The sequence below is a fragment of the Cydia strobilella genome, chromosome 1, assembly GCF_947568885.1.
Source record: "Cydia strobilella chromosome 1, ilCydStro3.1, whole genome shotgun sequence".
NCBI lineage: Eukaryota > Metazoa > Arthropoda > Insecta > Lepidoptera > Tortricidae > Cydia > Cydia strobilella.
In genome coordinates this window covers 13,028,859-13,278,635 of record NC_086041.1, presented here as the reverse complement: position 1 = coordinate 13,278,635, position 249,777 = coordinate 13,028,859, and the positions used below count along the sequence as shown (strand labels likewise).

Sequence of the window (249,777 nt, the reverse complement as noted above, 5' to 3'; positions counted from 1 at the left end):
AACTGCCAGCACTTGCTCGGCTCCCGCGAATGTCGTGGCGCGTGTGATTAACCGTTGAATAAATAAAGCAAAAAAAATATTACTTTTGTACTATTGAGGGTTCATTCATAGTAATAAATCTTACCCTTTAATGTCATGATACTCATGATGTAAACTCCCTGCAGGGCAGTGGCCTCTTAGAAACCACTTGAACGTGCCCCAAACTGGCAGAGGGTTCATACGAACCACAACTTCCTTTCACTAAACTTTTAGAGCAAATATTTTATCAGAAAACAATAAGTAACGTAAATTATGACTTACTATACATAAATTATATAATCTACCAAAAAAATACAACACGAAATACTTAACAGTATTTTTTTCGGCGTAGCGGACTTTTATAGCGGGAGAAACCACAGAACTAGGATGACAAAGAACAACTGTCAGGCTTTAAAAGTGCGACCAAATGCAATTGTGTGCGTAAATTGTCTATGTGAGATCAAAACTAGTGATGTCAAGTTACAACATATTAATAATCTATCGGTGTTTGACAGCTTTATTGACTACTCTTTCAATGTTTCTTATTAAAATAAAATGAATGAATTGAATCCTAAACGAAGCGAAGAATTCTATAATAGAATCCCGATAGTAACGAGGGATTCTAAAGTAGAATCCTGAGCGTAGTGAGGGATTCAAGTGTGTTACGCCCAAGATGGAAATAATTTTGCTACCATGTGACACATACTGCTTTTCACATCACCCATGAGGTAATTATGATGTTTAAAAATATTATTTAAGCTAAAATAATAATGTGCATTTTTTTTAAATAGTGTCCTAGAAGAGAAAAGTGTTACTTTGATGAAAACCCCTTTTTCACATCACCAATTCGAAAAAGGGGTTTTTCTTCCCTGCTAGGAGGGATCAAAGTGGCACTTTTCTTCCCTGCTTCCTAGCAGGGATCAAAGTAACACTTTTCTGTTCTAGGACACTATTTTTACATTTTTTGTACATTATTTTTTTAGCTTAAATAATATTTAAAAAATCATAATTACCTCATAGGTAATGTGAAAAGCAGTATGTGTCACATGGTAGCAAGATTATTTCCATCTTGGACGTAACACACTTGAATCCCTCACTATGCTCAGGATTCTACTTTAGAATCCCTCGTTACTCTTGGGATTCTATTATAGAATCCTTCGCTTCGTTCAGGTTTCAATTTACGCCCTCGCCGTAAATGTAATTTTGCTCCCTTGTGACACAATCTACTATTTCGAATTGGTGATGTGAAAAGATATTATGTAACTCCGTATAAGATAAGTAAAGTGTAATGAAAGAAAAGCAAGCAAGCGTTGATAATAGCCGTAACATACTACCGCACCGCACCGTTACAGCTTTAAAGCAGGTTTTTCGTCGTATGCGTGTGTGTGGTGCAACGTCGTTAACACAAACACATGCTAACAGTAGGCGCAAAGAGTTGACTTACCACAGAAAATATTAATTTCGCCACAGAATAAATAATAGTGCTACCGTAAAGAAAGGAAACCTCCTACAAAACCGAAGTTTGACAGCGGTTCAGGGTCGAATCACGATGTCCCTTTCTAATATATGGCACTTTCCCTTTCGGCTATTTAGCACTCAAAGAAATGTTTGATCTCTATACAAACTTTCAACCCCCTTTTCACCACCTCGTAGTATTAATTTTCAAAAACCCCAAAAATTACGTTTGTACTCTTTTAATGATATACCTTTTCACGAAGTTTCTGATTTCTAGCTTAAAATAAAATTTGAACCCTATACAAACTTTCAACCCCCTTTTCACCACTTTAGGGGATGAATTTTTAAAAACGCTGAAATTACTTTTCCTGTATTCTAATAATATGCCTATATACAGTTTTAAGTCCCGCATTTGGTAAAATTTTTGATCTCCATACAAACTTTCAACCCCTCTTTCACCACCTTAGGGGATGAATTTTCAAAAACACTGAAAGGAGTTTTCTTGTTTTTTAATAATATATCTTTTACCCAAGGTTCAAATTCATAGCTTAAAATAAAACTTGAACCCCATTGTAACCCTCCCCATACATTAACCTCTACTAACCCTCTAAATAAATATCTAATATTTATTAACCAAAAAAACAAAAAGGCATACCATCAGATCCACAGCGCAGGCTTCGTCACATTACAATAAGCTCATCCACCTCAGGTTTCGTCAAAACAGAACGTTCGTTTACACGTAAGTTATCTGCAACACGCATCGTCAACATTGATTGAAAACAAATACATATATACTTATATAAACCCTTTACTTACTTACTTACTTAAATAATTTGGCCATGTGATCGTCTAGATAATAGTTAGGACCCCTCGAAGTGTACCGCGGTACCCTAGATTCTTTAATGAGTATCAGCTAAATTTTGGACTCTGATTCTATTACTATTATTACCTAAATCTTAAGGATTAATATTTATGGTATTAAAGATATATTTTATGATGATACTAAGGAATAATTAAAGGAATATTTTAATAGTTACAAGAGTAGAAATAGTATATTGTGTCACAAGGAAGCAAGATGACGTATTGACGGCGAGGACGAACATAGAATCCTGAACAAAACGAAGGATTCCATAATTGAATGCTGAGCGTAGTGATGCATTCTAAAATGGAATCTCGAGCGTAGTGACGTAAAAATTTTTACATTTTTATTAAATCTATTCGTGTAAAGTAAATGCTGTTGAAGGTTCACTACATATGATGTTATTTAGGTAAATGCAGCATATATGGTTAATATGAGGTTGAAAATGTTGTTGGAAAAATGAGTTTAAAATGTTTTTGGTGAAGTCCCGCTACGCCTATTAAGTTTTCGGGATAACATACAAAACAGTACTCCTGGGATGAGCCCATTTACACCCTATCTTTTTAGGAAAGTTATAATTATACTATCACCTTCTATACGATGTGTGAGTCCACACGTACTGCTTTGTATGCTCGATACGGGTCTGAAAACTCTTAGCCCGTTTCAAAACATCATTCGGGTCACCTATCCTAACATTGTAGCCAGACGGGCTATGACCAACGCTTCGCAACCCTATGCATTCCTAGATGATTCGATGAAAGAAGCGCCAAGTATCATCAATCAATCAAAATTACTTATTTTTTTATGTTCAAAAGCTAGGGATACTGATCCCTTTTTCCCAATGCCCAAAACTAAAAGAATAGACTGTATTTCTAGTCTTTAGACGCACAAACGAATTACTAAGATTATTTACTATATTTTATGAGACAGAAATATCAAGTCGAGCATTATTCCACTCTGACTCCCCATTGGACTGCTCTTGCCTGCCAAGGGTTCCCTAAAACAAACCATTCTTCTATTCCAGAACGGTATGTATACCTAAACCCAGCTTGATATTTTAGGAATTTATTTTGTATATACCTTGGAAACCAGAATGAAATATTCAGTACCTCGTTTTTACATCAGAACACTAGAAATTTTAGCAAAATAAAACAAATAGTATAAGATTTTATATACAACAATACCTTTTTTCGCAGATACATTATAAAATAGGAATATCTAGGCAATTAAACCCCTTGCCTATTACACGTACGCTTTTTAGGATAATGAAGCCATATTAAAAGTCTTTAATAGAGAAATATATACCAACCAGATTAGATTTCGATAAATAGTGTGTGATTCTACCCTACACCTACCTGGAGCCCTAGCTAGTACACTCAAAGCACAATCCGTACTTACCATAGGCCTAGTGCTTTGACATGTACGCAAGTGTATCCCTAACTCTCTGTACAGTTCAGGAGGCGACCCTGAGGTATAGTAACTTATCGGCCAGTGTTGTGTGATTCCCCCCTATACAAGCTCGCAAGCCCGGTGGTATAGAGTAAATCGCCCTATTCCGTGTCTATCAGTGGATCGGCACCCTTAGAACACACCAGCACTACCTACATTGGAAGCTCTGCCGAGACTATGACTGTAAGTGTATGACATCAGTCGCGACAGAATCCTCCCCTGCAGCCAGCACTAGTATGAACCGGAGCACCGAAATATATAAGTATATTTAATAGAAGACCGGGGATCAGTTACTGCCGACTGCAATAAGCTTCGATTACTCGAAATGGCACGCACGTGATGCCCTTACATTCATCGGACAGCTGGACCCTGATACCTGGGAGGTGGTTCATCTCTTATGTAAATATAAACGAGATGCCAAGAGCCTCAAATCTTGGAACAAAGACTCCCAATCATCCACTTCTTAACACCGCAAGGGAACTGGATGTTTGGCTGGACAAACAGTCTGTCCAAACAATGATCTGGCTTATAAAATAGTAAAAGCACTACATAGCAAAACACTAAAATAATTAAGTTCACTTTTATGTAACTAATCTGGACAAATAAACCGAACAGAGAAATGAATTTCCCTCACTGTTATCCAAGCTCGACGTTACGAAAATTGCTTTCCGTAAAATCAAACCAAGACACCATTCTAAGTCCCTGATATGCACGATATTTACTATCTGTGCATAGCTTTACGGCACTAAGAACAACACAGCGTAGGAAACCTCACTTCACAATAAAATAAATCAAACAGGTAAGTAAAGATCCTCCATCATAGTCCAGGCTTAATTCCACAAAGACAGGCCCATCTTTGTACAATCAAACACAGATCCAATGTCCTAAGTTTAACTTCGCTTAGATAGCTCTAAGCTAGGCTATACAAATGGACAGAGTGACAGAGTAATTTCACTTACGTAATTAATGCACGCGCGAAGCCAGAGACACTGCTAGTTTGACGGATAGAAAATTAATGAATCCCCCCTGCCCCGCTCCAGCTATTTATATTGGCCAAATGGCGACATATTCTAAAAAGAAAGATCATAAGTCCTGGTTTGTTTACCATTAAGGAAAGGCATATGTCCGACACTTTAATGCTTACAATCGCTTAACGCTGGCAAATTAAAATATTCTAATAATATGGTAATAAATCTTACGAATTTAATTACTAAGATAAGGATTTAATCCCTGGTTTGTTTACTATGTCTTACGCCCATCATATTAAAGGCCATATTCTTCATAATTCGAGAAAGCAATTATTAAACCATAAAACCGTAAAACTAGCGACACACTCCAAAAGGGAATAGTCTTAAATCCTACTTTGTTTGTTAAATCATCTGTAGTACATATTAAGAATCATAATCTATTAATGCTACCAAAATAACCTACGTAGGCATTTCTGCAGGTGCGATCTTGGAATTGCATTTGTGTGGTACTGTAAAAGCGGCGACAAAAAGTTACTCCTGTCTTGCTTACTAAACTTTAAGTCAAACATATTAAAGCTCCAAATCCATTAATGCTCACGAAGGCGACTTTTACTCACACAAGAAGAAGTAGCGACCAAGAGTTTCTCACGAACACATGTCTATAATCCCGCCTTGATTAATAAGCTTTATGTCAAACATATTACAGCTCCAAATCCCATAATGCTAACGAAGACGATTTTTACGCACACATGTAGACTAGCTCAACGAAAACGGTATGTTCCAAAATCTGTCAAACTCCATTGTGCTGACAATTTCCCATTTTTAGATTATTTCTTATTTAGCTTGTTATTTCAAAATGATGCCCGTTTTGAAATATTTCATGTTTATTTTTAACATATTGTATTAAAACATATAAAAACTTAAAATTCAATTATGGCAACGTCTTATTTCTATCGCACCTTTTGGACTTTATATTTCATAACGATTTTGGAACGTTACGTCACTTACGTCACCCTCAATGTCAACAAACAATCGTAATGTCAATATATTTTCTATTTTCTCAAGCGGATTTCTGCTTGTATTTTGTGTTTTTACTAAGTGAATTAGTAATTAATTTAACCTCAGTTATATGTGATAAAACGTAGGCCGTGAAAGCAGTGTTACAAGTTATTATTGTTAGACTATTTGATAAAATTATGAAGAAAACCGGCGATGGAAAAGACCGACGAAAACGAACTTTGCTTCAAGGCTAAAAATGTAAGTTTTATATTGATAAGTAAGCTTTTTACTGTGTAATAGGCATCTGGCCAGTCACACCATACAAACTTTGGACCCCCATTTCACCCCTTTGGGGGAGGAATTTTGAAAAAACCCTTCTTAGTGGATACTAACGTTATAAAAACTGCATATTGTAAAAAAATTCAGCTCTCTAGGTCCAACGGTTTGGGCTGGGCGTTGATTTAAGTGAGTCAGTCAGGACTTTTACGTTTATATACGAGTATATAGATTATTATGAACTAACTACATTTATTACCTACAAAATAAGAACGTGAACATAGAATACACAAACGATTTAATGCATCAATCTGAGGAGATTACACCCCAACCCATAAAAATATTTAAATATTAATATGTAATGAAAGTTTTGAAATTTAACTTCCACTGTGATTAAAACAAATTCCTAAATTTCTGTTTACCAGCAAGACACAGTCAACTCATAAAACACCCATCCACAAAAGTATCTTAAGCCCTAGAGATCAACAATTAACAATAGCTATAAATTGCTTCAACTCTAAAATCAATCACAGAAGGATTGGATAGAATAGCAACTAAACTGTTGTTATTACCTCATAAAATGTATTGAGCGCTCCCTTGGCAGTAGCTACTCTAAACTAGACTAAAATAGGGTTATTTAGAGTTATGCCATTATTCCTTATTTTCAGTTTTCTAAAACAAATATTTAGACAGACTCAGATATCAACTCAAATTGCAACAAAATCACAAGCAAGCAGAAAATATAACAAATGAAATATAACATACTTACAATTACTCTAAGAACAAATTAAATTATTTTCTATGAAAATATTTTAATTTGTGGTTTTTCAAGTAGACACACTACTATTTAAACTATAAACTGAAATAAATGTCATATACGAAGGAAAAAATGACCAAAGCCTCTAGTGTCCAGAGCTGGAATCGAACCAGCGTACCCCGTTTACCGGACAGGTGCCTGAACCGCTCGGCTATCCGGTCACGGTGGCATGGGTCGAAATTTGTTTGTGGGGTTTGGTGGCTTTGGTCATTTTTTCCTTCGTATATGACATTTATTTCAGTTTATACTTACAATTGTTTTTACTTCTTTTTTATTTATTTTCCACTAATCAATCAATGTCAGGTCAGACACTATCACTATCTGCTTAATTGTTACTATTTAGCGTAACTGGACCCAAAGGAGCTCTTTACAAAAAGCTGGATCTCGTACCTTGAGTACACAACAAGCTTCGTCGAGTAGTGAGGTTTTTAGAGCTTATACAATACAATACAATACAAAAATAATATCACAGAAGGAATGCGTTAGATACATACGCAGTTTTACCAAGCGAACAGTGTTTTAACGAGGACATAAATAATAACGAAGAAAATCAGTGTTAATAATAAACTATGTGATGTGGCTCAATAATTATCAAGGTAACAAGGTATAATTTTTAATTCTTCAAATACAATGATCCTTATTTTTTGAAACGCAAACATGTCCTTTCTCGACAAATCGTAGTAATAAAATACAAATCCAACCAAAAGTCATTGATCTGACACCGTAATGAGTGTGCCTATTATCCTAATCTCAAAGTCAGAATAACGTCTCTTTAACTACCAATAAAAAATTTAACACCGCATCTTCAAGACGCAGCTCGATCGATGGCATTGTATATTTTTTCAAACATTCCAGACTAGTTAACTTTGATCCTTAAGACGCCTCGGAACATTTTGAATAGGCTAGTAAAATTGGGATAACACTGAAGGCGGGAGAGGCCTTGTTAAAATTGCTGTTGGTACAGGGTGTTTTTACGATACTATTTTAAATATGGTGTCCTAAACGACACCCTGACTTACAATTTATGGTCCACCATAATTTTCCTCGGCTCAAAGACAATGGTTTAATTATCTTGGGTGATAACTGTGTTTCCTATAAAATGTTTTAGGACAGTTTTAAAACGGCTTTGCAGGCTTTGGGGTCTTATTCGAATGTTTTAAAATATAAAACGCACTTTTCAAATGACCATAAAATGTTTAATTGGCGGTTAAAATCTGATGTTGTATTTTGCAATGTTGTAAAGTTTTACATTGGATTTTTATATATATATATATATATATATAAATATATAATCATGCCTATTTCCAGGAGGGGTAGGTAGGCAGAGTCCACGGATTTCTACTTGCTACGATCCTGACATTTGATCTTTCGCTTCATAACATTCTTCATACATGCTCGCCAGTTTAGGGTGTTCTTGACCTGGCCTCTCTTCAGGATTTCCCGGATCTGATCAGAGAAAGTCCGCCGAGGTCAACCCCTTCAAACTGCCGCTTCTACTTATCCCTTATACACTCTCTTTGTTAGCCTTCTTTCACTCATCCTTTTCACGTGTCCTAACCATCTCAATTTTTGTCACTACATCTTCGTTCAGTCCATACTTTTCCCTTATTACACTGTTCCTAATCTTGTTATCTCACACCACACACATTTCTCAACGCTCTCATTTCCACTGCATTCACTTGGCTCTGATGCCACTCCTGCCATACCCAACTTTCGGTACCATACATAAAGTGTAGGCGCCAACACCCCTCTATGCACAGCCAACCGTAACAATAAGTCAAATAACTTATAAAGCCCAAGACTTCTATTATATTAAGCTAAATGGTACCTAAAAAGAAGGATTAAAAGAAATAGGAATAGATTAGTTGGAAAATAATAAAATTATAACAAACTACAGAGCATTGTGTTATTTTTAATATATCTTTAAAAAATGAGAGTGAGCCATTTATTTTATTTTACGATACAATTAAGTGCTTGCTTATTAATAAACGAGGGTTAAAAATAATGCACCCATCCATACGTCAGTGAGATACTTTGTTCTTCTAACTGCTTAAAACATTACTAGATAATGAATAATATGTATTTTTATATGACTTTTTAATCTCTTTACGGTCATAACTAAGAGTTATAAGAACTGTTTTCTTTGCCAGAGTTATAATTATTGTAGAGCTACCATGGATTATCGGCTATTTCATTATTCATATCGTACTTTAAAGTAACGTTAAGTTAATTATGTAAGACAACATTAATATGCTTCTATTGCTCCTTTTTTCACAGTCACTGTTGTCTACCTATTTATATTATTAAACTGCTAATATAAGTATCGAAAAAACTATTTGTTGTTACCGTAAAAAAAAATACTTCAAGTCAACTAAATCAGCGCAGAAACTACTTAAAGACACTTACATTTTTAATGAACGTGTAGCTAGGTCATTAATCGGTAAACCGTTATAAATGATTCCCTAAAAAGCGTTAAAATTGCCTGCATGGGAATCAAACCCGCCACCATGCATCATTAGATCAATCTAATTGACCCGCCCATGCGATATCATTATTAAGAATGTACATTAGGGTATCGTTATAATTATGCGACGATTTTTTTATCTTAATGGTTTAAACTTACATTTGTGCGACTTTTTGTTTTGTTTTAGGCTAACAAAAATAATTGCCGACTGGGCCAGAGACAGAGCAGTTCAACGAAGAGTAGTTCAGAAACGGTAAATGAATAACAAATATACGATATCAACATGATCTTTACTAAACCTTTTTTTTCTTGAAATAGGTATATTTTCTATTTTTTATCCAATGAAGTAGATGATTTTACCCATTAGAGTTTTGAATGGTTCACGGTTAGTTTCACTAGACTTATATTGACCGGGATATAGACCGTGATTTAATTTAATTTAATTTAATAAGCCTGTCTTCCACATAAGAAGCAATTGTAAGTACAAATTCAGGTTTTTAGTTGTTTATGTTATAGGATGTCTCTTAGTGTGGTGTGCCTGTCGGCATAGGCCTCTTCCAACTCTTTCCAGTGCTTCCTGTCTAAGGCAAATCAGGTCCAGTGTGGTCCAAGAGTAAACTGGATGTCATCTTCCCATCTGGTTATTTGTTTGCCGCTTTTGCGCTTATAGCCGAATGGGTACCAGTGGGTCACAGTGTTTGCTCCATTTTTCTTTGTTCTGTCCACCTCCACTTTTGTTGGTCGATACGCTCGAGTATGTCTGTTACTTTTGTTCTTCGCCTTAGTTCTTCGTTTCGGAATCTGTCCCTTAGTTTTGTACCGAGCATGCTTCTCTCCACAGCACGTAGCGAGTTTGTCCCTATGTTCTGCTCGTTCTTAGGTCTGTGTAGGGTAGATCAAGCGCACTACACACCTTTGACACCCACCCGCTATCTTCAGTCACCCATGAACATGATGCATGTAACTGCGTCGAAATATCGGGAACTCATAAATAATACAGAAGGTAATCACGGTCTATATCCCGGTCAATATAAGTCTAGTGACTTTACCCATCTTATCAATGCTATGTTATGAAATTTCAACTTAATATCTCTCTCTCTTCCTAGCGTTATTTGAACGCAGTGACTGCACTACATTCATTAGGTGCGAGAAGCAAGCTGATGGCCCGCCCGCCCGCTGGTGTGCCTTCAAGTTACTGCAGGAGCCAATCTTGGTCTGCAGCGCTCGTCTACACCGGGCGCATATCAGGACACCGTCTACATAGCGATAGCTTAAGGCTATTTGTAGGTGGTCAAGCCTTCAGAGCATTTTGTTTATTGTCAAGGCTTACTTTCCTTGGCTCTCCGAAATCATCAACCGCTTGCGCTTCCCATGCAAAGAGCTCAATATTACATCGCTTCATGTGTTTCTTCTGAACGTCTTTAGGTATAAAGGAAGAACTGTGGTCGCCTGTTCGCCAAAACCTGGAACCAAGGAGCCAGGCAACCTGGGAAACCAGGAAACTGCACTTCAGAATAAGAATGGGCCTCCCTCACACATGGCCATACCACCGCATCTGCAGTCACATAAGGTAAACCTAATCAGCAAAATTAGCCTTATTTCTCACACGATCTGACCAATGAATGCCCAAAATGTTGCGGAGGCACTTTAGGTGGAAGCGATCTTAGTCACACAATTTAAGAGTCACACGAACCCGCCGCGAAAATGCCGCTCCCATACAATTAAAGTTACGCTCTCATTTTAAAACGACATGTTATGTTATTACCACCAGGCAGGCCGTATGCTTGTTTGCCACCGACGTGGTATAAAAAAATGTAAAACTTCTTGTGGCTCTAATTTCTTTGTATTGCGATTTATAGCAGCGAAAACTAGTACCAGACATAGAAATATGTAACTTGAATGTTCATGTCTTTCATGTTATTTCAGAATGTTGTTTTAAAATGAGAGCGTAACCTCGATTGTATGGCGGCGGCTAGGTTTGTGTGACTTTTATTATATGTAGTTAAACATGTAAATACACGTAGAACTTTATTAATCCTTCTCTATTTATATTCATCCATTATACTACAAACTAAAAAAATATAACAAATGTACCAAGATTTAGTGCGCCGGAAATATTGTATTGTTACCTAATGCTACGGAATAGATAATAGTCTAATGCTTCGTTTTCATTTGTTTCTAATGAGCCGTAGTTAGGTCATTAGTTAAATAGGATGTCATATCCTGTTTTTTGGTTAATAACGTTACGAAAAGTGGTTGGGACAGGTGTAACTATGGCAACACTGAATTTCATTTGATTATATTGAGTTAGAAAAGTAAAGTAGGTCATCCGAAATGGTATTCATTGGTAATTTGATAAGTAAATGTGATTGCCATTGCTAGTTATCTGACGAATTCAACCACACCTCATATGTCAAAAACTGTCCAGTCGTCTGGGCTGTAGGGCGTGCCAAATAAATACATACCCACGCTCGAAAAACATTACCCTCCTTCTGATGCAGTCGGGTAAAAATACATTTCCAGTAAAAAATAGTATAAAATGGTATTTTTATCCGACTGTATCAGAAGGAGGGTAATATTTTTCGAGTGTGGGTATGTAGATATGTCCATTTATTTGGCACGCCGTACAGCCCAAACGTCTGGACGGATTTTGACATATGAGGTGTGGTTGAATTCGTTAGAATTATGGTACTGTTAAAGGCTATATAAATTTTGAAAATAGCGCCCGCTAATGAAAATAGGGAGGGGGGTTGTTTTTTTCTTACTATAGAAATATGGGTACCAAACGAAAGCTACCAAGTGAAAAGACCATTTTAAAAATATATGTAAACAGTCAGGTTTTTTATTTGTTTTAATAATAGTTGCAGTTTAATGTAACACAAAATTACTGTTATTCAACTAGATGTACTTTTTTATTTTTGGATATATTTGGTACATTATTTTTTAACATTATATAGAGAAATATTCACAGTCACTTGGTATGTATTTTGGAATAATCCATTCAGTCATTTTCAATTTAGTGCAGTTCAAAGTCAACTGTAGATTGTGAAATTTTTGACCGTTTTCTAATATTTTTTTAGGCCAAGTAGTGAAAATGTTACAGTACGTTATATATTTCTGATCTACTCACAAAGCCCTTTCAATTGGTATCCCACATGGTATGTTTAAAAGAAAAAAGTAAAAAACTCTGTACTGCCGACATTATGACGTCACAGCAACTACCTCCACCACTTTCGCGATTGTCATCTCAAATATTTGTGTTCAGGACATCACACTGAATGCACTGATACCAAATATACGCATGTCCGAGACGACATGAGTGAAAATGGATTTTTAGAAGACTTCTAGACAAAAAACCGACTCTCTATAAAGGTAGCGCACATGCAGTAACAGTATTATATCGTGTAACAAAAACACCCTTTGCATAACAGGTAAGGCTGTAATTCATTCAGCTAAGCCAGTTTAGTTTATAAACCAAACCTATAAAAGTTATTTTAGCGGTAACTTACCTTGGTTCAAATTTCTTGCCTTCTGTTCTCTAGTAAGTTCGCAAACGACAAAAAATCTTTTGTTACACTACACGTGTTGATATTTTTTTTAATACTATGTGCACTAGGTCAAAATGTAGAGTAAGAGAATACCGATTCGGTATAAACTAGAAAGTGATGACAAATAAAAGAGTAACATTGCTAATTTTGTGCTTGCAACTTTGGGTTTGCATCACACTTGCACGTCGTATAAAAAAATATTACGCAGGTAGTTTCTTGTTCCCTTTCGTACGATGAGTAGTCGAAGAAATTTAGGCTTAAGTAATTTATATACATTTAGGCAAAATTGTGCAAGAGCGGTTTCAGAAAGAATGAACTTCACTGATTTTGGTAATTAAAAATTGGGGATATATGTATGTAAACCCAAGTCATGGCTTTTCTTATTATTATCATGACATTAATTCAGATTTGTGACATACGCAAAACTTTAAATGAAAAATAAGGCGTTTATTATTGCTGGAGTACCTACAGTATGCCATGCTGGACACCATACTCCCACGCAGTAAAGGGCCACAAAAACTGCTAATCCGTATAAAAAGAGCTCAGCTGTGTAAACATTTGGAACTTTCTGTAGGTGGATCTAGCGATAAAGGAACTTGAGTTGGATTTAGATCTACGATTATTGGGTTAATAGCTTAATAGTTGATGGACTGTTTTGGTAAATGGAAGTGAAAAATTAATACCTAAATTAATTAAATAATTTTCTGGGAAATTAATTTATAACTTTGTTAATTTTATTATGTCTTAATTATTTGTAAAATATAAATAAATAAAATAATAAAAATATTTATTTCCAGTTAATGTTACAACAATAGGATAATCTTTTACAGCAAAGGTTTAAAATCTAAATGTTAAAGCTAAGATTAACGGTGGTCTCCACACTAGGCAAAGCCTGTATCATGGTTACCAGTTTATAGATATGTAAGTACTTAAATATATCAATTTTGACATAAAACTTTTTTTAAAACATATATTGCCAATTACACTATGTATCTATTTATTTAAATTACGTAAGCAAAAAGGTGCACAAGTTAATAGCAGGTAGGTATTTTAAAATTTAATCTAGATGTAAATACAAAGGTTAGTGTGTGTGTGCATGTATGTGTGTGTATGTGAATGATGTGTGTGTGTGTGCGCACGCATTAAATCATAGCAAGCAAATGTAGCCCTACGAGAGAATTTGTTCTCTTGGGATCAGATACCAACCGAAGTTACTATCTACTACTATTACCTTACAACTTATATGTACCAACTTATATGCCAATAGGTTTTTTAAAAATAAAATGCTTAAAATTAAATTACCGATAGGCACCCGGCATAAATGTACCTTGGAGTAGCATAAACATGAAATAATCCACACTTAAATAGTAGGTACCATAGCACTCCAAAGAAAACATTTAAATGAATGACCTCTTGATCTAACCAAGACAGCTGCAAATCCTAACGACATCTAGATAACTTAACTGTCGTCCAATCAACCTAGATTTGATTAAAGCCCAGATTCCTTTGTTCTGAACTGGTTTAAACCGGTTTTATCCAAAATAAACCTTGAATTTGTTAGAGCTTTCGATAAAAGCTTTACTATCTGGTTAAAATGATGACTGCATTGAAATGCACTTAAATGATCACTAATTGACTAATGCATGGATAATAATAATTTTACAACAATCACGAATAATAAATCATATTTTGTAAGAATTAAAATAATTATGTTAGTGTTTCAGTAATTTTAATATATGAACGCAAACCTAAACGCTTAAAACGAACACTCTGGAGCTACTACAATATACCAGTGTTTTTATTTTTTTCATAAACGTGACAGAACCGGTCAAATTGCATTGCACCACCTACCTAACCCAAGACCCCAAATGTTAGCAAAAAATCAGACCCTTCCTGACCGCATTTTTTTATGCAACAATACACTACCTACCTACGCTTGTAAGACCATTAACTGATAAGTTACCCATTTGGGTAAAGATAAAACAGGTTATGGTTATTAGAAAAGCAAATTACTATTTCGTAATATACAGGCGTTGATAGAAAACTTTAGTTTTTGATTGATGCGGGAGTCTAACTCTGTCAAATATGTTGGACGCTGAAAACAAAACCTACTTAGTATAAACGTTTCAATATTTTAAATACCTAACAGATTTCAAGCAGAACATGAAATTGAAGGCTATACTTGTTATTTATATCCTCTGCTCAAGCAAATGAGCGAGGTGAATATTCATGTAAGTATAAATCAAACCTCAAAAATAAAACAATTAATATTAACAAAAGGATAATATTGTTCGGAAACAATATTATCCTTTTGTTAACAACAACTAACTAATAGCAATTGGATACGAAAGGACCAAAAGGTTATCGCAACATGTCTGCCTTCGAAAAAACGTTTTGTTTACATTTTTTCATGCTCAGCTGAGGGTAGTATTTCTTGTCTGAAATATAGTAAAATAGAGATTTATTAACACTAGCAGGTAGTTCGGTTGTTATCATATACAGCAAGTTGGACCAGATGGGATTTCCAAAAAAACTACTTCGTTGATTGATTATTTAACATGCCTACAACTTTAATAACCATCTCGCAATCTGCATCCACCAAAAAGTAAGTTTCTATTTTCAAGTCCATCCCTGTGGTATGGAAACAGTTTGGATGGAAGATAAAATTGAGAGCCCTAAATAAACTTTCAAGAGCGGGTATCTCAAAAACTATTCAAGATATCTAAAAATTTGACTGAATGAAACTTGTTACAAATTAAATTAACTTTCATTTCGTATAAGTGGCCATGTCGCTAAGATGCATAGTTTCCGAGGTATAATCGAAAAGCCGAAAAATGGTACCTTCAAACCCCCCCTTTCCCCCCGGCTCAAGGGCTACGGCCGGGGACTTGATATGTTCACCTAACTAGTTCAAACAAAGTTACGAAGTCAAAAAATATTGTTTCAAGCAATTTCCTGGCATTTTAGCGCTTTTTGAGCCTAGCAGCGAAGTATTACAAACATCACGTTAAAAATTTAATAATATGATGACGATAGCATAAAACATTAAATTAAATGTTTGTATGCTAACATTCTCAAAGCTTACCTATTTAGGTGCTCTTATTTCAGGCTGAGCTTTAGTCACTTTGGCCTGGGCTAGAAATAATATGCTATGAAACTATTATCGCATACAAGTGCATTAACTCCATTTTCCATTTCGAGTTCCCATGCTTTCCCTGAGCGCATCGTACTGTGACTACGGGACCCGCAATAACCGTGCATGTGCTAAATAATAGGGATCCACGAAATAACAGGTGGCGGCGACGCAATCTCTCATAACTCTAGGATTAAGAATAAATGTGTGTTGGGAGTTGGTGAACTGTGCTTTATATTATTTGGGTATGATTCCTATGATCCGCTCTATTATTTTAAGTAATTAATGTCAAGCAAGCTGATTTCGACTATTATTTTTTACTAGTAGTATTTATATCTTTGCTTGCAATAATATATCTGTCATATTTAATTTCATGTACAGAGGTACTAGTTGCAGTAACTGTACAAATCTAAAATAGGCCCTTAAGGCATTGTACTTACAGTCAACATCAAAAGTAGCGGATCAAACAACGCTTCGATTCTGTAACAGCTTAACAAAAAGTGTCTTTGTATTTATATAGAACAATTAAGACTGTAAAAGATATAATTTTGAACGTGAATTTTAGAAATTTATCTACATTTGGAAAAGTTATCTAGGATGTCAGATACTTTTGACGCGTTGTTTCATATTATGTTTCTTGTTTTAAATGTTTTAATTTAAAAAATTAGATAACTCATTTAACCGGATAATTCACTGTTAATGCAACTTTGTAAGCAGTGCTGTGTAAACACCAGCAAACGCATGTTTTACCAACTCTTGCAGTGTCTCTCGGACCGTGCAATGAACTTCACTAATCTGTGCGCATCAGCCGGATTGCAATTTATTAGCCGCCCGACATGTGTCCTGCACGCGACGTTTTTGTTCACTGTTTTTGCGAATCACGCTTATTTGGATACGTGGATAACGTAGGTTTAAAGGATTTAAGCATGCACCTCGAGTCGAGCCAATGTGGACTTAAATGATGTGTGTGCTTCCTCGTTTCATTTTCACCGTTTGATGGGCGAAGTTTACGGAACTTGAAAAGGGTTTTCCTAGCTATGTACAGTATGAAGCTTAAAGTATCCCTTTCTTACTATTCTGCAAGTACAACTTGTCCTAGAAGAATCATAGCGAGCTTACTTACTACTTTTGTATGTTACAAATTAAAATATTCTAAAACCAAAAATATATGTTTAATGATATGGATTACAATTACATCTTCATCAATAATTAATTTCCAAGTGATACATTATATCTTAATTAAATCCCAATCAGTCAGCCTTTTGCATTTGCATCTGTAGGCCATTAATTTTAATGCCAATATGGCCGGTAGTAATTCACTGCAACACCTGGTGTCACAGTAATGCATTTCTATTGTTAGATCACATGCAGACGTGTTGTCCGTCTATTCGGCGAATTGGTTTTGAGTAGTCGTCAAAACTCTAACATTGTTAGCGCAAATAGAATTTCAATTGGTTTAATACACTTAAGGATCATAGGTTATACGAGATAACATTGACTAAATTGAATTTCAAAGGTTTAGTGACATAGTGAGAAGATGGTGAGAAGCCAATGAAGTAGGTAATCTCAGTTAGTAGGTAGGACAAATTATAAGACGTGTTGCGGCCGTTGTCGTTTCGCTTTACCAGGGTGTTTACTGAGTAGAGTCCGAGCACTAGCTACGTGCATTTTGGAGCTCAGAAAGCACGTATCATTTGAATGTTAAAAACAGTTACTAAGTTGATGTTCTCATCAAAAATATAAAATTGCTGTGTAAAAACAATACGTCCATAAGCACCAGTTAAAACAGTAAGCCCGAAACTATTAAAATTCATCTACACAGACTAATATAAAAGCGCCAAACCATCAATCTGACGTCAAATATTTGATAGTTTACCCCTTAATACAGTGTGCAACCACCGTTATCTACTTCCATCAAGGAACGGCTTAAACGCCGCCATTTTAAAACCACTTACCTCGTTGTGACTGTCAGCGACAATATTGCAATCAACCGATATGCACTCCCAACTATTAATCCGAAGCATCACATATAAAACCGTTGATATGAAGGAATTTATTATTATGAAAGGTTTTCGTCGTTATTCATAATTTCATGGGTAGAGGTATATGTAAAGCAAGTGGCTAGCTAATGGACATAAATATCATTTGTTAGCAGGATTTTAAGGTGAATTACATGCTGTAAGTTATTCACTTCGATCGCATTTAGTGCAAAGTTACCTCACGTTCGTCTGCTACATTAAGGCATTAAATGCAACACTTGGCAATACCGACCAATAAGTTATAGTTATTTCAAAAATATTAAAGTTGTTTAAGTTTCTAGCGGCTCCGCCCTCAGTTTTGTGATGTTAATAAACAACCATTACTCATGAACTAGGTTGAAACTAGATTGGAAAATGCAGTTTTTTTAAACTGACTCAGAATACCTCACATATCTAATTAGTAGAGTGTAAAATACACGCAGGCAGCAATTTTGTGCGGCGTAGTCATGCTAGCTGCTACAATAGTTTAGTAAGTTTTTTTGTGTTGTGTAATAATATGAGTTTTGAGGTTTGTAATATTATTTGTTAAACATGTAATTTGTAAGGTATTATAATACATTAGCGATGACAAATGTGCTCCTTCCAGTAACTATACCTAACATAAGATGCTTCATTGACAGGAATAGAAAAGGACCATGACGAAAATTGCCATTTAAAAAGTTCTAATTCCTACTTCAACATTCTTTTAACGTAATCTTCACCATATCAAAGTGACCTAAAGTTGAATTGATCACATTGAACCTTCACACTAATCTCACGAAGCCCAATCAAGCAATCCAAAGCATAAAATCGGACGGTAGCTGCCACGCTACATTACAGCAAATACTCCAATTCAAAACGAATGAACTCCACTACTGTTCTGCGTGTAAACTACCTTTTACTCCGAATCTTTTTCATTTATACGTAGATAACTTTAATCCAATATGAAAGGCTCTAACTGCAATAGGTTGGTATACACGTTGAATCATTTTATATGTAAGAGAAGATTAACTCAGATTTTGACATCAATGTTCACTTCGTGGGCCATTTGATATGGTCGAGACTTAAGTTAAAGGGAGTTGAGGTGATTCTATTTATATACTACTCTCCTGCTCCTGCTACCTATACCTACCCAAACTTATTATAATAACGAGATATTTCTGAGTAAGTGACTAATATAATTAATACATATCACATAGGAATAATTTAGCTACGGTCCTAGATTCTTTATAAGATTTTGCTGAGTTAATTATTCTAAAAAGTATGCAGAAAATAATACGTTACTGCACTAGAGCATTTTACTTACTACTAGTGCGAACTAGTGTTTTCTATACATACGACCACACCAAAGACTGCCAAAGAGTATGGATGATCGAAAACTTTTTAATAGGTATTTATTTCGCCATTTAACCTTTATTATGTATAAAAACAATAAACTAATTTATTTGTCATTATGTACGTAAAATTATGTATACTTAATGCGGCTGAACGGGATTATCATTGCCACCGTTGCTAGTAATCCGAAAAAATGTAAAAAAAAAAGTAAAACCCGCGCCCGCTATTTTTACTCAAAATTTAATTGTATCAAAATAATTGATCTTAAATTGCAACTACGTGAGTGTTTATGTATAAAATTAGTTTAATAACTAAATATTATAATTAATTAATTTTTGAAATATGTCTATCATCGCTAAACAAAATGCATCCTACGTATATAGTGCTGTCAATCCATACTAATATTATAAATGCGAAATTCTTTCTGTCTGTCTGTCTGTGTGTTCCCTCTTCACGCTTAAACCGCTGAATCGATTTAGATGAAGTTTGGCATAGAGATAGGTTGAGTCCCTGAGAAGGACATAGGATAGTTTTTGTCCCGAAAATCATCCCTTAAGAATGTAAAAAGCGGGGTGGAATTGAGATAATTAATGAAGTGTCTGCTAATTTGTGTGCATAATATGCTCAAATAGAATAATTGCTATAAGATTTTCTCCAGGCGCTATTCTTACTCTAGCTGGGGTTACTAAGTCCACGCAGACGAAGTCGCGGGCAAAAGCTAGTAATTTATAAAACAGAATAGTTCAAGGGAAAATTTATAAACGTGGATGCAATATTTATGTAAACAATATTTGTTTTGCTGCGATTATTTAAAAATGTATTCAAAAGCGTCATAGTATAATGTACTTGTTCCGTGTCTTTTTTTCGCCTACGGTTCATAAAATACCTACATATCGGGAATAGTACATAAATGACACGGGGTCCCTTTGTTTGACACAATTATTGAAAGTCATAATGTATTGATTGTCATATTATCATTAGTCATAATTTTGAAACCGTTAACTTTTCAGGATTTTCCTCGGGTTATCCTATAGATAGGTTAGGTTAGGTTAGGTTTGTTTTATGGCAATCCTGAAAAGTTACGCGTTTCTGAGAAAAAATAAATTATGACTAATTATAATATGACAATCATTACATTATGACTTTCAATAATTATGTCAAACAATAGAGACCCAAATGACACACTGCACTTTTTTTTACAACAAAACGCAATAAAATGTGCTATTATTTAACACAACGCTGCAGTTTTATGCGCCATGTATTTCTTTTTAATTAAACTCATCCCGACTGGAACTCCTTATTTTTTTTTATTTTTTTTTCATCGTGTAAATCAAAGAAAGGATAGAACGGTACTGTCATAGTAAATTTTGTAGCCAGATTAAATTCATTGCCATCTATAGACACACGATTAAAACTAAAAATGAAGATGTATAAAAATACCATAAAATGTATCTATATATGGATAAATGTTTTTTTTATTAGCTTAATTATTTTTACATAATTATATGATTTTGACCCATGTTCTTTTACTGATATGCGTTAAAATTGTTAAATAACAAACGAAACCGTCAACGCCATCTACCCGAGAGTGGGCCAAAGGTAGTGACGCCATCTGATCGAGAATCAATTTATTTTTATTTTCGTGGCACGTTTTTTCCTTAGACTGTATTCATCTATTACGGAGTTATATCTATCTTTGATGTAAATCAAATCAGGGGTACAAAATCAATAAATACTTTCATCATATCATGACCTACTTTCAGTTCAACAACTTATTGGACGGACATGTTACGACTTGATGACTTAAACTATTGATTTCAATGCCTTTAAACGTACATTTGAATTGTGGTATTGTGCTCTAAGCACAATCAATACAATCATGTTACAAAAATGTTTTTCAACTTTGTCAAAAATACGAACAAGGTAAAAATGTATAGCGAATGATGACATACATAGGTAACGACGGTTCAACTATGTTGGGATACAGAAATGATTACTTACAGTGTTTTTAAAAATTCATCGTCTAACCCCACCTTAGAAAAAGGCTTAAATAAAAGTTTGTCGGGTACGAATAATTTTATTTTTGTATCGAGAACAAATACTTTTTTTCAGTGAGGAACTTGAAATGTCGTAGAAATACAATGTCGTACAATGTGTCATCAAATTATTAAAGCCTGACCTGACCACGGTAAGTTTTTTATGCCAAGTGCTGCATTATCAAGTACCTATGGAGCTTATAGGGATATATATGCATTCTTTCTGCCAAGTTTGTGTGAAGCTAGCGTGGCCAGAGTCTAATACAATGCTATATGCTATGCAATGCTATTTTTATGCTATATGCTATGATCATAGCAGAATTAAAACAACCAATATAAAAATCCACGCAAACAAAGTCGCGGTAAATCGAGTGTTATAAAGAGTGAGAATAGGAAAAAGGTAAATAGTAACCCTGTTTCAAATGATTAGGTACTTAATTATTTAAGGTTTTTATTTTTAGTCATAGATGTGACTAAGGGGCCATGAAATCTCAAGGGTGAAGCGTGAGTGAGATTTCTTATTGTTCGGTTAAACGTATGACTAATTTTCATTTGACTTTATCTTTTGCGAGATATCTAGTGGCTTTTGGTGCTTTGGGCCGAGCAGAGGTGTTAAGGTAAGAGGCTTAAAAATTGCCATTAGATAATTTTAAAATCTCTTTCGAAATATTAACTACATTTCTTATTCTTTATGATTTTGTCAATTACTATCTTGGACATGAAGTATTTTATTGCAGGAATGTAAAATTTTGTTTCGAACGTCTTTTTTTTACAGAATAGGTACTTACATTTTTGAAAATATTAATATATTAATGAATATAGGTATTTAAATTCACATTGTGCCTTTTAAATGTTTTTATTCTATAAGTAAGTACGTATCGTATCAAAGAAATGTTATCAAGATGCGTGATGCGAAATGACGATCAATTATATTTAAAATAGGTAGGTTGATTTGGTATTGCATTGCATCATACTTACTTAAATATACTTATCCTGTATCTCCGTAACTATCTCGAGCGCTGAAAAACATTAAAAAAACATCAAGTACCATTTTCTTGCTGACGTTAATTATATGTAAGATTTTTGTTACAACCATACTTAATCCGTTATTAAATGTTCGATTGAGAACTAATTTCGTTCTTTACGTTGTTATATAATGTTCAATTTTATTTAATTTTACTTAAATTATATGAACTATGGCAAATACCAAATAAGTTTTCGCAAGAGTAAAAAAAAAAATATTAAAAATTATGGAAACATTATAGTATAAATGTTATGAAAAACATAACCACGTTGTTAATAATTAAACTCACGATTTGAAAATAATGCACACTATATTTAGGTCACTTTTTTACGATTGACTTTAAAATATATTTTATACCTACGTACGTAGTAAACACATTTTTAGTACAACGCGGTAAACTATCATTTTTATCACCCATATAGTTACAAAGGTTTCCACTTGATTTTAAAGCCAATAAACCCAAAACACCTTCGGTTGCACAAAATGCTTTCAAAACCGCAATCGTAAAATTGAATACGCTCAAAACTCAAAACAATTACTACGTTTATTACTTATAAAACACACACGCCCTCTGACACGGCGTCGAATAACCCGTTCCTGAGCGTTACGTGTCTATTTAATTTTCGAACAAAGAGCCGTTAACTCTTCCAACGTATACAAACGTTTTCAATGTTACTCCACTGAAGCTCGGGACCGAGTGAACGCTCTCCGTTTAACAACCCCGTGCTCTCCTGCCGTCCATTCTTACGTCACCTCACCCCATACCAAACCAGAAATCCTATTGGCCAATTCATTTTGCCGCGCTTTCTGAAACCCAAATTCAAAAGCTTCTCCACATTTCTCTCTTTCGATCATAAGGCAATATTTTATACGTCAGAAAGAGAAAGCTGTGCTTCATCAACCGCTGTTGCAACATGATGTAACCAGTTTGAATTGAAACGACAATATATAGTAAATGCATGAGGAAGAACAGGACGGGGATAAAGTTTTGACGTTGATTGTAGTGGTAGAGTGCGAAGGGAACGTGCTACTGTGCGTTCCACTATTTATAATCAAATAGGTTTGCATTGGTGTGCGCGTGTAGTTACATGATGCACCGTGCCGATGTGTGTGCAGCGTCGAGGCAATGATGTGCACGGAGTAACCCTTATTACAAGATTCGCTCCCGCCGCGACCGCACGTTCAATAGCTGTCGCCAGTCGACCTCTTTTGTCGTGCGAAGTGCGAACTTAACTTGTTTACATCGGCTAGTCGGAGCGATGCATGGTGCGTTTCGCGCGGTTGTGTCATTGGCCTCAGCCGATTATCGCTAAATTACGTGTGAATTACGGACAATGCTCTGAGAGTTGCGTCAAAACTTTTTTGAGTGAACTTTGCGAGCTCAGACCGTGATCTCTTAGCGCCAAATTTTGAACTATTCCTGTGCCATCGATAGAGTGAGAAAGTGACTTTTTGGAGATTTTTTTCTACAAAACTTTTACATAAAATATTGTCGTTTGTAAATTGAGGCAATAAACACTTAAAAGTGAGAATTTTTCGCGAATCATCAAAAACTGTCGTGAAATCTCGAAGTGAGTTCTTCTTCAAGAAAACAGATCTGCTGATTCATGCAAATACTGGCCAGATCTTGAAACTTACATCCAAGCGGACACATATCATTTATGCATACAAAACAAACGGCGATCTATCCACGATTCCTCCGTAGAAAAAGACACTACGCCCGACAAAGATGGCTATAGCGTTCAACCTGCCGAGTGAGAGAGAGGCGACAGAGGAGAACTTCTCTAGACTGAACAGGCTTCTGGCTGAGCTTTACGAGGTTCTGTGCCACATCCTGGTGTCTCGACAGCCCGGGCAAGAGACTCTGGCCCAGGACACGCGTCGAGGTGAGTGTCCTGAAGCTAACACACCACCTTACCACTTAAGATGCAATTCGACCTACATCGTCAACTTAGTGATGGTAGTAGCCATCATCAAAGTGTCCCTGGCATCATCGCTCTTCAATACCATCAGATAAAATGAAGATTGTTTTAGATAAGTATTGTTAACGGTGATACTGCATAGCAGATCTGGACTATTGTTATCGTAATTTTAAGTCCATCCGTTTTTATGTAATTTTTGCCGAGATGTTGTGTCCGACTGCACTTAAATTGTAAATGGTGGTTTTTGCTGAATAAAAACCTAAAGTTAATCTTTGGTTAAATTTGGCTGCATTCCTAACAATAACATTTAATACCTTACTTATGCTTCAATATATACAATTTTGCTTTTTGATTCGTACTACACAGTGAAGTTCGACAAAACAACTCGTGATAAAAAATATTATAAAAAATTTACTGTAATTTAGTAATGTTGTGCATTTACAAAAAGATTATTTTTTAATTTGGTTAAAATATATATTGATACAATTTGTCAATAAGTTCCCATGCTTTTATCTACCACCTATTATTTTTACCAGTGCTTACAATCTGCGGTTATGCCAGCATTCAATTCCGTACCTATTGTTAAGTTTTGAATTTAGTTACATTTCCCTTTTGATCTCTTATTTTGTTTATCAATTTTTTAATCGAAGTAGTTTGTTTAATTTATTATAATCACTTTATTTAAGTTTCCGTGAGGTAAATATATAGCATTTAATTTTTTATCGTGTAAGTAGGTACCTACCTATACATATAATTAATAAAGGATCTCAGTCTTAATTTTATTTCCAAATAGTCTCGATAGTCATAGTGCCCGTTAAGTGAATTATAACTTCTTTGATTAGAGGCCAAATATTTTGTTAGATTTACTAAATCACGTGAAGAATTTATGGAAATTTATAAATAATAATTTCTTTAATAAATATGTACATGTAAAAAATATGGAATTAATGATGTTTGTAAATAAACTCAATTCCATCAATGTAGGTACTAGTTTTGTTATTATGACATTATTTTTAATAACCCGCTGTTCTTAAAGTGTAAAATAGTACAGATTCCTTCTGTAATAAGAAACATTGATAAATATGCCAATAGTCTTTAAATAAGTCACAATGATTTGTAAATATTGCATTTAAATATTTGTGATTTTAAGATTTTTAAGTAAGAACATTTCTGCCTACATTTTTTATTATTTACAAACTATATTACTATAGTAAGTGCCGCATGTAATCAATATACATAGACTGGATTGTGTTAATAATATTTTCCCTATATTTTATGGGAAATTTGTAAAATAAATATTATTTTGTAAAATATCCTGTTTTAATTTTTCATCTTACTATAAAACCCATTAAATGACATTTTTAAAGTAACAAACCTCTTTGCTTTACTTTAAAATGTAGGAAAATGAAAACAAAAATAAATGGTTGGATATAACATTAATAAGTAATGCGTATAACACACAAAAATCGATTAAAGAAAACTTTGTAAAATTGAAATTTTGATTAGTAATTAATTATAATACCTATTTAATATAGGTATTATAATTTATCTTATTTAATGCAATCATGTCAAAGAAATTATGTGTCAAATTAGGTATGTAAAGTGAAACAATAATGCCAATAAATATAGAGAAATAATAACGAACAATGTTACCATCGCCACTAAGCTCAAAGAAGTATTGGCATTAGATCCAAAAATAACATGTTTACCTTCCGTCCAGCACTGACAAGGACTAGTTATAACATGTTAAAAATATGGTCAAAAAAGACGATGTCTAGCTGCGTTCAAAATTATCTACGAATTTTTTTAACCATTTTATTTAATAAAGATACTTTTGTAACAAATAACAATTACTACCGCGTGGGTATTTCAATAAATAATCGATTCTGCTAGAAAAAATATTTAACTTCTTCTGTTATTAATAAAATATTTATCTATAATTATTTCAGTACCTATTGAACAGCAACATGAAAATTTCAAAAATATTAAATATTTACTTGCTATTCAGGTAGATACAAAAAAGATAAGGGTATAAGAACAAGATACAGAATAAACTTGTTTAAACAAGAAACTGGAGGAGACAGAGCTGTAGCGCGTTCTAAATCCTAGTTGTTTACAGTCACGACCTGTTTCGATCCAAGCCAAAGGGGTAAGCGGTAGGTATGATTACAGTTTGAGTTACTCAAGTGATTCAGCAATTTCAAAAATAGTGTTAACGATCCAAGTAAATATCTCATAAGAACAAGATTACGTTAGTAAACATTTAAAGTATTAAATCAAATAAGAAAATAATAATGCAGTTGAATTAATTATAAATCCTACCCGATCCCATATTATCTATCTGAATCAAAATAACCTACCTATAAAATCCCAAAAGTACAAACTTGTAGTATTTTAAAACGTTGCTTGTTTCAATTTTTCTAAAACACAACCATACTAAACTAAATGATTATAAAAATCCCTTTCTGCTGAGTTTTTATGAGCTGCGCCACACAATTGTTTGTAGCATTGGCAGTGGACTAGCGAAGTACGACGTTTGAAAGCGAAAACCCATCGTAATCGCGCGATCGTGAAAGAAGAAATCGAAACTATGGTAAGATACTTACTTGCTCGAATGGGTAAAATAAAACTAGTCGGTAAATTCTTTAATTTTCGATTGCTGTTTGTATTAGTGTACTTAATCAGAAATACTCGGTTACACGTCTTCAATAATTAACACATAAAATAGTAAATTATTCCCTTGCATTGTATATTTAGAAAATAAACTTTATTTGTTTCTTCCATAATTATTTAGTAAATGAGCAGACTGAATCCAACATAAGATAGCGTATTAAGTGTAAGTATTATTAAAGCAGTACCTAACGAACTTCACTTCAGAATCAAAAAGCAAAGTTTATCATTTGTGTGGTCCTTTGTGTTTTTAGAAAACATACCAACATTTTATTATGCAACTACTAAAACCGCATTGAATGCATCTGTAGCTTTAAGGTTATTGTATTAAGGTCCATCAAATTTCACTGTGCTACAATGATGGTAAAATAACAGGGAGGTAAGTCACGGTAATGGAAGAGTTGTGATTGTGCCTAATGTCGATTACAATTGAAGTGGAAAAAAGTACGCTCCAATGACTTTAAATATTTTTTATATAACAAAAAAATCCTGATTGCTTTCTGTCATTGAAACTATATTTTTTGGATAAATATATTAGGTAGGTTTATGCAGTTTTTACAAAAAAAACAACACCGATAACTATTTATATACAACCACAACTTCTACCAAACGCTAAACAAATAAGAATGGGCATAATATCCCGCAAGAAAAAATAGCTTACCTAGTGAGAGTAGTAAGAAAAAACTTGGTTAATAATCCGACGCGTAAGCTCAAAAACTCAAAATACAGCCCGAACCGAACCAGAAAAAGTTATAACAATGGGAATGATATACATTATATGGTGTAATTCTTTATTAAATTCTCTTAACGCCAAAAAGTTGAAATATGCACATTAGTACGGCTACCATCAGTTTGGCACTGACATAAACGCCATCGACAACGTAATTTACTTTCTATGCATCTCGCTCGCACTAATATGTGAGTACGAGCGAGATGCATAGAAAGTAAATTACGTTGGCGTTTATGTCAGTGCCAAACTGATGGTACCCGTACAGGTTACATTTGTAATATGTACAAGAAACAAAACGCGATTTTGAATAATCCAATCCCTATGAGTAAAAGGGGGATGAAAGTTTGTGACACAAGCTTTATATTAGGCTAGGAAATAAAAGTACGTAAACAAGAAAAAGAAACTTCATCCCCTAAAGCGGTGAAGAAAGGGTTGAAAATTAGTAGAATATACAACAAAATTAAAATCCACGCGTAACTAAGAAGAGCGGACAACAACTAGGTTTGTATTATTTCAATATGTAGTACCTAATTTGGTCCAGCCAAATGTGACTATACGTGTTAAAGAGATAGGAAAAAGCGTGGCAAGGGGGGAAATGGGGGGAGGCGGTAAAAAAATCGCCTTTCCGATAAATATTTTACAAAAATGAACAGAAAAATTTCAAATAAAATATTGAGTAGGTACAAATATTAAATAACTAGCCTAAGTTAGCTATTCAGTCCGCTTGAAAGTCGTTCCCATTTTATCGCCTTTATAAAGAATTTGTAAATACTGAAACTAGCTAGGTATTTTGTTTCGAACGAATGAACGAGTTTTCAAATAATATTGTCTTCGGTTACCGCGATAGTTACTCATGAAATAAAACTATGAAAAACAAACGCGTATTCAATATACGCGATATAATCCGTTTTCATAGTTTTATTTCATGAGTTTTCAAATGTTAATAGTCCCTTAAAATAAACTTTGTTTCTCAAACGCTGAATTTAGTATGTATTCGTGTTTTTTAACTCCTCAAACAAGCTCATAAAAAAAAAACTATTTCACAACATCTAAACTTTTAAGCTTCTTTGATCCCTTTAGAAAAAAAAAAACAATAAATATTGGAATCACTTTTCTTGTTTTAAAATAAAAAAATAATCCACACACAGGAAAATCGCATCGAAAACTCTACACAAAAGTTCAAATGTAGGAGTAATATTACTAAGTAATTGGTTTTGAGATTTTGAATTCAATAACCCGCTCCGTTATGTCTAGTACTGTACTTACAAACAATATATATACATATGTAAGTTTGTGACCCAAAGACGGACATGTAACGTAAACAAATGAATTTAAAACTTGGGGGCCAATTTTTGGGGGGTAAATGAGAACATTAAAAAATAAAGTTTTTCAAACTATATCGTGTTACATATCAAATGAAAGAGCTCATTGTGAGAATCTCAAATATATTTTCTTTATAATTTTAGGATAAACAAATTAGAAGTTATTCAAGAAAATAGGCAAAAAATGACCATCCCCCCCCCTTTATCTCCGAAACTACTGGGTCTAAAATTAAAAAAAAATACACAAAATAGATCTTTACCTATAAATTACAGGAAAACCTATTAGAAACTGCAATCAAGCGTGAGTCGGACTTAATTACTTAGTTTTTGATCCGACCCCTACGGGTTTTTAAAAGACATTTCACTCACGTTTTACATACAAAATACATTGTTTAAATTGTGTAATGTAACCCTTGGAACGCGAGTCCGACTCGCACTTGGCCGGTTTTTTAGTAAGTTCATAAGAGGAAGCAAGCAAGCTGTTCTTTTCTAATAAACAATAGCTTAGTTTTGGGACTAAATCTAGTTTAAGTCATCAGTCCGTAGTTAGCGATAATAACTACTTACCAACAGCCTCAGTCACGTGGTACAGGTACACCTATGGTACCTACCATTGACCTCAAAACTTCTTAAAACTTTAGAACATCAACAAATCCTTTAATGTATTCCACAGGTGCCCTCCAAAACAGGTGCTCTTTTCAAAGACAGGTCCTGACACGTTCAATATCTTTGTCCCGGTTTGCCTCTATTCCCGATTTGGTTCATTTCGTCTTTTTTCATCCTTTTTTGTCGACGAGGAACGAATGATAATTTATTGCAACGGGCTTTGAATTTTAAAAGCCCTCAAGTTTTATTGCGTTGATTATTTTGAATTCAGATTTTATTGCCGGTAGCGTATTTAAATGAGTTTTTTATCGGACTGAATTCGGTTTAGTTTTCGAAACCTTGTTCCTCTTTTCTACCTTGCTCTTCAAGTTCTAACTGAAAATTCTGTACCTAAACTCAAAACTTATAGTTTTCGAAATATCAAGTAGGTTTTCGAATAAAGATAAACTAGTTAAGAGAGTTGGTACAAATTTAATATTATTTTATGACCATGGTCCATGACACTCATTTTTAGGGTTCCGTAGCCAAATGGCAAAAAACGGAACGGTCTGTCTGTCTGTCCGTCCGTATGTCACTGCCACTTTTTTCCGGAACTATAAGAACTATACTGTTGAAACTTGGTAAGTAGATGTATTCTGTGAAACGCATTAAGATTTTCACACAACAATAGAAAAAAAATACAATAAATTTTGGGGGTTCCCCATATACTTAGAACTGAAACTCAAAAATTTTTTTTTATCAAACCCATACGTGTGGGGCATCTATGGATAGGTCTTCAAAAATGATATTGAGGTTTTTAATATCATTTTTTTTCTAAACTGAATAGTTTGCGCGAGAGACACTTCCAAAGTGGTAAAATGTGTGTCCCCCCAACCCCCAAAAAAAATATATGATGTACATTACCATGCAAACTTCCACCGTAAATTGGTTTGAACGAGATCTAGTAAGTAGTTTTTTTTTAATACGTCATTAAATCGTAAACCGCAATTTACCTTTCATTCAATCAACTCAAACATAAAAGTGGGGCTCCCATATAACAGATGCTTTTTTTGCGTAATGGTAAGGAACCCTCAGTGCGCGAGTCCGACTCGCACTTGGCCGGTTTTATTTATTTATAATTATATTTATACAACGGTCGGTTGTGATTCTGATTACCCTTGTCTGCCATACTGTTTGTTTGTTACACTAGATACTTTTATATTTTTAAGTCAATAGTTTGAAAACTCGTTCTATTAAAACATATTTTATACAAATTTGCAAGTTGTGGTGCTCGTTTATTTCACGTCCTATTAATTTCATAAGGCGATAAGAAGAAACATCTTTATATGTTCTTTGGTTAACCAGTCGTCCGTTAATTCCGTTGACCCTCTCTTTAAGAATATATTTAATATGATTAAAGGGTCAGGGGCGCTTAGTCTCTAATAACTGTAGCTGGAGGGTAACTTTAAAATAATAAAACACCTGTGATTGAGACAACTTGTTATTTTGTAACTGGATATTTGTTAAACTGAATAGACTGAATATTATATACAAAGTGGGGGCCCTTGAGATATTTCATTTCTATACTCGTATACATTTCGACTTATCTACTCGTATTCAGCATTTAATAGAAAGCCCATATTTTGTAAATTGATTTTTATCTAAATAACCTTCTCTAGGTCCTTGCAAGAAATTTCTTCATCACAATCAATATTTCCCTCCTTGCCCGTAGCCTAGGTTTATTATTTTACATTCGATTGGCAACAGAACTAACCTTCGACCCTGAGATAACATCGCATCGTAACTTATTAACCTCCATCATTAGTAAACCACATTCGCTCGTCTGTTCAATAAATATATTCATGTTAAAATGTCAAGGCGCATCATGGTTTTCTATAGAAAACCTACAATTTCTGCTTTGTGATATAAGAAATCTATCTAAATAACCACAACTAAACTTCATATGAACAAAAGATTATTTCTAGCTATTTGGCTCATAACTGTCTGTACACCGAGATATGGTAAGACAGACAAATAATAATAATAATAATAATATTTTCAGCCTATATACGTCCCACTGCTGGGCACAGGCCTCCTCTCATGCGCGAGAGGGTTTGGGCTATAGTCCCACGCTGGCCCAATGCGGGTTGGGGACTTCACATACACCTTTGAATTTCTTCGCAGATGTATGTTTTTTAATACAAAACTTAATTATTTTGTACTGTTTTTACATTTTTTGCTTGTTGACACGTGATTAGAAAGAAAGAAAATACATTTATTGATTACGTTGATTTTATTTAAGATTTATTAGAATGATGTTGGTTTTTGTTTATTTCACACTAGCTTTTGCCCGCGACTTCGTCTGCGTGGACTTAGTAACAGCAGCTAAAGTAAGTATAGCGCCTGGAAAAAATCTCATAGCAATCATTCAATTTGAGCATATTATGCACACAAATTAGCAGGCACTTCATTAATTGAACTTAAACTATCGTGAGACATATTTCAAAATATTTAGATCAAAACGACTAAAAATACAAGTGAGTGAAACCGTTTTGATCTAAATACTTCATTAATTATCAGAATTCCACCCCGCTTTTAACTTTCTTTAGGGATGATTTTCGGGATAAAAACTATCCTATGTCCTTCTCAGGGACTCAACCTATCTCTATGCCAAATTTCATCTAAATCGATTCAGCGGTTTAAGCTTGAAGAGGGAATACACAGACAGAAAGACAGTCTAGAGTGTCTAGACAGACTTTCGCATTTATAATAGTAGTATGGATTATAGCTGTTTAATGATTTTATTATTATCCCTACATTATAGATGTGCAAGGGTAAACCATGGATGCAATAAATAAATTATGAATTATGAATATAAGTTAGCCGAGGACTTGTCCATTTCAAGCCATATTTTTTATTTTTTTATTTCACGTCCCGATACCCTACGTGCTTTATTTTATAATATCTAAATTGTATGTATAATATTAGAGATTCGATGTCATTTGTTTAGGAGTACCTAAAATGATTAAGGAACATTTTGAAACCGCTATCTCCATAACTTCGCACTAGAACTTGGTATTTTAAACTTTCAAACTTTAACATCGAATATCTCAAAACTGTACATTTACATGATGAATTTTCAAAACATCATAGAAAAATAAGTACGAAACTTACGAGTTCTGATTCTTTTTGCATATAAAAGAGCATGTTTTGAACTATATGCTGGTAGCAATAACTCAATACCGACTAAAAAATTTGCCTTTTGATTAAGGATGACACAATATACATCGACAATATTAGTAGGTAGGGTAGAACGGGGCAATTGAAACACGTTATGATTGAAATGTATTATAAATTCAATATACGCGATATAATCCGTTTTCATAGTTTTATTTCATAATTATAATACGCTTAATTAATTAATTAAATTATTAATTATATTACATTTATTAATTTAATCATGCCTTTAAGGGGTATTTAATCTACGCAATATTTTTATTTATAAAAATTACATTCGTTTTAAGACAAAATGTCGGAAAATTTTAAAAAATCCTGAATTTGATGATTTTTAGTATGTGATTTTGGACGTTTTTTTCGGGGTTTGTAATTATTTTATATTTAAAAACTTTATCATAGGTGTATTACAAACAGTGTACCTTTCTGATGTCAGTAAGATTTTTCATATCTCTTGCTGAAAATTATATATTTACATAAATATGATTTAGCCTGTGCAACTTCTAACACTGATTTTTCAGTGAAAATCGATGTTATAATTTTTTTACAATTTTTCCCATACAGCAAACAATTACGTGACACATATATTAATATCTAATATAGTGTTAAAGAAAGTGTTGTGTCTTATCAAGTGACCTATCATTCTGCCTCGTCTATTTTATATGGTTCTCAGCAGGTTTCTCTTCTCTCCCACAATTCGAAGCAAGCCACACACAACAACTGAAAGCGAAAGCAAATGTCGTGTCTTACAGGGACCTAAAGAACCTGGCCGAGGACCGAGAAAACTGGCGCATACTCCACCGACAAGAGCCATGCTCTTAAATTATGAAAAAAAAAAATAATAATAATATCGGGCAAAATGAAAAAATCATGCATTTAAGGGTTAAATCCTGGACCAAAAGCGCTCGAGCGCGCGAGCAACGCGGTAGTGTTGAGGAGCCGTTCAAAAATCTCGCGATATTAAGTCAAGTACACTTTTTCTTATTTTTTTTCAATATGTATTTTGATTACTTGAATTCGTTTGGTGTTTTAACTTTTAACTCCCATTAAACAGCGATGGTGTTGTTTGTAAATAATATTTGACCTTGAAGTAAAACTTGCGATGTCGGGACGGTAGAAACAACGTACTTAGGGACGATTGAAACGCTCCCCGCGTTTCAATCGTCGCCACATATAACCGACTGAAAGTATGGTAGTATATATTTGTATCCTATAGTATTTGTTGTGGTTATGATTGAAACATTGTTATAATTGAAACAAGCTTTAGTATGAACCACAAGTATGCATTTCTGTTACAATTCTTTATCGTAATATCATACTGTTGCAATAAAACTATGTAGTTTGATTAAGCTATATGTATAAGGTAATCGCAACAAAGAAGTTTAAAAGTCTCACAATATTAATTACTTAATTAATCAAGATATTCAGATTCTGATAAATTGTAATTTTTTTTATTAATATGTTTGCGAACTTTAGTTGATCTCGTGGTGGTAGATCTAGTGAGCGTTATTAAAAAAATAAATTAGAAATAATAAAAAATCATTAATTTTGCCGAATATATCATGGTGTTTCAAACGTCCTCACATAGTGTTTCAATTAACACACCTATGTCATTAATTCCTCCCCCACATTCTCTTTGATTCCCTATCATTACATAACCATAGGTGTTAGGGCTTTCAAACAAATTGTATTTAAGAACTAAATAAATAAGGTTTAGTAATATATGCACATACCAGGCCATCAAACATAAATTATTGTTTCAATTGTCCCCAGTCTACCCTACATCGTTAGCGAGCTAATATTATAGTAAGTACAAATTATTACGTATGTATAGGTAAGTACTTACCTGTACTAGTATCCGAAGATGTGTATGACGTTTATTTCCTGGCACATCATTCAACAATTTTATAAGCAGTTATATTTTATAACAAATTTTGTTCCCCTTTCCAGGTTTTAAAATCATAAATTTACTTACCAAGTTTTGATTCTCCAAAGAGGTTATTTGTACAGTAGTGGACACGTGTGATCAATTATATTAAGACAAAGGCACCATTGTGTAAGCTACGGTGACAAGACACAGAGTATGTCGTGAATGTAGATACACCAAATTGACATAGCTACATAAATTCAAGCTAATAGGCTAAGCAATAAGAAGGTATAGAGGTAAATGCTTGGAACACTATTTTTGACTCCATAACTTTGTTTGGACTAAGGAGGTGAACCTATCAAAAGTCCCCGGCCGTAGCCCCTAAGCCGGGGGGAGGGGGGTTTGACTTAACTTAAACTTAACTAAATTAAACTTGTAACAAATTTAATCAGCTTTCGGTTTGCTTAAGTAGTCATATCGCTAAAAGGCAAAGTTTCCAAGATAAAAGATAAATACCAAAAAATGGGACCTTCAATCCACCCTTCCTTCCGGCTCAAGCGGCTCGCTATGGCCGGGGACTTTTGATATGTCACCTCCTAACTAGTCTAAACAAAGTTACGAAGTAAAAAATTGTGTTCCAAGCATTTCCCTCCATAACTTTTTTTGAGCATTCCTTGCCTGACCTATAACTGCGTATGTAGAGAGGCATGCGCGTAGATTAGCAATATTAAAATCGGAACTCAAATAACTATTGAGTTGTAAATAAAACGCAACAAGAATACTAGATGCAATAGGTGCTGCTGCCATAAATGCTAAATAAATATTATAACTACGAAAATAATAATTAATTTTTTTTATCGCGTTTCTCTTTATATAGCTTCCCAAACATACAGATTTTACATACATAATTTAATAATAAATAAAGTATAAGCTTAACAAAACTACGTAAAACTAAAAAAAGGGGAAAGATTTTACATTGTTGGCAGACAGTTAAGTACATATATCTATTCAAATCAAATTGAGTATACAGACACTGACTTCCGACCTAATGTAAAGCCACGAGCAAAAACTATCACTATAGGTAAGTACCAATAAAAGGTAACTTGAATGGAAGTAATAATAAATGTGATTTATTGAGTTGAGAGTTGTTTTAGTTATTTAGCAATCTAAGAATTGATACCACACACCATAATTTTACAGTCTCTGTATTTTAACTGTTCTATGAATGTTATGACTTTCTAAGTTCAGTTCAAGTTTATCTTGCTTGACATAATAATAACGTTACGATACTTTACGGACACCGATATAAAAGCAATTATTATGGCACTTCGTGGGAAATTTATATGGCTCATTGATTCCCGTGTTTAAAGAACAATAATGTAAGTTGGAATAAACAAACTAAACGTAATAAGAACAAAATAATTATGAAATTGTATGTCAGCGTCGTAGAATCCTTTGTGTACTACTTTTAAGTGATAGGTACATCATTTATACCAAAATTTTAGGCTTTAGTATCTACGTACACCAGGAAGATTAAATTTATTAATTTCATAACGCATGATTTTCCACATCACATCACTGGAATATGTAGCCACTCCAAAAATATACTTACATCAATGGCAATTAAATAGTAGAACGGTTCCCTTAGTCACACGTCTTTACCTGTCTATTCGTTTCTCACAAGTATTTGTTTTGCCACGGAAAGCTTTTACTTTAAACTGATTGCAAGCATTTGTATCACACCTACGATTAGGTCTTCTTACTAAATGAAAATGTGTAAATCGACGGATATTTAGTTGATATAGATCTGTCCAACGTCTTCATAGCGAATATAGCGACCAATCAAACCAAACCTTAAAAACCTATTAAAGAATCGTGACCTGTAACAAAATTACGGTTTCTGGGCCCAGGATGAAGGGCCATTAGGAGCAAACTGCACATTCGGAGCAATCAAAAACCGGTCTCAGGTTCGAATATGGATGGACCCATAAAAAATTACGGTAACGGATAAAGGATGGCTTAGTCAAAATTTTGATTTAAAAACGTTTATGAGGAAAAAATATAGAAACTGCGTAAATTGTCTCTTTATAATATAAAAGTGGGTGCATGTTGAGTGACGAGAATTCAATTTTTTGTCGTAGGTATAATATATGTGCATTTTGCAAAGAACATTAATTTATTAAAACGGGTTAGGTACTTTAGTACCTTAGATAGGTTAGTACTTTATGTAGGTACGTAAGTATCCCTATTTAAGTATTTATATACTTATCCCGAAAATCAGTCTCAGCCTGACGAGACTTATCTTTATTTACTAGGACAGCAAAACTATGTTTAGTAGTGTCTTAAAACACTGCCTATTACTACCCTCGTAAGCAGGTTACTAATGTAAATATCCTCATTTTCGGATAGCATAATATTGCGAAAGATAGCAAAAAGGCCGCTTGTTTTAATAGCTCTAGTTTGGCTACCACCAGTTGGCACTGACATAAACGCTATCGAGAATGTAACTTACTTTCTGTGCATCTCGCTCGTACTCGCATATTAGTGCAAGCGAGATGTATAGAAAGTAAATTACGTAGACGTTAGATAGAATATATGTCAGTTTTAACACTGTCAGTGACTCATGGTACGGGTACAGGTTATTTTACTAAGCTAATAGTAACACTACCAACACTACATAATATTTATAATGTATATACTGCCATGGCCCGTGTACCTACGGTAAAGATCATACGAGTACCTAGTAATTAGCATCGAATATGCAAAAGATGACATGGCATTTTGTTTTACTCATCGCTGACGGGCCCACAAATAGTTAAACAAAGCCGAATTTAAGTTTCTCTAAGGAGGAGTGTCAACCGCTGAAAAACTAATAGGTAAGTTTAGTTAATTGCCTAGGTGGATATAAGTAGTTACGTACTGTTTGTGAAAACAAAGTTTTGCACGGAACACTAAAAAGTAACTCGTAATGCCTAACTAAAGAAAAAGCGATAACTTTTAATTTGTTACTGTTAAGCTACCGGGCTTGACTTCAAACGAGTTATCTACCTGAGACCATCGCTTTGGAGATCTGATCTGTGAGACTAAACTACTGACTTGACTTCTTTAATATTTTAAATCACGTCCTTTACTAAACATAGAAACGTGTCATTTATGCATGTAGGTAGATTGTATATTTATTAACTCGACTTAAGTAAGAGGTTTACAGACAAGCTACACAATTGTTCAATATCTGGCCTTTGGTTGCCGCGATTAGACGTTAATCATAATTAATATTAATATAAAATGGGTAATGGGTAACAACGTCACCTCACTAATCATGAGGTGTACCCCGTGACTGAGAGTGATTAAACGAAAAACAAATTAAACTAAAATAATCAAATTCGCTATAATAACTAAAAACACGGAACCCTATATTTGTTAGTCCAATTTACGTTTAAGATGTATGTTAGATAAGCTCGATATTGATGCAGAGAATTCCCGGTGACTTTTTTTTTCATTTTAAAGATCCTACGATGGACCCCTGATGACCTTTTAGAATTAACTAAGTTTATTATCTTATTGTTTTATCTTTGTGATACCTACGTTCTTGTTAAATTAGAGAGAAGAACATAAGGTATGCCAACTAATGTAAGCCAACTGCACATTACGTAGTAAAATGTTAGTGACTTAGGTACTTTATATATAGTATTTTCGAGTATATTCTATTAAATATTACTTTCATGCATTTAGGTCTATATGTAAATATTTTTTGTGATGTCAGTAGGCAATACAACTGGGTAGGTTTGCAACAATAAAGGTATAAAATAAATAGAATAATATTAACAGTTCAATGACCTCTATTACTAAATAGGTACATATATAGGCACAGAATAAATAATAGTATATATAGGTAAATCATTTATTTTGTTGTTACAGGTAAGTGCATGCATATTTCCATACCCGTCATATCTACAAAAGGTAAGTACCTACAATATAAACTATTAAATTCAGCCAAAAAAAATTTATTAAATAAATCAAATAAAACAAACGCAAGATACATCTTCAAAGCTTTGAAATAATGCAGTTGTAGTTATTTTGGCCGCTATATTTTTATGTAACCACACAGTTTAATCACGTTACCATCTTTTGTAACTGAAAAACAAAACTCTACAACTAAAACAAAAAAATCCTAAGATCATTTTTACATTGCCTTTCTAGAATAATTTGACGTTCAAATTTGATCCCTATTTCTTAGTGGTCTTGGTAAAGGTATCTTAAGTGCATAGTAAAGCCATGTTTGTTTTATTTAAAGACGATCGATCATAAAAAGTTTATTAGACGTCAGATTAACTTTCGATCTGAAGTTAGAGGCGTAATGTGACACGACCTTTATCCGACGATCGGTGGTATAATAAGATGATATATGACTGTACGTGTATATATATATATACAGTGTGGAAAAAATGAATGGGCCCTGGAGGGAAAGTTCCTTAAAACCTTAAATTACCTTATTTTAATTAAAGGAAACATTCTTTTATTTTTAAAAAGAAACAAAACTTTATCAAAATTTTAACATTACCATGAACTGTATCGGCTAGTGGAATAAAATAGCTAGTTTTTTTTTAGTCGGTTCGATTCCCGGGCGAGACTAAGCGAATGAAAGACATTTGAATGCAGTTGTTTTTTTTTAAATAAAATAATGTTTCCTTTAAGTAAAATGAGCTAATTAAAGGTACCCATTAATTTTTTCCACACTGTATAATATATATATATATATATATATATATATATATATATATATATGAGTAATTGGGTAGGTAAAGTTTTTTTAAGATAGGCAAATTATATTTTTATCCGATAGTATTCGTCATAACGATCACGGAAATGCAGCTCTTTTATTTTTATATCGTATTATTTATATAAAGATTAAATCTATATTAAATCACATTTACAATCGGGCCGGGTGGGGCGAGTCGTCGTAAGGGAAGAAAACGTACAATAAGCAGTGCCAAGTTGTCGAAAGTAGATTTAATCTTTGTCCAAATACTCGCAGATGTAGTGGGGAATCAGAAGTCCGTGGCTCGTGCTGAGGTCGTCGAAAATCTCAATGATAACCATATGATAACACTAAATCGCAAGGTAACAGAACAGGTTGGGCCGTTATGTCCGTTATTTTTCGGCAATGACAGCTAAGTGACACTGACAGTTGACATCGTTTTTTTTTCTATCTCATCAATTAAATCACGCGCACAGGCATTAGTGCCTGATGTGCTATTAAATTTCACAAACGTCATCACGGTCACGTAAAAAAAATATATTTAATAAATAATACGAAATAAAAATAAAAGAGCTGCTTTTCCGTGATTGTTATGACGAATACTATCGGATAAAAATATAATTTGCCTATCTTCAAAAAACTTTACCTACCCAATTCTTATAGTAATGATAGGTAGTAGTAGAAAATATTTTTTTTTTATTTAGAAATAGGTTACTTTGATTTAAATATAAAAAATAAATTAAAATGATAATTTAGATACATATACATAGGTGTTTCAATTATTATAGTGGTACCTCTACCACTACCACAGTCTAATAATTTTTCACTATAAAATCGATACAAAATTAGCCACTTTGAACGTCCCATTTTTATAGGAAGTTGACTATTATCAGGCACTACTACACTCTCATTAAAAACCCATGCAGAGTTAGATTAGTCAGACTTTACATTGCTACTATTGCTAGCCGATAATAGAACTACAGCTACAAAAAAAAAAATAACCTGAAAAGTCGCGATAAAATTAGCTTTTTACTGCAAGTATTTAGATGAATTCATCAATAAAATTTATAAGCGTTATAACAACTTCGTAGAGCAGCACTTGATTTATAGTTTTAAAATAGAATAAAATAACACCTACAAATCCAGTTATACCTGAGGCATAAAGTAACTAATTCACAAGAATTCGTCTTGGTTCTATATTAACAGCATACAGATCAGATGGGTAAAACACAAAGTACAGATATTAGTTCTTAGATTTAAACCAAAAGCATCACAAAGGCTTCCACGCTTCATTTAGCAAGACTATATCGAATGCATCTTCACTTGCATCCAACCTTAATGGTGCACTCCAACATTGTAATGTCACATGAACTGATAAATTGGCACTCAGCTGAGATTTTGTTACGCTTTTTTAACGTTTGCTGTTAAGAAGAACATGTAATTTATTATTAAAGTGAGTTTATATTGCTAACCTCATAGCATTTAACCAGGCTAGGTAGTAGGTAGTGAAAGTCAAAGGATACAATAGTCTTATTATTTTAGATTGAAAAATCCATTTACGACTGAAATTTTAAAACTGGGAATCTTGTGCACAATGTTAATAAAATTAAGTCGACAATCTTGCAAGAGTTCCACCCCCCAAAAAAGTTGAATAGCGGACCCTGGGCTCCGAAGGCGCAACTAAGGACAAAACCGGGATAAACGCTAATATAAAATTTGAATAGCGGACCCTGGGCTCCGAAGGCGCAACTGAGGACAAAACCGGGATAAACACTAATATAAAATTTGAATAGCGGACCCTAGGCTCCAAAGGCGCAACTAAGGACAAAACCGGGATAAACGCTAATATAAAAGAGAGTTACAAAAAGTGGTTTACCGTATTTGATGAAATAGTTACTCTTAAATGTATGATATGTGTGTTTCTTTATATTATTACAAAATGCACAAGTCGTAAAAAGCAAGGCAGCTAAACTTCGCTTTGTCTTAGCGGTTATCGCGACGCACTTATTACGCGCAGTTAATGGACTCCAATAGTCACGACTGCGATATTTAATGTCAAATAACACTTTGATGAGTGCATAGGTTTTTGTTTAGTCATTTTTGTGATTGACATTTTTACATCAGCCGTTGGCGTGTACGATGAAAGGCGTCAATGGTTGTTTATCGCAATAGCACTTTACGGCGACAAAGTTAGAGGAATAATTCACTAATTCAATTCAATAGTTTATATTAAGAAGAAAACAAATTGTACAACCTATAACACCAAAATAAAGCTATGACAGGATGGTCCCTTTAAACCATTCAGCATGCATTTAAGTAATTTAAAACATTAGTCGATTAACGAACATAAAATGTGGGCACGTGGCCTGGCTCTCGGCTCCTTGAAGATGACGTATGAGGTCGTTAATAGCTGTTATATGGAATAGTAAACATATGGTAAATGTTAAAATATAACGTTCAAAATTAAGAAATCCAGCTTATAAACTTCAAAAAATCATTTTTAATATTCAAAATTTTGTTGTTTGATATTTAAAAATATTTAAAAAGTTGGTGTATTTGTTAACTGATAAAAACTCAAAACTCTAACTGATAAAAAGTTTTTTATACAATAAGGATAACTTCCTTCCGATATTATCAGTATTATCACTAAAAGTGTAATTTTTTTCTTCTTCTTAGGGCTCAATAACTGTCTACAAAATAAACAATTCTTGTTACGACTAGAAAACAATCTAAAACAGTGTCGTCTAGTCTACTACAACTAGTTTGATAATTGATGGGAAACTGCTAGCACTGATTTACTGATTAGTCATTTCGATTTAAAGCAAGCCTCATAAGGAAGAAATATCATTATCATAATAATCATTACGCAGCCTAAAAACAAATTGAAGCATATAATCACCCAAAAATCTGTTGTACATTTCGTCATGCTATCGAACACGCGTTGACACTTGAAACTGGCAATAAGTGCCGCGCGCGCGTCGTCTGCTCAGCATCACTGCGACGGCCATGATGGCGGCAGATTGCGACTAAATTGTTTCTTGATTGTAACATTAATAAGCAGTCTCATTGTATCTATAAATAAGTAAATATTACATATAGGTATATATTAAGCTCTTCTGCTTCCCTATTTCAGTGCGGGCCAATGCCACCGCTATCAGTAAGAATTATTAGTACGTTTAAGTAATGTCATCAATATATTGACAGTGTAGATAAAGGAATTGAATGAAAAATATTTTATGAACAATTTTGAAATCAAACGAAGGAATAACTATATAGTTATGTACCTATATGTCGTTCCTACTGAAAGTGTTTGGAACAAAATGATAGATTAAAATAAGTCCTTAGAAAGTCCCAAAATTATTATATTCGTAGCTATCGAATACATATTTTAAAGCAAAAAACATATATTTTTGTATATATAGAAATTATATTTATTGAACTAAAATAAATTACAGTAAGAATATAAAAACTTAAAGATACTTAAACAATAAACAAATTACAAACTAAATTAAATGGTAATACTAAAAATAAAGTGAAAATAAACTTAAAGATACTTACATAAAAGGACCTTCTAAAATTTGCCCCCTAGGCAAGGTGCCCATCACGCAGGCGGCATTCCCGCGCTGGATTTTGCTATGGCTATTTGCGCGAGAAAGCCGCCCGCGCGAGGGTCACCTGTGGCCTCCTAGATATCCTAGAAGGTTTTTGTATGTATATATAGGTATGTTATTAACCAACATTTATGATATTAAATAATAATCAAAGTCCTTTAATTTTTTACTTTATTTTAAATTTAGTATACTAAATTAGGTAAATGAGTCATTGCTTACTGTACAAGTATAGGTTGTCATCTTTTCTACTATGGATAAAGAGTGATGGTGCTATCAATGGGGTAGTGTAAATTACAGGGGCATTTACCTTATAAACTACACCAAATGTATTTCCCATAGTATTTAAAAACAAATTACTTAGGAATTAGGATGTATTTACGTGATAACAAATTGTCTCTCAACAGGGCCATCTGTTCTTTAAAGTCGCCTATTAATATGTGTGACGCTTCATTAAAATCGGATTAGTAATTTTAGCCCCACGTAACTAAGTGACAGACAGAAAATCTCAGAATTGATAGAAAACGTTCTGTTTTGTAATAGGTAAGTGAGCTATGTGTACGGCTACCATCAGTTGGGCAATGACATAAACGCTAGCGTGAACGTAACTTACTTTCTATGCATCTCGCTCGTACTGACATATTAGTGCGAGGGAGATGTATAGAAAGTAAATTACGTAGACGTTAGAGTATATGTCAGTTTTGACACTGTCAGTGACTCATAGTACGGGCTCTTGTCTCTGAAGTCGTATTATAGAAGTCGATTTAGTGTGACTAAAATCAAATGCGAAAAATGTAGACGAAGTCACAGGCAGAATCTATTATTCTATAAACATGATAGCAGAGTCATATATAGTGAATAAAGAATAGGTATTTACTTATCTCTGCTAATAGTGTTTAAAACCTAGAACGATATGTTTGATTGCCACCGACGTGGTATAAAAAAAAAAAAAAAAAGGTGAAGTCGATTGCCTAAACCTCATCAATTCTCAAAATATGTGTTCTTCGGTAGCTCAACAAATTTTGTTACATGGTTACCAATGTTACCATATCACTAAACTTACCTTACCTGCCTGTATCAAATCCCTATAACAAAGGCTTATATTTGCTGGCATGCATACCGCACTCCTTTACCGGCTTATAACCTATGGCTACAATGATAATAAACACCATAAATAACTTGTTCATATACATCCTGCGTATTATAAGTGGTCAAGAAGAAACTTCCAAATTTACTACCTAACACTTACACTAAATAATGCCCAAAGGACAGGTTGTACAGGTTAAGACCTCGAGTTAAACAGAGACGCGTTGCGGAATAAATCAAGTGTAACTTTAAACTCTGGTGTTACTGGATAGAGTAACATTGTAAGCCCTTAAATGGGAGCTAATGGTGAATACAAAGAAATATAACTTTTACACTAAAGGTTTTTGTTTAAGTATAGAATAGAAATAATGATAGTATGCGAGGATAACATTGTTTTAGACCAAGAATCTTACAGATGTAAATAGTGCATAATTATTTTCCATCGTATTTTCACGGAAACGTACGAACGTGTCTTGCTATTTCAGTCAGTCTCGGTACAAAAAGTACTGAGGTTGACTGAAGTAACATGACAAATACGAACGTTTTCGAGAAATAACGATGGAAAACAATTATGCATTACATCTGTAAGATTCTTGGTCTAAAACGATGTTATCCTCACTCTCGTGATAATCAATCCATCCAAGTACCAGTAGTATTAAGTTAAGTCATCATAATTATGTGGCTACTCTTGGAATAAATATTAATAACAACAGTGAAACGTATTTAAGGTCGCATAACGCGCATCTAGCTTAAAGCAAGCGTTTTAACTTTTGATTTATTCGACCATCGCTTAGCAACGGTAAATCCGTGATCATTTGACACTGCTTAACTTGCTTAAGTATCTACCGTTTTAGTGCACGGTGATAATGGACCATTAGTTAACAGTTTTGTGACATTTGCTTGTTAAATTTATAAATGTGTTTAATGAACGAAAAAATCGAATACAACATATTATGATGGTACTCTAAAGAGCAATGAAAACGAGTTACTTTGTCTTCATTAATTGATCCACTGTTATATCATGCGATAAGCATTCTCAATGCGTCCATTAGTTATACTGTGTCTTGGTAACATACATAGAATAACTATAATACAATAGAATAGAATAGGATTTCATTAAATCAAGTAGGATTTTACAATCTCTTTTCAATCGTCAAAGGTACATTACAAATAAATTAAAAAATAAATAACAGCTTACAAAATACAAAATTCAACAATTATCATTAACTACCAATACGAATACATTTCATAATTCATTAATTTATAGTTAAACTTATTTAATGATTTCTGATCTTACTGAGATAAGATTCACCAAATGGTGTCATATTATATTCGAACTAAGTATTTTAACTCTCTCTTGCGGTTACTCTTGCGAGGCGCTAAGAAATTGGAATCAAAATTATCATAGCCCAGAGTTAAACTCAGGTCCTGCTCACAAAACTAAAATTACCAGCATTACGCAATACCTAAAATAGCTCGCATAGTTATGAACGCTCACCCGACTGAATAGAAATTGTTTTACCTATTAGGAAAATTTATCTCTTTATTCAATACCTATTTACAAGTACAATGAGTACCAAAGTTTTCAATGAGCTCAAAATATTTGGAATATTCTGTACTTGTTAATCACGCATTAGTAAGTTATAGCTAAGTCGTTGTTATTTATTTAATAAATTTTGAATAAACACAAAAATATACTGAAGTAATTTATCGTGAGACTCGGTAAGAATATTTGTACCTACTTTAAAATTAAAGATACTTTATATTCTGCCATTAAAAATAGTTAAGAAAATTAAAAAATAACATTCCATGGAATAAATTAAAGCTAAAGTTGACTTTTGATACATTTCTGGGATCATTTCATCAGGATGACATAGAAAGACAAAGGCGAGCTGCGGTACGGGCGAATATGCTGGCTAGAAGATACGCCAAATGTAGCAACGACGTAAAAAGGCAGCTGTTCCTCAGCTTCTCTACAAGCGTCTACACAGTGGAGCTATGGGCCGACTACACCTGCGCGGCGATCAGAGAATTGCGCTTGCAGTATAACAACGCCTGGCGGGCGCTGTTCCGCTTGCCGCCCTGGTGCAGCGCGAGCGCCATGTTCGCGGAGGGGCGCGCGCCGGGCTGGGCCGCGCTGATACGCGCGAGGAGCGCCACCGCCAGAAAGGCGATCTACGTCTCCTCCAACAAGTTGTTGTCAGCGGTCAGAGAGTGGGACGCCTGTCCGCTGCACGAGCGCTAGAGGGCCTACCACAAGCCTGTCGTATCGGGGTCGGGGTGACCCGAGATGCAGGTCCTACATTATATATATTATTATATAATTCGTTTTAAATGTTTTAACCTCATATGGAAATATTTTCTGAATTAAATAATTTCATTTAATTCATTCATTCATTATTGTTTTGTTATGACGAAATATTATATAATCTATTCCCAATATTAGATTAACTTTCATCGCCACGCTCCGGTTACGGAACCCTCAAAACCGCATAATATTATATTTGCCTCCACCACAGAACCGTTTGCTACTAACTAGAGACGTAGTGACGTCGAGATGTCGATGGAAGAATAAGTTATTTAAAAAGTTGTTAAAATATCATGAACTCATTTATTTATTTTGAATGGATATAAATTTTAGCTTATTTAATTTCATATTATATTTCCGAATACTAGGCTTATACCTTGAGCGCAGAATAGGGCAGTGGCGCTCTCTTGCGTCGGAGGCCATGATCCTTTTTGGGTCTCTGAGACATTGAAGTAAGTAGAGTGAGACCAAGAAATGTCTGCAACGATTTTGATAGCACACGCAGTACGTGTTATTTATACATCATCATTATGCTGTCAAAATCGTTGCAGACTATCTTCATCTCACTCTAAGTAAGTAGGTAAGGCTTTTGTGTCGTGCATAAAACATTTAAAATATACTAGCATTTATTGTAAAGGAAATAAATGTAGGTATACTATACCACTTATTTCAGGTAGTTGGTAAAGAAGTTGAGTAGGTTTTTTTTTTAAAGAAGATATGTAACTCAGTTTTGGAATTAATCTAAAAATAATACAAATTAGTTTCATGCAGCCAATCCTTCAACCAGACCCTGTTTGACCATAGGTAATTTACTTCTTAGTAACTGCCACATGTAAATGGCAGAGCTGTAGTAATAATATAAAAACATATATAGCTATAAAATAAATAATTATATTATTATATATATATTATATTATAATATTTACCCAGCGGCCACATAACATGAGCATCTGTCAATATCCTATTATATAAGAATTATGTTGACACTGAAGTATCGATATAGTGTCTTTACTATTAAGTAAGAGGATGCATAGATTTGATCCGCATGCGCTTGCCGGTTGTAATGCAATATTATTGTGTTTATGGCCGGCTTTAAAGACCACCGTCGGTAAAAATTGCTCCATTGTTATGTTTACACGATATTTACAATTATTTTTATTGTCCTAATTTATAAGGTTATAATGGCCAATTTATGAACGCAGTTGACAATGAAGTTATTAATTTTAAACGTATAGGTATTTATTATTAATAATCAAATTATGTTTATTTGAATGTTACTTTCTTATATTTTTAATATCATAAAATTTTATTAATTCAAATGTATAATATCCAACACATAGTTCATGATCAGCAACGCTGGCTTCGTCAAGTGCTTACAACAATAAATCAGCTACAGGCTTCGTCACCTACTAACAAATGATATAATCCGCAACAGGCTTTGTCAATCTTAAACACTAAATTAAACTAGGCCAAGTCCCCACTTCAGACCGTAGTCCGTCCAAAAGTCCCCATAACACTGGCAGCGTTGCCCTGTTGAACTGCCAAGGAGATCTGTTGGACCAGATACGATCCGGAGCGAGGATCGCAACCCCTTTCTCTTAGTCGCCGACCTAATTGCCACACAAACTCCTTAGCCTCCGCACCCCAAGATCCTGCGGTTTCCACCGCCACCGGTATGAACTCATACGTTGGTTCCAAGGCAGAGTACGTTATATGCTTCTGTTTGGCCGCATACTCCGCGAGTTGTGAAATATGTGTTATTTTTTAATTACTTGAAAAAAATAACACATATTTCACAACTCTAAATAATGTTTCTCATTTATACAAAAGTAGGTATGTAAGTAAATTATATGAAAACATAAACATAGTTGGTCGTTAACACAGTAATAAACTGTCTGTAAATGGTGATCAATTCACACTTAAGCCGAAAAATAGGTTAATATTTATTTCTACTCCACGACATCGACATTCGGATTCCTTTGGTTTCAACCATGATTTACATTAAAACAAAACATAGTTATCAATTGACATAGTAACAGCCCACGATAACAGGCTGTATAATTTGATTACTTACACGTATAAAATGTACAATTAATAAAATATCTACTGGCACGGCTTCCTCCGATAACGTACATAATTTACATTTTATTTGTAGTTCATTTTAATTTAAGGGATAGTATGGAATATTTTTATAATAAATGTTTATGTTGATTTTTGGTTGGATTTATATTACTAAGTAATACTTAAGAGTTTTGAATGATTCACGGTTAGTTTCACTAGACTTATGAGCTCATAAACAATACAAAAGGTAGTCACGGTCTATATCCCGGTCAATATAAATCTAGTAACGCTATCACGACTGTCACGAGCATCAATCGTTAATTCTTGTTTGGCAGTACAGTCACCATCAGATATATTGGAGCGGCCAAGGTGCTCAAAAATATCTGAACACGCACAACAAAGGCGTGATGGCGACATTGCCAACTGTACAATTAGCCTCATGCATGAAGTTTATATTTGAACAAAGTATTTTTTATTCGGATGTTTCTTACCTTACCGTTATATTATGATACAAATGCATTTCCGTTATTAAATTATCATTTAATTGCTTAAAATAATAAATAAAAAGTACAAAAATTTTCCCGCGAAAAGCTAGTGAGCGAAACGCGCGAAACGTCAGGTAACGTCACGCATTCGACAGATTAGTTCACATAAGTGTCATTAGTAGCAAACGCCAGTTGGACTGTCCTAGGTGTGATGTCATTGCGCTCTGTCAAATTCGCGCCAAAAATTATGAGCGTTTCAACAGCTCAAAATTTTTCAACTTTTTAAATATTTTTAAATAAAATAATGTGAAGGTTTAGAAAAGTATTTTTATTTCTTCCGGTGTTCAAACGATATAAATTATAAATTAAAAGTGGAAATATTCACTCTTGGGTTGGACTTGAACCCACGACCACTGGATGACTAGTACAGTGCTCTACCATCTGAGCCACCAACTACTACTAAGCTTAATAGCATCGTTCGCAGACGTTTCTGCTTGATACAAAATTGATATAAATTATGATTACAAAAAAAAATACATGCATGGAGCTAATTATTATTAGCTTTTGCCCGCGACTTTGTTTAAGTATGACTCGTTAAAACTGCTTTAACTCCCCTACTCTCCCCCTTAGTACATTCGTACTGCAACCTGTATTACACCCTCTTAGAGAATGGACTTTGAGACAAATAGTATGTAGGTACTTTTTACCAGATTAAATATGAAAACTATCTGTGCCTGTGCGCCAAATTTCATCCAAATCAAATCAACCATTTTTGTGTGATGAAGAAACTGAAATCCAAATATGCAAATATTTTATATGTTTATAATATTAATGGGATTTCAAATCTATCAAACATGAGCTGTTTTATTATGTTTAAGACAACCTTGACATTAATTTCAATACTTTAAATACCTAAAAAAATAGAACATTGGTAACTTTGCTACAATAAATGAACTAAAAATCTAAACTGACTTCAATAGAAAAAAAAAAAACATTTATTCTGGCGAAATAAACCCTATTTTACATTTAATTATTCTGCCAAACTGCAAGACAGTTTGTTGGCAGAGGGGACTCCCTTAAAACAGATGGGTAGTCTTAGCTAATTACATACTAATTACATAGCCTACTTAGGTACATCTTAGTGTTTACGGTAGTAACTTCAATTTAACTTTGTCTAACAGAAACATTTTTATTTTACGCTTAAACATCCTAAATGACTTACATTTCCTTATATCATACGGTATGTCATTATACAATTTGGGGACCAGACCAACTACTTCTTTTTCCATAATAATTATTACCACACGACGGAACCTGTAACATTTTTAATAGGATAAATATATTATGTTATTTACGTACGTCCTCTTAAACATAAATTCAATATAACGCTCTATGTCCTTATCAGTTGCACATGCGTAGTAAGTATTATAGTAGCGGTTGTAAAATTATCTCGCATGGCCATAGCATGTATGTATGCATGTGTTGTGTTGTGTTTATAAGTAGCATGGTTCAGTAACATCGCCGTAATGGGTCATCTCGATACTACAACACAGTGATTACTACGTTTTATTTAAGGACTTGTAAAATAAAGTCGCAATATCTACCCCATTTAAGTGTAGATCATATGCATAGTCATGTACAGCTGTTGTTTATTTTATCCACAATTTAACGACTTATTCTACTAAAATACACATTTTATATAATCAATTAGTTACAGTAAAATCATAGATAGGTACATAGTTAAACTAAAGCATTGAAAATAAAATATAAATATCTGTATTAATAGACAATTACGCAACAAGCAGGAAAACAATAAACGACTGCGCATAATTAAACAATTAATTATAAATCTTGAAATGAATTTTATGGTCTGTTAATCATAGCGCTTAAATAAAACGTGGTTCAATTTTAATTTCTAAAATGCCATAATCAAAGTAATTATAAAACTTGGCCGTTTTCTTATCATTAAACTTGTCTATAACACCGGTTGGGTAATATGAGAGTAAAGATGTATAGAGCCAGCTCACCTGCATAAACTCCTGTTAAATGATGTAAATTCTGATATCAAACCTATATGATACTAGATAGTAATGCAATTTAATTTTAAATCTATACAAAACAGGGATCATTTCATTATTAAAGACGCAGTGTATGTAGTCGAAGTTTAGTTTAAAACATATCTAATATTAAAGAAAATCATTACGAAAAGTAAATACCAACTTTCCCACAGCAATATGTACTGATTTGCGATATTACGTTTGCTGATAGCAACACATAGCGATGAGTGGATAGCAAACACTTCGGGTTTTATTAAAATGTTTTAAAATTATCAAATGTTTCATCATAATAAACAGTGGGGAGTTTTGATTATGATGATAGAAAAATCTAACACACAGTATCTTTCAGGTTTTTCTCATTCCGATAGCAGTAAAAGCCATTTTGAATTTTACCAGAATAGGACACAATCTATGTTTATAGCCTTTCCGTAAAGACCAGAAATAACTTTCACCTTGATTGTTTTTCTTTTAATTAATCTGTATTTCCTTTAATTTTCATAAGCACTTATTTCGTATCATCTGAACAGGACTTTTTTGAAATCAACCGCTGTTTGTGTTACTTCGAGCTACGCCAATGAGCGAATCGCTCGTTGCTTGCAGGAATTGCGTTTTAAAACTAGTTTAGCAGGCTAGGTGACCTAAATCAAAGTGACGTAGTCTATCAAATAGAGCATAATTCTAGCTTGTCAGGACGCTAAGAGCTAGCTTCGGGGAGCAGCTACTGTCCAACACTTCTAATCAAGTATCAAGCGAAGAGCGGTTATATGAAATATCGTTTAAATCAAAGTTTGCACAGACAGAATCGTTTCAAAACATTTAGTGTCGGCATGCCAAATCCCAGCATTGTCCCTTATATAGGACTTCGTATTAATTCTGCGGAGACATGAAACAATGAAATAGGTATTTAAAATAACAGTTAATAGGGGAAATTAAGTGACCAAATAGTGCGTGCGCGATACGTTCTGGCTTTTTTTTTTCACGCATTCTTCTTCTTCCTCGGCATTTTGCCACGGCTCATGGGAGCCTGGGGTCCGGTTCATTGGTACGAGCCGGGATTTGAACCCGCGGCCTCCGAATTGAAAGTCGCACGCTCATATCGCTAGGCCACCAGCGTTTCTTACATTTTATTTTACGCATTGTTACTCGTAAAAAACGCAGATACATAAAACGCTGTAATATCTTGCCTTGTGGCTATTTGAAGCTTTACTATTATGTACTTACTATGTTATAGCGTATACACACATGAACTTTTGCAGGCGGGGAACAGCAGAAGCGGTTCTAGAACCGGTTTATAGAATACTGCACGTTGACTCCGAGCACAGGGCCAATGGAGCCAAATTTAAATATATATTTTTATTTAAAACGTCAATTATAAGTAGGTAGGTATAGTTAATATAGAATAAGAAAAAATAACAGAATGTACCTTTGTGGTTGCCGAATTTGCAACGTACCGTACATACATACTCATAAAGATTATGCGTATTATGTAAGTAGATGAAAGTCGCGATCTTTCGGGAAAACAGTAATATATAATTATAGCCTAACATTTTTGTACTTTGTCTATAAGTAGACTACTCCCAAGATTACCTAAATATTTCATGGGTTAAAAACCATATTATTATGATAGTCACTTTCGTAAAATAATTTCATACGAGGATTAAGTTGCCAAATCGAGACCAGGCTCATTTTGGTACTATTCATCTCCGCATTTTCCTTGTTCGCTCGCTAGATTTTGCTGTGAGGCGTCTTTATTACTTCTTGTCCTCAGATAGTATCGCTGTGCCTGCGCGCTGCAATCACTTACTATAGCTATATTGTGCCCTGGGTTTCCTGGTCGAAATAATGCTGTTTTGTTTTGTCAAACGGGGATTAGAGCTCTTAATAATGAATCCAAAAGCGGCAATAAAGAAAACCAATGTACCTATATTGCTCGTTAGAATATCAAGCAGATGACTTCTGCCAATTTTAGAACTATCTGTATATCTAATCTAATTTGATCTTCTTTCATCCACGTATTGTCAACTGCAATTACATAGCTGATTTTACTTTCTTCATAATCTTAGTCTTAGCTTGATATAAATAAAATTTACTAATTATCATAATAAATATGTCACAAACGGCTGGCTAATTAACAGCGAAAAATATTGTATTGAATATTTTTGTGTAATATGAGTAATTCAGTAGGCAAGTCAGAGTAAAAGTTACTTAACACATAAATCACGACACAACGTTATTTACAATATCACCATAATACCTGTGTTTCAAACTACTCGCCAAGACCAGAAGCCAGGCTACAGTTTATGGAGAGTTAGCTGAACGTATTGGCTGATTGTCCAGTCGGCCCTGTTATTAGTGGCCATTGATGGAAACCTCTGGACGTTGTTGACGGGGAATAAAACCCTCGAACGACACACTTTATTGGCCACTGTGCTGTGAATTTGTATGAATTCTGCGTTTTCGTAAGTACAAGAGAGCTTCAAGAACATAAATTAGCCAAGTCGAAGTAGCAATGTTATGGTTACAGGTTTATTGATATAATATTATTATATACAATATACAATACACAATAATGAAATTTGTTTTAATTGATAATGAAGCAACATTAAACATTTAGATATACGAGTATTTTGTTCTTCCATTATTTTATATTTTTGACAGTTTTTTAGTTAAACCACAAGTAAGTATTTAGTTGCCAGTTTAATGTTAATGTTATATCATGATATAAAATATTAACAGCAACTCGATTAGTTAAACATAATTCCTTCACATAAATCTTAAAACGAACAATAATTAAAAATTACTGACATTCGTCATTTACGAACATTATAATTTTAATCTTCTATACATAAATTACTGTTTAGTCGTTAAATATCAGTTCTAGAGATTGCATTGACATAAAGCTTAACTACAAGGTTATAATTGCTCTCAATCATGTACTCAGAGACCTTAACAACTTAACCGTTGGGTATGTTTTAGTCACTAGCAGCGTTATTACTTACTTTGTGACTTGCCTTTACGCAACTTCAGCACGAGCCAACGGTAGGGGTATTCTGTTCCATATTTGAATTTGTTTAAAATAGATTATTAACGCTTCTCTTATGGTCTGGACGGGTTTCAAGTTTGGATATTTTGGTGTGCATTTAATAATTAAATCTATGATTTATATTCAGATTTCGATATCTTGTTATACAGTCAGTTTTAGCTTGAGCAGGTCTATAATTAATGGAAGAGACGGATTTCCAGCGCCTACTTTCCAATTGGACGAGGCGTTAAAAACGTAATTATTAAATTAGTTTATTTAGAACAAGTTTGGGAACAAATCAAATTATTTTATTAAATATTTTGATTTGTGTTTTTTAAGTAGTCACACTACTATATATAAATTAAAAACTGTAACAGATGTCATATATTAAAGAAAACGTGACGAAGCCCTCCAGTGTGCATCGTGCAAACATTAGAAAAACAGCTTTATCTCAGTTTGTGGAAATACAGTCGTAAGTATACATAAGTTTTACAAAGGCCATGTTACAGGCAAAATCTAGAACGTATTTAAATTTTAATCTGTATCGAGACCGAGACCCGACGCCGCGGGCCAATACTGTAGCAAACAATACCTAATTGTCTAACGAGCGAATTTACGACAATCACAATGCCGCTATTGTTAAAGTGCCTAGTTAAGTAGCGTATTTTGTTGTAAACACAGGTCCTTGTTAAATAAGCTAGTTATAAATAAGAGCATTTATAACTTAAATATGTCTAATTGTGTTCACATTAGCAGCAACGTGATTATTGAAAGAATAATGTCCTATTGCAATTAATCAAAGCAAATCAAAGGGTGTTTTTTTGTCGATATAAGCCCTGGACTGTAACATTTACCGTACAATATTTATTTCATTCTATCTATATAGGTACATATTATTATAGTTACGGGTGAATAAAAAACATAATGTAAATAGGTAGACTAGTAAAGTAGTTAAGGACCTGTAATTAATTTTAATTTAATTGATTCAATTGTGTTCCGAAAATGATCCATGTAAATTGTATTGTATTATACTTTTTGTACTTGATTCATACACATATACATTTATAGCATACGCCAACATACTTTCATGCATGTAACTTTAAGAGATACTGCTTGATTGTCGTAACACAATGGAATCAATTTACTTAAAATTACAGATCCTTAACTACCTACCTGTATTATAGTTGACTTTATTACCTATCATATATTGCCTGAAATCAGCTAATTTTACCATACCGAGCATTGAGTAATCATCGACCAAAATTTAATTACAATGACATCGAAGTGCAATTTATAAAGCTTTCAGTTGCGTATTTATAAATGGCGGTGTTAAAGCTAATTAAAGCTGGACTGGCTGGTTGTCCATCTACTGCGACCTACTTGTGTAGGCACTGTAGCCAGCAGACACACTGGCTGTTAGAATGGCAAGTGTCGGAAGTAATTAGCAAACTGATCTTACAATGAACAAATTGCATGAAATCCGTTTCCAAGAAGAACGTAGAAAAGACATATATGTACATGTCTAAAGTAACATTATACATGTGTAAAGTAAACAAAGTTGGTGATCTTTAGTATCAAAAGAAAAGTTTATATGCGTTTTTAACAAATATTTGACGAAACATTAAGTATGTTTGACATAATGTTTTTATTAATGATTACGATTACTAGCAATTTAATCCTAGAAAGTTCAGAGATGTTCGGTCTAACAGACACAATGACGTTGCCAAGGTTTTAATTATATATTGTTAGCCGTTAAAGCTAAAATAAGGACACTTTTACTAGACTTATATTGACCGGGATATAGACCGTGATTACCTTTTGTATTATTTGTGAGCTCCCGATATATCGATATCTTCAGTCACCCGTGAACATGATGCATGTAACTGCGTCGAAATATCGGGAGCTCACAAATAATACAAAAGGTAATCACGGTCTATATCCCGGTCAATATAAGTCTAGTGAAACTAACCGTGAATCATTCAAAACTCTAAAGGACACTTTTGTTTTTTGTAGAATGTTGCTTACAGGCTACAGTGGTATTTCACCACAAGAGCAGGTGCTACGGATTTCGTAAATCGCAATGTTCGCCCGCGGATGCAAAGCGTCAGTGCGTTTATTATAATAATCGCATAATTTACTCATAGATCAGCTGCAGAGGTGCCGCGTTGGACTGACAGAGTTTGATTTCACTTGCTTATCATGAATATCGTTTGTAGACCGCTGTTTACGCATGATAAAATCACTTAGCTACTACACCAATTGACTAGTTTACGTCAATGTGGTATACTTAGGGAAATTTTATTTTAATTTATAAGGTAAATATAATGGATGCAAACTCAAATCCGTCCCAGTAAGTTTTTTTGAAATTTACATACGTACTAAATATCATTTGATATTCACCCGTCGCTTTTCTTTAAAAAAAATGTGAGGAAACCGGAGTAATTCCAATAGGTCCTGTCTGATTTGGATGGTTGGATGTTGGATGCCAAAGTAAACTTTGGCTACCTTTAAGGTGCAAACGCTAGAAGGAGGGGAAGCCCGTACATGTAATTCAGAGAAACATTGCTTTCTATAGGATAGGTGCCTACTTAATACTGTCGAGTGTCGTCACTAAATTTCGCGAATTCAAGCGGGATAAAATTGTTACCTATAGGTAGTGCTTTTAATTTATAGATCTCCTGCGTTTTAGTGAAGTAGTTATTAGTTGAATCTGTGTTCCCCTTCAATCGCCAAAGTAATTACGGGCTACGAGTTTTGTTAAATGTATCAATGAATACAAAACAGTGAATGGACAGTTACGACACAAATATATTGAATAAACCTGAGTCCAGTCCCGAACCCCAACCTGCAAAGCCAGTCTGCCCACGCGTGGTCTTTGCCCAAAGCGTGGGTGCAACACCTTGCACCAAGGCAATGCGAACTACTTGGGCTTTCCGATTACTTGGTCCTTCAGTGTAAACAAGGCTCTGAAAATATAGCAGAAAAAAATAAACGTACGAGTATTATATAGGTAATTGTAAATATGAGTGTTTAATACAGTTGGCAAAAAAGTGCTACTTTACGTAGCTGTTTAGCGTGCGGAAAGTTGGTTTTCGCGAAATAGTGCTTTGCACTTTTCCAATTATTTAAATTTATTTATTTCCAATTACTTATTGATGAATGTTAATATTAGTTTTCTTTAAACGTCAAAAACAAAACCTACTGTTAATGTAAGAATACGAAAAATATACATATTTCATATATTTACCTCTTCATCATTATAACACGTTCATTTTTTTATATTGAATATTGAAAACCGTTCTTAACGATTTGGGGCAATTTTTTTATTTTAGTATAAGTTTTAATTTTTTAAGCGTTATTTTAGCCTAATTGTTATAGATAATAATTGAGTTTAAAACCGTTCTTAATAAGTTGTCTGAATGGAACAGAATAGATATGGAAGGTAGAGTTAGGAATGGCTGCCGAAACGCCTGTCAAAGAAGAGGCATTTTTTCTTACTGTGAGCATGTTTTAAGTTTCCAAAGGCAACATTCGATATTGTTTTTATTCCTTACCTGTTGTTTTACTACGGTAATCGTGAAGTAATGACATACATTCCGCACTATGTAACCGGCCAAGTGCGAGTCGGACTCGTGCACCGAGGGTTCCATACATTACATAATTTTAACAATGTATTTTTTATGTGAAACGTGAGTGAAAGGTAAATTGCGGTTTACGATTTATGATGTATTAAAAAAAAGACTACTTTCTAGATCTCGTTCAAACCTTTATTTGAGTTTCAGTTCCAAGTATGGAGAACCCCAAAATTTATTGTTTTTTTTTTTCTATTTTTGTATGAAAATCTTAATGCGGTTCACGGAATACATCTACTTACCAAGTTTCAACAGTATAGTTCTTATAGTTTCAGATAAAAGTGGCTGTGATATACGGACGGACAGACAGACAGACAGACATGACGAATCTATAAGGGTTCCGTTTTTTGCCATTTGGCTACGGAACCCTAAAAAGGTGATGTAACCATGAACATTTGCAAAAAAAAAAAATTACCGAGGAGCATACATTTTCACCGTCGTAGTGTTATACATATAAAACTGGGTGATTCAATAAACACAAGTAAAAAATGGAAATAAAAATGTAGGTATGTATAAAAATATGTATCGGTTAGATTTTGGTTCAAAATTTAACCTGTGTGGCCACAACAATCCTTTGCTTGGATAATAAATGGATTCAACTAAAATTTGGCATGCAAATTACGAGTATGACATGGACTAAAAGACACAATATTTAGGAGATTTATCCTCAAATTCATCGCTTAAGAGGGCGAGTTAGGGATAAAAATCAGTACGGGTATAATGAGGAGGACAAGTGGGGGATAGGAGGACAATATTGCGGGCAGAGGCTAGTGCATTAAGGGGCCCACTGACTATTAGTCCGCCGGACGATATCGGCCTGTCAGTTGTTCGGAACTGTCAAATTTTTGTTCTAACTGTCAGGCCAATATCGTCCGGCGGACTAATAGTCAGTGGGCCCCTTTGATAATTCTAGGATCCAAGTCATTTATAAAATTACCATTATACCGTAAACTAGACGACGCTAAATAACAACTGATAATCAAATCATTACACCGCAAACTGTGCTATTTCGCAAAACTAATAGCGATGATCGTTGAAAAATGATTCATAATGCGCTCGTTCTTGACCCAGATCCTGCGCGTATACGCATGCGCGCTGCACTAGGAAATCATTCGATGATTTTTCCTGTTATGATAATGATTTTATTATCAAGGATCATGGAGCCGGTAACAGTTTATGTAACCAAAATTAAAAGAATAATAAGTCACAGAATTATGGCATTCGTACGTGGAATACAGACAATCAGACACATAAGAACAGCATGCCAATGGACCGCGAGCCAGGCGCAAATTTCGTCAGTCATCGCCTCCCGGGCGAAAACTCGTATAGCGGTTAACGGCTATGTATGATGAACCCTCGTTAACGTCAGCTGCTGCTCCGTTGGTGGGTTGAGGAATGGTAACCACTGAAACGCGTAACACGGTCTTTCCACCGCGATACAACCGGCTGACGATTTGTTTTATTAACAATAGCATCTAAACTATCATCTGACAAAGTATCAAACGGGAGGCGATGACGCCGATGACTGAAAAGAATTTTCTTTTTTACATGTTCATGTGACCAGCTGACGGTCTTTCCACAGCGATACATTAGGCTGACGATTTTGTTTATTCACAATAGCATCTAAACTATCATCTGACAAAGTATCAAGCGGGAGGCGATGACAAAAATTTTTTTATGGACTTTATTTGCTGCCATTCCTTAACCTACCACGGAGCGGCAGCTGACGTTCACGAGGGTTCATCATACATAGCCGTTAACCACTATACGAGTTTTCGCCTGGGAGGCAATCATCATGGTCATGGAAATCTGTTCCTGGCCCGCGGTCTACAAGTTCATCGGCAAAAAAATCTGTGATTCATAATCTACCGAAAGTGCTTTCAGTCAACATTCCATAATTGGACTATTATTACTAACGTATATAACCGACACTCCGAACCAGTATTTTGAGCCATGAGTTTTTGCCGTTTTGGCATTTAAAAAAAAATTAAAATTTTAACTGTTTATTTTTTATAAAGAACAAGAATTACAACATTCCTAGCTCCAATCTTATATTTTTAAGATTATATGGGCTAAGGGATATGGGGATGCAACCCCTGCTTACATTATTAAATTTTAATTAAATATTTTACATATTTATACATTTATGTTTATCAGCGCTTTTTTAACAATAGCCTTAATATTACTAGGTTTCTTAATTATATCTTCAATTACATCTCTGGGAAAGCTGTTTAGAGTTTTTGGCACGTATGAGGACCAAGTCCTATTACCATATACATTATTATTCTTAGTAGTCATGAAATTAGGTTCATTGGGTAAACTGCGAAGGTTATTTTGTCTACTATATCTATTCAGCTCTCCCAAACGATGCTTGTATTCCAGGATTACAGCCAGTTTAGCCTTATCATACACACTTAGTACCCTGCAGTAATTAAACAAGTCACCTTAACGCGTAAGCGCCATGCAGTTTAAGGCGCTTACGACGTTTTGGTCGCGTGGTACAAGTTGTGATTGCGACAATTTCATTGCTTGATATCTCGTCTCTATAATTATTAATAATAACTCAGTGTCTTCCGTAAGTCGTTCTGCTCTAGGTACATAGCCAGCACAACAACACAATGGGGTTGGCCGGTCGAAATAATTAGCAGATGGCGCCAGCATAGCTTGCCCTGTCAGTCCCTAGAATTGTGTAAAAATTTTATTTTTTTAATGCCCTGGATTCCAGCCCTTTAAGCCAAATCTCATAGAAAAAGGGGCAATCTATGATGGCGCCATCTCTGCAAACCTTTGACAGTTGCCAACCCCATTTAATTTAAGCTCATAGCTATAGTATGATTTTTTAAGCTGGCGTATTAGCTCCTGGCCCTTTTAGCTTAAATTGTCGAAGTTGCAACCCTTTCAGCTGAAATCCTTTAAGATACCTAAAACTACTTAAGGCCGTTCCATCGGTTTGCCGCTATCACTGTCACATTTCGCAAGAAAGAGCGTAAAAGATCATGCACGCCAAGTTACATTTTGATTGAATTTTGTCGATTTTTATTTATTTTTAAAACGTTGCCTTATAATATCGAAATTCGAAAGCGGTAAAATTACTATTTAAGTTAAGGTTGTTTTTTGTTTTTTTTTTGTTTGTAGTGACATAATAAATAACCGAGTAAAGTTGGATTAATAGTCCTAGTGGTTACTTTGGGAATTAATTGTATCGAGCTATTTAAGTGTCATAATTCGTGTATAGGAAGCTTATAAATTAAATATAATTAATAATACGTGGGCAATACTGAAAGTTTCTGGATTCTTTTATATGCGACGACTTATTTTTTCTTAGTGTTCAGTTCCAGGAATTTTCAGTATGCCCTAAGTATAATCAAGAACTACATATATTTTTTCCACGTCTACGAATATCAACGTCTCTTTGAAAAATATGATCATATAAGGAGATTTTTCGCCGTCTGGCTCAGGAAACCGCCTTAAATCACGTGAGAATCAGGTCAATTTAACGGTACACCCCGTAACTGTCCACATAACAATTAGGTATTCAATTCCTAGAGTCCTGAACATGACCAATACGTGCCTAGGGTATCCTAGGTCTGCTAGGTTGTTATGAATTCGTGATTATGTCACGAACAGTCTTAGTTCACGCTTATGCTACTCGTATTTAATTTACCTACAATGACAGTGGTTAATTCGATCGACCTATTTAGTAATGTTGTTGGATACAATGCAAGTTATAGAATCTCATTTCAAAGTAACACCTTCGGGTCTGCAAGGGAACGCCAAATAGGGTTTTATAGTTTTTTTTTTGAAAAAAGTTTCTCGATATTGAAATAAAATTATGTATTCTTTGACGGGTTAGGTTCTGTGTTTAAGGGCCCTTGGGCCTGTGCACACCGGTACATAACAAATAAATTGGAGTTTCCCAAAAGTGTACCATTTACTTTCTTTTAGGAAAACGAACAACTTTTAGGTTATTTCGACTCGGAATCACGAGGACTATTATTGACTTCAAAAAAATGTCTATAGTTTTAACACAAATTTTTGGTGTCAATTTTGTACAAATGCGTCGCAAAACTGTAATTTTTTTTTCGGACACTTTTTTCATCTTTAAATCAATAATTCTCATATTTCTGTGTAGAAATAACCCATTTCTTTTTCTGAAAATGCGCATAAAAGTCAATACCACAGGTTTCCAGTGTCTGTTTAAGGTGTGTAGTTTATGAAGTTATACTTCAAAATATTGCAGGTAATGAAGTCTAACTGCCGTTAGGTCCTTTTTTTCTATTTTCTAGTCAGTAGATTGGAGCTTTATAATACGTAATACGTATTGTTATCCATAGACAACTTTCACGTGCGTTATTAGAGAACACGCATGTAGAGGTAACAAACGGCTGTAATTCGAACCATTATATTCAGATCGCTGCCGCACGCGTCATTACTTCAAATTGATAAATAATTGTAATGCACCCTGGTAGGTTCATGTATCATACACTCAATATTGCTTATCTACAAAGTTTTATGTATATGCTACGTGATTGTGGCGAGTTATATAACATTAATATAGAATAGTTAGATCAAGCCAAGTTGGCAGCGATTTTGATAGCCCAGACGATATTTAAACGTCATAATTTCATAGAAGTTTGACGTTTAAAAAAACACTTGCACAGTCTGGGCTATCAAAATCGCTGCAAACTTAGCTTGGTCTAATTCTACAACGTAAAACATAAAATGAATTTGAAATAACATATCATTGGAAAAAAAAGACGAAGAATTTAATTAAATCTATTTTATGTTCGACAATTGCAAACACAACCGATATAGGGACCGTGTGCGTAGGAGGGTCTGCCATCTTGTGGCCTGAATCGGAACCATAAACATGTTAATTACATGTTCATTGACATACTTCACGCCAAAGCAAGTGCTGCCACCTTGTGGGCTACTTTGGAAGCATAAACTACACATTTACGCCTCGCGCCAAAAATCTGACGTCTCCTGTGCTGCCCCCTACAGTTTATGCACGCTCCCTATACATTAAATTTAATTGTGCAGTGATGTGGTCAAAATGGTCTGTAAATCGTGCCGCAATATTTCGTATAAAATTGTCTTAGTTTTATGTGTAGGAAAACCGTTTTCGTAACAGTCATCATATTATGCGGTATCTTGCAGTGAAATAAGTCGACTTTCCTACAAAATACTTGAGTTTAAAAGTACAAGTACCTACCTAAGTATATGTATATAAGTTGCATCCGCCCAAAGCCCAGTTGTATTTCTGTTTGCCTGATTTTCACCCCTTTTCACTATAGTCATAATGTTTTAAGATCTGTTAAAACACTATGACTAAAGCTTTATCGAGTCCCTACCGAGCTGACAGCATAAGCCAGTATTGACTCTGTCTTGGAAAGAGCGATAAAAAACCCGACAAGCCATGATTAGATAATGATGCCTTTGTCATTAGATATCGGAGGCAAAAAGTGTCGGTGCTGCTCAGGTAGCGTTTAGGGTTGTCAATGCTTTACCAATAAGCAATTTGTTTATCAGCAAAATGTGCCCACAAACTATACAATACTTTTGTGGCTATACGAAGTCGGCAGCAGAAGTTGCTAAGCGGGCGAGGTGTTCAAAATTACCTTAACGAGCTCGTATTCTCTTAACAATAAAGTCGAGTCAAGATCATTTTGAACACCTCGCCCGCTTAGCAACTATTGCTGCTGAGTGTACCTACTCATATTTATGCAAATGTACCTTCAGATTAGCTGCAGAAGGTTCAATTTAATGTACTATTATTATCTTACATCACAATAACAGTAACTCACGTAAAGAGACATTTAATTCTAATTAATTTTAATGTTGTTTATGAACTGAATAATCTTCATTATTTTTGTATAATATTAATATAATAACGGAATAAACATTTTTAATATTTCAAATAGGATGATATACCATACACGCTATCGCATTCTGTTTAGACCAAACGAAATCCAATGACAGAGGACCACTAGAGCTGCCGATTTGACCCCCATCACCCATGTATGTTTAGCGGAACTTAATAGTTTCGGAAAAATCATCTCCATTATTTTCTGCACATAGCCATAAATTATGGCCGTATACATGTTATCTAGGATGGGAATATAAATCTAGGTAAATACATACATTCTTATTATAATATTTTATTTAGCAGGTAATTGCTGTTTCACAAAAAAGCTTGCTAACACTAAAAAAATTTTTTCTGATTTTTTTGAACTATATAAAGTTTTCAGTTCCAAAAAATTATTATTACACGACACTGTTTGCCTTAAGTGGCAACCCTATTTGCCTGGGCGCAGAGGCACGGGTTCAGAAGCGAGTCACGAGTCGTATCGCCGATAGCGAACGCATAGAACAGTAGCTGCATGTAATTGTGCCGCTGACCGGGCCTTTGTGGGTCAAGCTTATTCCAAGCTTTTGTGTTTTTGCGTCGTTTTGTTTGGTTAAAAAAATTGATGATTACGTTTTGATCTGAATTCATTTTGTTTTTTCTGAGACTACCTCTGTGGGTGAAACTTATTTTAGCCTAAATGATAGCTTGAAATAAGTAACTACACAGTTATTGATATCATTTCGACCAGACTATAATTACATACATATGTACATAAATAGTTTAGTTTAGTTTATTTATATTTATAATGATAAATTACAATATAAATTATTCTTACACTAAATTATATGAATTTATATTATGATCGTCAATTATTTGGCATGCAAACATATTATTATAAAATATCAACAATGATAATCAAAAACAATACAAATTATGAAAAACTAACAATTACAATACATTACATTACATTAATTACAATTATAATACCTGTACTTCAATTTTTTGGCGCCTAAGACACGATTTAGATAATACATAAAATATAAATATGTACTTGTAACATGTGTTAGGTAGTAGCAAAGATAGATATAACTCCGTAATAGATGGATACAGTCTAAGGAAGAAACGTGCCTCGAATATCACGAAAATTTGATTCTCGATCAGATGGCGCCACTAGCTTTGGCCTTCTCTCGTATAGAGGGCGTTGACCGTTTCGTTTGTTATTTAGAATTTATCGCATATCAGTGAAAGAACATGGGTCAAAATCATATAAAAATTATTAATGCATATAAAAAATCATTTATCCATATTTAAATACAATTTATCGTATTTTTATAAATCTTCATTTTTAGTTTTAAAGTATGTCGATAGATGGCAGTGAATTTACAGTGGTTACAAAATTTACTATGACAGTACCGCTCTATCTTATTATATCCTCTTCGGTAGTAGGTACTTACTTACAAGTAGGTCATTGAAGTGATAACTATCATTAAATTAACATCATAATTTACAACTAGCGACCCGCTCAGGCTTTGCACTGGTTACACAAAATCTTAACAAATTAACCAAACCTTCCTCAAGAATCACTTCTATTGACAGGTGAAAACCGCATGAAAATCTGTTCGGTAGTTTTTGAGTTTATTGCGATCATACATGCATATGTACATACAGAGAGACGCGCCGGGGGACTTTGTTTTATAAGATGTAGTGATTATCTACTAATCACGCGTTGAGTTACAATTGAATAATTTATGGATTCCTCGGGGAAAACTTGATTAAGCAAATGTTGGCATTATACATAGTTGAGGAAATCCTAAAACAAGAGCAATTTCTCCTTCATTGGCGAGCGTAGTTTGTATATTATTATACATATGTAGGTAATCCAACATTACGAAAAAGTATGATACAAACTACGTAGTATGGATATTGTATTAATCATCTCTAGTTACCTAAAGTAATGGTTTATTTACCAGCGGAAATCATAATTAGTTTTTCTGAGAAAACCCTTTGAAATTAATACGTTACGTATCTTTTTTAATCAATAATGATTTAAGTATATTGCCTAACAACACTAAATTGCCTAGAATTGCTAATACACGTAGCACGTTAAGCAAACGCTCAAGGTCTGCCCTTTGTCAGTGCGCATGAGTGGAGAACTAACAGATTTGTGGCATTGGCAACGTCATAGTTTACTGTAATAATGTACTTCATTACAGTAAATTAATGTGTAACCCTAAGACTATTCGTTTAATCTGTTAAGATTAAAAATGAGTATTATTAAATTAGGTGTAAAATAATAGTCAGTTAAAATATATTGTCAAATTGTAAATAATAGGGTATAATAATAATAATAATTTGTTCTTAGAATAATAGGGTATTTGACTACTAGTCATAACACTCATATTAGTTTCTTTTTCGAAATGTCAAAACGATTTTGCTACTATGGAAATTATATGAAACACTAGCATGTAACGTCACAATCCAATTACCTACTCTTTATAGTTTTATACGGGTTTTAAAATAGAAATTGTGTCTAAAATAACTGCTGTCTACGTTTCTCTATTAATCTTCTGGTGTTTTATTTCTTGCATGGTGTAAAATAATTTATTTTATTTACAATCAAATACCCTCTTATTAGTGGGATTTGGCAGTGTTGATAGCGATTACAAACACATCAAACGTTCAACTGGTGGGCGCAGGTCTCATAGGAGAAAAAGGTGTAGGGTATAGTTTCCACGCTAGTACTGACAGATTGGGGATTTTTGGGAAGAGAGCCCCATGGTCCCATGGACTTCGGTTACCTGCCGTAAAAAATAATATAGGAATAGTAACTTTGAATATGTTATAACGAATCTAATAATTTATAACTGGTTTTCTAGGATCATTTGTAATATTAGTAATGCAATTAGTAATTGCCAATTACAATGAGGTCGGTGTACGGATTGCACTAATAACTGGTATGTTGCCCGCAGCAGAATTGCTATTATAAGTTCGTCACCGACAGACAGACAGACGCGTTATAAATAAACAAACGTGTTGGTATCGCGTTACACGCGATAGCATCGCCCAACAGTGGGCCCACACAAACCTGGCTTTTCTTCAACAGCTAATTGCCGACAAATTGAACGTTTACAGCCGATGTTGTGCACGGATTTTGGTACAAGCTATGAAAGAAACGCTAATACAGAAATACAGAAACACAAACTTTATTGGTAAATATAAACAGTACATTTTACACCACAAATAATACCACGTGAACTACTTATACATATAGTCTCTATGCATTTATTATGTACAAAAAGGACCGTGAGAAATTAAACGATTATTTTTTATGAAAATCAAATTAGTTAAGACAAAAGAGCACTATTTCGCACACTAAGCGCCACTTGCACCATCCCTCTAACCCGGGGTTAACCGGTAAAACCGTTAACCCAGTGTCAAATTGTACTGGTAACCATGGTAACTCCAGGTTTAACCGATTAACCCCGGGTTAGTGATAGGTGCAAGTGGCCCTAGGTGAACTAACTATTCAAATTTCAAATCAAGTGAATACTTGACCTTATTTGGTGCAAACAAATTGTAACGTGCGGCGGGACAATCTCTATACAAACGGAATTATGGCTAGTCAAAAATTTATTTAAAAAAACTGAATTTGGCATTTCAAAAGTTTGAATCTAATGCTTGTTTTAGGCGTATTTGGCCTTTTTGATAGTTTTTTTTTTTAAGCAAACTTCAACCCTCCATTTCACTTCTTTAATTTCTAAAATTGTATTTTAATTAAAATTTAACCTTCAACTAATAGGTTCATTATTTTTAAAGCCAATCCGCTACCGCCTACAACTTGCCCAGTTGCGATAATATGGCTTAACAGACGGTCCCTTTGACGCAGCCCTTGGAACTTGACACCAGTTAGTTGAACTTGCAGTATCAGCCCTAATTACTGTTATATCTAGTGCCTTTTAAACAGTCTGACGTTGCTTTAGCATTGACTTGGCTAAGTTTAAGACGCTTCTAATCTCTAGTTTGTTTAATTCAATAATTGCGAAATTCCTTTTATCTTGCCGCTGTTATTTCTAGAATACGCATGAAGTAGGTAACAACATAATTTTTGTATCTTATATCTATTTTTTTTGTTATTTTGTGTCTTGTGTGTAATGTTTCACTTTATTATTTCCGAAAATATTTCTTGTAAGGTTAAAAAAAGATAACTGAACTAAAGGAATGGCCAGTTAACGCTCGTGGCTTTGTAACTTTATAAAAAAAAAACTAATTTTGTGAAATGAAAGAAATATATGCATAAGAGTCAACTGCTCTGTTAGAGAAAGAGCTTTAAAATTAATTAAATTAAATTAAATGACACGTACTTACCATGTTTGAGGGATAAATACAAAATTTTGTGGTTACACAGCAAAAGCAATAAGTGCAATACAACGCCGTAAAGCCCTTGACACACCGGTGTTTAGCGAGTAATTGGCCACCTGCGTCCGTGGCGGATTTTATGTTTACGTACAAAATGACCACAGACATATAACTAAATAGATGTCGAACGTATGTTTTATTCGTAAACAAAACGTGCAATCTAAGTCGAATCTGACGTCGCATGATAAAGCGTTTAGACGTAATCAAGCGTAAACCGAATATGTACTGTGAAAAAACGTAATACATTTTGACCGATGGATGAATATTAAATCAAAATTGAGCTCTACACTGTGTCCATACTGTATTTGCCTTAAACGCTACGTTCTAAATTACGATCACTGACGTAAACTGAAGTTCATCGAACGTCATCGACATCGTCAAAAAACACAACTTTCGTCTGCCCCCTGTCACCGATTTTACGTCCAAATTATTTAAAGCCGAGCGCACACCAACCGCACCAGATGCGCACAAATTCCATTTTTTTAACGACTGGTGGAACACGTGCGCGCATTATTGTCTATGTAAATAAAATGTGGCATTAAACTTGGCTCGCGACGGATAGTGTAAACACACCCTTTTTTCTTGAAAGAGTAGGAAAGGTTTTCAAGGGTGTGGTGGCGTTGTATTATCCAAACTGGCAGTGAGGTATCTGGCTGGTGTTAAAAACTTTTGAAATGGTATAGTACATTTGCATGCCGTAGACGTGTTGATGTCATACTAAGCTGGAGGCCCTTTTACCTACTGCCTGAAGAGTGCATTTGCGTTTTTATTAGTGTAGGCAATCGTGGTATTTTTGGCTAAAGGATAACGGTATGCTGAAACCAATTTTTTTTTACCATAAAAAGATAAGTAAATGAGGACATTAATTTTTTTTAACTCTATTGAAATCATTTGTAAAAGTGTTACATAGATTTATATTTTGACGACTAACTAAATATGGTTATACTAAATTTAAATTAAGTACAAATAGAAAATAACACATAATTATGAATTCTAAAGAACTTTCCCGCTAAATGTCAATATGTCATATCGATGTCGTCAGCAACCTTTGGAAGATATAGCGTGATATGCCAAAGTCTCGTAGCCCCACGACTGTATCCATTAAGTGGCATCTCCCGAAACTTCCTCATGTTTATCTTTAATATAGAATTAGGAAATACGTTTTGTAATGAATGTGCATAAACTTCATACCAGGTGTTCGATTAGGGAAAATGTGTGCTTATAAACTGAATTTTGTTTTTGGTCCTGGGTTTGAATACCAGTTAGCACTTGATTATTTTTAAGATAGATATTTTTGTACACATCTGATAAATTAAAATTATTTATTTATTTGTAGATATAGGTAAAGTTTCCTGGTTCCTTTAGAAAAACCATTGCACAGTCCTGGATGTTATATTTTCGAAATGTTATATGTACTACTAAAGTATTATAACGATATTTAACAGTAGCCAATGGAAACTACGCTTCAAGTGTTATCTCTCTGAGCTTATACATATACCTACAATGTTTCAATGCCTATTCGTAGCAATAACAATTTATGAGCCTTATACGTTCGTTCTTACGGTAAGTTGTTACAAACCATCTGTTTCGTAAGTCAACGCTTAGATCCAATACTATAGAGGTACTTACAGTGATTTTACGCCAAATTAGCCATATTTTTAATTTAGCGCGTCAACCAATTTGGCGCAAAGTTTTTGTGGTGCAGCTGAAGTTCGATTTACGCACACGACTGTGGATTACTATGACTGACATAAGATACACAAACTGCTCATAACATATTTCAAATAACATGCAGCACATTATTATAGTGTATAAAATGCTAGATTATTGTATAAATGTAGGCTCGTAAATGTACAATAATATCTTGGCCGGTAAGTTTCCACGAGCCGGCGTCGCGGCACGACTTCGAGCCACTTCGAGGCTCCTGACGTATGATGAGCTTACATTACACTAGTGATGTCATTATTTGTAACTATATCATTATATTCTAAACAATGTTAATCTGAATTAATATGTATTTAAAATTTCACTTTATAAAATTTAAAAATGTAACAGCAAATATGATGATATGAATATGACACTATAGTTTTTATTCTGACAGTTAAATAAAAAGTATTTAATATCTTCATAATTAAATACTGGGGTATGTTTTTGTAACATTTTTACAATTTTTATGGTGCCTCGTGCCTGATATGAATGACAGATTGACACATTAAAAATATATCATTTCTATCAAATTATATCGATATGGGTATAATGAATGCACATCCCTATGCTTATCCACACGCAATCGACTTGGAACAGAAAACTTATCGATAAATACAGGGTGTATCACGAACGCAACAATTACATAGATGGGAAAGAAAATTATTGCCCTGGGGATCTACCTCGTTTCCTCTCCTTCGCACTTGATAGGATGAAAGGAGGTGGCCACGGTATTGACAAGATTACTAATAATTATGTGTACACTAGTTTTTAGAATTGAGTAACTGTTTTGATTTGACCCGTTTTAAAAAGTTTAAGATAATATCATATACTTTAATATTTTAAATGTAACTATAGCTTGTATTAATATTTTTTTTTTCTGTTTCAGGTATTTACAGTTAAAAATATCATCAGCTTGGCAAGTTATGATTGTGTTACTGTAATAAAAAAATATTAAACTTTAGATGGAAATATTTATAAAACAAACATACTTATGAATAGCGAAAATATATGTAATCAGAAGTCGGTTGTTTTAGAACTGTTCTGATTATTGTATTTGAAAAATTTCTGTGAGTTTCGCAGCTAAAGCTTGTTTGAGCAAAATGGATAGAGTTTATAAGCCATGCTTATTACGCGATTCGTCAATCATAACGGACAAAATCCGTTTAAGTATGATAGTAACACAATAAAAAACACATAACTATATATGCTTTAAATTAGCTGTCCGTAGTTAGTTTAACTCAAAATACAAACAAATTTACGTAAACACTTAATCAAATAACCATCCAATTAGTTTATCCTGACTGTTTTAGTTATTAATTATTATTTAACATCAAAAACACTTAAGGAGAAAAGCGTTAAGAAATCTATCAAATAAATGTATAACAACAAGTATGTTTTTATTTTGATATACTATACATATTTAAAATAACCCTATTAAGCATAGACATCTTTTGTACGTTCCCAACTTTCCCACATTCCAAAAATAATTCAATAGGCAATATTATTATAACATTAACTAACTCAAGAGCCATTGCAGCGAGTAGCCAAGACTTTGTTACGCTGAGAGGCATCGATATAGACTCAAGTAGGTTCCCATGTTTCCCAAAATAGAAGACTGGAAGTAATAACATGTCAAAATGTGTTTTGATTTGTAAGTGGTTAAATTAGTAAATAGATTTTATTTGTAGTTGTCGGGGCCTATTTGGTTGTCGATTTTGTCTACTTGAATGAGAGTTGCGGCGCGATTCGAGAAATGAATTAGAGATGCACTAGATATAAAATAGTAAAGATATGTGACATTTCACTGCAAAAGGTACCTTATGGCGCCATCCAATATTAATTGGAGCGGCGTTTATAATAGCGTAAGCTCCAACCGCCATGAGGTACCTTTACCCGTGGGACGTCACATGTCTTTACAATTTATATCTAATGAATCTAATTCATTTCCCGAATCGCGCTGTCAGTCACAGTGTTGGAATTTTTAACACGTGTAAAATAATAATTATATGGTTACTCACAGTTAAAAATAAATGACATAAGTCTTATATATAATAATGGATTACAAACATTAAAATTGTATTCATTTACATACAAGATATATACAGTGGTACTACGTAAACGAAATTAATAACTAGCTTAAATCTAAAATAGGCCCTTGAGGCATTGTACCAAGGATGCTGGTGGCATTTCCCCGCTGTATCGCAATGCTGATACGTTGTGCGAGAAAGCCGCCAGCTCTTCGGTCACCAGTTACGTCAACCAGACGCTTCGCAAATTACAAACATTAATTCAAATAATTACCGCGTGATATTTTTCACGCATAATGAATTTGAATGACAATTTACGCTGTCTTTTATTTCTTTATAGATTTAAAAAAAATATTTAACTATAATTTAAAAGATAATAAGTACATAATTAATATTCTGCAATAATCTGACTATTGAATTTCTAATTAAGTACCTTTTTACCTTCTCAATTAATTTTAATATAAAATCTTTAAATAACCTGCGATGTCAAAGCACGGCCACATCTCATTATCGGGGCTTAAAGCTGTACCCTCGAGTCTGTCGTAAAACACCGTAATAGCTTTTTGTGATCACTGGCGATTACAGTGAGCATGTAAATTAGGATAGGTAAGCTTATGATGAGTTTAGCTTACAAATTTTGGGATTTTTATTAGATTTATCGGACAATTTGCGTGAATTATTCAGTTCTTTACCACATATGTACCTACTATTACAAGAAGCCCTACACTAATAAGAGGCAGGTAAATACCTATATATACTATAATTATTCTAAAGTCATTATACAAGATTTATTTGGATGTTCATTCGGAATGTCAATTTTTTGTAGGTAATGTTATTGTAGTAAGAGAAAACTTAATGCGATCATCGCTTCTTATCGTGACTATCAAAATGTTAAACAACATCCATATTTAGATTGCAATTTCCCATTTTCTGAAGAATATTGTGCTCAATGTATTAAGGATTCTTCACGGACCATTGGCTCCGACGTCCATACATGGATAAACATATTGAGATGTTATGCCGTTGCCGCGTTTATTGTAAGGACAGGACACACGTGTCACAATGCGAATAGTAATATACTCGTATGTTTGCTGCTTTTGTTTTAATTTTGATGAAACCTACATAACAAAAACTGGCCAAGTGCGAGTCGGACTCGCGCACAAAGAGTTCCGTACCAATGCGCAAAAAACTGCAAAAAAATCACGTTTGTTGTATGGGAGACCCACTTAAATATTTATTTTATTCTGTTTTTAGTATTTGTTGTTATAGCGGCAATAGAAATACATCATCCGTGAAAATTTCAACTGCCTAGCTATCACGGTTCATGAGATACAGCCTGGTGACAGACAGACAGACGGGGACGGACAGCGGAGTTTTAGTAATAGGATCCCGGTTTCACCCTTTGGGTACGGAACCCTAAAAATGAGTACTTTAAGTAGGTGATCTTATTATGATATAGGAGGCAAACGAGCTGACGAATCGCCTGATGGTAAGCGATTACCGTCGCCCATAGACCTTTTCTCAAAATAATATTATTGTATACTACCTACTTTAATTAATAATAAAAATAGTAGTTATTTGTCTCCTGTAACAACCCCGCACTGCCCTAACAATTTAGCCAGTAACACCTATCTTTACCATAGCAAAGTCTTAAAAAGACTGCTCGTCTACCCTAAGCTTGGTTCGCTCATTATATTTTACGATACTGCTCCATTGAGCAAAATTGACATCTATATGAGACAAGACCAGCAACTCCCGCTTGGTTAAGGCCGGACTTTGGTCTTATAAGCTCTTTTAGATGCCCGTTAATATTTAGGGCCGCTAATAAACGGCTTACTTAAGTTTATTTTGTTCAAGGCGTGTTTAAGATGTGCTTTTGAAATAGAGTGATTCAGTTTATTCTTAAAAATATGGTCAAAAGTACAGCTAAAAAAAATACGTATCTCCAGCATATGACAAAATGCTATAAAAGTCCTTTGTAAGTAATTTCAATTATTCGTTAGGTACATTTGGAAGTCACCCTGGGTGTTTATTTTTGGGTGACTCACCCAAAACTAAATCAAATAACATAAACTTGTAAATAATTGAACTTTGTATTATTTCGAGTTCCAGATATCTATAAAATACCTACGTTATATTCAGCTTAACGGTAATAAATACAAAATAATCACAAACAAGAATAAAACGTGACACTTCATAACTAGTCATATTAATATAACAGCTAATAATAAGCGCAGGCAAAAATAGCACAATAGAGGTTCTTAATCTCGACCGAAAATCTACAGAAGTTAAATGAATATTAATATACTGTAGACAAAAGTACCCTAATTTGGGGTTGCTATACTAAATAAGAATCAGTCACAAGACAAAGTACCCCTAAACTTGACGCCAACTTTAAATTAGTGTTTCTTTTTTACTCGCCGTGTTTAGTTTTTTTTAAACCATTTTTTAGTTTTTCAATGTCTGTTTTTTTTGTGACACGAGATTGTCTTGTGAGGCAGTTAATAAATTTTGGAGTAATTATAGCAAAGGGCGTTTTGTTGAAAGGTAATTTGAGTTAAGACCGAAATGCATTTGGTAATTTATTGGTAAAACAATACGTTAATTAGTTTAGGATTAGTGGAAACGCATTGCATAGAACTGTAGGAGAATGTTACATGTTACTAATGTTACTATTATACTTAAATTACTATTATTTCTTTAGATTTTTCAGGCTCTATGAATATACCCTACTAGGGAAACTACAACTTGAAATTTTCATAAATCTTACAAAATAGGCGTATTATCTACCTTCTTTTGGGACTCTGACTACGATTTACGTAATTAAACTTAACTAAAGATTTTTTAATAGTTCGACAATGGGACAAAATATGTACTTTTTAGGTAATAACTTGATGAAATCCTTCTATTTATAAAATTAAAGTTAATGATTTAACTAATCGTGTATTTTTCAACAGTGTAATTTACCATACTCATTTTTTCAACACAAAATTAGAAAACAATTACAGCATAATGCTCTTACTATTTCTGGACGGTGGAATCGCCCCAAACGCGACCAGGAAAAAACTTGTCAACATAACTAACGTTCCGTGTGTCTTGACAGAATGACAGGAGCATTGATTTTCGACATTTTAATTTCAGGTTAAGTGACTAGTCCCCTAAAGTATTTCTGTATTGTTTTTATTTTAGCTGAAAATGCAAAGAATGTGTCACTAAATGTGACATGACGAAGTACAGAATTCTGTCAGGGGATAAATTAGTTCCTATGTTTTTATATTTGAATTTTACTGAAATACTTTTGCGTTTACAAAACAAAACAGTTTTTACATAACGCACAATACAACATTTTTGAGATTCGCACATTTTTATTACATATTATTTTCCAGTGTCTCTTCTATGAAATGCCATACTATATGAATAAAATGACACGACACGCAGCTGATGTCTAATAATAGATTAAAGAAAGCTACAAATCCAGCGAAATTTATAATAACAAAAAAGAAAATTTTGATATTTCTATAGGCACTAACTGTTCTAAGCACAAATTTCTTCGTCCAATTTAGGAGAAATCCGCTAAACAACCTTGTAATTAATATTTCAGTTTTACTCATTCGCCTTGCCAATTAAACGAACAATGCAGCATTCCTGTACATAATTCCAAATAATAAACTTACCTAGTCCAAATACTGTATCAGAGCGCATTATATTACTAAGTTATAAAGGCATACAATCGAATAGTTAATAATACGCGAGTGTTTTATTCGACCACAACAATACAGGCGTTAAACAAGCAAAATTAGCTATTCTTGTAAAAGCTATAAAGTCCTGTTCGCAGTGTGTTTATCTTACTACTCTCCAGATGACGAGCGAAAAGTAACTTTAACTTTGTGAAATAAAGTTTTATATTGATTGTAATAAGTCGTTAGACCATTTTGGTCTTAGTCGTCATAAAGTCTGTTAGCAGGCTTGGTCCAGTTATTTCTGTATGCAGTAGTGACACACGTTTACGCAGCTGGTGGTCATGATCTGTTGGAAAGGCATTCGCTAATGGTGTGTCTATTTGAAATTTTACTGTTTCAAGATTAATCGTTGGCTGTAAAAGTACGTATGATGTATGCGATTTAAGGACCGTTTCAATAAATAAATAAAAACCGGCACACATGCGTTACAATGAGAATAGCAAGACGTACATAAGAGATCGCTTAACTCTGGGTTTACAATCTCCTCTCGACATCATGGGAATATTCTATATAAAAAAAAAACGATATTAGTAAGCACTGTAGCATATAATGCTTCAATCTGCTAAGAGCTTGTGGAAACCACGAAGGAACGAGCCAAATGAAAGTACATTGTATGTTCGTCTGACTGTGTTGTAGCTTATCCTTTAAACTGACAGTTTGATAAGATGTAAAAGAGAAATGCAATTGCAACAAGTTACAGCAAGCCAGCCGCGTCTCATCAAACATTACAAGTCAAACATATTGGCTTACAAACAAAATAATCGCGTACTGCACTGTAACAGCTATAGTATTTTCATGTTCGCGCGCGAAAGTCCTTGTGGCGGAGGGCTTCAACAAAGGATCAGGTTGCCGCCGAGCAGTCTGGCTGAGATAAGGAAATTATTAGTTTAACATCTAATTTATTTATTTACCTTTACATTGATGTATTATGTGTTTTTAATAATGATTTGATTTATCGTGTACGAGTAGTAATTCCATCTCCTTAAAGTCGATTTCAAAACAAAACTTACGCCGACGTAAAATTAATACATGATAATTGGCAATTTATAAAACCCTGCGACATGTAATGTCAAGGGCATATGAGCTAAATGATTTTCCAGTTTCCATTTTCAGTAAAAACGTGTTTGGATATCATTGACTTACACATATGAACCTGTGTTTCTCAGGACAGAAAATCACATCTTGATTGAACATAAAATTAATTTAAACCTTATGAAATTGACCTTAAAGCTTATTTTTGTTCACAGACTGTGCTATTAGCGACTTTTATTAATCAATGACCATGTAGGGCTTTAGCTATCAAGGTCTGCAAGTTTGCAATTCTTTACAAGTTTAATGTCAGTGTTGTGTTTACATTATTGTACAGTGTATATCTACCTAACTATTTAGTAGTAAACACAGGCGTCGTTTGTTTATAAAATAACAGGCAACTACGCAATATTGAATTATTTAATAATGTAATGTAATATTTTCTACCTACGATTATGGCTAGTTAAAAAAAATCCCTAGAAAGTTTTTTTTGAGATAAGGTATATTGCTTACGCATAGGCTATGACGTAGTTTAAGTTAGGTAATGGTATTTGATCACGGTCTTAATCGATTTTGTTTTTATAAGGTAGGATCAATTGCCATAAAGTAATACAAAAGTCATAATTAAAGATTTTCTAACCAAAACTGATTTTGTATACATACAATTGGGCAGTTGGGCACATGTCATCAACCCTATTTATTATGAGCCTAGGTATTCTAATATTTTTTAGTACATATACATAAGGACACTCCCTCACAGCAAATACAATTAGATTTCAGTATCAATCACAACAAAATGCAATAGATTGTATCAGACACGTAACGGAAGCGCATTATAGTATAGGCAATATTTAGTCTCCTTGTAAGGAAAGCAATCGGTTTGGCGCTTCGCATGATAATGTGTTATTTGTGTAAGCTTCGAAATTAACGGGACTGAAGGAGTGGCGAAGCACATGCAAATTTAGAACGTGCAGGCATATTAACAAAGTTAAACAAAACTGTAAGTCAATGATATCAAAGAAACTATCGTCCTATCACTTTAATTCCTGTACTATCCAAAGTTTTTGAACGATTAGTATTTAGGAAAATATTCGACTTTCTAGCCAAGCATAATTTAATAACCCCCAAGCAGTACGGTTTCCAAAAGAATAAATCAACCACACATGCCTGCTTTGAGCTAGTACGAAATGTTACTTTAAGTCTAAATGACAAAGCAGCTAATGAGTAAGGCGTTTGAATTCGTGTGCCATCAAACATTACTTTCAAAATTATATAAATACGGCATAAGGGGACAAGCATATCTTTGGTTGGAAAGCTACCTCAATGGACGGCAACAATGTGTTAAAATTACGAAACAGGTGAATAATTACAAGGAGTCATATAACTCACCTTACGTGGTAAATAAATTCGGCGTGCCACAGGGCAGTATACTGGGGCCGATATTGTTTCTATTATATATTAACGATTTACCTCGAGCCACACTTAATGATACAATACTTTTTGCTGACGACACAACTATCTTAATTAAAGAGATGAATGGTGATTATCTATGTCATAATATTACACACACGCTAAAAAAATATTACTAAATGGTTAGATGATAATAATCTTAATGTAAATCTAAAAAAAAAACACAGTTAATCCAATTTCAAACTTACAAAAGTAAATCCTTCGAGGTAACTACCGAATTCAATAGTGTGCAACTTAAGGAAACTGATGCTGCAGTTTTCTTAGGTATTCATATTGATAAATACTGCAATTGGAAAGCCCATATCAACCACTTGTGTGATAAGCTCGATCGTTTTGTTTATGTTTTGTATCGTTTGCGTTCTATTGTCTCTGAATCGGCAGCAACTGCAGCCTTTTACGACTATGTATCTTCTCAAATCCGATACGGCTTAATATTATGGGGCAACTCTACCGAGGCCGATAGAGCTTTTAAAGCCCAAAAAAAATGTGTGAGATCAATGTGCGGGACCCACTACCTAGATAGCTGCAAGCCATTATTTAAACGAAAAAAATACTGCCTTTACCATCCTTGTACTTTGCACACGTACGTGTTCGAAATGTGCAAATTTGTTAAAAATAATATAAATTTGTTTAAAAAAAAAGGGCAACGATAAACGGCACAAATACGATCTAGAGATACCGACGCATCAAAGGCTAAAGCTGTTCCAAAATAACTGCTACTGTATGGCTATAAAGTTGTATAATTCTATTCCTGTTGGTATAAGGACACTAGAAGGAAAGGCTTTTAGAAAAAAACTGTACAGTATATTACTCGAACATTGTTTTTATAACATAAATGATATAATACAACATTTTAAAATTAATAACTTTTAGATATATAATTTAGCTAAGTACCTAATTTGACATTGATACATATTAACATTTGATTCGTTTTCTTTATTTTACATTATTCTGTCATGCTTCTTTGAACTGTAATTTACTTTTATTTTTGTGCTTAATAGAATGCTGAAGCCAGACATGTGAAGAACTGTACAGTTTACGGTTGGAAATTTGTTTTATGACATTAATAATTAAATATAACTATTTAAAATTAATAATATTTAGATAATTTAGTTTAATAGTTTGACATTGACACACATTGACATTTTTTCAACATTTTTCTGTACTTCTTATTTAATATTTGTAATTATTTTGTGATAAATATTTGAATGCAGAAATTCCGGCCAGACATGTAAAGAACTGAATTTGTACATATTTACATCTTATATGTAACTCGTGTTTTATCAAATAAACGATTATCTTATCTTATAAAAAAAACATATTTTGCAAATGATGTAGAGCTCAGCTGAAAAAAAAAATTCCACATATTTAAGGGGGAGAAAATGGGGTTAAATGGTACACATTCACATTACTTTATAATTTTATCAAAATAACACTCAATCGCAAAATATTTTTACGAAAGGTTGTCAAATTACTCTCTCTAAATCTGGATATCACTGTAAATTACAGTATTCATATTTTGTAACACAATATTTAATCTAAGTTATGTAGAATAATGTAAATACTTGTAACTGCCTCCCTTGTGTTACGTTTCGGCCGATCGCAGGTCACTTTTGCATCTGCAACCTGGCCGGCCGCAAACAGGTCTGGGCAACCTTTCCGTTTATTTACGAGTTATTTTTAGCAATAAACCTTAAGTTATCAGCCCCTGAATTACGCAGTTACGTCAGGTTTAATCGGTGTATTGAGTGGTGCTAAATAATGTAATGCCATTACCTTGGTTTTTGTTGAAATATAGATAGGGTGGATCAAAAGACATCTTGAACTTAATTAATTTCTCTGACCTCTGAACATTTACACGATTCCATTGCATCCATTGATTGCTTGGACATTAATAATGTGTTTTTAGTTTTTTTAAGATATAGTTATAATATGTATGCTAATTTTATGGTATGTATTTGCCTATGGGTTAATAATTGCCTGAAAATAAAGATTTTTTTATTTAATTGATTTATAAAGTTAACGCGAAAACAAATACATACCCGATGATATTTTTTGATTGTAGAAAATACCTTATGCAGTGGCTAAAAAATCTAAACCTTGATGAAACAGAGGCTTTACTACAAGGACACGCTATATGTTTTTCAAAATAAACAACAATCCAAATTATCCAACAATCTCTCACACAGACACAAACACACACACACACACAACCCCACACATACACACACACGCGCTGAGTTCTTGAATTAACGCATTTAATGTGAAATTGTGATTATATACTATGCAATAAAATTTGCAAATATGTGGTTTATTTCGGAAACAGCTATTGTAAACCTCAAACGGAAGAGCGGGGTTTCCTGACACAGATGTATACATTCATCTACTAGGAAATTCCAGCCATTATATTGCAATTGTAATTTATTTGTTACCCAAATAAACATTTTCATTTTCATTTCATTTCAATTTCAAAGCTCATTCGCGGATGTACAACAATATTCTGTGGTTTTATTTGTTTTTTTTTTTTTATTCTAAATAAAACTGTAAATATATGTTTGTGAGTGTAGCTCATCAGGTACTTTATGAAATAGCATGTACCTACCTTCCTATGCACGGAAAAAGTGTGAGGTACCGTAACATCACTATAACTAGGTCTCTAACCAAGCTTTTAATTTATTTCTCTGTTCAATGTCATTAGTATGCGAGAACACGCATTTTCCTACCTACAGCCGATGGGCAACTGACCGATTGTCTGGTTCCAAACGAAAGCAACCTAACTACTAATGAAATACGAATCAAATACGCCCTCAACGTTTTTAAGCATAAATACCTACTACGTGCATAAAATGTTTATATTTATTTCAATTAAAAAACTATGGTAATTTTGTTTGTCAAGTTACGTTCGTGAGAAAAAGTGAAATATAACAGTTCTTTAGTGTTTTGATTTAATAGGTAGGTACTATGCAAACCCGTTATAGGATAATCGTAGGTGCCTAATGGGCAATCACGTACGTTACGTCGATCTTATGGACATAATAAAGTTTGCATGATTAAATTCTTAATAATCTTATATCAGTTACACAGGTTTCCTGAAATACCAAGCATATGCTTACACATTGGCACTTGACAACAAACTCGCGAGGTCTTTTTAAAAACTATTTTACAGCCGTGTTATTGAACCTAATTTTCTTGAAGTATCTGAAGAATGCCAAGTCATGACTTACTAGTTAGCGTAAAAGCTTAGTCAAATACTCTAAATAGAACTCTAACGAGACCGAAGTACCGGCTGCCTTGTACTTTCCACTGGTGTTTAGTATTTAATTATTTATTGTAAATATTTGTATTGGTTGTTTAAACTACATTAAGATGAAAGGTTCGAGGGAATTATTATTTTATTTTAGGTACTAAAACGTATAAGCGTACACGGCTAGGAAAAAGCTTATATTTACCTACTTAATTATTATAAAAACGACAGTAGGTACCCAAAATCTTTTCTAGGCATCATTTTATTTTATATTATGGTACAGTGTAATAATTATCTTCAAAAAAATAATTACAGATGCCGTGAATAAACCTTTTCAAACTACCTCGACAGAAATGAGTGCCTTTCATCCCTTGGTTAACAATCTACTGTTCCCATCGTATTTTCTCGGAAACGTCCTTTTTTTATATGCTGCTTCAGTCAGCCTCAGTACTTTTTGAGACTGATTGAAATAGCATGACAAATACGAAAGTTTCCGTGAAAATATGAAAGGAAAGCAGTTTTCACTACATTTACACTATCTTTATCCGACTGCCAGTTAAAAATGTTGCTGTTAGTATTGTTTTGATACAAAAGCTAACAGTGCGTTTCTATTTCTAGGCACGTGGACTGCGGCTTTTGGCCTGCAGCTATAAATAACTTAGTACTTTTTGAGACTGATTGAAATAGCATGACAAATACGAAAGTTTCCGTGAAAATATGAAAGGAAAGCAGTTTTCACTACATTTACACTATCTTTATCCGACTGCCAGTTAAAAATGTTGCTGTTAGTATTGTTTTGATACAAAAGCTAACAGTGCGTTTCTAGGCACGTGGACTGCGGCTTTTGGCCTGCAGCTATAAATAACTTAGAAATGTCAAAAGTTTATTATAACAAGGAAAATTATAACACTTCGCGGGCAGACGTTTCACAGACGCCGCCAGCATTTGGTGCATTAAAAAAACTAAACAGAAAAGTAGTAAACTATAGCACCAGATGTTCACGACCTACGTCAACGTAACACTATTTGTTTACTATTCCAGTTATTTCTAGTTTGATAAATGTTGGTAGTAGTAGGCGACGAAAATGGAATTCAAAAAAAGTGAATAGGTAAGTAATATTTACTAGGGCCGCCTTTTAAGTCTTGTCGTTTGCAAATCTCTCACAATTATTTAAAAAACCTATACCTATCAGAAATTCTGGTGCAGTGCTTTGGCACACTCTTTTAAAATATGCTTTTTGATAATGAAATAGTTTGTCAGGACACATTTTGACTAAGGTATAGTTTGCGAAGTTAGGGCTTGTAGAGTTAGAATAGAAGCTTGGCTCTACATGAGATCTGATAACTTTTTGACAGTGCGAGCCTTATGGTTTCGTCTAGGCAACTTTTTACACGAAAATGTTTTTGGTGGGATGGCTTATTCCGTAACTATAAACACATATAATGTCATTACCATGTAAAACAGAAATATAAAAATTAAACATTTTATTTTATGCAACTGATGGAACGTCTAAAATCGATTATTAGTTGAAAGGGAAGTAATATATGAATGATTGTTTATCAGTAAAAACACTTAGTATGTGTACACATATTTTTAAATTACGTTTGTTATTTTTTAAGCATAACACCACTATTCCGAACCCCTATCATTGCTCCCATAACGGTGGCGCAAGCCTTATTGTTTACGTTTTGTCATGAACGGCGCCTTTGAACTTAACAAGTTCTCTTTTCGAAATATTATTTCCGTAATTTTGTTTCTGTTTCAATTTATTTATAGATTTACTTTTGACTTTGTTCTTAGTGGGTAAACTCAGTAAACTTTGACCAAACCAAATTCAAGCAGAACAATCTGATAAAACTAAAATCTTTACAGAATCTAATCCATCAACATAATAATGAACATTTGCTAGCGAGCAACTAAATCGACTCGATATGCATCATTGACATCTCCGCTCAGTATCTTTTTTTGAGTTTTCATGTGATTCAAAAAATCTAGTATTATTTCTGGAAATGATGATGATGATTAGGTACAAGGATTCAGTCTACAGTTGCCGCTTACCTTCAAGTAGGCTGTACGCTAGTTATCGGCGTGATATTAAGGAAAATATAATCAAACAGTTCTCAACATCCTGCTTATGTTCAAATAAAAATACATGAAACAGTAAAGTAAAAACAGTAAATGGCAATTATACCTGTCACTTACTTAAGTAGAGTATGTAAGGTTATGAAACAATGCACTTAGTAGCATCAGCAGTGTGGTGGGTTTTTAACGCTACTGGATGCGCCGGCGCAAGTTGATTGACCCCCGACGCGCGCCACATTTGTACCACCACCTCGCTTTTGACAGCCCATCTATTGTTTAAGACTTATGCAATAAACTAACTAATCTGTATAGATTTATATTCATGGTTTATTAGTAGTTGTATTCACTTAGATATTTTAAAAGACGATTATGACCATTGTGGCTGTTCCTCATTACTTCAAGCTTAAACATTAAATAACTTTTTACAAAACTACAAGACTTTATTGACTGACACAACTAACATCAATATTTCTTCTTATAAATCATCAAGTAGGTAGTTATATTATTTAAACTTCATAGTCTGAAAGAGGCCGAACAGTGTCTGGGGTTATTAGAATTATCTCCATAAGTATTAGTTACCTGTAGAAAAAAAGTACAGTCAGCGATAAAAGCTTTTGTACCAAAAATGGTTTGCCAATAACTTAATATCAATTTGTATATTACTTTAGGTTTCCGCCTTATCTGTTCGACGTTGATACAATTCAACAAAACGGGGCTGAGGAAAATTAGAACCACGTCCAATGGTTTTAGGTGGGGAAATAGTTGCTCATGGGACAGAGAAGAATCCGCCACTTTCAAACCTTAGGGCCGAAACGTATCCAAACCTCTTCATAGATAAACAATGACCCATTTTTAGAGTATAAGAAATAAAAAAGTTTATTTGTTAAGTACTCGAAGTTTCTTGAAGGATGTTTTTGCCAATAGTATGATAGATGAATAAAAGTTCAAAAGAGGTGCACAAAATCACCTTGAACTTGTAAATAACGATAGAAATTTCCAGTAGATATCAGGGGTTCTTCTTTCTATTTGTACATTTTCATATTTATACATTTAAGTTTATTCCAATCACCTGCTCTGCCAATTGTAATTTATGCATTGGCTTGTATACCCTGATATTAGTAGTTTTTTTTTTGCACTTCAAGACAAGACCAATATAAAAAAGAATTTTTGCCACCAGCTCACCAACCTAATAAAATCCTTTACCTTTTACTTTAAACCCAGGGTAAAAAGCGAAAAACAAACCATAAACAAGCAGCGATATATATCGGTATCGTAAAGTGCAATGCGTTGTTAGGCGCGTCTCGTCAGCGCCATTACAGTCGATAAATACCTGAACACCCGATCGCTAATACGATTGTGAGGGACTGCGTCTCTTCATATGTTACATTGTAACTTACTGTGCACTATAATGCTCGCTTTTCCAGATATGTTTTGTGTGAACCAAGTTCTTATAAGTATGTAGGTGATATCATCGCTTATTATCAAAACTAGTAAAAAATACCTAAGTAGGTAATTCGAACAAGAGAAATTTTATCGGTTAATAACTGAGACACGAGGTAGTGACAGATTTGTTAGTGAAGTTTGATTATTTAAACGACGATAAAAGGACGACGGAAGGTAGGAAACCTCTTTTATAAACCATATAGGTATGTACTTATTTATTTATTTATTTAATCTTTATTGCACAAAAGAAAATACAATCGTACAAAAGGCGGACTTAATGCTATGAGGCATTCTCTACCAGTCAACCTTCGGGCAAAGCAGATAATTTGTAGGCGGTGCAACATAGTGATTACATATATATATACAAGTATAGTTAAATAATGGACAGGCATAGACATACATACATATATCTGTATATATAATATTCATATAAATACATACAATATACATACATACAAATACATAAGATATCAGATGAAACTTTCAAAACAGAAACACTAAGAATTCATCGTTCTGCCAGCAAAGTACTCACGTAAGGATTTTTTAAATGCAAATCTATTCGGACACTGTCTAATTTTAACAGGGAGACTATTCCAAAGGCGAGCTGCCTGAATAGAGAAAGAATAGGACATGAAACCTGTTCGGTGAGATGGTATGGACAAAGAAAGGTTGCCAGTAGAGCGAAGTTGACGGACACGAGAAACACCATAGTAGTTGAAGAAAGATTTGAAATATTCGGGAGATTGGGGATCATTAATAACAGAAAAGAGGGTGCAATGCATGCGAATATTTCGACGAACACGTATAGGAAACCAGCCGAGTTTAGAGCGGAAAGAGGAGACATGGTCGTATTTACGAAGACAGAAAATGAAACGAATGCAGTTATTTAGTAAACGATCTAACTTGTTCAAGAGCTCTTCATTTAAGTCTGGATAACACACATCACCGTAGTCAATTATAGGTAGGATTAATGTCTGTGCTAATAATATTTTTGTTTTAACGGGTAAAAAGTGTTTAAGTCTGTTAAGGGCATGTAGAGATCCAGTGACTTTTCGGCAAATTTCAGCTACCTGTATCTTCCAACTCAGGGTGCTGTCTAAATAGACGCCTAGGTCTTTTACACTCTGGCTGTAAGGAATCGGAGTGCCATTAAAATATACGGGGGGTGTAGAATCTATTTTCGCGAGCTGGCGTTCGCTACCTATGACAATGGCCTGACACTTAGACGGATTGACAAACAGACCGAACTTCTCAGACCATCGCTGGATATGTAAGAGGTCTAGATTTAATTTGTCAACAGTAGCAGCTAGGTCAGTAACGCTACAATGGTCATAGAGTTGCAGGTCGTCGGCGTAAAGATGGTACGAGCAGCGAAGGTCAGGAGTAATAAAATTAATAAATATGGAGAACAGTAGTGGTGAAAGGATACCTCCTTGAGGCACGCCAGTGGCTAGGTCACACCATTCCGACAAAGCGCGATCAACTCGTACCGCTTGCTGACGTCCGCAAAGATAAGCCGAGAACCAATTTCGCGCACCAGGTGACACATTGAGGTGCTCAATAAGGCCAAGGAGAATCTGATGGTCAACAGTGTTGAATGCGTTTGAAAAATCTACAAGGATAAGTACAGTGACCATTTGATTCTCCATTATTTATTATTATTTTTTTAAAGATAAAATAAAAAAGAATTTTTTACAAGCTACAAACCGAAATAACTGATTAGAATTTTATAAATATGTGGTAGCTTATATATATTTTATTTATTTATTTATGTAGTTTATAAGATAGGTATAGTGTAGTGTGTGTGGATAGTGTGCATTTTTAGGGTTCCGTACCCAAAGGGTAAAAACGGGCCCCTATTACTAAGACTCCGCTGTCCGTCCATCTGTCTATCTGTCTGTCCGTCTGTCACCAGGCTGTATCTCATGAACCGTGATAGCTAGACAGCTGAAATTTTCACAGATGATGCATTTCAGAATAAAATAAATATTTAAGTAGGGCTCCTATACAACAAACGTGATTTTTGTGCCATTTTTTGCGTAATGGTACAAAACCCTTTGTGCGTAAGTCGGACTCGCACTTGGCCAGTTGTTTTGTTTTTTTAATTCATTCAATATATTTCTCTCTCTACACCAATTGTAGGCATCTCTGTTTGGCCCTATGATTGACTAGTAGAGAATGCCATTTGGCATTAAGTGCGCCATTTGTACATTATTGTATATAAAAAAAAATTAAGAATAAAAATTGTTTATTTCAGGTCTAAAAACCCATATTTTATCACATTACTAAATATAAAATAAAAATGAAAAATATAAAATAACATTAATAAAATTGCTTTTTATATATGTACATTAATTAATTATTTACTATATAAATTACGCATCGACACTAGGTAAAAATCATCACTTTGTTTGGCCAGTGATGATTAGTACTTACCCAGTGTTTAGTCATGGGGCAGTCCGCGCGTTCAGCGAACATGCTCAGGGTGGTGTTGGAGCTGCCGCGCAATCTGTTCAGCAGAGACGCTACTCTCTTCCTTCTGATGGCGTGAAAGCCATCAGTGCGCGCCTCTGCGAACATACCCGACGCAATGCAGCGTCGCGGCAACTTAAACAGCATCCTGAATATGTTATTGTATTGAACCCTGAGCGTATTGTATGTGCGCTGCGTATGACTCACCCACAGGCTGCTGGTGTAGAAGGTTCGGCAATAAGCCCTAAATAATGCTATTTTCACTTCCTTCGTACACTGAGCGAACCTGCGGGCAATCATTTTACCTCGCACAGACATGGCCCTTCTCTCCCTCTCTATATCCGCATCGTCTCGCACGTCTGGCGTGACCATGTGCCCCAGATATTTAAACTGGTCCGCTACCTTTAATGGAACGCCACCCAACATACACAACTGCACAACTGTAGGGTTATATTTATTCGATTTGAATATCATAACTTCACTCTTTTTTAAGTTGTACCTCAGGTCATGTTGCTCGGCATAACTCTCACATTTACTAACCAGTTGCCTAATGGCATTGATGGAGGGACCCAGCAGCACCATGTCATCCGCATAGCTAATATTATTGATGCTGACACCGTCAATATGACATCCTACATGTGTGCTGCTGAGCTCCACGATCAACTGGTTTACATAAAGGTTGAATAGAAAAGGCGACGACAACCCCCCTTGTCTGACACCACACCCAAGCCTATGCTCGTCGGACATAGTGTTCACCCATCTCACCTGATTGACCTGGTTGCCATACCAATATTTTAAAAGGGTAATACATTCTACTGGCACTGTAGTGCGGCTTAGCTTTTCCCACAATAGGTGGTAAGCAACCAGGTCAAAAGCCTTAGACAAGTCTAGGAAGCAGGCGTAGATCGGTGTTTTTCTGTCCTTGTAGTACCCGATAGACCGCAATTGCCCGCAATTAAGACACACAATTGCCGTTTCTGTGGATAAACCAGCTCGAAATCCAAATTGTGCGTCATGCAGCTTGACGTGTTTTTTGAGCTGTTCAGTAAGCAGGCTATCGAGCACCTTTGAGGTTACAGTAGCTAGTGATATAACTTTATTGCACAAAATATATACAATAATGTATATATTTCGTGCAATAAAGTTTAAATATATAAATTAGGATTAGGGATAACTTTAGTTTGATTAGTGAATGTGTGATAAAATTTTATGTAGAGTTACTTGTATGTGCAAACAGAGGAGCGAAACAGATTCCTTAAATTGCATCCAAATCGCAGTCATGTGTGGTAGCCCTTAATTCGTTAATTGCGTGTTTACCGCGCCTGCAGTCCAATAATTAACGTCGTTGGTATAAATGCCCCGAAGTAAACGGACGGAAGATAAATTTCGACACAAGTGTCCTAAGAATCTGCGATAAAGGGACTGCCAGAGATAACTTAGGTTGTGTTGTCACGTTTTAACTGCTTAGTTTTTTTTTTTTAAGTAAAGAATCGAACGTTGATTTTTTAAAGCATTTTTGTGGAGCGTTAGTGCACAAAAAAATTGTCGCCTCCTTGTAGAGATTTCGTTTGGCATTCAATCAATTAATTTCTATTTTAAACACTTATTAACTAACCCACCAACAGCTACTGCATTTAATGTATTTTGTTGTTAGGCTGTGTTGATCAACTAAATAGTGATATGTGTTAGCAATGTTAGCATGTATCCTTTTGGAGACGTTCTTATTTTATTAGTATTGTATAACAAATAGGTAAGATGAACTAAATTTTAATACATTTCTTTGGCATGTATTGAGGCACAGTACAATATCAACAAAAAATCGTTTAAATGTCCGCCTTTGTACATTGTATATATTTTTGTTATTTTATTGTATTTGTAATCTGTCTTATGTACATAAAAAGTTTACATACATACATACGTATCTCTTCCAAATGTAACTGAAGAGTTTAAAATTATTTAGATACTTACTCCCAGCTTACAGCACAATGCGTCAACATTTTAAAGGTGAACTGAACGTACATGAAAAGAAAAGGATATTCTCACTCGTATTACATACTTAGCCACATTAGCATTTAATAAAATCAGGTATCAGATTGAATTCAAATTCAAATAAGTTTTTTCTAATAATCAATTACACTTAACACTTCTCTTGTCAGCGGTGATGCGCGTCATTTATCATGGACGTCATGATCAGGGTATCAGGCGTAATGTATTCACATTCACAATGTAAGCAAAAAACGTTGATTTTATATTCAGAAGCTGGAGTGAGATTTTTTAGGTAGTTAATATAAATATTATTAGAAAAAATACGTGTAGGTATATGAATTTGGAAAGTGGCATATTTATAGTGTCCACATCGGTTTTTAAACTATATTTGGCAAGGAAAGTCTTATTAGCTCGTGGGATACATGTTTTTTGCCTATGCTATTTCGAGTTAACTAGAGATATGACCATAATACGTCACTAAGGTTAACAACTAAACTTAGGTAGTTAAAAATATCTTTATGGACCACTAAAGATACCTTTGAAACAAAACGTTAAAATGATAAAAAATTGTCATTTTGTATGGAAAAATATAGAAATAACTTTACGAGTGGGTTATCAATTTAAAAGTACACTGAGGAGAATAAACGTCCAGATCTTATCAAAAGATTCATATTATGGAATAGGTATCGTTTTTACTAAGTTATTCTTATAAATAGGTAAATTATTATTCAACTGCCATGAGAACTAACTGGACCAAAAGCCAACAGGCAGCTATTTTTGACACCTATTAGGTGGTCTCAAAAAAGCTAGCTTAGCTCGTAGAAATCAAAGCTCCCTGACCATAAATCAATTTCAAGACTGTGTCAAAGCCAGAACGCATTAGCAAGCCGTTTCACTCGCTACCTTACTTTGTTACGTTCACTTGTACTGTAACACGACAAGTCAACTGTCAGCGCGTGGACTGACAGTTAGCGGGGCCGCTGACAAGTAGAATGACAGATGTTTAATTGTTTTATCTGTGGTGTTTATATTGCTGATTTATATGGTTTGCCAGGCGTATCTCAAGTTATTTTACATCGTACTGGGTGCACGCTTTACTTAGAACTGCACTGTATTTTAGTTAAGTAGTATTTTTAATTTTATTTTTGTTTTCATTAACCAACAACAAATATTTAAGCATATTAAATTAAAAACAGCTTTCGGGTAAAACATCAAATAAAATTTAATAGGTAGGTTATTCTCATTTAGTTTTCCTATAACTTCAAATAATAGGTACCTAACAAGTGCCGTATTCATAAATAACACTGGCAACCTGTTGCGGCACACGGCCACTCTATGTTGTTTTTAGGGTTTCCTACCCGTGTACAGTTGAAATTTACACAGTGACTATCTCAAAATTAATAAATAATAAGTAAAGTTAATATTTAAGTAGCGGGTTTTATGTTTTAGTTGTATCACTATAACAAATGTACTTCCACATTAATACTGTATGCACAGATATTGAAGCGGTGTCGTTATACGGAGTGACAGTCCGGCAGCGCTGGTATCCCGGTTCTATTCTCGTCACAATAAACAAACAAAGCTATTTGCCGGCGACATGCAACCATTAAACATGTATGACTAATTATGTAATTATTCATTTTAGTTCGATTCTGAGATTTCGCTTCTTTGAGCAAAAGTTTATAAGAATCTCGAACGAACACTTATATAGATCTAGAGGGAAAATTATTTCACAAATAAGTATAACGAGTCTCAGCCTAATTAAAGTTAATCTGAACCACACCCATAATACGAAATTGTTTTTTCGGAACTGCCGTTTTTTATGTCTGTCTCATTTTTGTTCTATTTAGGATTGGAGGGCATTTGCCCAGCAATGGACACTATACCTACAGGCCAATTCGAACGTACACTGACATCAAACTGATATCTAAATAATGTCATTTAGATATCGTGCATTTCGCTCGTACTTCTCTGTACATGCATTGGCGCGAGCGGATGCACGATAACTAAATTACATCGTTTAGATATCATTTTGATGTCATTTGTACATTACGTTCGAATTAGCCTGATAGGCTCATAATAATTCAAAATAATACAGTGAGTTTTCGGTTACTTAAGTTAAATAATTATGTAAAAAGTCAAGTAAAATACACCAAATAGTTGAACTAAGAAAGAAAATGTAAGAACTGTAAGAAGCATCATTTCGATACAGGCAAAGAAAACACGCTGAACATACGCACCGTAACACTATACGCCGTAAATATAAAATGGGAGTCCATCAATACTCATTGTGTAGTCCGGTGCGCATTACGTCGCGATTGAATATGATACCGGGCGATCGCGTTATGTGGATAAGCGTAAGTGACAATTATAATTACAGTACATAAACTTCGGATTGTTTTTTAACCTTGGATGTATGGAAGTAAATCAAATTGTTCATGTCATTCGTTGCCATGATTATATTCCCCCAGACAATCATCCTTAAGGGTCCCCCGGCAAGCTCGATTCTCCATACAAACGTAGTTATGCTCTCATTTTAAAACGACTTCCTAGTTTGCTTTGAAACTTTGTACTTACAATAGGATAAGGTACTTATATCTATGTTAGCTAGTTTATGTAGTTTCAGATACCATAGTTAAAAAAATACAGCGAATTAAAGTTTTTGAAAAACTTGTTTTTGATCTGTTTCATTTGTTTTATAAACTCGAGCTATATACACTAATTACAGACCTAGATATACCTCATGTCGTTGTATGTGCAAAGTTTCATTACAATCCAACACGTAGTTTTAAAATGAGAACGAAACTCCGTTTGTATGGGAAGGTGAAATTCGGCCGAGCTTGCCAGGGACTCTTAAACCCAGATTTATAGTATGTATTTTAATTTACTAAATATGTTTTTTTGAGGTAATGAGCCATCTAAGAATTTTAGCAGAATGCGATACAACATTTCTCCATATCAACTATTGTATTGTATTGTATTGTATTGTAGTATTGTATTGTATTGTATTGATAGAAAAATTAATGTAAAATGTTAGACAATAGTTGTCCATATCTTAATGAGGTTAAAAATGCTATCATTTCTTTTTGCAACTTAAGAAATGAACAGAAGTGTAAAAATATTGTCTTCGGTTACCGCGATAGTTACTCATGAAATAAAACTATGAAAACGGATTATATCGCGTATATTGAATTTATAATACATCCCGACGTTTCGAACTCTTTACAGCGTTCGTGGTCAACGGGTGACATCGAGATGTATTATAAATTCAATATACGCGATATAATCCGTTTTCATAGTTTTATTTCAGAAGTGTAAAAAGTTACAGACAAGTCCATAAGTTGCCGTCGCCATGGAGCTCTCAACTCCATAGTAGCTCCATCACACGTGGTTCAATAGCACCATTGTAATTTTGTACCGAGGCAACGAGCAGCTATACTTTAAATGAGTATTAAAATAAAATTCAAAATGAACTTTGAATTTTAATATACCTTGAATTAAAGACATACATGATAACATGACAAGTAAAATATACAGATAGCATATAAAATGTTCAGCTGGATGGAAAATAAAACCTATTGATATACTAATTTTATAGTGATGTGGTATAACCATATTTTAATAATAATTAAATATGTACTTGGATAAGTTTGCTTCCTCTGCGCATGCCTCCCAAATGTCCGGAACATCATTGTTCCGTGATAGGAAAGACACAAGTATTAAACACTTTTTTATTTCGGTTCAAGAAGCCTACATAGCAGTCACTTTTAGCAGCTATTTCTTATAGTGCGTGATTGCCAAACAAACAACCCGTAGTTCTCTTCACAGAAATAGTAGATTGTGTCACAAGGGAGCAAAATGACATATTTACGGCGAGGGCGTACAATTGAATCCTAAACGAAGCGAAGGATTCTATAATAGAATCCTGAGCGTAGCGAGGGATTCTAACATAGGATCCTGAGCGTAGTGAGGGATTCAAGTGTTAACGCCCAAGGTGAAAATAATTTTGCTACCATGTGACACATACTGCTTTTCACATCACCTATGAGGAAATTACATACTAACATTAGGTTTCAAAACATTATTATTTTAAGCAAAGATCGATACGAACAAAGTGCCAAAAATATGTGTACACGACCTTAGTATAGGTACATACTTCTGGCACTTTGTCCGTATCGATATTTTCAGACGTGACTGTAGTGACAAATTAAAAGTACCTACAGCTCATAATTATATACCTAATATCTTTTCAAAAACAGCAGCAAACAACTAAAATGATACAATGAAAATCAAGTACATTATTTTTGTAGATTTTTCTGATAACAAATTAGCTCTTACCCCTTTGAACCAAATCTTCCGAAGAACACTATGAAGACTGATATCACTTATATTTATTATTATTATTGTCGTTACCGGGATGCTGCTTAAAACATCTGACACAGATGAAAAGGCCTATTATTATTGATTTAAACTAAGTATTTACAAATTTATACAGAATACAGAACCGCATAATGCTTTGTGAAATATTTGTACAATTTTTTTTAAATATAAACTTTTTAAATTGCATAGACAAGTATGGCTGCGTTTAAGGAGACCTAAAATGTCAAAATGAAAATTAAATTATTAAACTGTCGGCTTAGTGCCGTTGTCAGGGTCTTTGGGTTGCTCAAGATCCGACATGTGGACGTGTAAGACGACTATTTTAGCAGCAGTAAGTAAAACAATGGAACACTTTTAATATGCGGTATATTGATCAAAACAAATTACACATTAATCACTTTCGATAATTAACAACAACAATTTACTAGGAATATTCTAAGTCAATCACTAGAGGCACAACGATCCGTCGGAGGTCCGCAACAGAATGCCGGCGCGGGCGCAGTGGACCGGTTTTTATGCCTTCCCACTGCTTGTTGCCCCACCGCTCCGAAGTTCCGTTAGGTGGCGCCATCTGGTCTGAAGCGCACCTTGGCCTCAATTTAGTCAATAGAACGTCTTATTTCATTTTGCCGACACGGCCTTCCTGACTTTCGCACGTCCTCGGGCGCCTAATCTGTAAACATTTACCATAAATTTCACTTAAATCTTAATCATAATTAAATTTATCATCACTTTGACTACAAATCAATTCATCAGACTTATGTCACTCCAACGGATTTCGTCCTGCACTTGTTACAGCTCTGCGCCTCTATCTGGGGGCCGACACTCGTATAGAGTGAGGCAAGCCAGAAGATTGCAGCCAGTCAACAAATATGCAGCTCACTCTCACACAAAATACTGCAGTCTCACATTCGGCTAGTCCCAGGGACTACCGGAATGTCTTCCATCTCATTATGCACCTCAACATCTACTACCATCGGACTATTCTCATTAGTGTCGCTTTCACTTGCCGACACGGTCTCATCCTCCGCAAAAATATCATCACACATAACCTCTGCCACTTCAGTCAGCCCTGCTCGCCCTTTAGGTACCTCTCGCAAGCTTTCATGGGGGTATTTATAGGTCCTACTTGAGCCATCAATGTTTTGCAGTTCATAGCGGTCATTTTCCAAAACTCTAGTAATTTTAAAAGGCCCTTTAAACTTTCGATCTAGCTTAGTCTGGTTACGTTCGCAACACTTCAAGAACACAAAAGCACCTTCACTAAATGGTTTTACCTGAGCTTTGCCCCTGTCAAATCTTTCTTTATCGGAATTAGCTGAAGAAAGAATATTATCAGCCGCGAGTTGCCTGTCTTCCTCCAAAGTATTCCTATTATTATCGTTAGCGTCTACATCGTGTATTATCTTTGCAATACCTAATGGTTGGCTCTTAATACCGAGCATGAGCTCGATGGGCGTAAAACCCGTTACGCGGCATCTTGTTGTATTTAAAACTAACTGAATTTCTTCAAGTTCATCCCTCCAGACACTATCAACATTATTTTCCACTATTGTTAAAAGATTTTTAAGAGTCTGCATAACTCTTTCTACCTGTCCATTTGCTCGACTAGCTCCGGTCGCAATGATGTGTAAATCTATGTGATTTTCGATGCAAAAGGCCCTAAACTCATTACTGACAAAGCAGCGCCCTTGATCTACAATGACTCGTTTTGGGGGTCCAAATAAACTTACGGCATATTCTAAAGTGTGAACTGCATTAGTGGAATCTAAATGTAGTGTGTGACGCAACAAAACGTATTTGGTAAATGCATCAATAGTCACGAAAACGTACTCTTTTCTTTGACTTTTACCGCTAAGTTTACCACTAATATCGATATGCACGGTATGCCAAGGAATAGACACTTTAGGGATTGGATGTAATTTAATTTGTTGCGCTCCAGAAGTTCCTTTACATGTTTTACATATTAGACAAGAGTCAACAAATCTTTTTACCGCCTTAGCCATTCCCTGAAACCAGTAACAGTCATACAGCTTATCCAATGTCTTTTCGTAACCAAGATGTTTGAGTTCTACGTGAATATGACTAATGAGTGACCAAACCAAGGAACGGGGTACCACGGGCAACCACGAACTACGTTTATTGCGCTGGATTTTCCTATACAATACTCCTTTCCTAACATCATAAGACTGTGCTACGTGTTGGGGAAGGTCACCGTTACTCCATTTCGAAACTATGTCAGAAATATCGCTGTCACGTTGCTGCTCTACAGCTAGCCATCCATATTGCAACTCAACATTTTGGACAATTTTGTGTTTTAAGTCAGTATCGGAAGAGGAGGAGGTAGGGAGAGGATTTCTTGACAAGAAATCAGCATGTGACATGTGTCGACCTTCTCTATACTCTATGTCAAAATCATAACATTGTAAGATTGCCCACCACCTGTGGACACGTGGCGTCAGGTCTCGTTTTGAACTAGAGCTTTTCAGTGCATTACAGTCTGTACGTACTGTAAATCGACGCCCATACAAATAATGTCTGAAATTCTCTATAGCCCGAACTACAGCAAGGGTCTCGAGCTCATACGAATGGTAACGCGATTCGGCTTCAGTGGTACGGCGGCTAAAATAGGCCACCACGTGAGGGACTTTATTATGCCGCTGTATCAGGACTGCACCATAGCCAAGAGAGCTAGCATCCGTATGAAGCTCTATATCCTTATTGGGGTCGAAAATAGCCAATACAGGCTCCGAAGTCAAAATCTCTATAACTTTTTTGAAAACATCAGTATGCTGGTCTGTCCAATTGATTGTTCCCTTTTGTTGGACTAGCGGATATAAAGGTGCCATTAGTTGCGAAAATTTCGGTATGAATTGCCTAAAATAGGAAGCCAAACCGATAAATTGTCGAACTTGAGTAGCTGTACGAGGATGAGGGCTGTCTACTAAGGCCTGCACTTTATTCGGGTTAGGTCTGATTTCTCCCGATTGGATGACATAACCGAGGTAAGTAATTCGTGTCTTTAAAAAGCTACATTTTTTCATATTCAAAGAGAAACCAGCCTCAGTAAGAGCATTGAGAACACGATTTAATCTTTCCATCCCTTCAGCAATAGTTTGAGATGGTATTAAGACATCATCCATATAAATTTGTGCAAAATCGCAACCTTTGAGGGCTTTTTGAATACATCTTTGAAAAACGGAAGGCGCATTTCTGAGACCGAATGGCATGGCAACATATTCAAATTGTCCATCAGGGGTAACGAATGATGTTCGTTCTATGGATTCTTGTTCAATAGGGATACAGTGAAAACCAGAGGTCATGTCAAGTGAGGTGAAATAATTTGCACCATGTAACCGATCGATTTGGTCAGCTATTCTAGGAAGTGGGTAATTATCAGCACGAGTATTGGAATTTAGTTCCCTATAGTCGACTACCATACGATCACTACCATCTTTTTTCTTTACTAAAAGAATGGGGCTAGCAAAAGGCGAATTGCTTTCACGTATTATGCCTGCTTCCATTAGTTCAGATATTTTACTCCTAACAACCTGTCTTTCAGCAGCCGAAAGTCTGTATGGCCGTCTTTGTACGGTTTTGTTTTCATCTATCAATTCAATTTTCATAAAGCCAGTGTTCACTCTATTAGTGGGCACACCGTCGACAAAACTATCAGAAAATTTTGTTATCAATTCTAAAAGAGCAATTTGATCTGACCCAGTAACGTCAGTATCAATCTTTGACAAATCAACTTTTGGAAGTACATTACAGACTTGAGCAAATTTTGATTTAAATATTGTGAGCCCTGACTCGTCATCTATTTCAACACGTACCCCCATTTTAAGAATATCACGACCTATTAATACAGGTTCTACTAGGCTACTATCACTAACGACGTACAGCAATATCTCTAATGTCAACTGTTGCACGTTAACAACACAACGCAATTGCTCGTTACATATAACACCCTCACCTACGCCCTTCAAAAGAACTGTTTCGTGAAATGGTGTTCCTTTGATTTGTTGCGCAACGCTTCGTTTAACCATTGAAATTTCAGAACCGGAATCAAAAATAAAATGACAGTTAGTACCTGCTATATTCAGCTCACCAGTTACCGCTTCCTTGGAACATAGGTTAACTTCCTTGGTCGTCACATTATCTTTCTTTCCTTTGATGGCTTGGCAGGTGGATGACAGGTGTCCAGGCTTGCCGCAGGTAAAACAGGTAACAGGGCGTTTTTCTTCCGGTCGAGAGGAGGGCTGCTTTGGAATCTGCGAACTGGTAGGTCGATTCAGATGACAGTTCACTATTTTGTGGCCAACTTCACCACATCGGTGACACGTGCCGCTAAAAGTGCGAGAATCAAAATACCGTGTTCGTTTATTATCGGTGCGTTGTTCAAAATCATCATGTTTCCTTTTTAGAAGAGATACACCTCGCAACACTCGGCACAAATGAGATTTTGCAGTGATAACGTGGGCATTTAGTTCGCGTCGAATATTCGGGTCAGTATTTGATAGAACCGATATGGCAAAGCCAGTAATCACATTCTCAGGTAAATCAAGATTAGGAATCTTTTCAATTAATTGCCATAGTCGTACAGCAGCATCAGCAGCAGTTTCTTTGTTATTTATTTGGAATTTAATAATACTATCAAAGTAGTCCTGCATAAGCATTGGCTTATCAAATTTGGATAATAACAATTCCTTTATACTGTTCCACGTGATACAATCAGTTTTAAGTTTTGTTAAGCAAGAAGCTGCACGACCACGCAATGCATGTGTTAAAGCCAATAATAAATCGGTACCTTCAAGCTTCCTTTGTTTTATTATCACCTCATTTATGTTGCACCATCCTTCAATATCAGCGTCAGCATCCTCCGGGTCAAAACGAATGAGCTTCAGTGGCGGCCCAGGCGCCGAATTAGGTGTCACTTGAGATTGTAAACCACTTGCCATATTACGCAATACTCGCATAAAAATATCAGCGTCATTATTGTTTGCACTCGCGGATGGTTTGTCTTGCATACTGCCACATTTGCTTTTGTCGTCACTGGGTTCTTTTGTCACTTCTGATGTCGGCTTAGTGCCGTTGTCAGGGTCTTTGGGTTGCTCAAGATCCGACATGTGGACGTGTAAGACGACTATTTTAGCAGCAGTAAGTAAAACAATGGAACACTTTTAATATGCGGTATATTGATCAAAACAAATTACACATTAATCACTTTCGATAATTAACAACAACAATTTACTAGGAATTGTAGCAATTTTGGGAATAAATAAAAAATATAAATGCCACAAGATATATATATTGATATTTACAAGCCACGGAAATCAACCTTATTAAATAAAATGCCACGGAAATCAATTTTATAAAAATGCCACGGAAATCAATCTTATTAAATAAAAAATGGCTAAAGCCTACTGGTACCAGTGGGGATCGGCCAGGAGTGAAGGCTGCAAGTAATAAATATTTAACAGTGGTTTAAAGTATAAAAGATATAAAAAGGAAGACGTTGAGTAGATTGCCTAAAATTGGTAGGTAGGAAATAGGTTGGTCACTTCCCTTGAGAGAAGAGAGTGAGCTGCTTGGAGAAACAGGCCCAGGCCTATACCGGTTCCGGTCAGGCGGATTTCGGAGCCGCAACCAGGGATCTATGCCGGACACTGGTATGGCGTGCGCCGTGATCCGTGTCCAGAAAAAGTAGGAGCAATATGTTCTCCAAATAAAATGAAAAACCGCGACAAAAAGCGGTTCTCCTTATTTCTAAAGGGTCGGCTATTCACGTTAAAAAAACTTCCGTGATCCTGGATAAACCCGGTACTTGTTATAGTTGGGCAGAAATGGCAGAATTACTTTTATTTTGTGAAAAGATCAATTACTTTTTCACCATCACATCTAATTCCTTCTCACATTGACAGTTTTCACACCTTCATCTTTTTTTCATTCTTTTGGCAGTTGTCAAAGCAAATCAAAGAATTCACTTGTAAAGAAAAAAGGTTTCTCCTAAAGCGTTATGCTGCAGACATCCTCTAACATACACAAAAAAAAAGGTGGTTGTTATGAAAGGTATCTCAACACAAATACCAAAAAAAAGGAGCACCAACAACTAAAAAGGTCAGACTGAAGTTCCTAGTATTACTTCATAGTCATGTTACAAATATGGGAAATGAACCCGCAAACAATTGATCCTTAACCAAGGTGTCCTTTCTTCGTAACCAATAAAAAAACTTTAAACGCTAACAACAAATGATTGTTATGAAAATGCAACCAGGCGCAAATAAACGGTACCTTATGACACTCGCGAAACGAATTATGTAAGCAACAAAAAAAACTAAATTATCGCAACTTTCCCGAAAGCTACTTTAAGATGTCTTTGACGTGATAAAAACCAACGTGTGGTGAGCTTACGTCAGCCAGTTCATAAACTTGCGGCGAAATACGCCTGACTATGCGACACGAGACAAACCGCGGAGCGAACTTCCCGCCAGGTCCTTCTCCGACAGGGCAACGTTGAAAATTCTTCCGCCATACTATTTCACCTGGCTGAAACATAACAGCCTTCCTTTTCTCATTATAGGTGTTTGCGTTCCGTTGAAAAGCAAAAAACAAGGAATCAGCAACTTTCGCATAGATGTCTTGGAGTGCTACAAGACACAAGGCGCGATCACTCCGACTACGGACCAACTCTGGGCCTGGAGTCTGAGAATGGGCACGTTGTCGCGTAGTCTCCACCTCACGTCCATACATTAAAAAATTAGGGGTATATGAAGTTGCGAGGTTTACGCATGAATTTAAATATAATGCTACTTTTGGCAAATTCCTTGCCCAAGTGCGATTATCATTACCTGTCAGAATACTAAGAGTCGTGATTACGGTTTGATTGTAACGTTCAGCGACGTTGGCCTGAGGCGTGTAATAAGGCGTGTAACACGGACCGGGAATATCGTAGGACCTTAAAAAATCTACGAATGCTATGCTACGGAAAACAGTCGCGTTATCACAAAGAACGTTGAATGGCGTTCCATAGCGCAATATCACTTCCGACTCCAAAGCAACTGTGATAGATCTCGTATCAGCCTTCTTCAAAGGTACCAACCATACAAATTTTGTAAAAACGTCAACTATGGTTAAAATATATCTATATCCGTAATAGGCTATCGGAAGAGGACCCACCAAATCTATGGAAATTAAATCTAGTGGAGCGTATACAGGTCTTGGATAAAGCTGGTGCCCACGCGGTTGTGTGTTAGAAATCTTGTATGCTTTACAGACTTGGCACTCCCCAAGGTATTCGGTTACATCGCGATACATGTTTGGCCAATAGTATAAACTTCTCAATTTCAAATAAGTTTTCATGACCCCAGGGTGAACATTCGGGAACCCGTTGTGAATCTCAGCGATAGCCTCTCTTATTTTATCTTTAGGCAAAACCGTCCGCCAGGAGTTAGTCTCCAAAGGATTATTAACCGCCATCTTACGCATTAGAACCCCATCCCGTATTGCATACGCCGGAAATATTTGTGGCGATCTTGTTGTACCTGTAAACACCCTCTCGAACCAGGGGTCAGTCGTTATGCTGTCACCCCGTCTGAAGGAAATCAAACCAATCTGGGGACGAGAAAGAACGTCTGGGACAACGTTTAATGCGCCTTTTCGGTGCTCGATCTCAAAATCGTATTGGGATATTAGAGTAGCCCAACGAGCTAGTCGGCCACTTGGATTGTCTAGGGTAATGAGCCATTTTAGGGCAATGTGGTCTGTAATTATCTTGAACTTTATTCCATCGAGATAGCCGCGAAAGTGTTTAATAGATTCCAAAACCGAGAGCAGCTCCCGTTCTGTCGTTGAGTAATTGCGTTCCGCTTTTGAAAACAACCGTGAGTAATAGGCAATTGGATGCTCCTCTCCATTAATATTTTGGGCTAGAACCGAACCAAGACCAACCGAACTGGCATCACATTGCAACACGAAAGGCTTTGTAAAGTCTGGACATGCCATAACCGGAGAATCAATAAGGACCGTTTTTAATCGCTTAAACGCAGATTCAGACTCACTGGTCCAACTGATGGGATCTTTGCCTTTCTTTTTTCCGATAAGAGACGTTAAAGGCGCGATGATAGATGAGAAATTATCCACAAAACGTCTGTAGTATGAGCACATACCAATAAATGCCCGTAGAGATTTTGTCGTCGTAGGCGTCGGGAAATTACTAATCGCCTCTAACTTTTTTGGATCGGTCTGGAGCCCGCGTTCATTGACAATGTACCCCAAATATCTGAGTTCCGATTTGCAGAATTCACATTTCTTTAGATTGATAGATAGACCGGCCTCTCTTAAGCGATCGCGGACTTTGATGATTAGGTTTAGATGACTATCAAAATCGCGAGATACTAAAATTAAATCGTCCACGTAACCAAATACAAAGTCGTCTGATTCAGCTGAAAATTCATAGTTGACTATCATATCAGTTAGCCGTTGCATTTCTGACGCAGCATTCGTGAGCCCAAAAGGCATACGGACAAATTCAAATAACCCGCGTTGAGGAACAATGAATGCTGTACGTTCACAGCTGTCCTTGTCGGCGAGCGGAATCTGCCAGAAGGCGCTCCTAAGGTCAAGCGATGTGAGGTATCTGGCACCACGTAAGTTATCTAGGATGTCTTGGATTCGCGGAAGCGGGTAGGAATCGCGGATAGTAACACTGTTTAATTTCCTACTATCTACGCAGAATCTCACACTTCCGTCGCTTTTTGTCACCATTACAACTGGGCTTGCCCACGGTGACCGAGAAGGGAGTATGACCCCCATCGCAAGCATCTTATCAATCTCTTCATTGAGGACCTTCAATTTGACAGGAGACAGTGGGTAATAACGCTGACGAATAGGCGGTCCAGTTGTCTCGATTTTATGGGATAACCAAGATGTACATCCCAGACCTATCTTGTCAGAAGAGATGTCTTCCAGGGTGTTTATAACGGACTGGAGTTTGAGTTCTTGATCGGCAGAAAGGACTCTTCTCGGATGTAAATATCGAGTATCACTAGCCTCGATATTTACATCCGAGAAGAGTTTCATTTTATTTGGAGAACATTCTAAGTCAATCACTAGAGGCACAACGATCCGTCGGAGGTCCGCAACAGAATGCCGGCGCGGGCGCAGTGGACCGGTTTTTATGCCTTCCCACTGCTTGTTGCCCCACCGCTCCGAAGTTCCGTTAGGTGGCGCCATCTGGTCTGAAGCGCACCTTGGCCTCAATTTAGTCAATAGAACGTCTTATTTCATTTTGCCGACAAAACTAAAGTTTTTTTACGTTTCTTTGTAAATATTACGCTAATTAATTAATTTACTTAATTTAAATATGATATTAATTCATTTAAAATACGTTAATTACATAATTACATTTTTTGTTTACAATTACAACAAAATATTATTTAAGTTAGAAAAATTGTATGCACGTAATCGATTATAAAGAAATTGTAATCGATTATCTGCATACTAATTTCGAATGTCTTTGTGTCAATATTTCATACTGGCAACAAAATGTCCTTGAACAGAAAAGTGCCACTTTGATCCCTCCTAGCAGGGAAGAAAAGTTCCCTTTTCGAATAGGTGATGTGAAAACGATATTTGATGGACGCGCGGCGCGTCACGCGCCATACTACGGAGATCGTTTGTCTGTAAACGCATCAATATGTGTGTATGTGTAAGCTTCTTAGGGTAATCAGTTGAAAATATTTTGGCGTAACCATGGTAACGTGGTACAATAGTTATTTACGATACAAGTGCGGAAAAGAGGAAATTCGAAACGAGCGGCGATAAATTAAAACACGACCGCAGGGAGTGTTTTAAATCGACACGAGTTGCGAATTACCTATTCGCACGTGTATCGTACAACGTTTTACAGTACATATGGCCCTTTAAACTTGTGACGTTCAGAATTATATTTAACATCATTATAAAAAATCTAACGTTTCTTATGGACTTTTAAGGTTTGTGACTTAAAATTATTAAATAAAGCTAAATTTGGTATTTTTTATTAGATTCTCAAACCATTTATTTAATGATAATTCATATCGAACGAACCATTATTATGAACGTTTTACGTTTTGTTATCTGTCAAGCTACTTAAACACGCTCCATCCAAGGTCAAATTACTTTCCCCACTAGTGGATAAAATGCGTTTTTCCCCGCTTGTTTTAAAGGATAATAGACGGCTTTCCGAGCTAGTGAGGGGAAAAACATATAATGGCAAATAAGTTTAATTATTAAAAAATTTAAAACAAAAAGCACTAGTGCGGAAAAGTGTTCTTTTCCGCACTAGTGCGAAAAGTAGCACCATATGTACTGTAAAAAAAAATGAAAACAAAAAGCACTAGTGCGTAAAAGTAGTACTTTCCGCATGATATGGCTCCGTAGGAAACGCACTTTTCGAGCACATGCATTGTAAAAAAAGTTGTTATTTACTTGAAATACACAAGCACCACATCATTGCGATACTGACCGGACTGAGATTATGTCAATAGACTGTCAGTCTAGTGCCGCGGGGTGAGGTAATTCCACTGATCATACATAGGTACTATAACTGTTCTATCAAAGCAGTCACCGCAGTCTATTGCATGCTAGGTCATTGCAGGGGTCCGCAACACCCTCGGTATCCCATCGGTATCGTTGCCACATAGTGGACTTGGTAGATTCACTAGGTATTATCTATTTTAATTTCAAAATTTATTTACATAGTTAACAGGTAATTATGAGGTAATAATTCGATTTTGCTCAAGTTTCAAGTTTCAATTGCTGTGTCCATTGATCTTCCTGTTCCAAAATGTATTATGAGATTTAAAGTAGTCAGATGAAATCAGAGATATCAGTGCGATAGCATCTATGATTACTTATAATATAGAAAGAGCAAGTAGTAGCCCTGATGGTTATCCAACAGAACTCTTTCATATTTTTAATTAAAATCTTCACTGATTTTATATCCTGTTTTCATTAGCACGCCCGTATCGTTTAAAAACATACATGATATATATATATATATATATATATTATACGGGTTCCTTATTACTTTATATGGGTATTTAAATGCGAAGCTCAAATATATATTTCTAGGAAAAGCACACGGGTTAAATAATGTTGAGTATTATTATTACCAAAACGAATATAATATAGAACGATTTGAATGTCATGAATCTTTAATACTTCGGTTAATGTTTAAAGTATGAAACGTAAAAATCTACTATCGAACTATCTAGTCAGTCTGGTGGTCAGGACGTTGTTAGCAGTGTAAGCTGAAGACGCGGGTTCGATTCCCACCTCGGCCACCGGTGGAATAGGTCACTTTTTCTTTAGTGTATGATATCTATTTCAGTTTATAATCTACTATCGATTCAAATTTATTCTAAATTAGCTATAGCTACCAAGAAAATTCACATATTAACTAGTAAGAGGTCATGACAGGGGAAATGCAAATCTCAATAGGGAAGTCCTAGGGGTACCTACTAACAATTAGATATATGATTATAGTTTAATAAATTTCTTATAAAAGCAGTAAATTTATTAAATGAATTTTCAGCAACTCATTCCTACTATTACCGCATGCTAAAGCTTCCAAGTAAATCATCATGTCAGCCGATAGACGTCCACTGCTGGATATAGGCCTCCCCCAAGGCTCGCCACTCCGACCGATCCTGTGCCGCTCGCATCCACCGAATTCCCGCGACCTTCACCAGGTAGTCGCTCCATCTCGTTGGAGGCCTACCGGCAGTTCGTCTTCCGGTAAATCACTGATTACTAAAACTCTGCTAAAAAAAGCTTGTATTCCTAAACATCTAAAAACACGACAGATGCGCATGAGTCAAATTTGCGACAAACTACGCAGGTGAAAAACCTCTGTAGAGCCAATAGCTAACTCAAATACAGAATCAACTAAAAGCTTTCTGCCCTACCCCAAAATTTACTCAATAATGATATAAAAAACATAATTTTGCACCCCAATTTACCTTACTTTAGAAATCCTAACAATAGGATTAGTACGACCAAACAGGTGTTCCAATTTTATTATTATTACATTACGTTAAAAAAAACGCTAGTTGCTTCGAATCAAATCGGTATACGACAATGATTGTAAAGCATAAAATAGGAATATGTTATATACTCTATTAGATAAAAAAACACCTTAACCGTCGGTCTTAGATTACAAAATCAAATGAAGACTGTTATTTACATAAGCCTTTTTATTACTAGTTCGAGAAGAGGTCGTTGGTACTCAGGGGAAACTAAAGCACAGGTGTCCAGCGTTCGGCCTGGTAGAGAAAGACGGGACGACGAAAAGTCCATTAGAGTGAAAAGGACGCAACCAAAATAAACGTTGAACTTGTACTTTTTTTCTTTTTGCTCTCCCTCGCCTATGTTCGTGACGGTTTTTTTTTCTTCATTTTGTTGCCCATGCTGCGCCTTTTTGGTTTATTTTATTGCTTTTAGGTATATTTTAGATTAACTTTAATTGAGTGTTGTATTTTGTTACACTCTTGTGCAACTAGTCAATTTTGGGTTTAGGCTATCTGTGATAATATCCTGAAACCTGTTGTACAGGACATTGATGTTAATGATAATCGCGTTACTTGTACGAGTACTTATATAAACTCAATCTATTTGAAAGTACAGAAAAAAATATACGTTTATTTCCTTGAAGACTGTATTTGTTGATTTAATTGTTGGTGGATTTTTTTTCTCGTTAATGTTAATTCCCGTGCTCGTCGTGGCGTAGAAATAATCAAGTTGGCATTATCGCTTATTATTTGCAGATATAAAGGTATTATGTCACTCTAATGACGGGGGTGACAAATCCTCTCAGAGACGCTGTGTTTTTATTTATTATATATCGACGGTGTTTACCTATTGATGTGGTTATCCCATACCGATTGAAATAATAGAATTATACGATACTTAATAATACTTATGATTATGACTTTGGTCATTATTTTTAAATGGTACTTTTTTTTAAACGCGTTGACGCTTTTTTATTTTCCTAGTAGTACAGTCAAGGTATTATATATCGACACGGACAAAGTGCCAAAAATATGTATACAGGATAACAGGACCTTATTGCCCAAACATAAAGGTCGTGAGTACATTTTTTGGCACTTTGTCCGTGTCGATATTTAATACATAACTTGACTGCACGTTGTAATAAAGTAAATATTACGTACGTACACGTAGGTCCAACATTTTCTAGAGATGTATTGAACAGGGTGATAAACTATGTCTGGGTAATTTTATACCTAACTACAATTTGTATTTTTTATTTATTCAAAGCCTGACCTGAATATATGATCACGCGCCATGTTGCGGAATTTCACTGGACCTAATTTTTTCATACTATATTGAACTGTCACCCTTTACATGAGAATAACAGAGCCCTCTTGATAATGATCACATTTTTCTGGTCAGGCTTTAAGTGCGCCACGCTCAATCCCAGGTAGAGCTGATCCCATCTTGCAATTAAGAAAACCGAGGCACGAAAATCCTAACCAATTTTCATCTAAATTAAATTTAAATAAACGGTTTTAAATATTTATAATTCAAAATCATCACTTAAATGTCAACTATCAGCCAACATGAGCAATCAACTCAAATTTTGCATCAGAATACTTTGCCACACAAATTTGCATAAGATGCAACTTTCTAATTAAAGTACAAAGAGAGCCTTAAGGCACCTTAAGAGCTGGTTTGATGAAAAAACCATTTTGCTAGTATTTACAATATACAATATTAGTCCAAAAATAAATAGTATAAAAAGTTACAGAAAATAGGAAACAATCATTTTCAACTTACTCTAAACGTAACTTAAAGCACATCATAATCACAACGGCCGAGACGATATCACTGTCATTATATTATTTTTGTACTATACATGCACAAGCGCCTCAGATTATATCTGAAACAACTTTCTTTTACACTTCAAAAATATATCTCACGTCTTTATTGCAATCTAACCAAGGCTTAAATTACCGTAACATAATCAAGTACATCAGATATAACAGACTTCTTACTATGCTCAACTGCAAACTTAAATTTTCTTTTGTAAAACTAACGCAACGAATTTAGTACATCAACTATAAAGCCTACTTTTGCTTGATTCGTCGTGCATTCTTAGTACCTCCTCTGAATAAACAAAATTCAACTCGTAAGCTTTTGTTTTTGCTAACGGTACAGTTGCCACATGGAAATGAGAGTCTGTGATGGATTCGGATACATTTGTTTGAGCCCGTTTTTTTGGCGTTGTTACGTTAATAATATTCTTGTGTTACTGCTACAGGCAACATATAGGAACTGTGACATATATGCTTCAATACGTTTTTGCGTTTATTAATTTGGGTTTAATATAATAATTATTTATATTTTTTGACACGATGAATGTTACCGTCCAATAATAGCAAATATAGCAATTAAAATAAAATCCTATGCATTTTTCGCGTTTCCCATTTGGAAACACCCTTTTTCAAACCGTAAAAAATTACGTTTACCTTTGTGTAGTAGTTTAAAAGGAGTTTCTTTAAAAATGAGAAATAGTATAAATAAACTAGACATCAATGACATCTGCTGCACTGCCTCTGCCTTCATGAATATATTATTATGTATTGCAAAAATCAGAGTACCATCACATTCAACATGAACCATCCTGCATTCGTCGGTGTTGCTACGGTACGCACACACGCACAACCCAGGTGTTGGGTGCACGCATACGTCGACAGCGCGTAAAGCCAGTAGTCGACCAGTTTATACGTAACTGAACGGTAATAATGGTGATATAGCGTAGTGACAGCAAAAGTGGGCGTTTTAAAGTTATTACTTATAATATAATGGTCACCTTAAAGTGATCAAGTTGTGAAACAAGTATTTTTTCTTCGAACAATCCAAGAATATAAACATAGTCGTGAACTCGTGAACATTGTTAAACTATTCTTATTTATAAAATAAGTACTTGCCACTTTTCTTTATGTAAATTCATTCTAACAATAAAAAAACCGGCCAAGTGCGAGTCGGACTCGCGTACCGAGGGTTCCGTACTCTTTAGTATTTGTTGTTATAGCGGCACCAGAAATACATCATCTGTGAAAATTTCAACTGTCTAGCTATCACGGTTCATGAGATACAGCCTGGTGACAGACAGCCACACGGACAGCGGAGTCTTAGTAATAGGGTCCCGTTTTTACCCTTTGGGTACGGAACCCTAAAAATACTAATGAGAAAATATGTTTTTTTTTTAATGAGCATAAACTACGGAAATTTATCAAATAGTGATGCTATAATTACCGAAGGAAATCATCATGAGGAAACCGAACTAATCCCAAAAGTCGCTTTCGTAAAAACTAGCGCCTACGCCAATTCTTAGGATTAGTTGTCAAGCGGATCCCAGGCTCCTATGAGCCGTGGCAAAATGCCGGGATAACGCGAGGAAGGCGTGATAAAAATTAAGATTAACTTCACCATACACCGCTGCAGACGGTACCTGTAGAAGCGCTTACATTCAAAACACGTGGTATAAGAAAGAGAGAAAATATGAACCCTTTAATTTATGCCCCGATAGTATTCACATTTCGAAAATAAAATATTATGTTTTTATTTTCCAAACCTTTTTTGGGTCACTGGCCTCAATAGTGACGTTACGCTTTGTAGGTGTCGATGGAGGTGTAAAGAGTATAATTTAGGCCATGGAGACTATATATATATATAAAGGAGCAAAATCTCTATGTATGAAAAGTGTCCATCAAAAAACAGTAATTAGGCGGCGCCACCACACACCGAAATTAAATGTCATAGACCTAGTATTTTATATAGATGTGCGCCCGTGCGACCGTGAATACCGTGAGGAACAGAACATAAGCAATGCGACAAAATTAAAAACACGTTTTAACATTCCTGACAATATACCAAAAACAACCTATGTAATTCGGTCGGGTTATTTGTTGCCCCTCCCCTCCCCCTACTATTCAATATACTCTATGCCCCCTCCCCGATTTCATATCTATATTATAGGGATGATGACACATGTTGAATTTTATAACAAAATACAGTAAAATAGATAGCAATGAGCAATTTATCTCAATAATGTGGATATCAAAATAATATATGGAAATTATTAAAAAAACCGGCCAAGTGCGAGTCGGAGTCGCGCACCAAGGGTTCCGTACTTTTTAGTATTTTTTGTTATAGCGGCAACAGAAATACATCATCTGTGAAATTTTCAACTGTCTAGCTATCACGGTTGTTGAGATACAGCCTGGTGACAAACGGACAGACGGACAGCGGAGTCTTAGTAATAGGGTCCCGTTTTTACCCTATGGGTACGGAACCCTAAAAACAGTATCAGTTTCAAAATTCAAAGTTTTTTTAACTTCCAAAAAGGAATAAAGTAAAGATACGATTCGATTCGTTGCATTTTATCCAAAAAAAATATTGTACGCAATATTTCACCGACAATATCGCAATTTTACTTGTATTCCATACATTCAAGATGGGCTCTCAGTGTTCACTTATCGTTTTGTTAGGAGCGTTTCGCAAGTGAAGTACGACTGTCGGATTTTTAATATCATTCCTGACTTTTTTATTGCTTTAATGTCCTTGGTCCCATATAGACATTTGATCCCAAAAACAAACCTGATATGTAAGTGCGAGTCGGACTCGCGCACCGAGGGTTCCGTACATTACACAATTAAAACAATGTATTTTTTATGTGAAACGTGAGTGAAAGGTAAATTGCGGTGTACGATTTATGACTTATAAAAAAAACTACTTACTACATCTCGTTCAAACCAATTTTGGGTGGAAGTTTGCATGGTAATGCAGATATTTTTTTCAGTTTTATCATTCTCTTATTTTAGAAGTTACAGGGGGGGGGGACACATTTTACCACTTTGGAAGTGTCTCTCGCGCAAACTATTCAGTTTAGAAAAAAACGATATTAGAAACCTCAATATCATTTTTGATGACCTATCCATTGATATCCCACACGTATGGGTTTGATGAAAAAATTTTTTTGAGTTTCAGTTCTAAGTATGAGGAGACCCCAAAATTTATTGCTTTTTTTCTATTTTTGTGTGAAAATCTTAATGCGGTTCACAGAATACATCTACTTACCAAGTTTCAACAGTATAGTTCTTATAGTTTCAGAAAAAAATGGCTGTGACATACGGACGGGCGGACAGACAGACAGACATGACGAATCCATAAGGGTTCCGTTTTTTGCCATTTGGCTACGGAACCCTAAAAATTGTCATCAAGCCTATTATACCTCTATGTCATACCCCAGACCTACCTACCTACCTAGCGCCACAGGAGAGATTAGGAACTATTATTTACAGCTGAAAGCTGGTCACTTTTGCAACAGTTCTGCCATAAGTTCTGCGGTCCTTTCTATGTACCGCCCATAATTTAGGCATTTGGAATCGTATGTGTATTGTATCTGTGGTTCTATTATTAAACTTACCTACATGACAGTTTAAGTAGTGCTGATTTTATTATGTATTAATGTTTTACTCTTGCAGTTTCTGTACAATAATTATAATCTTGTATTCTTAAATCAAGACCCTTATAATCGTGCCCTTAATTTTATAATAAAATATATCATCGGCCGTAGAAATATTGCCATTCAATCCTAAGTGACCTGTTTGTTGTCCTGCGATGAGAGGTTCATTACTATCCAGCCTCTCCGTCACGTTATATATCCGTAGGTCGCTTAACATTGTGGTTTTATTTTAAATTAAAGAAATAATATATTCATAATACAACATATTATTATGGAATTGTTTAAACCTGTCAATATTTAGAGTACCTATAACCATTTATTATCTCCTCACAATAAGTTTCTTTAGTATTATTGGTTTCCTTTTAGAAATAAGGTCCCCTTTATATTTCACATTTTTTTTTGTCTAGAGATGTTTATGTGCAACAAAGTGACATACATACAAACTTAACTAACAATCGACAATACAAAACATCGACTGGCCCAGCCCAAGACGGTACGGTAGCCCGGGACGCCTACACTCGCCACACGACACAAATCACGGCATAGACTCTCGCTTTTGACTTTATGGTGTCGTAAATTCGGGTCGCCGAACTGGTCGTGAGTGTTAATGTTAAAAAAGTATTTGCAATTTAAGATTTTAGATCATTGTACTTAAAGTTAACAAGCCTTTTTATTTCACTACTAATTAACAAGCAACCAACTTTACTAAATTAAGAGTCATTAATTTTTCAACCTTTCTGCAGACACGCCTCACGCCTAGCGAAAACAATTTAAGCATAACGCATACTTTCATTAAAAGAAGGTTCAGTATTGCTTATTAGGACCGTTACAAACTGCTACAGAACGCACATGAACTTCTGTCATATTAATTATAATGCACGTGCCTTATAACGAACTATAAGTAAACTTTATTATTGTTTTGGTTAACGTGGCACCAGTATTGACAAGAATAATATCACAATAATTTACGTTTTACTATTCCACTTTTAAGCAGCGGAGATTTGTCGATCGTTATAAAAAAACCGGCCAAGTGCGAGTCGGACTCGCGTTTCAAATTATAAAAAAATTATATTTGAGTTCCTCGCAATAAGCTCTTTCATTTGATATGTAACACGATATAGTTTGAAAAACTTTATTTTTAATTTTCTCATTTACCCCCCAAAAGTGGTTCCCATGTTAAAATTTTATTTGTTTACGTTACATGTCCATCTTTGGGTCACAAACTTACATATGTATACCAAATTTCAACTTAATTGGTCCAGTAGTTTCGGAGAAAATAGGCTGTGACAGACGGACAGACGGACAGACAGACAGACAGACGCACGAGTGATCCTATAAGGGTTCCGTTTTTTCCTTTTGAGGTACGGAACCCTAAAAATACAGGATTATCAAAATATCATTCAATCAAATACCTATCTATCACCTGAATAATATTTGTCAATTTATTCTCCAAATTAAAAACAATTGACAATACACGCAACATACAACTCTGTTGTATATTGATGGGTGCTCCGTTCTTGGTGCATTGTATTTTTCCATTCTTCCTTCTATCAGTGCTGCATTGAGCCACCAAAAATGTTAACCACAAAATGAACGAGTAGCTACAGACGGACAATCATAACATCTGTAGTTAAGTCCTGTTTCAAAATGAAAACAATTGGCTATCAAAATACCGCAAACGCAGCTCCCGGATTGCGCATCCAGATACCTCCGGGCCGAATATTCACGTTCATTTTTAAATTGTTTATTACCGAAAAGTTGGATTACCCAATTTATCGGACATATAACTTATGTGGTTTGCCGCAAAAAATTATCCTTTAGCAATACGGGTTTAGTATTATTTTGACATGTTGATGTTTTGGGTCAAAGTTTACGTTAAATTTACTGCGGTCTTATTCATATTAGTTAGTAAGACTAAGATTCTCTTCGCAGTTAAATTACTGTCACAAACACCTGAGTTGAAACTTGAAAACAGTACATAGTGAATAAGGTATCCGTATAGCGATATAAAAGTACTTTGTCTTTTTTCAGTTTACGCCCTTTTTGAATTAAATTCATGAGGTGCCAATGGATATTAAGATTTTTTACGCATAAATATTCATGCTGTATTTTTTTACTGGTGTCATAGGATAACTGGGGGATGTCAGAATCTTCTGAAATGCAACTTTTTTAACAGTCTTTTTTTATTCACCGCACAACAACGATGTAATCTTTTGACGATTGCGTTGAAGGACATGCTACTCTTCAATCGTTCGTTATAGAACTAAAAAGCGATTAAATATAAGAAACATGCTGTTAACAGTCGGACATGAACTAGGATCCCTTATAAAATATAACTAAAGCTTATTTTAACTCTTTTATTGGCTGCACCTACGATACAAATTGTATAAAATTATGACAAAACAAATTAATACCAACGCTCGACATCCTATTTTCGATTTGCCAGCAATCCTGAAATGAAAATAGCAACCGATAAGAGATACCTCAAAAAAATGAGAATAGTTTTACATATTTTCATAAATTATATGTTTCTACTTGTTATACCTATGATCTCAAAGTAGCTTTTTCTAAAAACTTTCAGTGTTACCTATGTATCGTACTTACTGTGTGCAGAAATGAAATCTTTGTATGTAGCTTTATCAAAAATTCTCCCGGAAGGTCCGTAAAATTACTTCTTTGAAATAGTCATTTCAAACTAACGTTTAGGTTCAAGGACCGTACATTTTAATACAATGATGTCTAATGAGTAACGAGTGATAAAAATACAATGAGTCTACCAGCCACCGTACTACGCGTTCTTTCATCTTCCAACCTATTGTCATCAATGATGAATGTTTCTTTGACTTTGACGTTATTGCCATACTTATTTGCTGCGCTTTCAGTTTTAAATTTTTAATAGCTTCTTTTGAAATGACTGCTACTTTTCTGGTTTTTTAGTCAATTTTAATGGGAATCGTTATTATAGAAAATTTGGTCTGTAACGTGTATGTAATGAACTAGTTCGACTATATACGGTTTAACAAATTGTAAACCTTTCTTATTAAGACGTGCCATTCATTTTTGTAGTTCAAACTCAGAGATTTCATTTAGATGTTTCAATTACACATAATCCTTTTCAAAATAAATTTCACGATAAGTTGAGTAGCAAAATATAAAATAAACAAGCAAGTTTTAAAAAAAGCCTGGCGGTTTAGAAAAATATATACCTAGTTAGAATGGTTGCCAACCAACTATAAATCGTCATAGATCCTTAATGGTCATTCAAAATATAAAATGATTAAACACACCTAAAGAAGATTTTCAAATCGCTATAAAATGATACCCCGCTCGACATAAAACATCAACAAAATTGTCCCTCCCATTTGTCTCTAGAGTTCCACAAAGAAACACACAAACATACGTACATAGACTAATAAACACATTACCCTCATTTTTTGCGTCGCGCTGTCGTGTAAAAACCTAAATCAAATCAAAAATCAAACGATAAAAAATCTAAACTTAAACGAATTTAAGTTTCGAACCTGCATGAGTTACGACTACAGTCTAAGGCAGAACGTGCAGATTTTACAGCTGTAATTGTAATAAAAGGTGAATTTTATCTGGCTTTGTTATTCTTATGATCTCTCAGTGTCAAAAGTGACGTATCCAAATATCCAAAACAAATCCAGATTAATTCATAATTTGGCATTTATTAATCTTAATTATCAACCGGCTTCCAAAAATAATAAATGAATCAAAGCCCGTAAACATTGATTTTGCATTTTTTATATTATACCTTTACTGACAGCTGACCCGTAAATCTGTCAATTATCGCATATGAGATTAGCAAAAACCGGCCAAGTGCGAGTCGGACTCGCGCACGACGGGTTCCGTACCATTACGGAAAAAAACAGCAAAACAAATCACGTTTGTTGTATGGGAGCCCCATTTAAATATTTATATTATTCTGTTTTTAGTATTTGTTGTTATAGCGGCAACAGAAATACATCATCTGTGAAAATTTCAACTGTCTAGCTATCACGGTTCATGAGATACAGCCTGGTGACAGACGGGCAGACGGACGGACAGACGGACAGACGGACGGCGGAGTCTTAGTAATAGGGTCCCGTTTTTACCCTTTGGGTACCCTAAAAAGCTAGGGCATCTTGCCCGTTAATGTTAACCAGTTCAACCTTAAAGAAATATACCATTACGCTTTATCAATCTATCCTTCTGCCTTTGGCGTGCCTAGTTTATTATTCATGGTGGCACGCAACCACAATAATTAATAAGTTTAAGCTCCGAGGAAATTTGCATACAATGGTTTGACAGACCATCTAAAAATAGGCTTTGATTTCAGATGGTGTCAGTGGTAGTAAGTCAATCAGGTTCAATAAGAGAAATAAAGCTTGGTAGATTTGAAAATGTATTACAAATAAAATTGTATAATTATATATTCATTTATTTATTTACTTGACATTTTTTATACTACGACGGTGGCAAACAAGTGTATATCCCACCGTATGGTAATGGTATACCGCCACCGCTTGCAACTCCATTAGTGGCACAGGTGCGTTGCCACTGTTGCCAGTTCTACATATTTTCTGTATTTTATTTTATTAACCATAAATTATAATTATATACATATATTGAACATGGTCGTTTATGCCGTTTTGAGTTTTGGCAAAGTCATCCCTCTTGGTAAAAGGACGTATCGATAAAAATACCATTACGCTACGAATATGTCCATAGTAGGTAACTACAAAAATTTCCATTTGAAATCCACTTATTGTAACGAAAGGGCACGGCTCATGGTCTGGGTCGATTTTAATTTTTTATTCAAGTATGAATATAGTGGTTGTAGGCTGTGGATAAAATTAGTCTTATTAAAGTCAGTTATTTATTATTTTAATTGAAAGAGCCTCTGAAGTAGACCTCCAAAACGATTAAGTTTAAGTTATAGCTATAAATTTTAAGAAAACGTCTGCCGTGAGACTAGCTTTGAAGTTCTGTTTCATCATAATAATATAAAATTCTAAAAAACGTGTGTCTTAGGCTAAAGCAAATAAAGGTCATATTAGTGTTTCTATTGAAGACTTTTTTCTTTAAATTTGTAACATGTATCACAATAAAATTAATGCTAGATTATTAATGCATTCTAGCAAGAAAGCATCAGTCGTAGAAATTGGTCTCAAACCATTAAATGAAACATTAAAATTTGATATTTTACAATTATGGGCAATTAAGTATAAAAAGTGTAAGTAATTGGATTATGCCCCTGGGAATGATTATATTGCGTAGTATATATTCTAAAATCCTAACATTTATTTTCTAACAATTAAGTATGTCCATTTTATATTTCGATTTATTAATAATCTCTACGTTATTACATCAGTAAAATCAAAAGTAAAATTACTATTAAGTATCTTGTACTGCAGTTAAACATGTTCTTAGTTTTTAAATGTGATACTGATAGTCTCAACTAAACATTATCATAAAGCTTTTTTGTATATAATTTATATTTCAAGCTTACATGCATATTAGTAATGATTACTTATTTATTTGATTTTGGTGAAATATCACACACACACACACACATTCAATTATAAAATGGCATTAAAAAAACTTAGCTTACATTAATTTTATACTAAATAGATATTTCTAAGCCGTCTTTTTGTTTTTTAGTAGGCGATGAAGCACTTGGTTTCACCACTTTCATCTGACTGACGATTAATTTAACAACTTCACTGTAATTGACATCTTTACTGGTCACCATGTGGACGATTTTATTTAAAACCCGAACCGGACACCACAAACTAGTTTTAGGATAATCCTCCAATTTCTGGATAATTGCGCAGTCATCACGCCAGGGAATTGTGAAATGTTTAAAAGATTAATGATTTCAAAAGATTATTTTGAAAGTTTTTAACAAAGATTGTTGTTTCATGTAGAAATGAAATCTGTGTAATAATACAAATGTCAATTCAGATATTTATATTTGACAATGAATTTATTGGATAATTATATAAATTAAAATTAAATATTCGTTTATTTCTGGCCTGGGGCCCATAAAAATGTTGTTAGTAACAATGCCTTAGTCTACATTAGTATATACAACAAGTTATTACATACATACATTACGCACACGTTAGTACATTAGTATATCATAAAGTTTAAAGTTAGTACCTAAGTTCTACTATAAGACTTAAATGAAAAAAGAATTACGAATTTGATACTCCAAAATGTATTGGCATTAACATTTTTTAAGAACAACTTTAATGTAGATTGAGGAACATGAAGTAAATAAAGACAAGAACAAGAATGAATATATTACATATTTATTTTGACAAAAAGTAACTATCATAATACTTATTGAAATAAATTAATTAAATTACTTTTATACAAACTATGAGTCCTACGGCGGTCAAATATTTGCTGAAACAGTAGTAATTTCTTCCATTTTCGTGAAACAATCAATCTTTAGTATGACTTCTCACTCGACCACATTAGAATCCTGAGAATACGAACCAATCAATTAATCATGCTTTAGATGAATTGTGTTTTTATTCAGACCCGCTGAGTTGTCCTACTGGAATAATTCCGAGCCCTCCGTATTGTGACAAATCATCCAGCCTTGTGTCTCCATTATCTTCCCGACGATCGTGTTTTATGGGAATTTCTGTTGGAATTTCAATTTCTGTGTTAACTTGTTTCGTCAGCTTTATTGATTTGTAAGTGATCGTTGAAATATGTAAATTGTTATTGATGTTGGCTACCGTCCGTTTTAAACACTTAAACGATCAACAGGTTTAGGGATTATTTAACTTAACTTTTTAAAGTTTTAAAGCCATCATTAACTGTCATCGTTAAGTTCCTGTTGTCCATAATAAATAATAATACTTAGGTAAGTTCTTTAGATTATCGTCTTTTACTCATAGTGGTCATTCACTCATAGTGGTTGCCCTAAAAATATATTTATGCATTTTTATTTTCATAATATAAAAACTTCTGAGTACTTATTTTACAATCACAAAGGAATCGGTGTTTCTTAAGAGCTCTGTTTATTACTAGATTGTTGCAAACAGCAACATTTTTAATACCTAGATATAATACTATAATTTCAAGATTTAAATATATTTTTTATATACGTGTTAAAATTTATTTCGACTAACTAATCACTGTTTACTGGAGTCGTTTCATCACCTCACCGTTAGGCTAATTCGTGTGTAATTTCTCTAATGACGGCTAACAGTCCGCGGGAGTAATGCCGGATTGCGCGCAATTTGCCCGGGTTTCTGCTATTGCGTGCGACAACCGGACCTAACGCGGTCAACTCAGATTCAATAAAGCTTTAAATTTTCTCAACGTATGATGTATCGTGAGTATGACTTACAGATACTCCCGAAGTTAGCAAAAAAATTTGAAATTTCCAACTCCTGAAGTACCTAACAACTATATACTTAAATAATGACTTAAAACAAAGTTTATTAGATAAATTCTGATATCCTTGCGAGTTGTGATGGTCTTCAACAAATGATCGAATGTATACCAAATCAAAATTTTAACTTCACATTTCTAACATATTTTAAGTTCTACTATAGGTAGAGATGATGACTCTTGCTTGTGTATCATCGCGATGTTTTGAGTTTGTCAATAACACAATAAGTTTTGCAACAAGTAAAGATGCAAATAAATCAAATTACGCATACTTAATCACATAAAAATTATATGATTCAGCCCACATAAATAAGCGGTAACAGCCAATAAAACAAAACCATAGAACTAAATAAACTCTCCAATACTTTGTTTGAAAGTAAACAGTATAAGAAGTAGCATCAAACACTTGGGGGCAGTAAAACGGTCAGTTTTACGAGGTCGTAAATCAACTATCGCCGGATCGCGTCAGAAGTCAGTTTTAAAAGATTCAATAAAACTTACTTTCTTTCACACTTATGTTGGTGTACCTAGTACCTAAGTACCTACTTACTTATCGAGAGGTACAAAAACTAACAAATCTCTGATCTTACTAAAATTCAGTGTTATGTAGCATAGAACCTTGTTTAATTGTAAGCAGAATATGTGAGCTAAAAATTCAAAACCTTCCAATGTTTTCATAGAATAAACTATATCAGATCTTATCGTATTTATCTGTTTGGTAATATAAGAAAGCCTTCTAGAATAAAGGTAATTATTACAAATGTTCTAGTATGTGCCAAGTTGCCAACTTACGATTTCTGATGCGGTTAAAACCTTTTCTACTGAAAACAATGAAGGTTCTAACCTTGGAGTGCTGACGCGCAAACACCTAAACCGACATAGCTGATAACGTTAATTTAATATATCTAGGGGTTATAGAAGCCTTATTGCAAAAATAACTATGGTTACCTAATACATTCTATCAATTCAAGCAACGTGTTTTTATAAATAAATACATTATCTTATTAATGAATATTGAATAAAAAATTTTTTTTTAATATATTTATTGCTTGTAATCATTAGGTATGTTCTTAACATCCACTCATATGAGTGGCAGTGATAGGAGTGTTGTAGTAGTTAAGTGATGCCATTTATTTAGATACCTGGGTAAAAAACAACTAGTTAACTCACTAAATTCTTAAAAATGTACGTACCTAAGACTAAGTACCTGAGTTAGGTACTTACCTAAGTACGCTCTACGAGAGCGATTTGTATAACGATTTCGATACATTAGAATCAAACCAGTTTACCTTACAATCTACGATTGTCAAAGCGATTAGGACTACGGCTAACAAATTATGTCCTTCTGCCTAAGTTCTGTTGCAATCGCGTCTAAACCAGAACCTTAGTTACTTACGATTTGGTTTAGCTTTAAAATTTGGCTCTCGTTAGTCAATTTATATACTAGGATCATGATGCTTTATAGCTTGTATATTATATTTATGAAACAAACCGGCCAAGTGCGAGTCGAACTCGCGCACCGAGGGTTTCGTACTTTTTTAGTATTTGTTGTTATAGCGGCAACAGAAATACATCATCTGCGAAAATTTCAACTGTCTAGCTATCACGGTTCATGAGATACAGCCTGGTGACAGACAGACAGACAGACGGACAGACGGAAAGCGGAGTCTTAGTAATAGGGTCCCGTTTTTACCCTTTGGGTACGGAACCCTAAAAACTTTCTTAATTGCACCATATCTTCCAGCTTTAAGATAACTAAGGACATTGAAGTGAAAAGTATTTTCCCGTCTGCGATCTCCACGCGATCTCCATGTCGTACGTCGTAAAGCTAACTAGTCTATGTGAGCGTTAATCTATTGTTTTATTATTGTTATATTATTAAACTCTGATATTAAAATTGAAAAATCCCTGTTTAATGAATTTATCAGTCTTTGTTTCTGTTAACTACAGAATTTTGGGGCCATGATTTCGTTATTAACTATTTGAAGTCACTTTAAATTACTTTTACGAGGGCGTCCTCAGAACAGAAATGCACGCAGAGCGGTGCCCGGCTTTGGATGGCGTACAGCGCGCCACGTACTCGTACTTACGTCGCTCTACGCCCGACTCCATCCCGACTCCATCCCGACTTTTAATATAAGGGCGCCCAAGGCGCCCGGTTTTACAACGCGTACAGCGTGCCACGTACTTACGTCGGGCTACTCCCGGCTTTTAGTATGAGGGCGCCCGGATTTGGACACGTCAAGATTGTTTACCTTTTTTCTAATAAAAACGAGGTAAGTATAGATTTAAACGTAGCGCCGAAACTTTGACTAGATTTATTTATTTAAAAAAAATTGGGTTATAAAGTTTTAAATGATTCATTACTACACCTACTTGTTCACGCAGTTTATTAAACAAAATCTTTAAACTTTAAATTATACTTTTACCCGTGTAAATAAAGCGAATAATCTGTAAGGAGATATTGTAAATAAGCATGAGCTAGGGACACCTGTGTTACGCATCGGCCGAGGACAAAAAATACGTATCTGAGTGCATCTAGACAGGAAAATGTGGATAGGACTGATTACAATCTACATTTTTCTTATGAGTAATAAATAGGAAATGTTTACCTACTGCAGGTTTTTAACTGTATTAAGGATAAACACTTCGTTTGACAATAATGCCGTAAACGAGGGTAGTTTCTCGCCCCCCCCTGCCGCCACCGGCGCCCACGCCGAGTCATCGGGCGCGGAGGGCTGCGGCCCGCAGTCTGCGCCGGTCCGTCACCGTCGACGCAAGCTCATGATGACGCTCCTCGGTACGGACCCGTTATTAATATATTTAATATGTCTGTGTCTCACGAAAGTTTTGTTATTAAATAAACACTTCGAAGTGAAGATACAATATTCAACACTAAGAATGCATTAATAAAAACGCTCAATTTGTAGTTTAGTTCAATAGTAGTAGGGATAGGTAGGCATACTTGTAGTCTTTAATGTAACATACGGGCACAAATGTTGTATCTCACTGAATTTATTTACGTTATATATATTAATACAGCCCGGCAGCTTTAACATGTCATGCTCTCTTGAAAGTCTTTGCTTACGGTGGCGTCGTTGATCGGGTCGCCGCTTTCCCGAATGAAGGTTGAGGGAGACGATGGCTGAGATACGCGTCGTACTCGTGAACGGGTGCTGTTTGTGGAGACCGGTCTGTTTAAGTTTACACGGGCTTCATGTTACGTCCTATGTAACTTTACTTTTGAGTGGCATTATAAATAAAAAAAAAATAAAAAAATAAAAATACTTTATTTAACAAAAAATTATACATTGATTTATTAACCTATGATCTCCACACTAGGCTAGGCCTGTCTTGCGGAGTCAGTTGAGACAATTCCAATTTTTAATTAACATTTTCCTACGCTGAAGTTTTTTATTTTTTTTATTTATTATATATTATTTCATTAACGTGAGACACTTCATTCGGTTCTTGTCTGTCTGATTTAAATTCTTGTCTTATAATTACTTATATAACAATTCAAGTCTTGGAGACCTTTTACACCTCTAAGGATAATTTGATGATCTTTTTTTTAATTTATTATACATATTTTATCTCTGACACCTAGAGACTTTTACATCTCTAAACAATTTTAGTAATTGCCTGTTGTTTGTATATTTTTTATTAGGTTTCTTTTTTTTTGTGTAATTCGACATTTAGACTGGATACATCTCTGACAAAGTATCTAATATTTTAATATTGTCTTCGGTTACCGCGATAGTTACTCATGAAATAAAACTATGAAAACGGATTATATCGCGTATATTGAATTTATAATACATCCCGACGTTTCGAACTCTTTACAGCGTTCGTGGTCAACGGGTGACTGAGGAAAAATTACAAAGTGCAAAAATACCCACATACTAAAATAATGAACAATCATAGACTACAAACTTTAAGGCTGGTTGTACATGCAAAATCGGTTCATAAGGCTAGTTATACACTACAGTTATTTTCAAGTAAAGATATATATAGGTATATATACGCGATAAAAACTACGCCGGCTCCAACCCTCAGTTTTTATCGCGTATATATATATATCTTTACTTGAAAATAATTGTAGTGTATAACTAGCCTTATGAACCGATTTTGCATGTACAATCAGCCTTAAAGTTTGTAGTCTATGATTGTTCATTATTTTAGTATGTGGGTATTTTTGCACTTTGTAATTTTTCCTCAGTCACCCGTTGACCACGAACGCTGTAAAGAGTTCGAAACGTCGGGATGTATTATAAATTCAATATACGCGATATAATCCGTTTTCATAGTTTTATTTCATATCTAATATTTTATTGATTCCATATTTGTAATTGTTTTTTGTAAATTTTGGTATTGTATTGCTTGTAAAAATTTACATGTAAAAGTGCCCCTGTGGCCTATTTGCTGAATAAATGTTTGATGTTTGCTCGTTCCAGAAATTAACTGCTATCTTAGCATTAGCTCAAGTAAGTCTTATAAATGACCAATAATAAAATTATTGTGACCTGTTCAAAATTATGATCCGATTTTGGAATTTTTGACACATAAGGAATCGATCGAACCTCTTATTTGATGATTTTGTCTACTGTTGATAAGCATAATTTTCGAGGCTAATTTACTTTTGCTTTAAACTGCTTGTAACATCTTGTAATTTAAAATAAAACGGTTTCTTTAAAATTAATAAAATTATGAATATGTACTTATTAGTTTTACTTGTCGTCGATACATCCTAACCATATCCACACTAATTTAACATCTCGAGACATCACTACTTCCGTCTCTGTCGCTGGGGCCGGTTCGTGCACGTGTGTAGAACCCGTTTCGCCGACCCAACATTTTATTAATTTGTGTTTCTTATACTTTATTATTGTACTGGTATCGCTGGTTTCTTACAGGTACAGGGATCGAGAGATTTTCAATTATATCCTTGTAAAAACATACGTATATCTATAATTACGTTTGTGATTTATATGACAAGACTATACTTTTAAGCATGTTTACTCCGCGGTTATATTTAATTGGGGACTAACAGAATCGGTACCTTTGTGTTATTTCAATATAAAAGCTGAGACAGCAATCAAGAGAAAAAATTGTCAAAGATAATTTTGCATTTAATTATTTCGTATTTTTTGCATATCTGGATGAAACTTTGCTTGCCACGCCACAGGATCTAGTAGATTTTTTTTATGGATACGGCAGTAAGACCACAATATGGATTGAATTTTTCACAAAAACCCTATCTAAGTAGTGTTCACCCCTAGTGGCAACCAAATCCCCGATCACTGCTTACAACATATCTACAAATAAGAAACTTTAACAGCGGTCTACAATTTAAGTATGTAGTAGGTTTTTTGTCCGGTCTCGAAGCTCAGCTCAGCCCATTTGTATCGAAGATAGCAAATTGCCTGCTTTTGTCCTGTCCGCTCGCTCGTGCGTTGTCTTGCGTCTTATTATCGAAGTTCCGATTGATTTGTTCTCTTTATACCTATATGTATTTGCTATAATCACCTTTTTATTCTTATGATTCTTAATATATTTTATGATGCAAATTTGTCTTGATATATACAGGAACCTTCTCGTAGAGATTTTTTTTTCTAAACTAAGAGTAGGTAGTTACGGGAAAAAATGAAAATAAACATTAATTCATTGAGTTCGTGTGTGAAATTGGAATTTAATCCAAAATAATTTTAATAAAAGTCCTCGAAGGAACAAAAGACCTCAAATCCATTGACGGACAATCAACACGACCGCCACGACCTGTTTCAATCACCTCTGGCCATTTAATTTATATAGAAGTGCGGTAAGCTTGGCTTAGCTAACTATACAGGGTGGAAATAGATTTTGGGTCAGTGAGGGCAGCTACCAGATCCCGTGTTGCTTGGCGAAAATGGTCTTAGGAGACCTTCCTTCGATTTCAAATTAATGAAGATTAACGTTTACAGATTTTGGAAAAAACATACAGGGTGCGAGAAAACGGTCATTTTTGACAAACTTTTTTTTTTATGCCAATAGATCCCATTCCTGTCCAGGATCAAAAGCTTGTATGGGACCAGAAAGAAATTTCCGGCTAGAAAAGCCATAAATCGAGAAAAACTTTCCCCATACAATTAGTATGAAAATAAAAAAAAGTCTTTTTTACATGTATTTTTTTATGTAAATCGATTTCATTTCTATCCTGTATCAATAGTGTCCCTGGGGTCAACTTTCGGTAATGTACAAAAAAGCCAAAAATTAATGAAAACTGTTTTCATACATTTACTATGGAGAAAAAGTAAAACTTTATTCTCATTTATCTGTCACCCTAATTCTTCCTCCTATGCTGAATAACTATATGAAAACAACCAATCCTTCAATGAAACAGAACTGTTTAGCGTGACAGAAAAATGTAAATAAAGTTCACTTTTTCTCCACAGAATGTATGAAAACAGTTTTCTTTAATTTCTGGCTTTTTTGTACATTACCGAAAGTTGACCCCAGGGGAACTATTGATACTGGATAGAAATGAAATCAATTGACATAAAAAAATACATGTAAAAAAACTTTTTTCATTTTCATACAAATTGTATGGGGAAAGTTTTTCTCGATTTATGGCTTTTCTAGCCGGAAATTTCTTTTTGGTTCCATACAAGCTTTTGATCCTGGACAGGAATGGGATCGATTGGCATCAAAAAAAAAGTTTGTCAAAAATGACCATTTTCTCGCACCCTGTATGTTTTTTCTAAAATCTGTAAAAGCCAATCTTCATTAATTTGAAATCGAAGGAAGGTCTTCTACGACCATTTTCGCCTAGCAACACGGGATCTGGTAGCTGCCCTCACTGACCCAAAATCTATTTCCATCCTGTATAAGGTTACGTGTGAATATAAATGCAAACTTCTTGACTAATTTAATCTTTATGTATAGGTATATATTTTAGCAATGCATGAATGGAGGCCCTAATCGGTTTCAGTTTAGCCAATTTTCTACGGAAAGTGTACAAACGCAGTAACATTATTCGGGTCAAGGACTTACTGGGTGCAGCTTTGTGAACCTTCCTCACAGAATAATAACCAGCTACGAGAACACCCAGATACTTGCATAGACTTTATTGCCTCCCACATCATCTGTTTATCATACGCACGCACCCAAACTTTAAGATTACGCAACAATTTAATAGTAGGTATACCTAAATATTGAGGCGCTAGCGTAAGTTCGAAATCCAAAAATGCGTAGGTAGTGTATAGTGACAAAGAGCTATTTTTTCTCCGGTACTTTATTCAGTGATATTTGGTGATATCGAAAATAACTTCTTGTGAATGATGGTTGGAAACTCTAGGTGTCCTATCTATGTGTCTGTCTTTAGGTTTCATTTCAATCCTGCTAGCAACAACTTCATTATATTTTGATTTATGCTTTGACATTTAGATATATATTTAAACGCAACTATTAATTTTGGGCATTGTATAGTCACTCAAATATTTATAAGTACTGGTGGTTGGTAGTTTTGACTGAGCGCCGCGTATGTTGTTTAGTTCATTTTTAGTTATAGGGGAATTAGTAAGTAAATACTAACACTAGTTATTTTATTAGCTTAAGATAAACTAACAAAATCTATGGATTGTTATGATCTGAAATAAATGTTTTATTTTATTTTTTATATGTACTACTACGACTACACTATTACGAAGACAATATAATCGTTATAATATAAAGATATTTATATCTTCTTTCTTCATCAATCAAAAGTTGCAAAACATCAAACGAAGAACTTTTTATCAACAGTCTGACACGTGTATCTATAAATCTGTACATAAATCAAAATGTTTATTAGCGACCTACGTGCTCTGGCGCATGTCGTGGGTGGAACACGGCGCAGGCGCAAACTGCTCGACTACAGGCTTTCGCGAATGTCTGAATAATCACCGAGACGCTTGAATCATACCTAACCCATTCATGAAACTAAATATTTCGTTATTAATGTTATTATAGTTTCTTGTCTTTTTCCAACAAATATGTACTTAAATGTCAAAGAGCGACCCTCCGGAATTAAATTTTACATCGGCCTCAGTTTAATTAGGTATGTTCTATAAAACTAAAACCACGCCTACGTCATTTAATGCAATTAGATCGCATTAAAATATATCCAAAAATAAAACTAAGTGAGTCAGAAATATTTTCGTCGTCTTATTTTTTGTCCTCAAAAAATGTGACTTGTATGAGATGAAATTATTTATGTTTTTAAGCAGTTTATATAATTATTTGCTCGTCTCCGTTAATACCTACTACAAAAACAAGTGAATGCGTTGCGTTTCGGCTGTACCTATTTATCACAAATATCACAATATTTACATCGTAATGCCTTTATAGGAAAACATTACAGACATATGTACCTACACACCAATATAAAAAGTTCGTTTTGGCATCATTTTTTATAGATAATTTTTATGTTCAAGGGCAATTCAATAATACTAAATAGCTTGTATAATAATATTAATAATATGTTACAAAACGATCTAAAATAACGAGTAAACTTGACAATTACGACATAAACTTTATATTTAAGGCGGTTCCCTGAACCAGAAGGCGAAAAATCTCCTTATATGATCATGTTTTTCTAAGAGGCGTGGATATTCGTAGACGTGGAAAAAATATATGTAGTTCTTGACTATATTATCTTTAACAACATAGCTTCCGTTACACGAATTATGACACTTCGATCGATACAATTAATTCCCAAAGTAACCTCTAACTCGGACTTTTAATCGTACTTCACTCGGTTATTTATTATGTGATACTATAAACAAAAAAAGAAGAAAAAACAATCTTAACTTAAGTAGTAATTTCATAGCTTTCGAATTTTGATATGTAAGGTAACGTGTTTAAAATAAATAAAAATCGACAAAATTCGATCAAAATTGACACTTGGCGAGTATGATCTTTCTCGTTCTTTCTTGCGAAATATGACAGTGACAGCGGCAAACCGATGGAACGCCACGTTTAAAAGTTACTGTTATTATTCTTCTAATACCTACTCAAAAAAAATTACGTTGAACAATTTACTATTAGGCAAAGATAGATATAACTCCATAATAGATGGATACAGTCTAAGGAAAAAACGTGCCTCGAAAATCACGAAAATTTGATTCTCGATCAGATGGCGCCACTAGCTTTGGGCTACTCTCGTATAGAGGGCGTTGACCGTTTCGTTTGTTATTTATAATTTTAACGCATATCAGTGAAATAACATGGGTCAAAATCATATAGAAATAATTAATGCAAATAAAAAAATCATTTATCCATATTTAAATACATTTTAACGTATTTTTATTATTCTTCATTTTTAGTTTTAAGGTATGTCGATAGATGGCAGTGAATTTACAGCGGTTACAAAATTTACTATGACAGTACCGCTCTATCTTCTATCTTATTATATCCTCTTTGCTATTAGGTATATGTTTGAGGGCTGAATGAAAGCTTTAGAGATGCCTACAATTTATTTCAGGCCAGTGGTTCATTTTACGAAGATGTATAACTATAACGTTGACATTTAAAGTGCATAGTTTTTAAGTCGTATGAATGTATGTAATAAGTTTCCATCTCATTTCAGATGCTGTCCGACCTTACCACTCCGAGTCTGACATCGACCGTCCTGCCATCGAGCCCCAATGCCGTCTCTCCGCCTCATCCCCCCCACTCTCCCTGACCTTCGACGACCTGGAGGACGACGTATTCATCAGTCCCCGGACAGATAACGGCAACGATCTCTTCGCCACTAGAAATGTTGAGATATTCGGATACGGGAGTCCGAGGACGCCTGCGGGGGTGTTGTTGAGTCCACGAAGGGACAGAACTTTCACGTTTCCTGAGACGAGCGAGAAGCACTGGAGGGATAAGGGAGGGACGGATATGGCTGATGGCGTGGGAGACACTGATGTGGTAAGTGATAACCGATATATTCTTGCATGCACGAGAAAAAACTGTTGAAAAGAAGGCAGTCCATTTCTACGTAGATGAAGACAACGGGGGGTAAGTTGGCATAGGCTAGTCTCCACATAAAAAGTAAGAATTAAAATTAGATAGGTACTCGTACTAGGTAAATTACATTAAACGATACAGGAATGATACAGGAAACGTTAATTTTGCCCCAACAATAAGTTTGCTCTGTAAAATGATAACCTAAAATCTTAATTATATTACTTATTACGATTTGCGGTTATTCTCCGAACCTATAACGCCCCGAAGCAAAATATGTTTATAAGGCGTTTATCTAAAATGCACGTGTCTTGAAAACCTTTGTTTGACCGCAAAAATGATTCACCGATGGGTCGACGAGCTGTTTATACCTATTGTGTGTCGTGTAGTTTTAAATACTATAGTTATAAAGTCGAGTTTCAGTTGATCTGGTTTTATATTATGAAGTCACTTGAGTAAGCTTGGATATGAAGAGAGTATTTAATGAATTCTCGGAAATGAAATAGAGGTGTCGTTTTATCTCGCAGCACACTTAGTCTTATACGACTGCTGCAAAATACCTATTAGGTACCTACTCTACCTATATCAAAATATTTAGAATATAGAGTCACTCGTTATACGATATTTTGTAAACATGTCTTGTTTAATTTAATAATTGCTTTGTAATAATTTATAGTATATTAATTATTATGCTTCCCCAACTGGATATACTTACTAAAATCTACACAAATATTTAATATTTGTAGTGGTAATGTTAACCCACACTTAAAAGCCTGCTCGATATCACACAAATCGAAACCACGCTTCATGTAATACTGCTATTTAAAAGTCGCAGGCGCTGAAAGCACTTCAATCTAAAAATAACTGCAACGCACAATTACGCAGTTAATGCTGCAATAAAATAAAAAGTGCTGACTGAGACGAAATTAAATCTTTCCAATAGATGGTTTACGTTCAAATAAATTTCCTATGTTGTTGTTATACAAACGGATAGGGGAGGACAGAATGGGCTTTTATACTCGTAGATTAGAAAAACTCACAAAGCTAGTAGATGACTACGAATATAGGTATATTTCGGTAGAAAAACTATCATATATGATATATAATAGTTTATATTAATATTACACTATATTTTTAAAATGACTCATCCACAATCTATGCAATAAATACAAATTACATTAAGGTACCTTACCAACTAGGTATATAGTTAATTTACTTACTCAATAATTACAGTTTGCATACGTAAATTTGGCATTTCAAGTCTCTAGTTACCTAGTTACATTTATTAGAGTCACAAATTTAGGTAAGCCAGCATTTTTCTTTCGCGTTGCTATTATGGTACAATTAGTACATACCTATGCATTTAGCATAATATTCTCAATTTATTATAATTCATTCACCTGCTGGAACTAAGATAAATAAGCGTAAATCCGCATAATTTTGAGTGCATGCGTACACGCATGTTGGCACGCGGCACTGGCCGGCGTCCAACTAGGAACAAACAAGCCGCGTAGGTATCTACAACATTTATCATGATCTCCCCGGCATGTACATTTCGATTTAGAAAATAATTCTATATCGGGCACCTCTATACGAATAATAAAAATTAATTTTAATTACAAAACTTCCGTGATTTAATAAAAATTAAATATTTAATTAAGGAACAAGTTTATGTATAGGTATCTTTATGATAGGTTAATTAGAGTCAAAAATAAATAATCATAATCATAATCATTTTATTGGTACATACCTATGCCTACAATACAAAGTCTTTGATATATACACCTACTAATCTAATTTATTGGTGACAGATCTACAAAATTTTGTTAACAACTATTTTTCGAGAACAAAGATTTAAATTGGCAGTAGAAAATAGTGATCCAAGTATTAACTTAAACTATTAGTTACTCCTTGTGTGTACAAATAATTTTAGGTTAAATATTTTCATTAATTTAATAATTCAAGTTTGGTGACTGTTTCGATTAATATGATGACAAATATATTTATTGGGAATACGTATTACAATTAGGGAATACAAACTAGTGACAAATTTTTTGTCGACAGAAAATAATAATACTTACATGCCAATTTTTTAAGTACTACACACGTAGCGATTTTTTTAATTCAAACGTGCTGTAAATTTAAATTACAATTATTATATTTTATTTTCCCGATACCTATCTAATAAATAATAATGTTTATAATCCACTACAACCTCCATAGTGAATTCCCAAACGACAGTGAGCAAGCTATTCTGAGTTCAGAGTAGTCATATTTATCTCGTAAGTAGTTAAGTAGTGTGATATATAATGACTTGGTCATCGCACGGCTGCATAATGACAAGGATCATCGTCAACTAATAAAAATAATTCTAATTGAACATAACTAGCGCTAATCACATGTAGTTTGAGCATTACACATATTTACGAGTACGGTGATTACGGTACGAGTAAAGCAGTGTGTGCGATTGCCAAGTCATTATATGTATTAAAAAATAAAGATATCTAATATTCATATCATTATGGCGTATGAAAAAAAATTAGAAAAGCCGCTTCCATTCTCCCAGTTCCCATTCAGCGACTTTTGCCTTTACGTTTGGCGTAAAATAAAACTTATTTCAGTATTTAGTACAGGATTAATTGTCCCGCAGGCGTAAGGGATGGATTTACGCTTTACGCCCATTGGCCGATGAAAGGGATTTCCGAAATGACCCGTTTTTACTTTTACTTTTATGTATAGTAAAAGGTTAGTGCGCAGTCGGTGGGGATTGTATTGTTCGCTACTTTTTTAATGGATGAGTGTGGAGAAGTTATTCTTATAAGAACAACTGAATATAATTCATGTCCATACCTACCTGTCTCACCTTATTGCAATTAAGTATAACAGAAAGTTATGAGATACCTAATCAAGTAATTAAGTATTATTGTCAAGTTTTTAACAGACTTTTAAAGTACCAACGAAGAGGTCGACATAAGACGTTGAACAATTTATTACACATAATCTAATTCGCAAGTAATTACTTGCTTGATAAATTCAGATTAGTTAGTTTGTTAAATATTTCATTAGTATTACTAAACAGTTTCTCAAGTTGCCCGGTTTATATTCGCCTTTTAGACATAATTTAACTGAGATTAGCTAATATTGTCTTCGGTTACCGCGATAGTTAAAAATTACAATTTTTCCTCAGTCACCCGTTGACCACGAACGCTGTAAAGAGTTCGAAACGTCGGGATGTATTATAAATTCAATATACGCGATATAATCCGTTTTCATAGTTTTATTTCATGAGATTAGCTAAGTTTTATGAATTACTTATAAATTATAATGTAGGTAGGTACAGGACAAACGTTTAAGAATACCGATAAGATAAGATAACGATACCATAAGTTTCCAACTGGGAAGCAAAACTACACGCGCATATAATTTTCCAAACCCTGCTAGTGGTTTTCAAAGCCTTGCACATTTCACACTATGAAAGTACACCGTATCAAACATCTTTGTTAGTGCCTTCACTCGCCTGACCTTGCGCCCGCAGTAAACCCAACTGCAACTGTAATAACATCATAACGCGTTAATGCCCACTAATACTACTCGTGTCTTACTATAGTGCTACATCGGGGCATTGGTATATACTGCCAGATAATTCGACAGACGAAGTTCTTTGTAAATACCATCCTCATGATCTGTACGATGTACTTACATCACTGTATCTTTTACCACTACCTACTATAGACATTTTGACATCAAAACACAGGAAACTATAAACTAATGTAGGATAGTTTAGTGTTGTTTACCAATATTTCAATTGATATTTGCTGGGTCGTCAGTCTTCCGTGACCACAGCTAGTGCAACCTAGTTGAAACGTCGGAAAAAAGGTAAAATAATGAAATTTAATCGCGTTAGACCCGGTAATGACATTAATTTTGTGTACAAAACGCGAGAGTTTAGTGTTACACGGGAAACTGGTTGGTCATTGAAGATGTATACAAACGGATTTAACATAGTGTTGTGGATTTAAGCTTTGAGGCGTAAACTACAAGACTTGAGTCGCGACTGCTGAGCCTTGAAGCCTCGAACCTTAAAGCCTCGGAACCTTAACGACTCGAACTAAGAGTTCGTGTTGCTGCTTACGAGCAAAGAAACCTCGAGTCTTTTGGCCTCAAGCTTTAAAGCCTCCTAAGCTTTGAAGGTTTAAGTCTGTAAGGTTTTTAGCAGTAAAGGTTTGGAGCAAAAAGTAAAAGCTTTTAACAAATAAGATCAACCTATGCTATAGGGTAGGGTGAAATTTAATACGTTGTTGTGAAATAAGGAAAAACAGAAAAAGATAATTATGACATCGCGTTTTTAGAGTTCCGTATAGTCAACTATAAGGGTTCCTAACCAAAATAGTTTCGCCATGTCTGTCCGTTCGTCTGTCTGTCAGTCCATAAATGTATGCCGGCGCATTTTTACACTTCTGCAGAAACCGTTTTATTTTTTTGTCTCTTAGTTGTTTAGTTTGCGTTCATGAATTAGTCAATAGCGGAGGCGGTTAAAAGTTAAAACGTTCAAGCGGTTCAAGTAATCACCCAGTCTTAATTAAGTAATAAATATATTTTTTAATACTTTTATTTTTATTTCTTATGACTCACTCATATAGGACGTAACGGAACGGGAAATCCGTTGCGTATGTATCTGGATGTACATACGCAACGGAATCACGGTTCTAAATGGTCCACCCTGTATACGTTGCAGGCAGTGAATGCGTTAACTGATGATAAGTTACTCTTCCGATATAGATAGGTATATTATAATATTCGTAAATTCTCTACACAAAAATATTTTTTGCAAAGAGAGCTCAACGTATGAGCTTTAAGCTTGACACAAGCTTTTAAGGTTCGGGGGCTTGAGCTTAAGTTAAAAAGCTAGAGTTCCCTATGAGGCCCGAGTCTTAAAGACTTCATTTTGGCAAGTCATAAAAAGTTTGTGTCGTTAAGGTTCTAAACCGCTTTGTGAGCAATCCTTTAACGCTCTAGCTTTCAAAGCTTGAGCCTTAAAGGTTCGCGAGTAGTTAAGGTTCAAAAGTCTTAAAGACTAGTCTTTTAACAACACTAACTTAACAAAATTAGTAATTTAACATGGCATACATCTCATAAGTAGAAATAAAATTCACATCGAGTATTTGATTTAGATCAAGAACATGTGTAAGTAACGGCACAATAATACCGAGTCATTCAACAAATTAACATAGCCGATAGTAGAAGCGAAGACAACAACCGCATAAAATTAAAATATGTCACGCATGATAATGAAATATGGGGCAAATGGGCACGGATTAATTATAGGTCCTCGTGTTATTCATGCACCAATCTTACGCGGCTGCATAATATTACATAAGCCACACTATTCCCAGTTGTGATTCACAGCGGGAGAACTTACGGAATTAAACGCAATAACACTTGAACCCCTGTCTAATTAAACGATAACCGTCCACGCACGGATTATACGCGTAAATTAATCGTAATACACTGCGAAATGGTCGTATCACAGTTATTAGTCATTGTGAAATTGTATGAAATGAAACAATGGATTGAAATATGATGCCACCTTCTGATTGTCTGTTGCGGAATATGATATGGGTGTAATGGGTGTGCAAAAAATGTGCTCACATACGTGTACAGAGGGGTCCCCAGTAGGGTCAAATAAAATACATATTATCATCAAAGCTGACCAGTTTCAAAAAGTTTTGCTTACAATAATCGATGTTGCTTAACTCTGTCCATAATCCATACTAATATCCATACTAATCCATATCCATATTCCATATATAGCTATATCTTTACTTCATTACTTATCCCACGTTTAGTGACAACTTTACGACTTGGCCCACGCCACGTGGTCAAGTCTGAAACACTAAATTAATTTGACTATTATTTCCTTGAAATAAGCACGAAAGCATTGTTACAAGTGAGTGCGTGATCTAAACTAGTTTAAATGATCAGTTAACCCTCTTAGTGCTTAACTGATCTATTGACTCGAGTTAGCGCAAGCTTAATCTGGGGCAGCTGTGCTTCCGTGGTTTATTGGCTAGGTCGTTCAAGGTTTCACGACGAGATGTCTTACTTGTTGGACATCTGCTTGAGTTAACCATTGAATTAACGAACTAAACTGCACACCCTTCCAGAGCATTTAATCTTACATCAATGTTAAGCGGATATTAATATAGCAATATTAGTCTGGATTTGCCCTGAGCGTCGCGATATTGGAATCTCGACACAATCCGAATTTCAAGTCTTTTGTGGTGAGCGTTCCGACTCAACGTCTAGCGACCTTCACCTAGGAGGAGTTTTGTCCGAGGGGTGTCAAGTTTCGACGGATCCGCGGCCGGCTCCCTGACACAGCGAGGTTGGGAAATGCATCGCAGGATCGCAGCCATAGTGTGTTTTAGTATTTAAGGCGGTTCCCTGAGCCAGAAGGAAAAAATTTGCTCACATACGTGTACAGAGGGTACAGGGGGATGATCATGTTTTTCTAAGAGGCGTTGATATTCGTAGACGTGGAAAAAAAATGTAGTTCTTGACTATATTATCTTTAATATCATAGCTTCCGATACACGAATTATGACACTTCGCTCGATACAATTAATTCCCAAAGTAACTTCTAACTCGGACTTTTAATCCAACATTACTCGGTTATTTATTATGTAATACTATAAACAAAAAAAGAAGGAAAAATAATGTTAACTTAAATAGTAATTTCATAACTTTCGAATTTCGATATTGTAAGGTAACGTTTATAAAATAAATAAAAATCGACAAAATTCGATCAAAATTGACACTTGGCGCGCATGATCTTTCCCGTTCTTTCTTGCGAAATGTGACAGTGACAGCGGCAAACCGATGGAACGGCCTTAAGATATATTGTATAATATGTATGCTAGTCTTAAGGTATTTGTGGGGTCTTAAGCTTAAGGTATCTATGGGCCAATAGTTGCCTGAAAATAAAGATTTTCATTTCATTTTATAAACCTTAACTAAACAGACAAACGCGCACAAAAACAACAAATATTTCCCGGTTTAAGATATGATATTAGTTAGTAGATTTTACGATACAATTTTCTTACAAACACATTATGCAAAGTCACACTTACGTGTCTGTAAAGTACATAATATTGTAACGGTATATTTCACGACCGCATGTATGTGCAATAAACCATATAGAGTATTTATATGCAATAAATACTCCCAAACAATAAAAGTTCGCGCGGAAATCGAACCTGCTTTAATACGCCATAACGCATTGTTCCTGGCCTGTAAAAATAGCCATTCAAATTATCCCCCCTAATAAAACAGTACTGTATCACTCACTTGAATAACTTATGAAATTTTTACACTTTCCGATACAGAGCGTGAAACAAGTAGAATTAAAATTCATGCAAAAAATAGTTAGGTACGTATTTAAAAAAACTGTTTTTAATCGCCTCTATGGAATTAAATGACAGAAAAACAGTTCAAAAAAATAGAGATATTTTGGCTGAAGGGTTAACAAACTTACACTAAATATATAAATTATTTACCCTTATTTGTGGATAGGAAAAAAGTAGACTTTCAAAAGACTGTTTGGGCATTCACTATAATCAAATCTTAATTTATAATTTTATAAATCAACATGGCTTTCGGGTGCAATAATAAAATAATCTGACTTCGACTAATTTGTACACTTGCAAAATAACATGCTAAAATCATTTAATTTCTGTACAAACAAATCTATACGACATAACTGATATCGTACCGTAATCTTGTCGTATAGTCTAACCTTCTCAAATGTCAAGTCCTATACTAAACTTTATGAGGGCATTGTTTTATTAATATCTATAAAAAGTGCCTCCAAGAGCTTTTTAGCTTTAGTTAGAGCTTCCCTGTTTAGTATTTTATGGGCACGCTAAGTTTAGTTCACCATTTACATTTAGTGACTTGTGACTCAAAGCCTTATGCCGAATCGTTATGAACTATTTTTGATTGGCTGTATAATTATGTTAAAGTTTCTAGATTATAGTTCCTATCAAATATTTACCTTATATGTTGCTTTCCGGTACATTGGATTTGAAGCTATATTTGCTACCAAATAAGGTTTGTTTTCTGACGGTCTGTTTATGAATACACAAGTTTGAATTAGTGTTATTACGAATTGCAATAGTTTATTGAAGTTTATTCCTTTATTTCAGCTTAGATATTTTATGATTTTACGATGTCGGTCTCTCGAATTGCACTTGCTATGTTAAAACCTTAATTACATTCCAATGTTTGGATTTCATTAGATTATTGCTATCGGAGTATCATTGCTTAATGGTACTTCCCTATAGAAATAGGAACAAAACATAATAATATACAACAATGAAACAAGCACTATAAAAGGTAAACTTTAGTGGAGGCATGTGTTTGATTTACGATATAATTATGTACCTATACTTGCTATACAGAAGTAATAATCATAAAGATTTTTTTTTCTTATAACATGTATAAAATACTTAACCAAATCAAAGACAAAAATACAAGTTGAATTATAGTTAACTTTAGAGTAAACAATTAAAAATTCCCGTTCAGTTAAATGTCAAGCTGCATTTTGGTATGCTGCATTACAAATACGAACATTTTTTAAGAAAATACGATGGGAAAGGATTATACACTACATCAGATCTGTAATTATTAGGTAGGGTGCGTTGGGGTAAACTATAGGTATAAACAGGAGTAAGGCAAAAGTCGAATTACTTCGAGCTTAAAAATCAAACTTATGAAAAAATAAATCTTTTATATTTTATTTTATGAGAAAACGACTACATATATCAACTTAAATGTTAATATATTTTTCCTTTTTTATTGTGGGACGTACCACATTATTACAATCTATAAATTGTATATACAGATGTCAATCACAATGAAAAAATCAACGATGATCAACTCTGGTCAACGTGGGACTCGAACCCACATCCCTGGATTGCCGGTTTAATGCGTTACCGATTGCGCAATTGGTAACGCATTGGACCGGCAATCCAAGGATGTGGGATCGAGTCCCACGTTGACCAGAGTTGATCATCGTTGATTTTTTCATTGTGATTGACATCTGTATAATTATACAATTTATAGATTACATATATCAAAATGTCCATATTCAGCGAAAATTAAATATGTAATAGAACACACTACCATAATCTCAAGAAATACCCACACCAAAACATTCCATAAGTTAAATAAATTAGGTACCTAGATGATGTGATTGTAACAAAATCTTTTAACGATGATTTAGTATGTGTGCATACCCGTTTTTAAGGCGATTACATACCGCAGGTAAAAGAACACCCCTCAGATAAAAAAAAAAAAAAAAAAAAAAAACAAATCCTCTTACATGCAAAATGTTTTACAATTCTCTATAGGTAATTTTATTATGCCTAATTTTGCATTTCGCAATTGAATGTGTGCTTCGTAAAATTACTTTCATTATTCCGAGATAAAAAGAGACAAGTATTTACGCAAACCCGAGTCGAAGTATAGGACAAATTTACGTACCTTACGACAAAGCATCAATTGCTAGGAATCATTTACATTTGAAGGAGTAGGTAAATAAAAAATAAAATAGAACGCCGGAATATCAGTAGCACCCTTCGAGGTTTAGGAGGCGTTTTAAATCATATACTTTAGCTAATGTTTTTGAGGGTTACAGTCAATTTTGCATTGATAATAGATAACTTACTTACAAATGGATTATAATTAAATCGGCACACAAATAAATTATAATTATGAGTATGTTATGTGCCAATTAGGTTAGTATTTAAGTAAATAGGTACCCCAATCCAATCTTGAAATAAAGGTTTATTTAGATACATATTGAACCCTTCGTTAGTAACCCTGTACATTCACTGTTGAGCTAGGGTCGTAGCGCTACGTCGTCGTAGCCGATAACATGGATTTCCCCGTATGCAGCGAAAATGCTTCGTAGAAGCAAAACGACAACGTGAATTCGTGATTAGCGCTAAATGGGTTAACGTAAACTTATTGAAGATCAATATTGTAACAAAATGTTAGTCCACGAATGTAGACAAATAGGTCTTTAAATTAATTTCCAATTTTACCAATATCGAATGGAAATAACAATCACCTTAAACCAAGTCGTAGGAGCGTAATAATAACCCACGTCATACCTTTGAAGTTGAACAAAAGGTTTTTTTACATCCACGACAAATCGGTTCAAAGGGATTGAATGAAACGGGGGGATCATTTTCACTCGATACCGATCTGGCTACTAGAAAAAAACATTTTTTGTCCTAAAGAAAACCAATCTTGTCCCGATGTAGAGAAGGTTCAATATTGTTTGTGTAATTCTGGAAGCAATATGCAACGTTATTTAATTTTACAGTTGTAAGAAAGGAGTTTTTTATTATGAATCCAGTCGCAAAATGAAGTTCGAATTTAATTTAGAAACATCTAATTTTGTTCTGAAAGGGATGATGTTTGGCAAAGTCTATATGGACTAAAATCGGAGAAATTATTTCATGGGTTTATTTAATCGGGAAAATAAATATGTTTATATGAAGCTGTATATAAAGAAAGAGGTGAAACACATAGTGAAAAGCAAAAGATATTGTTGAATAACTAGGTAGGTACTTACATAAAAATACATGCGCAATGTGATAGCTACCCTTAGCTTTGCAAACTATAATAGATAAGCCTGGCACTAAAGCCAGGACGTAACGGAAAATATATTTCCCACTATAAACACTTTATGATCGTTCACATGCTCTGGCCTCTGTTTTATGAAAGATAGGTACTATGGTGGCAGCGGTTAGCTCACCGTTTGTCACGTACGATTACAACTAAATATGTAACTGAAGAAATGCAGATTTTTTAATAATGTATATGTATTGATATTTTTGTGACGCAAAAACATTTTGGCCTTTGTGGAGGGTTGGTCGACCTGACCCACTTGCTCCACAGAAAAAAAAAAATTGCGTCAAAAAATTCTTCTACTCTTTACTAATCAGAACACGATAAATATACCCTTAATTAATATAAAGTTACATATAGTTTAAGTTAATATAAAGTTTAAATTAATATAAAGCTTAAGTTACATTAAATGCACACTGATTTTTGTCTACATGGGTGGCTAAATACCCGTCTGCGAAGTAACAACTTAATATCAGTTCCTGTTTTTGGGAAATAACATATTTTTTATAAATCTTTTATTAACACGCTTTTATTAGGTCGACCTGTATGTAACTAACTATGTAATGGAATCTAAGGTAACTAATTTAACCATCTTCCCCGTTTCCGATGAAGCTGAAAATTTGCATACGCGTGTAAGTCGGGTGACAATGCAATATTATGGCACCATCGAGCTGATCTGATGATGAAGACAGAAGGTGGTCATAGGAACTCTGTAACTAACTATGTAATGGAATCTAAGGTAACCAATTTAACCATCTTCCCGGTTTCCGATGAAGCTGAAAATTTGCATACGCATGTAAGTCGGGTGACAATGCAATATTATGGTACCATCGAGCTGATCTGATGATGAAGACAGGAGGTGGTCATAGGAACTCTGTGATAAAACAACGCAACCGAATAGTGTTGTTTTATTACAGAGTTCCTATAACCACCTCCTGTCTTCATAAGTTACATTAAATGCACACTGATTTTTTTCTACATGGGTGGCTAAATACCCGTCTGCGAAGTAACAACTTAATATCAGTTCCTGTTTTTGGGAAATAACATATTTTTTATAAATTTGTTTTGTGGTTTGGAGTTTTTAGAATTGTCTCGATGAGTATTAGTTGCCTGTGGGGTAAAAGTGCAGTCAGCGATAAAAGCTTGTACCAAAAATGAAATTTTTGTCAATAACTTATACTACTTAAGCAGTAATTCTCATATAAGAGATTTTTTTGTAGAATGGGTTATGAAGCTATAAACGTATGTTTGCTATTTTTTTACATTCTGTAAGTATATACAATTTTGAAAACTTTTAACATCTGTAAAATTCGACGGAAATAATTATAGGGGAAATAAATACATAATTATTATTATTATAGGGAAATTCTTACACAAATTGACTAAGTCCCACGGTAAGCTCAATAAGGCTTGTGATGTAGGTACTCAGACATCGATATATATAATATACAAATACATACTTAAATACATAGAAAACATCCATGACTCAGGAACATATCTATTCTTATCGCACAAAAAAATGCCCTTACCGGGATTCGAACCCAGGACCATCGGCTTCATAGGCAGGGTCACTATACCCACTAGGCCAGACCGGTCGTCAATTATACGTAGTGCGCGTATACATATAGATCGAAGCATTACAGCTGGCACGATATTTATTGCACTACATAATTTATCATCAAGAAACCTCGTATGTGAATCAATCCTAAACTACTGTTTTTCTAAAATCAATTCCATAACACCATGAGTGTATTACGTTATGATATATCGACATCTATGACTTTATGATCCCATACTTTATTACACCGGCGATTAGCCAAAATCCTTACGACGCAATCGTCAATAATGTTACCAAAAACGTATAACTCAATGTTTTATTGTGACGCTTTTATGTCTGACTTCATTTTTTGTTATTGGGGTCCGTAGGCATAGGATAAGGCGAACCATGGTTTTGTTTGTTTTTTTTATTAATCATTAGCCATACTTATTGAGGTAAGTAAATGGTAAATAAGTACAAGGTAAGGTAGGTAAGATAAGGTAGGAAGGTGTAACAAAAATAGTGGGAAATAGTTTAAGGGCATATTAATAAACTGGGGTCTAATTAGAAAAAAATAGAAGAATTTTTTTTTCGACGCGTAAGAATTTTTTTTTTCTATGGGGCAGGTCGTCCACGTCGGCGAACCCTCTTTAGTTGAGATTAGGTTCATAACAAGCTAAAGGGAATCTCTTCGCGAGACAAACAGGTCGACTGACTGTGGGTTCCTTGTTAACTACGTAATCCTAGAAAATAATCAGAAAAAACTCATTGATATTAAGATAGTATAGGACACGTGATCTTAAATAGAACCCAGTCTATTTTCACATACGCAGGATTTATCGTTTAATAGTGACGCGACACGCGTCGATATCAATCGATACATTTTATGTCGATTTTAAATTGTGTGCTCGTAAAAGTCAGTATGAAGCATAGTAGATTGCCGTTTGGAGAGCTGACGTTTTTTTATTAACGATGACCTTACCGTAATGTGCCTTGAGGATTTTTTTATATTTCTCTGATTATTTTTTAATATTTATACAGACAAGCGGTGATTTCTAGAAATGTAGTATTTTTAATACGTAGCAGATTGTGAGCTTTTGAATTCTTGAATCGCCTCGCGTGTCATCGTCATCGCTATATTTTCTATTCCCAAATCAATAAATAATATATTACCAACTCAGTATAGTATACAGTTTTGAAATTTGGATAGAATTGAAGACTCTAAAAGTAATTAATAGGATTTTTTTATATAGTAATAATGTGTTTTTACAGGCTATTTAATATATTCACAAAGGTATTTCTTTATATAAGTAATAAAATATTATTTCAATATATAACGCAAATTTGTGACACCTACCTGGTTCTAATAACATTAAATATACCTTATAAATCTTTTATATATATATTTTTCTAAATAATGTGGCAAACGGTTTTGGCGTCAGCATGATGCTGAAAATGCCCGCCCATATGAGTGACACTTCAGCGCTGTTTTTCAGCCAGAACCAGATTCCCTACGCACCTCCACAATTAATTAAATATGTACACCGCGTACATATGCATATGCGTGCGTTGCGGCCTTCGAAGAGTAACATATTATTGCAGGTGACTGTACACAAAATATTACGCTTGGTGTGGCATGTATTCCATAAATGCTTCCTACATTTTTATTTTTTAAAGCCGCGCTAGCACATTTACATTGTTTAGTTCAATTACGAAAAACTGGCGTCTGAATAACCTATAAACGGGAACGATCGCCATATCGATAGTTTACGTCGACATTTTCATATCGATATTTTGATAGTTTCGATAGAATGAAAGTTTTATTCGATCGTTGAAGTTTGATGAAAGATATGAATTCCTGGCGACAGTTCTATTTGACAATGTTGCTTTGTTTGTGTCAATACTTTGATGGTGTTTTAATATTACTAGTTTTCGTAGTACTCCGTTTGCGATGCAATGTATCAATGTAGATATAGAATTACTAGTAGGTGACGACGAAGAGTAAGGGCCACTTGCACCATTTACTAAACCGTGGTAACCGGTTAAACCTGGAGTTACCATGGTTACCAGTACAATTTAACACTGGGTTAACGGTTTAACCCGTTAACCCCGGGTTAGTGGGATGCGGATGGAGCAAGTGGCGCTAATATTTTGTAGTATTTTAATATTTTTTTATCTCAGCCGACGTAGCTCACTCAAAATAAACTTTATACGTCAAATAAGGTCTTTACTGCTGGCTTTTACTAATAATATGAGCGTGTATTTGACTGTTCTTGATATGACACTTCACTAGTTATTGGTTAAAGTGTCTAGATATACATATATGTATAAAGTCTATAGTATATTAACAAAACGGGATCGTAATATCGGTTTACTAAATGATATTTGCCATAGTTTACTTCTCAAACTCTCAGAATAGTGTACCAACAGCGACTAATGTTAATAAATTTGAATAATAATAAATTCTTTAAAATATTTACTAAACGGTCTTAAGACATAAAACTGTCAATAAAAAACGCAATTAGCACTAAATAGCCCGATAATGGACGGTGCCCTTTATCACTATAATACAGACGACCATAAAAAAGTAACAGCCTGTATACGGCGTTAAATTACGTTACTTTCCATGCGCACGCGTCGTTCTCATAAAACGCATATAAAATATATACTTGGAACTTGCAGCCCCGAATTTGTCCACATTTTTATGACAAAGTTATGTTATTTTTTCGAACCACATCGATCCATACCGAAATCGTTAAATTAACTTTACTGTCAATTAAAACTTGGTAATGAGATTTGATCTTTGACGATCTTTTAAATTTTATTGGATGCAGTTAATTTTTATTGGCCATTGTTATATAAATTTGTTGCTGTCGACAATCCGTTAAGGAATGTCGTCTTCTGCATTAAATTTATTTAATAGTCGCCAAAGACTCGAACACCTAGATAAATCCATATACGAGCAATTTTTTTTCATAACACACCAGAAGCTTAAAAGCGGAGCGTCTGCCTGGTGGTAAGCGAACACTGTAATCTTAGGATGCTTGCAACTCCGTAGGTGTCACAAGTGCTTTATAACCAAGACTCATTGTCTTGACAAGGCAAGGTCCCTCGCCGTCCCAACAGAGCAGCGCATCAACGGGAGCGCAACACTACATACTCGTACTTTCTCGTAGGGCCACGGACTTTATGTGTCCAGCCGTTTAGGGATCATGCTAACTAATTTGATTATTCAATATGGCCTAACAGTTAAACTATTTTTACTTGCAGAGTAAGTACTAGGCTTATTAAAAATAAAAAATAAAAATAAAATGCGTTTATTTTCAGACAACTCATAGGTCCATAGCATTGTTAGTAAGTTCTTAACTAAAAAATTAAAACTAAACTTATTAATACTAAATACTAAAAACTAAGATACTACAACTAAAATGAGTTAGTATTACTTAATAACAATAACAAAGGTCTAAGCTAAAAGCCCGGCGTAACAGAGCCGTGGCGCGCGGTTCACCGAGGCTCACGCACACTCGGAGCATGCAGCTCGTTGAACCTGCCGAGCACGGCACTGTCCTGCCTCCCGGCCACGACCTGCAGGAGACTGTTGGGGCTTCCCCTAACCCGTCTGATGAGCGACGCGACTTTATTGCGCATGAGCGCATAAAAGTCATCAGTGTGCGCGTCGGCAAACATGCCTGACGCGCTGCAGTATCGAGGAAGCCCCACCATCGCCCGGAACAGGTTATTGTACAATATGCGAATGGTATTATACGCTTTTTGGGTATAGTTGGTCCACAGACTGCTGGTGTAGAGAGTTTGGCAGTATGCCTTAAAAAGCGTGACCTTGACCTCAAGTGTACAGCCAGCGAATCTGCGAACCAGCATGTTCCCTCTCACAGATAATGCCCTTCGCTCTCTTTCGATGTCTCCATCATCCTTTAACTCCTCGTTTACAATGTGCCCAAGGTATTTAAATTGCGAGACTCTCTGCAATGGCGTGCCATTGAGGTTTACTGGTGGAACGGCTGCTGGCGGTTTATTTTTGCCTTTAAATACCAAGAGCTCACTCTTTTATTATGCCTATGATTTTCGGTAAGGTGGAGATACTTCCCCAGTTGGTCTAAAGGGGCCCACTGACTATCAGTCCGCCGGACGATATCGGCCTGTCAGTTAGAACAAAAATTTGACAGTTCCGAACAACTGACAGGCCGATATCGTCCGGCGGACTGATAGTCAGTGGGCCCCTTTACACAGAAAATAATCTGGGCTGCTACAGGCATACGTCTAGAGATCGCCATTATTTTGAATTATTATATTGTGTAATAGGTACGATAACAAATAAAAAATCTTTACAGCTACTAATTTTAATAGAAAAAGATAGATTATGCTCTTTTTTATTTCGAGTCTTTAAAACTTGGAATTGTAAAAACAAAAAGGCTTCCATCTTTGAAGGAATAATAAAAATTATGTTTTGTTTCATTGCCTACCCATAGAGGGGTTATCTTAAGAGTTTAATTTTTACAACAAATCTTTTACTTCCAACTTTATGTTGTAGGGCTAGAACGAATAAAATGGGAGCATAAAATCGCTTGTATTCTTAAGGATATAACAATAAATACTGTTTTTGTGACGGAGTACTACGAATGTATTACGGAGTACGGAGTACTAGTAATTATTAATATTTGTGCAAAGAATATCGTATACTTCGGTTTCATTATTTAAATATTATCCAGCAATATCTGACACAACACTACATAGTATTATTGAGACTATTCGTAAATTTGTATCGGTGATAATATAATTCCAGCTATTTGACTATTAAACAAAAAATACCGATAGCAATTTACAAATATAATGAACATTAACATTTTAATATGGCAACTTCAAATTCTCGGATACCGAAAAGATGAGCAACAGTAATAATCTACGAATGTCCCAAATATTACACACAACGTAAATATGTCTTTTATTTATCATATTTAATTCATTTTTAGGGTTCCGTACCCAAAGGGTAAAAACGGGACCCTATTACTAAGACTCCGCTGTCCGTCTGTCTGTCCGTCCGTCTGTCCGTCTGTTACCAGGTTCTCATGAACCGTGATAGCTAGACAATTGAAATTTTCACAGATGATGTATTTCTGTTGCCGCTATAACAACAAATACTAAAAACAGAATAAAATAAATATTTAAGTGGGGCTCCCATACAACAAACGTGATTTTTTTGCCGTTTCTTGCGTAATGGTACGGAACCCTTCGTGCGCGAGGCCGACTTGCACTTGGTTTGTTTTTTAATGAAAATGGGCCATAATATATTCTGGTACATATATGGGGTTCAACTACGACAGCAAGCACATTCACTGTTTTTATGCCGACATAGCACACGTGGCTGTCATCTAAATCCATCATTTTATTTAACAACTGATATGAAAATCGCATTTTCCATCTTCCGGTATAAAAGGTAAAAGACTTAAATTTAATATCATTTTTATTGCACAGATTACATTAATAGCGAAGGGTGTGGGTTCAGATAACGTTTCTTTTTTTAATGTGCCATGAATTTTTCAAAGAAACAGTTTATTTGCAGGATTTGTACTTTATGTTCTAGCATGCCTAAAAATACAATAATTTCTGGGTGTTACTCGGCACCCCATCTTTATAGATTACACGTCTGAAAATTCACATTTAAAACAAAACTATGTTAAAACTAATCTTATATTGATCATATATTATGTACAAGTAGATGCAATTTAACACCAAAGATTATTATTCAACGGGAAATTAAAATTTTACAACTCCGTGCGTGTTAACTTGAAAGTGTAGATGCCAATAAAGAATCACATGCCGTGTGCAATTTATTGTTGATAATAACTCCCTTTTTATGTGTGACGCATTTGTTATGACAATATTCGGCGTCGCTGTACTTTAAAAATATAAGGGCGCTAGAAGTGCTAAGTAATGTAAATAATATATTTGTGATATGTGTAGCTATCAAGGTTACAAAAAGTAAATTTTACAAATGCAGACTGTATGTGTGTAAAACGTAGGTAAATTAACATGAATTTAGCAAGGGTATTGACGGAGGAAGGTTCGACGGTCGGTCTCAAAATTAGCCAAGAGAAGACGGAATATTTACACATGCGGAGGCGCAGGAACACTTTGGAGCAAAGAGAGAACTTAGTTGTCGATGGTGTCTCGTACAAAGGAGTGAAGAATTTCAAATACCTGGGCTGCATTATTAATGATACCCACTGCAGAAAAGAGGACATTGAACTTCACATCCAAAGTGCCCTTAGATGCGCGGCGGCCCTTCACAAAATATTGGTGTCCAAGAATTTGCGCCGGAAAACCAAGATTCGTGTCTACAAAACCGTTATTAGACCGATCTTGATGTATGGTTGCGAATGTTGGACACTTACTCTGAAGGAAGAAAATCAGCTCCTTGTCGCCGAAAGAAAAATATACCGAAAGATCTTGGGGCCAACACAAAGAGAAGATGGTAGCTGGAGAATCCGGAAAAATCAGGAGATAGAAAACCTGGTCTCTGAACCAAACATCATCGGCGAAACTAAGTCAGCAAGACTCCGCTGGCTTGGGCATCTCGAGAGAATGACAGGCGATAGGGCAGCAAAAAGGGCCTACGTTGGACGCCACATAGGTCGACGCCCAGCAGGTCGTCCTAAGTACCGCTGGAGAGACCAAGTTGAGAAAGATCTACGCGCCCTGCAAGCAGAAAACTGGGAGGAGATCGCACAAAACAGGGCGTGTTGGTGCCAACTCGTATCGGAAGCCAAGACTCACTTCGGGTCGCTGAGCCAGCGGAGTTAGTTAGTTAGTTAGTATTAAAATTTACTAAATTAAAATTATAATCAGACAAGCCATCAATTTCATAGCACATTCTTATGAGCATTCAGAAAGAATATTTTTGAGATAAGGTGCAGCGGGACAAATTCGACTGGCAAGTTATAAAGTGCAACTTTGACGACCGAAAACTACTATTTACAGTACGTTTAAAGGCAATTGATTGCCTTCATACTGTAGATTAGTTACTTATCTTAGTTTTATTTTTTCAGACTCACATCCAAAAATGTTGAGTGTATTCTTTAAAATGAGCATTATATATAAAAAGGCAAAAATAGTTGTAATTACCCCGCCGAGGGGCACTATTGATAATAAGTTTAGTTACAGTGAACTTGCACAGCTAAACCTGAGCTCCTGTCATGGCGTAAAGGATCTATAGAACCCGTTTATGTATGTAGCTCCGTTTATTTTTGCAAAAAAAGACAATAGATTTAAGCGGGGTAATTTTAACTGGTGTCCATAGTAAGTTGAGATGGGATTCGTCTACAGATTCACACCTCTTTTTTATGATTTTTTTTATTTAATAAATAAATAATTACTTAAGCTTACTTATTAATTATTACTTATTTGGTAGGTACTTTCTTCCTAATAATCTAAAATATCAACATTTATTTGTATATTAATTCCATAGATTTAGCTGATCTCATTAAATACCGTGATAGTTATTTATAAAAAAATAGAAATAACAAATGATCTTTTATTTTGCCGAATATATTAAGATATTTCAAACGTCAACACATAGTGTTTTAATTAACACACCTATGGGGTCAATTGAACCACTTCCACACTCTCTTTAATTCCCTATCATTACGTAACCGTGGGCGATAGGCCTTTGAAACATTTTATTTAAAAACGAAATAATTAACCTTAATATAGGTGCATACCCTTCTAACTGTTAAAATAAAATAGTTACAGGTGGTTGAACATAAAGTATTTCAAATGTCCCCAGTCTACCCTACGACTATCATGCTACTTTTTTTAAACAAAACGCATCGTTTTTTTTTTATCTGTCAAATATTTGATTTCGCAGAATCATACTAACACTTTTGTGTGTAAAACTTTTTTTCTTGTTAAGTTCAAGTTTTTATTGCAGGATTTCTCAAAATGCCCGTTATATTTAATGATGCTGTTTTCACCATTATAATTATTAATATAAATTATTAGATTGTAATCTAACAATGATAACGATAAAATTTAATAGGTAGGTAGGTATTTAATAGGTTTAATAGGTTAGGTAGGTAGGTAGGGTATGTAATGTATATTGCAGTACGTATACATTCAATTTGAAGAGGGGGGCCAAACGCTTAAGAAAATCGACGATCTCCTTTGATGCATCCTAAAATGAATAAAATAAAAATATAGTCATCTACAGGGTCAGTATTTTTAAATGAAGTATTTGCATCGATAAAAATCTCGAAATCACTAGTGTTTGTTCCAACTACCTAATAGACGAAATTGGCCCCCAAGCGCTTAAGAAAATCGACGATCTCCTTTGATGCATACTAAAATGAATAAAATAAAAATATAGTTATCTACAGGGTCAGTATTTTTAAATGAGGTATTTGCATCGCTAAAAATCTCGAAATCACTAGTGTTTGTTCCAACTACCTAATAGTCGAAATTAGCCGCCATCTCAATTTTAGCGGGGTTATTTAAATTATTGTAAGGGTAAAAGAGATGTGAAATTTAAAATTTAAATAATATGTGTAAATATTCTTTTTAAATTAAATTTTAAATTACTATTAAAACATAAACTACATTAGATTCAGTGACATACAAACATGAAATAGGATATAAATATGGGACTCGCCTTTGAAAAACTTGTAAAGTTCCATTAAAAACCACAATTTTTATAGAATATTTGAAGAGCCAACTCGCACGTGCCTACAACGAATTTCGTCGAAAACAAAATGGCCAAGTAACTCAGAAAGCATTCGGTCTATTAACACCGTCTGTGGTGAAATTATGAACAATCTTTTTCGCTATCTGCACATATATATGGCACTATAGTATATTTCGATTAGTTGAAATTTCCCGCAGTCGAAATTGTCCTTACGATAAATGATGTGTTATGATGATGCTTACCTTATGATGTATTCGTAAATGCCAAAATTTCTAAAAATATTTGGTGAACTAGAAGAGTTATTTATTAGTGCTTCTGAATTAGTAAAAAATCACTTTTTCCGAAAATTTCACGTCCAGTATTCAGGACGCTTACAGTATTGCTTAAATGTAATACAACACTTTTATTAATATAAAACATACACGTCACTGAAAATGTCTCCCCTCAGCTTGATGTCAAGTTACCTTGACGCTGGTCTTCCGTGGAGACCTGTCCAAGCGATCTGTCAGCACGTAAACTTAACTAAACAAAGCTATTTATATTATAATTATACCTGATTTGGTGATGGCCATATCTAATTTAGCCCCAATACTTATGTATGTAAAAACAGAATATTAGCACGATATTGAACATTCTTCATACCAAGTTCATATTTGGGAATTTGCATATTTTTTTATAATAAAAAATTAGGTTTGCTTGGTTCATTAATTTAAAAAAAATAACGCAACATGCGTATACATACTTCCCAAATTTGAATTTGTAATTCATACAATCAGCGTACTGTCGCTTATCTGATGGAAGAGGCGTTACAGTAATAAAACAGTGAATGCACGGGGGAAATCTCTATGACTCGCCTTTTTATCTTTATTCTTTTTTGACAAATCTGAATTATGAGAGTGTCGTTGGATTCGTCTTTCAATTTTAGCGACGAGTTTTGAAAGGTTTTGAATACGATATTCCTAAATATGTTCAGGAGAGTTATCTTTCTGCGGCAAAATTAAACATTTAGATTTCCCTTGCCAGCAGTCACGAGGCTTAAAATAAAGTGAATTTGATTGTGGTGTGATACCTTATTTTTTTATATTTCTAAGGTGGCTGAATACATTTTCAGACTATTATTAAAAAGGAAGGTTTCATAAAAATGTATATTACAAGATTATAACCACAACTTGTAAAATTCCCAATTGGCAATTCCAGTTTGCATAATCTTCGCAATCACAAATGAAACCAAAAATTAGTTAAATTTTCCAATTGTAAGAATCTCAAACGGCTAATAATAAATCCGCCAGCTTTTTTCCCGACATCGGGATCTGCAATTGCCTTTCTTCTTCAGATTTCATTACGATAATAAAATGGCAGGAATCTCTTGATTTATATTTGCCTATCGCGCTCCTTGTGATCATATTTGTGTCCCCAATACCTTATTGCTTTGTAAGATTAAATCTTTTTACTCTGTGCAGAACTTTTTTCTAGTTGAATTACTAAGACATTTTATTTCGAGTGTAATAAAACATTCGATTATTTTTTTTTATATTTACTTCTATATTTATTAAAATTAAAATACCTTCATTTAAATAACTTACAATAGCAGAATTTATAAAATAAGATACAATTAATTTCAAAGAAAGGAGAAAAACGTTAAACTAGAAGGTGCGGTTGAAAAACAATACGCCCGCTCTTAACCCGTTATGCCTGCCCATTCCCATGTCGGCCTAGCAACAGGTGTTGTATGTCTCTCCTTTGAGTTCTAATTAATTTTCTATTTTGTTCGTGGGTAAGTTTTTTGTTTTCATAGCAAATAAATTCGACGACAGCGTGTCGAATCCGTTCGTTAGATAGGGTATTTATTATTTATTTCAAAGTATAATGATGCGGGGCATTTTTGGATAAGACTAGCCCAGGACCGGGATAGAGAGGTCTATGCTCAGCAGTGATGGCGACTGAAGGCTAAAATGATAATAATGATGCTTTATTATCTCGCGCATAATGGGCTCCGAAAATTCGTTAAACTACCACTTTGAACTTTACTTAGTACGGTTACAGATTTTAATAATTAAGCCATTCAAGGTTTTCGTAAGTGTTGAGTTGCCTTTTACCTATCTATGTTTGTTTCACCTTTACCTTGATCATTTTAATTATTTTCTATTTCCCAACAAAGTACCTACAATAAGACGATAAACCTCACCCTATAGTGATTTTTTTTAAATAGTAAGAAACAAATACGACGGCGAAAATGCTACAAGAACCTCTTGAAATATCGCACTTGCTGTACAAAATTCACTAATTAACATCTAGCATCATCAGCATATTGAGCATTATCCAGAGCGACGCCTCTCAAAGATCAGTGACACCACTCTTTGGCACAAATAAAAAAAGGATTAACGTTAAAAAGTCGAAAAAACCTCATCCACTCCAAGTTAATGATACGGCACGGTGAGTGGCGAAAAACAAAGGTTGGGGAGCAGTCACACCGTACCGTAATATAACAAATTCTCGCTCGTACTTAAAATCAGAGTAGCTGCAATAATGACCAAGTACTATTATATTATACGTAGTATTTTTACAGTATATTATCTACTATTTTTACGTATAGTTACGTATAGTAATCTACTTTTTAGGGTTTCGTACCTCAAAAGGAAATTAAAAACGGAACCCTTATAGGATCACTTTGTTTCCCGTCCGTCCATCCGTCTGTCTGTCTGTGAAGACCCTTTATATCCGGAACGCGTCCGGAGGTATCAAGACTATCAAGTTGAAATTAAAACCATATACTCAGGTCTACAGCCCCTTGAAGCTGTAAAAAAAAATCAAGTTAACGTAAAAAAAGATACGGCCTTTTATGCCGCAAAAAACGTACATTTCGACACTCTCAAGGGAATCAAAATTTATAGAGTACTTCCCGTTGACCTAGAACTATGAAATTTGGCAAATAATATCGTCGAATTTAAACTGTTGTGAGACATACTAACATTAACCCTTAACTACCTACGTCCGATTTCTATAGCATAACCACCTAGGAGAGGTCCTGTAGACCACTATTTGAAATGGGTCTAAAAAAATTATAAGAATTATGTTAGAGGGACAATTAAATAATATTTACCTATCTAATGGTTTAAGGCATTTATTAACAATTATCGATAGAACATTAATCAATAACATATAGCTTGAACTTAACCTATAACATTTGTTTTTACTTTTAACAAAAAAAGAATTGAAAATTCTTTGGGACAAGGGATCACAAAATAGTATTTCATTATATTTTTTTTAATTAATAAATCTTAAAGAACAATAATCAGTCTAGCTAATCAGCTATATTTTTTATATAAAAACGTATTATTATTATAAAATTGCAAGCTATTCAAATAGCCATTTTTCGCGGCAGCAAATACACAGCCAATAAATACAATACTTACACATTTTATTCAATACTTCATCATGTCTGTCCTAGAAAGCTGAATTCCCATGTAGTCTGGGTTTTAGATACCTACATAGAACAGTAAAACTAATAAATCTATAACTTTCACCCTCCCACCTCTAAAAAAGGGGGTGCAGTTCCGAATACATAACAAGTAAAACTAATAGGACACTTCTCGATGTCCTGATGAGCCTAGGGTTTACATAAAAAGCTGTACCCCCCCCTCCCCCTCCCCCCGCTTACTGTTCTAAAACTGCACCCCTTCATAAAGGGGGTGCAGTTCTAAATATACAAAAGTAGTGTACCCAGGGTACTTCCCGATGTCATAGAGAGCTAATATTTGGTATGAAGCCTACATGATTTATGTACAAAGATCATAAAAATTAAGAAATTTGTATATTTCATTTATTAGTGAGTAACTAGGAAGTTTTTTAACAAAGAAAAAACGTAAAATGCGTTAAAATATTACAAATTACAAGCTCATAAAAACAAACGTAACCTCCTAGGCAAGGTCTCGGAGACCAGCGAGATATAGTATATAACCACCTAGGCAAGGTCGCTGAGACCACCGACGACAGGCTTTTGCTCACCAAATTCACACAGACATACGTCCGAAGGTGTCGATCACATGGATGGCACTGAGACGACTGCAGGGAAAGGTACAAGGTCACAGAGGTCCGTGCAATGAACACGTGTTGAGTTAATCACTATTTTGTATTTGCAAAGGTCTGAGAGACCTTGCGTAGGTGGTTAAGGGTTAAATAATTTTACGGTTTAGACTCACTTGTGACCTAGGCTCTCCGGAACATGTCGCGCGAGTGACTAAAACAAGTGAGTCTAAACCGTAAAATTATTTAAAGTAATATCGTCTTACATTACAAGTACAGGGAAAAATCTGAAAACTATAAAGTAAAAAAAAGTTAAATTTGTATTTGTACGGATCCCTCGGTGGGCGAGTCCGACTTGCACTTGGGCGATTTTTTTTGCGATCGGATCCGCATTTCATCTAATTTAATCTGTTAACAAAATTATGATAAGGGTGAGAACCGAATCTACATACACACATACAAAAATATAGAACTTATAGGTAGGAATAGGAAGTACACATCCAAATCCTGATACAGATCCAAACATACACTTATAATATTTTTTACAGTACACAACTTCGGGAACAAATCAATTTTTTTTTATTTGAATTTTATGTAGTCACACTACTATATATAAATTATAAACTGAAATAGGTGTCATATATTAAAGAAAAAGTGACGAAGCCCTCCAGTGGTGAAGGCCGGATTCGAACCGGCGTCTTTAGCAATCCGGGCTGACACTTTTAACCCCATAGGCCACCCCGCCACGGCGGAACCGATCCCAATTTCTCGACTAAGTATATGCTATCTTACGAAGACTCTTAGGAGTCTTTGACCAACTCTAAGGGCGAGCAATACGTGAAAAATAATCGCTTTTTGCACTTGAGGAGTATTCTTAGTGGCTATCAATAGTAGTTTTTTTCTACTACTGTTCGTTTCAGTGTAAAACAGAACCTCAAAGCTCGAGGTTCGAGGCTTGAGACCCGTCGCTTCTGGAGATGTCTCGATTTTTTCTACTCTATTTTCGATCCGTTTTCCTGAGGTTTTTCCGCGAAAACGTCTGGCTCAGCTTCCTGAGCACTTGGCTAAGTCCAGCGAAGTGTTTTGTGATTCACAAGCAAAGAACCTGCTTCACTGGTGGACCTCGTATTTGTTGTCGCCTGTTACCGTTTCTTGGTTTTAAAATAGGGTTTCTTATAGTCAATTTTGTTTATCTTTCGCCTCGCTTACTACGGAATGATAAAATTAACCTGTCAAGAGGTCGTGTTCTATTAGTACGCCGAGTTTTCCAGCTACTTACGTTTCCTAATCACTCAAACCCGGCAGGCAAATGCGACTCAAAAGCAGACAAGAGTCACTTTACTTCCTAATACAAAGCCAAAGTCATCACGTATCTCAATTTGCCATTCACTAACGAGCTGCAGTTTTGCCATCTCCATTACGGCCTCCTACTCCAAGTATTTCCCCTTCTTAAACATGTTTTACTTTTTCCTTTATAATGCCTTTTTCTGTTTCATGTCGTTTTTTAGCCAGCGTCTCGGATGATTGCTCTGCCACGTACAAGTGGGCGTCTCCACAATGGGATGGCATTTTCTTTTTAATCCCTTATCTTGGAGAGCTCCCCAGTTCTGTATAGATATGGGGGTTGAAGACAGAATATTTAAATGAGTCAGGTGTGTTTGTTGAAGGTATGCTGTATTTTTGCGCCACGTTGCGAACTTTGATGCAATGGAGATAAAATGGAAATTCAATTTATGTTACCCATTTGGGTTTCCATTTCAACGACGTTTCCTTAATTGTATGGAATCACTAAATATGTATTAAACGTAAAATACTTTGTATTCTATTAGAATGAGCTGGGAATGAGTTGGGAAGTTATAAGCACCGAGCTTTCTATCCAACAAATGCAATGGGAATGTTGACTTATCGTTGCGTATTTAGTAGTAGTGGTAGTAGTAGTAATAATCACTTTTATTGTACACAAGTACAAAGAAATGCACGCTATACACGAAATAAATTAGAAAATTATTGAATAAGTTTTAACTGCTATAGACAGTGTATAAGGGACGAGTAGAAGCGGGAGTTGGAAGGGGTAGACCTCGGCGGACTTTCTCTGATCAAATCGGGGAAATCCTGAAGAAAGGCAAGGTCAAGAGCACCCTAAACCGGCGAGCGTGTAAGAAGAACGTTATGAAAGTGAAGGAAGCGAAAGAGGTATGTCAGGATCGTAGCAAGTGAAAATCCGTGGTCTCTTCTACCCCTCCGGGAAATAGGCGTGATTATTTGTATGTATGTAATTATATTTAATAAATCGGAAAGTACTGCAAAAAGTAGGTAATTTGATGTAACAGGTCAGTGTTATGTCACAGGCTAATATTTTATATATTATGATTATTATTCTCCCAGTTGCTATCATATTGACAGTTCGTAATATCTGATCGGCTTTAAAGCCAACAATCTACAATTTTGAACATCTTTTTTATAACTTTGTGATCAATGATAAAAATAATCTACTTACTAGGCAATAATTTATTAATCAAAACTACTAAAGGACATTAAGGATTAAATATTATAAAATTAAAACTAAAAGTAAACCTAAAAATAAAATCAATTATAATTTTAGCAAACTAACAGGCAATGTATAGGTAGGTAAACAAAAGGCCTATGTCCCGTTCCGACTGTCACCTGGTCCAAACGTGTCAAAAATGCTAGCGGCATTGGCGCGTTGCACGGCCAGCGATATTTGCTGGACCAGGTAAGAGCCGGAACATCTACTTACTTATACTTGACTCCTAAAAAGATGTGGAATAAAGATATTATTGTGGTATTGCGTAAAGCAAATACCTGTTGAGCTCGTATCATATGCATATGATTTTGTTTACCCTACTAGACCAAGCCGAAAAGTTCAGATCACCTCTCTAGGCTTTACTGTAGTTTGTTTTCCTCTTTATTATCTGCCAAAGTTCTAAATAGATGTAAACATGAACAAAAATCAAAAAACAAAAAATCTCAACGCCGTATTATAAACCCAAACACACCCATCTCTAGATCATCTTGGCAATTTACTTATGCATATTAATGGCGTCGAAGCGAATAAGACGGATCGAGACGCAAAAAGAATTGAAGGACCCAACGCCGCTCACAAAAAGCCCGAGGACCCCTCTCCAGTGATCCTCGAAAATGCGAAAATACATTTTGACGGATGACAAAACATAAAAGATTACAGGAAAACCGGTACTTGTAATTTTCTGCACATTTAATATTTGTGAGTGTTTACCGGGCATTAATATTTATTGTGAGGACATAATGCGATCGCGTTTCTATGTTGGAAATTTCGCCTCATGTTTATTTAATATTTTGGCCGTCTTTTCTTATAAAATTACTAAAATTTTTACTTATTTCAAATATTATTTAACGCTGGGTAACCACTGTGTCAGAATGAATTATTTCATATAAACACATTTACGTATTTATAATATTATATTTAGACGATAAAAAGTAAGGTGTATTGGGATAATTCCTAAAATGATTTTGACCCATGTTCTTTAACGGATATGCGTTAAAATTATAAATAACAAACGAAACCGTCAACGCCCTCTATACGCGAGTAGGCCAAAGCTAGTGGCGCCATCTGATCGAGAATCAAATCTTCATGATTTTCGAGGCACGTTTTTTCCTTAGACTGTATCCATCTATTACGGAGTTATATCTATCTTTGGTATTTATAATATTATATTTAGACGATAAAAAGTAAGGTGTATTGGGATAATTCCTAAAATGACTCTAACGTACCTTACTTTCTAGTCTTTCTACACATTTTGGTTATGATAAATGAATGAAAAGACAAGTTTTTAATGAAATTTTCTTTTCTTTTCCAGACTGACGCAGTATCACCTGAAGAATCGTCGCCGGACAACTCTTCCGACAGCTCGTTGTTCTCGTCCATACTGCCGGACAAGCTGTCAGCAGGCTCCATCTGCACAGCAGTGCTCCTAATGCTCGGTTGGAAGTTTTTAAGTAAACGATGAAATCACATACTCGCGAAATTTGGCACCGCCATCTAGCGTGCAATGAGTAGTGCCCACTACTCCTGTGTTACGCTTGTTAATTTTGTATACATTTTATGTCTATCGGTTATTTTATAAATAGCCTTTTTACTATGATAGACACATAAACAGTTGTTGTATAAACTGTATTTGTATATTAAACTTACTCACTTTTTGACATGTTTTTGTACATGAATATTCTGAACTTGTTACATACTTTTTGTAGATTTGGACTAATTATTCTCCTTATGTATTGAGATTATTTTTAAAGATTGAACGGCAACGCGGGAAAAATAACTAGAACTTTGAGGGAAAGTGAGGCATTCGAAAAGTGAATTTTAAAATAATTTACCTACTTACTCAATATTGGTATTTTTTATAAATTGTGGTGCAAAAATAAAACATAAATATTTTACCAACTAAATAATGTATTCAATTGTCAATTTTACATTCCGCTTTCGGTGTTGAAGTATAATCCATAGTTATTATCTGAACTGAACACGTAGGAATACTTATCTCTATTTATCTTAATGACTATTTAGAAATTTCTTCGAAGGGTGGACCACATATGTTCTATATTATACAAAAATAGATTTTATTTTAGTATGAAAATAAAGTCCGTTTTCCCAGAAATTGTTCCAAAGAGAGCAGCCTAAAAATTATCATCGATTGATCTCATTTTATTATTTTTGTAATAAAAATGTTTATTTTAGAATAGCGCTAGCGTATTTATATGTAAAGAGGGAGTGGAGAGTGCCAAGTTATGTAAAATGAAAATTTTATCAGAGAAGGTCTATTTTAATAATATTTCTTGTATAAAAGTTAATTTTAGATGATTAATATGCTCTGACATTTCTGTTAAACTCAAAACTTGAAATTAATTATTCTATGCCCTAAATTTCTCGTCTGAGTAAATAATTTATTGAATTAAATTGGAGCTATTATAATTAATCAATGGCGTGTTAAATAAATGAAAGGGTCTTGTACGATAATTATGTAGTTTATATTCGACTTTAATTCGTAATTACCTTAGTATTATGTTATAGATTTTTATTCGTTGTATCCATGATGTTGTATAAAGCGTTTTGTTTTCATCAAAATTAGAATCGTCAATTACTTTAAATTTACGAAAATGCAAAAACTTCACCTAAACTGAATACAGTTACAAATTAGAAACTCAGTTTAACTGTCTTTTTAGTAATCAAAATGGGAACAAAACGTTTCGGGAACAAAAACTCTTTGATCAAACTCATCTTATTCATTTTAAGCAATTTCATTTTAGTAATTACAAAATGGAAGGATGTGTTCAAATGTGATATGTAATTTATTTAAGGAGATGATTAAATAAAAGAAGTTTTCCTAATGATCTCTCGAAAACTCTTATTGCTAATATTTTTTTGCTAATTTGTGCTAAATAATAATTAAAATAATACAACAGTAATTCACATTCTTGTGTTTTTTTTATTGTGTACTGTATTAATTAGCACAAATTACGAATTAAACCGACATTATGCATATAAGAGTTTTGTACATAAATTAAATTGGTATGCTTATTGCTCTTTTATAAGAATAAAATTTTGTAGAGGACAAATCCTAAAGTTCTATAAATGCTTCTCAATGCGAATGAAATAGAAGACGCAGACATTTTCCTTATATATCATTTGTATGACTAAAATTACTTAATTTGCGTTGAAATGCTATAGATTTAAAGCTAAGTCTTCAAAAAACTGCTCAATTACTTAAACGGTCAGTTGTTATAAATACTTATAGTTTATAGTACACATATACACATAGATGATTTCAGGAGAACTGACACGGATGGTTCAAATGAGTAAATGCAGAAAAGCGAAACAGCTAAATTTCGTTTAGTTTTCTGTAATTTTCTGGATTGTGGTGACAGTGTGAAAACAGCTTATAAACGAAATGTAAACTCCGTGATAGAAAATATTTCCAGTAAGTTAATAAATATAATTTTCTTACCTATGCCTATATCAATCTCAAACATTAACCACTGTCATATATTTTACCTGGTTAATCCTAATATAAGTTATAGTCTATTTTTGTCTCGACTAATAAAAGTGTATTTTTCTACTCGTCGACTATAATCTGTGTATAACAACTTCATATGCAACACTACAACCTTACTCTTTTCAACGTTGGATAGTCTATGGCACTTCCGACTCAAGCATAAGAATTTTATCGATAAGGTTAATTCGATTATAAATTTTTTGAAAATAGAACTTCATACATTTCGATAAAATATTTCTTGTTTAAGGAGACTGGATTCAATGCAAATTAGCCTACTTAAACACGCTGCTGCGTCGCATCTGCTTTGTGATTGGTTGGCCAACAAAAACATTTTATTTTATGTTGTAGTAGAAACAATTGCTTCATAAGTCAGAAACGCGCATGTGACACCCTTCATATAGCAACATCCATACCCTACGAAAACCGCTTAGCATTGCTTGTTAGTCTCCATAGGCTACGGTGGCCAAAATCGAGAAAAAAACTGTCTTAAAATTGAATTTAGCAAAGAGCAGGTACCAGGGCCTCATGAGTTACGAGAAGGTGTCGTTGACCAACCCGCCGGGGGCGCCGGGCCCGGCGGCCGGGGCGCGTACGAGTATGAAGGTAACGCGGGCTGCGGCAGCTCGCGTATCTTAGCTGTATACTTTTGGTTTGCTTACCTATATGATTCTACTAGTTGAAAGTATTATTTTTTTGTCTCGTAGAAAAAGTATTGTATACAATAGTGATATAATCAAGCTTTTCAATCTCGTACCTTACTTAAGCAACTCAGCAAGCTTCGTTGCTTAAACACGGTACTCGACTGAAAAGCCTCTATTATATAACGATTGTATAAAATACTAGTAGGTAGTAGCAAAAATATTTCGAAGCTCCTGTTTAAGAAAGTCACTCACAAGTGACATGAACATGACTTACGTTTCGTGCAATCCATTCGTGCCAGCTTTCCTGAATTACCTTTACTGGTCAGTATTGAAGAAACTAGTATATTTTTTAGTGCATTATTGACAAATTTGATTTTACATTTAATTTATTTAGTATACACTGCCATGAATAGCAAAGAAAAACAATATTTCAATACACGCTCGTATTGCATATATATTATTCCATTGATGATTATAGGTATAATTTTGAACCAGCCACGTATTGTTTGTACCCATTAGTTTAATTTATTTAATTTAAATTGTGAATTCGAACAAAAATACTCAAATACCAAATGCGTCTTCTATATTAGTACCGGCTTACTGCTTCACACAATTAATAAATAACATAAACGAAACTGTAAGCAATATAATTGTAATTATTCGTAGATTTAAGCATAGTAAGGGAATATCCCACTACCAAGTCTTTACTAATTAAGTTGTTAACACTATGTGTCTATGCTCATGTTTCAATGAGTTTCGATTATTATTCAGTAGCCATTATAAATCAAATCTATTACTGCCTTACATAACTAAGAAAATTAACGAATATTGGTCTACAGTTGTATTTTAAATGGCTATCTGTATGTTATTCAGCGACCGTACAGGGACCGCCAAGGTAGTAGACACGGACTTGGATTAAAGGAATGGAGTAAAAAGTCATTTTTTGGGAAAGAGTGATTTCTATGTATAAAAATCTGTATATTTTACCCGACTGTGAAAACGGAAGGGGTTGTGTTTTAGGCATAATTTTAAGTATTTAGTGAATAACGCGGCTTATTTTAAGTATTTAGTTTATTTTGATAAGTCATACCAATTGACTTGCACGTAAGTTTTATATAATTAGCGTATTATTTTAAAATCTACTGCCTTTTATGCCTGTTCTCAATATTTTTTTATTTAAAAATATAATTTTTATGATAAATATTGCATTTTAATTACAAATCCTTTCTGAGCTATAGGTTAGAAAAAATCCTTATTGACGCATCCATACTAATATTATAAATGCGAAAGTGTGTCTGTCTGTTTGTCTGTTACCTCTTCACGCTTAAACTGCTTAACCGATTTAGTTGAGATTTGGTATAGAGATAGTCCCGGGGAAGGACATAGGGTAGTTTTTATCTCAGATATCATCTTTTAAGGGGGTGCAGAGGGGGGCGGAAGTTTGTATGGGGAATCGATAAAAAGCTTAAAGCAAATTACTAACTCCACGCAGACGAGGTCTAGCATAATATTCCACAAAGGTACCTGTTACCTTCAACCAAAGACTTGAGTTTATAACTCAAACCTTAAATTTAACTGAGATACATCAACTTTAACTGACCGTTTGAACACATACACCTAACTTAGATGGATGGTACTTAAACCGCACAAGAAAACTTGCGCTCAACGGCAACTTTAACTCAAGGTAAGTTTCTTAGACGACGGCAAAATGGATCCAAGTTTCCAGAGACCGATTTAGTCTTCAATTGGTTCCTGAAGAAGTGCATTAGGCGGATGTGAAAAGATAATGATAGTTTGGGTAAGTTGTTATGACACTATTAGAAATGTTTGAAAAGAGTTACAGAAACAACATTTTTAAGTGTAAGGCTAAAGACAAGCTATTTTTAAAATGAGCGCCCCTGCAGCTACGCCTGCTAAACCTAATATTGAACATTGATTAAAGTTACAGAGTAGGTACTGCTACCATATTTAGGCTAGAGCCTCTGGTTTGCCCCTGGAACCTTTAACTCTAAAGAGAGACTGCCTCCTTGTATGTGTTCTACCGCTTGTACAATGAGCTGTGCTCTGAAGAGTTGTTTGACGACGTGATGCCAACGGCCGTGTCGGCAGGGTGTTCAAATGTTTATGCTCACAACCTAGAACCTCGCTAAGCGATAAAGCTCTTAAATAAAGATTAAAAAATAATAATACCGTAAAGTCCTACTTTGCTCCTTGGTGGGTACTATGCTCCATTTAAAAAAAGGCCTTAACGTCTAATACAGTCAAACAATAATTTCTATATTTACTATCTATATACTCAGATAAACGAAATTGTATATGTATGGCTAGTTATTATTTCACATTTACAATCGGGTCTATCGCGAATTTACTTTGTTACCTTTATTTACACAGGTTTCACTGGTCGTCGTCGCGGCTAACTGACGTCCCAGCCAAATATCAAAACAGAGATTTGTGTGACTACCCGACAAAAAGTGCATTTAAAGTTTGGGGTAGACATCACATTTTCAAACCACCCACTACACATAAGTGTTAATTATTGTCAATAGTCCGACACGCAACACTCACAACATCCGCGCACATATCCGAAGATCCTTGGCTTTAACTTCTGGGTCACTGGTCCCCAAGTTGCCGATAAGTTAAAACCATCTTCCCTATTAAAATTTCTGGGGTGCTTCTTGATTTCAATAGCATCTCGCACAAATCGAGGATAATAATGGCGTTCAGTGGAGACAACTTTTGGTTTATGAAGCTCAATCCAGTGATTTGCGTAGATGTTCGGCGATCACGGACTTGTGTACTTGGCGACGAAAGAACACATAGCGGCAGTTAAAATTCCATATTTTAACTACACCAATAACACTGTCTTATACAAAAGAACTTAGTTATCTGTAGTTGTTCGGTGTTGGGGCACTACACTGCAGTTATTTATAATATTTGCACCATAGAATTAACTAACACCGCTGGCACCATGTAATGAAACCGGGATCAATGCGGGTACCATGTACAACTAATAACTATAAGTCCCCGACCCATCAACTCACAACCTCAAACCCCCCAAATACTAATACATATGAAAGTTGCAAGCGTGTTGGGACGAGACGAGACACATGTGAAGATATGGGCTTAGTAAAAAGAATTAATACCGTACAATTAGATGATTATTCTGATCTATTCACGGGTTTAAAAGAGGCCGTAGTCGATTTTGGAGCAAAAATTTTAAATTGATAGATTTAGTCGTTGAAATTATATTCGTATTTAGTCCTGGATAATTTTAACAGTGTAGTAGTCTCGATCGCTGGCCAATTTGACGCGAATTTAGAGTCGCCGAGATGAAAGAAAAAATTACCAACTGTCACGATGACATTCATATCTTTTTCGCGCGCCATAGAACGCACATGTCGCTTTATGAACAATTTATGTTTTATTGAGTAATTCTTAGTTTTCCCGTAATAATCATTGCAGTTATACCTAAAAAGACGATATGCGGTGCAAAGTGCACATGGAAAGTGAAAGTTATAAAATATCGGAACGTAAGTACATTATCATCAGGAGATAATTGAAGCAGTCTTCATTTTCCAAATTCTTGCTACTATAAGGTGCTAAAAGTGTTCCCGTGGGGAAACTTGGAGGTGTGATACGATAGTTTATGTACTTATCCTCCCTTTATTATAAAATACCTATACAATTTTGTATCTAGTTCTTATACATTCTCGTGTGACGAGTTTGTCTATGTCTTTGTGGGACATTGTTTAAGGGTTGACTTGAAAATACCCATATGTCGCGTGGCGACATGGTGTTATGTTATCTTTGTCCGTGGGACATTCTGGGAGATGTTGGCTTAAAAATATCCACATGTCGCGTGGCGACATTGTGCCTCGTTCGTGGAACGAGGGTCAGATCTTTTTAAAATGACTTCAATTACTATGCTCATTGCATAGCAAGAAGCCCTTCGTCCGTGGGACAAGTAAGAGAACCGAATATTCAATAATAAAATGGAATTAAATATATGACCAGAAACACGTCATCCGTGGGATGATAATACACGAAATGTCTTTTAATAGCTAATTAATTTCTTATAATGACATTAGCAGCTGAGATTGACCTAACAAGAAACCCAAATATCTGGATCAAATTTAGCGCATCTTGTCACAGTCATGGACGGGGTCCTGTGTCATGTACATAAATATCAACTAGCTTATTCTAGTATTGTATGCTAATTAAGTGCTGACTTATTGTTTACAAATAATAACATTATTCTGGAAGCTGCTGGAATAAAATATTTGGATTAAGGTCTGTACCAAACACTTATAATATATGCTGAACCCTTTTGTGGCATGTCATTTTTATTATTTCTTTGCTAATCAAAAATTCTGTAGCCTTATCCAGAAGAGAGGCAGTCAGTAAATAAATAAGTGACTCAGTAGTGCACTTCATAGTCTTCATACCTACTCATATTATACTAATATGCAAAAGAATGCTATCAGCCTTTATAAGGACAAGATCCAGACAGCTGCCTTATTATGAAGATCAAATCTGGGGGTTCATGGCATATACTATTTTCATTAACACTTCTTACAAGCTTCCTATAGCTTAAGCTTGTTTCATAAATTTCATAATATCATATTGTTAGAACGGAATTTTTTTCCTTTTGCAGGCAGTTTGGTAAATTGCCATACATGTTGACTAATACATTCCTTCTAATATCATAGGAAAAATAACCCTTTAAGGGTTACTCAATTCAATTCAATTATAAATATAAATACTAATTTATTTTAGCCACTCTCACAAAAAATATAAATATCACAACAAATTATGATAATATTTCTTATTCTTATTCTTGATATGTTCCCGGATAGCCCAGTCAGTTGTGCATTAAAATTTTTAGGTTCTCAAAGCCCAATTGCCTTTGATGAAAATAATCGAACATGACATAATTTCCATTTCCTTCAGAAATATGAATTATATATTGAATTAAATCAAGAGTTTATTCCTCCTTCAAATTACAGATAATGAACAGTAAGTTGTATAAAATACAAAACTGTAGGTGAACAAGGGTACTTACAATACCAAAGACTATACATAGAAAATTTCAATCAGTCAGCCATTGGATGGATGTCTAATATCAATAAATTATAAATTCTGAGCAAGTCCAAAGCTCCAAACTCTCATTTATTTAAATTATTTACCAAACTTTTGGGCCTTTTATAAAGGCAAGGCAAATTGTGGCAACATTTTTCCTACAATTGCTTGGAACCCTTTCACAAAATGGTAGGGTTCAATTTAGCACGAGCTCAGATTTCGATACATTTGTGATAAGGAAATAGAAATTTAATGGATATGTAAGTAATATTAAATAGGTAGGTAGGTTATATAAGTAGGTAGGTAGGTAGATAATAATGTAGGTTTATAGGTATTATGCAATAGTCATATCACATTTCCCAACATTTAAACATTAGTGTCCCCGTTACCTGGTATTGTTTGGTTTTGAAGGGTCTACTAACTTTAAGCCTAAGACATTAAATAAAACAACATTATTAGTTAGGTATGTACTAGAAAGATTCTTATCCAAAGTGTTCGAATGTTTGATACCTCTTGGTACTGTAAAATTACTTTAAACGGTTGGGGGATGTTGATGATGATGGACCTGATGAAGACAATTATCGATAATAGAGCTGAGATGGAAAAAAGAATTGGATTCCAAAAAGAAAAATATGCTTTATGCCATAATGAGCAATTCCTATATATTTTTATTTTATTTGTAATGATATAATTAATCAATTATATTTATATAATCAGTAGTGAATTGAAATAATTTCACAAATACAATAAAATTCACAACAGATCATATTGTTGCATTTCATTTATATCGTTTTTTATATACTTTCTGTATGAATATGTTCAGTATAGATCAAACAGAAGTTGGAAAGACCTTTTAGCAGTTAGACTGTCCAAACTGATCTATGAAGTTATTTGTGGCATTTAACAGAGCATTTGAGACAAACTTTCTGTTCATAATAACTCATAATTATGATATGTAATGAGAATAGTCATTTTCTGTTTTTCATTGTATTTCGGATTCTCAAGGCTAATGCTTATGTTGTAATTGATTCATGGTTTTTATTATGGAATTATGCAGGAAACGCCACAGACCGATCCACATACATATGTGGTGGTAATTTCACACATTTTCAATATAATAAGAATTTATATTATCTGAACCAAATTATAGGTTGTTTCGGTTCAAATTGCTTACTTACTAACTCATTTAGAATCTTTTGTCAGATTCAGTAGGTAGTGGTTGAGAAATACTAGAACAAATAATTGAAAGATATGATTCTTTATCTCTAACAGCATCACCTTTTTATATTCCTAGATGTATATAGACATTAAATAAAATATATTAAAAGACAATGTGAAACTTGTTTTAGATAGGGAAGCAATTTAGAATATTTTAAGTGTAGGATGTATTATTTATATTACCCCTTATAGCATAGTAAGTGACTATTACTTACTTAGCTTAGTTAAGTGGTTACTTAACAACTTTTTAAATAAGGGTGCTTAAATCCCTTCCAACATAAACTATCTAATGTTTAATCACCATGTACATTTATTAGTACTATTGTTGAAAGTTGTTTAAACAACTCCGAGCATGTCCTAATCTCCCAAGATACACCAGGTCTGGGAAAAGAAGAGTGGTATTCAGACTTTAAAATATGGACATGATACAATCTATTACGCTTAATTGCGTGAATGTGAAGCAATGAGTGTCTTCTTAAGGGTGTATGTTACAAATAATAAATCAACTTGAGATTTTGAAAGTAAAATTACAGTCTTAGATATTTCATGTTTCAACAAATAATACAGTTCCTTTTATTTTTATGTTTATTTAAAACAGTAATACTCTTTAAAATCTTTAGAGAAGAAAAATTAATAATAAAGACTGCCACGCCACGTTTTTCCTTTACTGGGTGATGCCCCGAAAATATGACTGTCTAGACTCAATTTATTATTGTTTATGAATAAATAAATGAAATGAAATATGTATTTATTGGAATAAACAAATATAATATAAGAGAAAACTATAGCATCATAATGTCTTAAAACCTTGTCTGATGTGTCTTAGACAAGCAACAAGAAAATAAAGGGTAGATAAATAGTAACGAATAAATATCTTTTATCTTTATCTTTGACAGTTCTCATGTCTTCTTTCTTTTATGGAGGCTTTATATTTATATACCGCAATATAGGTACATTATTACATATTTTCTTTACATTTTCTAATTATGATGTCTCACATTGGTCAAGATAAAGATCATAGTATATGGGTAGGTCTCACCAGTGAACATAATGTTTTAAGCATAAAGGGATGCTCCAGATAACTACTCTGTTACTGTCTGCTGCTCTTGTTAGATATGAATTATCTTTACATCAAAACTCAAAACTCTTATCTTTACATGTTCAAAACTTTGAACGCAGTAAATAAATCTCTGATTCTCAGAGTATTTACCCATTAAAGTAGTATAAGTTCAAAACCTAATTTTATTATTGGTAATTCTCATGTAATTGGTCGGAGAATTTTTTAAAATTTCTCTGCTTTTTGCCAGGAAACTCAAAAGCCGATTTTGATATTTTGAGATTTCTCATAGCGACTTGTTTATTTAGCCTTAATTTTAATTTTTTTGTGGAATATAGAGATAGGTATAGGTTTCCATGATAGATAATATATAGATATACATATTCTTGCCAAAAATACAAGTGCTTGTTTTTGGGTAGATTTTTGAGACATTTATTTTTACAAATTATTTAATTTTATTATCTTCTCTAAACATCTACACTGTTAAAATTATCCAGGACTAAATACGAATATAATGATAGGATTAAACGAACTTACCTGAAGTGAAGTTCAATCCTGATTATATGAAGTATTTAGTCCTGGATAAGGGGTATCCCCACCCTCCTCGAGTAACCATGAATCCATGGTTACTTCCCATTTAGTGCATGAATACTCTAAACTATATGAATGTCATCGTGACAGTTGGTAATTTTTTCTTTCATCTCGGCGACTCTAAATTCGCGTCAGATTGGCCAGCGATCGAGACTACTACACTGTTAAAATTATCCAGGACTAAATACTTCATATAATCAGGATTGAACTTCACTTCAGGTAAGTTCGTTTAATCCTATCATTATACACGTTTTGTTACGTAATATCTAAATAACAAGTATTGGTTTCTATTAGCACGTCTTCTCATCTTGCCTTTTAATAATGAGGTCTCAAGCGTGCGTCGCCGGTAATATATGAAGAGAAGGGGCAGTTTTTAAAAATTCATCAAAAATGTATGGTGGTAAATTATACAAATTGATGTATAAGAATAGTTTCAACAAATGTTGTAGATTGTTTAAGTATCAAAACTACGTTGAAATTAAGTCGATTTTTTAGAGAAATTGTCACTTGTTTTGAAGTAACTTCTGGAGAAAATTGATTTCGTCTAACTTTCATTTACACTACTTCAAAGTCATAATAATAAAAATGTAGTCTGATAAACGTCAAGTACAGGATATGTGTAATACAAAATTACCATTTTCAGCCGTCCAAACTTTACGAAATTTACAAATAAGAGCGACAAATTCAGTGCTTTACGCGCGTTTACCTAAACGTCCATCAGAAACGCAAACATTACTAATTTAGTGAGTCTGTTTTCAACAAATTGATCTGTTAAAAGGTAAGATAAGAAAATGCGCTAATAGGAACCAGTACTTGTTATTTCAATTAGGTAACAAAAGGTGTACAATTTCACCGACTAAATCTATCAATTTTACATTTTTGCGACTAAAATCGACACCGGCCTCTTAGGTGCCTGCCAGGTAAATATCATATAGTTGTAGATAAGTCGGTGCCCCCGGTAATAAGCGCCACTAGGAAAATTCAATTAGGCCTGAGAGATCGACTGCATGATGAGCTCAAAAACATGGAAAAGATAATTAGGAGAGCGACGCATCCTGCTCAATGGGTGCACCCCCTAGTTTTAGTTGCTAAGTTAGTCATAAAATTAATCTTTCTTTTTTGGCGGGGCCTATTAATTTGTCGCACAATGGTGTAACTTTGCACTCCTAAGTAAACTAAAGGTAGGAGCAAAAATACCCCAAACAATGGGTATCTTGTGCTCCTTATTCATAGCTTCATTTTATTTAAAACAACATTTCATAAAATTGATTTACCGATAAAATATGTTAGATAAGATGTTTTTCTTATTATTCAATTCGTCTGAATATTTAATAATGAACTGTTTAAAAAATATTCAAAATTTCCTTAGTGGAGAAAATATTGGAGCAAAGTAGGACCATTTTACGGTAACCTAGAACCTAAATGGTCACGCACTGTGCAGTTCAAGAAGAATTTCCTCCCGCGGACGTTGCGGCTGTGGAATGAGTACCCTGCCGAAGTTTACTCAAGGGGCTACAGTATGGAGTTCTTAAAAAAGGAGTGTACAGGTTTATAAGGACCGGCAACGCGCATATAATTTGGCCCCTGGAGTTGCAGGCATTATAGACTACGGTGACCGCTTACCATTAGGCAGGACGTATGCTTGTTTGCCGGCAAGGTGGTATAAAATGTTGTTAATAAATCATATACCTAAGTAGAGACCAATATCACGTTTTGTTAGCCAAACTATAGCCGTCACTAACTAAGATGATACGCGCGAATCTAGAATTGAGCCACCCTGTGTGAGAACTACCGTGCAGACACTGAGCTCATATACGCCACAAAGAACGTGATAAATGGTGTGAACATCTAATCAAAACTTTACAACATAAAAAAGATCTCATGAACATCATCTAAAAAACACGGCTAAAAACCTCCTTATACCAAATTTATGCACTCTCACATTTATTTACACAATCAATAGATACCCTCGTTTTCTATACAACATTATTAATGCCGTTGAAACAAACACTATGCTTTTGCAGTACAGTACTTTTTATTTCTGTCCGCATGCATGAATAATATGGTATTGCTAGAGGGTGAGTAAATAGTAACGGGGTATGTTTAATCTCTAGAATCGGAAACTAATCGACACGTTTAGGGGTAATTAAGCGATGCCCTGCTGATTTAGCCTTTATTTATGCCATAAAATTTCCCACAAATCTTACTAAGAACATTCACATATAGATTTTTTTAATTATTCAGTGTCTATAGTTGTATATATTTCTTTAAGTATTACATGCTGGTTATGGTTATTATGCACTGCACGGTCAAAAATAATTTGTTTGATTCTGATTGTGTATAATATAAGTATACCAGTAAAATAATAACAATAGGTATATTTCTCAAGTTAAACCTTTACAATTACTTATCAGCTACCTTGAGCTCCGAAGCATGTCTAAACCATCAAAACTCCTTATCTTTCAGGATGAAAGGAAGGAACTATTAGGAGGTTTTTTTTTTGTTTTCCTGCGCGTGTATGTATCTATAGCTACATTATACTTTGCTTTTAGACAAAAAATACTTCCGGGACTTTTAAGTAATTTCCGATTCCAGATCGTATATGACAAGTATTTATTTTTATTATGCTATGTACAAAGCCTTAAATAAAAATAAAACATTCATCAATCTCTTATATCGGATATCTTATCTCGTGATATTTCAATTGTCTAGTTTTTATTGTTTGTCTTATTTCTTGTAAACGACATTGAGGTCAAATGTTAAATGTCTCGCGTCTAAACACAATTAATGAAATTGATATGTGCCCATTATTTACTGCACTCTTACTTAATAATAAATCTTTTCGAATTTAGAACATTTGGTTCCAAAATAACGGAAATACAGTTAAGAGTACAGCATGGGTGGCTTGTTATGATTTCTAAGTACCTACCTAATTCTTTTGTTTTGGAATTGTCAAACACGTTGAATTGACATTTCACATTTCTTGTATTCTTATAACTAGTAAAATAAATATTATTTTCCCCTCACTAGCTCAGAAAGCCGTTTTTTATCCTTTAAAACAAGCGGGGAAAAACGCATTTTATCCACTAGTGGGGAAAGTAATTTGACCTTGAAGCGTGTTCAAGTAGCTTTTGACAGATAACAAAACGTAAACGCCCATAATAATGGTTCGTTCGATATCAATTATTATTAAATAAATGGTTTAATAATTTAATAAAAAATACCAAATATAGCTTTATTTAATATTTTTTAAGTCATAAACCTTAAAATTCCATAGGAAATATTTGTTTTTAGGGTTCCGTACCTCAAAAGGAAAAAAACGGAACCCTTATAGGATCACTCGTGCGTCTGTCTGTCTGTCCGTCTGTCACAGCCTATTTTCTCCGAAACTACTGGACCAATTAAGTTGAAATTTGGTATGCATATGTAAGTTTGTGACCCAAAGACGGACATGTAACGTAAACAAATTAATTTTAAACATGGGGGCCACTTTTGGGGGGCAAATGGGAAAATTAAAAAATAAAGTTTTATTAACTATATCGTGTTACATATCAAATGAAAGAGGTCATTGTGAGAATCTCAAATACATATTTTTTTTTATAATTTTAGGAAAAACAGTTTAGAAGGTATTCAAGAAAATAGGCAAAAATTGACCATCCCCCCCCCCTTTATCTCCGAAACTACAGGGTCTAAAATGTTGAAAAAAATACACAAAATAGATCTTTACAGGAAAATCTATTAGAAATGTGCAGTCAAGTGTGAGTCGGACTTAATTATTTATTTTTTGATCCAACCCCTACGGGTTTTTTAAAGACATTTCACGCACGTTTCACATAAAAAATACATTGTTTAAATTGTGTAATGTACGGAACCCTTGGAACGCGAGTCCGACTCGAACTTGGCCGGTTTTTTTTATAGTGATGTTGCATATAACTGGCCGCACAAGTTGAGTCGATGCAATTTCAAAACGCATCGTCAGAAATGTCAATATTGTTAAGTGTCAACAAAAATTTTACTTGTTTGTTGTCACCGACTCCGACTCTCGTAAAAATACATAACTTCCAGAGTTATTAAATATATTAATAGGGTCACTCACGTGTTTTAATATATTTAATATGTCTGTGTCTCACGGAAGTTTTGTTATTAAAACTTCCAGAGTTTTCTATTATAATATCGTAAAAAAATGAGTGATTCCAGTGATGAAGATGTACTAACGCCTGTAGATGTTGCACTTTCCTCGCTATAGTGAGGCGAAAAGTTTTGTGTTACACACGGGTGCAAATGTATTTAACTTCTCTTGTGTTGAAGCACCCGCTATGCTCAGGATTCTATTTTATAACCACTCGCGTCGCTCACCTCACTCAACTATAGAATCCTTTCGCTTGCTCGTGTTTCAATTCCACACTCGCGGGTAAAATACAACTTTGCACCCTTGTATAACAAATAACTATTTCATCACACTCGCTCAGTAAATTTGGAATTGCACGCTGGCTTAGCGGGAACTATAGAAAAAGCGTTTTCTCTAGGGAGATGAAGTTTCTAGCATTATAATTAATAGTTTTTTGTCTTTATACTTTATGTTTTTATAATTTTTGTATCGCAAGTGTGATGAAAAACATTGTGTGTAACTCGGGGCGTAATAATATTGCAAATTCGAGTCTAAAAATCGCTCCGGCAAGCCGTCGCGATTTAACTATATTACGCCCCATGTTGCACAATGTACTATTACTAACGCAGATATCTTCAACGTAGATGTACAGTCGGCAGCAAAAATATGTACAAATTTCGCCTTAAGTATTACTTGGTATTACAAAGGACTGAAAGGACGAGTAAGGTACAGAAGACGAAGACGACGGTAGTAGATTGTTAACCAAGGGATGAAAGGTAGTCATTTCTGCCGAGGTATTTTGGCGCTCGAACGCAGTGAGAACGCCAATAATCCGAGGCTGAAATGATGCCTATCACCCGAGTTAAACACTCTACTTTCATTTAGAATAAGAAGAAAAGTAAAATGCGTGTTTTTTTTTAAACATGACTAAGTATACATTTTTATAGTATTTCTTGAGGGTACTTTCAATTAACAATTCAGGCAAAAGTATCGTTATTTATGGAATGGAGAGTCAAATATCAGAATGGAAATTATATAACACATCCATTTAAACTCAAATTTCAATTGCTTATCGTAAAAAAAACGTACTTGAAACGTAAAATGCTCTAGTGCAGAGACGTATAATTTTCTGCACATCTTTTAAAACAACAATGACCCTCTTTCAGAGCATGAGAAATGAAAATATCTTTGACGTCGACTAGTCTGTAGAGTGTAGTGAAAATCGAAGAATTATTTTATTATAGTGACTAAACCTGGGTTGCAGGATACTTAACTAATAGAAATAGAAGAAACATTGTAATTTTGTTACTCACTCATGTTATTAAAGCAACTCTAGGTCTGAGTTATCAATCAGTATTATAAACTAGTATTATAATCGTAAAGTATTAAAAAAAATGTTTTTTATTTCTATAGAGACAGATTTGCATAATAATTTTACCCATCGCATATGTGGCAACAAAGAATCCCTCACGCTGACTGGCACCCATCAAAAATCCAATCCAACCGATCAAAATTGCGAAGACCGATCGCCACAGTGTCACAACCCAACAAATCAACGCTTTTGCATACGATTGAAAAATCGAATACCATGCACTATTAGGCAGCGTATCGAAAAAATAAACAAATTCTATTTGAAAGTCAAATTTGACTGCCAACTATGGTATTTGCATATAGACAAGGTGGCAATCATCGATCACTGATGATTTCAATATTTTAGGGTTATTTACGTGTGATTTAAAATGGCAGATTGTTGTGGGGATTCACACGCATTTTTTCTATTATTTACATGTTTATATAACAGGAGTTCGGTAGTGACAAAAATAGTGACCGTGAGGTAAGGCGTATTATCTTCTAAAATTAAATCATAAAAGTGATATTATAAGAATATTAGCTGATTTTATTGCAGTGTATATAGAATGTATTTATTTTTTTCATTTCTCATCAGCTGCTGACAACTTTGATCAATAAGTACATGCCGGTAACTGTTACAATATATGGTAATGCCAATACTAAACACACCCTTTCATCGCTAATGTATCCCCAATCGCGAGTCACATGTGCGCTGGCCACCACATCAATTTGTCGCCATTTGTGCATTGACGTAGCCTTAGAAATTACGTAATTGGAGTTATGTCACTTTACCGGCCGGAGTATTGAATTAGAAGCACTAATTTGAAATATTGACGGTAAATTGAGGCTATGTTTAGGCTTAGAGGATACTTTGGTGATGGATTTGTCCTGAAGCCTGCATAATTTACGCTTATTCCTTATTTATACAGGTCATTCACATTTATAGCTCTTTTTTTGCATTAGAAAAAAGGTAAACAATCTTGACGTGTCTTTTCATTGGAAAATATTGAAAAACGCTTTTAAAAATTTAGTTTATATTACTTATGAAAGCAAAAGAATGTAAAAGATCGTATATGATATATAATTATAACCTATTTGTTGTGACTTATTTTTCAAAAGTGATTTTTAATAAAAAGACACGCCAAGATCGCTTACCTTCTTTCTAATGCTAAAAAAACGAACTGTAGTTGCAGGTAATTCATGTTTTAAACAGTTTTAATGGTAATGTTTTAATGGCAATCATTAATTAAAAAGTGATAACCTGAGAACTGATAATAATTGTAAGTCTTCAATTCAGTTTGTTGGTCTATTTTCAGAAAAAGAATTGAGGCAGGTTTTAGCCAACGCCTCGTTATATATTCAAAAGACTGCAACCCTTTTAAAAGAAACCCCATCAAACATATCAAATCACCCAGATCGCAAAAAGTAAAAACCGCACAACTCCTAAAACGTAAAAAACAGTCTCGACGCGTTATTAACGAATTTCTGCGACGAAATCCTCTTTTCATTTCCACCTTGCGTCAATAAAAGCTAAAAAAATATATTTACGCATCGTAAAAACCACAATGGTGTTTTATTTGCTTGCGTTATGTTCTGGGGGCTCCGTATGCAAAATTGGTGCGAAATTGAAAAACAAATTTGTTACATATTGCTTTTTTGATTTCGGGAGTTAGCTTGTGTCGGATTGACGGCGGTTATTCTGTCATATCAAAATGTAAGATTTGTATGAAACATTATTATATACCAAATGTGCCAAACTAGTGACGAAGTGAACTTAACAACAACGGTTGTATGCAACGGTTTTTCAGTACCTATCTTTAGAATCTGTTTCAGTTGTCAATGTCTTTTAATTATTTATATCACAGGTACCTGTATATTATATTATTCATTCAAGTCAGGATTTTTAGGTACCTACAGGAACATTTATTTAATAATTACCAGTAAACGCATCTATGTTACAAATAATCACAATTGTGTGTTTTTACTGGTAATTAAGAGAAAGCTTATTTATTTCTCTATGATAAAACTTATGTCAGAATTGCCCTCCTGAAAGTCGAAAGGGGTTGTGACATACATGCGCGCTCGTATTACATCGGCATGCATTATGCCGAACATAAAAACATGCACATGACTGTTACGTTACCGTGCCATTATACGATCATTTTTACACTTATTATGCTTTATTATTATGGTTATACATATACTGTGTTCCGATGTTTGCTAAATGCAAAATCAAATATTAATTAAAATTTAATTTTCAAATAAAAGTTAAGCCATCCGTACAAATTCTTTCCTTGAGACATAATAGACAAATCAGTAATAACCGTTTAGATAAATGTAGGTACTTAGAACCCTGAGATTTTTCATGAATTTCTCTTAAAGAGCCTGAAATATAAAATTAATAATAATAATTGTATTACATTTGCATTTTTTAAGCCACAGATACTTAAAAAAAAATCAGATGATCGAAGAATTATTGTTTGCACTCGCTTACAGCCTCTACAACCAAGCTCATATAGGCTTTAGGACCGTTTCATATATCAAAAATAAAAAAATAATAAAAAAAACACTGCATAGGTACATAGGTATTAACTACTTAATTGTACCATCATCGATAAGTGGTACCATAACGCAGTCTGCAGAATCAATCATGACGCGTACGCCTCCTAATATCACTTAAACGCGCCCTCTCTAAATGGAAGCCTTAACCATGACGTCCATAGAACAAGCGAATAGTATAATTCGCAGAAAGTACCCAAAAACGCACATTCTTAGCTACGATTATTATTTGGCATGTATGATTAAATTGCGATAAACTGAGAGTAAAACTTTGAAATATCATTGTCTAATATTGTGTTCAACTGTCCAAATAAAAATTCTGACAAGTACATCATTCAACTGATTCAACTATAGAAAATTAAAAAAAGGCAACGCCGTGAGACAAAAAGCTCCAAGGGTAAAATTTGTAGTATATAGGTAAAATGTTGACTGTTCGCTTCGAAAGTCTCAAAACGCGTGCCCCTCTAACTTTACTTTCGAGCCAGCCATGCAAAAAATAATAATGAAGATAATAGTGCTTCATAAGGTACTTTTCTACGGTAATTAGTTTGAACATGAAAGGTTAAGAGGATAATAATAGATGATCGCTTTTCTATACAAACATAGTCTCCACTTTCTTCTTTGGATATAGACATCATGCAAAATATTTTTACATGATATGATGTATTTGGGTTCCGTGCCAAAAAGGTACAAAAGGAACCCTTATGGTGCGACTCTGTCCGTCTATCTGAGATTGCTAAATATCTCGAGAACGACTTAAGCTATCGATTTGGAATTTGGAATAGTCTTAAACAACGCTAACCCAGACATATTTTTATTGTCAAAAAACTTTTCCGAATTGAATTTGCAATCTTGCCACCTTTGCGAGTGTTTATTATACTTTAAATTTTTATGAGATTACAATTAAAACACCCTCTTTAAAATGAAATAAAAATTGAAGGAATCGGTTTACATGATAAAGAATTATCCCTGAAAAACAAACATACATCCTACCGGCCGCGCAAATTATTTAGCCCATTTGCCGATAGATGGCGCTGTACATAATTATGGTTAGCATACTTATGATCAAAACTCTTTAAAGTTTATAATTACATATTATAAGGCAAAAGAAAATTTGTACGGAACCCTCGGTGCGCTAGTTAAACGAACTCGCACTTGACCGGTTATATTATTTACCTACCATTATTTACTTTAACGAGACTAATCGCGTATACATGAGCTTTAATATTACCCCCGATTTTTCGATGAGCTTAGAAGCTAGTCCATGGGAATCGAGAAATTTATGTAAACGCCCCACACGTCGCCTTGCCATATTTGGAATTGCCATTCTATCACTCTACAGACGGTCATAATCTGTGACGTGTAAAATCATCCCTTGATTGTGGCCGCTACTGGACATTCAATATCCATGCAAATGCATCGGTCAGGTGCCGTGTTATGACTGTTTTACATACATCCATACACTCATAATTAATAAAGACGGGGAAAGGGTGGCTTTTATTATAAAAAAAAGTATCGAATGTTTGAGCATTTGTTTGTAATATCTATTTTGTTTTGACATATTGGTAGACAGAGTAGACACTCATTATGTAGGTACAATTACGTTGTGCCTTCTTAATAGCAGTTGTTATACACGGTAGCTAAAAGATTTGTGCATTCCCGTTGCCAGAGAGGTTTTGGGATTATACTGAGCAACTATTACGATGGGACCAACCCCAAAATCGCGAATTGTTTTTGGACTGTTTCATACATTTTGGCTGGTTTATTTTATATGGGCGTGTAAATATTTTTTTCACCTCAGCAGCTCGAACAAGCCTACTTTCGTCACTCCCTGGAGTGAGGAAAGTACGACTTTCCTCACTCCAGGGAGTGAAACAATGTAGCTTTTTAATTTAGTGAAGGCCATGAACTTCATACTTTTATTACATTTTTTTAATGGTACGGTACGGTACGGTACGGTCCGGTCCGGTCCGGTCTCGTCTCGTCTCGTATCGTATCGTATCTTATCGTATCGTACATATTATAATACTTTTTTTTTCTGTTTATTCTGTGTAATTCGAAATACATTTTAACCTTTAATATGTTCTCACTACTGAGGTGAAAAATTATGTGTGCAACACGAGAGCAAAGTTATTTTACATCTCGTGTTTTTGAGTCCCTCGCTACGCTCAAGATTCTACCTTAGAATCACTCGCTTCGCTCGTGATTCAATTATAGAATCTTTCGCTTTCTCGGGACTCAAAATAAACACTCGCAAGAAAAACCAACTTTCCTCTCTTGTTGCACAAATAACTATTTCGCGATTTCGTGGTTGGTTCCATAGTAAAAACCTCCCTGGCAATGGGAATGCACATTTTTAGCCACCCTGTATATATTTTAATAACAAAACTTCCGTGAGACACAGACATATTAAACATATTAATAACGGGTCACTCACGTATTTTAGGTCGAAAACGCTCGACATGTTTCACTCCGTACCGAGGAGCGTCATCAGGAGCCTGCGTCGACGGTGACGGACCGGCGCAGACTGCGGGCCGCAGCCCTCCGCGCCCGATGTTCTGCGGTGACGGAACACGTATTGGATTCGGATTCGACTTACTATATACGTTTCGATAAGGTAACCGTGCTGGCGAAAGAAAAGTTTGTGATTCAGCGAAAAGTACGGGAGGCTATCGAAATTAGTCGTCATCCGAATTTTAACCGTGATTGTGGTTGGTCAGTGCCTCCGAGCTGGAAAACTGTTTTGGGTACTACGTCGGTGGACAGTGTGGACGAACCATTAGCGAATGACGTAGTGAGTGTTGTGTGCAACCCATCATTTGACAATAATGCCGTAAACGAGGGTAGTTTCTCGCCCCCCCTGCCGCCACCGGCGCCCGCGCCGAGTCATTGGGCGCGGAGGGCTGCGGCCCACAGTCTGCGCCGGTCCGTCACCGTCGACGCAAGCTCCTGATGACGCTCCTCGGTACGGAGTGAAACATGTCGAGCGTTTTCGACTTAAAATACGTGAGTGACCCGTTATTAATATGTTTAATAACCCTGTATATACCTACATATTTTAAGGTCTCTACTGCTACTCTCGCAACTGAGACATATTTATTGAATCCTAATTCAAATAATTTCCCAAGAATATATTGAAATAAATACTTAGTTTAGACCAGGGACCGGACAACCCTTTCCGCGATAAAACCCTTTCAATGGGCGACACTTAAACACGGCTAACACATTGAAAGACTTTCCCTTTTGAACTGCAAGCCCATTCATACCCTTACCTTTGACTAACCCTTACCGAAAAGCTAACCAAAAATAAGGCTAGCTCTTAATAAGGGTTACCCTTATCTTTAAGCGCTTTTTATAAAGGTTTCCCTTTGCGTGAAAGAGACAGGATTAGTATATATCTACGGTAGTGTATGAAAAGGAAAGAAAATACGTGCCTAGTCAAAGAACGCCGCCGTCGCCGCCGACGATCGCTCGGATTCGAAGTAATGTGTGCTTTATGAACAAGGTAGATGACTTAAATTAGCACGCTTATATGTTAAAAGGGAAGCCCTTTATAAGGCTAACCCTTATAAGCAATATGCAAGGTGTTGGTGAGCGGATGATAAGGGTTTTGTAAGGGTATTTGGGCTACCGATTACTCAAATGTGGTAGCTTTATATAAGGGTTTTTAAAACCAAAACAAAGGGTTTCGTCTGGCAAAGGGTATGGTGAGTTAAGCCTTATGCAATACCCTTATAAAACCCCGATAAGGGATAGCGGGCCGGTCCCTGGTTTAGACTTCAGACGTTAGAATAGAGTCAAGAAGCCTTATTTATAGGTCTTAAAATACTAAGGCTCTTTCATCACTTCCGTCAAACGGTTTGTGCTGCTTAGTTTGACAAATACGTATACGGTCAAAATAAATTTACCCGTCCTTCTTCGTCAGTCAAGGAAAAATATTTTTTTAACTAAAAAAAATAAAACTGAAAACGGATTATATCGCGTCTATTGAATTTATAATACATCCCGACGTAAAAATAAAAAAAAATAAAAAAATAGTTGTATTGTATAACTAGCCTTATGAACCGATTTTGCATGTACGACCAGCCTTAAAGTTTATAGTCTATGATGGTTCATTATTTTTAGTATGTCGGTATTTTTGCACTTTGTAGTTTTTCCTCAGTCACCCGTTGACCACGAACGCTGTAAAGGGTTCGAAACGTCGGGATGTATTATAAATTCAATATACGCGATATAATCCGTTTTCATAGTTTTATTTCATGAGTAACTATCGCGGTAACCGAAGACAATATTAAAAAAAACCGGCCAAGTGCGAGTCGGACTCGCGTTCCAAGGGTTCCGTACATTACACAATTTAAACAATGTATTTTTTGTGAAATGTCTTTAAAAAACCCGTAGGGTCGGATCAAATAGTAAGTAAGTAATTAAGTCCGACTCACGCTTGACTGCACATTTCTAATAGGTTTTCCGGTGATCTATAGGTAAAGATCTATTTTGAGTATTTTTTTTTAAATTTTTGACCCAGTAGTTTCGGAGATAAAGGGGGAATGGTCATTTTTTGCCTATTTTCTTGGATAACTTCTAAACTATTTATCTTAAAATTATAAAAAAAAATATATACGAGATTCTCACAATAAGCTCTTTCATTTGATATATAACACAATATAGTTTGACAAACTTTGTTTTTTAATTTTCTCATTTACCCCCCAAAAGTGGCCGCCGTGGGTAAAATTAATTTGTTTACGTTACATGTCCATCTGGGTCACAAACTTACATATGTGTACCAAATTTCAACTTAATTGGTCCAGTAGTTTCACCCTCTACGGAGGTAAAGACCTGCGTCCCTTCAAGACGCAGGCAACTCATTCTTTTCCCCCGGCGTCATCACATGGATATGATAGAGCTAATATTACTCTAAACTCCTACCATAAAAATAAAAAAAAACTTACTCAACATTGACAGAAAAATAGGTCCCTGTTTCATATTTAGCAACTTATTCTATCTTACCCTGCTTTACTCAGAAAGAAGAGTTCTCACCACAACTTACCTTTATATGCCCTAATAACGAAATTGAAATCTCATTAAACGCTTCCCACACGCGATGACTAAGTAGAAAGGTATTAAAATGACGCCACGTGTCGTAAAATTAGCCTTTTGTGATTTACAAAACTGTGTGAACGCACCTTGGTCATCACTGAGCGCTTTTAGCTAAGACCGATTTCACACCGTCATTGATAAGATATTATAAGTTCACAGTCATTTTAGAAGCATATTTTTCTAACAATGTCATTTTGCTATTCTGTAAAACCAAATTTTAAGCAACAACAAACATGCGAACCGCGCTGAAAAATTCCATTGTTCTATTTCCCACAACAATTTCTTTTTCTTTAAGGATAATCCAAAAATGTATTATTCACCATTCGACTATGTAAAGTAAACAAATATTAAATTCTGGCCGACGAAAATACGAGGTCCATACTAAAATTAAAAATATATTTCAATATAGAAAATGGAAATACCTATCTAAAAATGTCTTTCGGAGAGTGGATACGAGCGGCCCTTACTCCCTCGATCTCTGCGGGGTGTCGCCATTCTGTATTCCTGGCTCCGGGTATTGTGAAACTGGGATCATATTCACAATTTCATACTACATAATATGTGGGGTCGAAGAATGCTCTTTTTAGACAGATATTAAAATTTTAAAGATCATTGGCTTAATTTAATCAGTTGGAAGTAAGGGTGTAATGGTGCAAGCTTAAGTTTTTAATAACGTGGGGTAGTTGTTAGCTAAAGTTATGAACTCATTTTACCAAGTACATACCTGGGGCCCGTTTCTCAAAAGCTTGTAACTTGTAATACAAGCGGATGTAACTTTTTGACAGCTTTTGTTAGAAAGGGACTTCCACTTGTCGATGACGACCGGTCTGGCCTAGTGGGTAGTGACCCTGCCTATGAAGCCGATGGTTCTGGGTTCGAATCCCGGTAAGGGCATTTATTTGTGTGATGCGCACAGATATTTGTTCCTGAGTCATGGATGTTTTCTATGCATTTAAGTATCTGGATATTACATATATCGTTGTCTGAGTACCCACAACACAAGCCTTCTAGTTCTTGAGCTTACCGTGGGACTTCGTCAATTTGTGTAAGAATGTCCTTGTAATATTTATTTATTTTACTTGTATTACAAGCTACAAGCTTTTGAGAAACGGGCCCTTACTCTATAAAATTATATATTGTTTGGTAAACTTAGTGATGTCACTTGTGTTCTTGTGTAATAACATTGAAGTGTTTAAGTTATGTTTTACATACACGTTAATATACCCATGTAGGTATTATTATTTATTATACAGTTATGTTCATATAAATACAAGCTCCCAATTATGTTTAGGATGCTATTACATATCTATAAACAAATAATTTCCTCACATACAATTCAAATAAAAACCAGCACGTAGGTACGTAAATAAATAAAAAACATAATCAAACTCCTTAATGACGGTATTTAAGGTCATTTCCAAACCAACGCTTTGCTATTCTACCAAGACACGTGTCATACGCGTGTCAAAAACGCTATTTAAAAAATAATAACCACTTTACTTTGACCCCCCAGCGCATGAATACCATAAACTATGGAAGACAAAGATAAAATGGTCATGAAAGGGGTGATTATTCCAACCGTTTGCATTTGAAATCCATTCCCACATTTCCAATTCAGTGGTGTTAATCCAAAGTGAATTCTAACTGTGTAAAAATAAAAACCTTAAGGCAGCAAATACAAATTTCTTAGTGATTTAAACGTTTGAAAGAAAAGTGATTGGTCCGGCATCGAATAATGTAGTGGGATGATTTCTGTGTAATCTGTCTTACATTGTGTTTGTGGGCACGTGCCCATTGTTGGGCATTGGGTGTTGATTACTGAAACCACTGATTAAAGAGTAATTTGATGAATAACTTATGGTTGGTGACGCCTCATCGTTGTTGTGAGCTCAGTAAGTAAACATAACAGCCTCATCAGTCTACGTGATTAAGAAGGAAATTCACTAATCAAAGGAGAAGTACTATTATGCCGAAATTCCTAATAATAACAACGCAAAGGATATTTTCTTTCAATTAAAAAAACAGATCATCAGATATCAATTTCTGTCATAACAGCATAATTTTAAAGCCTGCGAAAATCATAATCAATGCAACGAAACCAGACGTGTTAAAAATAAAATGACAGGTCTAAAAATGTCATCACCAATTTTGCTTGAGATATCCTTGGTTCTTACTACACACTCCTCTTCTAACATTGTATAGATCCCAAGGATGGATTGGAAGCTCTGTTTAAATTGGTGGCACATATTAATGGTGTAGGGTGGAGCGAGACGAAATTTAATCTACTCGCAAAAAGTATTGAATGGAAAGGGACAAAAAGCAAAGTGATAAATGGATCACTTTAGTGCATGCCTGTAGCTAATCTGGGAACCTAAGACATCTGGTTATGTAATTTATTTCTATTTTTTTAATACATACCTAAAGGAAGGATGCTTGCCTTGAGGATTTTCGGACATTGACCCGTTTGTTGCTATTTCAATTGCATGCGCATAATTATATCGATGTCCGCACACTCCGCACTCGCACAGTGACATTGACTTGGGAGCATGCGATCGAGATAAGAATAGGCGGGTATGTACGATATTCCTTCCTTTCTTTACCTATCAGACTGCTGTTGAGTTGACTATACAGGGTGTAATCGTTAAGTGTAGCCAGTAACAATACCAATTGTATACAATATTTCGGTTCAGTCGCCATCAGATATATAGGAGCGGCCAAGGCGCTCACAACGTTAGATTGTGTGTTCACTTGTTCAGATATTTTTCCGCACCTAGGCCCCTCCGATATATCTGATGGCACTGTATATTAATATTAGAAATGTTACGAATTTTAATATGTTACGGTAATATAGCCTTTCAAATGTTATAAATCTATAAGATTATTCTGTCTCAGGGATTTCAGATTCTTTACTGATCACTTAGCCAGATCTCTATTCTCGTATGTACATTAAACCACCGTAGGTTTATAGGTTATAGGTATTGCACAATACTAACCCGTTCACACCTCCAGTGGGCGGTCACCCTTACATCCGATGCGGGAAATGATTAATGAGCTAAAATGTCAATTCCAAACTATGACACCACGATCCTTCAAGCGGAAACTGATAAGACTGATTTTATTTAGTTTGTATTTCAGTTTCTGAACGTTACAACTTTGACAAGATAAAGAATAAACGAAGATACATTGTAGTAGTCTGTAATAGAATTAGAGAGATGGATGTAGAAGAGAGTAGATTATACAACAAGAGCATAAAGTAACCCATTTTAGCCTAGGCAATTTATGAGTTCGAGCATAAGCGAGAGCCGATATAGGTTGAGGATAGAATGGACATTTATGCCCGAGTAATAAACTCTGCTTTTCTCTTTAATGGCGGGGAAAATATACGGAAATATTAAATATTTAAGACCACGTACCGTACCGTATTTAATCAAGACTAAAGAAATGAGTACCACTGCCGCGTGGGGAAGAGAGCGCGCCGGCCGCCAGATGCAGCAATGGCAGTTTGTATGGCAGGTTTTGGACGTTATTGCTAAGTCAATAAGTGTCATAATGGATGATTTTAGTTTATGCACTAGAGCATAAAAAGCAAATTTATGCTACTTACACGCGATTTAAACACCAACTTTGCGAGCATAAAAGTGAAAATAGTAGATTGTACAACAAGGGCATCCATCCATCCAATCCATTTTTATCCGAGCCAATTTATTGGTCCGAGCGCAGTGAGGACCAATATAGTCGATAAAAATGGCCATATATGCCTGAGTAATACACTGCTTTTCGCTTCAATTGTGAGTAAAATATACATACAAAAATATCCAATACTTTAGGGTATTTTACCGTGTTTATTCAAGACTAATGGAAATTGTACTCGGTCCGGTCGGGCGCGCGTGGCACGCCAGTCGCAAGCGCTCTTGTCGGGGACACGCCGGGCACGCCAGACGGAAGCGCGCCGGTCGGGGGCAGTTTGTATGGCAAATTTTGGACTTTATTGCTAAGTCAATAAGGGTCATAATAAATGATTTTACTTTATGCTCTGGTACATAATAAGCACTTTATGTCGTGCGTAGACGACTTAAAGTCGAAGTTTACGAGCATGAGGCAAGATAACTCAGGCATAAATGTCCATTTTAAATATTTTAATACTCGACTATATTAATAAATTGCCTCGGATAAAAATGGGTCGCTTTACGCCCTTGGTGTACAATTTACTATTTTTCATCTCTGTCAAATTAATAATAGTAGGAATTTTGAGATATTTAAAGAGGTTTCTTAATGTAGACAAAAAGTAATAGTCATAATACAAAACCACCAATTCACCATTGAAGTGACAACCCAAGGCAATGTAGGTAAGTAAGTACTTATTCAAAATGCAACTTTGCAGTTTCTTCTTAATATTGGAAAATGTTAGCCGCACATTTTTTCCTTTGACGGATTACAGGGGTGTCGCAATAATACTTATTACGAAAGCATTAGTATTACTTATATTAGGGGTGTTATTAATTTTCTCGCTTTAGCTTCAAAGGGAATGTGATAAAACTATAGGGTGGTTAAGAGGCGGATTATTACACTTTTCCTATTATTAATTATTAGATTTTTTGCGTAGGTAGTCTTGAAAATGACATATTATTTTTCCTTTTATTTAAACGGCAAATATCTGATAGATAATTACCTAAAATGGGAAATGGGGATTCCGATTGTTTAAAAATCAACCCAATGCCTGCACATTTTACTTGAGCAAAGATTGTTTGGCGTTCTTTGCCATTTGTTTTTATACCTTTATCTTGTAGAAAAATACTACGTTATACGGAAAAATTCACATTATACAACTGAAAATATATTAATAATTAATATTTAACCAATTATCTGACAAAACACCAAGGCGTGTACCCATCCATCATAAGTCTATTACACCGCTCGGGACGTCGGTTCGATCCCGGCACGTGACCATTGTTTGTGGAACCCAAATTATGGGTTTAGTTCAGTTGGGTGGGTTAAAGCAAACCGAAAATTAGGAGTACTTAGCCCTTAGTAGATGCTCAGGGAAATGTTTAGGTATTCTTTTGAATGATTTTTTTATTGTGGAAAAAATAGGGACTAAATTGAATGTTCTATTAACCAATAAATTGCATATTGCATTGCATTAACATGTTCCTAGATAAAGGATTCTCAAAGTGTGGTTCGCGAACTCCCAGGGGTTCGCGAGAAGTGACAAGTAGGTAGGTACCTGTAGTAACCACTTATGGCTTTATTTGATACAGTGGATTTGAATTGCCAGAGAGATAAATTTAATTTAAATATCTTACATACATATACCTACCTCTAGTGGATTTATTACAATGTACCTATTTGAAACGACTTCCTTACATTTTAATAAATAAATAAAAAACACTTTTCACTGACTTGTAAGATATGCTCTAGCAGTGTGTCAACCTGACAGAAAATGATGGCGCTTTCCACGAGCTTATCCGATAAGTCACCGTCACATAAGGCAATGTATGAGCGGTAATCTGCTAACACCGCCTCGCTACAAAGTGCACGCGTCAAGTGTCGAATGTTCATCATAACGAGTGGATTGTGCGTCTGTTATTAATTTTGTGCGTTAGTGGCTCCTTTTGCACACGCGGATTACATGTAGTATTTTTTGTTAAAGATCTATCATGAAATAAAACTATGAAAACGGTTATATATCGCGTAAATTGAATTTATAATACATCCCGACGTTTCGAACCCTTTACAGCGTTCGTGGTCAACGGGTGACTGAGGAAAAACTACAAAGTGCAAAAATACCCACATACTAAAAATAATGAACCATCATAGACTATAAACTTTAAGGCTGCTTGTACATGCAAAATCGGTTCATAAGGCTAGTTATACAATACAACTATTTTCAAGTATATATATACGCGATAGAAACTACACCGGCTCCAACCCCACACCTCGGACCCGAGAAGATTTAAGTAATTCCCTCCTAAATTGTAGGAAGGTATCCCAATATGAGACCGGCAACAAACTCGGCGGGACACATCTTGTCAAAACATATTATACTCAAAATGTATGTAATGTATGTATGTTGTATTATAAATTCAATATACGCGATATAATCCGTTATCATAGTTTTATTTCATGAGTAACTATAGCGGTAACCGAAGACAATATTAAAGATCTATCTGGGGGCACGGCAGTGCCCCCGCCAAGTCAAGCAAAACAAAGAGGCACGGCCGTACCATCCTTTTCTCGAAGCCATTTAGGCCATCTTCGACGTCCTGTAATGTTGTGCTGGCTAAAGCTACAACCCTGAATTTTCAGTGACATATAAGGCATAATATGGCTTAAATATATGCCCAAGAACATTCAGTTTGAACTTATAGTTTAAGAATTATTGCACGTCAACTGACACTCACTCACTCACTCACGATCATCATAATTCTAAGGTACTTCTAGCAGACCCACGAGTTTCAAATTTTAAACATAAGTAGTTTTTAGCTTACCAAGCCATAAAAAATCTAAAAATGTTGCAATATCAGACGCGTTTTAAAGATTTAAGAACTGCATAAGTACCGTAAAACTGTACAACTTTGCCCGCTTTTTGCAGTCTTACTTTTTTTTTCAAGTTTGTGGGTCCATATTGCATTACTTATCGGTGGCAATAACATATTGACATACTCTTCTTTGTGTGAGTGAGCGAACCATAGTCGAAATAAGTTTTTGTACTGTAGAAAATGGGTCTTAAACAGGCGGGCCAAAAAAATGAAAAATTTTCAAGATTGCCCACTTTTACTTACAGTCTCTTAACTCCACGATTATCAACTTTATGGTCATGACTCAAAGTCTATAATCCAGAATAAACATGGCATAGTTTTGTTGTATAGGTATTAAGTCACTAAGTTCAGTAATTCACCTCCAAACTTATGTGGGCAGTCATAAAAAAAAAATTGCGATTGTTCATACAAAATCCTAAATATGATAGGGTTGTCAATTTTCACTTTTACCCAAATTATAAAGAAACAATCAAAAATCAACATTAATTTTTTTTTTTACTGCAAAGGAAGTATACAATAATATAAAAATTAACAAAAATATTAATTATTCAAAAGCACTGCCATTTTTACTAAGCATTAAAAGTAGGTAACTACAGATAACATAACAAGAAACTTTTTTAAACTGCAAAGGAAGTATAAAGTAATATAAATAAAGCGGTTGTTGCTTATATTTCCTCTTAAAATTAGCAAAATAACTTTAAACAACATTGCATGATAAATGTCTCCTCGCAAGTCAATAATAACATACCTACTAGTGACAACCCTAACGGTAAAAATGTGCTGGGCAATGTTGTGAAAAGTGATACGTAAATACGATCACGAGATTGCCCACGATCATAATTACAAAAGTAATGCATATAACGTGTTGAAATTTCGTCTACATCGTTTCTAAGCTGCATATTATTTACAGTTAAAACTACATCCCTGTAGGACTCTCCTGGACCGATATCACACCGAAGTTTTTTTAACTTTTTTTGCCCGCCAAAAAACACGTCCTCACTTGAAGCCGGCTCACGCGTGACTGAAGTTAGGCACACATCATCTAATAGGCCAGTGTTGCCAGCAATATGATTAGCTTTAACCACAGGTTGAAAAGGGAGGTGTATCTGTTACTAGTTTTATGATATTTCGATTCTACTGAAATGTGATGCGGTGGGCAAAGCTATGTTGAAAAGGCAAAGTTGTAACTTTCTACGGTAGGTTTGTAGTCCCATATATACTGTTGCAGTTCCTACAAATAGTAGGTAAAGTAAAGGTCTAAGATGTACGATGTGAGTATGAAGATGTGTATAGTATGAGTATGCGATGGTATGGTTATGAGTATGGTAAGGATATGAATATGGTATAGGTATGAGTACGAGTATAGTGTGGGATGGGTATGAGTATGAGCTTTGAGAAAAGTGGTAGCTGACCTACAAGCAGTAGTACCCGAAAAGAAGGACCTACAAAAAGAGATGAGATCCCATCAAAAACATTACATGTAAAAAGATGCAAGTCTCGCATCGCAATTCTTCTAATACAAAAAAGTTTTGAGATGTAATGAGAAACCAAGTCGGTTATTTTAGTCAGTGCCAGGGGGAGTTAAAACCGTATCGATATTAGATATCTTAAATTTTTAATACATATAATGTCTTGGCAATCGCACATAATGCTTTACTCGTACCGTACTCATAGGTAAATATTATGTGTCATCATCCTGTCCTGGCCGGTTTCGGCCACGGCGACTGGGTTTGTAGTTTGTACTAGCTAGTGAGAGCGATGATCGTGAGCTCTCAGGTGGCTGACGTAGCCTATTTTTGCAGTGAATGTATGGCCGTACAAATATGTGTAGGTAATGCTGAAACTGCATGTGATTAGCGCTAGCGTTATGTTCAATTAGAATTATTTTTAATAGTTGACGATGAACCTTATTTCATTATGCATCCGTGTGATGGCCAAGTCATTATACGTATTACAAATTAAAGATAATAATATCGATACGGTTTTAACTCCCACTGGCACTGACTAAAATAACCGACTTTCACAATATTACATCTCAAAACTTTTTTGTATTAGAAGAATTGCGTTGCGAGACTTGTATCTTTTTACATGTAATGTTTTTGATGAGATCAGTTTATTTTAAGTTGACAGAAAAGGATATGGTGGTTTACATTTATTGTTACCTATATAAAACCAGGTAGACTAGTGCAGCGTGGATAAATAGATTGTACCATATTTTTCTTAAACCAATATTCTTACCATTGATACCATCTAAAATCGGTAAAATAATAAGTGAGACAAAGCGATACAATTAGAATATAAATATAAAATTTCGTAGTAATAAAGCATACAAAGAGTATACGAGAAAACAGTTTACTTACAAGATTCTGTAGAAAAAACAAATGCAATCTCCGCCATTCAGGGGGAATCCTCTTGAGTTTTATAAAATAAACTACACCCTTTTTTATGATTATAACACCATAATACCACTTTTTTGTATAAAAAATTAAAAATGTTACGATCACTTACTATTCAACAACGTTACCTAAACACATTAAATAGTTTTTTTTTTTTAGTTTTACTTACTTACCCATAGCGTATTGGACAAAAAACAGTAACTATTCTTCCTCTGTGACTTCCCAGAGGTATCTATTGTTGTTAAATTGAACTGTGTTACCATCTCCCAAAACCATGTTATCTTCACACAATGATTCTTGCAACCTAAAATAGTTCTTTTTTTAATCTAAAGCCCTCCATTCACACTCCTGAGTCTTGAAGTCCGCCTCGCAAGTCTGCCCAACTAGCAAATCTATGTGGTATAAAAGTTGTCGCTTTTTGATGCTATAAACAATATAAAAACACTCGAATAAAGGTCCTGTAAACATTTACTCAACGCGAAAAAGGCGCACTTTATAAACACTAGTGTTATAAAACTAGAGTAAGCGCTGTATAAGAAGCAAATCGATGCTGTAAGGTAAGAGTTGAGTAACAGTGGATAAAAACACTTCTAGTGTTTTAATAGCACCGATAGTGCTTTAATTCGATTATTTGTTCTACAAACAATAGCAATTTGCTATTACTCAGTAAAAGTGTTCTATAACAGCAGTCGCACTGCTTTTTCTCAGCAAATATGTTACGTAAAAGGAGCCGAATTGCTTTTACTCGGCATTTTAAATGTGTACAAGCAATTCTTTTATATATCTAAATTTCGGTGATCTCGAAAACGGCTGTAACGATTTCGATGAAATTTGCTATATGGGGGTTTTCGGGAGCGATAAATCGATCTAGCTAGGTCTTATCTCTGGGAAAACGCACATTTTTGAGTTTTTATATGTTTTCCGAGCAAAGATCGGTCTCCCAAATATTTCAACTAATACCTATGTGCTAAAAACCATCTCAGGTAAGCGATTATTTCAATTATTTGAAGTTTGAGGCTTCGTCTTCACGCTGTCATGTTTTTTACCATCAATGTGTACTTACATAAGTTTTTACAGTCTATAAGTACACGTTATACAGTAAAAGTTTGTGCGAAAACACTTCATTGATAAAACCAAAGGCAAGGTTCATAATATATTAATGGGCCTACACGATCTTGTTTCTGTTATATCTCATTAATTCAACTATATTATTACTGTGTATCTGTATACTGCTATATATCACACGATGTAGCCATGTTAATGGAGTTATAGTCCGGTGGACGACTGCATGAAACCCTACCCGATAAAAAAATAGAAAATATCACTCTGTAGGGGTAGCTGACTTTTAATAGCCTCAACTGCTGCTGCCCACATTTGTTTTACTGTCCTCAAAGGCAGGTATCCTACCATACAAGCTTTATTCTATTTTTTGATAAGGTTATTTTTGATGAATTTTGTACCACTTTTACTAAAAGGCAGCTACACCTACAGAGTTGGTATTTTCTATTTTTTTATCAGGTAGGGTTTCATGCAGTCGGCGACCGAGAACAATTATGCTGAATAACAGTGATTGAGTAGCGCTACCTCAGCATTTGTTAAAAGATGGAATAAAAGTGCTAAAAAAGATAGTGCTGTAAACGTTTATATGACATGATTATAGCACAAATTAGCGAAAATCACTAAATTTTGTGATTTTTGATCTCTGACATCGAGGCGGACTGCAAGGTAGGAGTGTCAATGGACTTAAATATGTCAGTTCTAGAAACAAATTGTTTCATTTGATATTGCTTTAGTTTATCTGTGCCTGTGAGTTGCCAAATATTTTTACTACTACTGAAAACATTACCTACTTATTTCACAACTAGAATTTAAATCATTTGGTGGGTAGTTAAAGAATGTCATTGGTTATAACGGCTAAAATTGTGTTTTCATTTAAAGAGATGATTAAGAAATGGCATATAACGTAAACAAATATGACAGATTTTGTTAGCATTTGACATATAACCTAAAAGTTTTACTATGGTTGTTTTCATTGAAATATTAATAATTAGCATATATTTTAACTAGTATTTGATATAGTCACTTAAAAGTCCCCGGCAAGCTCGGCCGAATTTCACCTTCCCATACAAACGGAGTTTCATTCTCATTTTAAAACTTGTGGTGTAACCACTATAGTTCTATTAAATGCATGTATATAATAATAAATGATATCATAACATTTGCTTATATACATAACTAGCATGTAATATTAATACCAAATATTTATAACACTAAACAAAAATAATAAAGCTACACTTACAGTAAATATAAATAAATACAATACATATAAGTATAAATACGTAAATAAATATATAAAAACGTTCGTATAGTAACTTACATGCAATATATACATAAATAAACACATTAAAATCAACATCAATACAAACAAATTATCCTAGCTACTGTGTCGATACTCCGGCCGCGGTGGACGGGCAGCCGTGACGTCATACCGGATTTGTTGGATTGTAATGAAACTGGACATACAATGATATGAAGTATATCTAGGTCTGTAATTTATTTATATATCTTTTAGTATATAAAACAAACAAAATAGAGCAAAAATAAGTTTTATATGAAAAACTTGAATTCGCTGTATTTTTTTAACTATTGTATCTGAACCTACATAAACTAATTACAGATCTAGATAATTATACCTTATCCTATTGTAAGTACAAAGTTTCAGAGCAATCTAGTAGCTAGTCGGTTCAAAATGAGAGCGTAACTACGTTTGTATGGAGAACCGAGCTTGCCGGGGACTCTTAAATAAGAGATTAGAATATGTATAAACTCTTGATAAAATCATGGTAAATAGTCCACAAAAAGTGCGAGATTACGAAGAAATGAATGTAAATTGGTTTGTTTACATTATTTGCAATTTTATTGAACTTCACTTTACTTACTTGAAATCCGTATCCAGCAAAGAGGTGACAGACAGAATAGCAGAGTCGGTGATGTTGTAAATGTCGCCGGCATCTCCCCGCTCAGGCTGACTACGGGTGGTTCCGATGGTCTAAAAAGTTCATATTGAATTAATTTATACTACTTATTTATTTAATCTGCTTTCAATTCGTTGCGCCATGATCACAGAGGTAAACGCATAAGATACTAGAAAAATATTCCTTATATTTTTTTATCGCTAAACGATGTGAAGATTAATTATAAAGTATTATAATAGGCTCGATACTTACATCTATAATTGCCATTTGCATCACAGGTATCTCCAGGTTTAAAGGCTTGATCAGTTGTGGGTTGTTTATCTCTCGAGGACCGTAATGAGGCGACCGACTCACCTTAAACCAACGAGCTTTATTCATAGTTCTATTTTACTGTAGCCTAAGAAAAAATCGTACCTTGAACTTTACAGTTCGAACTTTACGATCCCTTACAATATATGGTTGATGACAATGGTGACGTTTTTGGGCCGTCACAATAGATCACTGCTTGGTCGACGTGACACTCACAGGCCCACAACACCCCAACAATAATAATAATGGTGACGTTTGATAATTTTATTCGTTTACCAGTTTTACCACAAAGCATATACTTAGTTAGGCTGTCGTACCTACTCGTGAAGACGATTTTTCTTAGACTTGTAAAATCAATAACACTGATAAATATTATATGTACAACATATGATACATTTTATGATCTATCCATCCTTACAAAACATGTAGGTAAAAAGCAAGTCGTTAGCAAGTATTTACCAATCTATGTTTCTTCGTTCCGGCCAACTCATTCGGCTTTTTGTTGACTGACCGTTCAATGCCGTATTTCTTGTATCTGTTCAGTAACTGAAAACATTTATTTTTTTAAGCTGAGTAAGAGATCAATTTTTTTCTTTTGTGTTACCTCTCTGGTATTGTGATTACTAGATTGTGCTTTAAATCTTACCAGCATGGTACAGAATAAAGCAAAAATTTCCACCAAGAACATGGTGGCACTGAAATTGCTCGATTCTTCCGCCTCCGATGATATCAGTTGATCTCTTAAAGTTTTCTGTAAAATACAAATGTTAATTTATGGCTTTGCAATATTTGAATTCGTATGAATCAGTGCAACCGGATAGCGTGAGCCTCTTAGTAAATTCGATTGGGCGATGGGGTTCTCCGATCACATTTTAGCAGATTGTCGACCGTTAAAGTAACAACGGAATGTCGTTACGCCACGTTCACAACGTTATATGTAAAAAAATCACACATTCTAATGATGTAGAAAAAGTAAAATTTATTTAACCCTTATCTTGCCATTGTAACACCCGTGATACATGGAACATTAAAAAATCTAGCAGGTTTACTTTATTACTTAACAAAATAATTCTGCTATAAATATGTCGACACTGATGCTGGCACCACACTTCGTTATGTGTTATTCGTTACGCGGCTGACCTGTATTTGCCTGGGAACAACAAATAGGGATACCACACTTCGCCGTATTTGGCGAATAATTGCGCTGCGTCTTTATCGTGTCCTTTGAAGTGCGTCAAAATACCGACAAGTGAACGAATACGCGTATTTGCTATTTGCGCTTATGCGTTATGCGTGCGAATAAGGCAAATACAGACGAATAAGTCCTCCACACTTCGTCGTATTCGAACGAATAACGCGCATAACGAATAACACATAAACGAAGTGTGGTGCCAACATTACACGAAATACCCAAGATACAAGTATTAAGTTACTTAGTTTAGGTATTGATGGAAAATATGTTAGAGCCAGTTAAAATTATTGTTTACAAGATTTTACTTTATAAAACCATATTTGTATATTTCCAGTATTTAAGTGTATTCTGGATATTTTTAAATGAAATAAATATTATCTTATCATACAAGTAGTAGGTATAGCGAATGAACAACTGAGCATTGTGTTTAAATAAAAGACAAATAGGTACCTTCACAAAACAGAAACATTTACAAAACATCGTCTGCATCATGTCCGTGAAGCCATTGCCCAAAAGATAGTCGAAGGCTAAAAGGCTGCCGCATAAGATGCCCCCCAAGACAACGCTTAAAGCCTGCTTCCACATTTTTTCCCGGGGCTCCTGCAGGAAGGGATTTCAATATGATCACATGTCACACTAAATTTTTTCATAAGAACTGCAAATTTTTATGTAAGGCGTGACTGACTTTTATGTGTCATTTGTTTGCATCTCAGAGGAACAATACCAAAGAGAATTAATCAATCACTACGTCCTCTACTATTGAGGTTAATATCTAGAAGTTTACATAGTCTAAATAAATCACTGTACAATAGGGTATTTGACAACATTAAAAATATATAACGAATTGCTGTCATCCTGAAAGATAATAAAAAAATAAATAAATAAACGTTTATTCAAAGATCTTACTTACAACTAAATACCTATTTTCTTCTGCCAAACCACACAGTGGTTTGTTGGCAGACGAGGCTCCTTTGCGTTTGTGTTAGCTGTTGACAACTAATAAACTAACAAAAAGTATATTTCACTATATTTGAATATAAATTATGTTTATTTTTTGGAAAATAAACGAAAGAAAATTTAATATTTTTTGAAATTTCATCAGGGACGTGAACGCTCTGTGATTGGTCAACGCTCGGATGACGTCACACGCGGGTAAATTCTTGATTGTCTTGAGTGTTTTAGCAGTTTTATTTGTATTTAGTTAATTTTAGTTATTGTTCCACAGTTTTCTGATATATTCCGATTTATCCGTTTGTCGGTTTATTCGTATATTTATCGTGTAGTGGCACGATATTCATAAGGATCTCAAAATGGAGCCGAATTATGTGAAAGCTGATAGCGGCAACCTACCAGACATAGACGCATCAATGGTTGCACTTTTCTTTAAAGATAATCCGGATTACTATGCTGCGGAACTTAGAAATGTAAAAACAGCTGTGTGGGTATACGTAGAAATTGTTTATTCACGAACATTTCGATTTCGATGATACGAATATGACGACGATATATATATATATATATATATATTGTATATATATATAGAATACGATGACGAGAATAGTATCTCCATACTGCACTTTAGTTTGAAAGAAAAAGTATGCTACTTACTAATGCTGAAAGAGCTATGTTATGAGATTATGTAGTTATACATTAAATACCTAGATCTTGTTTCGTTAAATAACAAAATCCGCTGCTTTAATTACCATATTTATTTACAGTTAAATATTACTTACATCGAAGTGGTCTTCACACATAAAAACATTTGTATGCGCTAAAATGCTCTTTGGGGTCTCTTCGCGCTAGTTTTAAACACATTTTTCTTTTTTTGGGATTCGTTGGAATGGAAACAAAGGATTTGACTGGATTTTTTATAGTCGTACTTGAACATTGCGGCACTATACACCATTTATATACCATTTTACAGTGAAATAATGAATTCAATGCACATAAACCATAAGATTAACTAAGGTCATTGACCGAGTTTACTTGCGCGTGACGTCACACGTGTCACGTGATTACTCCCTTTGCGAAAACAGCGTTTAAGGCGCGTTCAAAATAAATAAACTTTAACATTGTTTTTTTTAATATTTAATACAGGAAATTTCACGGAAATATCAATGTAGTGTAATTATTAAGTCATAAACAATCAATTAAAACCATTTTCAAAAATTAGTCAAATAGCCTATAACGCCCGATTTTACTCGAAATAAAAAACGAATGTCATTCTGAGAGTTAACGGACCATATTATTTACTGCAATATAACTAAATAGGTAATCTTTGCCCTTAGCCTACGTTCCTTCATAAAAATTACCTCCGTAGTTGCCGTTGTTAATGTTACTATGGCGACGCGTAATGTTTTGCTTGACAACTTGGTGCGACTGTCTTGTGTAGGAGAAATCTTTTTTGTAAATATATATTTAAATTGTTAATATTGTTTGTGGTATTACTGATTCAAAATGGTAAGTTAACTATTAAGTAATAACATCTTATGCCTCAAATAAAGTACAAATTGGTACATCTAAAAAGAAGATTCAACAACATACATAGGTTTCTATGATATTTTTGTCTGATGATAAGGAATCGGTCGGGATGTGTATTTGCAATGACGTATTTTAGTCGATGGGTATTTTATCTAAATTTGATTGATAAGATATACCTAGCGGCAAGTCTTAAATTGTAAAGATGAATCATAAAGCTTATATAGTACAGATGTTTTTTAAATAATGACATTATGCTTTAATAATGGAAACTCCTGCCTTAGATTAAATTCTCAGACACATAATTATGAGATGTATAATGTGTAGGTAATCATTGACCAGTTTACACGTTTAATCGTCACTTTTAAATATTAAACTAGATTTCGCCAGCTACTCCGCTCGTCCAGAATTTCAATTCTTCAATTAGATACACTCCAATACAACCTTCCTCACATGATTTATCCCTCTTAGAGGATGATTCTGTAAACAGTTTACCGACTTATACACGGACAAAGGAGCGGGCTATTTAGAATATTCTGTCAATTTTGAGATTTCTAACTTTAGTGTCAAAAACTAGGTACATAAAGTATATGGAATAATACCTATATACCTGCTTAATATATAATTTATACTACCTAATATTTATTTTCAGCCACCTAAAGGAGGAAAACCCAAAAAGGCACCAGGTATGATTTATTGTTTATTAATTGTACGGTTTACGACTATTGAACAATCCAACAAGATGTTAATCATTAAAATAAATTAAATGTTTCAGTCATCATCATCGATGGCGTAGACACGTCTGAGATGACTCGAGAAAAACTCGAACAATTTATTCTTAGAGTTAAGGACGAATTAGATAAAGAGAGAGAAGAAAGAAACCTCTTCCAGTTAGAGAGAGATAAAATTCGCACATTCTGGGAAATAACAAGGCAGCAACTAGATGAGGCTAGAGCTGAATTGAGAAATAGAGAAAGAGTGACAGAAGAAACGCAAGAAGAGAACGAGGCACTCCTAGAAACAGAGAAACAGAAAATAAAGCATTTGAAATATGAACAGCAAGCCGCAGCAGCTGCATTAAGAGCTGAAAATTTAGTCGCACTTAAAGCCGCCAAAGAGGAGCATGGTGAACAAGAACTGGAACTACTAAATGATAAAAGAACCCTACGAAAAGAGATAAAAGAAAAACAATCAGCCGCTCAAGATGAGTTGAGAAGAGCTAAATTGATGCATGCTGAAGAGCTCTCCAAAACTAGGGCACATTTTGAAGAAAAATCACGACAGATTGAGGATAAAGCGGATAAGAAACTTCAAGAAATCAAAATGGAGTTAACGATCAAACATAGAACAGAGATAGCAGAAGTAGAAGAAAGAAAAAATAAGCAAATGTCAGAATTGATTGCTCATCACGAGAGAGCGTTTTCAGATCTGAAAAACTACTATAACGACATCACATTAAATAATTTAGGTGACATTTTTTTTATAGCGACTGAAAACTATCAATACATTAATTAAATTACCATACCTAAATATTTTTAAAACTTCCCAGGTTTGATAAGCAGTTTGAAACAGCAAATGGAGGAAATGCAGAAGATAAAAGAGCGGGCAGAAAAGATCGCACGCGACGCTGTGGCTGAAGCCAAGAGTCTGAGGGAGCCTCTGGAAGCTGCCATCGTTGACAATAAGGAGCTCAAACGGCAGATGTCCAATTACGATAGGGACAAAGCAGCTCTTGCTGTAAGTCATGTTTTCATGTTTCACTGATATATAGGTTTAGGTAACTACTTAAATACTATGATTATCATACGAGCCGAAAGACGACCACTACTGGACGAAAGTCCCTTCAGAACCATCTGGTGTACTTACCTCGCCGGTCCGCATTTGTCGCACACGATAACTAAATGCCTATAATACTCTCCCGGCCGGTCTCGGCCACGGCCAGCTCCGTTGTTGTATACGTTCGTGTGCTCGCATGTGGCTCGCGTAGCCGATTTTATTTGCGAAGGCCCGTGCACATGACGGGCAGGAAAGCACACCATTGACGTAATTATACGTAATAGCCGCTGGTGGGCGGACCTTTAGCTCATCCCGTCTAATATCGAGTTCCACAAGTCGACGGGATACAAAGTCATTCGTTTGCTTAAAGACGGAAGATCTCCATACAGGGCGGTCGGCTGCTTGCTTCGCCCACAGAAGCGGGTCAATATTCGGGTCGGGTCTTCTAATACTATTTTATAAACAAGTTTGGGAACAAATCAAATTATTTTATTAAATATTTTGATTTGTGTTTTTTAAGTAGTCACACTCACACTACTATATATAAATTAAAAACTGTAATAGATGTCATATATTAAAGAAAAAGTGACGAAGCCCTCCAGTGGTGAAGGCCGGATTCGAACCGGCGTCTTTAGCTATCGCGGCTAACGCCATGAACCCCTAGGCCACCCCGCCACGGCGGTGCCCGTCCGAATTTCTCGTCTATATGCCATCTTAGTAACCACTGTATGTGTGTGGCTGTGTGGTGTGTGTGTTCACCACTGGAGGGCTTCGTCACTTTTTCTATAATATATGACATCTATTACAGTTTTTACTATTTTATAAGTTAATGTAATATGTAACTAACAACTATGGATTTATGTCCGAAATAAAATTCATTTATTATTATTATTATATTGCAGCTCTTCATGTGGCGCTTAAGCACTATAAAGATAAGGTAATCACGGTCTATATCCCGGTCAATATAAGTCTAGTGAAACTAACCGTGAATCATTCAAAACTCTAACTATAAAGATGTTTACTGAGTAGTTGACTGAGAAGTTACCCTTCGTGCTTTCGCTACTAACTTTCGTAACTAAATGCCTATCCACTATACAAATACATATTTCGCCACTTTTACGCATCATACAGGCCAAGACAAAACAGCAAGCAATTCTGGAGAAGCAGTACGAAGTCTTAAAATGGGAGTACGAGGTTATTCAAGTGCGGTTCGACCGAGTGCTCGTGGAGCGCAACGAGCTTAAGGCGAGGTTCTCCAGAGCTGTCTTGGAGGTTCAACAGAAGGCTTCCATGAAAACTGCCTTGCTAGAAGCCAAGCTGAAGGACATGTATGGACGAGATAAGGCACCACAGGAGCTGCATGTGAGTTTCAAAGGGTTTTCAGCCTATTGCAACCTAATCCCAAGAATTACATACATACATACATACATATAATCACGCCTATTTCCCGGAGGTAGGTAGGAGTAGGTAGGCTACGATCCTGACATACCTCTTTCGCTTCCTTCACTTTCATAACATTCCCCATACACGCTCGCCGATCTAGGGTGCTCTTGACCTGGCCTTTCTTCAGGATTTCCCCGATCTGATCAGAAAAAGTCCGCCGAGGTCTGCCCCTTCCAACTCCCGTTTCTACCTCTCCCTTATACACTCTCTTTGTTAGCCTTCTTTCACTCATTCTTTCCACGTGTCCAAACCATCTCAACATACCTTTCTCAATTTTTGTCACTACATCTTCGTTCAGTCCACACTTTTCCCTTATTACACTGTTCCTAATTCTATCTTGTAATCTCACACCACACACACTTCTCAACGCTCTCATTTCCACTGCATTCACTTGGCTCTGGTGCCTCTTCTACCTCTTCTTTTTTTCTTCTTTTAATTAGCCTACGCATTCGTGAAAAAACCCCGTTTGGTATAAAGGTTAGATGACCTATCATCTGACCTTTAATACTAAGCGGGGAAACGGTTTCCTCACGATGTTTCTCCTTCAAGGAAAAGCGATTGGTAAATATCAAATAGGTCAATTCCAATATCTGCGACCTATATATTGAAGTCGTACGCCGCACCGATATGCCACCAACAATGAATAAACAGCGTATGACGCCATGAATGTCAAATGATTTCTAAAGAGAATAAAGGGTAAGTATTTGACTACTAGTCAAATCAGTTAATTTTTTCACTGTCATAACGATTTGTGGCGAATCGTAAGAATATGAACAAATATAAATACGAACCACTAGAAAATGACGTCACGGTCAAGTACTCTTTAAAGCTCTATACGATTTATAAAATAGATATTGTGTCTAAAATAACTTGTGTCTACGTTTCTGGTGCTTTATTTCATGCAAGGTGTGAAATGGTTTATTTTAAATACTACAGTCAAAATCCCTAATGTGAAATGTCTATAACCTACGTAAACGTTCTATATAATAGGTGCGTGTATTTGCCTACGTATCTTGAATGATTTAAGTTAAGTAAATCCCACCAAAAACATTTTCATGTAAAATGTTGCCAAAACAAAACCATAAAGGCTTGCACTGTCAAAAAGTTATCAGATAGGGCTCTACAAGGGCAGGGTCTAGTGAATCTCTAATTCATTTCCCGAATCGCGCCTTTAGAAGCTTGGTGTAGAGCCAAGCTTCTAACGGCGTGATTCGGGAAATGAATTAGAGATTCACTAGACATGAAATAGTAAAGATATGTGACGTCACACGGGTAAAGGTACGTTATGGCGGTTGGCGCTTACGCTATTATTAACGCCACTCCAATTAATATTCGCTAGGGGGAGGGTATTTCGAGTACTACGGAACTACTATGTTTGTTTTATGTACTTACCTGTGCTACCTACTACTTAACGTAAAACTTTTTTTTAAAGTCCGATTTCTCTATTATTGGAGAAAATTGATGGACATATTGTTTCCAGGAGCTTTTGAAATTTAAAGACACACAAGTAGAGGACCTTCGCTACGAAGCAGCGCGTTTACGGAAAGCTCACGATGACCTTCTGGCAGCCTATGAAGCTAAATTGGCCAAACTGGGCGTACCGGCCGAGGAACTCGGTTTCAAGTAAGAATAATTACAATTACGCTATTTGGTATCTACGAATAATAAATAATAATAAAGATAGATATAACATAATAAATATTATAGGACATTCTTACACAGATTGACTAAGTCCCACAATAAGCCCAAGGAGGCTTGTGTTATTATTAAATACATAGAAAACACCTATGACTCAGGAACAAATATCTGTGATCATTGCTCATCACACAAATAAACGGCCCTACCGGGACAGGAACCCGGGTGCCTTACAGGCAGGGCCACTACCTACTAGGCCAGACCGGTCGTCAACAACAATAATATACAACTAATAATAATAACTCATAACGATTAGCGATTAGTAAACAACAAAAAAAGGTTTAAGTACGACGCCATCTACACACGGTAATGTGAACTAACGCGACTGAATAAAACTATTTTGTATATTGCGCCATCTGCACAGATTCATAAGAACTTCCACGGTACAATGAATCAATTTTGATAATAGTGCCATCTGCTATTTTCTCTAGGAACTATTTAAAGTGTACGCCAACTGAACATGTTGAAGGATAGGTACCTTTTGAGCTGTTGTTTTAGTTTATATCTTTTTGACTAGATGGCACGGTGATCAAGCTTGGCCTGTTAGTTGAGATTCAGAAACCTAGATGGCGCTCTTATGGTTATACCAAAGAGTCTTGGCCTATGCTCGTGTAGATGGCGATGCTTTTTGATATTTAACAAATTTAACACATATCAGTGAAAGAACAAGGATCAAAGTCAAATGGCGTTATAATTTTTTTAATAAGGTGTCCAAATATGGCAGTAAATTTACTGTTGCTACAAAATTTACTTTGACAATCCGCCTAATATATACTAAATTTTCTTTGGTCAAGTTAAATTCATGAATTAAAGTTGTGTTTCAGTTCAGAACTATGAAATTTTAAGTTGTTATAGGTAAGCAAGTAATGGTTGTTTTTTTACAAGAACAATTCCTCTAATGGCTATTTAGGACAATACATTTTCAATTGTTTCAGACCGCTAAAAGCTGTACCTGTGGCAGGCTTATCCCCTGTAATAGGACAAGGACCTGCCGGGCTGGTCACCAAGGATCAGATATAATCAGAATATTGTGTCACATTTACCAATTAGACAATCGATTTGACCAAAAATTGGACGGTGCCAAAATTGTTTCCTTAGAAACCGGTTAGCGTTTTATTTTTGGGTTGCTCTAGTACTTGTCTTACAGTAGGTACAGGTACTTATCTACACGCACACACGGCACACAAAGTTTTCCTTGTTATTTTTAACTTACATATCTTGTACATCGCTGCGTTGTCTTTAGGTACTCTATAAATGTGCATTTCGAATGCGTTACGTACGAATCCATAATATAACATACGATGTCCTACCAACGGGATCGGTCAGTGGGAATTGTACGTAAGTACCTACCTATATGTATATTATAAGGAGTCTTGCTACTTATTTAAATTATCTTTATTGGTAAGATACCTACAGCTAAGCCATACTTGGCCATACATAGGTAGGTAATCTGCGTGGTAAAGTAATAAATCTCTTTGTAATAGAACATCGAAGACACATACTTACTACCTAACTTTAGGATGACCGTGGAGTGGTATCTGCTCACGACTTGCTTTCCTTGGTAAAAAATATCATAATTACCTATGTCCTTCCCCGGAAATCAAACTATGTATCTCCATGTCTATCTTCATCGAAGTCCATTCAGCGGTTTAAGGATGAAGAGGAACAAACAGACTTGCTTTCGGCTGCGGTCGGCTTTACCAGACGCCGACCGCGGCGGGCGACTGCTATGTTCGTAAATATATGTGCATGGCCTGGCTCATCCGCCACACGCGACGTTAACTTGGACGTACCAAGGTCACCCACCGCTGACGGCGTCCACCCGCAGCAGCGTCCGTCCATTATAAATAATAAATAGACCTAATTACCAGAAATTATAGCCTGCTTAAGTTAAGTGTAATTATTAGATTGCCATAAACTGCTGTTGTAGTATTAACTATGGTATGCGGTAGTCGTCCGCCGTGGGCGGGATGTGGTCAAGCAGACCATCAGGCACTCGCGGCGGGCTGCAAGTCAGTCGCCTATCGTGACGTCACGGCACTCTGTCTGCGTTTCAGCAAAGCATAGCAATTTATGAGCTAAATGCCACCAAGTTTTTACCACTGGTAACAAATGATAAAAATAATTCGCAGTGGGAATTTACCTGTTACACGTACACCGGATTTTAAGGGTTCGTACACGAAGGGTGGGTACTGAGTACAGTGAGTATTATAAATTTACAATACTTTAACAGCTATTATGGTGAACAGCGCTATAACGGACGTCGCACCAATAATGAAACGTAAATCACGAATAATCCTGTAAAATAAGTATTTTACGTTAGTTTTTAAGCACTGCAAACATTTTACCATAAACAAGAGTCATGTGGGTGCTTAAGTTTGACGTTTCATTAATTTTGGTCGAATCTAAAAGAAATGGCGCCAATATTACTGCTCATTATTTAAAAAAAAAACAACATAGTTTTAAACTTTTAATTATGTTGAAACCAAATCGCAGTATCTTTCATTGAACATGACGTCGAAAACATATAAGACGAATAGGACATCCAACTTTTAACGCGCAAAGCAGTAGAAATTGTACAAGTATTAGTAAAATATCAAAAATACAAGTTTTCAAATGTTTTATGTTTGATGCCGTTCTGCAGCAGTCTTTGAATTTAAGTTGTCAATATATGTTTAATTTCAATGGCCTGTTACATGACCTATATTAAAAACATTTACATGACTAAGGATTTTGCCAGACATATTAAGTTTTCCTTAAATTATTGCCATGACAATTATTGCGCAGGTACGCATCAGTAACATAAATTTTTCTACGTATTTATAAAATCATTAACCGTAACTTTGACGCCACCGATGAATTCTTCAGCAGCTGCAATCAACCTGAAAATAGACACGCAAAGGTCAAAAAAGCACATGAATAAAACAACCCAATCGAAGCCAATACGTGTGGTTTATTTCCTACTAACTTTTTAATTTTTTTATGTACAAAACGTCATAAGGCAACAGTTCCAAATGAATGAAAATGCATACGATGGATACCTAGTAATGTAAACATTTCGCATTTTAGCAAGAGCGCCATACTTTAAAAAATGCTATACACAGGCTTTTACTGTTGTATTGTATCTTAATAGGTTTAGTTAACTTAGTTTTAGATTTAAGTTAATTTAGTTGATTTAATTTTATAACAGATGACCATTTCATGATATTCCAAGTTATAAGTACTTATTTATTTTTTTGTATGAGAAAAAACTCTTCAGAAATATAGCATTTCTTTGCATGAGGTTTTTCATATGGCACTGTATGCGATACATTTTTGTACTAAATAAAAGGGAATAATCGTGATGATTGAGATTTGAGATTACGTCAATTTGAAACCGTACAGTGTCCGATGTAACGTCATGCTTACTTCTGCAGAGTTCTTTCTAATTGACAAAAAACGAAGCACTCGTATAAATGCACACTTCTGAAGCATAAGTTTATCAGTGCGGAAAAGTCCTATCGTGACCACGGCAGTGTGTCCAGCCAAGTTCTAAAAAAAGCCGTGCGACACTTATGTTGTTGCACTATTTACGAGTATGGAGGTAGGTACAATAAAAGTGAGTGATAAGTATATAGAGAAACTTTAGCTTCTAACCAGTTGCCCACGCAAAGTAAAATCTACAGGTGCATTTGTCCTATTGCCGCATTTATCCCAACTGACTTTATCATTCAACGGTATGCAGTGTTTTCCGTATTTTTACAACAGTGAAAGCCTGTGTGAATAGCTTGACAACCGCCGCACTAATAGTATTGCCTTAATTCTATATTTTTTACAGATATCTAATTTTTTGCAACAAATATTGAGTTTTCTTTGTTTTACAAATTATACCTAAGTGGACATTTCTATCTATTCATGCTGACTCGATATATATTTCATTTCTCTATGTAAAACATTTACCTGTGTCAATGGAATGGATAATATCATTATTTTTATAATATTACTATTTACATAAAAAGTGTTATAATTCATGTCATAAGCCAAAAAGCTTCAAGTCGCTTCAGTCGTTTATTGAACATATCTGACATAAATAAATAAAAATATGCATTATAATTATGATTTCTTAATAATTATTATATTTCTTCATATTTCCACAAAGATGAATTTACATTAAGTGTATGCTTTTTATTCATTAATCTTATTATTGATTCTCTATCTAGCGAAAACAAAGGAACATAAATGTAATGAGACTAAAAATATAGGTCTGTAAGTTAAAAAGACCCGTTAATGCAAAGAATACACCAAGAGGCCACAAAACTTACTCTAATACATTATATACTTACTAGAAGACACGAAATAATAAGGTGAGATGCACGTTGGGTCGCGCAGTCAAGTGCGAGGCACTTATGTAGGCAACTCTGCCTATAACTCTGCAGATAATACATTAGGTTCAATAAGATACATGCTTGAATGGAAAATTATCGAATATCACATTTTACCACGTGTCTAACTTATAGACATTAATTTTTCAAGTCTGGATTTTCAGCTTCTATCTTGTTAAAGATCATTTTGATATTCTGTTCTATTTCAAATATTACTTACTACTTCGGTACATACTTTTCTTTGTTGCTTAAGTTTTGCTGCTGACAAACTGTCTATATCTATTCTTACAGTAGGTACGATTAATTTCTATTCATGCAAAACAAGCCATACCCCTCATTATTTTGTCACATGGATTAGTGACAGTGCAAAATAGCCATACTCATAACGTCTGCTCCATTCAATAAAAATATAAGTACGTATGTAAGCTAATTTAAATCACCAGAATTAAACTTGATGCCCCCGTTGATATTAATTACAAAAGGTACAATACTGCAGGACAGAGATACCAAACAAAATATAAGTAAATATACAAACGTATTTCTTTTTACGTTACAAAACTAAGTATGTTGACAAATATGGGCATTTCACATATTTTTAGGTTAAATAAAGTTTTAAAAGGTAAAGCGTATTAGGTATATACCTACCCAAATTACCTATAGGTATTAGACGAAAGCAAGCATGCCTTGGACCGCTCACTGTAATTGTTTGCACCTCCCACTTACAAGCTTTTCAAGCAACGCAGGAACAGCACGTCGCAATTTCACGAGCATTTGCAATTTTTATTTTCACTTAAATCGCTATGTCTAAACACACAACCAAAATTTCAGAAAATCGCAGGGTTAAACAATAAAAAATGTTTAATCTAAAAAGTAATTTGACATTAGATTACAATATGATATTGACAAATTGCTTCTCACTTACATTTTATAGCTAGATTTAAAGAAAAGAAAGAAGGTCAAAGTGTAGGGTAGGAAACAGTGGCTTAGCTTGAACAGTGGCTCAGTCGCCCCAATATCGCCTCTATCATGTTGGAATTAGGTTAAGTGAGCCACTGTACACGGCTATTTTTTTCCAAACCACTGTTTCCTACCCTACCCTACATAAATAACAACGAGTATTTTGCATGTCACCACATTTTATATAAGAATTTAGAAATGTTATCAACTTATCATGAAGCCATGTCAAAAATAGTTTTTAATTAGTTGTTCCAAAACACATAAATTTAAAGACACAGTTTAAATTACGGTTATTCAACGAAAAATTATCAAAATTTTACTTTTACTAAAATTGCCATAAAACCAGAACGGTGTGCGAGATAAAACCAGGATGATTAACGTTATTTTTTTGATTTGTTTTTCATCGACCTTGATGCAGTAGGTTGAATAATTCTTTTGCTTTGCTTGAGAGATAACAGAATTCTAAATTCTTTAATTTACTTGGTTACCTCTGGCCTATAAAACTATGCATATTTTGATATATTCAGAATAAATTTGCAATCAATCAAGACTGTCAATTTGCGAAGTGAAGAACAGTGTCTCAGGCATGAATGCAAACTCTGCAACGACAAATTGATCGATTGCTTTTCTTTCGTTCGAGTATATCACATTGTCGAACTTGAAATGTTTTGTTGCCTATCACTTACTTTTAAATGTTACTTTGTATAACATATCTACATCACCCGAACAACGTTTCCTCTTTAAAATTACCATTTCGTACCAAACACAATTTTAAATACCATGAAAACTTATAAAATACAAAACCAACTTTTAATGTGCTTAATTTATATTTAAACAACAATTGAAACGTGAAAAGCATAGCTTTATTTTATAATTAATTCTTAAAACTTTATATTTATCTATACATGTGCGTAGGATTTAGCATATTCTAACACGCCACCAGTCTAAGTGGTATCCTTGATTAAGTATTTCGCTAATAACCGATTTTATAATATTCAACTGTACCGTAGTTTTATATCCAGCGTATGTTTCTTAATACAGTTTGTTGTCAACAACAATAATAATTGCTTGGCGCTTTCATACGTCTCTTACAGTATTTACAGAATCAATAGTATGCCAAAAAAACCTGGTCCCGTAATGAAAAATTAAGGACACATAAAATGCACGTTATTACAACACATGACTGATAGCATTATTCACAAGCCTTTTGTTGTTATATTTTTATTTAATGCAAATTACAAATTAAACAATGGCGAGATATATCAAATATGCCAAGTTTCAATTTTATATTATACTCGAAATTTTCTAAAATAGAGATATAATTTTGCAAGAAATATTTATTTTGATTATCATTTACACGCATATAAATAAATTCAAATCACTAACAAAATAAAGAGGAATGGCATTCGAACTGCTGTAATCCGATATTGATTTGAAATTAATTTAAAATTACCGTCTGTTTTTAATATATATATTTACACACCTGTTTCTACAATTATTGACGTTTCTAATTTCACCGTCAAATAATAAAGACTAATCGATTGACCGTTGATACAGTGTAGAATTATTGCGGTAACTTGTTTGGAATGTATGAAACTTTTAATAAGTGAAATGCGGGACAGTAGAATCGATACAAGCATTAAGCATTGCAGGCGAGGGCTATTTAATTAGGTAGCATGGTGGTGCAGACGCAGTTTAGATATTTCAATGAGGTGTTTTGAAAATCAAAAGCCAAGTACAAGTACTTAAGGAGATAGGTGATAGCACCGTTTGTCGAAGTCAGAACACACTATTTACACTAGGGTTTGGTTTTATGCTTAAAACTTTAAGACTTATTCTTATTAAGGGAAAGCGCAATGGCTGCAATGAGTTTAAAACTAATAAAATTATACATAGATAACTTTTAACCGAGAAGTAATATTTACAAACTACAACAATTTAACATTTTGTGGAAATGTTGAAAATGGCCATTAGTTTTATTTGGTAATCTGTATGGGCTCCCAGTTTAAGTTTAGTGCAAAAAATTATTGTCTTGTGTTTACAAGAAATTGTGAAATCACTTCAGTTCACTTTTAAACGGACTTAATTTTATATGAATAATTGTTATTCAACTCTACACCTTAGTCAAAATATGTGGCTTAGCCGTTTCGTTACTAAAAGAACTATTGTATAATAAAAAATAATGAATAGTGAATAAATTTTTCACCTTACGCCCATGTGACGGTAGCAAAACGGCCAAGCCACATAGATTTTGATTAAGGTGTAGAGTTTGTGAAGTTAGGGCTTGTAGAATTAGAAGCTTGGCTCTACAAAAGATCTGATAACTTTTTGACAGTGCAAGCCTTATGGTTTCGTCTTGGCAACATTTTACATGAAAATGTTTTTTGTGGGATTGCCTTGTCCAATTTTAGCTAGTTTAAATCAAGTCATTTGAAAAATGTGTTGTATTGTTGCAAAAGTGGTTATAAAACAGTAAACACAAGAGCGAGGTAACAAAACGTGGTTGTAAAGATTCACTGTTATATTTAATTTTAACTAATTTCAAGCCTCCGTCCGCGCCTTCGTTCCCGGATGCATAAGTACTTTAGTAATACATACATAACTGCAGTAAAAGATGACAGTATGGTAACCAGATTTTGCTACGTGAATTACGTTATACGTGTAGACTCAGATGTAGGTGTAATCTCTAGTGAAAGTCTAACATAAAATTAAATGTACAGGATAGTCATTTTTGATAATAAGATAGTGACGTTGTCTGGATGTTTGTCGTTACTTGGGTACGGTTTCATGTTTTAAGGTCATTATACTCATTATGTTTGTAAAAAGTTAATTGCAGGCATGTATATAGCTTTTATAGTTTATAAAAGCTTATTTTCCGGCGAACTAAATATTAGCGATCGATTTCAAAGACCATCTCGCAAATTAATGACTAACTTTAGCTATAATTAAACTGGATTAGAAGCTAGTTCACTTCGGAGAACTGGTCTTACTTATTTATGATTACTTGATATTCGTTTAATATACATTTAAAAAAAATCAAGGTGTACAAACAACGTTCTTAACGTAACATTTAATCGTATTTTTTATTTTCTGTATTCTCAAAGTCAGCAATTGAATATTTAGCATATTTGTAAATGCACTTTAACTACATTTTTATTATGACTTCAGTATTTTACGAATTAAGTAATTACGAACTATTTTTCATAAATATCGTAGGTATATTATTAAATTTTGGGCAGTATTTACGTTTACATTATTTGTTGCTATTTTAATTATTCATATTTTCAGAATTGAAATCAAATATACAAAATATATTAAAAATGGGTATACAAATTAACTACACTTAAAACTAAAATGATATTATGAAGTTGTACTGTGAATCATTGACTAATATTTAAAATAATTATTTTTTATAGTCGATGTGTTTATACATTTTAATAATAAACTCTTTATATGCAATTAAATCAAAAATAATGTATTGCTATAAAAATTAACAATTCATAAATATTATTATTATTGTAAACAGCTTGCTATTCCTTACCTATTATCTCACGTTATATTTTTTTAAATGTATTTCAACATTTTTATAATCAGCACGCGTGCATTTGACACCAGCAGCATACGAGCATAATAAAATCTTATTTTTATATAATTATATAGGAGATAAAATCTTTTATTTCTAATATAATTCGTTTTTCATAGTAACATTTTCTTAGCGGAAACAATGCGTTCATTGAGCAACACTGAGCATACTAGAATTTCCTTTTGATGGAACGCTTGTTGTTTATATTGTGTTAAAAACAAAAATGGAACGGCGTATTGCTTTCATGAAAGTAAACTTTACAAGTACCTACCTATTTGATTTAATTTTAACAAAAAAATACTACCACTGAAAATAAATATTGCACTATGTGCTCAATTTAGAATTAATTATCAAAAATAATTTCCTCCGTAATGGTTTCTTTATCAGAAACCTGCAAAACAGACTTGACTAATCCATGATTTTTTTGAAGGTAAGAATAACGTTAACAATTCAAACAGTTGCATTCATGAGCATATAAGTTGAAAAATAGGTATAGGTTTTCTCTTCTAATGTCGCGGGTCGGTCATTTGTTAACATTTCAAAGAGTTAGGCTGAAAAGGAAAGTCTATGTATAATTTATTTGATGACTTAAACCGTGCCGAACGAACGTGTAAATAAATAATCCAATCGATCGAATATGCCTTATATTGGGTTACAATGAACGAAACCACCGTATCACATTACGCTTGACGCACGAATAATAAAAAAGACACTCCCGTAATTTTCCGAAATAGAAAATGTTACCAAGAAACCTGCAAGTTTTTCACAACGCTTTATAAAAATTTCTATCGTCCATCCTTTCTTCCTAACCTCTCCTCATCTGCTTGAGTAAAGTGTCGCTTGGACTAGAAGACTTCGATCACAATTAATCGAGCTTGTCCCATCGCGGTATGATCGTTCACCTCATTTCGTGATACACTTTGTAGCCGACACCTGCTCTTCAGGAATCCTGTCATCTGTAAAGGTAATAATTTATATAAGTCCAGTCCAGAGAAACCGCCACTGATGTTACTGATGAAAAGGGAAGGACATGTGGGTCAAACTTTAAAATAACGAGAAATGTATTTAAAAAGTTGAATGAAAAACTACGATCTGTTAAAACAAAATTAGTTAAATCATCTTTTATTTATTACATTTCCTATTTGTTAGGTTGGGTTAGGGCAAGTGCGTTAAAAAAATTGATAATATTAATATTAGGGTTGTAGCCGTAGCGGTGATACTTAATTGAAATATTGATTAAGCATAAAAACTGAGCTTAAATATAAAATAGATAATGGAATCTTATTAAGTAAAGAATCTTTTTTACTTCCTCAACTCAGTGTGCAGGCAGCCCTAAAATAATAGTACATTACTGAAGTCTGGGAAATTAAGGATTGCCGGCAAAGTAATTAAAGATAAGATAGGTCACTCTTTTCTCACAGCGGTATGTATGTAATAGTCCTTAAAAAAATGTGCTGAAACACGACCTAAAAACCAATATAAACTATAATTTAAATGTAGGTATTGCGTCAGCTACAACTAGGCCGGCAAATGTTGTATGTAAGTCACCAAAGCTCCGTATACTTTCACGATCATAATGTAATGAAGATATTTTATTTATTTAATCGAAATTTATGTACGTATTCCTTTCAAAATTAACAATTGATAAATATTTCTATTACTTACTATAAACATCGACCGTCGCCTTTTATCTGACGTTATATTTTTTTTGTACTTATTTCTGATTAGTCAAACTGATTTTATAATAAACCGTCGTGGGGCGTATTTAGACGGCGCGCGAACTTGCATGCGATTTTCATTACATTACGGCATTTGATCGGTCAGCTGAATTGTATGTAACCTCAATAGTCTGCAATGTAACTAAAATCGCATGCGAGTTCGCGCGCCGTCTAAGAGTCCTTAGGGTTTCTTCCGGACAAACAAAATAAATGCTGTAAGTCAATGTCACTTCATCTAGTGTAACGTAAGGTGTATTCTGGTTATGTTTTTAGGCGACATGACAGTAACTCGATACTTAAGTAACTGTTTGGACTCGATTAGTTACAAATTACAAATTTTTATTTATACCCAGGGCTGAGGGCCTACCGCGCACCATGTTCGACGTGTTGCCTACCTGTCACACTTACGTATGAATTTACAAATGCGACAGAGAGGCAACACGTCGAACTTGGTTCGCGGTAGGCCATCTGATATGTTAATGGAGAATCTCACCAAATACAATCCTTTAAAACCGCATTGATTGATAACCTTCTTTTATTTTGAAGTCTGCTAAAAATTTCATCGATCGATCTTATACTTATTCCACGACTCTGCCTCTTTTCGCACAGACTCGACCTTGTTTAACGTAAGATACGAAATATTTAGGAACCTAAATATTGATATTTTATTTCAAAATATCGCGGCCGGCAAGACATACCTATTACTAGTATATTCAGTATTAGAAAAACATGTTTTGGAATAAAAAAAACATTTCTCGCAAAGTAAGCGTTTTCGCAAACACCTACATGTAACATAACATATGTTAACTAATTATTAGAAATATGTAAGTATACCTAATGTCAGGTTATACTAGTAAACAATCAAAAAAGCTTATTTCATGATTAAATCATCCCAAATGATATTCAGCATAAATAAATATGTTTTGGAGGGTATATTAGGTGTCCGTTACTTAATTTAGAGAGTATAAGTTTACATTAGCAGTATCAAATACAGGTATAATTAAATTTCGATACCCAGATTCATTTAATTTTCTATAAAAATAAATAATGGATTGCTGCGTTTTATAAGTTGCACAGTTATGACAACTTGTTAGTTAATTTTCACAAAAGCATTTTTTCTTAGTAGCGAATTTTTAATTCGCGGTTTTTCACGATCGCAAATTTATTTATTCGTCTTTTTTCATGTAGCGATTTTTCATGAAGCGTTTAATAATGTTCACGTTTATTTTCTTCGCTTATTTTACCAGTATTTTATTATATTATTCGCAACTCATCATCTTCCTCGCGTTGTCCCGGCATTTTTGCCACGGCTCATGGGAGCCTGGGGTCCACTTGGCAACTAATCCCAAGAATTGGCGTAGGCACTAGTTTTTACGAAAGCGACTGCCATCTGACCTTCCAACCCAGAGGGGAAACTAGGCCTTGTTGGGATTAGTCCGGTTTCCTCACGATGTTTTCCTTCACTGAAAAGCGACTGGTAAATATCAAATGATATTTCGTACATAAAGTTCCAAAAAACTCATTGGTACGAGCCGGGGTTTGAACCCGCGACCTCCGGATTGCAAGTCGCACGCTCTTACTGCTAGGCCACCAGCTCTTATTATTCGCAACTATTATCAGTATAATATAGTGCGGTTTGTTAGATATTTTACTCGAAATAATTATTCTAACAAATCGTTACCCCTTATTGTCCACGTTATTATACATTAATAGGTAGGTAGGCTAGGTTCGTTAGGTATCTTCAGATGCCCGAAGGGCAGACCGCCTAGAAATAGGAGCCCCGCGAAGAGGTGCTCCGTCGACATAAGGCGTGGGTTGCCTAATGCTGCTGAAAATATATGCGACTGATAAAATAATCTACTGGTAAATTAAGCGAAAAAAAGAAACGCGAACATTTTAAAACGCTTCATGAAAAATCGCTACATGGAAAAAGACGAATAAAGAAATTTGCGATCGTGAAAAACCGCAATGTGAAAATTCGCTACTTAGAAAAAATGCGTTTGTGAAAATTATCTAACAAATCGTTAGGCCAGAAAACGTTAATATCAAGCGTGAAGCGACAGGATTAGTGCAAAAACGTTAGTGTTAGTGGGCAGGAATGCGTGTGTTGCGGTTGTGAGCTGTAGGCGGGAGCAATATGTACTCGTAAAGCTGAAGCTTTTTCAGACGTACCTCGGCTGTGATGTGGTATCACACTAGGCGTTCACGAAGGATGACTTGGTCCTGCGAGTAACAAGGGGTTTACTTTATGTTTTAATAGTAGCTGTATGTTTACGATTTGTTTCATGAATACTGACGTGTAACGACTATGTTTGATAAAGTAAACTTTAACTTAAAACTCAAGAACGATGTTATACTCCCCCAGTCGCATTTGCTTTTATTTTATTGTTAAATTAGGTACACATGTATTTACAAGTTGCTAAAACTTAGAGTAAATATATAGGTAATAGGTATTATTTGTAATATTTTGGACTGGTTTTTATTTAAAAGGTGCTGTGAAAATGCATCTTCAAAGTATTGTTAATGATCATCTCAAAAATAAGAAATAAAAAACAGTTATGTCAATGTTCATTTAATAGGTATTTAATCCTAATCAGATGACGATGATTTTTTGAGCAGTGTCAGAATTTTAGCCCAGTTTTGCATACCAATGGAATGTATGCGGAATAATAATTTAAGTAATTATAAAAGGAAAACGTACATATCAATTGAAATGCAAGAATTATGAAAAGAATCCGGGAGCAATTACGCCAATTTGAAAAGATATTTTTTAAAGTTACCTACGAATATTTTTGCCAAAACTTTTTGCTTGGGACTTTTGGTAGCATACCATAGTTTTGGAATCTATAGTCGACATGATAAAAATAATGTTTATAGTCAAAATCAAAGCTTAGAATACGACGTATAAGAATATTATAATTTTAAACAGTGAAATCGTTACTTTTTGTATTAACCCATGCCCAACTAAGAGGATATAACCAACGGAGACGCCTTGTCTGTAATTTGCTGTACAAAGAAGTAATTTTTGCGGGGGAGGGGAACGTCAAATGTATACGTAACGTCAAAATAGCCATGTCAGATAAATGTCAGTCCATACATTGTGTAGGTTACCATTGGCCGACTATTTTCGACAGAGGGGAACGCCTGTTAATGGCTACTCCTTTGGTTATATCCTCCTAGATGCCCAAGCCAATAGAGCGCGCTTGAGCGTATTTGTTTTTATGAACCTATGTATGTACCTATATTAAGCATATTAATAGGTAATCATAGCTCATATTGTATTGTATTAAAGGCATCAAAGCTATTATATTCAATTAATATTTCAATATCACTACATAGTTTAAAAAAAAGTCGCTTTCCGCTGTCTGTCCGTCCGTTTGTCCCTATGTATGCTTAGATCTTTAAAACTACGCAACGGATTTTGATGCTTTTTTTAAATAGATAGAGTGATTAAAGAGGAAGGTTTATATGTACATATAAGTTGTAAAGGTTTTTTGTAAATTAATTAACCTACCCGTGCGAAGCCAGGGCGGGTCGCTAGTTGGTAATAAAATGTAAGTAGGTATTTAGTAATTTTGACAGATTTCATAGCTCGACTCCTAATTGAAATGATGTTTTCTACTTATTTATTGTCAAATAGCAATAAAGTATGAACTTTACAGACTAATGAACTTTGCTAGTCGTGATAAAATAAGTACGCTCTTAACATGAACATAATACCTAATGATATACAAATCCTGATACCTATTCATAGTTTGAGTTTTGCATTTGATTCCGAACAATATTTTTATCGTAGCGCGACTCCATTACATTTAGAACTACTATATGCTCCAAAAGTCCCAAGCCTATTTTATAGCTGAGTGGCTGATCGAGGTTCAACAACCTAATTTAAAAAAAAACTAGGTATATCTTTCTTAGTTTGTTGCTGATTCCTGTAACATTACATAGCATAAAAAAGGTTCACTACTAGAAATCCTAGTGTTTTGAAAGTAAGATTCATCATTAGGTATTTGTCCTCAATTTATTAATTGTTAAATGTAAATAGAGTCCCATCCTACTTAAAATTTTATTGGTAATGACTGCAGTTTGTGTCAGTAAGAATGTAAGTAATATATTTTTTACTTTATCCTAAAATCCTTTTTAACATAAATACACGTGTTGATGTATTATCCAATAACCATAATTTCACAACTAGGAAACAAATCAATTTCTTTTTATGAAATATGTCTTGGTAGACTTGGTCACTTTTTATAATATTTATTTCAGTTTATAATTTCACATTTTATTTTCAAAAAGCCATGCTGTAAAATATATGAGAATATTGAAGTATTTAGTGCCCATTTTTTTATTAACCAACAAAGTAACGTAGATATGCTAGTTAAGCAACAAAAAGTTTAAGGGCATTATTAACCGAGCGTCAGCGAAGGTCTCCGTTTCAGCTTGGGCAAAAATGCTTTCGTATGTCCGGATAGTGAGTCGTTATTTTGTCTAGAAGTCTTCTAGAAATCGATATTCGCTCATGTCATCTCGGATATGGGTATATTGAGTATCAATGCATTCACTATGATGTCCTAAACACGAATATATGAAATGACAAGCGTGAATATGTTGGTGGTAGTTACTGTGACGTCATAAAGTCGGCAGTAAAAAGTTTTTAACTGTTTTCTTTTAAACATATGAGGTACCGAATGAAAGGGCTTTGTGAGTAGATTACAAATTCATTCCGATGTGATGTGAACGAAAAGTAACCTAAATAAAACCTGTTCCGTCGCCCTACTACTTAGGATGTTCTACTCTACAGGTCGCAGTTCTCAACCGATTCTCTTGATATTTTGTGAGCAGGTTCGATGATTAAATAGTTATTTTTTGCCTATTCAGTTTTCGTTTTATTTTTATTTTTTCAAAATGGCGATGCCATAGAAGTTCGCGAAGTCTACAGCTCACAGAGCCACTAGTTAAAGTATGATATTTCAGGATTGAAAAATTCGATATTAATATTATTCTTTATACATCTTACTCGCGCTTAATAAATTGAATTAGTATATACTTGTAGTTGATTAACTTGTATGATTCGGTATGTTTGAGCACTACTATCTACCTATATACATAACTAATAGTCAACATAAATACCTATATAGGTAATTATATTTGGTACTAAATTCTAATGCATTGTTGTAATAAAACATTGAGTACCTGTCCTAGTGAAACCCGATGCTCGGTGTGCATAGAATTTTTGTATGACTCGAAATTACTATTTTTATATCACCCGTGCTACACACAACGCAGAAAACAATAAATTCTTAAGCGAAATCAATGTTACATTTGGTAAAAGTACAAATATCGCCCGCAATTTTGTTTTTTGTTATTAGACGTAAAGGTATGAAAGACAGAAGACGTTTATTTGGAATACAACCACGATTGAAAATTGTAAGTATATAAAGCCTGACCAGTAATATAATGATCATTGTCCAAAGGGCGCTGTTATTCTCATGTATAAGGTGACAGTACAGTATAGTGTGAAAAAAATAGTTCCAGTGAAATTCCGCAACATGGCGCGTGATCATATATTCCTGGTCAGGCTTTAAATATCTATTAATTCATTCAATATTAATTATTACTTAAGAAGTAAAAAAATAAACAACCTTATAGGTTTGCATGACTTCGTGTCATATAAAAAAAAAAATTCGTTAGGGAATAAAATAGACTATCACTCCCGCTAAACCTGTGTTAATTTTCACGCTTTATGAGTAAGTGTGATGAAAAATTTGTTATAGCTTCATGTACTTGGTCAGAAGTTAGTAGTAGAGAGTCGGACCAATGTCATCATTAAAGTCAAGATATGAGTTTTTTAATGGGAGTGCCACACAAGTATTCCCAAGTCATTCTGTTCAAGGCTGTACAAAGTTAGCTAAGACGGAACATTAATAACCTAACAGAACTAATAACCTGTTGTTAGTTGTTAAAGTAATGACAAATCCTGCGCAACAAATGAAAAGTATTTAAAGTTAAACCAAGAAAAGTGCAGAGATTCTGACAGCAGACGCAGTGCAACCTGTTATTTTAAACGTCAAACTTCTATGAAATTATGACGTATAAATAACACATGCATTGCTTATTATATAGTAAAATCGTTGCGGCCTTTTCTTGGTCTAACTCTATTAGGATTGCAGTTACTAACTCCTACTATCCTACTATCACCAAATCGATCACTAAATACTGAAATAATTTCCTTAAGCTAATTTTAACCATTCCAATTTCATCCGATTCAATACTCCAGCTAATGCCAGATTAAAATACGATTAATGTAACCTAGGATAAACAATACTCACCCAGATAGCGAAGCCGAATTGGAAATTGGTGGGCTATTTGACTCGAAACCTTCCTTGGACTTTTCGTTTGCCAACTGCATTTTCAACTGATGACCGAAGCAGGCCAGGTCTTCCCTGAATGTGTCGCTGCCCGGGGTCGTGGGCTTCTCGTCGTCTCCCGTGGCCATGCCTTCAGCATCGCTCTGCAGAGGCGCTTGCTCAGACTCCTCCTCAGTGTTATATATCTTGAAGTAAGCAAATGTCAAATAGATCACAGAAATAATGAAAGACGGTATCGGGATAGCCATCGCATATACTAGGTTTAAAGTGTTCTGCCACATATCGAGGTCTGTTATGACTAAACCAGGGTCCACCCGGCTGTAGTAGCATGTGTAATTGTTACCTAATGGTCTATACTTGGATAGGAATATTGTACAATTTAATATTGGAGGGTATCCACAGCCCTTGACGTTGGGAAACAGACGGGCGCCGGTAAAGTACCACTCAGAGTCGTTGCCCTGAAGGCCGGTTGGTAACGCATCGGCCAACTCCGTTTCCTCTGCCATTTCCGGATAAATTTTGTCTCCTGCAGCTTCGTAGTTCTCGTATTCGTATTCTCTTATAGCTCTTTCGGCCCTGATCAGGTTCTCGTATTCTGTTGCTGAGACGTTAGGTGATGCACCAAGTTTGTAGTTGACTCTTATCTGGGTGCACTCGTATAGATCTTTGGTGCAGCCTTCCCTACAGGAAGCCCAGGTGCAGTTGCTGGCTCCCACGAGGTGTTTGACCTGTGCGGTCACACATAATGCTCCGACCGGATCGAACTGCATAAATATAGTTGTGAAGGCGGGCTCTATGACGAATGGTACGAGAAAGAGGAAAGCAAACAGACTGAAGGTAGCCAAAAGAACGAAAGTAGCTGTTGTGTAGAATAATAGTTTCTCGAGAAATGTGGGGGGTATCGGCAGTTTCTCTTCGTCGGCCATGGTGGCGTGGGAGCGCTAGGAGCGACCATAGCGCTAGCTTCAGCTGGGCTGTGTCATTTCAACCTTTTCATGGCCTGTGTGATGTCACGCCGTCTTTTTCATGGGTTTACTTTTATTTCATTTTGTTCGTCTGAGAAGAAATACTTTGATGAGCTTCGGTAATATTAATATCACTTAAACTACTTCTTATCACTACTGACGTTTTTAACGTACCTAATGATTTTTTCAGATGTTTTTAAATAGGTACTTGAATTAATTTTTAGATTGTAACGTTTATGTAGGTACCGCATTGAAACCCGCTTTAAGCTAAAATTCGTTTCTCATAGGTTGTTAAAACTATCTTAAATGTTAATTTTATCTAGAGGACCTTTTCAACCGACTTCAAGAAAGGAGGTTATCAATTCGACCGTTTTTTTCTTAATGTATGTTACCTCAGAACTTCGTCATTTCTGAACTGATTTGGTTTCTTTTTTGTTTGAATGGATATAATATATATAGTCCCAAGTTGGTACCGATTTGATCAAACCCCAGTTTTGAAGATGGGATCCGTGAGGAATTTAGGAACTCCTCAAATCTTATATTAGGCATACGAGTATACATATATAGCGATTTCAGTATTTTCATCAACAAACCAAGCATTTTCAACTCAAACAGAATTGATGATGATGACCAGAACGGGACTCTTTAAAAACGCATATATTATTATTTTACTTTTGGCGATTTGTCCTCTTCGTTATGTTTTTAGGGTTCCGTAGCCAAATGGCAAAAAACGGAATCCTTATAGATTCGTCATGTCTGTCTGTCTGTCTGTTTGTTTTCCCGTCCGTATGTCACAGCCACTTTTCTCTGAAAATATAAGAACTGATACTGTTGAAACTTGGTAAGTAGATGTATTCTGTGAACCGCATTAAGATTTTCACATAAAAATAAAAATAAAACAATAAATTTTAGGGGCTCCCCATACTTGGAACTAAAACTCAAAAAAAATTTTTTCATCAAACCCATACGGGTATCTATTATGGATAGGACTTCAAAAATGATATTGAAGTTTCTTATATCATTTTTTTCTAAACTGAATAGTTTGCGCGAGAGACACATCCAAAATGGTAAAATGTGTCCCCCCCCCCCTGTAAGTTTTAAAATAAGAGAATGATCAAACTGAAAAAAATATATGATGTACATTACCATGCAAACTTCCACCGAAAATTGGTTTGAACGAGATCTGATAAGTAGTTTTGTAGGTTTCCGTACCCAAAGGGTAAAAACGGGACCCTATTACTAAGACTCCGCTGTCCGTCTGTCCGTCCATCTGTCCGTCTGTCCGTCTGTCTGTCTGTCACCAGGCTGTATCTCATGAACCGTGATAGCTAGACAGTTGAAAGTTGTTTTCACAGATGATGTATATCTGTTGCCGCTATAACAATGAATACTAAAACAGAATAATATAAATATTTAAATGGTGCTCCCATACAACAAACGTGATTTTTTTGCTGTTTTTTTTTTCGTAATGGTACGGAACCCTTCGTGCGCGAGTCCGACTCGCACTTGGCCGGTTTTTTTTAATACGTCATAAATCGTAAACCGCAATTTACCTTTCACTCACGTTTCGCATAAAAAATACACTGTTAAAAATATGTAATGTACGGAACCCTCGGTGCGCGAGTCCGACTCGCACTTGGCCGGTTTTTTATTAAGCAAGTAAGTTCTGAAGGAACATTTGTATTAAGATCTAGTTCTGATTATGGGTTCCATGAGGTCCAACTCCTCAAATCTTGATAGCTTCATATTCAGACCTTGAAACTTGATACGTACCCAAAGCGCAATTTTTTTTAGTGGCATGACAGTTTGGCCAGACAGAAACGAGTCTTACAGAATGATGCATCACTCATAAGAAAAACTAAAAACTAATAAAAATGGACAAATAAAATGAATGTTAAAAATAGTAAAAGCGCTTTCAAAAAGGATAAAATAAAATATTATCCCGTTTTAAATGCGCTAGCAACTGATACATTTGAAGTCGGTGCCAAGCCAAATTTTAAAAGCGTCAACCTCCCGTCAAATCGAATGCCAACCATGTTGTTTGATAAGAAATAAAGAACCAGTATATAACCAATATTGTAACTACCTATTTGGCTTCGTATCGACTTCAAACGTATCAGTTACTAGCGCATATATTTTACTAGAGACCTGTTGCGGCGTCAAAACGCCGCTAGAGTATGGTTCTAAAAGTTAGGTTGCCTGTCCACTGAAGCGGAGCGGTAAGCGGGGATAAAATCCAGCAATAGAATTTCATTAAAATTTCAGAGCGGAGATTTTATGCCATTCAGTCGGTGGATTTTTTCCTCGCTCATCGCTCCGCCACCTCGCTCCGCTCCTGTGGACAGGCAGCCTAAGACTGAACGCTTAATGAAATCAGGAAATGTGACATCTTCAGATGAATCACTGGCTGTCACTATCTATTTGATGCTGACTATACCCACAGAATATGAAATCTTACACATAATTATTTCTTATAAAATGGCGACACGTTTGTATAATTTTAGCGTATTATATTTCGGTCACGTAGCACCTACCAGCATGTTTTGTGATCGTTAGTTTTGATGCAAAAAAGACATAATTATTGTCTATCTTTTCGCATCTTTCTAAACTAAAAATCATGATACGCGACCGCGATATGATACGGTAAATCAAGATTTCGTGGATAAGATGCCTTCTTGTCATTTGGCTCGCATGCTTAAAATTTCATAGGGCTAGAGTATAATTTATATTTAATTCTCTTTTTCCTATTATTCATGAGACTGAAGTTTACAAACATTTTACAAACATTCCGTGACATTCCGTGTCTGGGCTATACCGCGAAAATCGAAGTTCAAATTGCGGGCATCTTTCTCTGTCACTCTAATTACGCCTTCATTGGAGTAAAAGAGAAAGATCCCCGCAATTTGCGAATTTCGGTTTTCGCGGTAGACCCTCTGACCTAATAATAGACATAGTATATACACGTAGTTATAGACATGAAACCGAGCGACCAGGGTATGGATGGTACAGAAAGGAGAAGCAGAATTGTTGCAAAAGTGACCGCTTTCTGCTTTAAATAATAGTTCCTAATCTCTCCGGTGTCGCTAGTTAGGCTCTGGAACATGTGTATAACATGAACCATATAAGGCAACAAATAACCCGACCAAATTACGTAGGTTGTTTTAGTAGTATTTCGGTGTATGGTGGCGCCGCCTAATTACTGTTTTTTGATGGACACTTTTCGTACATAGAGATTTGGCTCCTTTATATAGTCTCCATGGACCAGGGGTAAGAGAAAGACATATTCATGTATTGACAGTTTCATGTATGGCAGCATAATCCTTTTTAGGGTTCCGTACCCAAAGGGTAAAAACGGGACCCTATTACTAAGACTCCGCTGTCCGTCTGTCTGTCACCAGGCTGTATCTCACGAACCGTGATAGCTAGACAGTTGAAATTTTCACAGATGATGTATTTATGTTGCCGCTACAACAACAAATACTAAAAAGTACGGAACCCTCGGTGGGCGAGTCCGACTCGCACTTGGCCGGTTTTTTCTCTTTCACTCTTATAAATTTCGGTATTTCGCCATCGCCTCCATTTCATTCGGCATTTTTTCATAGTCGGGTTATGCCATCATAGCAAACCCGACCATGAAAAAATGCCCAGTCGGTGATGAAAATAAAGCATGGCACTATTTTCTCTTTCCTCTTATAGGAATCGCAATAAGACTATCTTTCTCTATCAAAGAGTGTCAGGCCCTTGAACCTAATTTAGTTTTTTTAAATTTAGTTTTTTGAAAGTCTGTACAACGACTGGACCGCGACCTTGGTACCGTCAAAATATCTCTTTCTCGCTCTCGGCGTACGGCCCCCACCTTAAGCGCACATTACCGCAGTAACGTAGTAGTCTCTAACGGCTTTTACGATAGTCTATTAAATACGGCTATAAAGCGGCTAACACATTACCGCACCGCACCGGTCATTGTGCGATGCACCTATAAGTAAGAGCGAGAAAGTGATATTGCTTTCTCGCTCTTACTTACCCATAAGTAAGTCACACAATGACCTTGGTGCGGTGCGGTAATGTGTTAGCCGCTTTATAGCCGTATTTAATAGACTATCGTAAAAGCCGTTAGAGACTACTACACCTCACCGCGGCCTTGGTGCGGTGCGGCGCACGTATCGATAGTGTGCAAGGTTGTCACTGTACATACGTTAAGGACGCAGCTATAAGTGAGAGCGAGTAAGAGATTTTGACCGCACCAATACGGCTTTTCGAGATATTCTCTTTCTCGCTCTCACTTATGGGTGTGGCGCACCAAGATCGCGGTGCGGTGCGGTAGTCTGTTACGGCTTTTACATAGGATCGCACATACGCCGCACCGCACCAAGGGCGCGGACCGATGCGGAAAATGGGGTTGGCCGGTCGACAAAATTAGCAGAGGGCGCCAGCATAGCTTGCCCTGTCAATCCCTACAATTGAGACAAATTTTTGTTTTTTTAATTCCCTGGATGCCAGCCCTTTAAGCCAAATCTCATAGAAAAAGGGGCAAGCTATGATGGCGCTATCTCTGCAAACCTTTGACAGTTGCCAACCCCATTGGCTGACCTTTTACCTTAAAGATCCGACATCATTTAACATCCTCATAAGAACAAACCTCGCCGTACGTGCTTTTTGAAGTAAATATAGATGCTTTTCCCCACCGTTTTGTATGGTTTGGTGGGCTGGTGGGCTACAAATTCTGTCCCTCACGGGCACACGCGGTAAGCCACTTCTATAGGATCCTACCTCTATGTGCCAAAGCAACAATAAAATTAACATGTATCATCTTGATGAGTACGATGTGGATGACACATGTCTGACATGTTATCAAACACAATAATAAAATTTTATGGTGTTTTAATATAATTTTTAGTGTGGTGTATGCATGTTACAGTCTCAAAACAAATATTTAAATGGATTGGATACCTTATGTACATTGGATATAGGTTTGAGTTCAATTCAATCTCAAGTCAGAACAAAGGTCACGTGGTACATTTTTTCAAATTAACTTTTTAGTACTTTTTCGGCAAAAAAACAAAAAACTAAGAGCTTATTGCAAATCTGTAGCATGAGACGAATCAAATGACATATAATTTATTAAAATCGGACCATAACTGTAGATCTGATGGGATGAACAAAAATCGGCCTCGCGTAATATATATATAGATTTTATCCTTTTTGAAGTCGGTTTTAAATTACTTTATTTTCATTTATTTTTTATTATTCATAACTAGTTTTCACAGAGTGCCTTCATAACAACCAACATTACCTACCCGTTCAAAATAAAACTGTATGTTAAAATAAGGAACCATTTATTTCAGATAATTGCCATATTATTAATAAATTGCAGATGAAGTTAGTTTTAGAAAATTAAATTAAATTATATTAATTTTTACGGTTCCGTACCCAACGGGTAAAAACGGGACCCTATTACTAAGACTCCGCTGTCCGTCTGTCCGTCTGTATGTCTGTCTGTCTGTCCGTCTGTCTGTCACCAGGCTGTATCTCATGAACCGTGATAGCTAGACTCGCACTTGTCCGGTTTTTGTATTTAATACGTTACTTCCACCATTTCCACCTGTCTTATAAGTACGTAAAAAATGAGAGTAGCTAGTACATCGATGCGACCATCGTATAAGAATTAACGAAAAAATTTACGTAATAACTATTATCCCTGTTATCGTGTTTTTCAGCTCGGCCATAAATCATGAGAACTAACGAGAATCCCTCAGGAACATTATTCCTTCTAGCTTTACTCTGAAATTCTTGGAAATAATTACGAGTATCTTAGCTAATGTTTAACCGGAGTAGGTAATAATAATTTCTTTGAATATTCTGAAAAGGTTTGTTTATAGCAAAATGACGATGTTCTATCAAACTTGTTTTAAATAATACTATACTTATTTTCGTATTTGTATCGATGCGCGGTAAAGCTCGCCTTATCCCTTGGGTAACGGCAAGATGTTTGCCATCACACAATTGAGACATATTTTTTTCCTCAATGAACGCGTTGTTAGTTAATATAAATTTTAGTTCGCATTAGAAAATATACTCATACCAGTCTACGACATAAAGGAGAGCTGATAAAAGTTTCTCCATCTCTTGTAAAATGTTAGCTCTTTGGCAAGATCTTAGATATTTTGATATTGCCTACATTTGAACAAAAATATCTATGAATAAAATTGTTTGCGCTTAATTTTGTTGATAATCATATTTCTCATATATTAAACGTCAAATTTATGCTTTTAAACATTAAAAGTATTTATAAAATATTTGAAATTACCCTACAAAGTTTCAGTAGCACTATATAAATGAGTACTTTATGACATTCATTGACCGACAACGGCAAACATAATGCCATCTTGTAACTTGGAAATGACAACAGATGGGAAAAAAATCTTGCTTAAAATTAATTAAAAAAAAAAGTTCAAATATACTTTATTCGTGTAGGCCTAGCAACAGGCACTTATGAATGGTGAATAAAATGTAATATCTTAAGCTAATTATCAGAGCAATTTATTGATGTTTATATTGTTCCATAATAATGAATTATTATACAGATCAAACGATCGATCAAATCAAATCAGATCGTATAGATCGTACGTGCTTGCAATTTTTTTAATTTTTTTTTTAAATAAATATTGTTTAATTAACCCTTTAACCAATATTTATTTAAAGCAATAATTTAAAAAAATGCAAGCACGTACGATCTAAGTTATTTTTTTTTCTACAGGTCCTTTGTTCTACATAATGTACGAAAATGTCACTTTGATGAAAGTTTTTAGGGTAGGTAACTTTTATTAGTTTATTATTTGTTTTTGAAAATTGTATGTCGGGTGTTGTTACAATTTTGACTCGAGATACATTTCGTATCATATGTTTATACCACTTTTATTGTGAGCTCAGTCAATCAAAAAGTTACAACCGGTTTCTGTTATATTAGTTTGGTAATCGGCTTTACGAATTTATCATTTTGTACTTCTTTTGCGGACTGACTGTATAATTACTACAGTTTTCTCTATTAAAAAAAAAAATGTATCCCAAAAGTCTTCAGACCTACTTGACTAATAGAAAACGTACATATATGTACTAAACTTTACCTACCTCATATTAAAGAACAAAAAAAAATTGATATTCAACATAAGAACGGCCTCAAATAATAATACTGCAAGTCATTTTCCTTATACAAACATCCGCAATCCGATTTACTACCCGTCCTACCCGATGTTTACAAGCGCCGCTGCATCGGCGACCTACGGTACATAATTGAATCCCATATATACCTAACAAAACCGGCCAAGTGCGAGTCGGACTCGCGCACTAAGGATTCCATACCATTACGCAAAAAACGGCAAAAAAATAACTTTTGTTGAAAGGGGGTTCCCTTAAATACTTATTTTATTCTGTTTTTAGTATTTGTTGTTATAGCGGCAACAGAAATACATCATCTGTGAAAAATTCAACTGTCTGGCTATCACGGTTCATGAGATACAGCCTGGTGACAGACAGACAGACGGACAGTGCAGTCTTAGTAATAGGGTCCCGTTACTCCCGTTTTTACCCTTTGGGTATGGATATATTTCTGGCAACAAATTGCCTCTACTACTATTATTTATTTATACTTTATTGCACATAAAATAAGTACAAATGGTGGACTTAATGCCTTAAGGCATTCTCTACCAGTCAACCACTGGGCCAAAAAGAGACGTTTGTTGGTGCAGGCTTTGTACTGTATTTGAAAATAATTAAACGATATCACTACCTACTATTTACAAATTAAATACTAATTATAGTATACCTATTATATTTAAATCATAAACTTAAACATATACTTTGTATGATACACTTACATACATATCTACATATATACTTATACATGTACCTACTGTGAAACATTACTTACATCTTTCAGACAAATGCTTGCGCAGCATACGCTTGAACGTGAATTTACTTTGAGCTTTTCTGATATTGAGTGGAAGGTCGTTCCACAGGCGTGTCGCCTGAACAGTATAGGAGTTGGTCAGGAAACCAGTGCGATGAGGGGGAATGGAAAGCTTAAGGCTACGGGAGGGACGGAGAACACCACCAGGGCGAGCAGTAACAAATTTAAATTTGGATCTGAGATATTCTGGTGTATTGGGATCAAATAGAAGAGAGTAAAGTGTACCTAACAGTCTCAAAGATCTTCGCTCACGAATAGGAAGCCAATTAAGCTGCTTACGATAAGCTGATACGTGGTCGTACTTCCGAAGACAAAATATAAACCTAATACAGTTGTTGAGCAGTCTGTCCAGTTTGTTAAGTGAAGTTTGAACTAGATTAGAGTAGCACACATCAGCATAATCGATAGTGGGAAGTACAAGAGCTTGAACGAGAAGGATCTTTGTGCTAATTGGCAAAAAGTTTTTGTACCTGTAAAGCGATCTCAGCGTGTACGTCACTCTGCGACATACATCAGACACCTGGGGTTCCCACGTAAGGCCACTGTCTATAATCAGACCCAGATTTTTCACTTTAGGTGATAGCGGTATCACGACATCCTCAAACCTGATAGGTGCTACACTATGTAAATCCATCAACGCCAGCATGCGTGGGCTCCCAAGTACGATCGCTTGACATTTGGTTGGGTTAACTACGATCCCAAAAGAACGTGACCATGCAGAAAGATGGCTTAAATTGCTATTCATGATAGAGACTGCATGATCCATGTCCTTAACGTTTGCCTGTGTATAAAGCTGCAGATCGTCAGCATATAGATGGTATGAGCAGCCAATGTTAGGGGTGACCATATTGATAAAAATTGAAAAAAGAAGAGGCGAGAGAATGGCACCCTGTGGAACTCCAGCAGAAAGATCACACCAGTCAGAGAAGGTTCGGTCAGCACGAACTGATCGACGGCGAGATTTATTAGTATTAACATGGTTGAAAACCGTTACTAGAGTTAAATCAAGAAAAGTCTGCAACGATTTTGATAGCATACACAGTGCAAGTGTTATTTATACGTCATAACTTCATAGAAGTTTGACGTTTAAAATAACACTAACGTCTCTCACCAACTCAACGTCAATCAAATTCAGTCTCTAATAGGACTTCCAAATACCTATAAATTTTGCAGTCTGACCTCTGGTCATGATGCAACAATAACGTCGAACCATTTCTGGCAGCGTCATCCGCGTGGCAGAGGCGAAAGTTATGTAAACTCGCCATCCCGGCGCCAGGCCGTCTGATGTCGTATCGATTCAGACCAGAATTAGCCTGAGTTCTGGCTGCAAGAGGCAGACATGTTTTGTCTTTTACACTTTACCTTTCGGTTGTTTTTTTACGTAAGTACATAAGTATATCACATGAGCACACTTTTTTCCCTAGGCAGAGACTGCAATTTTAACCCTTACCTTGACAAGGCTCAAAATATTCAAAATTTTAATATTTTTTTTAGTTTTTTGTGACCTATTTACCATACTATTAAAAAATAATGAAAAAAATCCAAGGTTTTCCAGTTTACGAAAATCATATATACCATATTTAATACAATGCCAATCCCTCGACAAACTTAATTAGTCGCCTACTTTTTAGAAGAGAAAAATGCGGATTTTAATAAAAATAAAACGTAATTCAGAATTTATCATTTATTTTATTGTTATTAAACCGCAATATAAATCATAAAATGACTATATTTACACCTGTAAAATGGTTGACATTTTTTATCCTCTAGAGATTCAAAAAAACGCGTTAACAAAAAATTGTGTAAAAAAAGGAAAGTAAACAAATAATTATAAGTTAAAAAAAAAAAATAACTTATAGGGCATTTTTTGCCATAAATAAAATTTGCCGCGCTACGGTCTACGGCATAGCAATAAGGCTACATCGTACGAATATACAGTTTAAATAATATCTATTACTTAAAAAACCGGCCAAGTGCGAGCCGGACTCGCGTTCCAAGGGTTCCGTACATTACACAATTTAAACAATGTATTTTTTATGTGAAATGTCTTTAAAAAACCGGAAGGGGTCGGATCAAAAACTAAGTAATTAAGTCCGACTCACGCTTGACTGCACATTTCGAATAGATTTTCCGGTGATCTATAGGTAAAGATTTATTTTGTGTTTTTTTTTTCTTTTTCAAAATTTTTGACAAAGTAGTTTCGAAGATAAAGGGGGGATGGTCATTTTTTGCCTATTTTCTTGAATAACTTCTAAACTATTTATTAGGTATTTTCTTGAAATTATAAAAAAAATATATATTTGAGATTCTCCAAATGAGCTCTTTCATTTGATATGTAACACGATATAGTTTGACAAACTTATTTTTTAATTTTCTCATTTACCCCCCAAAAGTGGCCCCCGTGTTTAAAATTAATTTGTTTACGTTACATGTCCATCTTTGGGTCACAAACTTACATATGTGTACCAAATTTCAACTTAATTGGTCCAGTAGTTTCGGAGAAAATAGGCTGTGACAGACGGACAGACAGACAGACGCACGAGCGATTCTATAAGGGTTCCGTTTTTTCCTTTTGAGGTACGGAACCCTAAAAAAAACAAATTTCACTAACTTAATAGTATGATAACTAAAATGACATATTTTGCAAAAAGTATAAAAAATTAATATAAATCATGTAAGCACGACCTATTTTGACGAAAACTTGGCAATGTATTAAATGTAATACACATGTACTTTTATGAGTTCTTGACAATGTATCAAATATGATACATAAACGTTTCATGTATATATTCTGTGCTAAATGTTTTTAATACGACCACTGTGTAAATCCTAATACATAACAGATAGTAGGTAAGTGTCTTCGTCGGTCGGAGTGGACCCCTTAGGGGACCCGCTGGACTCTCGGCTCTGGCCTGCCTTCAGTGGCCGCCCAGAGAGGGGTCGGTAGAGCTATATGCTCCAGGCCAGTACGCGAGTTGGCACAGTGGCTGTTAAACAGCCACTGGGTAGCAAGCGGCGCACACCTTTCGACACCCCTGAGCCGCTCACACCGCTGTTGCTCCTGGTCATCTTCGCGACGGCAGTTTCAGGGGCCCATCTAATCAGCGGCAAGTCACCACCTGCCTCGATAACGTTTGTTACAATTGTTATGGCAGGTGTCCGGACTTCTTAACAATAGCCCAGTCTCATTGTCCACCCAAACTTCAATCCATAGACCGGAATACTGTTCACTTTTTCTACAAAAGTCCTAATGCCTGCTGCGACCGGTTCATGGGTGTCTATTGTTGCAGCTGTGAATGGGTTCCAGCAGGCGTTCTACATGACATTAAAGCTCTCCAAGCAGCCTCTACGTGTTGGATATATCCCCACGCAAGCCTACCAAAAGACCGGGATTTACGAGTATAGGCCCGTGAATTCCAAAATGGAGATACAATAATAATTTGTAGAATCATTATATTATGTACGCCGTTAAAATGTCCTAAAAACAAATTAATTTATATATTTTCAGTTATATCGCTCTTTAGAAGAAGAGGTCAATGCTGTGCATTTTCTATCCAGTCAGACAACAAAACACATACCTATAATTACACCTTGGTAATTTATATATTTATAGTAATTTGGATTTTAGTAATGTGGTAAGAATAGCATAGGTAGGTAGAGTTCATTATATGTATACCTACTTATTTATTTTTAGTGGATCAATCAGGGAATTAAGGAGTTAAAGAGACTAAAAACAGGTAAATGCTGGAGTGTTAATAATCGGGACAACTGTTGCGAAAAAGTATTTTCGAATTTGGTACTTAACAGCGATTGTATCAATCGCTGGTACTAAATGATTTTACTGTTTAAACATGAATTTAGGCTCCATAGAACCTTAAAACTGAAACTGCCTTTTATATTTATTTATCTTTTAGTACTTCATTTAAGAATGATGGAAATGCGTTACATATATAGGTATGTGATGACGCAATAATATTTATTTCTTTGTAAAAAACACGAATAAAAAACGGTAAGTATGTGATTGAATGAATTTTCTATGACACGAATTTCATATGTTTCGGACAGTGAAAATTAAGGTATCTATAAAATAAAGTATAATAGGTAGCCTAATAAAACTTGGTATTATTGATAAGTCTACCAACTACATGGTATACTAAAAATTTCAGCTCTCTAGTATTATCCAAGCCGAAACTACGAGGGTTCGAAAATACGACGAAACGTGCCGAGAAGATACGCACTGCCTTTTGCCCTTTGGCTCGTCTTTTATGTTTTTGATTTATTTTCCATTATTTTTACACTATGTTTAAACGAAAGCCGGATCAAATCAATTCGAAGACATTCAACATGCAATCTTGTGTGATCCTGGTGATGCTCGTGCAAAATAGACGGAAATAGTTTTATATGTATTATTTATACCTAGTATATATTAAATATTTTTATTATTATTATTTAGGAATCTTAGGCGGACAGCTAAGTCCGGTTAGAATCGCAATTGTTCCGGTGGGATGACATCTACCTTGACATGTGCGTATTCAGGTAAATTCTACAGTTTTTCATAAGCTTTATGGAAAGTTTGGCATCCTGATTGTTTGATGGAATAATTAGTGCTTTTACAGTGTATAATGGATGTGTAAAGTTGAAAGAGCGTTTGTGGTCGAAACTTGAATGTAACTTTTTATTAGTACGCATAAGTAGATGGTTGTTTATATCTCACGTGTTTCCAAAAAACTTCTATATCTAAAAGTTTATACCACAAATAAACTTTTGAGAAACTTTAACCCGTCTTTTCGTAAATAAAGCTCCTTTTTTTCCGAGTTGGCTAAAAATGACTATGCAACCCGCATTCTAAAAACGAAATGATATACATACCTTGAGATAATCTAAAAAACGGGTACGGTGGAATAATATGCCTACCGGTTTTCGGTACCTAAGTACCTATAGATTGTTTTACCTACTCGTGTGTTGTTAGAGTCGAACCAACCTAAATTTGTATGGTATTTGCAATAACAAAGCATTCAGTGTCAAATTTCATGAAATATAACGTTTGCAATGACAATACCTCACTTTGTTTTGTCCAAGATAGTGCAAAGTTAGCTTATACGGACTAGATGGTATAGTAAATATAGTTTTAATAGGGGTATAAATAAATTGAGTGCACATAAAGCAACAATATCAGCCACCCTGCAGCTAGTGACGTGTCGCTGAAATGCCTGGCAACTGGGCCAGCTGCTTCTATGGGAGCTTTCACAGAGTAAAACAGCTACTGCTGTTTAAAAAATCTAACTTTATTTTAGACGTAGGTAGGTTCAGGTTTATATGGAAGAGTAATAGGTACAAAAGTAATTATAAGTAGATTTTCAATGCTATGATGTTAAGTATAATCTAAAATATAAGTATCATGCACTATGGAAACGTTGATGCAACATTAAACCTAGCTGACGTAATTAATAATTATACACTGAAGTTATACAGTTGTTTTTAAGTTCAAAGCCGACACTTTTTATCTTCTTGTGAGTATTATTTTCTTATTATTTATTTTTGATAATTTATATCTACTTGCATGATTTGCTTTCTTTTAAATAACTTACTAACACAACCCTAAACATATATTTATATAATTTTTTTATATTGATATACTTAATAGCTTATTATTATTATTTACTTCATATCCTTTTTGCCGGATAATTATAATGTACAAGAGTTACCTTCATACAAGAACGTAAGGAGGTATTTAGGTATTTCAAAAACAGAACTTTCTGTTTAAGTACGCTGTGCCAAGTCGCGTCGGTAGCATCGTGCCGTTTCACTGTGCTCGTCGGAGATAACATTGTTCTATGCGTTTTTGTTATCGAATTAGCTTTCAAATCTTGTATTCAAGTATGGAAGAATATAACGATTATTATGACCAGCAGAGCTTGATCACATGACCACGAAGATTTATGAGTTATCCAATTAAAAGAATGTACTTGTACGGCTCAATGTTATACAGTTTTATTTTTACAATAAGTCACCTGTCAACTGAACTACAATTCTACAGTTTTTTTTTTGTTTGTTATATATATATATATACTAGTATATACATATATAAAATTAAAAAAAGAATATGCCTAATTTTATTTCTCGTGATAAATTGTGGTAAAAATTCGTTTTCTAGAATAAATCAACTAGAAAACAAGGAAAGTTGCGCCTACATATGTAGAGAAACATTTGAAATTCCAATGTTTACAATTTATTTCCAATGAATACAAGATCAGAAGGTATATGCAAATATTTATTTCCATATACACATTAGGTATCAAATCCATAACCGTTTTTTTCCATGTTAACTCTTTTGTAAGTATAACCCTTGTCTGAAAAACACCATTCCAAGCAATCGCGTACATTAAACCGTTATTACATAACATAACCTCAACCTGCCTAAAGAAACTTCTCTGACGTCATGGTTTACTATTTTACCTCTTTTATGCGGCCTAAAGCATTAAATTCATATCAAAACAGTAGCAATAACATGCTACCTGAACCTTTTAAATGCCGTTTTATCGATAATCATCCAGATAATTTATTTTTTAGGTTCATTTGACACGTAACCATTTTAGAAATTTCGTTTCAGCTTTTCCAGTTCTTTTATTAAACGAGAGGATTGTTTTGTCTATTTACGGCTACATTGAAACGATATTTGTATATATTAACGCTACAGAACAATGCAGCAATGACTTGACAGTTTGACTGCTGGCCAACATGACGATTATTTAGAAAGAACTGGTCGATTATTGGCTATCTAATAACCTAATGGTACGCGAATAGGTCTTTACGTGTACCAATGTATGGTGCGGACCAAAAATAGACGCTAAAACGAACCACCCTCATCAAAGCATTTCCCAGAAACATTGAAACACTGAAAAAACACCTCTTTGAAACCAATGGCTTGAGAATACACTGTTTTATTAGCACTATATCATCCTTTCTTGAAAACGTACAGAATGTTTTTTTGGAAAACGTCTTTTTTCGACAGACGTCGACGCGACCCCGTGACTCTGCCACTACTGGCGCAGGCCGTATAGTAATGGTAGTATCGGCACTTCAAAAGCTTTAGCATACACTGAATAGTAAAAAATCAAGAAAATTTGAAATATCAATGAAAATTAAAAAGAAAAAACATATTAATTTGTAATTTTAAATGAAAAAGTCATTTAATTTTATAATTTTACAAATACTATAAAATACTTAAAAAAAAAACAATTTTAAGTTTTTTATGTTTATTTAAGTTTGAATTGTATAGCCAATTGTCTTAATTTTTTATTACAGTTTTTAAAATTTTGTTTTTGGCGGCACGTCGGCTGGCCGGGTGCGCGCGTCGCCCAGCCGGGTCGATACAGCGGGTGGCATGTGCTCCGATACTCTATGGCGACAGACAGTCTTTCTATATTTTCCCAAGCATTTCTTACACGTATCCTCTCTACTCATCCGTCATTTGTTTAGTATTATACATAAAGCACGAAGCAAGAGGCAGTTAATATAGCATATGGGCGTAAGAGCTTTTATTTGCGTGGCGTCAGATACGTAATATACCTACACAAGTATGATAACAGTTAAGATACATAATATGAATGAAAGTCAAAGCGACAGTACTGTTTAGACCAATCCACTTGTGGTGGTACAATGAGGATCGTCTAGCTTAATTGATTTGTGATCGAGTGCCTTAGAGAAAATTACCTTCCTTTCTTGTCTTAATAGGAAACAAAACCAACACTGCAGTTAGGGGACATTTCGGTCTCCGGGTCAGTCGTTACTAAGGTCAATATATTAACTGGAGTGAGTACTTTGTTCGGCGGACAATGCAGACTCATCACTCACTCTACCTGATTTCTCCGAGATTTTGACGTAACGAATTTAGTTCAATGCGATATAGTTCTAAATAGTTAACTATCCTGGTATAAATAAGGACCGATTTATTTTCTAGCGCGACCGATCAGGTTAGAATATGTGATTGAGTTGATACATGTATGAGGCTCTTAGCCCATCGTGTACGACCGATATCGTTCTGGTACAGGGACGCCCTACGCCGATCCACGGCCCTTAAACATTGTTATTGGGGGCAATTGACCTCCTTATCGCTGCGAAGCGTTACGTATTCCCATTGTCCAAAGGACCGGTACTCAATAAATTGGGTTCTAGACCCTCCCCCAGTAACCATGGTTCTATATTTATATATATATATGTATTCAGATAAAGAGTTTTGGTTTGGCCAAACCAAGGTCGGAGGTCAATTGTAAGACATGACGTGTTTTGGGTACCAAGTTATCGCCGCCGCCACGCCGCTCGGACTAAGTACTTCAGTTTCGCCTTTTAGCGGTCAAATTTAATTCAAATTTAAATAATTGCCTCAATATCCCGTACTCTGCGTCACCACCCAAGTTTCTCTTAAGTACTTAGTATCTGTTACCTATCTGCCCAGTGAATACCTACTCAAGCTCCCGGCTGCTCAACTCCCACTCTGGATCTCGCCTCTGCACTCGTTGATTTAATCAGCATGACGAATAGTACTGCTGTAGCCTAGTGCCAGTACTCATATGGCTTGAAACTTAATAGAGTATCTTGGGCCTAACTCAATTGTTATGTAGCATTAAGTAGGTCAACTACCATTGGCTGTGTCGCCTCTGGCTCACTGCATCCTCAGACCTAAGTCGGAGAGGGCTCTAATTCCCTTCCATGACAATTCAGTTGTTTGGCTTTAGTTTAGTCCCCTTTACTCATCTAAGTTTAGGTAATAAGGAGTAGTGTATCTAGTAGTGACCAAGTGAAGTAAGTATCGTGACAGAGTTGTATGAGAGCGGGATTTTTAGTACTGGAGATTCGATCAGGCTCATCTCATGAGTTCAGGATAGTATCTGTGGACTGGCTATAATTATACTTAAACGAAGTCTGAGTCTAGCGAATCTCCATTATTAAATACCCGGGGACGGGTCTTAATCTTAGTAATAAAAGAAGGTAGTATCAGTTTAATTATTTTATTTCCAAAATTTTTAAACTTTTATCTACCCAGACACTTGGGTAATCTAGACTAACACAAACGAAACTGGTTGATTATTTAGACCGTGAATGAATGCAGTGGCATTCATCCGTAGGCCGGACATTCCATTCCTAGCGCCATTCTAATCAAGGGGAAAACGAAATGTCCAAATGAAAAACCCCTTCGGCATCAATCAATATAATATATGTATATACGTGTATATATGTACATCATCGTTATACTAGTGCATGCTTGCAATTTTCTACTCAAAAGAATATTTATTTAATCATTGGTATCACCGAGGTTGAGACACACTGACTTATCATACATTATTCTAGAAAAGCATCTTATCTACAGCGCGTCTAGGTAGTTTCACAGTCAGACCTCAAAGTGGTCCCATTACATTTAAATCTCGCCCATCTCAATATCTACCCGCGAAGAATCCCCCCCGGCCCTGGGACCTCTAACGACTCCCCCGCGACGACAGCAGACTCCCTTATTCCAGATCTCCCGACATAATGCCGCTAGTAAAATGGTAAGTATGATCACCCCCACGACAGCGACTCCAATTTCTATTTGGTTCCACTGCCGGATCCCTTGTTTCTGCCCCGTGGGATAAATGTTGTAAGCTATCAGATAGGTATCCATTTTACCCAATCCGCAGCAAATTGTGAAGCTTTAGCTCTCGATTCTATTACCAAAGCTGTGAAACAACCTGTGACTTACTATGCATAAAGTTAGAAATACTTTACCCGGACTCCCGTAGCCCCACTTATTCTCTTAGAATTAGCTCCTCGAAGCCTCTCGAGTCGCATAAACTCCCACCTCAGTGGATCACAAACACTTCTATTTATTTACACTAGTAATGGCACTCCACTCTCCCGCGATGTAAACTTAGCCCACCAATCACTCAGGCTCTCTCTCTGAACGTGACTCGAACCTTTCGCCGGACTTGCTCGACTCGCGCCCAAATTCAGACTGACTTCCAAATCCCGTTCCCTGCTTTGCCTCCCGTTCCAAGAGACTCCTCCCCCTGGAAAGAGAGATGGTACCCCCAAATAAATCTGTCCGGGCTTCATTTTTCGGCCCATGCGTTCACATGCTCGTGATTGGAGAATGACCATTCGATCATCTTAGATCCCGCCCTCCCCAATTCTCAGTAAATGTACCTTTTTTTTTTCCGCCACAGTTTTTTTTTCACAATTTCGCTTCCGTCAACATCTGTTATCAATTCGCATTGACTGGCTATTCCAAAGAATCAATTGTACAACTAAATTTATGTCTTCCCGTCTTTGCCTAATTGCCTTAGCGTCGTGTTGCACCCATTGTTTCTTTCCTCTTAATTCTTTGGGCGTAGTTATTTTAGTGTCAATAAATCGTGAATTGTTTTTGTTTAACTTAATGGCTATAGATTGGGTTTTTGTCTAATTTTCGAACAATTCTGACTAAAATTTACCAACACCCTAACCCTTGTCACGCTTTCTAAAATTTATGACAATACGTTATTGGAAACCATTTCGAGTATAATAAATGGACAGATAAATCCATGTCAACCATCTCACACTCCCCCAAATATATTTTTAAACACCTACCAAGTCGTTTAAGGATATATTTCTCCTTCTACTGTTTCTGTTGACATCGAACCCTTATTCCATTCAAATTCCCACACTAATCCAAATTTTCACACGTCTATCTCAAGTTTCCCACGCCTATCCATTATGTCTCAAGGACGGCAATAAAACCTATCCAACTCAGGTCTCCTTTTTGTTCATACACTCTCAACTCCCCGTGTTTATGACGGTGGTCAACATTCTTTACTTCCCTTTGTTCGCCCTAACCCCTAATAAACCCTATTCTGTTAAGCGTTCCCATAATAGCGGAACAGGTGGATTGCATTGAAATTGCCCTTGACACTGTCAGTATGGGGGTCAATCAGGGTGTATACGTTATTGTACGGAACTGCCCCTATTACGTAAGGTCCCTCATACAGACGCATGAATTTCTTCGTTATTTTTTTGTCGGCGTCGGACTTTGCAAAAGTCTTAAGTTTCACCCGGTCTCCGATTTCGAATTGTACTAGCTTATGGTTCATGTTATAATGAAGTTCTCTACTCTGCGCCGCCTTAACTATGTTCTGTCGCGCCTGTATCCGAATCTGCTCTAACACGTCTCCCTGTAGATTTACCCCCTTCGCTATGGTTTTATCAAAATCGGTCGATAGTAGGGTCCTTGTCCCCCATACTATCTCATTTGGCGAGTACCCTGTCGTAGTATGTGTTACCTGATTGTAGCAATCTTCTATCTCCGGTAATATATCTACCCAAGAACGGTGCGATTTATTGCAATATGTTCTAAATAACCTCCCTAATTCCTTATTAACTCTCTCTGTTGAATTCGGTCGCGGATTTCTAACAGATGTGTGTGTTAATTCGATACCTAATTGGCGAACGCCGTATTCAAAGATTTTTGATGTAAAGTTAGCGCCTCTATCCGAGCATAGTGTCCTAACCTTGACCTGGTTGCAGAATTTTTTTACGCACGTTAGTGTAGACTTCCCGCTCGCCTGTCGTAGTGGATATAGCCTGATCAGTTTACTATAAGCGTCCTGTATTACAAATATGTATTTGAACCCGAAACGACCTGCCGGCAAGGGCCCATAGATGTCACAAAAGACCCGTTCTCCTATCTCGGTAGCTATTACAGTTTTGATCGGTCCCGTGTGTGCCTCTAACGCGTGCTTAGACTCCTGGCAAGCTTCGCAAGCTCTCACAACCCGTCCTATTATGCGCGTCATATTTGAGAAATTAACGACGCTTCATTAACGCATTGACCTTGTAACGTCCAAAATGACCTATTTCTTCATGTATGCTAACAATCAAATCCCTCTGCAAGACCTCAGGAACATATAACCTTAATGTGTCCTTGTGTAAGTCTTTCCTATAGAGGACCCCTTCTTTTAACACATAGTATTTTGATTCAGGTGTGCCCGCTGTTTCCATACGCCTGGTTATTTCACTAGCTACCCTGTCACGGCCTTGAAGGCTGCCTATTTCCTTCCATCTGTCTTGTACTACCCGCCCTAATAGCACCTTGAATAAATTCATTTCGGGCCCTGTAGCCTTGCTAGTCAGTACATCGGTTGTCCCCTTTATGTGTCGAGATAACACATCGGCTACTGTGTTGGATTGCCCCTTTACGTGCTCAACCGTGTAGTCGAATCGCCCTATGTAGTGTACCCAACGTATCATCCGCGCGCTCAGTAATTTACATGTCTGTAGAAATATCAAACTCTTATGATCTGTTCTAATTACTAATCGTGCCCCCCTCAGGTATGTCTCGAACTTCGATAAGCTAAAAATGATAGCCCACAATTCCTGTTCCGTAACCGTCCATTTTTGTTCCGTTTCCGATAAAGCCTTACTACAGAAGCCTATTATCCTTTCCTCTCCCACATCGTCCAGTTGGTAAACATAACCAGAGACCCCTAAGTTACTGCTATCAGTCTGTAAGTAGTAAGTCTCCTTCGGGTTCGGATGTGCCAGGAGTATTGTGTCTACGAATAATTTCTTGACCCTCTCAAAGCAATCGTTTTTCTCTTGTGTCCATACCCATTTTGTATTTTGTTTTAATAAGTCGCAAAGTGGCCTAACCTCTTCGCTGTACCTCGAGATAAACTTCCTGAAATAGTTCACTAGCCCCAAGAACCCTCGTAATTGTTTGGTTGTTCGAGGTATGGGGAAGTCCAGTATGGATTCCACTCGTTCAGGATCCATACGCACCCCATTAGTATTCACTATGTGCCCCAATAGTTTTACTTCTACACATAAGAATCGACACTTTTCGAGTCTGCCAGTTAACCCCGCGCCTTCCAATCTACCTAGTACTTGGTCTAGATGTTCTAAATGTAGCCTTATGTCCCCTGTGGTGAATATGACGATATCGTCCAAATAGTTCACGCAGTACTCGCGTACCCCCTCTAATATAGAATCCATTGCCCTGGAGAATCCCGCCACAGATGTCTTTAATCCTTGCGGTAAAACGCGGTAAGTGTAAGTCCTCCCCATAAAAGAGAATCCCGTATATTTTCTCGAATCCTGATGTAAGGGTATTTGAAAATAAGCGTTATTTAAGTCAATCAAACTGATATAATTTACTCCATGAAAGGATTGCAAAATCTCTGAAGTGAGTGGCGGTGACCCCGCGTCACCTATCATTTTCTTGTTGAGTTCGCGCGCGTCTAACAAAAGTCTTATTGACCCATCTCGTTTCTTAGTGAACGTGAGTGGGCTACAATACGGGGTTGCCTCCTGCCTGATTACACCTAGCCTTTCTAATTCGTCTAACTCCTCTTTTACCTGTTCCCTATACGCCAATGGTACCGGGTAACTATATTTCACAAAAGGGGTGTCGTCCACCAACTCAATGACGTGTTCGTATTTGTTAGTCAGCCCTAAATTGTCCGTAAATACTTTATAATGCTTGTCTAGTACCGGCATTAAAAGTTCCCTTTGTTCATTACTTAAGGCTGAATCGCCCAGGTAGTACCCTTTATTTTTTTCACTGTCAGAATCATTATCCAATCCACTACGCCCTATCGGCCTAATATCTCGGCTGAGTACCGAATTAATAGTAGCCGCGTTCGCCTCTCCCCCTAACCTTTCAACCTTGCAATCTGTATTCAATCTGACACAAGACTTGACTCCCAAATGCTCGATAGTCAATGTCCGCTCGCTACCGCAGTTCACTACCCCCTTTACTCTTTGTAACCAATCGTACCCCAGGATCAATGATCTAGGTAACCGTCGCATAATTAGTACGGGTGCTTCTACTAAAGTACTTCCCAACTGAAACTCTATTAGTACTAGACGGTTCGTGCTCTCGCTTCGCGATCCAAATGCCCCGTGCACTTGTATTGCTGGAATAGCGATCGCAGGTAAATTCCCATTCTCCCTTTGAATAGAATCGTGCAACTCTCTAGTCATTCCGCTAACCTGACTCCCCGAATCAATAAGCGCATTTATATCCCTCCCGTACAAACACACACATATTTCCGGTAACCTAGGTAAAGAATAGTCAAACCCTAAGTTGTCCAATTCATCGGTTTCATGGAGCATCGTGTACATTCTCACTCCTCCCTTTGTGCAAAACCCACAAGCAAAGTCCATTTCATTACATTCTGCCACGTTGCTAAACTGGTCCTCCAATAAGACGCCTATGGCCCTAATTACTGACTGACTACTATAATTGTCAACGCTTGCACCGCCTTTCAACAATCGTTTTAGACCCCCTTCGCCTACTCCCAGACTCTGTCCTGGCTTCCATCCATTGTTAGTTAAAATTTTATAAGCCACATCTGTCCTTACTCGCTCCGAAGTCCCTCTATCCCCCGTACTACACAACATTAAACTATCGGACCTCGATTGTGTGGGGAAGTCTAGTTTTTTGACTGTCCCTCCCCCACATGTTTCATTTGAGTAGAGCTTTCTCCCTCTTTCACAAAGGCAATAGCCGGTCTAGTGCTGACCCCTTCTCGCTCAACCCCAGATAATGCAGGTCTGTTAAAGTTTGTCCTGTACCCAAATCGACCCTGGTGATAACCCCGTCCTCTCATCGAGCTTCCCCTGCTCCTCCACCTATTAGCTGAAATTGTCGCCACGGTAGGACGTGCAAGTGGAGACATGTTGTACCGTCCTCCTCTAGAGCTACTACCGACTACCCCTCTCGCGACCCCCCTTGACTTCTCAACTATATTTTGCTCCAAGCTTCTCAGAAAGTTCGCCCCGCTCATGATGTTAACTTCCTCAGTCCTAGTAAACCACAACCTCTGTATATCTATCGCGTAGTGTCGCATAATGGAATTTACTAAGTCTCGCTCGCTAAATGCAATAGTCAGCGACTGCATTGATTCGGCATGCTCGGCAAAATGCTCAGACATCGTCATTCCTGAATCGCTCGTATATACTGCATTAATCAGCCTATACCTCACGGACTCCTGAATCTGTTCAGTCCAATAGTTTCGTCTAAAATCAGCCTCGAAGTTGGCGAATGTAACCCACCCCTTCGAATATAAATCCATAACCTTACGGGCGTGCCCAGTAATGCAACCTAGCGCTATATCAATCTCGCGATCTGATCCATTTACTGCCCTTATATACTTCTTTAACCGCTTTAAAAATGCAATAGGATTAGTGAATGGTTTACCGTCGAAACTCGGCTTGCTAACAGAGGGTTGTACCACATATAAATTCCGAGCCTCTGAAGCTGTTGTTACGGTACTCGCGGATGCAATACTAACCGACCCCTGCTTGTCGATTCCATCACTTCCTGCACTAGCTACCCCTGTCACCTCACTTATAGAACCGCTCGCACTTTCCCTTCGTACCCCGCCCGCATTCGAACTCAGCTGTCTTAGTTTCTCTTCGAATTCGTTAATTTTATTCAAAATCAACTCTAACGTCGCATTTCCCCCGGCTTCTGTTCTCTCGTTCACCTCTACCTCGCTAGTATTGGTCCGGCCTAGTCCTACCTGTCTCGCATTGCGTCTCCCTCTACGCGACGACATCTCTTACAAATCTGTATTAACGCAATCTGTACTAAATCTGTACAATTGTAATCTGTAAATCGGTACTATTGACCGTTCGAACCCACCAAGGTTAAGTTAGTTTATATTTTGTACAACCTTTGTCATATAATAGATAAAATTTAGACAGTAGCGAAATGTTTATAACGGATGTTAACGAAGCTCAAAATGTGCTACAAGCATATGAAATCTCAAGGCCCAAGGAACTTAGTCTAAGATATAAGCAAGAAGTAATGTCTCAAACGCCGCAATCTCCTCCGTGGAACCCTGTAAATGTTACATATTTGAGACATACAGTTTATTTTTGCATCCTTATACATAAGGTAAATGTAAATGCACAATATATATACATGATAACAAGCACAGTGTGTCTCTTATCCCACCTCGTATTAAACTCAAAATCTCTCTCTCATAGACCCGGTCACGATTCCTACGTTGTGTTCTATTTTTATGCTATTAAAATAGATCTAGTCGTATCGTTATTTCGAATACGTACTTAGATCCTTGGTCACACGCACCATTTTCTGTGGTGGTACAATGAGGATCGTCTAGCTTAATTGATTTGTGATCGAGTGCCTTAGAGAAAATTACCTTCCTTTCTTGTCTTAATAGGAAACAAAACCAACACTGCAGTTAGGGGACATTTCGGTCTCCGGGTCAGTCGTTACTAAGGTCAATATATTAACTGGAGTGAGTACTTTGTTCGGCGGACAATGCAGACTCATCACTCACTCTACCTGATTTCTCCGAGATTTTGACGTAACGAATTTAGTTCAATGCGATATAGTTCTAAATAGTTAACTATCCTGGTATAAATAAGGACCGATTTATTTTCTAGCGCGACCGATCAGGTTAGAATATGTGATTGAGTTGATACATGTATGAGGCTCTTAGCCCATCGTGTACGACCGATATCGTTCTGGTACAGGGACGCCCTACGCCGATCCACGGCCCTTAAACATTGTTATTGGGGGCAATTGACCTCCTTATCGCTGCGAAGCGTTACGTATTCCCATTGTCCAAAGGACCGGTACTCAATAAATTGGGTTCTAGACCCTCCCCCAGTAACCATGGTTCTATATTTATATATATATATGTATTCAGATAAAGAGTTTTGGTTTGGCCAAACCAAGGTCGGAGGTCAATTGTAAGACATGACGTGTTTTGGGTACCAAGTTATCGCCGCCGCCACGCCGCTCGGACTAAGTACTTCAGTTTCGCCTTTTAGCGGTCAAATTTAATTCAAATTTAAATAATTGCCTCAATATCCCGTACTCTGCGTCACCACCCAAGTTTCTCTTAAGTACTTAGTATCTGTTACCTATCTGCCCAGTGAATACCTACTCAAGCTCCCGGCTGCTCAACTCCCACTCTGGATCTCGCCTCTGCACTCGTTGATTTAATCAGCATGACGAATAGTACTGCTGTAGCCTAGTGCCAGTACTCATATGGCTTGAAACTTAATAGAGTATCTTGGGCCTAACTCAATTGTTATGTAGCATTAAGTAGGTCAACTACCATTGGCTGTGTCGCCTCTGGCTCACTGCATCCTCAGACCTAAGTCGGAGAGGGCTCTAATTCCCTTCCATGACAATTCAGTTGTTTGGCTTTAGTTTAGTCCCCTTTACTCATCTAAGTTTAGGTAATAAGGAGTAGTGTATCTAGTAGTGACCAAGTGAAGTAAGTATCGTGACAGAGTTGTATGAGAGCGGGATTTTTAGTACTGGAGATTCGATCAGGCTCATCTCATGAGTTCAGGATAGTATCTGTGGACTGGCTATAATTATACTTAAACGAAGTCTGAGTCTAGCGAATCTCCATTATTAAATACCCGGGGACGGGTCTTAATCTTAGTAATAAAAGAAGGTAGTATCAGTTTAATTATTTTATTTCCAAAATTTTTAAACTTTTATCTACCCAGACACTTGGGTAATCTAGACTAACACAAACGAAACTGGTTGATTATTTAGACCGTGAATGAATGCAGTGGCATTCATCCGTAGGCCGGACATTCCATTCCTAGCGCCATTCTAATCAAGGGGAAAACGAAATGTCCAAATGAAAAACCCCTTCGGCATCAATCAATATAATATATGTATATACGTGTATATATGTACATCATCGTTATACTAGTGCATGCTTGCAATTTTCTACTCAAAAGAATATTTATTTAATCATTGGTATCACCGAGGTTGAGACACACTGACTTATCATACATTATTCTAGAAAAGCATCTTATCTACAGCGCGTCTAGGTAGTTTCACAGTCAGACCTCAAAGTGGTCCCATTACATTTAAATCTCGCCCATCTCAATATCTACCCGCGAAGAATCCCCCCCGGCCCTGGGACCTCTAACGACTCCCCCGCGACGACAGCAGACTCCCTTATTCCAGATCTCCCGACATAATGCCGCTAGTAAAATGGTAAGTATGATCACCCCCACGACAGCGACTCCAATTTCTATTTGGTTCCACTGCCGGATCCCTTGTTTCTGCCCCGTGGGATAAATGTTGTAAGCTATCAGATAGGTATCCATTTTACCCAATCCGCAGCAAATTGTGAAGCTTTAGCTCTCGATTCTATTACCAAAGCTGTGAAACAACCTGTGACTTACTATGCATAAAGTTAGAAATACTTTACCCGGACTCCCGTAGCCCCACTTATTCTCTTAGAATTAGCTCCTCGAAGCCTCTCGAGTCGCATAAACTCCCACCTCAGTGGATCACAAACACTTCTATTTATTTACACTAGTAATGGCACTCCACTCTCCCGCGATGTAAACTTAGCCCACCAATCACTCAGGCTCTCTCTCTGAACGTGACTCGAACCTTTCGCCGGACTTGCTCGACTCGCGCCCAAATTCAGACTGACTTCCAAATCCCGTTCCCTGCTTTGCCTCCCGTTCCAAGAGACTCCTCCCCCTGGAAAGAGAGATGGTACCCCCAAATAAATCTGTCCGGGCTTCATTTTTCGGCCCATGCGTTCACATGCTCGTGATTGGAGAATGACCATTCGATCATCTTAGATCCCGCCCTCCCCAATTCTCAGTAAATGTACCTTTTTTTTTTCCGCCACAGTTTTTTTTTCACAATTTCGCTTCCGTCAACATCTGTTATCAATTCGCATTGACTGGCTATTCCAAAGAATCAATTGTACAACTAAATTTATGTCTTCCCGTCTTTGCCTAATTGCCTTAGCGTCGTGTTGCACCCATTGTTTCTTTCCTCTTAATTCTTTGGGCGTAGTTATTTTAGTGTCAATAAATCGTGAATTGTTTTTGTTTAACTTAATGGCTATAGATTGGGTTTTTGTCTAATTTTCGAACAATTCTGACTAAAATTTACCAACACCCTAACCCTTGTCACGCTTTCTAAAATTTATGACAATACGTTATTGGAAACCATTTCGAGTATAATAAATGGACAGATAAATCCATGTCAACCATCTCACACTTACTGAATAAAATTGCATCAATATCGTGTTCTTTAACCGACTGCAAAAAAGAGGTCCTTAATTCGTCGAGATCCTTTTTTTATGTTATGATCCCCTATTTCTCAAAGACGCTGAACCCATTTTGAAAATAGTGATTAGGTAAGTATTTATTTATTATAGTAGGAAAGTGAAAAAGCTGATAAAAACCTTTTTAAAGTCATCTCCTTTTAAAGTAGCTAAAAATACAAAAATGAAACCTTTATAGTTTTCTGCATATTCGTTTGTCCGTCCGTCTGTCAATTCTTGGAAACTACGACTACGGTTTAAAGTTTAGACGGATACTAATAATAAAATATGGGAGACAAATCCTAAATATAGTAGGAGTAGAGGTTGACATACCATACCTATCAGTATATGTTATTTATTTTCCACCTCAATTGTCATACATAGTCGTGTTATGTAATGGGTATGTGTGTTCATGGTACATCTTTTAAAATTGACGAACAGGCGTACTTATATATGAATTAGATCTATTTCCTCAACCAGAAACGTCACTTTTGATACTGACCTCTAATCCATAACTAATCCAGATCTAATTCATAACCTGTTATTATAATCAGAATACGCCTGTAAGATTTAAAAAAAGGTTTTGCTCAGATAGTTTTAAATAGGTAAGCATTACGAATAGCAGCGGGCTAATATCCTGGAGTCACGGGTTCGAGTCTCGCCCGAGGCAGTGGTATGTTCCATTTTGCTGCTAACATTGTAGTATTTATTTCTAACTGGCATTTTCAGTCTATACGAGATACGACGTACGTCCCAGTAGGCTACGCGCTACGATATGCTACGACCTTTTACTGCCGCGTGATGTATGGTAAGAGCAACTTGGCCATGCATCGCTTGTAAGGCTTTTTTGAGTTTATTGTCTACGGTGTCCTATTATCATCAAACTGGTGACCGATTCCAAGTTTAGAATCAGCCTCCAGCTAAACCTTTCGTATGTAGCAAAGAGAATAGGTAGTACCTATAGAGGGCTATTTAATTGTCATAGTAAATTTTGTAGTCACAGTAAATTTACTACCATCTATCGGTACAAAAAATAAAAAATATACACGAATAAATGTTTTTTTTAAATGATTTTGACCCATGTTCTTTCACTGATATGTGATATGTGTTATCGTTCTCGAGAAAAACGCATTAAGTTGACTAATAATTTGGTAAGGATCTTGATACGCCCTTGACACGACTCGCAGTGCATTTCGCATGCACACAAATATCAAAACCAGCAGTTTTTAAAGTCTGAATGCTTCTCTTGTATAATCCTGTACGTTGGCAATCAAAAAGCAGCATTAAGCTACCTCATTTGTTAGTAAGTTCGTGAGAAAATACTACGGTTAAATACCTGCATTCAGGTCGCTAATGCAGGCGGAAATAGGTCAAAGTATTTATAATTAGTGGCTTTCAAACACACACCACGTCATAGTAATTGCCTTTAGGTAAAAGAGTGCACACTTACAGACTAAACCAAGTAAGTAATACCTGTAATGGTTACGGACGCTTGACTACATGACATTCAAATAAACGTTGTTCAAAAAAATCAGTACGGCTACCGTCAGTTTGGCTATAAACGCTAGCGTGAACGTAATAAGTTACTTTCTATGCATCTCGCTTGTACTGATGTATAGAAAGTAAATTACGTAAACTCATGGTACGAGTACGGGTAATATGTCAGTTAGAAATGTCAGAATACGTCTTAATATTTAAAAAAATTACATGAAACTACATATTTAATGAAAACGTTACATAAATAGAACCGAACAAATTTCCCAAAAAAACGGCATTTTTCGAAGAGTCAAATCTTCAAAAAGGCAATATAATGAAAATTTCTCTTGCAGTTAAAATTATACAGATTTATATTACCCTCTCTGCTTCAGGCCGCAGGGCATACCTAATGAATTCAAATACAATTTTAACGAGAGTACATCGGTCAGTCGGGTCAACAAAATCGAATTCGTATAGTTAATTACTACTGCTAATGTGATTGATCGATATAGACCCCAATTATATTATATTGCCGTTCTATGTTTATTAAAAGCTTTGACCGTAATGAAACAATGTCAGGGGTAGGAAAGGAAACTAGGGCGTTCGGGCTTTTTCGGCTTCGTTCGGCTCAGCATTGCTCCGAGGGTTGCTCCAATTATTAGGGTTGGCACAACTTGACGTCCTTTTGGGTGTACGACCCTAAATAGCCGAAAGGGATAGTACCATACATAAAAAAAGGGACAGCATGATTCGTCCCTGAATCGCTGTCAAACTTCGGTTTTGTAGGAAGTTTCCTTTCTGTACGGCAGTACTATTACTTATTCTGTGACAATGTTTAACCGGTAAAGATCAAACATGAATACCTACTTCATGCGCTAAAGAAATTATCAAATTATGAGAAACGTCTGGCAGGGCGGTTTTTCAATTCTTAAAAATACTCATTGGACACTGATTTTATAAGTTATTCTATCAAAAATACGACCCTATGAATATATAAACCGCAGACAAATACTAAAATACAATATAAATTGTTTGGACAGCGATAAAAGACTTTGTAATATGCAGCAGCAGCCGTAAACCATTTGGAGGAAAATTAAAACCGCCAGGCGCGAGCCGGATGGCAATTCAGTTTTGAATAACCGGAACCTTTACAAACCCCTTTATTTTATTCCCTTGGGACTATTTTGGTGCAGTTTAACAAAGGTATAACATACATTTAGGATATAGCTGCGCCCGCGCTATTGGACTGAATTTGACCAAACTTCAAAACAAACATA

At 35.2% G+C, this 249,777-nt stretch overlaps 4 protein-coding genes across 12 annotated transcripts; 2 read left to right on the top strand and 2 right to left on the bottom strand.

Annotated features, from left to right (window-relative positions):
• Positions 1–23,546: 23,546 nt before the first annotated feature.
• Positions 23,547–161,357, top strand: LOC134746525 (uncharacterized). The gene is made up of 3 exons (XM_063680941.1): positions 23,547–24,285; positions 128,145–128,473; positions 157,320–161,357. The coding sequence occupies exons 1-3, from the start codon at positions 24,129–24,131 to the stop codon at positions 157,467–157,469; spliced, it is 636 nt and encodes a 211-aa protein (XP_063537011.1). The 5' UTR covers positions 23,547–24,128; the 3' UTR covers positions 157,470–161,357.
• Positions 161,358–190,306: 28,949 nt separating this feature from the next.
• On the bottom strand, positions 190,307–195,354 carry LOC134747105 (uncharacterized). Its single transcript, XM_063681680.1, has 6 exons — positions 195,077–195,354; positions 194,081–194,185; positions 193,894–193,980; positions 193,378–193,479; positions 193,090–193,199; positions 190,307–190,454 (listed from the first exon to the last, which is right to left on the bottom strand). The coding sequence occupies exons 1-6, from the start codon at positions 195,209–195,211 to the stop codon at positions 190,352–190,354; spliced, it is 642 nt and encodes a 213-aa protein (XP_063537750.1). The 5' UTR covers positions 195,212–195,354; the 3' UTR covers positions 190,307–190,351.
• Positions 195,355–197,005: 1,651 nt separating this feature from the next.
• Positions 197,006–203,060, top strand: LOC134741350 (dynein regulatory complex subunit 4). Its single transcript, XM_063674108.1, has 7 exons — positions 197,006–197,086; positions 197,757–197,790; positions 197,880–198,572; positions 198,654–198,841; positions 200,012–200,242; positions 201,804–201,946; positions 202,954–203,060. The coding sequence occupies exons 1-7, from the start codon at positions 197,084–197,086 to the stop codon at positions 203,036–203,038; spliced, it is 1,377 nt and encodes a 458-aa protein (XP_063530178.1). The 5' UTR covers positions 197,006–197,083; the 3' UTR covers positions 203,039–203,060.
• Positions 203,061–211,409: 8,349 nt separating this feature from the next.
• On the bottom strand, positions 211,410–235,025 carry LOC134741300 (protein tipE). 9 transcript variants are annotated; one of them, XM_063674088.1, is made up of 4 exons: positions 234,874–234,995; positions 218,967–220,005; positions 214,810–214,860; positions 211,410–211,875 (listed from the first exon to the last, which is right to left on the bottom strand). In XM_063674088.1, exons 2-3 carry the CDS (start codon positions 219,929–219,931, stop codon positions 214,833–214,835), a joined length of 993 nt encoding a protein of 330 aa, XP_063530158.1. In that variant the 5' UTR covers positions 219,932–220,005; positions 234,874–234,995; the 3' UTR covers positions 211,410–211,875; positions 214,810–214,832. The 9 variants fall into 9 exon arrangements, with proteins under 9 accessions (XP_063530158.1, XP_063530145.1, XP_063530153.1 ...); XM_063674075.1 differs by having other exon boundaries at positions 211,411–211,875; positions 234,844–234,992; XM_063674083.1 differs by having other exon boundaries at positions 211,413–211,875; positions 218,967–220,024; positions 234,914–235,025.
• Between the last annotated feature and the right edge of the window lie 14,752 nt (positions 235,026–249,777).

What these genes read in the sequence shown, in the direction of transcription:
- LOC134746525 (XM_063680941.1), top strand. Translation starts at nt 24,129, where the DNA reads ATGGCTATAGCGTTCAACCTGCCGAGTGAGAGAGAGGCGACAGAGGAG. An exon ending in GGCCCAGGACACGCGTCGAG is followed by an intron (nt 24,286 to 128,144) that starts GTGAGTGTCCTG and finishes ATCTCATTTCAG; the next exon opens with ATGCTGTCCGACCTTACCAC. An exon ending in GCGTGGGAGACACTGATGTG is followed by an intron (nt 128,474 to 157,319) that starts GTAAGTGATAAC and finishes TTTCTTTTCCAG; the next exon opens with ACTGACGCAGTATCACCTGA.
- LOC134747105 (XM_063681680.1), bottom strand. Translation starts at nt 195,211, where the DNA reads ATGTGGAAGCAGGCTTTAAGCGTTGTCTTGGGGGGCATCTTATGCGGC. An exon ending in AATGTTTCTGTTTTGTGAAG is followed by an intron (nt 194,186 to 195,076) that starts GTACCTATTTGT and finishes TGTATTTTACAG; the next exon opens with AAAACTTTAAGAGATCAACT. An exon ending in CTTTATTCTGTACCATGCTG is followed by an intron (nt 193,981 to 194,080) that starts GTAAGATTTAAA and finishes AAATGTTTTCAG; the next exon opens with TTACTGAACAGATACAAGAA.
- LOC134741350 (XM_063674108.1), top strand. An exon ending in AAAACCCAAAAAGGCACCAG is followed by an intron (nt 197,791 to 197,879) that starts GTATGATTTATT and finishes TAAATGTTTCAG; the next exon opens with TCATCATCATCGATGGCGTA. An exon ending in GGGACAAAGCAGCTCTTGCT is followed by an intron (nt 198,842 to 200,011) that starts GTAAGTCATGTT and finishes CGCATCATACAG; the next exon opens with GCCAAGACAAAACAGCAAGC.
- LOC134741300 (XM_063674083.1), bottom strand. Translation starts at nt 219,931, where the DNA reads ATGGCCGACGAAGAGAAACTGCCGATACCCCCCACATTTCTCGAGAAA. An exon ending in AATTCGGCTTCGCTATCTGG is followed by an intron (nt 214,861 to 218,966) that starts GTGAGTATTGTT and finishes TGTTACTCGCAG; the next exon opens with GACCAAGTCATCCTTCGTGA.